This window comes from Gopherus evgoodei, chromosome 2 (assembly GCF_007399415.2).
Source record: "Gopherus evgoodei ecotype Sinaloan lineage chromosome 2, rGopEvg1_v1.p, whole genome shotgun sequence".
Lineage (NCBI taxonomy): Eukaryota > Metazoa > Chordata > Testudines > Testudinidae > Gopherus > Gopherus evgoodei.
The window spans coordinates 105,061,710-105,350,067 of record NC_044323.1 but is presented as its reverse complement, the minus strand read 5'-3'; the positions used below and the strand labels follow the sequence as shown (position 1 = coordinate 105,350,067).

The window sequence follows — 288,358 nt, the reverse complement described above, 5'->3', positions numbered from 1 at the left end:
ATCAAATAGTTAAAAAAAAGCTAGCTAATGATGTTCAACATAAGTAATCATGTTAAATAGTGAAATTTAATTTCTTAAAAACTTAAATCCTCATATCTTTTGGAATGCATTGTACTGTAGGATGTCTGAGTAAATTAAATTCTCCCCTGCACACTAAAGCATCAATTTCCTTATGGTAATTATCTGCTAGATTGGATCTGTCAGTAGCAGGGAAGCATGCCTGACATTATACCCTCTTTACAAAAAATGATTACAAAAAATTAAGACGAATGAGTAAAATTAAGGCTGCGGCTGGTAAGTCTATATAAAGCTCTCATAGATCACTTTACATAAGATACCATTGTACTGGATACTAAGCTTTTAATGACTAGTCGCATAATGAGGTGAAGTCCATTAAAGAACGGCCAAGGTAACCGATCACAGAGATAAGGGAAAAAAATGATTTTCAGCCAACTAGAAGCAATTTATTATACACAAAAAACACAGCTCTAACTGAAATGTCTGGATGGATGAGGAACTTTTGAAAGTTGACAGGATTTCCTTCCTGGGAAAGTTTTACAAATGTGATGAGAGCTCATCTCTGTCACATTTGATTTTTTTTTCTTTGCAATTCAGTACTCTAGAAATGGTTCATATAAGGCTGAGCTGTAGCACTGGATTTCATTAGCTCACTTAAAAGATAAATTAGAACTAGGCATGGCTACTATAATGGAAACTCATTGCTCACTGCCCACAAGCAGAGTCTGTATAGAAGCAAGCTAATTGTTGCAAGTCAATCGCTATTGAATAGTGCCTAGTGCTTTAAGCTGCTTTAGGAAAACAGTTCAGATCAGAATCTGTGGGCATGTCTACACTGCAATAAAACACCTGCGGCTGGCCCATGTAAGTGGGCTTGGTCTGCAGAAAACTAAAATTGCAGTGTAGATGTTCAGCCTCAGGGTGGAGCCTGGGTTCTGGGACCTGAAACGAGGCTCCAGCCCAGCCCACACCCAGAATGTCTACACCACAATTTTACAGCCCTGCATCCTGTGCCCCACAAGCCCAATTCAACTGACATGGGCCAGCCACGGGTGTTTATTGCAGTGTAGACATACACTGTGAGACAAAACCAGGTTTGGGAGTTTGCAAAGTAGTAGGGCAGGTGACTTATTGCTGCAGATGCCGTGATTCTGCAAACACAAACACATGCGTAACTTTTCTCACATATAGTCACTTTGATTGCACATGAGTAAAGGTAAGCACATGCTTAAATGTTTGCAGGATTGGGGTCATGTACGTATTCTACAGTTTCGAGGAAGAATGGTTCTGAGACATAAAATTTGGACCTGGCCCTGATTCAAACATTCCCTTAGACCAGAGTTGGAGCTGGGGGCAATTTTTGGATCCAAGATATTGATTTGGCCATTAGAGAGTTAAGACCTGATCCAAAGTCCACTGATGTCAGTGGATGTCTTTTCGCTGACTTTTTATGAGTTTTGAATCAGGTCCTCAGTGGTCAGCTGCAATTTGGATAAAACTTTCCCTATAACTAGGGTTATTCCTATCTGGAATTTGGCTTTGGATCATGTCTAAGGCTCAGAAAAACTTGACTGAGACAATTTTATCAATGTTCTCATTAAGCACTTAAAAACAAATAAGTGGAAGTTGCCTGTTTCTCCTGAATGTATGTGACCCACAGTTATTTCAATCATTTCTCTTTTATTCTCAAATCATATTAAGAACAAGTCAGTTAGGTTTACTGTCTGCTGGCTGTATCATTGTTTTGGCTGTGTAAATACCAGTGTATTTACTGTATCAAACTGTTCGTGGCTAATATAATTATATGCTTTTTCACAGATATCTGATCTGCTAATTAGCTGGAAAAACATTTTGATTAGGATGACTGCTTACCCAAATTATTTAATTGTCCACAAGCAAGGTTGTCAGCAAAAAATATGAAAATGAGTCTAGGAAATGAAGAGCTGTTAGCGGAATTTTACTGCAAGTTAGGACTGAACATAGAAATAGGAAATGCAATGTGGAGAATACAGGACAAGAAACTAGTTTTATGTTGCTCTGAAATTAATTTTAATAAAATAATGTCACTTAGCTTTTATTTAGCCCTTTCATCCCACATGTCAAAGTAGTTTGCAAAGGAAGGTATCATTAGCCCCATTATATAGATGGGGAAACTGAGTCAGAGAGAAAGACATAAAAGAACTTGCTCAAAATGGATAAAAGGAACTTGATTTTAAAAAAGATGGCCGAGATCTGGCATTAACAGCAGGTGTGCAATAAAATCCACTGTCAGGATTCTTTACTGCTACACAGTCATTGAACAATTAGCAGCTGTCCAACATTAAAAAAAAATTCTACAGCACAAAAACAATGTTAGCTATGAGCAGGTCTACACTGCAATTAAATACCTTTGGTTAGCCTGGGTCAGCTAACTCAGGCCTGCAGGCTTCAGGCTGCAGAGCTATAAAATTTCAGTGTACATGTTCAAGCTCAAGATCTGGAACCCCATGAGGGGGGAAGGTCCCATAATCTAGGCTCCAGCCTGAGCCCTGTGAGCCCAAGTCAGCTGACATGGGCCAGCTGTAGATATTTATTTGCATTGTAGACAAACCCATAGTGTACGAACCTTGTCAGAAAGATGCTTCTTATACACATTAGCAAAGGACATGCCACCTCACACAGTGATCTTGTCAGATCTCATAAACTAAGCAGTTAGGCCCACTCACTACTTAGATGGGAGACCACCAATAAAAATCCAGGGTGACACAGGAAGGGATGATTCAGTTGGTGGTGATCTTTAAGTCAGTACAGAGCCAATGCCCAATTCTGCTTTTGAAACAAGGTGCTGTTTTTCAGATGAGACATAAAGCTGAGGTCTTGACCTCTACTCCTCTTTAAATGTCATATGACAATTTGTGTAAGAGAAAGGGGTTTTGTTAGCCATGGTGCTCTGGCTTTAATTCCAGCACAGACAATAATATTTTCCCAGCGTCAAATTACTCTGCAGTTTGTTGAATACACTATTCTGCTTGATCCATTTCCTCTCCTAATACATTATTCCCATCTCAGTATACTTTGCAGAGAGCCCCGTGGAGCAGGTGGTGAGGAGCTGTGCAGTCTCAGCACTGGGAGAGAGTCAGTGCCTCTTGAAGAGCAATCTCTTTGGGGTTGCCACATATACATGCTGTACCAATTGGATTTTCTCCATGCATAGAGAAAATATTTTTCTTCCTGTTTTGACCTCCATCAATTCCAGGCCCACCAGAGTGGATCTCTCTGCCTTTCACTAGGTAATCCTGAAGGGAAAAAAGGGTAACAGTAGCTGATTGAAACTCAGCATAAACCAGAGGCTGTTAGCCACCAGCTTGGCAACACTTTGGTTTAGGTTAGTTTTACCATCTAGTCTGCCAATTAAATGATGCTTTAACTTTCAAATTGTTTCTCAAGATTGTGCAGATTTCTGCCCCTTTAGCTGTGATGCTTTTCTATTTTTGATCACATTTTAGTAAATAAAAATGCTTCAGTCAAAAAAGAAATAAAATGAAGCTTTTGATCAGTTTATTCTCCCCCCTTCCCACCTCTTTAAGTATATTATATCATTGTCAGGATTTCAGGATCAGGAATGCCACATTTTCTGATATCAGATCATTTTCTACCATAGTTGTTTATGTGTATTGTTTACCAACAGACATTTCTCTTTCACTTGGATATTCATTACTAAATAATTCTGTGAGAAGACACAGGCCACTGATTTTTTGCAATTTGCATCACCACACTCTAACTTATGTTGAAAGCTAAGCTTTTTGGTCCTCTTGCTTTGGAAGTACATTAATATTTCTGTGACCTTTACTAGACGGCAGATGAGAAGCATTAGGAATAAAATAACAAAAAAGCAAAGACAACCAATATTTTCAAATGCATATTTCTGGTCCTGGCCTTGAAAGGAGCAAGAGAGAGAAGAATCTGCTCCGACAAGATTGTAAACTTTATTTAAAGTTAAAATAATTGTTCTGCTGTAGCCTAAATTTTTTCCATGTCAAAATGTTTCATTATGATGCATACTATGCAAAATAAGAACAAATATATTTGAGATTTTATTAATATGCATGCATTTTAAAAACATACAAGGACCTGTTTAAAGATGTTTAAGAAGTATAGAATGGAGTAGTTGAAGACTTGCTTATTCACCGTATACATGTAGGTTGCTATATTAAAAACATGCTCACAGTGTCATGACAATTATTTTATAATGAGTGACTTTAGGTTAATTCATTTTCAAAGCCCGCATTTTAAATTGTAATGATGTCACCACAATTTATGAGTGGAATGGTATTTCTTTGTGTGCCCTAAATGATCAGCTTTAAATTCTTATTTTTAAAAGAAAAACAACTGATTTCTACCCAGGAAACTGGCTGTGTCTCAGCAGCATTGTTTTGCAGTGGTTTAACTGCACACCGGAAGCCAACTCTGTTCCTGTTCATCTAGGTACCAATGTCATAGCATAACAGGGCAGGTCTAGGAGTGACTTTTTAGTAACTTAAATTTTCACTGCTTATGAGCAGCAGACACATATTAAGGCCCTGATTCAGCAAGATGCTTAAGCATGTGCATGTGCATAGCTTTTATTGCCAGTGAAATGAGAATGGGGGAGGGAGTCGTTTAGATGTAAACAGTGCTCTGCAGTGTTTGCAACTCAAAAGCTGGAGGGTTCTGCCTGTTAGGCATGTCTCACAGAAAGTGAAAGTGACTTTAAACTGATATTAACAACGTTTAATTGACCCTCTTTTTCCACTGTTTACTTTTTTTTTTGGTCTCAGTTGGTCAAACAGAATTAACAGTTAAGTGTAAATCAGCACGTTAGAAGTCTTTTTATTTTTGGTCATCACTCGAACACAGGGGTAAGGACATTGGTTTTGTTACTTTAAAAACATACAGATCCTGATCCTCAGCTGGTGTAAATTGCCAGAGCTCCATTAAAGTCATTGAACATTGTTTCTGTTCATTGACATCAAAGGGAGTTAGACTAATTTACACGACCTAGAACATGGCCCATATTTTTTAACTTGATAACTATCTCTTTAAACCCCCCGTGCTTTCTGTGTGTCTGAGGGCGTGGCTACACTGGAGAGTTGCAGCACTGGTGGTGGGTTTACAGCGCTGCAACTTACTCACCGTCCACACTTGCAAGGCACATACAGCGCTGTATCTTCCTGGCTGCAGCGCTGGCTGTACTCCTGCTCTGCCTCGGGTATAAGGATTGCAGCGGTGGTGATGCGGCGCTGTTCCGCAAGTGTGGCCACCAAAAGCGCTGTAATTGGCCTCCAAGGTATTCAGAGGTATCCCAGAATGCCTGTTCAGCCACTCTGCTGTTTTGTTGTGAACTCCGGGCTATTCTAAAAAACAAACACAGCTCGTTTGCTCTAGCAGAGGCAGGCAGGGGGATTCCTTTGGAATGTTCACAGTTTGCTTGAGGAGAGAAGCAACACGGCGGGGGGGAGGGGGTTGTCCATTTTGGAGCAGCTGCTTATCTGGTCTGAAAACTATTTGCATTTAGTGAATAAGAGAGGGGTGGGGGAAGGGGTCGAAACTTTTAAAATGATTGAAGGTTGGTGCTGTGTATCTTCCAGTCCTTAGAACTTGCAAGGCAGGGAGCTGACACAGTGTCAGCTCCAAAAATCCACTCTCTCTGTCTCCCCCACGTTCCCTGTCATGCTCCACCCCAAATCCCCTCTTTTGAAAAGCACATTGCACCCACTTGAACGCTGGAATAGCTGCCCGTAATGCACCACTCCCAACAGTGCTGCAAATGCTGCAAATGTGGCCACACTGCAGCGCTGGTAGCTGTCAGTGTGGCCATACTGCAGCGCTTTCCCTACACAGCTGTAGGAAGACAGCTGTAACTCCCAGCTCTGTACAGCTGTAAGTGTAGCCATACTCTCATGTCATGTAAAATACAAAACAACAGAGATGAGCTAAACACCTAATCTGAACCCACTTAAACTTTGGAGAAGTTTGGATCTCTATGTGAAATTTGTGGGTTTAACCCATTTCCAGTTTAAAACATGGTCAGTATTTGTTTTAGTGGAACTCAATCTTTTAAAAACTTGGACCCTGATCTTGCAATGCCCCTTCACCCCATGGGGCATTGCACAGGCACAGGCACTTATCAGGGCCCTAGAAGATTTAATCTGAATACCAGTCCCTCTCCTTCTCAAGCATAGTTTTTGGAGCTGACTACAAACTTTCAAGCACCTTTGTATGGTACATATTAATTCAATGGAACACAAAGGATGAAATTTGCAAAAGAGTCTCTGTAATTACGCAGGAAAAAGTCATATGCATATCCAGTGTTGCAAACCCCACATATACAAGCAAACCAAGTAACTGTACATTCAAATGTGCACCTGAGCATCCACTTCCCTGATGTGCAAATTCACATGTGAATTCAAATGTCTGTTTTGTAAATACAAACAGAAACATGTGTAAACTGACCAGAATAACAGGTGAATGATTGACAAACATGTTGGATGGGTTTAAGCAGCAGGCCACAACTTTATTAGTTATACCTTGGGGAGGGCATTATATTGCTACCCCAGTTCTCACATACCAGGCATTTAATTGGCTCCACTGTGGGTTACAGGGCTTTTACCACAAACCAAACAATAACTTGGGGTATACCCTCCCTGGGCTTAAGGTGGATGGAGTGACAGAGGTCACAAGGCTGAGTGGGGGGAACCTCAGTCTGAAAAGACTTCAAACTCCTCCTCCTTTATGAGCATAAGATGCAACTGCACAATTTTGAGTCTCATTTACCTCTGGGATCTGGCCCTTTTATCCTTTACCCACACTGGACACCGGCTGCAAGTTGTGACAAGTCAGTAATCAGAACAACATTATATGAACCTCAAATCCTATTGTTTCTAAGTCAACTATGTTAATGAGAGGCTGTGAGGAAGGCGAGAAGGCCCACCAGACTACATGCCATTGTGGCCCCAATAAAGGAAGCTAGCATGATCCACGAGTGAAGATGCAGGGAAGGGAGTCAGGAGATCTGGGTTCTTTTCTCAGCTGTGACACCTCCTTGCTCTGTGACATTGGGTTTAACTTCTATTTCTTTCAGTTTCTCTGCGTGGGTTTCTCTCTGACCCTCGAGCAGGCCTGGACTGTGTACATCACTCTGCAGCATATAAGAGCCATAGAAACCCCCTTAGTTGGCTGTGCAAGAATTCCCTCAGTGGAGATATGCTAAATACACAGGCCCATCACAGGCCCTGGTGCCAGGGGGATGACCAGGGACTGGAGTGAGTGATCGCATAGCACGGTGTACATTCTTGGCAATGCTGCCACTCACAGGGAGTCCAGGATAGGCTGTTATAACCTAGCACAGCTCCCCAGGCTGCCTGAATTATGAAGGCAGCCATTTTGGCTCCTGGGTCATTCTGGAATTCCAAGGGTGTAAAGATGTCATAAAGGCACCTTTTCTTCTCCCTTCCCCCAAAGCTGTTTTGTGCTGCATCTCCAAGAGGCATAGCTGAGAATCTCACCCTATGACACCCATCTTTGTAAAGCACTTTGAGAGCTACTGATGAGATGCACAAAGGATGACTATTTTTTAATACATTGAAAAAATGTTATATACAGTATTTATGGGTAGTCTTTCTACACATCTCTTAATACTGCAATTCAATACAGTAACTATAGTTCAAACTGTGAAGAGTCCTTCTGCTTCTCAAATGATTCTAACCATAAACAATAGCAAGTCATAAATACTGAGTATAGTAAGAACATGTAATAAAAACTAGCACGTCCACACAGACACCCATTTCTGTATTATTTTACTATGGTCCCATTTTTAAGGTATACATACTTCACGTATTTACTTCCTTCCCACCATACTGCTAGCAGGACTGGTTCTTGTTAAACCTTAATAGTTTCTCTTTCCACCTTGTTGAAAGAATTTTGAGGAAAAACTGGAGTAAGTATTTGAGACAAAGGGCCCTGGTGATTAAATCGAGACGAGTGGCCACACTTTGCTATGTATCTGCAATTACAAACAGAAGAAAATCTCTTTTAAAACTAATATTTTTTCATATTTCTCAGTAACACATTCTTTGCTAACTGTTTTGACCACTGCCTTTGGAGAAAATTTATACAATTCACAACAGTTCCACATTATTAGATTCAGCTGGCTCAATAACGGTGGCAGGAAATTCATCAAAGTTGTCTTTGGTGGCACTCTCTGCTGTCCAGCTCAGGCACTGTTCCATTGTATTCTGAAGTGTTATGGTGAAGACATAGAGCCAGATTCTGACAGCAAGTAGCTAGCAGTGAATCCCCCTGGCACAGGCAAACTCCCAGCTACCATAAAGCTGGCATAGGCAGTTCCTACACAAGATGACTCCAATCCCTGGCATACAGGCCATTTAAGAACCTACACCTGTGATGTAAGTTAGAAGAATTTCTCAGTTATTGTAATTCTCATCAGGGCCTGGATTGGTGCAGAAAAGGCTTCAGATTCAAGAAGCTGTAACTTCCTGGCTCCTCCTGATTCTCCTGCACTAACCCCAGATTGGCTGTGGGACAGAATCTGGCTCATTCTGTCTTGTGGTGGGAGCAAAGGCTGAGGACTCAGGTTTTACTGATTGTATGAGTGCCAACTCATTTGCTTTCACTGAGAATACCAAGATTTGCTACTGCTTTCCCATATTTTCCATAGCAGAATTAATTTATGTTTCATTATATATACCAGGGGTGGCCAGCCTGAGACGGAGCCAGAATTTACCAATGAACATTGCTAAAGAGCCAGAGTAATATGACAACTGCCCACCATCTGCTACCACCTCCAGCCCCCAGTGCCTTCCACCCACCGGCAGCCCCACCAATCAACGTCTCCCCCTCACTCCCCATGCCTCCTACCAGCCACAGTCAGCTATTTTGCAGTGTGCAGGAGGCTATGGTGGGAAGGGGGGAGGAGCAAGGGCATGGCATGCTCGGGGGAAGGAGCAGGGGCCTTGAGGGAAGGCGTGGAGTGGTGACAGGATCTGAGGCAGAGCAGGGGGTTGAGCAGTGAGCACCCCACAGCACCTTGGGAAGTTAGCATCTGTAGCTCCAGCCTCGGAGTCAGTGCCTATGCAACGAGCCGCATATTAACCTCTGAAGAGCCGCATACAACTCCAGAGCCACAAGTTGGCCACCCCTGGTATATACCTATGGGATACCTACAACACATACACATGAGTGAGTCAAATTCTGCCTTTATTTACACTTATATAACCTCACAGATTTCAATGGGTGGACTGCACTGGGTGTAAATCAGATCAGAATGTGGTTCCATGTCTTTTAAATCCTACTTTACCTCTTGTGCACTTTCCAAAACAAATCCATTCTCCTCTTTTTTAAAGCTCTCTTTCCTGCCCTTACAAAGCGCCACATGCTCAAAATCTTACAAACAGCATGCTGAAAGGAACCAATCCTTCTCTCTAAAAGCAGTCAAATGCTATGCACACTCAATTATGAGTTTACTACTTATTTAAACAAAATTAGTGGCAACCCTGTGTTGAAAAGATAAGAAGGCTTATACAGTAGAACCTCAGCATTATAAACACCAGAGTTATGAACTGACCAGTCAACCACACACACATCATTTGGAACTAGAAGTACACAATCAGGCACCAGCAGAGACCAAAAACCAACCAAATATGGTACTGAACAGGGTTAAATGTATACTACTTAAGAAATAAAGGGAACATTTAAAAAAAAAGATTTGACAAGGTAAGGAAACTGTTTCTGTGCTTGTTTCATTTAAATTAAGATGGTTAAAAACAGCATTTTTCTTCTGCATAGTAAAGTTTCAAAGCTGTGTTAAGTCAATGTTCAGATGTAAACTTTTGAAAGAACAACCATAATGCTTTGTTCAGAATTACAAACATTTCAGAGTTATGAACAACCTCCATTATCTAGGTGTTCATAACTCTGAGGTTCTACTGTAATGATAAGATCATCATATTTGTACCACACTATGTATTCCATGTGGTTTCTTATTTGATGAATGGCTATGGACAGATATTTCAAACGTTACAAGTTGCAGAACAAAAACATTCTACATTCTCTGTAACATTCCCTTGTAGATCATGTCTCAACAAAATATTTCTAGTGCAGTATTCAGCTCCTATATTTCAATTGCACTAAAAGACATTGACATTATTTATCACCCAACACCATAGTATCTGAGCACCACTCAAATAATAAAATAAATAATAATAATAATAATTAATAAATACTTTATTTATAAAAGAATGATATTCATGTTCAAAGATGAAAGGACAATTTTGTGCTGTGACATAGGCCATGTGACCCTATAGATTTCAGCAGATTTACGAGACGCCTAAAGAATTTCACCCCAGATATTCTGTATCTCTATTCAAATTAAATGAAGTGCAGAAGTTGTCTAGAATATTGCCTGGTCTGTCGATAGCTGATAGTTTAATGAACATTCATGTAAAAAGTATGAAGACTACAGTAATTTCCTATGTTGCCCTTAATTGTCTCTAAGTGGGAGTTACAGAACAATGACTATATGGTGCTGACATGTCAAATGAGGTTGCTACAAAGATATCCATCACCAAGAGTCCTACATATCAATAGTGTTACAATAAGGGGCATCCATAAAGACCAAAATGTAGAAACAAAACGGATCATCATCCATGAAAGCAGTAAGAGGATGAGATAACCTCCCCACAAAAGGAAAATACGAGTCCGTTAAAAAATACACTCTATTTCCTGATTAGAATGATCAGACCCAGGAATACCAGAATTCACCTCTTCATCACTGGTCATGAATGGCCCCATCCTGCACCACTGAAATCAGTGGGTCTTTTGCCATTAACTTCAAAAGGTGCAGGATGAAACCGTACGTGCTATTCTCCAATATGTACTGTGCTGACCAATTCATAGGATCTGCATTTTTGTTTTTCAAATATAAGGCGATATTTTAAGCAGTTTCACATATAAGGCTATATTTTGCGATCTTAACTCATAGTGAATAGTATCTCACTCCATGAGTAGTCCCACTAAAAGTAAAATATATCTGTTATTCACTCAAAGGGAAAGGTACTTCTCAGTATGAGTAATGGTGGCAGAATCTAGTCCACAATGCCTGTTTATACTCTCTCTCTCTGTCTTTCTCACACACACTCCCCTTACAAAAGCCCCGTGACTCTGCCTCGTTTCCAGAAATACCCCATTAGCACAGGACAAGAATCCTTTCATGCATTACAGAAAAAAAAATCCATGCCCTGCCATATGGATTAATTTTTGCAAAATGTCATGATAAATTTTGTCCCTATTTTTAATAAGTACAATTGTAGAACCAGAGAAATGCTTAGTTGCACTGCTTACTGCATTTCCCTGCAGAAAGTCAAAGGAAATAACAGACATATTTTACTTTCTCATATCGCATTTGCACCTGATTCTTTGCTCTCAAAATTTGGTATTTGTCTGAATGCTGCCAGTGATCTCTGCAGAGGCACATCAGCATCCGTGTGTTTGACATTTAAAAGTAACTTGGTCTCACAGCAAGCTGAATGAGTTCAGCTCGATTAGCCTGTAAAATCTCAAAGACCTGGCTGTGTATTTTTAATCTTGGTAACCTGCAAACTGCTATTATAGAAGAATGCCTATTTTCCAAGTACAGCCACACAAGGAAAAAGGCAGAGGTATCAGGAGAGTGTGCCAGTATGTCGCACTCAGTCATGCACCACTTTGACAGAGGAATTCTTTAATAGCTGGTCAAATCCCCAAAGCTTGCACTGGTGGTGAAGAAGTGTATATTGTCTTAAAACTAACCAAAATAAAAGAGTGTTTAAAAGATGAATGTCTTAGAAATTAGTGGAGGCTTCAATGTCATAGTGAAGTCCTACCTCACTATGGAGGGAAAAATAGTCCATGATCTAAAGGGGCAATACAAAAGCATGTAGGGGAGAGGACAACAAATAATTATTAAATAATTGTGCAGCTGCTTCTGAGGAGGAAAGCAGGACATAGAATCACAGGAGGGACTTTTACAATGAAAATGTTTGGAAAGGCTCTCAGCTACTGCAGTGATGAACCTGGTATAGAAGGGGAATTCAGAGTGATGACAATTTGTAACAATGTTCTGTGAGGAAAGCATCCATGTCTTGAGGGCTTCAGACCCTCAGCAAAATGCAACCTCATATTTGGCATTATTAAATGTAATATAGTCCAAAAAATTCCAGAACAGACAGATCTCAATCAAAACATAATCACAGGGGTCATAATCTAGCCAACATATCCAATGACATAATGTGGAAACAATCAATATTTTAGGACTCCTGGTTAACCTCAACATTAATGGTAAGCTTAAAAGAAATCATGAAAACCAGGAATGATCTTAGATCAATTTGGCAGCCACGTGATTGGATTTGACTCACAGTATTTTTCTTTAAACCAAGGAAATGTCATGCTTCAAATTTAATTGTTCTTTAATTAAATAACTATCATTAGGACTTTTCCTCTAATGTATCTGAACAAATTGAGTAACACCGCCTTACACTTACTTACCCATGCATTTGTGCAATTATCGATGGGGATGTTGATTGAAGATTAGAATTTGCCGGGTGGGTTGCTGTCCAATGAACCTTGCCAGTGTATCCAGGGATATTTGGAGTGCTACAGGAAAAAGTTAAAAGGGGGAAGGGCAGGAAAAGACTAAATTAAATGAGTACAGGCTTGAAATAATCAGTCACAGACAGTTGTAAAACCACTAGCTTGTGTTTCTATATCCAAGGTGGAGAGGGGATACAGAGTGTAAACTTGTGATATTATATTGCATGAAAGCACCAGGTCAGATCCCCAATTGGTGTAAATTGTCATAGCTTCTTTGATATCAACAAAGCCACAATAATTTACACCACCTGAAGATCTGGCCCATAAGCTCAATTTTGATTACAGAGGCCAGTGTTTCTCATCTTGTTTTGAAATGATGGGTTTTATTTGTACACTACTCATGACCAAAACCAACATTTCATCAAGAGGAAAGAACTAGAACAAGTGGTTCACAAAAGCACTAAGGCCAATATTTCAAACATGGGTTACATTTTAGGTGGGATTTAGGTCCCAATTTCAAATATGGCACTTCGGTGACCTTCTTTAGGCAGCTCAGTCTGAAATTTTTGGCCTATGCCCAAATTTCTTGCAACAGAGGTTCCCAAACTTTTTTTGCTGAATGCTTCCTGTGCTTTGGAGATTCATGTCACATGTGTGGCCCCCTCTTTCTAAGAAACAGTATTTCCATGGATGCCTGGGGTCTGGGAGCCCAGCCCGCAAGCATCCCTTGTCAGGTACATGCCCCAGGTGGGTGATCCCAGCAGGACACAGACAGCTGGGCTTCACCTCCTCCTTGTGCCCCTAGGACGCCCTGTGTCACTGACAAGCTGCAGGCTTTTCTGGCCCTGGCACAATCCCCAGCATGCATGAGCAAGAGCCTGTGCTGGCAGGGAGAAACTACCTCCCAAAGGGACCCATGCACATCAGCTTCTGAAGAGATGAATGAGCCTGATTGAGCCACCCCTACTCTCTGCACAGGAAGAGACCACTCCCCGTCACTCCTTGTAGCCTTCCTTCTCCTCATCCTTCCAGCCTGGCAAGAGCTGGAGACTCAGCTAGTGAACCATATTCTTATTTTATCAACAATATTTTGAAGAAACAAGAAAAAATCCATAACTAGTCAGGTCATTCAGTGCCCCATTAACCTCCTTGTGCCCCACCGCTCCTTTCCCCAAGAAAGGTTTCCAGTCTGAAAACCAACATCCTACAACAATTCTACAGTTTTCAAGTTTCAGGTATGATTTCTGATATATTATTCTGGGTGATTTTCCTAAAAATAAAAATATGCTCCTGTTCTATTGGGTACAAAGCATTGAACCATCAATATATTTTTATCTTACACAAGCAGTTTAAGATGTTAGATGTATCTTATTATAAAAATCCAATATAACATCTGATTTTCTACTGTCTTTAATTTAATCTTATTTAGCTACCCATATAAAGAAAAGAAACAAAGATGTGCAATGATACAGTATGATCCAGGGAATCCGTCCTGGATTATGACCTAATCTATCAAAAATTTAAGCACATGTTTAACTTGAAGTACATAGGTAGTCTGGTTAGGACTACTCACTTGCTTAAAGATAAGCACTTGCTTAAATTCTTTGCTGGATGGGCAAGAGTGCTCAGTACCTGGCAGGATTGAGCCTTTTTATATTACTACATAATTCATACAAAATGAAATACATGGACAGTCAAAGGAAAGTTTTCATGTGTGATGCAAAGGGATTGAGAAAAGATTTATAGCTATATAGGGCAGCACAACTGAAAGATCAACTCCTAAATACAACTGCATTTGCTCCAATCCTTCAGACAGAGACAAACACTTACAAGATCTCTATCAAGTGGTCTTAAAACTACAATACCCACCTGCTGAAGTGAAGAAACAGATTGACAGAGCCAAAAGAATACCCACTCCAGGGTCACCTACTCCAGGACAGGCCCAACAAAGTAACAGAATGCCACTAGCCGTTACCTTCAGCCCACAACTAAAACCTCTCCAGCTCATCATCACGGATCTACAACCTATCCTGAAGGACAATCCCTCACTCTCACAGATATTGGGAGACAGGCCAGCCCTTGCTTACAGACAGCCCCCCAACCTAAAGCAAATACCAGCAACCACACACCACACAACAAAAACACTAACCCAGGAACCTATCCTTGCAACAAAGCTCGTTGCCAGCTCTGTCCCTATTCAAGGGACACCATCATAGGACCTAATCACATCAGACACACCATCAGAGGCTTGTTCACCAGCACATCTACCAATGTGATATATGCCATCATATGCCAGCAATGCCCCTCTGCCATGTACATTGGCCGAACTGAACAGTCTCTACACAAAAGAATAAATGGACACAAATCAGATGTCAAGAATTATAACATTCAAAAATCAGTAGGAGAACACTTCACCCTCCCTGGTCACTCAATTACAGACCTAAAAGTCACAATTCTCCAACAAAAAAACGTCAAAAACAGACTCCAATGAGAAACTGCAGAATTGGAATTAATTTGCAAACTGGACACCATTAAATTAGGCTTGAATAAAGACTGGGAGTGGATGGGTCATAACACAAAGTAAAAACTATTTCCCCATGCTAATTTTTCCCCTACTGTTACTCACACCTTCTTCTCAACTGTTGGAAATGGGCAGGGCCGGTGCAATCCATTATGCGACCTAGGCAGTCACCTAGGGCACTAACATTTGGGGGGTGGCATTTTGGGTCCTTCGGCAGCAACCGTGGCAGCCAAATCTTCGGATACCCCGGTGATCATCGGCATTTAGGGGGAGGGAGCTGGGTCGGGGGGGGCACAGGGAGGGTTGCCTGCAGCAAGTAAGGGGGGGGCCTCACATAGGGGAACCGCTCCCCAGCCCCAGCTCACCTCTGCTCTGCGTCCTCCCCTGAGCATGCTGCTCCGCTCTGCTTCTCTCCCTCCCAGGCCTGTGGCGCAAAACAGCTGATTGGCACTGCAAGCCTGGGAGATGGGAGAAGTGAAGCGGCGAGGGCGTGCTTGGGGAGGAGGCGGAGCAGAGGTGAGCTGGGGCAGGGAGCTGCCGCATGGCTCCCCGGGCCGGGGGGAACTGCCACGGGGAGGGCACCTCAGGGCAGAGGGGGAGTGGGGAGCTGCCGCAGGGGGATGCCTGAGAGCGGAGGGGGTGTGGGAAGCTGCCCCAGGGAGGGGGCTTAGGGCGGAGGGCTGCCCCAGAGCTCGGGGGGAGGGTGCGAAAGGTGGAAGTTTCACCTAGGGCGCGAAACATCCTTGCACCCACCCTGGAAATGGGCCATCCTGATTATCACTACAAAAGTTTTTTTTCTCCTGCTAATAATAGCCCACCTTAATTGATTAGTCTCATTATACTTGGTATGGCAAAGCCCATTTTTTCATGTTCTCTGTGTATATATATCTTCCTACTGTATTTTCTACTGCATGCATCTGATGAAGTGGGTTTTAGCCCATGAAAGTTTATGCCCAAATAAATGTGTTAGTCTCTAAGGTGCCACAAGTACTCCTCGTTCTTTTTACTGATACAGACTAACATGGCTACCACTCTGAAATAAATGGCAAGAATTGTTGGGAGGGGAAGGAAAGAAGAGAGGAGCCGATTGAAAGAGAGCTGGAGTAAAAGCATGTGAGGTTAGAGAGGGAGCTCGTGCATAGTTTAAAAAATGTGAAATTTGATATGATACAGAATTAGGGGCAATGAGCCATTGGCATCAGCAGTTAACTATTTCCTGTTCTGCCAGATCAAAATGGGTAACCACTGAACTATAGATTTACCCAGACTGCCCATACACCAGCAGACAAGTCTTTCATGACAAGCTGTTTCAGCCTGTGACTCAGCTAAGTACAAGGGACTATAAAGCTTGCAAATGTCACCCTTTTGTGGGCTCGTGCATTCTGCAAATAACAACGATTCCCATTTAGGAATTACTTCCAAGGTGCTTTCTGACACCCGTGTGCTCCCTAGAAAAATAAATCTTGGAGTGTGAGATAGCACATAGCTATTAATTTTCAGTACAGTGACCAGAAACCCTTTTAAGCTAAATTCAGTGCACGATGCAAGAATCAACTTATGGGAGAGGTGGTTTATTAAATAATTCTTTGGCTGTGTACCTTGGCAATTTGTTACTCTAATTTCTCATTGGGGTAGAGTTAATGTTAGATGCTGTAGCTATAGAGTATGTGATACAGAGATAAAATATGATGGATTTGTTGGAAAATTCATTTGTCACACAAGAGATTCAATCCTCTGGTCCAGCTAAGCTGTGCTCAGCATAGGAACATTGGAAGGAAAAGGTGGATTTTATGTCATGCCCACTCAGATCCAGTGGCTGATGGAAGGCTGATCTAGTCAACAGTATTACACAGGAGTAGTTTTGGGGGTGCTCTGTGTTATATCTAGCTGCCCCTGGCTCTAAGGGGCCTTTCGTGAGTTTTTTTTCTTATCCCCTTTGCCATGCTCCGACATATTGGGGCACATTTTCTGAAACAATTAAAATGGTGTGTGTGCAAAACTCTGCCTTTTTGTGGACAAATGGATAATGACCTGGTTGTGTGCAGACCAGGCAATTGCACATACACATACCTATTTGCATGTGAAAATATCTAATGTGTGTATTCAAATATAGGTTTTGTAAGTACAATGAGTGCATTTGTGCAAACACATGCATTTAGCTATCTCTGATCATTTGATCCGTAAGGACTATTTTTAATCTGACTGTGATTGGAATTTTACTACCCCATGATGTGATACTTACATTAGAACCTCAAAGTTATGAAAACCTCAGGAATGGAGGTTGTTCAGAACTCCAAAATGTTCGTAACTGATCAAAATGTTAGGGTTGCTCTTTCAAAAGTTTACAACCGAACATTGACTTAATGCAGCTTTGAAACTTTATTATGAAGAAGAAAAATGCTGCTTTTAACCATCTTAATTTAAATGAAACAAGCACAGAAACAGTTTCCTTACCTTATTAATTTTTTTAAATTTCCCTTTAATTTTAGTAGTTTACATTTAACAGTACTATATTGCATGGTTCTCAAACTTTAGCAACCTGAGGACCCCCATTCAGGGGTAGCTGTAGGTATTTTGCTGCCCCAAGCACGGCAGGCAGGCTGCCTTTGGTGGCTTGCCTGCAGGAGGTCCCTGGTCCCGCGGATTCGGCGGCAACCTGCGGGAGGTCCGCCGAAGCCGTGAGACCAGCGGACCCTCCACAGGCATGCCACCGAAGGCAATCTGCCTACCACCCTTGTGGCAACTGGCAGAGCACCCCCAATGGCTTGCCGCCCCAGGCACGAGCTTGGCGTGCTGATGCCTGGAGCCGCCCCTGCCCCCATTTTGATTTAAAATTTTTCACGGACCCAGAAGCTGGCTTCTAATTTTCCCCGGGGGTTGCTAAATCCCCGTTTAGCCCCAAGCTAAGCCCCTACCCCCACTCCACCCCTTCCCCTAAGGCCCCACTCCCACCCCACCTCTTTCTGCCCCCTCCCCAAGTGTGCCCTATCCCTGAACCTTCCTCTCCCTCCCAGTGCTTCCTGCATGTCGCTGAACAGCTGTTCTGTGGTGTTAAGGAGGCACTGGGAGGGAGGGGGAAGACTTGATCAGTGGGGCAGGGAATCCCAGACATGACTCACGGATCCCCTGGAGCCGGACATTCCTCACAGACCCCCTGGAGTAATCTCCCAGACCCCCAAGGATCGGCAGACCCCAGTTTGAGAAGCGCTACTATATTGGATATTCTTTTTTTTTCTTTTTTTTTTGGTCTCTGCCGCCTGATTGTGTCCTTCTGGTTCCAAATGATGTTTATGGTTAACCGATCAGTTAGTAACTCTGGTGTTCATAACTCTGAGGGTCTACTGTAAAAAGATATCATATGAGAATTCCTCATTAGACTCTCAGTTACAGAATGAAACCCTAATGACTTCCATGGAATTGCACCAGTGTGACAGAGGATTTGGGCCATTGCATGAAATCTCATAATATCTTGCAATATATCATAAGGCTAGTTGAAATTAACTCACATAACAACTGTATAATAGTGTGAATATCTGAGTCTCATTATGCATTGAGAAGCATCTGATTTGTAAAATCTTCTGACCTTTAAAGCTTGCAAAACCACCTAACCTAGCACTGCTAGTTACACAATTTAATTTCTTTCACTAACATATTTTCCTTGGAAAGAAGATAAGAGAAAAGCAACATGAATATCCAAATGTGACATACAAACAGCAAAATGAGTGCGAGAGACAGTCCCAGATTCAGATTTGTTCTAGATTGTTGTCTGCCTTTTAGAAGTGATTCACAGAGTTAACATACTTCATAGCATGCTGAAGGATGTTACACTGAAAGAGGAGGAGGCTGTGTAAAGAGAAGCTAAAAGTACCAGGATACTAAGAAAGCCTACACTATGTTAACCAGCTGCCCTCATGGGAGCCTGAAGAAGGGATGCAGAAATGTGCTGCGGTTATGCGTGTGATAAGGTAGAAGAGACTGAGGTTAAAAAAATACCCCTTTGGTTTTTGTTTTTGGATCATGCTGTCTAGTTCTCTTGTGTTTTCTTTGCTGAGATGTTGAACAGATCATCTCTGCTGAAAAAAACAACTGAGTGCCAGGCTACAGCTGGCAACACACAACACTCTTTGTGGTTAGGCTTCTCGTCATCAAGTTATCTTTCTGTCACCATGACGTTTCTCTCACCTTGCTCAGATGCTTCCTTGTTATTATATTAGCAGCCCTCACTTCCCACAAAAAACAAAACAAGCCTCCACCATATTCAACGCATAAGCAATTGAAGTTGTACAAGGCCTAAGAGTTCAAACAGAAATTGGGTGCATCCACTTGTAGGTGCCCTTTTTGAGACACTTTAAAGGGGCCTGATTATCAGAAACTGCTGGGTAATCGTTCTCTGAAAATCACAAAGTGGTTTAAATTGGGCACCTGAAAACTGAGGCACTCAAAATGATTAATCACTTTTGAAAATGTAGGTTTTAGTTCCCTGTGCTTTAGTTTGAGTGGTAAACAGGTTCATGGTCATTGTTAACTCTCCCTGCAAAACAAAAACTTCTGTAAAAGAGTGATCTTTCACAGCGAGTACTAAATGATCAATATACACTGCTCTTTGAGCTCCCACAGCTCCCACAGCTTCTTACTCTTTCTTTTAGTTACAACTGTGAAAAGCGGATGAAAAACACTAACATAAATGAATGAGATATTTTGATTTAGTATCAGAGGGGTAGCCGTGTTAGTCTGGATCTGTAAAAGCAGCAAAAAGTCCTATGGCACCTTATAGACTAACAGATGTTTTGGAGCATGAGCTTTCGTGGGTGAATACTTCCATGCATCTGACGAAGTGGCTATTCACCCACGAAAGCTCAGGCTCCAAAACGTCTGTTAGTCTATAAGGTGCCACAGGACTTTTTCTGCTTTGATTTAGTAGTGTTTCACACTCACTTTGCACAAATGTAAATGAAAGAGCTGGGTGGGAAACAGTTTTTCTGTGAGAGTTTCCAAGAGTTCAAAATTTTTCCCATCCCAAAATGGAGGGAAAAATTCTAAATCTCAAAAATGTTTACAAACCAATAATCCGAAAAAACCCTGGATTGGGTCAAATATAGTATACATGAACTAAAATCTTGAAACAAAAAAATAATTTCGAACAGAAAAATGTAACTTTTCATTTTAAAAATGTCGAAACAGGACGTTTTGATAATTTTGAACCCAATACTTTTTTGAATTGGGAGAGTCATCAAAACGAACGCTTTCCTGTGACAGTTTCAGTTTTGACAAATTATCATTTTCTGATGAAAAAGATGTTACTCAGAAAATTTCTTACTAGTTCTAGTAAACGAATATACAAGGTGCAAGACGTTGGAAGACCCTGTGTCTATCTAACTATGGTCTATGAAGTTTCTGTTATGACTTGAAGATGGTTCAGGGACACATGAAAACAATGTCTCAACCCGTGTGTATAGTTGGAGTAACACAACTAAAGTCATGTGTGAGATCATAATCTGGCTCAGTGTGTTTGAGGCACTGATAGTAAGGGTGCTGATAAACTTGGAGGAACAGCTACGAAGAAAGGGAATATAAATTATGGGAGGAGAATGGTTTGAGTGCAGGACTTGGAACTCCCAGGGCTTTGTCCTTTAGACACTGCATGTACAGAGCTCCCACTGAAAACAAGAGCTTGCAGGAGTGGGTCTTCTAAGAGCTAATTCTGCCTCTGACACCACTATCATCTGTGGCCTTGCGTGAGTCACTTACACTTATTTTCCAGATATGAAAATTGAGGAAATGAAGTTAACTCTTACTGGACAGAAGTGTTAAGGAGATTTATTACTTAACACTTGAAAAGTGCAGCTAAGTAGAAAGTATTAAATGTTAAACAGTGTGTGGATGTGAGTGAATGCATGTAGCACTGCCCTCTACTGAATGGAATGAAAACTGCTGATCTATTTGTCACAGGCCTTATATTGTTCATGACTGCCAGAGAATCTTATTTAGCTCAGGAGGCAGGGGCCAGTGCTTTGAAGCAAGAGAATTTGAGTTTTGTCCTGACTGCTGTGTAGTTCCAGGAGGCTGTGATATGGAGCAGAGTGAATAACAGAAAGTTATGTTTGTTACAATATGTAAGGTACAAAAATAGTGAGAGATACCGAGTACAAGACAGATGCAGCATTAAAGCTGCCACTTCAGGAGATCTGTTAGCTTTCACTTTAAGAAACTTTGTCATGTAAGTTGGAATTTACTAAGTGTTACTACACCATGCATTAGTGAATTACAGCTGTGCCAGGAATAAAAAAGAATTGTTCATGCTGTGTCTGTCACACCAAGCGTTTACCGGTGCCCCCCACATGAATGCTACAGAGGAAATCCCCATCAGCAGTGTCGGAGTTTTTTCCATTGACCCTTAGAACACCTGCAGAACTAAAATATCACTTAGACCATAATCTCATTGCAGCAGCTGATGGGGGAAGGGGTCAGATAAAGGAAAAAGCTGGTGGCTGGTAGATGGAGGAGAAAAAGACCTATAAAGAGATTGAAATAAACAGAGTGAGGTGGTGTCATGAATCCATGTGCGAAAGTTAGAACAGGGTTTTCTCTTAGTATTGAAAATTAATCTTATTATGCATTTTTGAATGGAATATCTTTTGTTATTAAACAAGAAAATTGTGTCATTACTTATAATATTCATAAATGATCCAGAAAAGGGAGGTGAAAGAGAGGTAAAATTTGCAGATGATACAAAATTGCCCAGGATAGTTATGTCCAAAGCTGAATGCAAAGAATTACAAAGTGATCTCACAAACTTGGGTGACTGGGCAACAAAATGGCAGATGAAATTAAATGTTGATAAGTGCAAAGTAATGCACGCTGAAAAAAACATAATCCCAAATATACATACAAAATGATTGGGTCTAATTTAGCTGTTCTCTTTTTGAGTGGGATTTTGGACTCATCGTGGATAGTTATCAGAAAACATATGCTCAATGTACAGTGGCAGTCAAAAAAAACTAACAAAATGTTAGGAACCATTAGGAAAAGGATAGATAATAAGACAGAAAATAGAAAAATGCCACTATATAAATCCATGGTACGTTCACATCTTGAATAATATATGCATTTCTTGTAGCCCCATCTAACAAAAGATATACTAGAACTGGAAAAAGTACAGAGAAGAACAACAAAAATGATTAGGGTATGGAAAAGCTTCCATGTGAGGAGAGATTAAAGGACGGGGACTATTCCTTTTAGAAAAAAAGATGACTGAGAGGGATGTGATTGAGGTTTATACAATAATGAATGGTGTGGAGAATGTGAACAGGGAAGTGTTAATTACCCCTTCACATAACACAAGAACCAGGGGTCACCAATGAAATTAACAGGCAGCAGGTTTTAAACTAACAAAAGGAAGTACTATTTCATACAACACACAGTCAACCTATGGAACTCGTTATCATGGGATGTTGTGAAGGCAAAAAAATGGATAGAAAAAAAATTGGATAAGTTCAAAAAGGATAGGTACATCAATGGCTTTTAGCCCAGATGGTCCAGGTCACAGCCCCATGCTCTGGGTATCCCTAACGTCTGACTGCCAGAAGCTGGAATGGGAAGACAGGGGATGGACCATTTGATAATTGCCCTGTTCTGTTCATTCCCTGTGAAACAACTGGCACTGACCACTGTCAGAAGACAGGATACTGGGCTAGATAGACCATCAGTTTGACCCAGTATAGCCATTCTTATATTCTTATCATTTTCTTTTTATTTATTAGGAGGGTGGGTTTCAAAAGTAGCTAAGGAATTTAGGAGCACAAACCCCATTGAATCTCTGTGGGGCTTGGGTTCCCAAATCACTTTGATGCATTTGATATCTCTTCCTTTGTGTAACTGGCTCACATGACTTGCCTTACTCTTTGAAAATGCACAGGAATTGGAGTTGTACCAGGAATCAGGCTCTCATTCCAACCACAGTACACGTTTGCAACAGGAGTTCATCCAGACGTAGCCAGATCAGCAGCCAGCAGATCTCATTATGACAGTTGGGGCCAGTTCTTCATAATAGTTCAGCACCCTACAAGCATCCAGCATACTGAATTCTTTTGGAAATCTGGCCCTAACTGTAACTGTTGATTTATTCTGAAAATCTGGACCACAGTCCACTTTTCTCATTATTTCACTACCCATAACTTCTCCTACTTGGCCGGCTATGTAATGTACAAAAACAACTTCATTATTCATTTTTTACAAACAAATTAAAAAATCAAGCAAACTAGTTAGTCCAGCTTGTTTCAAAACCCAACGCAGCTCCAAAATAAATGACAAAGGCTCCAATCTGTCAAAGCACATAAACATGTGCTCAGTTCCATCCCTATAAACAAAGCACTTACACACCTGTGTAAGTCCCATCAGCTACAATAGGACTTATGCAGGAGTGTAAGTGCTTTGATGAATTGCGGTCATGGAGAAGAGATTAAAAAAAGGAAAAGAAAACTAATATGAAAACAGGAAGTAGAGAGATAAGTGCAGAGAGAAAGAGGAAGCCAGACAAAAGTGAGGGGGAGGGACAAGACACAAAGAGCAGACCTAACAGCCATGGTGTTTGTGTTGCCTGGCATACTTTTTTGGGGGCAAATTACATAGAAAACCTGCAATCAGGGCTGGCTCCAGGCATCAGCGAAGGAAGCAGGTGCTTGGGCGGCCAATGGAAAGGGACAGCATGTCTGGGTCTTTGGCAGCAATTCGGCAGTGGGTCCTTCAGTCCCTCTCAGAGCGAAGGACCTGCCGCCGAATTGCTGCTGAAGAATGAAGCGGCATGTTAGAGCTACCACCGAAGAGCCTCCGATCATGGCTTTATCTTCTTTTTTTTCCGCTTCACCGCTTGGGGCGGCAAAAAAGCTGGAGCTGGCTCTGCCTTCAATAAATAACCAGAACATTTACTTTAGAAGCTCACTTGACTAACGCATACAGAGAAAAGTTTTATGTCTGCCTGTTTGCTTTTCTAATGATATGTATTTCAGCCTTTCTTAAAATCCTAGGTGCTTCCAGTCCTCGGACATGTGTTCCAATGTAATAAAGGTGAAAGAGGAGGGATGGATCAACCCCAGTATGTTTATAGCCAGGTCAGAAGAGAATCTGCAAACAAAAATGTCCTTAACAATGGCCTACTCAGGGCTGACCTGGTGATATACAGTGCATTGCCATTTGGGATCTCTTACTGGGTGGTGACAAGGAGCAAGAGATTACATTGAGAAATCAATTTCCAGGTCTCTCTCTTGGCAACGCAGACTGATAATGCTAGGCCACTGAGCCAGACCACAAATATGATTTTGATTAACATAAATATAGGTTCACAAGTTTAGCATCTGTGGCTGAGTTACAGGTTTCTTATATGGGAGTGGAGTTCCACTAGTTATTTTGTGTCTGATTTACACAGGGAAAAAATGGTTTACGAGAACAAATACATCTCTGTATCTTTATTTGTATTTTTTAATATACTTTTTTAAATCAAGTTTCTAACAGGCCACACTTTAAACACTATTATAGAGGAATTACAGTCTTGTGATGAAGGCACTGGACTGGGATTCAGGAAATGTGGGTCTGATTCCTGGGTCTGCCACAAATTCTCTGTCCAACTCAGTCAAATCATTTAATATTTCTGCATCTTGGTTTCCCATCTGTAAAGTGGAATAGGACTATTTCCTGGCTACACAGTAGTCTCTTCAGGGCAGGGACTATACTATTTCTATGTAGAGCATCTTGCACAACAAGTCCCCATTCTTGGTTGGGGTCCATAGGCATTACCACAGTACAAATAATAATGACCAGAGTTTGTTTGTTTTTTCTAATTCCTTTAAAAGTAAAAAGATGGCTTTCTGTTCCCCAAAACAGGAGAACGGATGAGCCCAAGAAGAATACATCAGCCTGCTCACCACCTCTCTTCCCCTTTATCTCTGCCACCTGGCCCACTGTCGGCCCCTGAAGTGCTAGTTTCAGATTTGTTACTGCTCTTGTTGGTAAATACGTTCTTGCAGAGGGCCTGGGGAAGAACATGAACTTGCCCCAGAGCACTACATGAAAGTGATGTCATCACTTTAGTGCTTGACACAGGAATTGCACCTGATCATTAATAAAACTTTGAAAGTGATTTATTGTATAAACTGCTGTCGAATGCAGTGAAAAAAACCCAGACCTGGAATGTAGGCAGGGAATATGGTGCTTATTTGGACAGTGCCACCGCTTCAGTTTCAAAGAGTATGTCTACATTGCAATAAAACACCTACAGCTGGCCCATGTCAGCTGAAGGGCTTGTGGAGCTCAGGCTGCGAGGCTATAAAACTGCATTGTAGATGTCCAGGCTTGGGCTGGAATCTGAGCTCTGTGACAGGTGAGGGTCCCTGAGCCTGGGCTCCAGACCAAACCTGGATGTCCGCCTGCAATTCTATAGCCCAGAAGACCAAGCCCTGCGAGCCTGAGTCAGTTGACATGGGCCAGCCATGGGTGATTTATGGCAGTGTGGACATACCCAGAGGGTTAACATAGTGACCATATGTTTTAAAAAATGTATTTCAGGATAACCATTTTCTATTCTTTTGTGCTCCAACTCAACCAGAAGTTATGGGTTTAATGCAGATTGGATGAAATTCAGTGTTATGCAGGAGGAAGGACTAAATTATCCTAATAGTCACTTCTGCCCTTAAGAGTTATACATTTATAATCTTTTATGTAGGCTTAGGGGATATGGTGTGTATACTAGGGGTCGGATTCTGATCCCGTTAATCACAGGGAATAACATCTTATTCTGCAACTAGTCCCATTGAAATTAGCAGGGCTACCTGAAGAGTAAGGTGCTACTAAGAGTGAGTAAGAGTAGCAGCACCTGGCACTATTTAAAGTAATGTGCATTCTGTATTAAACTAATAGAGATGACTGGACCTAATGATTACTAGAGAACACAACAAAACCAGCCATCCTCACACCTGTTCCAGACATCTGTTTAGCATATGTTCACAAATTTGTGATGCAGGCCCATCTCTCTGACAAGGGGAGTTTGCCTTTTCTGTAGGAGAGAGGGGGAACATTTTTAAAGCTTTTACCGCAAAAAAATATGCCTCTTGTGGTTTCCTTACAAATGTGGATTACCCCTGTTCACTGAAAACTACAGAAAGAACAGATCTAGCCAATGAGAAACTGTACACAAAAAACAACTTAGGTCTGGTCTACACTACACGTTTAAACCGAATTTAGCAGCGTTAAACCGATTTAACGCTGCACCCGTCCACACAACGAGGCCCTTTATATCGATATAAAGGGCTCTTTCAACCAGTTTCTGTACTCCCCCACGACGAGAGGAGTAGCACTGAAATCGGTATTGCCATGTCGGATTAGGGTTAGTGTGGCCGCAAATCGACGGTATTGGCCTCCGGGCGGTATCCCACAGTGCACCATTGTGACCACTCTGGAAAGCAATCTGAACTCTGATGCACTGGCCAGGTAGACAGGAAAAGCCCTGCAAACTTTTGAATTTCATTTCCTGTTTGCCCAGTGTGGAGCTCTGATCAGCACAGGTGGCCATGCAGTCACAAATCCAAAAAGAGCTCCAGCACGGACTGTACAGGAGATACTGGATCTGATCGCTGTATGGGGAGACAAATCTGTTCTATCAGAGCTCCATTACAGAAGACGAAATGCCAAAGCATTTGAAAAAATCTCCAGGCTATGATAGAAATAGGCCATAGCAGGGACTCAGCACAGGGCTACATGACAAGCGTTAACGGAAAGCCAAAGAATCAAATGGATGCTCATGGAGGGAGGGAGAGGGGACTGAGGATTCCAGCTATCCCACAGTCTCCGCAGTCTACGAAAAGCATTTGCATTCTTTGCTGAGCTCCCAATGCCTGAAGGGTCAAAAACATTGTCTGGGGTGGTTCAGGGTATATCTTGTCAATTTACCCCCTTCCCCCCCATGAAAGAAAAGGGGAAAAAATCATTTCTTGCCATTTTTCAATGTCACCGTATGTCTACTGCATGCTGCTGGTAGACGCGGTGCTGCGGCGCTGAACAGCAGCTTCCCTTCCCCTTCCTTTCCTGATGGCAGACGGTACAAAATGGTGAAAAACCGTCATCATCCCGTGAGTGCTCCTGGCTGGCCTCGGTGAGGTCGGCCGGGGGCACCTGGGTAAAAATGGAAATGACTCCCTGTCCTTCCTGGCAGACGGTACAAAATGCTTGGTAACCATCCTCATCATAGCAGCTGGAGCCTGAGCTCCATCAGCCTCCACCCTTTCGTGTCTAGAGAAAAGATTCTGTATTCCCTGGACTATCATAGCAGTGAGAGGCTGCGCTCCTGTCCCCCGCACCCTTTAATGTCCTGCCTGGACTATCATAGCAGCTGGAGGCTGCCTCCCCCTCATTTTATCTCACTAAAAAGTCAGTGTTTCTTATTCCTGCATTCTTTATTACTTCATCACACAAATGGGGGGACACTGCCACGGTAGCCCAGGAGGGGTGTGGGAGGAGGGAAGCAAGGGGTGGGGTTGTTGCAGGGGCACCCCTTAGAATGGCATACAGCTCATCATTTATGTGGGATCTCTGGGGCTCTGACCCGGAGTGGCTGTGCTCTCTGGCTCTCTAGTAGACTTGCCCCATATTCTCGGCAGGACTGACTCTATTTTTAGACAAAACGTAAAGAAGGGAATGACCCAGGGAATCATTCCCATTTTTGTCCATGCGCCCTGGCTGACCTCAGCGAGGCCAGCCAGGAGCACCCATGACAGCAGCAGATGGTACAAAATGATTGATAACCGTCAACGCCAATTTCCAGTTGCAAACGGTACAAAATGATTGATAACCATCATCTCATCGCCAATTTACAATGGGAGACGGTGCAATACGGATGGTAACCATCTCTGCTACCTTTCAAAGGCAAATGAATGCTGTTATGTAGCACTGCAGTACCGCTTCTGTCAGCAGCATCCAGTACACATACAGTGACAGTGATAAAAGGCAAAATAGGCTCCATGGTTGCCATGCTATGGCGTCCGCCAGGGCAATCTAGGGGAAAAGGGCGTGAAATGATTGTCTGCCGTTGCTTTCATGGAGGAAGGATTAAGTGACAACATTTACCCAGAATCACCCGCGACACTGTTTTTGCCCCATCATGCATTGAGATCTCAACCCAGAATTCCAAGGGGTGGGGGAGACTGCGGGAACTATGGGATAGCTACGGGATAGCTACCCACAGTGCAATGCTCCAGAAATTGACGCTAGCCTCGGTACATGGAGGTACACCACAGAATTAATGTGCTTAGTGTGGCCGCATGCACTCAACGTTATACAATCTGTTTTACAAAACCGGTTTCTGTAAAATCGGAATAATCCCATAGTGTAGACATACCCTATATTCCTCTTTTGTTTTACCACCTTTATGTGTTACCCCAGCTTTCCAGGTAAATGCCTCTGACCAGCTCAGCCTGCTTAAGAAAAATTCAGGAAGGACATAAAGAGAAAAAAAAATATTTTCAAGTTCATACTATAAGTAAAAGGAAATCACATATTTAATAGAATGTAAACAGCTTTTGCAAACTCAAACTCAGAGGACATCTAGTGGCCAAAGCTAGTAATCACTTGTTTAGCATTACAACACTCAATCTTATCATCAAAGATCCCGTTTTCCATGACAAAAAACCAAAATTCTCTGGTAAAAAATGAACATTAAAATCAGCATTTTTCCATGATTAAAATGAAACACTGAACTTTATTTTCCCTAGCCACAATATAGATAGGTATCAGTCGAACTAGGATGACTAAACGTCTTGTTTTGGACCAGGCCAGTATCCTTTTTAAGCCATGTCTGGGATGTCCTGACTTTTTTGGCAAACTAGGCAAGAGAAAATGGGACAAATGCCCAGTTTTGCCCTAAGGGGGGCACAGAGCAACATTTGGTATGGGCTTGGGCTGTCAATCCCTGTCCTGGGCAGCTCAGGCCAGCCCTGTACGGTATCCTGTTTTCACTTTGGGAAATATGACAGGTTTCAGAGTGGTAACCGTGTTAGTCTGTATCAGCGAAAAAACCAGGAGTACTTGTGGCACTTTAGAGACTAACAGATTTATTTGAGCATAAACTTTTGTGGGCTAAAATCCACTTCATCGGATGCATGCAGTGGAAAATACAGTAAGAAGCTATATATACATAGAGAACATGAAAAAATGGGTGTTGCCATACCAACTGTAATGAGAGTAATTGATTAAGGTGGGCTATTAGGTGAGCTATTAGGTGAGCTGCATGCAATTCTAGGGGGGTCTGCCACCACTACCCCACCCTTGTCCATGGATTCTGAGGTGGAGGTGGTAATTGCAGCCAGGGCTGAGGATTCTGCGGATGGGGAAGATGAGGAGGAAGAGGAGGATGAGCTTGTAGAGAGCACACAGCACTCCATTTTCCCCAACAGCCAGGAGCTTTTTCTCACCCTGATGGAATTACCCTCTCAGCCCTCCCAAGCAACTATCCCAGACAATGAAGCCATGGAAGGGACTTTTGGTGAGTGTACCTTGTAAATATAAGACATGGTTTAAAAGCAAGCATTTTTTAATGATTAATTTGCCCTGAGGACTTGGGATGCATTCCTGGCCAGTACAGTTACTGTAAAAATTTGTTAACATGTCTGAGGACAGAGCAGAAATCCTCCAGGGACATCTCCATGAAGCTCTCCTGAAGGTACTTCAAAAGCCTTTGCAGAAGGTTTCTGGGCAGTGCTGCTTTATTCCATCCTCCATGGTAGGACACTTGACCATGCCATGCATGTAGCAAGCAATCTGGTATCACTGCATGACAAAGCTTAGCTGCGTATGGTCCCGGTGATTGCTGGCATTCAAGTAACTTCTGTTCTTTATCTCGCTGTGTTATCCTCAGGAGAGTGATATCGTTCATGGTAACCTGGTTGAAATTCAGGAATTTAAGGGGACAGAAATGGCCATTCCTACTGGGCTGTTTGCCTGTGGCTTAAAAGAAATCCTTCCCCGCAGGTAGCCAAGCGGGAGGTGGGGGGTGGTGGCAATTGGCGCTGAGCTTTTCTGCTTTTGGCCAGCAGGGATCTTTCCTGCTACCAGCCACGCAGTTGTTGGGGGGGAAGGAGAGTGTTTAGCAGTGATCTTCCATGATACCAGCCTCGGGGTGGTTTCTGCTGCTGCACCTTAACAGGAAAGAAGCAGCACTCAATGGTCTTTGCTTGCTATTTGGGAAAGGAGGGCACTGGATAGATGAAAGCTGCAGAAGACGAAAGACAATGGCTTACCATGGCCGCATGCAAGCCAAATTCTGCTGCCCAGACCTGCGTCTGTGATCTGTAACATCGAAGCCCAGGCACTCAATATTAAGATGCAAAATGCGACCTTGTAGTGAAAACACGTGCTATGAAAGGTGAATAGTGTTGTTTGCTGTGAAAGAGTATGACCATTGTTCTCTAAAATGTATCTTTTAAAATACTTCTCTCCCTTTTTTTCCCTCCCTCATGCAGCTGCAAATTTTTCAAGCCTACCTACTCCGTCCTGCAGGCTATCTCAGATAAGGTGGCGGAAAAAAAAGACGCGAGAAGAAATGTTTTCAGAAATCATGGAAGTGACCCGCAATGAAAGAGCTCATCTGAATGAGTGGAAGGATGTGGTAGCAAACTACAGGAAAGACGCCAGTGACCGTGAGGACAGGAGGGACCAACGTAAGGACAGGAGGGACGAACGTGAGGACAGGAGAGATGCTCGAGATGAGAGATGGTGGCAGGAAGATCAGCGGTGGTGGGATGCAACTCTGGGGCTGCTGCGTGATCAAACTGACATGCTCTGGCATATGGTGGAGCTTCAGGAATGGCAGCAGGATCACAGAGTGCCGCTGCAGCCCCCGTATAACCAACCTCCCCCCTCACCATGTTCCTTAGTCTCCTCATCCACCAGACGAGTAAGAACTTGTGGGGGTAGGCTCCGTGCACCTGCCCACTCCACCCCAGTGAACAGCCCAACCAAAAGGCTCTCATTATTATGAAATTTTTTAGTGGCCTTTTCCTTCCCTGCTATTCTCCTCCCAAACCCCACCCGGGCTACCTTGTCAGTTCTCTCTCTCTTTTTATATTTAAGTAATAAAGAATACATGATTTTTAAACGAGAGTGACTTTATTTCCTTAGAAAGCAAGCTGTGATCGAAGGGGTGGGGGTGGCTTACAGGGAATGAGTCAATCAAGGTGGGGGGGGGGTTTCATCAAGGAGAAACAAACACAACAGTCACACTGTACCCTGGCCAGTGATGAAACTGGTTTTCAAAGCTTCTCTAATGCGCGCTGCTTTCTGGTGTGCTCTGCTAATCACCCTGGTGTCTGGCTGTGCGTAATCAGCGGCCAGGTGATTTGCCTCAGCCTCCCACCCCGCCATAAAGGTCTCCCCCTTACTCTCACAGAGATTGTGTAGCACACAGCAAGCAGCAATAACAATGGGGACATTGGTTTGGCTGAGGTCTGAGCGAGTCAGTAATGTGCGCCAGTGTGCCTTTAAAAGGCCAAATGCACATTCTATCACCATTCTGCACTTGCTCAGCCCTGTAGTTGAACAGCTCCTGACTACTGTCCAGGCTGCCTGTGTATGGCTTCATAAGCCATGGCAACAAGAGGTAGGCTGGGTCTCCCAGGATAACGACAGGCATTTCAACATCCCCAACTGTTATTTTCTGGTCTGGGAAGTAATTCCCTTGCTGCAGCCATTTAAACAGAGTAGTGTTCCTGAAGATGCGAGCGGCATGAACCCTTCCCAGCCATCCCACGTGGATGCTGGTGAAACGTCCCTTGTGATCCACCAGTGCTTGCAGCACCATGAAAAAGTACCCCTTGCGGTTTATGTAGTGGATGCCCTGGTGCTGCGGTGCCAAGATAGGGACATGGGTTCCATCTATCACCCCACCACAGTTAGGGAATCCCATTGCAGCAAAGCCATCCACTATGACCTGCACATTTCCCAGAGTCACAACCTTTCTTAGCAGCAGCTTAGTGATTGCTTTGGCTACTTGCATCACAGCAGCCCCCACAGTAGGTTTTCCCACTCCAAATTGATTCCCGACTGACCAGTTGCAGTCTGGCATTGTAAGCTTCCAGAGGGCTATTGCCACTCGCTTCTCAACTGTGAGGGCTTCTCTCATCTTTGTATTCTGGTTCTTCAGGGCAGGGGAAAGCAAGTCAAAGTTCCATGAAAGTGCCCTTAAGCATGCGAAAATTTCGCAGCCACTGGGATCGTCCCACACCTGCAACATTATGCAGTCCCACCAGTCTGTGCTTGTTTCCTGGGCCCAAAATTGGCATTCAGTGGCTAGAACCTGCCCCATTACCAGCAGGATCTCCAAAGCGCAGGAGCCCGCAGTTTGACAGAATTCTGTGTCCATGTCCTCATCACTCTCATCGCCGCTCTGCCGTAGCCACCGCCTCCTCGCCTGGCTTTGCAGGTCTCAGTTCAGCATTGACTGCACAAGAATGCGCGAGGTGTTTAAAACATCCATGATTGCTGTCTTGAGCTCAGCAGGGTCCATGCTTGCCATGGAATGGCATCTGCACAGTTCACTCAGGAAAAAAGGCGTGAAACGGTTGGCTGCTGCTGCTTTCACGGAGGGAAGGGTGAGGCTGTACCCAGAAGCACCAGTGGCAATGTTTTTTGCCCCATCAGGCACTGGGATCTCAACCCAGAATTCCAGTGGGCGGGTGAGACTGCGGGAACTATGGGATAGCTATGGGATAGCTACCCACAGTGCAACACTCAGGAAATCGACGCTAGCCTCGGTACATGGACGCACACCGCTGAATTAATATGGTTAGTGTGGCTGCATGCACTTGTCTTTATACAATCTGTTTTAAAAAACGGTTTTTGTAAAATCGGAATAATCCCATAGTGTAGACATACCCTAGGACTCCTACTTATTATTCAGAAACAATGCCCTTTGTTGTTGTTGCTATCTATGGACTTGTTCATTAATATTGCAATATAACACAGTAATAGTCAGTTGTATACTAATTTAGGATTGGACTTTTCCTTACTACCCTCTCTTCCACAGAAAAAATGGAATGATGAATTCTATAAATTGTTGTCCTTGTAGTATGCCTCAGAAAATTCAACATCTCCTTGTAGTGATTTTGTTAAGGACGTTGTATTAAATGAGCCTGATATGATTTGACTTTTTTATTTGTTTAATATTGTGATTTTGTTCATGTCACAAAAGAATACAGCTATATAGCCATGTAGCCTATGTATGCAGAGGGATAATATACATAAACTGCTACATTCTTCTCTAAAACTATTGAGTTCTTATACTTGTTTCTCCCAGGACTTTACCTGTTATGTTTATTGAAAGCATGGTAAAAACTAAATCTTTGCCTTGAAAGGTTTACAGCTTCAGGAAGATAATAGTTAGCAGTAGTATTAGGTGTCTAACTTTATACATTTATGACAGATTTTTTAACTCAGGTGCTTAGTATCATGCACAGCTATTCATATTTAGACACCTAATAAGTGACTATTTTCAGAAGTAATGAGCACTTCTAGGGCCAATTTCTAGCTCTTATTTTAATCAGTGGGAATTGCTCAGCGTCAGTCTTATCTGAAGCCCATTAAAATTAATAGAAATACTTCAAGACTTCAGTGGACATTGGATTGGGACCCCTAACTTGGGAAAGTAAAATTTGAAAATGTTGGCCCTAGAAATTGGTTTAAGGGTACGGTGTGCCTGCAGCTCCCACTAACTTCAACTGGAGTTCTGGATGTTTAGCCCCTCTGAAAATCAGGCCTGTGATATCTAAAGTTGGCAACCTGAAAACAGAAGCATCCAAAAGTAGAAACTACTTGTGAAAAACTGGGTCTGAGGCCATGAGCCAAAACCTCATTGAAATTAATGGGAGGAGTCTTTCAACTGACTCATTAGATGTGGGCGAGGCCCTAATGGCCAGATTTAGACAGGTGCTCAGGCACCTAAACACACAGATAGATGCACAGTGGGATTTTCAAAAGCATCTAAGCAGGTTAAGTCCTAACTTCCATTGAAGTCACCTTTGTAAATCTGGTCCTAAGTGTTTTTCCCTAGTGGATCAACAGCAAAAGAAGGAATATATAATCCCATATATATAATGTTTTCTGGCTCCAAACACTGTTCCATAGCCACTGGACCATAAATAACACATTATAAGGGCGTATAGGCACTATCATAAGTAGTCTACACCTTTTGACAGACAACTATGGGTAGGCTATTATAAACATGTTCTAGTATCATGGATAACACCACACTACTGAGGGATGGATATGAATTTACATATTTAACTTACATTACTACAAATGTTTTCCAATCACAAAGATTTTTTTCTTTACATATTTAAACCAAGATCATTTCACAAAATACCAATTAAATATTCCATGAAAAGGACTAAAATAGTTACAAGAAAATGCCCAGATTCCACATCACTCATTTCTCTTCCATAGGTAATCAACCTGCATTGCCCTAATATCTGCCAGCAGAGGAGTGACAGTATTAAGAAGACATACAGAATGATTTTGCCATAATTATTCTTATCCAACAGAATATACACTTGGTGAAACACAGGAATTAATGCGGTGGACAGCTGCTTCTAGTTTATTTATGTTTTTCCAAAGTAACCCATCTATAGAATTGTAAATTAATGAAAACAGAAGTTTCTGCTTAACTTCATTTTCTCCTGAAGTGCTTATTAAAGCAGTTCCAGGAATAATTGTACCACAGGATGTATAATGTGGATAATGAATAAAAAGAGGTGAGAGAGAAAGAAAAAGCAAGAAATCTGAAAAAAGCATCAAATTTCTGAAAGATGGAAAAAGATCTATTCTGAATTTCTGAAGGGCCAATGTTATTCCAGTTTTACACTACTTCAACTCAACCTAAATGAGTAACACTGTTCAGCACCAGGTTGGAAGTGAGCAATGGAGAATCAAGCCCTAGGGTTCTGTGATGAATTCATTCATAGGCTAGGCTGCATGTGGGAGATATAATCTAACACAAACATGAAGGGTAAAGTTTGCCATACTGTATGAGATAATCGTATTAGCAAAATCTCCCATCATCTTGTAGCTGCTGCTGTGACTACATTTTATGTATCCAGTGTGACAAAGTTCCTCCTCTACCTTGGTGGGTCCTGCGCTTATTGGCAGATTTGCTCACCTCAGTGATCTTCCCCACAGTCTGGATCAACTTCTCCTGTTTCTGATCAGGAGTTGGGAGGTTTGGGGGGAACCCGGGCCCGCCCTATACTCTGGGTTCCAGCCCAGGGCCCTGTGGATTGCAGCTGTCTATAGTGCCTCTTGTAACAGCTGCATGACAGTTACAACTCCCTGGGCTACTTCCCCATGGCCTCCTCCAAAACACCTTCTTTATCCTCACCACAGGACCTTCCTCCTGGTGTCTGATAACACTTGTACTCCGTAGTCCTCCAGCAGCACACTCTCACTCTCAGCTCCTTGTGCCTCTTGCTCCCAGCTCCTCACATGCACTTCCTCTCCTCTAGCTCCTCCCTCCCTGACTGGAGTGAGCTCCTTTTTAAATCCAGGTGCCCTGATTACTCCAGTGCAGCCCCTGCTCTAGTCACTCAGGGAACAGAAAACTACTCAGCCAGTGACTAGTATATTTGCCCTCTACCAGACTCCTGTACCACGCTGGCCTGGGTCTGTCACATATCCCTCCCCCCTGCTCAACACCAAGGGCTTGGGCCTCTTGGGATGCCAGACAGTGGACACATGACAAGCCATCAGCATTACCGTGACGGCTCCCCGCTCTGTGTTGCACACGGAACTGGAAAGGTTGGAGGGATAAGAACCACCTGGTCACCCTTGTGTTCTTCTCCTTGTTCTGCTGCATCCATTGAAGAGGGGCATGGTCGGTCACGAGGACAAATCTGCACCTGAGTAAGTAGTGGTGCAATGCTTCCATGGCTCATTTTACGGCGAGGCACTCTCTCTCCACCACTGCATATTTTTGTTCCCTTGGAAGGAGTTTCCTACTGAGGTAGAGAATTGGGTGTTACTCTTCCCCGACCATCTGTGATAGGACGGCCCCCAACCCTATTTCCGATGCATCTGTCTGCAGGATAAATTCCTTGGTGAAATCAGAGGCTATCAGTACAGGGTTACTGCAGAGGGCAGTCCATAGGTGTGTGAATGCTTCCTCTGCTGTGTCAGACCATCTCACCAGATCAGGTCCACGGGCTTTCACTAGGTCTGTCGGGGTCTTGCCCTTGTGGCAAAGTGGGGGATAAATCGTCGGTAATACCCCACTACACCTAGGAATGCCCGGACTTGTTTCTTGCAACGCGGTCGGGGCCAATTTTGGATGGCCTCCATCTTCACTTGGGGTTTTACCAGACCTTTTCCCACAATGTAGCCAAGATATTTGGCCTCTGTAAACCCTACAGCACACTTGGCAGGGTTTGCTGTAAGACCAGCTCGCCTGAAGGTATCAAGGACTGCCTCCACCTTCTCTATGTGGGTTTCCCAGTCTGGGGTATGAATGACCACATCGTCCAAGTAGGCAGCAGCACAACTGTTATGCAGGCGTAATAGCTTGTCCATGAGGCACTGGAAAGTAGCTGGAGCCCCATGTAGTCCAAAAGGGAAGACAGTATATTGAAAAAGACCCTCTGGTGTAGAGAACGCAGTCTTTTTCTTTGTGTCTTCCACAAGGGGAATCTGCCAGTACCCCTTGTCAAGTCTAGGGTAGTCAAGTACCGGGCATTCCCCAGACAGTCCATTAGCTCATCTATGCGAGGTATGGGGTACGCATCGAACTGGGATACTTCGTTTAGTCACTGGAAGTCGTTGCAAAACCTTGTGGTGCCATCAGGTTTGGGCACCAGCACGACTGGGCTGGACCACTGACTGTGGGATTCTTCGATGATCCCCAACTCCAGCATTTTTTTTACTTCTGCTTTTATTTCCTCCCTTTTGGCCGCTGGTACCCGATAGGGCCTCATTGTTATTCTGGCCCCAGGGTTCGTGACGATGTGGTGATATGTCGCAGTTGTTCGACCTGGTTTTGTCGAGAACACATCTTGGTTCCGGAAGATCATCTCAGACATCTCATTCTTCTGGTCTGGTGTTAAATCGGGAGACACTCTCACCTGTTTGGAAGGCTTGTTTTCCTGGGTTAGGTCATTTCGGATAGTTATGCATGCCTCTTGTGCATGCCAGGATTTCAGAAGGTTGATGTGATAAATCTGTTCTTGTTTTCAGCGTCCTGGCTACCGCACCTTGTAGGTTACTTCCCCCATGGGTTCAACCACCTCATAGGGCCCCTGCCATTGCGCCAGAAGCTTGCTTTCTGCTGTGGGTACCAACACCATCACCCAGTCCCCTGGTTGGAACTGTCGGACTTTTGCCTGGCGATTGTAATAGGTTCTCTGGGCCTCCTGTGCCTTTTCCAAATGTTCCCGTACAATAGGGGTGATATGGGCTATCCTGTCTCGCATCGGTATTACATGTTCTATTATATTTCTCCCCTCATTGGGTTCCTCTTCCCAAATCTCTTTGGCGATATCTATATGCCACAGGGGCGACGTCTGTATAATAACTCAAATGAGGAAAACACAGTTGAGGCCTGAGGTATGTCCCGGATAGCTAACATAATGTAGGGCAGTAGGATGTCCCAGTCCTTCCTGTCCCGACTTACCACCTTCCTTATCATAGCCTTGAGGGTTCGATTAAACCTTTCTACCAACCCATCAGTCTGTGGATGGTAAACTGAAGTTCTCAGGGTATGTATATGGAGCAGTGTACAGAGGTCCTTCATTAGCTTTGACATAAATGGGGTTCCTTGGTCTGTTAATATCTCCTTTGGTAGCCCCACTCAGGCAAAGATCCCCACCAGCTCTTTGGCTATCGTTTTAGAGGCTGTGTTCCGCAGGGGGACAGTTTCTGGGTAGCGAGTAGCATAGTCCAAACCAACAAGTATATATTGGTGGCCCCGAGCCGTCTTCTCCAGGGGTCCCACTAGGGATATTCGCTCAAAGGGGACCTCTGTGATGGGAAGGGGTACTAAAGGTGCCCTCAGGTGGGGACGGGGACTGTGCAGCTGACACTCTAGGCAGGATGCACAGTACCTTCGCACTTCTTAATGTACTCCGGGCCAGAAGAACTGTCGTAGGACTCGTGCCAGGGTCTTCTCTACCCCCAAGTGCCCCCCCCCCAAAAGATGACTATGCGTAAGACTTAATACAGCATTCTGGTGTTTTTCAGGTACTAAGATCTGCTGTACCTTCTGCCTCTGTACTGATGCAACTCGGTATACGAGATTCTTCTTCATTATGAAGTAAGGTCCTGGTCCCTGTGTTCTCCCTTCCATGGGAACCCCATCTATTTCAGTCACCTCCTTTCTAATGTTGTTGTACCTTGGGTCTTCAGCTTGGTCCCGTCCAAAATTTCCTCTTCCAGGGCTAATCTGCCCAAGATCTAGGGGCCCAGTCTCTGTTGCCTCTACTGGTTTAGAAGCATTAGGGTGGGGGTCAGACTCAGGAGCCTCTCCCTCCTGGGTGGCCTCCTTTTCAGCTGTTTGGGTCAGCCTACCTACGAGAGCGCCCCTCTGGCTTTGGGCCAGTATTCGGGTTCCCAAGGCCTTAGCTGCCCTCCTTTCCCTTTTCGACTTTCTACCATGTCTGGGAATGGAAAATAAATCTGGGGATATTTCAGAGAAGACTGGGGGTTGACAGTCTACTGTGGATGCCTCACTAACTTCAGGATTCCCCTCTTTCTCCAATCCTCCTACTGGGAGTAAGTCTCCAAACCATGGGAAGTCCCTCCCTATGAGCATCGGGTATGGGAGTTTAGGGACTACACCTGCTGCTACCTCAGTAGTGTTCCCCTGAATCTCAATTTTTACTGGGATGGTGGAGTAATAACCAACTGTGCCATGGACGCATGTTCACAAGCTTCCCTGAGACAAGCGTGATAGCACTCCCCGAATCAACCAGTGCTGTGGTCTCTACCCCATTTAGCTTTACTGGTCTGGTGTACACATGTGGGGTTAGTGAGAACCCCACAAGGGGGATTAGGGAGCATGGGTCTGCCGAGTTCCCCAGGTTACACTGCATAAGCTCCTCAGCATTGGGACACTGTGAAGCTATATGTCCCCACTACCCGCAGGCATAACATCTGTATGGGGCCTTAGGAATTCCCCGGTCTCTTGGTTTGGGCAGTCTAACATCTCGATTCTCTTCTCTCTCAGTGCTCTGACTCTTTGTGGCTTCTGGTGAGCCTTCAGCCCTTCTCTTTTTCCACCTGGGCTCTCTTGGTGGCCCTGTCACTCGAGCTCTAGGGCTTAGTGCTGCTGTAGCTTGTATTAATGCCCCTACTAAGTCATCCATTGTGGTGAAAAAAAAAATAAACCCTCTACCTTTTTTTTTTAAATCACCCTCCTTCTTCTGCTGCGCTGTGCACACCAGATCCCACTCCTGACACCAGTTGTGAGAAAGTTCCTCCTCTACCTTGGTGGGTCCTGCACTTATTAGCAGATTTGCTCACCTCAGTGATCTTCCCCATAGTCTGGATCAACTCCTCCTGTTTCTGATCAGGAGTTGGGAGGTTTTGGGGGAACCCGGGCCTGCCCACTACTCTGGGTTCCAGCCCAGGGCCCTATGGATTGCAGCTGTCTATAGTGCCTCTTATAACAGCTGCATGACAGTTACAACTCCCTGGGCTACTTCCCCATGGCCTCCTTCAAAACATCTTCTTTATCCTCACCACAGGACCTTCCTCCTGGTGTCTGATAACACTTGTACTCCGTAGTCCTCCAGCAACACAGCCTCTCACTCTCAGCTCCTTGTGCCTCTTGCTCCCAACTCCTCACACGCACTTCCTCTCCTCTAGCTCCTCCCTCCCTGACTGGAGTGAACTACTTTTAAATCCAGGTGCCCTGATTACTCCAGTGCAGCCCCTGCTCTAGTCACTCAGGGAACAGAAAACTACTCACCAGTGACTAGTATATTTGCCCTCTACCAGACTCCTGTACCACACTGGCCTGGGTCTGTCACACCAGACAGAATGGTCCTTTAAATTGGCTCAAATGCATTGATCCATGTGCAGTGAAGTTGTGCTCTAATGGCCATTAAAGTCAGTGGCTATTTTTCCTTTCACTGTAATGGCCTTTGGTGTGCTCAGTGAGCCACACAGTGAAAACCCCCTGGTACCTAAAACCCAACAATATCACTTGTGCAACAGACCCTCATACAGGTCCCTCCATTCAGGATACGGAAAATCCTATGTCCTTTCTTGTGTAAGACCAAGGCCTTGGGCCTTTTTCTTCTTTTCAAGATGACTAGAACTCCAGCAGTAGTTATAGTAAAAGCAAGGTAATAGAGGCAACATACTGAGCAGTTCTTGTGTAGTGAGGTTTTGAAGTTCGAACACTGCCAAGAGTAATCATATCTACACTGGCGTTGTCTAGGTCTTCAAAATTCTCTGCACCAATACAGCCACTGTTTGGATAAAAAGGAAAAGCAAAGACATATATATTATTCATAAGACAGCTGGCGGAGGCAGCTGAATCATACTTCAAGCTCCACATCTATAGTTATTTATTAAAACGGTCCACAAGAAAATACATGGAGATGAACTATCCTTTGTGCAGTAATGTCCCAAGACAAAAACAAACACACAGAACCAGCAGCATATAATTAAGGACAACTCTACCACATATGTGCAGTGATCAGTTTCGGGAAAGCTGGAAGTAACGTGAGAAACATCTGTAATCCCTACTTTTTTCTTTGAAGCTTATACTGTGCCACAGTAAAGTATGATACCTTTGAGATGAGGACACAATGGAGCCTCATTCTTGACTCCCACTATTGTAAATGAGGAGTAATTCCACTGAAGTCAGTGGAGTTACCCAAGAATAAGTAGAGGAGAATAGTCAAGCTGCAAACCTTGCATTAGGAAGATGAGACAAATGGGCTGATTGCATTAAATCAAAACTGAAAAAATACATAATGTTTACTTACGTGTAGAGAGGAATATGTTGAGTTCGAGAGCTTGGGCTTACACTGTTAAGAAAAATACAAGATATATTAGTTATTAGAAAAAAGATGGAATTGATTTAACTGATTATTATGTTAAGCAAACTTTTTATGCAGCAAACATGAAAAGATAAAGATAAAAAGATAAAGAGGAAGTGACCTAGAGACCTCGTTTTGAGGACTCACAGGAGTGGCAGAAGTAAGTCCAAGTTTTGCTTTCGGAATGACGGGGGTGGGGAAAGCTCAAAATCAAGTAGTGGTGGGGGGAGGTGGCATAGATGCCAACGTCCCTATTCAGCAGGCAGAATTCTGGGTTTTCAAACCATATCACAGGTAATTGCTGCTTTAGTCACTGTGTGGCAAAGCTTTTTAAAAACTGAGCTGCTCTTCAGAGGGAAGCTCAAATCCTATGGACTTCAATGGGAGATATATCAATTTAACATCAGGCTTGAATTTGCTCTCTCTCTTTTACTATGTCCCTCTTGTTCTGAGCCATCACATTAGGGCTCTGCTGTCCTTCCCTTCTCACTCTGCTGACCTGTCTTTTCCCCTCCTGGCCTCACCCTAGTGTCTTCTATTTAATCTATCCCTAGCTCACCTCCCATCCTCTCTTTACCTGTCCCTGACTCACCCTCTGAGCCCCTATTAATCTTTCCCTTTCTTTCCCTACTGTTCAGCTGAAATGCATTCTGAGATCATTTCTAACACTACAAAAAAGGACAAAGTCTTGGATTTTGTAAATATGTATATGCTATTTGTAAAATCTCTATAATAAAAATGCACCAGTCAATGAAAAAGTCAGAGGTGCAGCTATTATGTAGTAACTAGCTACTGGGAACCTCTCTAGTCACATTTTCATGTCTAATCCTCCCACAGGAAGCCTGATCTCAGGTATACTTTTCAATAAAATTATTAATGGAATATCTTTAACCGTTCTGATTACAGTACGTTGGCTAAATGTACAATCACTGCAAGCTCAGAGGACATCCGTGTAACTATATTTGAAAAAAGAACTATACCATATACAGAGAGATCCATAAAGGAAACATGATGATTAAAAGACAATAAAAATATAAAAAAAAGAAACTTACAAATCAATTGGTTTTTGTGGTGAAGTAAAAGATCTTGTTTGAAACCTGTCCCAGAGGCCCCCAACAACCTAGAATCACAATCAGAATGTTTCTTGAAACATGAGCTCTGTGTAATACAATATCATCTAATTAGGTAAGCCCGATATATTTTTATGTGCTGATCCTGCAATCAGATCTGCTGGCCTGTGCAGATCCAATTGCAGGACTGGGCTTTAGTTTAAAAAATATCATTAATTAGACAACCAAAACATAGTGTAGAGTCTAGACCAAATGATATGAAGTTTTGAATCCTCTTTTTTTTGGGAGAGAGACCTGACTGAATTGAATGGAAAACAGATCAAGTTGTTAACATTTTGGAAGTGTCAGCCAGCTGGGATGAGGGCAGTCTAGCCTAGTGGCCAGGGTCAGAGCCATAGTCTGTCATCAGGAGCCAAAGCCCAGGGTCAAAACTGGAAGCAGAAACTGATTACCAGAGCCGGGGGTCAAGCTGGAGTTCATGGTCAGGAGCCAGAGACAAGGGTCAAACTGGAGGTCAGGAACTGGAGCAAGCAGGGTATCAGGAGGGGTTCCAGGCCAGGGTAGGACAGAGGCAAGGCAGGAGCAGCAGAAACAAGGTGACACAGTGAAGCACAGGAGCACTGAGAAGACAACAAGCTGTGGCTGCTGCTGGCCTAAGATCCAGCCTGTTGGCCTCTGCAGCCAATCAGGTTGTGTGGCTAATCAGGCAGCTTGCTGCAGGCCAGTTGCAGACTAGCTCTGCTGCAGGCCCTGATTCCTGACAGGAAGATTCCAAAATGAACTGTGTTTCTCATGCACTTTTCCCTCAAAAAAGTCAGTGATTTAGTTTATAATAAATAAACTGTCCTCAGGTAACTTCTAGATATTATAGCAGTGACCTTAGGACACATTTTTTAACAATTTAGAAAAGAGATAAAAGAAGCCAGTCCCTGTGAAGCCAGCTGAAGCGCTGCTTTCTGAGTCAAGTGGCAGAGTCTGCTCTATGAAAACTGTGATCCTGCTTTTTACTTTTGAAAAAAGTATGCATTTGTGAGCATAAATCCCATAGTTTTGGTACTGATTTTCTAAGCAGCCTGATGCATGCCTCATGGCACTTTGTCTTCTGATTTGTGACGTATTTGCATGCAAGCTATTTGACTGGGGAGGTAAATAAGCTACAGGTTTTGTGTGTAAAGCAGAGGGAGGAAATTTCCCACACTGTACACCCAAAAGTGCCTCAATCTTGTCCTGACGGGGTGAGAGAATAGCTCACACTCATGCCAATTCAAAACTTGGCCTCTGTTAGCTGCTAATGGTGCCAATTAGTATAAATTGTGATAGCATTTTTTTGTCACTTGAACATCTGCCCACTGGGAACTAGATGGAGACCCAGTTCAAACAGGTCTTTTAGCAGTAATCACAGGGGAACATTTCTTCACCACATTTAGAGTGGTACCACAGTGGTGAAAGTCTCTATACAACTCTACCCTGATATAACGCGATCAGATAGAACACGAATTCGGATATAACGTGGTAAAGCAGCACTACGGGGGGGTGGGGGGGGGAGGGGCTGCACGCTCCAATGGATCAAAGCAAGTTCGCTATAACGCAGTTTCACCTATAACGCAGTAAAATTTTTTGGCTCCTGAGGACAGCATTATATTGGGGTAGAGGTGTATTTCATTATCAATCTCCTAAGCAATCCAATCCTGTCTCACTCTAATAAAGGGGACTATATGTTTTAATATTATGTTATAGTTAATATTTCTTAAAAATATAGGTGAGCTAAAACTATGGGCCTGATCCAATGCATGCTGAAATCAATAAAAAGCAAGTCTGGTCAAAAATTCTCCTTTATGGGATGGGCTCCTTGTTCAGACTACATCTCCCACAATGCACCATGGTGAGTGATGCCTGAGATATAACAACCTGGAGGAGAGACTGTGGTGCATCACGGAAGATGTAGTACAGCGAGAGGGTCCAAGTTATAGAGGAGAATCAGAGCACATGTAATTTTAACTAACCACCAACATGGCAAAATCACAACAGCATTTCCAAACCAAAAAAAATAAAAATGTTTTCAATTGAAATAATGGAAAGTCAAAATTTTTTGTAGAAAATTTCAATTAAAACTATTTTTTCCCCATTTTCACTGACATTTTTAATGGAAAAGAGCCCATTTCTGCCCAGCTCTAAAGAAAAGGTTCTGATTGACTTCAGTAGGCACTGGATTTGCAGTAAATGGCTTTTGTGGCTTGTAAATGCTCCAGTTTCACATCCTTGAATTCTCATTAAGTGACTCATTTACTAACCCCTTTCTTTGTCAGATACTAAGTAACAAAACAAAAGATAGGCTTTAGCCATCAAGTCAGGATCCAGTTTTGGACTTTCCCAAACTATGGGGACGTTTGGATTTAAGGTATTGGTTTGGGCCTATTTCTAAAAGGTTAATGTGACCTGAAGGCTGTACTTGATGCTGTATTTCATTAGCAAAAACCACAAACTGTTATTTTAAAAAAAGGTTCACTGACTTGGCTTATTTCTGGCGCAGGATTGTGTCTCTTTATTGTAAAACACTGGGAGATGGGATCAGCCATCATTTCTACTGTTGATTCTGGCTGTGGGATTTTGGGTGGTAATATCTTATCCCAAGGAACTTCTTCATAAGCTCTAGACCATTAATAAAAAGAAGAAAAGGAACATATTTAAAACAATCATTATAAGTGATGCATGGTGTGACATGTATAACTAGGGGATTAAAATGTACTTTGCATGTGAGGATTAGATTTTGTAATGCAATCTCCTAACAGCGAACATATTGGATCTGCACATGAGAACATATTTCAGGAAACTGCAGAGAAAGAGTGATTTTTTTTTTCTTGATGGCCAGTGAAAGAGAATGAATGACAAAAACTTGCCTCCTGGGAGAGGAATTTTTGGCACACTGTGAGCTACTAAAACTAGTTAAAGTGGCCATACTTGTCTTACCAAAATACCCATTACTTTATGGGGAGGAGCATTGAGTTAGAAGCCAGGAGATCTTCTCTTCCACTAAATGCCCTTAGCAGGCTCCTCACTTCCAACCCCTCCTTTACAAAAGGCAAATATCATATCTCCTCATCTTGCAAATGGAGTAAATAAGGACCAGAGAGGTGGCCCAATGTTGGATGAAGTTGGTGGCAGAGTTTGGGAGTAGAATACAGGTCTCAGATGACAGTGCAGAACCTCATCTACGAAGCAACAGTGCTTCTTTGGAAAAAAAAAAGTACCTATCTATGTTAAGCTTTTATACTGCCGTCCACCACCATAGTATATGAGCACTTTCCATGTAAAAAACAGCAATAGCAAAATCTCTAATGAATTTCACGGAATCTCTGGCACATCTTTCTTTTTGGTGTCAAAACTCTGCGTGGGTTAGGGGTTTTATTTTGGGAGGGTGGGGAGGGATGAGGGGAAGCTGGAGAATTAGTAGAGGTTTGGCCATAAACGGGGTGTTCGAATTGTATCACTTATGATGGAAAGGTTTTCTCAAAGAGGAAGGCCTTGGAACATTTCCTAAAGAATCAGATCTAGGTGTCTGGGTAAGCTTTTAGGAAGGTGGTGCTATTCCTATATGCCCATGTTTGTCATGCATCTTTACATCCACAGATTAAAATGTGCGTGTAAGTGTAAATCATCATTAGCTACATTTCTCAGAAAAAAACTATGCATAAGAAGCATGTCCTAGTTGGGATAGCATGTGGTTTCTTTTCAAGCAACAGTATACAAACCCATCGGTGTATCCCATCAGCATGGTCCACGGAATTCTGTTCTGGCTGCCAGGATTTGTGGAGCATTTGTGTTAGATTTTCAGTGTAGAATAAAGACATATGCAACCTGCTATTAGCTCATTATGTTAAGCAAAAATGATAATACCCTCACTCTAGGGAAGACAGTTGTTTACAAGGTTAGAAGACATTAAAGAGTTTGTAATATGATTAAGTAACTGCTAGTGAAAGGGATAGCAAAGCCTCTAGTACGAGCACATCTAAGATGAGCTATAAAGTATTGTTCTATCATATAAATTTATGACCAGAATGGATGCTTCTTTTAAGTAAGGCCCTATGAAATCCAATTTATTATTGTAGATTTTCGGATTTATTATTTTCTGATTGTGTTTGTTTCCATTTAAAAAAAAGTTATTTCTTTATAATTTTTAATCATTTTTTTGATACATTGACAACAATTAAGTAGCCTTCCTATAAATGCACAAAAATGTTCAGAATTGGATTGCAATAGGAAAAACTGATTTTACCAAAAAAAAACCTTACAATTTCAACAAATATATAGTGAAAGTAACACATTCTAAATCACTTTCAAAAGTAGCACTCAGTAATACGATCAAACTGATATTATTGAACAGTAACCAAGAAGTCCACAGAGGAGCCTCTTACAGTTTCAATTTAACTGAATTCATATTTGAATAATTAAAATATTTTAAAAAAGCACTAAACATAAAATGATTCATCGTTAGCATTCATTGTTGCTTTTAAAATTAAACTCTGTACTTTCAACCTTCCTACATTCTGAAGGAATGCTTCAATTAATTTCAAATTTGATTAAATAATTTCAAATTATCAAATCAATAGTTTATTGCTGAGTAGCAATACAAAGTGACAAACTTCAATGTCATTATTTTTGCCATATCTGGTAGACATCTCCATTGTGATACATTATGGTTAGCCTGTTAGTGTTTTCCTCAGAAATTGATTCCCTCTTGTCGACAAGTAGATTTTAATATTTACTAAAGCTCCTCTCTGTGGCTACCGAGCTGACAGGGAAGATGATGTAAGGTAGGGCAGCCTCTGCTACTTTAGGCACTCGTCCCTTCATAACCCATATATATGCAGTCTCCTTTTGTGGGTTTTTGAGAAGGGGGACACGGATACCATATAAAGGAGTATGAAGTTCTTTCAAATTAACCTGTGCTCGCTTGGGCCCTGAACACTTTTATTAACACAGCGCTCCATGGGAATTTCAACTTCTCCCTTAATGTGATGCCAATGTCCCAGAGGAACACATCAGCTCCTGACATGAAAATGACACAGCAAGGGACTGAGTTCTCAGAAGCTGCCCTTAAATTCCGGATGCGAGCCCTTCTCCCTTAGCCCCTGCACTCACTTGTGGCCCTAGCCCTCTGCACTTCCTCCCCATACCCTCTGCACCTACTCCCCATGCCTCCTGCATTCCTAGCCCCCCCTCCCCCTTATCTCCAGTGGCTGCACATGGCTTAGCTCTGCTGCTGCGGTCCTAGTGCTGGGGAAAGCCTGGGTTCTGTGTTATTGTTTTGATTCCACGATTCCATCCATGTTCTTATTAATGCGGATTTCATAGGGCCCTATTTTAATCAGAAAATTTGGGTGGAAACAGACAACTCTGTGACAAACAAAGACAACGGGAGAAATAAATATGAGCATTTATTTTCATAGGAAAGGAAAAGTCTAAAGTAATACACAATTTGTAATGAAATTGCCCCATAAATGGTGTTGGGGTTTGAGGAATAGGGACACCTGACATAGATTCAACTGGCAGCAGTTATTCAGAGCCTTCCCTAATTGAAATATAAAAGGAATAGAGAGCATTGTCTGCATATACCCTGCCTGCTGCCAGTTTTGAATTTCTGCATGTATTTTAAGTACTCCTTCCAACATCTGCAGTTTAGGGCTGTAGGAAAAACTTAATGAATTTCTTAAATGTACAGCTACTGAAAGATGAATAGAGGAAGAAGATGGATAAATATGAAATAACAAAGAAAATCTCTTCTTGATAGAAACAGTTGCTCACTTTTGAGTACTTGAGATGTAGAAATAGTCCCTTGCTTTTTCTTCTCGCCAGCTTGCAGAAGGATCACTTGATTTCTAGAGCGAACATGAGAGAGAGCATATGGCAGGATGCCCAAATTAGTTTTGGGAAACTCATGAACACTCATAAAATTCTGAACTTTTTTTTTCTAAAGATGAACTGAGCAGGATTTGTGGTCTCTTCCTGTAGACATTTAATCTCCTTTAATATCAAAATGTGAAACAAGTAGTTTCACATTCTTCACAAACTATCCCACTTCCACCACACAAGGCTATGCAAAATGCCTCTTTATTTGGCTCTGCTTCCTATGTGTTTTACTGATATTTCTGATTCAATGTTCTTACTCACCTCATCTCTTTAATCATCTGAAATGTACCAGCTCACTCCACCTTTAACGTTCTTTGGGAATGGCAGTGCAAACTTACCTTTCTCAGCCCCTGAGACATGCCTATTATAGTGTATGTTGGTTGCTACCAGAAAAAATTATGTTCTTGGGCCCCAATCCACAAAGTACTTAAGCATATGTGTAACTACAAGCATGTGAATAGTCTCGTTGATTTCAAATAAGATCAGGGCCTTGATGTGGAAGGATGAAGGACCACTAGACTTTTCATTATAGAATTGTACTGTTGGAAGTTAATTGTTTGATGGGAAAGACTAAAGGAGAAGTAATTGATATAAACAGGGTATGCTTATTTCAATTTCAGTTGTATCACAATGTAAATTCTGAAAATCTGCATCAGCTGTGTAGATGGTGTGGGCATATAAGTATATATATGCCTTCTGTATATTATTATTATTATTATTTAGCTTATAGCAGCACTTAGAAACCTCAGGCAAGGATCAGATGAAATCATCTCACCAGTATGAATCTTACTTTTAAGCATTCATTCACGGTTTGTGATAAAAGATTTTAAAAAAATCAGGGGCAGTGGTCAATATTACAAAGTAAGTATGTCAATGGGATACTATGCTTATTTCAATGTAATTAGACTAGGAAAAGAATGTAGAATCCTAGATTATACCACTGCATGGAAAGTGTTGGCAAAAGTTGATTTTGAATATTGACCACTATAGCTCTGAAGACTGGACGTTTGCAGATTTAAAAGTCTGTTCTGTCATCCAGGCTTGTATAACCATTGAAACAAACAGTACCAGACACACTACCTTAAGTTTTGGGTCCACATGAAATGCAAAGCTATGAATTTGAAAAGAATCTCTTTGTTTAGATGAAGCAGGAGTAACTTTCATTGGACTTGTCCAACCTGAAAGAAAAGACTTGGTATTGTGCTATTCATTCTACAGCTCTACTTAATTTCTTTAACAGTAATTAAACAAATGAAACGAAATAGTTTTTACATTACCATAAAGATTATAATACAGTACATCCATATATATTTATCCATTCCTGACTCTTTAGAGAGAGTTACTTAGAGGCTTTCAGCAAAATAAATTCAAGTAAAATGCAGCTGAAAGAAACAATAATTAGCATTTCATCTGCTGTGATTTGTCCCTACTTAACAAAATGCAATGTATCATAAATGAAAGTGAAGCTATCTTATTTAATATACAGGAAAAATATCCAAATCATTAATTATGGTAAAACATCACTAGGAAGTTATCTATATAGTGAGCTCTTGCACAGCAAGCCAGGGTATGAATCTACAACACTCCAGCTTGCTGCACAGCAACATCCCAAATGAACATTACTATAGCACAATGAAAGTCATCCTCATTTGCCTCAGTGTGTTGTGAATTTCAAAGGCTAGTTGGGACCGGGTAAATTCAACACACATGTGGGAACCTAGCTCTGAATAGTTTTATTCCTGTAATGCTGTAATTAATTGGTATGTATGCATACTACTGCCCTCTACTGCAGAGAAGCAGACCTGCTTATATACACATAGGCACTGTCTACTGGTTATGCAAAAACATTATTCCTTCAGCTCTTTGGTTAAAGAATGTAGATTTGGTGCCATTCCTCATGCTGTATATATAAAGTAAATATGACAGCTGTGCTGCATGCACGTCTTATACAGAAGACACAGATAGTTCTAATGTTACATTTGCTTTACTAATTGAACTAGGGTGATCAGATAGCAAACAGGTATTAGGAGCCTATATAAGAAAAAGACCCCAAAATCGGGACCATCCCTATAAAATTGAAACATCTGGACATCCTAAATTGAACACATATTTTCAGAGATCTGCTGTATGTTATAATTTGCTATTTTCACATCTGGTTTTTGCTGTTAGGATAATTAATCTTTTAACTGTTCTCTTTCTCTCTCTTTCTAGTTTCTGTGGAGAGATTCAGCATAGGTGGAGTAATTCTGGTCCAGCACTCAAGTGTCTGGAAGTCCCAATGTCCCTTCTAGTCTTGCTCAGCCCACAGGATTGAAGATGGCACAGTCTGGCCTCTCTGGAACACGTTGGGAACTCAATGGCTTGGTTGCACGACACTTTTATTTACCAAGAACTTAATGATCCTATCAGAGCTGGTTTGCTATTTGAAGTTGGCCTTCACTTATCACATCACAGGGATCAATGAGGTGTATAATACATTTTGGGTCCATTTTATTTGTCTCATGTTTTCTGAGCCTGAACCTCTTTAGGGTGCATTTGAGTCACAATTTCAAGATTTTCTGCACAACTACAAGAACTAAACAATTGGTTGTTTTTTTTTGTTATTTTTTTAAGTGAAAGTTGTGGTTCTTATGTAATCATATAAAACCAGGAGCTGAGGCTTTATGAAAAACACCTAATATTGCGAGCGTCACAAAAAGTTAGAAGAGTTGGCAACAGTGCGATCCTCTTGTGAACAAAAGTGATGCACTGTACCGGACATCCACTGAAGTCAATAGAAGTGTTGGTATTGATTTCAAAGGGAGCAGGATCAGACCCTAATAGCAGGTAATGCTGTTCACATGCCTCTTTGTTGAAGTGATTGAAGCCCTAGAGGTAAACCATTTAGTCGAGCATAAATGTTTTGTTTTAATCTCTGTGTAAACTGTAGTACTGTCTATAACTGAAACTAAATATACCCCGTGGCCGTTCTCCTCCTTTCTCTACTCCTATCCAACAAATTGAAGCTATAGATCAGCCACTGAAAAATGATTTCAGAGAAACATAAAAATTAAAAAATGGTAGTTTAAATTATAAAGACTTTCATGATAGGAGAAGCAACAGGGAAGGACTGGGGCTGCTGAAGACACAAAGAATTTCTGTGTTACTTGGTACCAGTGAAAAACTATCACACAATGAAATATGTAACTATAAATCATAATAATCAAATCCCTTGAGGAAATACAATTGGTTTTACTAATAGGGCAAGGTCCAAGATTACTTTGGATTTTTATGCGGTACTTTCTTGATGAGCTACTTACAGGATTAACAGGAAGCACACTATTACACGTTTCAACGCATGCTTGATAATTATTTAAGAACATATGTTGCTAAGAACATTTTATTTTGGTTAGTACCAGCTGGCATTTTTCAATTATTGGTTAACTCTGTTTATACTGCTGTACAAAGTAATGATTGTGAACTATGTAAACTATGGTAATTTGGGTGAGCGATTGGCCAGGCTTGATCTTTTTTAAAGAAGTTTTCATTTTATGTTTTTGGGCTTTTTTGGTTTTGTTTACATTTTTGTCTCTGATTGTCCCCATTTCCTTTTCTTCATAACTGCAGGTAAACACCTCGTCTGGCTAGATAGCTACATCATTGCACAGGGCAGGGCCAGTGGGGGTAGTGCTTCCTTTCCATCTGCTCTTTGAGATGCAGGGGAAGGATGGTGGGCCCGAGTCTACCTCACACCCAAGAGTGGGGTATTTACCCAGATCTGCTTGGAGAGAGGTTGCTGGGGGTGGGCAGAACTCCTCTCTCTCCCTCCCAGTGGCAGAACAAAGGCCTGCTGGGAGGCGAGGGTAGTGGACCACAGTCAGCTCGACAGCAGCAGGAATAGGGTGCTCAGTGCTCAGAGGTGGGGTCAGTAACAAGACCCTAATGCTTGCATCTAGCGTTCCCTTACTCTCACCCATCTTCTTATGGTGTTTGCTCCCCCCACAATTCCCAGGGGTGCCTCAGATTCCAGTGGGGGGTGGGGGTCGGTGGTCACAAATGCTCCTGACCAGACCATCTCCAGCTGTCTTTCCCATTCCTGTGAACAGGAGGTATTTTATCCCAACCTCCCAAAAAACTGATTCAGATTCCTGGTGGTTGAATGGAGACTGTTGTTCCTGCCAGATGCACAGCTGTCTCAGGCATATGCAGCTGAATAACACTTTACAACTGGATCCAACAAGGTTTCCTGAATCTGAGCTTCTCCAGTAGAAATATACAGTTAGGGCTAGATCCTTGGGCCATGCTAAGCAGTGTGAAGCGACCTTAAGTGAGCCCTTCAGGGGACTGAGACTGAAATTCCAGTTTCATATGACTGAGAGAAAGGTAACGCTACAGGTGAGCCCAATGGCCTTATTACTAACCTAAGAGCAATGAGCAAACTACAGCTGGAGGCATGCTAAGGCCAGAAACAGAAAGCACTGAGAGCAGTCCTTAGCATAGGGGCTGACTTCCACTGTTCCTGGTGAGAGCTCGACCCCATCCCTGCCCTGTCTCTGCCCCTGCACTTCCCTTTCCCTTCCCCCATTCCACTCCTTCCCCCAAGTCCCCGCCCCTTCCCACCTTTCTCTGCCTCCTCCCCTGAGAGGGCCGTATCTCCGCTCCTCCTCTCTCACTCCTAGAAAGTCCTAAGTGCTGCCAAACAGCTGTTTGGCAGCAGGAAGCGCTGGGAGGTAGGCGAGGAGCAGGGATGCAGCACGCTCAGGGGGGCAGGAGGTGGGGGACAGGAAAGGGAGCTTGGCTGCCAGAGGGTGCAGAGCACCCACTAATTTTTCCCCGTGGGTGTTCCAGCCCCAGAGCACCCCCGGAGTCGGTTCCTATAGCCCTTAGGTTAAGTTCCTCCTCTAGTTGCCTTGGAATCTGGAAACTGGAAAGATGGCTTACAGTCACCTCCCCTGCCAACTCCACAGCTGTGCTTACAGATCAGAGAGGGCTATGATAAAGTTAAGGTGACCAGATAGCAAGTGTGAAAAATCGGGACAGGGGGTCGGGGATAACAGGAGCCTATATAAGAAAAAGACCCAAAAATTGGGATTGTCCCTATAAAATTGGGACATCTGGTCACCCTAGATAGAGTCCCCCTCTGTGGGTAAGTGTACTTTGCAGCGGGAAGCAAGCTTCTGATCCCAGGTAGCCAGCCTCACACTCTCCACCAGGGCAATAATGATCAGCATATCATGAGTTTTCAGATGATATCTTACAAGACATAGTTTGTACAAAATTTATCATAGTCTTGAAAAAGGGGTGAGCACAGGGATACAGACTGTCAGACAAAAACAGGCCAGAACAACAAGGAATGAAAAACGGTGTTCTTTGTGAGGCTCACTTGGCTGTAGAATGTCTTACTGCCAGAGATCAGCACAAACTCATGTCTGGCAATCTCAGGTCATAATGCAAGATTTATTTTTTTCAACAGGCATCCTCCAAATAGCCAAGCCATGGAATGTCTCTGGGCCTAAATTTGTAAAATTTACCAATCTTAACTCATCACATGCTGAAATGACCATGGCTTGCTTGGTGGGTCTTTGGATTGTGAGGCTAAAATGAGGAATTTGCTTTAGCTATCCTGTTGAAACTTAGAGGACCAGTTTATAATCCGAGCACTTCTTAGGGCTTGGCTACACTTGCGAGTTACAGCACACTAAAGGAGTCCCGAGCGCACTAGCTCACTACCCGTCCACACGGGCAAGGCACGTAGAGCGCTCTGATTCCATGGCTAGCACGCTACTGGTACTCCACCTCGGCGAGTAGAATAATGTTTGATGCACTCCCGCTGGAGCGCCCCAGCATCAGTGTGAACGAGGTGTTGCATTACTGCGCTCTGATCAGCCTCTGGAAAAGTCTCATAATCCCCTTAAATCAAGTGGCCACTCTTGTCATTGTTTTGGATATGCCTTTTGAAAGCTCCGTTTGACAGCTGGCATGCTTATCTGCTCTGAGACAAACCAACCATTACTGTGAAATGCTGTGTGTGAGAGAGGTGGGGGTTAGGTCAGCTGCTGTGTGAACTTACAAGACAGCATGCTGACATGTTCTCAGCCCCCACAAAACCCACTCTCTCTCCCCCCACATACACACAACACACTCCCTGTCACATTCCACCCCCCTCACCCCCACACTTTGAAAAGCACATTGCAGCCACTTGCATGCTGGGATAGCTACCACAATGCACTGCTCTCTGTGGCTGTTGCAATGTCGCCATGCCAGTGCAATAGCAGCTGTCAGTGTGGACAGTCTACAGTGCTTTCCCTACTGTACTCTAAAAAGGCTGGTTTAACTCAAAGCGCTCTACATCTGCAAGTGTAGCCATGCCCTTATATGCCAACTACATTTGTATATTCCCAGCTGCCACCCCAACACCATAGGTAAACTTCTAAATATAAAAACTAGGTTTGCAAACCTCTGTCCAACCTCCCTTAAAATACTGCTGCTGGAGCTCTCTGTGTTCTTTGGTCTTTGCTGTGTATACAGATTTCTTTCCTAAAATAGACTCTAAAGGGTGAATTCCTGGCCCAATTGTTATTAATAGGAATTTGCTGGACTTCAACCAAGAAAAAACTCAGGCTCTACTGTGTGTCTGAAGAAAAGCCTGATGATCTGTGCCTGCATCACAGATCTATCCTCTATTTCAGGTCACTACTCTGACTGAGAACTGAACGATTGACTTGGCCACAGAGAGTTCTAGATCTATTCTCTACCCCTTCCAAGGAATCTCCAGCTGCCAAAGTCTGCTGTCCCTCTGCTGGAGAGACTATAATCATAACAACTCCATGGAGTGCTGTGTCTTCAACCTTCTTTCACTTCTCCATAGCAAGCAGCAATCTAGCATTTAACAATCCTTGACCCCTGCAAAGTTCTTGTTTACAACAAGAGCCTTATAAAGATTATGTTTCTCTTTCAAATTCCTTTTGATCTTAAAATATATATATATATATATATATATATATATATATATATATATATATATATATATATTTCTTTTGCTTTAAGTTTCAGGTTTAAAATGAAAAGTTCTAAGAGACACAAACCAGAGATTAAGAACTCTGCAACAATTTGTGGCACTCAGAAACTTTATGGTGATTGGGCAAGCAGCTTCTTTATGGTTCCAACAGGTATTCCCCTATATCAGAAACCTCTTTACGGTATTCCCAATGATCCTTTAAAATTTTGTTCTAGCTTTAAATAGCATTTCTATTAGAGAAATGATTGGTGGCAATTGCTTAACCTTAACACAGGTTTCACTATAATACTCACTGCTGGGAATGTATTTTGCCTTCAGAAGCACCTTATAAAGATTTTTGCATTTCCAAAGTTTTCAGCATCCTGCCATTTAAAAGATTAACTAAGAGTCTGATCTTGCTCCTATGAAGGTCAATGAAAGAGTTGCTGTTGACTTTGACAGGAGTCATCTTTTTACCAGCTGAATGCTGTTTGAAAATTTGTTGTATAAAACACACTGATTTGAAAATAAATCGATAGGGTGTATTCTTGCTAAGGCATGAGGACAGATCTAGAGGGTTGGATCCTGTCTATGATTACCCAGGGGATAGACATGGAACAGGTCCTAAATATGAATCACTTAACACTATCTGCCAGATAACATTAAAATGCCACGGAAGTGTACAGGGCGATTTCCTTACTCTCCAAAATAATCTGCTATATCAGCTCACATTACAGTAGAGACTCATTTTAGTTACTCTACTTTACCTCTTTATTTACAGAATATGAATTCTTTTAAACATTAATTATTTCCAAAGACCTCTGCTCTGTCAATGTATGTTACAATTTGGTATTTTGGCACCTGGCTGATGCTTGCAGCTAAATCAATTAATCGTACAACTGTTCTACTTCTTTCCAGTTGCTGGTTTCAGTGGAAGCATCCAGTGCAAACATATTCCGTTAAATTCATAGTTTGTAAACTCTTTGGGGAGAAGACTGTCTGTATTTGTGTCTTGTACAGTAACATCCTTTTTTCGGCAATTAACACATAATAATAATTTGCTTTACCCAGGAGTGGCGCCAGGGTTTTTGGCGCCCTGGGGGGGGGTCCTTCCGTGCTCCAGGTCGTTGGCAGCAATTCTGCAGCGGGGGTGGTGGTGGTCCTTCTGCGCTTCCTGTCTTCAGGGCACTTCGGCAGCAGGACCCGGGGCAAGTGAAGGACCTGCCGCAGAATTGCCGCCACCGACCCAGAGCACGGAAGGACCCCCTGCCGCCGTGGGCAGCAAAATGCCACCCTCTCAAATCCTGGTGCCCTAGGCGACTGCCTAGGTCGCCCAAATGGAAGCGCCGGCCCTGGTTTTACCTCCAAGTCTTGCCCTGATAGAAGCATCTGACATTGCCCTGGAGTTCCACCGTCTGTCCTGGCTCACCTCCTCCAACAGGATGACATGCCTTGTGTGTGCAGTCTTTTTTGGGAGGGGGACCCGCTGGTGAGGTTTCACATCACTGTAATCCACCAGTGAGTCGATGATTCTGCCACAGCAGGGCTGCAAATCAGCATCAGCTCCTGGGCTCATGAATCCTGAGCAGGGATCAGCTAAAGGCACATTGTCCCGGTGTGGGAATAAAGGGTAATCTGGCCCCACAGGAGGACTGTAAGGATTGAATTTAAGAAAAGAATTACTGTCTTTCTCTTGGAAGCTGGCAAAATCATGTTTGTCATCACGACCTCTCACAAAAGGCATATACATTTTTTTTAATAGACTTCGATATTTATGGTGATCCATCTTGTGAAGTGGCTCAGTTGACTGACTGGAGCTTTTAAAGGCATTTACCTGTCTTTCGGCTCCCTGGGAAACCAGGGTCATTTTCTTTTATTGTTTTAGATTACAGTAAATTAAAAAACCTCCGCTCTTTTCTATTTCTTAGACTTTCTGAAATCCTGTCCAACAAACCACAGTAAAGCTAGAGATCATCAGCCAAAAAATTACCGAACAGAAACCATAAAAGCCAAGACAAGAAAAGCAGTGAGTGATCCAGCCAGAGAAAGAATGAAGCTGTCAAATGAGTAGAGTCTCTTGGTTGCTTGGCAACAGTGGAACACTAGCACACAATGAAACTTGGAATTGTGTATATCATAATAATCTGATCCCTTGAGGAAACACAGGTCATATCTTTAAATGAGAGTACTATTTATTCCACAGATACACACATAAAATGTTTTTAATTTTCCCAAGAATTATTTAGTATTTTTGTATCAATACTTTTGAAAGTAAACTACAAATTGACATTTAGATAAGAAAGATGAACAGAACAGAAACAGATTGAACCGATATAAGAGTTATTAAACATACAAAAGAAAAAATATTATTAATAGGAATAAATAAATTCTACTGACCACTGGCATTAACCTTATATACTCTACAAAATATTGCTTTTCTCTAGAGTTTCACCAGTTGTTTTACTGTAACTTATTTTAGGTGTGATGGCAATGATCCATTAAAGGCTAAAGCCAAAGTTTTCAAAACTGATTTCTTAATGTTAGCTTGGAAAGTTATATTCAGGGATCTAAAAAAAGCAGCCTGACTTTCAGAGGTTTTGAGTACCCCCAACTCCCATTGATTTAAATGAAAGTGTTCAGCACCTCCAAAAAATCAAGCCATTTTTAATTGGGTGCCTTAAACACAGATTTAGGGGTCCAACTTTTAGGCATCTAACTTTGAAAATGCTGACTCAAAGCTTTAGTTCACGATTCTGTTAGGAGCAACTTCTCTCACGTACACTGGCTTTACGTAGCTGCAAACAGTAAGAACAAGGAATTCTGTTGATGCAAAAGATGGAACAGAATTCACAGCTCACTCAATTTTTGTTGTGTTGGCGCTACAAAGAATAAAAACCAGTTAAAACTTATAATTGGTCTTCAGTGACAAAAGTGTTGCTCTGACTATCCTCAGTCTAGAGAGTAAACTGTAGAGCCCTGCACGGATACAAATCATATAAAGCAGCTATTCGCCGACATGCAGGGCTCTATAAATCTGCTCTCTGATGATGTCATTTTTACAGTCACTTTTCCTAAGCACACCCTATGGATTTAGGTACAAGCGCCACTCATAGCTAGCCCCATACCAGGTCAACTGAATAATTGCTCATTTTTATTACGATGTCCAAAGAATGGCTCCTTCTTGTTTTGATTCCTTGTTGATTTATACAGGGAGATGCCAACTTTTTCCTACAGCCCAGTAGCCAGCCATGCTCACGGAGCTGTTCCCCTGCCAAGATCAGCTTGCGTCCTGATAGTTGGTCCTGCCATGAGGGCAGGGGACTGGACTCGATGACCTCTCAAAGTCCCTTCCAGTCCTAGAGTCTAAGAGTCCCACAGGGGTGCTTGCTGCCCTGCACAGAGATCCTTCCCAGGGGGATTTCAAAGCCTGGCAGCAGAGACACATGGCCTTGGGCTGCTCAGTCCCGCGGGGCGCTCCCCTCTGCGCTGGCACCACCCTGGCAAGGAAGGGCTGGGCCCATGGGCAGCGCTGGGAGCGCAGCCCCGGCTGGGGAGCGCAAATGGGGGGCGGAGGCAGTCAGCCACCCCATTATCTCATGGAAGGTCACAGAGTTCGGCGGCCTCCCCCGTCGCCACGCGAAGGCGACTCCTCGGCTCCAGGCCCTCACAGTAACCTCCCGCGCCTCGAGCCTGGCGGTGCCCACGCGCCGGCAGGAGACAGAGCGGAAATGACGAGCAGAAGCGGGCTCGGCACGCGCCGCCGCCGCCTCGCCCGGTTCTCTGCGCTGCCCTTTTCCCCTCCCCGTCGGGCGCCAGCGTGACGCTACCGGGGTTCGACGCCGGCTAACGAACTTTTAGGCCGGCGCGCGCGCGAGGCACAGGACCGAGCGGTGCGAGGCGCTGGGGCTTTAGGGATGGCGGACTCGCGCCCTGGGGCTGCGCGCCGGCGGGGCCGGGGCAAGAGGCGGCGGGTGGGGGCTTCGCCCTCCTCGGCCTTCCGCCTTCCACCGCTGGGCGTCACCTTCCTCTTCCTCCTGCTTCAGAGAGCCCCCGCAGGTACCTTCCTCCACCCCCAGGGGGGAGCAGGGAGAGGCCTAAAGAGGGGAAAGGGAGGCGTGATATTAATTATTGACTGTTAATGACTAGGTGTTGGTCCATGCCTCCTAAATGCTGCAGTAACGTGCGTGCAAATAAATAAATAAATAAATAACACACTAACACCTGGGTATTCATAATTTAATAAAATAGAATGTTGCAATACATTCAGCAACTTTTTAATATTACATGATAGATAATAAAAATATTGCAAATAATTAGCCCCATTTATTACAGTGGGGAGACACTGATGCAAACTGAGTTTAGATTGATTTAAAGACAAAGAACCTTTAAGACTTCTTTTGCCTTCAGTTTGCTGAAAAGCATAACTATCAGTTCCTTTTATATATGTATAATGGGAGATATACCTATCTCCTAGAGCTGGCAGGGACCCTGAAAGGCCATCAAGGCCAGCCCCCTGCCTTCACTAGCAGGACCAAGTACTGATTTTGCCCCAGATCCCTAAATGGTCCCCTCAAGGATTGAATTCACAGTCCTGGATTTAGCAGGCCAATGCTCAAACCACTGAGCTATCCCCATCTGTTGCCTCCCCCTTACTTGCTGCAGGCAGCCCTCCCCCGCCCCAGCTCCCTCTGCCTAAATGCTGGTGGTGACCAGGGCGGCCGAAGATCCAGCTGCCACGGTCGCTGCCGAAGAAAATGCAGCCCCCCAAATTCTAGCGCCCTAGGCTACCGCCTTGGTCGCCTAATAGGTTGCACTGGCCCTGTCTCTAAGGTGCCACAAGGTCTCCTGTTTTTGTTTTTGTTTGAATTTCACTTGGCATATTTGAGCTATCTTCCTCGGGTGTCCATCTCACTGAAATGTGATGTCATTTGTGACATTAGCTTTCTTACAGTGCTATGGAAGGGACTCCAAACTAATATACAAACTGCTTTAGTAGTTGAGTAACAATAAAAAGAGAGATTTAAAAAAAATTATGAATAAACATTTTAAGTATAAGAATTCTTTTTATCATCGTTAAACTGTATTAGAGCAGAATGGAAACTGGATTTCAGTTTCTTCCACTGTGCTTTCATACTTATACTGCTAAAAATGATAGGGAAAATACTTTAATGTTAGAGTAAGTAAGCTAGCTGCTATAGTTTTGCTGCAGAAATCTCTGCAGAATCATTTCAAAACATAATAAAAACTTTGTAGTAATTACCATAGTCTTATGCCAACATTTTCCATCACCTTAAGGAACTTTCATTTCTAAATAAACAGAAGCTATGCCAATTTAGCATTCTAGTAATAATATTTTATTAGTTTATAAATTGTGTAATTATTCAAAACTCGTCTTTAAACTTTATTTTTGCCACTACCATTTTCAGACCAAATTTAATGTTCTGATGAATTGTTTTAAAGTTGATTAATTTTGCTATTTGATTTTAGTTTTTGTTCTGAGACTGCAGAAATAATAATATTTCATAGGGTTCATAGAATTACATTATATAGCTTGTTTTTTATTATTGTTTCCTCCATGTCAAGGTAAGAATCTAGGGACGAGAACTGTCAGAAGAACTCATAGCTCTACTGTCTGGAGGTGGAGAAGAATAGAGGAGCCAGTTTGGAGTTGCAGGACCTCCACACAGATAGGCCTGGTCTATAAGATATTGGGGGAATCAATCTGTCACTTCTGGTCAGGAGCTGGAATTTGTCTCCTACAGAAAAATAACAGGGAAACTGAGCCTGATTCCCCACTGCCTTTCATGTTGTGTAATATTTACACCTGTTTAAAGAGAGTACAGAGTGGGTTTAAAAGGCTTCCAAAGCAGACTGCTAGTATTTTATCCATATTGTACTTACTGTGATAGAGCCTTGATCTTGCTTTGGAGGCACAAAGCAGTCACAGTGCTGTTGGATTTGCTCTCCTGAGAATTTCCCGTTTTTCACCAGTGAATTCAGGTGGTGTGGATTCCCCTTTGCATAGCCAGTGAGCCCCCAGCACCTCAGTGATCACCACCTGCTGCAATGGTCCCATGCAGGTTGCAAAAACTTACTGATGGGGGTTATGTTGGATCAGACTGGTCCCATGAATGAGGAAGTCAGAGATGGTATGGTACAGTACAGTATAAGGCAGTGGAAAATCAGGCCCTATGCGATTTCTAGTGTAGTAGTGGCATTCCACAGATATTACAAGGCAGACTGCTTTGAAAGCTGTCCTAGGAGCTGTTTCAGAACTCTCAGTTCACTTTCTTAGGATGGGTAAAACTTAAAAGCTTCTGCATTTCCTGTAAAGTTCAGAAGCTGGATTGGGTTGGGGATGCTCAAAGCTTGTTTTTAAAAAAGAAGCAAATTTAAAATTGCTTCCATGACTTTTCCACAGTGAACTTTGTTGTCCTTTTTACAGTACTTGGTGGCTCTCATTATACTTTTGTTTTTCACTTTCTGTGACTAAAGTTAACTTGAATTATTCAACCTATCCAATTTTAATTAATCCAATTGAAAGTGAGAGTGAGGATACATCTTCACCGTATCGGCGGGTAGCAATCGATTTCTTAGGGATCGATATATCGCATCTCATCTAGACGCGATATAGCGATCTGACTCCGGAACTCCACTAGCGCGAACGGCGGTAGCGGAGTCGACAGGGGGAGCCATGGACATCGATCCCGCGCAGTGAGGATGATAGGTAACTCGATCTAAGATACTTAGACTTCAGCTACATTATTCACGTAGCTGAAGTTGCATATCTTAGATTGAGCCGCTCCCCTAGTGTAGACCAGCCCTGAGAAGAGGACTCTCTGCTCCAGACTATTGCAGTAAGGGCATTTGGGCTAATGGAGGTGAGGAGGAGGGAAAGGGAATTCAAATAAAATAGGAAATCTGGAAAAAGCTGGAGAAGAATGACTTAGACAAATGTAGTTCAAATGTAGTAAAAATTATGTAATGTATGAAGCTAGGGCTTAGACATCAAAATGACTAAGCTGCACCTGCAAACAACTGAAGGAACAAAAGCTAAGGCATGTTTTCAAAATCTGGCGCAGTGTCAGCCTGGCTCTTGGGGGTCTGAATCAGGGGTGGGCGAACTACAGCCTGCCAGCCATTTTAAAATGGCCCTTGAACTCCTGCTGGGGAGCAGGGTCTGGGGAGCTCTTTGCGGCTCCCAGAATCAGTGGCATGGCCCCCCTCCAGCTCCTGCGTAGGGGCAGCCAGGGGGTTCTGCTTTGCACGCTGTCCCTGCCCCAAGTGCCACCCCTGCATCTCCACTTGGCCGGGAACCGCAGCCAATGGGAGCTGCAGGAGCAGTGCCTGCAGATGAGGCAGTGTGCAGAACCACCTGGCCGCACCTCCATGTAGGAGCCGGAGAAGGGACGTGCCGCTGCTTCCGGGAGCCCTTTGAGGTAGGCACAGCCCGGAGCCTGCACCCTAAGCACCTCCCCATGCCCCAGCCCTCTGCCCCAGCCCTGACCCCCCCACCCTCTGAATCCCTCGATCCCAGCCTGAGCATCCTCCTGCACCCCAAACGCCTCATCCCTAGCCTCACCCCAGAGCCTGCACCCCCAGCCAGAGCCTGCACCCCTTCCCGCACCCCTGCCCCTGCCTGATCCCCCTCCCGTCCTCCATACCCCTTGGTCCCAGCCCAGGGCACCCTCCTACACCCCAAATTCCTCATTCTCAGCCAAGAGCCCACAACTCTAGCCAGAGCTCTCACCCCCATTCCGCTCCCCAGCCTGGAGCCCCTGAACTCCTTAATTCAGCCGCACCCTGGAGCCTGCACCCCCAACCAGAGCCCTCACCCCTCCCACACCCCAACCCCAATTTTGTGAACATTCATGGGCCACCATACAATTTTTATTCCCAGATATGGCCGTTGGGCCAAAATGTTTGCTCACCCCTGGTCTAAATTATCTCCTGTTCTGAGGGAGAATCAGATAATAATTCTAGAATCTTTGTGTTATACACCCTGGGTTACACCACTTCATAACTTTTACTTTTTTCAAATTTTTTTATATTAGTGGTTCAAGAGCTCCATCTTTGGGCATAATATATTAATGTGAAATATTCTCCCCGGGATTGTATCTGTCAAGTACAGCAAGAAAATCCCCCTATCAATATTATACATCTGTTTTCAGGTTGTCAGTTTCCATCTTTTTAGCTGCACATATGCAATGAAACATCTAAATGAGTTCTAGTGGCTTTTCACAAATATGTGAGACTTTTCTTTCACTCTGGGATTGTTGTATTATTTTGCTTTGCACTATCATATGAAGGACTCTGGTTTGATTCCAATCTCTTGTTTGTCCAGACTGGCAAATATCGTGCTTCGAGATACAGATCTAAGATGATTTTTTGTGTGTATGTTTGTTTTCTGAGTTCTGACCGGGACAAAGAGGAATCCTTGGAAAAAAATATACATTGTAATTTTAAGCAGCTCTTTCAGTAGAGTTCTGTGAACAGTTGTCAGTTTATCAATAAGTCAGCATTGAAAATTAAAAGTGAAAACTTTTTGGATAATGTTCTCATACAACCATAGAAAGCAAACAAAAGAGAAAGTGATTACCTCCAAGATACTGCTCTGCTGGTAGCTTTCCCTATTGCTAGTATGGTATTATTGTGGTATTGGAACTAATCTCTAACTTGCCCATAGAGCTTGCTTAAAGAAAAATGTGTGTATGTGTAATTATATTAGGAGTATTCACTGTAGTTAAGGCCCTATCAATTCACAGTCCATTTTGGTCAATTTCATGGTCATATGATTTTAAAAATTGTAAATTTCATGATTTTAGATATTTAAATCTGAAATTTCATAGTAACTGTAGAGGGTCCTGACCCAAAAGCAGTTTGTGGGGATGGGTTGTAAGATTGTGTAAGGGGAGGTCGTGTTATTGCTACCCCTTACTTCTGCACTGTTGCTGGTAGCAATGCTACCTTCATGGCTGGGTGGCCAGAGAGCGGTGGTGACTCCAGCAGTAGTGCAGAAGTAAGAGTGACAATACCATATCATGCCATCCTTGCTTTTGTGCTGCTCTGCCTTCAGATCTGGTACCTAGCCAGCACCTGCCACTCTCTGGCCATCCAGCTCTGTAGGCAGCACAGAAGTAAGAGTGGCAATACCACAAAACCCCCTCCCTAGCCCAATAATCTTGCGACCCCCCCGCTTTGGGTCGGGACTTCCAGTTTGAGAAATGCTGGTTTCCCCTGTGAGATCTGTATAGCATAGGGTAAAAGTATACAAAAGACCAGATTTCACAGTTCATAGTGCATTTGTCATAGCCGTAAATTTGATAGGGCCCTAGCTATAGTGAAGTTTGCCTGAGTGTTTCAGTTATAATCCTGTTTTTAGCTGCTTATAATTTTTTATGTTCGTCCTGTTGTGCAAGTTAGCCCAGTGATGTCAAGATATTGTGATATTTAGATCCAGACCTGCTATTCAAGAGGAAAGAAAAAAAAAACAAAAACCCTGGATTTATCCATTCCTACTTTATATTCTACTGCTCTACTTAAATCAACATTAAGAAGTTTAGTCATGGCATATAAATTAACCCGTGTCAGTCCATAAAATGTTCTTAATCTTTCCCAGCCAAATTATGCATTATATAGTATAGGCAAAAGGAGTTCAGAAAAATCATTGTAGTCCTTGGGTCAGATTATGAATTGGTGTAAACTAGCATAGCTCCATTGAAGTCAAGGCACTTGTTCTTATTTACATTATCTGAGAATCTGGTCTTCTGTTCTTTGGAAGTCCATGTTTTAAGGAGAAGATTGAATTCAGCTCTTACATATGTGCAACAGTATTCTAAGAGACCTAAAGTTAACAGTGGTGTAAAAAGTCTGAAATCCTTCAGGATGTCTTTTTGAGAGAAGGGAAATGTATTGGTGACTCTTTCAAGCAAAGTGTGAAAGCGACAAAGTATAAAGAACTATTGCAAAGTTAATGAAACTCTTAATCACAGAAGTTCATCAGGAATGGCTACTCTGTGATGGCTATGACTGCATTTTTGAATGACAGATTCCAAAAGAAGACAGATTGTTGCTTTCTACTCCCTGAACATATCTCTATGGAGAGTTGTGCTTCTGCTTACCTTCTGAGATGACACATACAGACAGATTTGTTGAAAGAGGATATCTCACATACTTATCTGACTCCCATCATGGCAAGATCTGAGTTCCTCCCACATATTTATCTTCACAGCAACCTTATGTGGTGAAGTATTATTAGCCATATTCTACAGATGGAGATCTGAGGGACAGAGATGAAGTTATTTGCCCATTATCAGGAAACCTATAGTAGAGTTGGGAATTGTACCCAAATCTCCTATATCCCAGACAAGTACATTCCACATCTGATTGCTCTGTAGCAAGATAGACAATTTGTTCATCATTGCTTTTACTTTGAGACTATAGGAGAATGAGTTGGTGCATGTTGTTAATCTGTACTGTCAAATGTTGCAATGTACAATGTCTTCTAAAATACTATGAGACATAGAAGGTGGGTGAGGTAATATTTTCTATTGGAACAACTTCTTTGTTGATGGAAGTTTGTCCAGTAAAAGATGTTATCTCACTCACTTTATGTCTCTCGTCTTGGGATCAACACTGCAAAAAAAAAATAAATAAAATTGTATGATTATTTTAACTGATTGTTCTTAGCAGCAAATTATTTGTGCCCAAACTATAATTACTTTGGATAATTTTGATAAAATAGTATTAATATTTATATTAATGATGTATTCAAATTTTCAGTATTTTTGCTAAACTTCTAAATTGTATTAAGTATTCTTATTTCTTAATTTATATAGCTTCTCTTACAAGTTTCCAAGTAAACTGCTGAATTTAAAATTATATACATAACCTTACACTGATGTAAATATATGTTGTTTCCAAACAGTGGATGTTCACCATGAACCCTCGCTTATTTCTGACTCCAGCAGGTGTGCAACAGAGAGTCATTCTAGTACAGTCAGACAAGCCTAACTTCATTTTTTTGTGTTTCCTTCAGAAGTTTTATATTTCTATCAAACCTTATTGTTTCTCATAAAACTTGCTTTTAGGACTGTCAAGCAATTAAAAAAATTAAATGTGATTAATTGCGTGATTAAAACAATCGCACGATTAATTGCACTGGTAAACAATAATAGAATACCATTTATTTAAATATTTTGGATGTGTTATACATTTTCAAATATATTGATTTCAATTACAACACCGAATACAAAGTCTACGGTGCTCACTTTATGTTTATTTTTATTACAAATATTTTCACTGTAAAAACCAAAACAAATAGTGTATGTCAATTCATCTAATATAAGTACTGTAGTGCAATCTCTTTATCATGAAAGTTGAACTTATAAAAGTAGAATTCTGTACAAAAAAAAATTGCTTTAAAAAATAAAACAATGTCAGAGTTTAGAGCCTACAAGTCCATTCGGTCCTACTTCAGCCAATCGCTCAGACAAACAAGTTTGGTTACAGTTGCAGGAGATAATGCTACCTGCTTCTTGTTTACAATGTTACCTGAAAGTGAGAACAGGCGTTTGCATGGCATTGTTGTAAATATCTTGCGATGCCAGTTACATGCCTTCATGCTTCAACTACCATTCCAAAGAATACATGTGTCCATGCTGATGACGGGTTCTGCTCAATAACTATCAAAAGCAGAGCGGACTGATGTATGTTCATTTTCATTGTCTGAGTCAGATGCCACCAGCAGAAGATTGATTTTCTTTTTTGGTGGTTTGGGTTCTGTAGTTTTTGCATCGGAGTGTTGCTCTTTTAAGACTTCTGAAAGCATGCTCCACACCTCACCTCTCTAATTTTGGAAGGCACTTCAGATTCTTAAACCTTGAGTTGAGTGCTGTAGCTGTTTTTAGAAATCTCACATTGGTACCTTTGTGTTATGTCAAATCTGCAGTGACAGTGTTTGAAAATTAAATGTGCTGGGTCATCAACCAAGACTGCTATAATATGAAATATATGGCAGAATGTAGGTAAAACAGAACAGGAGACAAAATTCTCCCCTAAGAAGTTCAGTCACAAATTTAATTAACACACTATATTTTTTTAATGAACATCACCAGCATGGAAGCATGACCTCTGGAATGGCAGCCGAAGCATGAAGGGGCTTAGGAATGTTTAGCATATTTGGCATGTATATACTTTGCAATGCCGGCTACAAAAGTGCCATGCAATGCCTGTTCTCATTTTCAGGTGACAGGTAAATAAGAAGCAGGCAGCAGTATCTCCTGTAAATGTAAACAAACTTGTTTGTTTTAGCGATTGACTGAAAAAGTAGTAGGACTGAGTGGACTTGTAGGCTCTAAAATTTTACATTGTTTTGTTTTTGAGTGCAGTTACATAACAAAAAAAATCTACATTTGTAAGTTATACTTCCACAGTAGAGATTGCACTACATATATGAGGTGAATTGAAAAATACTATTTCTTTTATCATTTTTACAGTGCAAATATTTGTAGTGAAAAACTACAATAAAAATTACAAAGTACCGTACACTTTGTATTTTGTGTTGTAATGGAAAGCAATATATTTGAAAATGTAGCAAAACATCCAAAATATTTAATAAATTTCAGTTGATATTCTATTGTTTAACAGTGTGATTCATTGTGATTAATTTTTTGTTTGCAGTTAATTTTTTTGAGTTAATCGTGTGAGTTAACTGATTAATCGACAGCCCTGCTTGCTTTATATCTGCTTGAATATGTAGCAAACACAGGTTAAAATAACTTTAAAAGCCTGATTCTGATTCTAAGGGGGAAATTCAGAGTTAAGAACGCATTGCTTTACTATAAAGACTAAATTAAATTTAATGCAATGGTTGCAACCTTATGTTTGAGTATTTAAACATACAAAATGCAGTAGATTCTAAATTGTAGCTCACTCAGTAGTTGTAAGAGCTGCTTGTTTTGTAACACATCTCTATCTAGATATTATGTTGTCAGCAATTGCCACTCCATAATTAAGATTGAGTTCTATTTTGCACTTAGATCCATGTATTCAACCTTCATATGTGTAAATACAATACAGCATATCAGCCACTACCTTAGAGATTCATAGATTCTAGGGCTGGAAGGGACCTCGAGAGGTCATAGAGTCCTCATGGCAGGACTAAATACTGTCTAGACCATCCCTGATAGACATTTATCCAACCTACTCTTAAATATCTCCAGAGCATATAGGGGTCAGGTCAACAGTTCAGGTAACTCTTAAATGAGCCATTGTTACATCAGAAATATCTCCCACCATCACCATCCTTCTACAGCTAATTTGCATGCAATGGTTATTTTGGTTGTAAGGAGTCGGTGGTATGGGATAGACTGGAGTTATGTGCCATGAATTCTTATTGGCAGATTACTTTGATCCAACTGTCACTGCTCTTTAAAAGTTCCAAGACCACATGCTAGCTTTGGCATCACTATTTGAAAACTCCTCAAGGTACTGCTGCCACAGCTCCACTGCACATTGAGGCAACTCTGCTGGGGGTTCTGACATACAAATACAGTGGGAACCTTTGAAGTGGAGACACAGGGATTCAGGTATGGGGCACCCTTCACTCCCCTCATATAGCATCAGCCTCATTAATACAATACTGCCCCATAACCAGTAAGTCAATTGCACGATAATAGCTAGAGTAATCAGTACACTTCAGCTGTTCTGTGCCATTCAGTGATGCAAACTTGCTGTAAACCCAGTTTAAATGGGTTGGCTGCTTTGTGCTGCTCTGATGTATGAGTGGATCTGCTCTCAAAAATTAAATAAGATTTAAAGTTGACAGTACATGCTTTTTTTTATTTTTTTGTTTTAAATAACTAGAAATAGCACATGGTAGCATTTTCACTGGGTTTCTTATTTAGTGTTCATGTTCATTAGCTTTTAACTTTTTAAAATAAACCAAGAAAATCCCAAGATAAAATACTGGTAAAATGGTGCTGTTGTAATTTATCCCCAAACCAAGCATTACAAACTTGGAAAATTGAGAGTTAAACTTATACTTAAGAGATATCCAAACATGTTAAGATATGGAAATACAATATTAAGGCAGTCAAACATCCTTAATTCTGCCCTGTAGTGTCACCATGAATGTGAAAAAAGGAAAGATCCTGTCTTTAAAAATCAGTTTAATCTAATCTGTGGCCACAAACACTAAAAATGCCTTCATTATAATTGTGTGGTTACTGCCAAAAAAAGGCCATGTATGTATATTAAAGGCAGTGTGGGTAGTGATCCCTATTGTTATAATTGCCCAATACTTTCCACTATAAGATGCTGTTTTCAATTCCTTATAAATTTGCCAATCTTTAACTGTTGGGCTGTAATTTTCCATGCCGGATGCCTACCTTAGCTTGAATTGTTTAGAAAATTTTAGCAAATAGCTCAACCATTTCTTAGAACAAGAATAGTGAAAAAAATACGTTGTTCTGCCTCTGTTAAAAATGCTTAAAACTATTAAGTTGAGATGCTCTAGTGCCCCATTCTCTGGAGCAGGGACTCGAGATTTATCATGGGGTATAGTCCTTGTGTCAGGGATACTCTTGATCATCTCCATGAAAACTGGCCAAAATTTGGCCAAATTATGGGCCTCAGAGAATCTCAGTTAACATGTTTGACAATGCTTTGAAGATTGTACTGAGCGTGCTCCAGACCAGGGATGAATGAGCAGAGCAAGGGTTTCCCTGCAGTTACTCCTCCTGACTATTAAGGGCCTGTCCTGGCCTGACTATTAAGGTACCAGGAACTGAGAGCAGCGAGACTGGGTCTCCTGTGCTGTCAGTGGTCCCCATGGTGGCTCCCAGGAGTGGTAGGAAAAGGTTCTAGGGGTGGTGGGAACATTGGGACATAGAGCTGAAGAAATGGGGGCCTGGGATGAGGAACCAAAGTTGGGGGTATAATATACACGCTGTTAAATTGTGCCTTAATATAGATCAGTAATTTATTCAAGTTACTGTTTGGAGAAGTCGAGGGGAGTTTGCTGTAAGGTGAGCAGGCTTTGTTTCTTATGTGTTGCTGTTTGGTGTGCAGGATTCTTATATGTAGAAAATGGTTAAATTTGGAATGCATGCATATTATTTCAGATTGTTCTAATTATGAGATTACCGTAATAAAATAAATATGGTTAAGCTTGTTTTATTAATGGTCAGTACACAGATTAAGGGACCTATTCTGGAAGGCACATGTTTAAATCTATCCATATTCTGGACAGGACTTACACACTTGTGTAATATTTAAGAACGTGCTCAAAGTTAAATATGTGCTTTAGTGCAGTGCAGAATAGGGATACTTTTATGAATCCATGCCTTAGTCATTTGACTTAATGGGAGGTACTTTTGTATAAAATTATTATATCAACACTTAGAATTAATGGTGCTATCCCACTACAAATAATAGAAGAACACATCTATTAAAGCTTAGAAATCAGCCTATAATTCACTGTTCACTTTTCCAGATAAATTTTAAATTCTTATTTTAATTTTTATATTTTGACAGTTCAGTCTTCAAGGAGATTCTCAGGAATTGCAAATCCAAACCATAATGATTTGAAAATAGTAGGATCAACCACATTTCCAGGTATTCATAAATGGAATAATAAACCTTAGTTTTTACTGGTGGTTAAATAATAATTATGGAGACTATGCTCACTATTTTGCCATTAGTATGCTAATAGCAAGCAACTCCCATATCCCCTTTTTAGCAGACCCAGATGGTGCAGTGTGGTTGCTTCCTTTCTGGTTGGCTGAGATAGGGGTTTCCATAAGAGTGAGTTGGCTAATACTTTATCCAAATAAGAAAGAAATATGTGTTGTGAGGAAGAATCTGGAGTATGATGGGGATGAAACCTGTTCCCACTGAGAAGCAGGTGTGCCTATCCTTCATTAATCACATTTGTAGTTTAGAGGTACTTCGTGACCTTCAATTGATCCTAGAGTCTAGCCTTCTTTGGCCAATGTGCTTTTTCTTCACAACAATTGTGACTTTTTCGCTCAGATGCAGACCTGTGCCTTTGGATTGGAAATGGGATTTTATATTCTCCTTATAATTTGTGTTTTGACCTATGACTGTATTTTCTTTTGCAAATTTTAGAGGATTACTTTTAAGATTGGGTGAGTAATGGAAGAATTATATGGCACTAGAGAACTAGCTGGATCCTTTAATTGTTAATTTCCCAGCCTAACATTTGGTAAAAGGTTAAAAGGTATAGAATTTTGGTAAACAAAATGTAATACTGTGTTTTGGAGTTAGCTGGATTTCATTGTAACATATGTCAAGCCTTAATACCTTAACTAAATCTTTCTTTTTTGTGAAATAGAAGTACTCATTCAGCACACACAACAAAGTTTATATTCCATGCCGCATAAGGTCAGGAAACCAGCTTCTCAAGGTTTTTTGTAGGATTTTGGGTACTTGCGAGAGGAGAAGTATTGCGAGAGGGGAAGTATTGCCTCCTAGAGGCGCCCAGGGCGGTGTGGTATGTAAGTGTCCCAGGTCACTGGGTGGGGGCTTGAGCCGGTTATGCATGGTGTTATTGAAACGGAACCCCTGGATACTGAACCCGGCCCTTCTTGCTGCCAATTCAGGGGCAGAAGGGTTACATTTTTGGGGGCTCGTCCGGGATCCTGGGCGCCTCTAGGAGGCAATATTTCCCCTTTTGCAAGCATGGAGCCTGAGTGTAGCAAAATCTTTTTAATAAAGGAAGGAAACAATGCGGCATCCCACTGGAGAAACACCACAAACAGGATTATAACACAAACCATAAAAAAACAAAAAAAAACCCCACCCCCAGGTACGTTTGGCAATGTCCTTTTCCCCTTAGGGTCTTAAGTCCAATCACCCCAAAGTCCAACAACCCAAAAGTCTCTGGTCAGTGCCACCCCAGAATTCATCTGCAGAGTTTTACCCCAGCCTGAGTGGAAAGGGGGGGGGAAGTCCACACAGGGTGTTAAGGGGCACCTTACGTGGGCCAGGGCCAACTGCTCCACCTCTCCGTGGAGTTCTGCTGCAGCCTTCACCATGACCAGCTCCACCACACCAGCTGTGCCGCTCCTCCAGCTGTCCCTGCAAACCGCTTCACTCTGCTCACTGTTCCATGGGCTGCTCCAACACACTGCAAACTGCTCTGCTCTGCCAGCCGCTTAACAATAGGTCTTCAGGCTCCCCCACTAGTTAGCACAGCACTCTGTGATCTCAATTCAGCTCTTTCAGTGATTTCAGCTCTTAGTAGGGGAGCCCTGGTGCTGGTGCATCATTGATCCAACATGAATTCAGCTCAGCAGTCTCTAGATAGACTCCTAATAGAATTAAAAATTAGCTCTACTCTTTAACATTGGAGAGAGGAAGATGTGCAACTGGTGTTCCAGGCCCTCAAAAGGGGCCCATATCATCAGGTACACACACACCAGTCCCCAACCTCTCAATTCATGGGGTTTTGGAACCCATGTCCCATGTTTAGCAAGTACCACCCAACTAAGGTTGAGTCATTTCTGTCACAAAGCAGTCCCATCCCAAGCTGCTGTGGGGTTATGCTAAGTGGGGGGGTGGGGTGCATGCCAATGCAAATTCTTAAAATTCTTTCCACACTCTCTACAATTTACCACCAGATGTCAGGGTAGCGCTCATCCTGACTCTGCTTACACTTGCTACCAATCTTCTCCTGAGTTTAGACTCTTGCTGCTAAAACTATGGATGGTTCTATATACATTTTTGAAAGGACAGAAGGAAGGCCCCCAATCCATACTTTCACAGGCCAGCTAGAACTGGAAGAGCCTATTAGAATACTAATGGCAAAATTACCCAGACTCTAAGGCCTGGTCCACACTACAGCGTTAAATCGATTTAAACAGCGTTAAATCAATTTAACACTGTAACCGTCCACACTACAAGGCACTTAAAATCAATTTTAAGGGGTCTTAAAATCGATTTCTGTACTCCTGCTCAACGAGAGGAGTAACCCTAAAATTGATATTACTATATCGATTTAGGGTTAGTATGGATGGAAATCGAAGTTATTGGTCCCATTCTTTTACTGAGCTACCCAGAGTGCACCGCTCCGGAAATCGATGGTAGCCTGGGACCATGGACGCACACCACCGAAGTAATGTGCCCTAGTGTGGACGCGTAAAATCGATTTTATAAAACCTGTTTTATAAAATCGATTTCATTAATTTCGATTTTACTCTGTAGTGTGGACGTGGCCTAAGCTAACTCTCTGCCCCCCCCCCACGTTGACTTTATGTACAGATTGAACTTTAGGGAAGACAAAATAAAACTCTGCAGAACCCCACAAGTGAGAACCTATTGGATGGATGTGCGAACATGTTCTGTTCCTCCAAAAGGGTCATTGGTGGGCACTAGGATGTACACTGTTCCTTTTAGAGAACTAGATTAAATTAAGTCAGGCAGAAGAGACTTAGATGTTAGAGAAGAATATGAAATAGAACTGGAACAAATCTTCAACGCTTTTCATTTGATTTCACATAGGACAGAAAAAGAATGTCTAACATTTCACTTATGATGATGGAGATAAGAGGACCAATCCCAATATTCTGGGGTCATTCTTCAAACATATTTTTTTAAATAGTGGTTACTGGCTTACTTGACTATACAATTTATTATCTAAGAAACGTACTAATTACCATATGTCGTATTTTCAGTCAAAATTTATGTCAAGTTGAATCACAACAGTCCACGTATTTTGTGTGTAACAAATCGGCTACGAAATTCAGAGCTGATAGATCCAGTATTTCAATGGCATGGACCAGGAGGTGACCTTATTGCAGGTAGAGATTTGTTTTCTTGCTTCATTCTTCATTTTTCCTATGGTTGTATATGCGTTGATATCTAAATTGGGACGGAATACTACTTAGAGGATTTGTGATGTTCCTGCTTCTCAAGAAGTTTTTAAAAAAATGAAATATGGGTAACAAAACTGCACCTAACCATATAGATGGAAAGGAAAGGTAAAAAGAAATTTTAAGATGAAATTCAAGTGTGTGTGCGCGTGTGTGTGTGTGAGAGAGAGAGATTATAAAAAGATAAATTAGAGAAGGTGGCAAAAATATTTCTTCTTCGAGTGCTTACTCATGTCCATTCCACGCTAGGTGTCCATTCCATGCTATGCTTACCCTAGTCAGGTCCAGCGGGTTCTTTTGGAAAGTAGAAAGCCCTCCATGAAAGTGACATACCTGGCAATGTGGAAGCGCTTCCTGCTGGGAGTTGGAGCAGAATATCAATCTGACTCAGTCATCTCTGCAGTCCATTCTGGATTACCTGTTTTACTTAAAGCACCAGGGCCTGGCCTTCTCTTTGATCAAGGTGCAGCTGTTGGCCATATCAGTCTTCTATCCCTGCATCCAGGGCAGATTAGTATTCTTGCATGAGATGACAATCAGGTTCCTGAAAGGCCTTGAAAGATTCTCTTGGGTGAGAAATCTGTCAGTCGGTAGGTAAGCCCTGCCCATCACCACATCCAAAGAAGCCCTATGAAGTTTATCCACTGTACTGGTGTCAAAGCCTAAGAGGGATGTGTCTGATCTTATAATGATGGTAAGAGGAGCTTGAACAAAAGGAGCTGGTCCCCTCTGGATACCACTGAGGGAAAAACTTCCGGCATTCGTGCAGGTAGCGAGCGCACACACACTCCAACTAAATCCTGAAGTCCGCTTTGACATCAGCACAGGGGATGGGTTTCATAGGGGCTTCTTTGGATGTGGTGATGGGCAGGGCTTACCTACCGATTGACAAATTTCTCACCCTAAAGAATCACTTCTCAAAGATTCAACTCAGCCCTCAAACCTCAGTAAGGAATTGTCTTCAACTACTGGGGCATGTGATATCTGGAGTGTTGGTTTGCAAAGGTTCAAGCTTACATCTCTGATGCCTTCAAGGATGGCCCAGGACAGTGTGTGTGTATATACCGAACAATCACAGTCTGGGCAAACAGGTGTCTTTAACCAGCTGCATTTTGTAAACACTCAATTAGTGGAAGGACCAGAGGGTCTGTGCTGGATTCCCTTTTGCTCAAGCTCCTCTTACTATCATTATAAGATCAGACACATCCCTCTTGGGATGAGAAACATATCTAGGGTCATACACCATCCAGGGCAAATGATTGTCCCAAGAACATCTTCATATCAATCTTTTAGAACTTTGAGCAATGAGAAATTCTTGCATTCACTTCCTTCCTCTGATCAGAGCCATATCCATCAAGATATTTGCCCTGCATATTCTACATCAATCATCAGGGCAAGACTTTGTGCTGAAGCAATAAAACTCTCTGCATAGCCAGCCAGCTTGTCACCTGATAGTCAGCTTCTTACCTCCTGGGTGTATAGAACACCATAGCTGACAACTTCAGCAGGTTCTTCTCCCAAAATAACAAATGAGAGTTTGATTTATGAGTCCTCAACATCATATTTCTAATTATGGATTTCCGGAAGTTGAACCTTTTTTCAACCTCCGCCAACACAAATTTCAAGGAACTTTGCTCTAGAGGAGGATGAGATCTTTAATCACTAGGGGGTGCCTTCCTTATTTCAACTTTATGTTTGAAGGTATTGAATAAGATCGAACAGGAAAGGGCCGAAGTCATTTTTAATTACACTGACTTGGCTGAGACAGATTTGGTTTCCTTATCTTCTTTGACTTGCATCTTGTCCACCACTGAGACTTTGTCAGTTGGAATCTGTTATCTGAGAATGCTGATCATATTCTTCACCCCAACGTCAAACTTCTGTGACTCCAGGCATGAGTCCTTGACTGTTCTTGGGGATAGACACCTTTTGCTCAACAGAGGTACTTTTAAATAGAAAATAGACATCTACATGAAATACTTACCTTCAGAAATGGAAGAGATTTCACCACTGGTGTACCTGTTGATTAGTCTTTCCTGTTCACTCTTTACTTTCCATCATCCTGGAACTACCTGTTGAAATTAAAAGATCAGGTCTTGCTATGAGTTCTGTCAAGGTTCAGTTGGTGGCTGTAACAGCTTTTCACTCAGCTGTGGAAAGTTTGTGGTGTTTGCTTATCCAGCAACGTCAAAATTCCTTAGAGGACTGATGAATCTTTTTTGACAGACTAGGGAACTTATCCTGGTATGGAACTTGAATTTTGTTTTTACTTGCCTTATGAAATACCCCTTTCAGACATTGCTCCATGATCACTCCTCCACCTATTCATGAAGACAGCTTTCTTGATGGCCATCACATCTGCCCAAGGGCACAGAGCACTTGGGCCTTCAGTGACAGACCCCATTTTTACAAAAAGCGACAGAGAGTCCTGTGGCACCTTATAGACTAACAGATGTATTGGAGCCTACGCTTTTGTGGGTGAATACAGGCGAGTCTCATCTTACGCGGAGGTTCTGTTCTGCGGTTAGCGTGTAAAGCGAAAACCGCATATAGTCAAAATTACATTGAGTTGAATGGCGGACGGAATTGCCCGCACTACAGTTACAGTATTAAAATTTTTGTTCTCTTTTTTGTTTTTTGTTTTTGCTGACTGTGTAAAGCTGAAATTGTGCATGTTAAATGCGCATAAGATGTGACAGACCTGTACTCACCTCATCAGATGCATGTCCTGCTTTTATAGTATCCTTTAAGGAAAAGATACGGTTGTGACAACATCCCAGATTTCTGCCTAAAGTGTCTTCTGAATTAAATAGAACATTCACCTTTCAGTTTTTTTCCTGAAACTGCAACAGATGAGGCAGGAATCTGCCTTCTATACCTTGGTCATCAGGAACGTGTTCGGTGTGATTCTGTTCAGATAGAAGGCTCTCTGAATGCGTCTCCCAGACTTTCGGTTGCAGACAGATCAAAGAGTTCTACAGTCTCCACCCAGTGACTCATGATTGATCTCTGGATGTATTATTTAGTTATTATTCTGCCGATATACAGTATCCACCTTCTAGAGGGTTAGCCCATTCCACAAGGTCACAATCTACTTCTCTGGCATTACTCAAGATTGTTCCAGTTGTTTAAGTTGCAGCTCTGCAGATTTCAGCTTCAGTATATACTTTATCCTAACCATGCTGTGGTTCATGCCTCTAGATCAGATGTTTCTGTTGGCAATGCTGATCTCTTTTCAGTATTGGACTCAGTCCTTCTTATGAGGATACTGCTTAGGAGTCACCTGAAATAGAACTCCCATAGGGACACTGCTCAAAGAAGGAGAGGTTATTTATCTTGTGTAATAACTGGAGTTCTTTGAGATGTGTATCCCTGTGTGTGCGCAACTACCCATCCTCCTTCCCATCTGCTTTGGATTTTCTTTGCTAGACTTTGTGGTAGAGCATTATGACAAGGAACCATGAAACAGTCAAAGTTTGCTGGAGCATAATTTTCTCAGCAATGCCCCCTCCGCCTATTTGCACAGGAGTCATGAAGGGACAGCTGAATATAGCTACACACGGAAGAGGGCCAGAATCTGGACTGAGTTAGATTAATATAATTCTGGGGACACTCATTTGATTTTTAAAGTAAAGTATAATTGAAAGAATCAGGCCCAAACAGGGGATATGGAGCAGATTAAATTGGTGGTATCTGACATTCCTATGCTGATACTTCCAAGGATATAAGCAGGCAACAATTCACTACTATAGAGTAGGTTTTACTATTTAATAATATTTGAGTTTTAAATTCTTCTAATATTGTCAAATAATTTGACAGTTTTAAACTATTTCTGTTTCACTTTTCACTATTTTATGTAGCTCTGAAACATTTTTATCATTTGCAATGGTAAACATTGAATTTTTTTTACTCTGTATTTCAGAGAAGCCAAAATTAACAGATATTTGTGTGATCAGGTGTGCTGCAAATCCAGACTGATAAATTGTCCTCCAGATGACCTGTTTTTGCAGAAGATCCTGTCATCTTCTCATGCCCTTTAGGGAAGAATATTACATTTTCTTTACACTCACAAGTCATCTGCCTTACATAGGCAGGTGTGTTGTTGGACTGTACTGCGGAGGGAAAAAAAGTTTCTACTCTCCTGTAAATATTTGATTTTTATCTGCTGTTGAGGAATACAGAAAGGGAAGCAATATACCACCTTTAGAAATTTGGCTGCAAAATATTCTCAAGGCCATATTTGTCTAGTTTCTGACAAAATGTCTGCTCCACATCTTTATATAGTAGAAGTAATAGACAGTATGAAAAAATATTTTGAATATAAGGGGGTTTATTATTAACAGTTTCACTGGTCTTTAAATATCACTACTTTTTGCTTTGAAGTTACACTGAACCATAAGTTTTGTCATACAAATAAGATCATAAGTTCATCAAGTCTAATAAGACTGGCCGACGGTGACCAACACCTGATGATTTAGATGAAAGTCAGTGCCTCCCTCCCCAACTCAGTACACCTTCAGTATCTGTATGATGATCGGTTTTTAGCTTAAGCAAGAGATTTGTTCACCTATAGTGCCAGGAGATATTTCTGTGGCAGGCTTGTCATTTTGAAGTAAACAGATTATGGCATATAGGGTTTTCTTTTTTACTTTAATTTGTTTATTAACAAAGCCATTCCTATGTAAAAAAAAATCTTATAAAGCTAATTTTACAACTAAAATAGAGATAAACTTAGTATATACACAAATACATGATTATAAATTGGACTCTAGAAATCTCTAAAGCTGTGTTGATGGGATGTGCTACTTTCTTCAGCTTTGTGATATTGATTACCTATTGTGGCTGAAGCTTTTCTACTCTTTGTCTTCCTCCTCTGTCTTGTCAGTTGGTAATGTTGGTTAGTCTTTCATTATCTCATATTTGAGTCCAAACTTCTGTTTTTCTTACATTTTAGTTATGAAACTTGTTTATGTTGTCCTGTCAAAACTCTGTTAATTTTTCTCCTTTATACTCCTGTTTTCTGTGCTTCAATATCTTAATTTTGAGTTTAATTTTGACTATTGTTTGAAGGAGTTTCTCCCTAAATATTCAAAAGTAGTTCTTCAAGTGCTTGCTCACGTCAATTCCATTCTAGGATGTGTGCACGCTCACATGCACGGTCATCAGAGATTTTTGCCTTAGCAGTATTCGTAGGGTTGGCTGTGGCACCCTCTGCAGTGCCGCGCTCATGCATCAGTATATTAGGCACTGTCAGCCCTATGCCTTCTCATTTCCTTCTTACTGCCCGTGGCGCTTGGTCAGAGTGCCTTTTTCCCTTGCCTAGCAAGTGATTAGCGGTTCTCTTCTTTCTTTGAGCTCTTAGTGTCTTGTAAATAGATTATTTACAGTAGGGGCATCATCTCCCGTGGGGAAGGAGGTTTTGGTGTGAGCTCTCGCTCCTCTACCCCAGATGAGGGGTTTGCGGGGCCCTGTCATGTCAGCCTGCCGGCCGACTTTAAAGAGCACCAGGCCTTGCTTCAAAGGGTGGCCACAAACTTGAGCCTGGAGGTGGAGGAAATGGTGGAACAGTCAGACACTTTGTTTAATGTGCTCTTGGCATCTGCTCAACCACATGTCATGCTACTGGTGCACAGTGGAGTCTTGAAAATAGCCAGAGTCCTCTGGCAAACTCCGTCTTCCATCCTACACACCTCCAAGAGGGCTGAAAAGAAGTATTTTGTCCCAGCTAAGGATTTCAAATACTTGTATGCTCACCTGCCTGTAGGCTAGCTGGTCATCTCTGCGGCCAATGAGAGAGACAGACAGGGGCAAACAAGTTCTGACCCCCAAAATAAGGAGGCCAAGAGCCTGGACCTTTTTGGAAGGAGAATTTATTCATCAGCCAGCCTTCAGTTCAGGATGGCAAACCACCACGTTCTTTTGGGGAGATATAACTTTTAACTTATGGGACTCCCTCCATATATTCAAGGAGTCTTTGCCACAGGACTTGGCCCTAGTTGAGGAGGGTACAGCTGTAGCAATATGCTCCCTCAGATGGCATGGGATGTGGCTGGCAGGGTGGTTGAATTGGCAGTGGTCATGAGGTGTAGTTCCTGGTTTCAAACTATGGGCCTGTCCCAGAAGATGCAGTTCTCCATCCAGGACCTCCCATCTCATGGGAATGGACTCTTTTCACAGCAAATGGATGTGAGGCTGTATGGACTAAAGGACACTCAGGCCACCCTCCACTCACTGGGTCTGCATACACCACAGTCGGTGAGGAAGCAGGTCTGGCTGCCCCCACTTCCAAGGCCTTGGCAGCCGTCTGCAGGGAGAGGGGATAGAGACACAAGTTTTAGTCTTCACTGCCCTTCCTCCTCTCGCTCACCTGCACAACCCAACCTGGTGAAGCATCATGGGGGAACAGAAGCACTCATTTTGAGGGTGTGCTCTAGAACAACACCCCAGTCAACTTCCCGGATTTGCCTCATGCTTTCCTCAACTACCTGTGCCCCTACCATTTGGCCTGGTCACACATGACCTCGGACCTCTGGGTGCCAGAAATTATTTCTGGGCTACATCCTGCAATTCTCGATGCCACCCCTTTTGACATCCTTCTTCAGGGACCCTTCTCACGAGCAGCTTCTCATTCAAGAGATTGAGAACCTCCTTCAGCTGGAGGCAGTGGAGGAGGTTCTTCAGGAAATGAGAAGAAAAGGGTTCTGCTCCCTGTTACTTCCTAATCCTGAAAGCAAAAGGGTGCTGGAGGCCCATCCTGGATCTGCAGTACTTCAACAGATCTCTCAAGAAGTTGACGTTTCACATGGTCTCACTGGCCTCCATCATCCCCTGCCTTGATCTGGGAGACTGGTACACTGCCCTCGACTTGAAGGACGCTTATTTCCATATGTCCATCTAGCAAGGGCACAGGCGGTTCCTCCATTTTATAGTGGGCCGCCACCATTTCCAATTCATGTCACTGTCTTGTTGGCCCCAAGGGTGTTCACAAAATATATGGCACCAATGGCCGCTTAACTGAGGTATCCAGTTCTACCTGTATCTTGATGATTGGCTCATCAAGGGCAGGTCTTGGAAACTGGTACAAAGGAGTCTCGATCTGTTATGTTCCACCTGCCATGGCCTGGACCTGTTGATAAATGAAAAGAAATCAATCTTAAGGCTGGTACAACGGAGAGAGTTCATGAGGCGGTCCTCGACATCACACAAGACAGAGCCTTCCTTCTGGAGGCCCGTTTTCAGGCAATGTTGGACCTGATGTCCCATGTGAAGGACCATCTACTCACCATGGCTTGCACCTGCCTGAGATTGTTAGGCCACATGGTAGCATGTTCATACATGGTCCGTCGTGCTTGGCTCCATCTCCGTCCAATGCAGGCGTGATTGGCGTTGGTCTACATCCCCATCAGACACAGTCTAGACCAGGTAGTCATGGTGCCGGGTCATATACGGTTGTTCCTGAATTGGTGGTTGGACCCCAGAGAAGAGTTGGAGGGAGTTCCCTTTGCAGCCCCATTCCCATAGATGACTCTGGTTTCCAGTGCCTTGGACGTGGGCTAGGGAGCCCACCTGGGCGAGTTCAGTGCTCAAGGCCACACTGGTCATGGGAAGATCAGTCCCTTCACATGGATGTCAGGGAGCTCAAAGCAGTTCGCTTGGTCTGCCAGGTTTTCCTGCCCCACCTGGAGAGCAAAGTGGTACAGGTCCTGATGGACAATACTGCTGCAATGTATTACATCAACAAGCAGGGCAGAGCCAGGTCATCAGCCATTTGCCAAGAAGGTCTCTACCTTTGGGACTTGTGTGCGCAGCATGCTGTTCATTTGGTGACTGTGCACCTTGCTGGGGCCAGGAATGTGTTAGCAGATCGCCTCAACAGGAACTTCTCTTCTCTTGCTCCAAAAGGAGATGGTCAGTGTGATCTTCCAAAGGTGGGGAACTCCATGTTCTGATGAGACACGAACAAGTCCACCTTGGGAGTGCCATATGTTCTGCTTGATTTTTTCGGGGGATTGTCAGGGGCTCCCTGTTGGATGATATTTTGTTCCTGTAGTCGGTGGCTCTGATGTATGCCTTCCCACGCACAGAGTCCTCATGGAGATCGAACAAGACAAGGTGAAGGCTACCCTGATAGCCTCGGCTTGGCCTTGCCAGCATTGGTTTGGGAACTGAGAGAGCGTAGGGTCGGCGACGTCTAATATACCGATGCATGAGTGTAGCACTCCAGAGGGTACCCTACGGATACCGTTAAGGCAAAAATCTCCAATGACTGCACATGGGCACACACACACTTTAGAATGGAATGGACACGAGCAACACATCTCGAAGAACAACAGTTACAAAGGTAGGTAACCGTTCTTTCCTTGGTGGTGGGCAGTGACCCTCTTCTAGCAGACACCAAAAAGTTCCACCACTAATTATAGTTTTAAGTAGTTATCATTTTTCCTTCTCCCATGTAGAACTGTGACTTGATTTCATTTTTCTTGTACCAGAATTTCCCACATTTCTTGATAACCAGTTTTACGGGAGTCATTCCTCTTCTACCACCTTGCTGTGTTAATTCTAGCTGCAGCTAGGAGATGAGAGATCAGTTATTTATGGTTTTTATAAAACTCAAGAGTTTTCAGGACCCTTTAATAAAAATACTAAGGGGTTACCTGACAGCTGACAGCTTACCTTCCTTATGGAGGCTCCAGTGGCGTTCCAAAATGTCTTAAATGTTGGGCATATCTATCATATGCACAGGCACATATTGTTTTCATAGATCCACTGGTTAAGCAGAACAACAAAAAACATCTAAGAAAAGCGTAAATGGTTCCAGTCATAGGAAGTAAGACTTAGAAACATCTGACATTATCTCAATGTCCTGAGGTACTTTAAAGAAACAAATTGAAATGAAAGAAAATAGTCAATAACCTACTTTTTGCTTCAGAGTAAGCCTCCTGTGTCTAATGACTAACATATGACTCACTCAGGCATTGATCCACTATAGCTCATGAAACAGGTAATTATAACATTTAAAAAAATCTAATTCCACTAAAATCCTCCTGATGAGTTACAAGAAGGCTTTTTTCTTATAATATGTGTACATTAGAAAATAAAATAAAAATCAACAAGTATAGTTCAATGCAAAGGTTCTTGGTTTACACTCAAGTTTCTATACAGAAACACTGAGGAATAATGCTGACATTTTCAAAACAAGTGCAAGAAAATTGGATATCCAGTCTCATTAGATTTATGTAATTGCTGTAGAAGCTTTTACTAGGGAATTTCAGTCACCATCGAGTGCAATATTACATCATGCATTTCATTGTAGTAAAAAGATGGAGTTTTATAAGTAAGTTGAAATGGCAATATGCCAACTAATTCCTAATGTATATCACTATGACCATTACTATAATGGGTCTGCAGGTTTAATCTGACCGTCCTTTTTCATTTTAAATTCTTCTAACAGCACCCGAAAATTTCCATAAAAATTTTACTAATTTCCTTAATTTTGAGGTTCAAGAAACAAACAAATAAAATCCCTATCAAATGTGACTAGATCTTCCAGTTTCCAGCACAATAGTCTGTCTCAGACCATGGAGTGCTAATCTTAAATCTTATTTTGGATTTGCAGTGCATCTTTATTTTTTTTTTCTACAAACTGCAGTAGAAATTCTAAAAGAGTGTTATGTCCCTACCAGTCAAGATGCAAAGAGGCTAAAAAGAGTCAAGAGCAACATAAAGCTACTTAACAGCTCTTATGACATTTTGTCATTTTCAAATTAGAACTTTACTGCTTCTCTGTGTAACCCATCCTTTCTTGTTTTGATGTTGTCCAAATTGATTTCCATTCCTGGGTACAGGTGCTTTCAGTGCAAGATCTTCTGCAAAACAGTATCTGTTCGGCCACTTACCCACCAACTGTTTCCCCTTGCATAGGAGATTGAGAAGTGGGCACAACCACATATCTTTCTGACTACCTACGGTACAAAGAGTTCAGAGCACATTCAGTATGTCTTAAATTGCAGCAAGGAAGGTTTAAATTGGACATTAGGAAAAACTTCCTAACGGTCAGGGTAGTTAAGTACTGGAATAAATTGCACAAGGAGGGGTTGTGGAGTCTCCATCATTGTCTAACCTGCTCTTAAAAATCTCCAAACACGTGTCAGGGATAGTCTAGATAATACTTAATCCTGTCTTGAGTGCAGGGGACTGGTCTAGAAGACTCCCTCGAGGTCCCTTCCAGTCCTATGATTCTATGTTCACAGTGCTTCCCTTGTTGGTTTTCTTCTTTCTTTGCTCTTTTTCATGATCGTCTTAGTATATAATTCATCTAGCTTGTTCACCAGCTTCTTTTGTTAAAAATAGAAAATCCCCCTTTTTTTTTTTCTGCTGGTCATGCTGTTGTGGGTGTCTTCTGAGCACAGCCGACTTGGGCTGCTTCCCCTTTCAATATCAGTTCTTTTAGGTTGATTCCCCTCCACCTCTTTCTTGGATCCGTTAATCCCACACTTTGATTCTTCAGTCATGAAAGAAAACCAGTTTCAAGAGACTTGTGCTTCATGCAAAGCTGTGTTGTCTGTTACAGATTCCTATATTCAGAGTCTCTCTAGTGCCTAGAAGAGGGTCACAGCCCAGATGTAATTGATGTGCTTCATCTTCTCCAGCTAAACTCGCAAGCATTGGGAGGTACCAGCTCAGACTCCTATTGTTGACTCAGTCTAGCACCACTGAGATTTCTCTGCTGTAAAGGACTGCTCACCAAAATGGCTTCATGATTGCATAACTGTCTTAACCTCGTCCTGGTCAACTGAATCCGATATGGAGCTTTCAAGACCAGATTTACTCTGAGAGTCACTGTGCCCTCTTTTTTGATAATGATATTTAGGAATCCTGCAGTAGGCTCTGCTTCTCTTCCCCTCCCCCAGCTTCTGTTCTCAAGGGATCTGTCACAGATATACCAGACCCCTCTTCAAGCGGGAAAATACCCCCTCTTTTCTGCATCCTGACATAGATTCTGTGTTAGAGGAGGGGAAACTGGGTATCGTCAAGGGACAGTTTCTCCACCCACCCCAAAGCCCTGCAGGAGAGCATCCTGGGTGGCCTGGGAATATCACTTATTGCTGTGGTTTGTGGAATTTCATGTTCAAGAGTAAAAGTTATAATTCCCCCTTTTTCTGGGTAAGGAGAGACAGAAAAAAGTCTTACCTGGCCACTCTTATTGTTCTCCTACTTTGGGTTTCCCAAAAAGATAGGCCTTGCTCCACACTTTCTATCTTAAAACTAAAATATGTACATCATTGCTTGCCTGCCTGCCTTTCTATTTATTTTAGCTGCTTCTGTCACTATGGTATGGAGGCATCAAGCAACAACACTCCACATTATCACATCAAATACTACTTCTGAGGGCATTCTGTGCAACAACATTAAAAATTCTTCACCAAAAATTAATATTCTGTGCACAATATTCTTAAAATTCTGCAGGTTTTATTTGTCAATAAATAACTGCAGAGGCTCTAGCATGGCAGTGAGGAGCACAGACAAGTGGCTGCACAAAGGTGGGAGATCACCCTGCAGCACCCCCAGCCATAGGACACAGACACACAATGGTGAGGCTGCACACAACCCTGACACAGCACAAGGCCTGGGCCTGCCTCAGAAACACCCTGGAGCCCTGTCCCTCTGCACCAAGTGTGAGGCAGGCAGCCTCAGGCAGACAGAATCCAAATGGGATGGTGGGGGGGTGGCCGCTGACCACAGGAGAGTGGCACGAACAAGCCGAGGAGGAGCGGCCTGTCCTCTGCAGCCAGGGCAGGGCTGTGCTACCAGCTCCCGCCTGAGGGGTTGGTGGTGGCTGCTGCCCGCGGGAGAGCGGCCGGACATGTTCCCCACTTAGCTGGCTCCCTGTGCTGCTGCACCTGGCGGCAGAACAACAGGCTGGTTACCACCCCCCGGGGTGGTCAGGATACAGCCCGCCGCTTCAGGTATGAGCATTATGCCGCCCCACATATTTTGCTGCCCTAGGTACCTGCTTGTTGAGCTGGTGCCTAGAGCCGCCCCTGAGAGTGGGTGTGGCACTGCATGGCTCTCCTTGCTCCTCCCTGGGATGTAGAGAAGAAACAGGCTTTAAGCACTCCGAAGCACAAGTGCTGCAACTGCAGCTGATCCTTCATGGCACACGTAAAGTGGTAGAAGATCCCCTGCCCCCTCTCAACCCTTGTGCACAGACATAAAGGACGAACTGAATCTGGCCCCAAATGAATATGATATGATATAGATTACAATCTGCTAGATCGTCATCTGGAATACTATGATCAGTTTTGCTTTCTTTATGTTAAAAAAAAAAGTTCAGTGCAGACTGAAAAGTGTCAAAAATATAAGTAATGTGGTAGGGTTTAACTATTGTGAGCAATTGAAAAGACTGATATTGTTTTGCCTGGAAAGGGATGTAACTGAAGTTTTCTACATACCCAGCATAGTTTTGATCGGCCTGTTTTATCCTTTTACACAAGGGTAGACTTACTGAAATTAAAATGTAGTTATTTGGAACCAGTAAAAGAGCCTTGCCCACAGCAAAAAGGATCTTGCCCATCTGTCCTGTAGAATTTAGTGCACCTGAACAAAATAGTTTTTGAACATACTTTTTTTTTCATAAGGATTTGATTTGCATTTCTAGCTAGTAGCTTCACCCATTTCAATCTTCTTTCAGTGGTGTAGGATTTTGACATTCAAAGGCGCCAAAATAGGTTTGCCCACTGATGCCAATTTTGAAGGCTCTTCCAGATCTTCCCATGCAGCAAACCCCAGTCATTTGGAGACGTTATCTTTATGAATTAGTAACAGAGCCAGGTGTGCCTGCATTCAAATTCCCGTATATCAAGGCACCTTGATTCAGGCACTGGTCTGGCTGTCTTGCACTGTCTGGACACCACAGAGCAGCTGGGTGGAGGGCTGAGATGTGGCCCATAGTCCTTAAGCCTCTGCTTGTTTTCTACCAAGGTGCACCTGTCTGCTATCTCAGCATATAACCTTCCAGTTGATATCACCTTTCCTCAGTGACCCACCACCATAAGATTCCTTAAAGGATAGGTGAAGGTATGCTCATAAATCTATGAACCCATGTTGACGTGGAATCTCAACCTGGCATCTCAAAGTTAAAGAGCTCACTCTCTAATTTTTTATAATATTCTTTATTTCACTTGTCACTTAAAACAGTTTTTAAAATCAGTCATGCCTGTTAAGATTGAGTGAATTGCAGGCTTTAATAGCTGATCTTCCACTGTATTCCACAAGGACAAAATTGTCCAATGTCCTCATGCCAAATGTCTATGGATAGTGATCAGGGCTGGTGCAACCATTAGGCAAACTATGCAGTTGCCTAGGGTGCCAAGATTTGGGGGTGCCAAAAAGGGGTGCTCCCATTTTTTTTACAGCGTTCCTGGGCTGGGCTGCTGGCGGCACGCTGACGTGTGGCTCAGACTCCCTCTCCTAGTGCAGCTACCGCTTCATGCAATTACTGTCATTGCCGGCGGGGCCGCAGGCGGCTGGGCAGCGCTCTGCTTAGTGCCCATGAGCCAGACGACGGTCTACGGCAGGTCTTCACGAGGAAATGGGAGGCTGCCTCCTGGCTCAGCCTCCATGCTCAGCCCCAGCGGGAGGCACGGAGAGTGCATTCACCCCTCTCCCCAGAGAACAAAAGAGCCTCAGGCGGCGGTCCAGTGGAGGAAGAAAGAGGACTGCGACGCCCGTGCGTTGGGCAAGGTATGCGCTTTCCCACACAGCTTGGCCTCGGGCTCTTGCTGGTCCATGCTCCTGTTCCCCTTGTGCATGGGTGGCTGGAGAGGATGGCAGCCCGCAGAGCTGAGCTGCCCTGGTGCCCCCCCTCCCTGCCCCAGCCTCTGTCATATCCGGTATCTGGGTTTTAAGCCCTGCTGCTATGTTATGCCTGCAACAGGCCTAAACCTGTGAGTGACCCCCATAGCAGCTGCCTGAAATGCTTGGGGGAATCATGCAGAAGAAGCGTGATATTCATTTGAGTTCTCTCCTCATGGAGGCTGCGCTCCGCCTGGCGCAGGACTGCAGTCTCGGCAGGACTCTTGGCCCAGTACCTCACCTCGGTTTGTAGATTTGTTGTGCACCCCTGGCATTGGGCTCAGTCTGGCACTGCTATCCCTCGCCAGTGCCCAAGAAGCAGTCAAAAAAGTTGGATGGACTGGTTAGGTTAGGTTAGTTGTCATGCTGTTGCTTGGCCAGTGTAGAGACTACTGAATGCGTAATATTCCTCTATGATATTCTGTCCTGAGCAAAACTGGCATGTTATGAGGTAGTGCCTGTGAGGGACAGGTGTCTGTTCATGTCATCCAGCCATCATGTCTTAGGTCTTCTTGGGGGGGGGGGGGGGCTTTTCCATCCTGCTTTCATTGGATCAAAGTCAAAGATGATTCTCACAGGGAAGTTAGCAGGCATTTAGAGCAGATGAGCATACCACCACAGAGAGCACTTGGCAATCATTTAACAGAGTGTGACCTGTTTAGTTAGAAAATGGAACTTTTCATTCAAATTGAGTTTATACCATTTGATGTTTTTAATCATTTGGAGGTGCATGGCTGGTTGGACAGAATGGATTCTGTAGCACTCCCAGTCAGATTTTGATATGAAAGAATGAAGGAAGGAAGTATACGTGACTAAAAAGAGTGTAGTTCTGATTACAATCAGCATTGCTTAATTTTAAGGGAAAGTCATCTTGATCTCTTAATCAATGTTTATGTCAAACAGTTGACGAAATTCAAATAGTGACTCATAGTAAGTGACATGTATTCTCTATCCCAGTGGTTCTCAAAGCCAGTCCACTGCTTGTTCAGGAAAAGCCCCTGGCGGGCTGGGACGGTTTGTTTACCGGCTGTGTCTGTAGGTTCGGCTGATTGCAGCTCCCACTGGCTGCGGTTCGCCATTCCAGGCCAATGGGGGCCGCGGGAAGCGGCGCGGGCCAACGGATATGCTGGAGCGGCCAACTGCTGCCAGTGGGAGCTGCGATTGGCCGCACCTGCGGGTGCGGCGGGTAAATAAACCAACCTGGCCCGTCAGGGGTGTTCCCTGAACAAGTGACGGACCAGCTTTGAGAACCACTGCTCTATCCTTTACTTTTAATAGTGAACAGGAAAAAGAACTGATAGGAATAAAATTTCATTTTTTCGTTTTCAGTTGATGCAGCCTCATGGCAGATGGAAAAAAAATTGTCTGGGGCACAATTTCGTAAGTGGAAGGCTTATAAGCAAAAAGAAGAAAGAAAGCAAGAAGGTTTGTTTCTGAAATATCTCCATACTCTGGCCAGAGATGAAAGTAGTTCAATGCCAAAGAATCAAGCAGAGATGGAGGTGGAAATGACAGTTTCACAAGTTGAAGAAGAGTTTGAAGAACATCATCTGAATATTGAAGACAAATCAAATGAGACACATGAGGATCAAAACTTGGAAGACCATGAAAGTGAAAATGTCACTCATTTGAATTTAAGCTTTAGTGATCCTGCTACTTGGGCCAAATGTGATGATCAAGTCCGACAAATTCTGGTGGAACATGGGCTGGAACAAGTTCAGCAGTTTGATTTTCCCAAATATAGTAAGCAAAGAAAATTCTCAACAATTTATAACAAACGTAGGCTTGTTAATGGAGAAGAAATGCAGCGTCAGTGGCTGCAGTATTCCACATCAAGTGATTCTGTCTTTTGCTTCTGCCGCCAGTTGTTTGGCAGTAGTACTATTGGCACATCATCTCTTTCTGAAAAAGCTCAAGGGATTGGAACAGCATGTTTGCAATTCTTTCAGGGCACAAGAAAAGCAGTCAACATTTGACAAATGTTCAAACATGGAAGGAACTTGAACTGCGATTGAAATACAAGAAAACAGTTGATGAAGAACATCTGCACTTCATTAAGCAAGAAGAAAAGTATCGGCAGCAAATGTCTGATTGCTTTGGTCAGAGTTCTTGGTATGCAAAACCTGGCCTTTTGGGGGAACACATGAAAAACTGCACATTTCTGGTAATAGGATCTTCTTAAAATTTGTTGAATATCTAGCTTTGTTTGACCCGCTTATTAATGAGCATCTTCACAGGGTTAAGGACAAGGAGATGCATGTACATTACCTAGGGAAAGACACATACAGAATGTGCTTATTCAGCTTCTATCCAATGCCATAAAAAAAAATCCTAGTATCTGCTCGTGCTGCAAAATACTTTTTGATCATTCTAGATTGTAGATTGCAAGCTATGTTGAACAAATGGGCCATGGTCATTTGGTTAATGGATAGGCCTACTTCAGAGACAGAGAGTGAAACTGAATCAATATGCTAAGGAATATTTATTGGGATTTGTGCTGCTTATGGAGACAGCTGGAGCTGGTATGATAGAAACTACTCTTCACCAGTTATAAGAGATGTCGCTGCCTATAGAGAACTTGCGTGGTCAAGGCTACGACAATGGGAGCAATATGAAAGGGAAAGAAAATGGTGTCCAGCAAAGAGCCTTTTTTGTTCCTTGCAGTGCACATTCATTTAATTTGGTTGTTAATGATGCTGCAAAGTGTTACTTGGAGGCAGCCGCCTTCTTTGGTTTAGTTCAACATGTCTATTTGTATTTCTCAACCTCTGCACATCGCTGGGAAGTTCTATCACGCCACGTAACTAATTTCACAGTTAAACCATTGAGCGAAACAAGATGGGAAAGTTGAATTGATGCCTTGAAACCTCTTCGCTATCAGCTTGGTGACATCTGTGATGTTCTGATAGACAGACATCTATGAAGACACTACTCTAACAAGATCATCTGACAGTGTCACGAGTTGATGCAAAGGATCTTACAAAAGCTATGTCTAGTTTCAAGTTTCTTGTTTCTCTTGTTTTGTGGTATGACATATTGTTTGAGATCAACAAGGCTAGCAAACAACTTCAGGCGAAAGAATTCAACATGTGACACCATTAATCAACTTGGAGAAACCAAGACATTTCTTGTGGGCCACAGAAGTGATGCAGGCTTTGAGAAAACATTGGTAGGTGCAGGTGAACTTGCGGAGGAGTTGGATGTACTGGCACTTTTTGAACCAGATCCAATCCGTATTAGAAAAAAGAGGAAGCAGCTCACATATGAAGCAGATGACGAACTTATTTATAATCCGAAAGAAAAATTCAAAGTGAACTTTTACTTTGCAGTCATTGACAACAGCAATAAATTTGGTTGAAGAAAGATTCACGTTGATGCAGCAAATTAGTGTAGTATTTGGCTTCATATATGATGTTTACATATTTTGCAAAACACAACACCAAAGCAAATTATGGAACATTGCTTGAATCTGGATCAAGCTTTGCAACATGGTGAATCCAAAGATATTGATGCCTTTGACTTGTGCAGTGAATTGCAAGCTATTGCAAGACGAGTCCAAAAGAGTGCATCATCGCAAGATGTATTGAACTTCATATGGGAAAATAAGCTGACAGATAGTGTCCCTAACACAGTTTACTGCTCTTTGCATCCTCTTGACTCTCCCAGTTTCTGTGGCCAGTGGTGAGCGAAGCTTCTTGAAGCTCAGGTTGATAAAAACATACATGCGAACATCAGTGTTGCAACAAAGACTTGTTGAGCTATCTACCTTGTCAGTAGAACATGACATTGCTCACAGCATTGACTTGGAGGAACTTGTTTCTAAATTTGCTAAACTTAAAGCGTGGAAAAAATAAATTCTAAATTATAACATGTTACTCTGTGACAGTGTATTGTGTATAATGTATGTGATTTATTTTAAGGGGGAAGGGGACGGGGGTGCAAGGTGGAAGTTTCACCTAGGGCGCAAAATATCCTTGCATCGGCCCTGAAATTCACCTGATTCAGGCCATTAATTTCTCAATATTTTTCCGAAAACCTCACTCACACTAGAAAATTCTAGGCTCCATAGCATAGATGTTTCATCTTGACTGGACTAAGATATTTGGGAAGTCCACTAAATGTTTTATGCCCTTGGTAATGCAGACAGAAATGCAGACACTGTACTAGTTTATTTATTTATTCCCATGCAGTTTTTATCAAAGTGAATCAGAGTCTGCCTTGATACCTGTTGTTATTTAGTCTGGCTGTCAGTATCTGAATATCTTAAGAGCTCAATCTACTGCCTCAAGCCTTCTTTCCATCCTAGACATCTGTACAACTGCTACCTTAAGTCTTGTATACACATGTCCAGAGCACTGCTCTTTCAGTTTAGCATCTCTATGTGATACTTATTTTGGGAAACTTTGTCTTGTGGTCCTTTGTTAAATTATAATTTTTTAGCCTACCTACTTTGGAGTTCTGATAATTGTTAAACTTCCACAACTAGTAATACGTGGGGGTAATTGTCAGAAAGATTACTTACCAGTAACTGTGGAATAAATATATATATATTCTTACTGTATTGCTTGTAACTATTCAGACTATCTGCCCACATTCTCCTCTTCTGGGAGTTCTCTACTATGAGAAGTTATAGTTTACTAAAAGGAACTGAGATGGTTGGGATCATAACATGCTTTTATAACTGAACATTTTTGTGTGAGGGTGCCTGTGCAGCCCAGTGAGCACTACTTGTGTGAAATTCCAAAAGCTCAGCAGTACTGGGGCACCTATCTATAATGGTGAATATGCAGTGGTAATACAGTCAAAAACTACAGTTACTGGTGAGCTTCCTTCTTGTATTAAGGCTGTAAGTACCATTCTGTGCCTGGTTGGAACCATAGCCATTCAGATTCCTCCTTTTGTATTTTCCCATATTATAATGAAAAGTAAAGCTAAACTCACTGTACTGTTTTATTTATTTATTTACTAGAAAATAGCAGTGTGAAAATAACACCAACAGGAACCCTAATATTCAGACACTTCAAATACGACATGAGTGGAATTTACACTTGTTCCCTCGTTTTTAAACCAACTGCAGAGCAGACTGAAAAAAACTATTTGCTCAAATATGTTATTTATGGTAAGAGATAAAAACAGTTAATTTACAGTACAAAAACATTTTTTCTTTCACTTTTAAAATGTATGTTGATGTTTTGAAATTCTGATAGGCCAGCTTAATTTAATTTGAGTAGAGTTGCAGAATTCTGTACCTCTTTTAGTAATTTGCTGTTAATTGTCACTTACCAGAGAATTCATGGACTGTCATTTTCAGTGCTTTAAAGGAAATTTTCTGGTCTTTTGATTGAGAAATTAAGCATAGCTCTCTGCTTTTAAAAGAAAACATAAAACATAAGTGGAAAATAGAAGATTGAAAAACTGGGTGGGTGAAAATTCTTAAAAACTATGCCAAAGTAACTTCATTTCATGCTGAATATTCCTTTGGAGATTTATTTTAATGTCTTTTTTTCTTTTTTTACCTCCTATTCCTGGGACTTCAGGAGAGTCACTGGGACACACTTTACACCAATGTAAAGCTCTTATTCAGTTTTGTTTTTACAGTGTTGTCAAGTAAGTCATGCTCTTCTGAGTGAATATTGTGTAATGAAATATAAAGTGTTCGCATTTTTTATAGAACGTGCTAATTCTGCTTCGCTATTCAGAGTAAATTTTGTTGCATGATATAGCAGAGTGCCCCCTGATTCTGCTGAAATACAAGTATTACAGATAAAATTATATTTCTTCATTACCAGTTCCCCTTTTCTTCCTTTAGGGTCTGATTCTATTCCAACTGAAGCCAATAGCAAAACTCCTTTTGACTTCAATTGGAACTGGGTTGAAGCCAGTATTATCTTAGAAACACTGAGTAGAACAAAATAGGACAAATTAATTCCTGCTTTTAAATTCACCTGAATTTGGCCCACTATCTCCAGCCTTAAAAAGAAGTCTGATTGTTTTAGTAGTTTGTCAACTTGCTGAACAAAGCTGAAAAGGGGGAACTTCTTTTGAATTTTATTTTTTCATGATCAAAATGCTGAAGAATTTATTGTTCCCAGCATCTATTTTCTAGTGTTATCTTTCAGTCTTGGTACAACTTGCTTGTTTCCCACAACAAGGCTCCAATCTAAATGTCTGAAAGAAAAATTATTTTTATAGAAATGTACAGGGCTTCCAGATTATACAGCACCTGGGGACAGAAGCAGATGTGGTCTCCCAATTTACAGGAATAATTTATATATAAATGTATTAAAATACATGATGATATGGCTTAAAAAAATTCAGAATGAATATGGGATACTGCATTATAAACAAGCAGTGAACGGTCTAGTGAGTTATCTCTAAATGGGTACCAGTACACCATCATGTAGTCTGTATGGCATTGTTTTTTAACCCAGCTACCTGATTTCTCTACTGTCTCCACATTCTCTTTTTCCTTGTCATGTATTCCTTGTATCACTGATTTTTCCATTCTCCTTTCTCTGTTCCTTCATTCTCTATTGCTCTGATGCCTCCCTGCTTATTTTTCTTTAGCTTCCATTATTTCTGTCTCCTTGTGATCCATCCATTTAATCTGTGACCCCTACTGTCGTCTTGACCCCCTTCACCATGTGCAATACTGTGATTGTGGGGAGCTAGGGGAGCTAACTTTAATTCAGTACAGATTGCAGCAGAAGAGACTCTCCTCACCCCCCTCCGCCATATCAGCTATTCAGCAGGACCAGCAGAGAGACTGATCTAGAGGGATGTGTTGCTGAGCTCAGTTGTTAGCGGTCTCTTGGATCTCATTTTGGGGGACAGGAATCAATCTTAAAGCCCTTTAAAATAGCTTTTTTGGTTCTCACTAGAAGGTGCAGAGTACTGTATTATAATTATATATTATTAAATGCAATGCCTGTGATGATAAATTGCACCTCATGTTGAAATGTCTTCTGAAACTGCTATTATCTTTGTTACTTTATATTTTTAAGCACTTACACTATAATCTCTTCATTCCTTGAAAGTGAAACAAAAATATGTAGGGTCTTTGTCCTTGTTAGGATATGTTTTGCAAAATGAAAGGTGATATTTATCTGTGGAAACAGGAATGATGAATTGTAAAGTATTTTCCATTGTTCTCTGACACATGAATCCTTCATTAAAATTTCAATGGGGATGTAAATCACTTTTGTATATGAAATACACAAAAATACTGTCTTTTTTTAACTTAACCTTCATGTTTAAATGTGCATCTCTCAGTATCTTGTATTTTCTTTCACCTGCAGCTTATTCTGATCCTAATTTTTACTATGAGTTTACAGCCCGGTATCATGCAGCACCTTGCAACAGTATCTACAATATATCCTTTGAGAAGAAGTTGCTTCAAATACTAAGCAAACTTGTCATTGAACTTTCTTGTGAGGTTACTTTACTCAAGTCAGAGTGCCATCATGTAAAAATGCAGAAAGCAGGTCTACAAAATGAAATCTTCTTTACTTTTACAGGTAAAAATTATTGATCTTTTAAAGACTACTTAGTGTTTTCATGGTGAAGCAAAGTTTATTTCATGGAATATCTTCACTATTCTTATTGAAAGCATTTTATGTGTTTAATTCATAAAGAATTATCTAGATTGCAACAAAATATATAAAAATAATTTATGTGGTAAATCCATGTACAAATTATGAAAATTCAGATGTCTGACTGCAAAAAATATCCTTCACAATAGCCCACGAACCAAGTTAGGAACTTTTATGCATCTACCCACAGACACAATTATTTAGTTGGTCTTACCATAGAGTGAGATTTTGATCCCTGAGGCATGCCCACACAGGGAAGTAAAGGGATATAATATGCCCCCTTCATATATTGTGAGGAGCAGTGCAGTGGGAGAGCAGCTACTGTGGGGCTGTTATTCCCCCTCCTACGCATGTGTGTGGAGGAAGGGAGGCTATGGTTGAGGAGTTAGCAAAAGCATTCCACTGTTTTCCCTCCTCCCCCCCCGCCCCCCCCGCCACTCAGCCCTCCGGGGAAGTAACCTGTGCCAGGCCTGTGTAGATTGTTTTCCCTGAAGCAAGGAGGGACCACTGTGTGACTGAGAGTCACAGTACAGTTCCTGTTCTGCTCCTGGTGGCAAGGTTTATGACAAAGCCTTAATAATTTGCTTAAAAGTCTGCTACTGTTCCTATCCCCAAATTAACTGGGTGTGAGGGATAGTAGATTGAAGGGCCCTAAAGCACAAATTGAGGTTGAAGAATCCATTCCTCTGCCTCCAACGTGCTTCAGCATAGTTGTGTTGGAGTAAAATCATTTTGCTGAAGCTTTACTTGATTTTCCATGATTTGGCATTGAGCTGTGGAAATAAGAGTATATTACATCACCTTCAGGATGTATATTTTTATCAGGAAAAATTGTCAAGAATTTGCTAGGCTACCTAAAACTATCACCAGGAGATGAGAAAATGATACCTATCCTAATTGATTCCCCTTCTTTGGTCCAGGCTCCAAGCACATGGCCAAGAGGGAACTTATATAGCGTAAAGTTACAGCTCCTGCAGGGGCATTACAAACAGCCCCTGCAGAACACTATGGAGATACAAGATGTCACCAGTGGTCAGTTCCTTTCTTGTTGCAGCTGACAAAGGAGCTTCCAGTGGTTGCTGTGCTGGCTGGCTGCCGCAGTTGTCATGCATATCTTCTAATTTGACAGCTGTCCATGTAATTTTTCCTTAAAATTCAGTGGACAATTGAATCCTTTAACAAAAGAAATTTTGTTCAGTATCACTCCAGGTGGCTTTCCTAATCCTTACAAATGTGTATCACAAGAAAATAAGACTCAGAGGGCTAGATTCTCAAAGATGCCAAAAATTAGATTCTGAAAACCCCCTTGCAGCTGCTGCCTAACCCTCTAGGCTCCTAAAGTCTCTGTGTGCCTAGCATTCTGCTAGTGGACATGTGTAAAATCTCTTACGTCCCAGTGGAATCTGCAAATTAGGCATTCCCCACCTATCTCATCTGCATCATGGTCCAGTTTGTGCCCGTGGAGGAGGAGATGGTAGTAGTGCCCCCTATACCCTGTAGTCAAGTGGTTAGAGAACTCTCACATAAGATGTAAGAGGCCTGGCTACAAATCCTTATACTTCCTGATGTGGAGCAGAAGCTTAAACCCAGATCTTCCCTTTTCTAAACTCTGAGCTATGCAGTATTTTGAGGTGAAACTCAGTCTCTCTTTCACTTTTTGTAAAATACATAATTATTCACTGGATCAAGGAGACAGAGAATGACTGACCGGTTATGGTACTCTCCTAGAGTATGGGAGACCCATGTTCAAGTCCCTGTTCAACAGCAGGCTGAATGAGGTTTTGAACCTGTCTCTTCCCTAGTTGAGGTGAATGCACTAACCACAGGATTGTGGGAAGGGCGGGCAACAGGTCCCACCACCACTTTTTGCATGAAAGGACTGCCTTGGTTTAGGCACCTAACTCTACGAGAATGTTTAAGCAGAGGGAATCTCAAGCAGAGGAACATGCCACAAGTTAGGTGGCTAAGTCATTTTGTGGGGTGGTGCTTAGGCCCTGCCACCATCCCCAAAATTTGCAGTTGGGTAGCTTAGGCAGCTCCCTACTCAGTATGCTGGCTTTTGTGAATCCCATTCTTAGGACCCTAACATGTCCCTTATATTGTATAAGGAACCTGGATAGCTAACCTTGGCCTGTGGAATGCCTTAGGCAGCAGGGACCTAAACGTTAGGCATTGCAGCACTGAGTCTAAGTCTCATTTGAGACTTTGGACTAGATCCACATTCTTTATTATTCCCAGTGTGGGGGGGAGGGGGAAAAAGAAAATAAGAGGCATATTGGATCTAAGAAAAGAGTTTACTCAGTAGGTTTAGGCTTTCAATGTAAAGGATGCCTACTTTCATATTTTCATCTGTCTTATTGATCAAAAACTATATGAGGCTTGGCTTGAGTGAAGATTCCTCTCAATATAGGGTATTTTTCTTTACACTTTTTTCCTTAAGAATGTTTACCAAGTGTCTGGCTGTGCTGTCAATAGATGTAAGATGTCAAGGTAGCTGTGTTGGTCCCTACCCAGATTTCTTGTTGAGAGCTCAGTTTTCAAGAGGGATCCATTGTGCAGTCTATTCCAGTAAAATGCCAGTGTTAAATGTAAACTTTCATTTTGACAAAAACAGCGAATTTCATACGATTTGTCCTGAATTCCAAATCTGCCACCCGCCTTGCAAATGGCAGATTTTAGTAAATGCAGAAGTCAGTCTCTGTATGGTCTCAGGGTCAAGGAAATATAACATTCTTCCTGACAAAGAACACTTGCTAAAACAATCTGAGCAGAAAATACAATGCCCAGCATGGGTAGTCCGTCAAAGACTGTAGTGTTCGAAAGAAAAAACACTAAATGTTTCACCAAACCAGTCATTAATAGTTTACTGTTTTTTCTCTTCTAAATCTGAGTCATTGCTAGGGGGAGTTTAAATTATATAACCTAGATATTTAGAGTTCTTAGCTATTGTCTAGACTACGTATATAGGACTAAGACAACATGCAAGTCTCCTAGACCAGCGGGAGCTGGTGTTAGAGTTGCTGGGGCCCGAGGCCAAAGGCCAAGCCCCACCGCCCAGGGCCAAAGCCCAAAAGCTTCAGCCCTGGGCGGTGGGGCCCAGGGTTACAGGCCTCCTGCTTTGGCGCCCGCACCCAGAGCATTGGGGCTAAGGATTTGGCTTTGCCCCCGTCCCCACCCGGGGCAGCTGGGCACAGGCTTTGATCCCCTGTCCTGGGGTTGTGTAGTAATTTTTGTTGTCAGAAGGGGGTCATAGGGCAATGAAGTTTGAGAACCCCTGTCCTGGACTGTCTGAGGCTTATCAAAATCACAGATGGTATGATCTCTTATCCGAGATTAAATGGATCAAAATGTGCAAACAAACCTGTTGTGAACTTGCAGGTGTTCAGAGTCTTGGAACATATTTTACTAGATTTAAGCAGCTTCTAATGCATATTTCAGAAATGTTTCCATTACAGAGCAATGTTAAGCTGTTGGTAAAAGGAGTTCAATTCATACATTTCATATTCTTGACTTGGCAACTTGCTCCCAGCATTTTACATTAGAGTAAAATCTCTATTTAATTAATATTTCTTCTGGCCCTCCATCATATTGAGTTGTTAGTGCTTGTTAATCTCCCAAGAATGTGGATCTGTACAGGCAGATGATTTCATGAGTGTAATTATTTGCCTATATGGATCCATGCTTCTCACCGTTCTTCATGTCAGAGTTGTATAAGGATTCTTGAGAAAATGAAAGGAACAGAGTGGTAGCTAGGGCTGCAGTCCATTGTTATGCATTCAGGCTCAGGCATTAGGCACTTATACCTATAGAGCATGCATGTTTCACAAGAATGTAGATCCATAAGGCAATCATTTTTGAAGCACTAGAGTTGCTGAAGTAATCCTTGTTATATTCTACTGTACTATTAGTCTTTCACTAGAAAGGAACTGATCATTGGAAGCACTAGGGATTATCATGGCTTTTCTTCAGGGAAGGCTGAAGAAGTTCCTTGTAGAAACAATTGATCAAAACTTTGAGCTTTTGGAGGTCCTGCCTGGCCACACACTCAAAGCATCAACCCAAGAGTGATATATTAAGACCTATGCCTTAATTAAACAGCCACTCCAGTTAAATAATTCTCAAATGGATTACTCATCTGAATTGAAAGAATATTTACAACATTGGTAGATTTCTAAGATTACTAATTTCCTAGAGATCAAAATCTGCAAATAAGTATTGCCTCCAATTACACTTTTTAAAAAAAAGAGATATCAAATAATATTTAAGTTCACCATGATCTAATTATATGTTCACGAGAGGAAAATTCTGATTATTTCTTTAAGACAGTATTACTAGTCAGACATCTGAACATGCAAAAATTATTTTCTGTGTAGCTCCTTCAGGCATAATCAGAAATGTAATTTTATAAATTTGAAAAGAAACCTTTAAGTATATTTTTGGGATACTAGCAAGTTTAATGTTGATTTCAGTGTATTTGTTCCTTTGTAAAGTAGAGTATGTTTTGTTACAGTTTCTTCTTTAGATACAGAAAAAACCAACAATCCATGTCAGCAAAAGAATTGTGATACTGCTAAAAGATTAAAGAAGGTACTGTAGATAAATCAAAAAGCATGAAGACCAGCAAAAATAATCATTCAACTCTTTCTAGTGCCAATAAACTGATCTAAAGAATGAGTGTAGTAATTAAAAATATTAACGTATGTGCAAATGGATGTACCAGTGAGCACTTACGTGTAATTTACCACCTATTAATGTTTAATTTTTGGTTCTCCATGTGAAAGAGGGTGAATTGCATTGTGGCTTTATTTGGAGAACAGGCTGGAGCTGTTTGATACCAAGTGGTGAGATAATTACACAGAAGTAAGATACTGAGTGCAAATAGTAAGTAGTAAAACAATCAGAAGAGGTTTGAATGTAAAGTATTTTATAAATCTAACCATAGTTTGCAACAAAGCATGTCTGTACATTTTTTGACAGTAACCTTGATGTTGGTGTGTGGCTTACCAGGACTTTAAAAAGTAAAGTGCTACAGTAAGATAGAAAAAGTTAAATATTTCCTTACTTGATTAGTGTATTACTTATAAGATGTAGAGGACATTTTTCAGAACTGTAGACTATTGAGCTACATTTCAGAAGACACACATTTTTTTTTCGTTTTTTGTGTCTTAGAACAAAGGTTTTTTATCAAACTAATCTTCAAAATTCAGTTATTTGAGATTTTCACTTCCATCTGAGAAAAGGAAAAATGAGTTTGTACATTTTTTGTATCATTGATATAAACAGAAAAAAATCTTAATATATTAGAAATTTGGGTGTATCTATTCACTTTTTTTCCTTGGGAGATTTTGTGAAAGACTGGAGAACTGGTAGGATTAATAACATCAGAAAAGCAAGCAAATGAAACAAGCTTGAGATGATTTGGTCATTCAGATTATTCAAAAAACTCTTTGGACAATGGATCTGTGCCAGTTTATACTGTCTGAGGATCCCTCCCCCCAACCTTTTAATATCTGTATATCCAAAATGCCTGAGAAACACTTGGAGAAAAATGTCTGTTAGAAATTCAACATCCTCTAGCTCTTCATGTGAGTGCTGAAAGAACTCATAGTCCATGTCCAGGTTCGCAAATGAGTCCTGCAGCAAACCAATAAATTAGACTTGACATTCCTGATAGTTCTTATGCTAAAAAACCAAAATGTTAAAATAAGTCCTTAGTTCATGTATGCATCACTAGAAAACAACAACAACAACACAAAAGGTGGGAGGAGCGCACAACCCAATATTTTTCTCCTTTTACAAGTCACCTTTAAAGCTTTTTCTAAAGCTTGGGTTCCATGAGTATAACCGAAAGTGGAATTTGCTCTACGGAATTTGGAAAGGTCACTTTGTTTGTTTATATTAAGAGTTAGCTCCAGTTCACCTCACAGACTCCAGAGAAAAAAATGATTTAAGGCCTGTTCAAGAGAAGCACTCCAACCAGTCAAGGCAACAGTAGCAGTTATCACAAAAAGGTAATTCTGTTTTGGGTCTACAACTTTGGAATACAGTCAATGGCCATGGTCAGCAAACAAGATAAGGTAATCATTCTTAAAATATGGTCACTTTTAATTTCTTTTCCATTTACTGCCAATTCTCAACCAGGGCTACTCCATTAATAAGATGAGATCGCTTTGGGAAGGAGAGAGAAGAATAGGGGTTTTCAGAATGTGCAGACAATTAAAAGCTCTATGTCTTTAAAAATTAGGATAAAAGAGAAGTAGAGCTTGACATAGAATGTGAAATTTGTTTGCTTACTAACCCCAGAAACAGTCAGAAAATACAGTACTTTATATTTCAAGGGAACAGTAGATTCCTAGGGCCATAAACGAAAAGAAAAGATGTCAAATAGGAAATACAGATCAGAAAGTGAAGATTTAAAATGTGGCTTCCTATTACCTTAGTCACCCTCAGTAAGGAAGCTGATACTACTGCAACACTGAGGTCACAGGAAAAAGTGTGGTGGAATTTATTGGATTTGATCTTTGCAAGGACTGACATCCTCAATTAACTATGTTTTAAAGGCTTGAATAAGGCTGATTAAGGAAATCCACAGCCACAGGCAGATCCTCAAATCCTTCTTGTGAAGCACATTTCCTTGTGCAGCAGTATACTCTTCAAGCTTATTAAGCTGTACATGATGCTATCACATTGATGCCATCACATTGTCACATGATCCCCAAACTGAAGAGCCAGTGCCTAAGCACAGGTTTATTGTGTCTGACTAGGAGTCAAATTCTGCCATTTGACTGCACACACTCAAATCACGACAGGCCAGATCCTCAGCTGGTGTTAACTGTTGTTGGTCCACTGAAGTCAATGGAGTTGCATCAATTTACATCAGCTGAAGAGCTGACACAATGGCTGAGATCTATACACATACCTCAGGACAGAATGTAGTCTTAGACATTCTGGGCATTCATCCAAAGTTCCTTTCCTAAGTGGTGGAGTTGGAATTCCATTATTATCACTCTCACCTTCATACACATGCCATACTTTACCAACTGGGCTAAACAGCAGTGTGCCAAATTCACTGACATGAGGGGTTTTTGTTTTGCTCCTTAAATTTGCAAAATTTGGGACACAGTTTGAATGTTATTACAACCATTCTATAAATTTGGTCCTAACACAATATTATCCAAATACCACTGGCAAGAGGTTAAAGAAAAGTAAGGTTTATAAACATTACAAAAGTGTGTCATTTAAACATCATCTTGCTATCTTAACTACACACAATTCCTTAGTATCAGGAACCTTGATTTCCTGGTAAACTGTGGTAATGCAAAATCTAACAAAACTGAAAAGTTGTTCCAATTCTAATCTGGCAGATTTTTTTCAAGATTTATCCATTCCAGATGAGAATGGGCTTGTCTATAGAGAGTTAGTATGCAGCAAGATGGTGAGAAAATCTACTAACATGCCAGACCCTAGCTTAAGTGTGAACCCTGCTACCATGCACAAACAGTTACATAGGTCAAAAGTTCTATAGCAGTAGATAACAATACTGCAGGGGTAGGCAACCTATAGCATGTGTGCCAAAGGCAGCATGCGAGCGGATTTTCAATGGCACTCACACTGCCCGGGTCCTGGCCACCGGTCTGGGGGCTCTGCATTTGAATTTAATCTTAAATAAAGCTTCTTAAACATTTTAAAAACCTTATTTACTTTACATACAACAATGGTTTAGTTATATATTATAGACTTATAAAAAGAGACCTTCTAAAAATTTTAAATGTATTACTGGCATGCAAAACCTTAAATTAAAGTGAATAAATGAAGGCTCGGCACACCACTTCTGAAAGGTTGCTGACCCCTGTAACAGTGCATGATAGCAGGGTACACATAACCAGTAAATGCACAGCAAGCTAGTGTTCCCATGTTCCCTTAAATATAAAGTACTGTATTTTCTGACAGTGTTTCTGGGGACAGTAAGCACACACATCTCACATTCTGAGTCAAGCTCTATTTCTCTCCTTTTACCCTAATTTTTAAAGACATAGTGCTCTTCTTTGTCTGTGCATTCTGAAAACCCCTGTTCTTCCCTCTCCTTCCCAAAGTGATCTCATCTTGTTAAATGGAGTAGCCATGGTTGAGAATGGGCAGTAAATGGGGAAAGCAATTAAAAATTACCATATTTTCAGAATGATTACCTTATCTTATTTTGCTGATCACTGCCATTTACTTTATTCCAAAGTTGTAGACCCAAAGCAGAATTATTATCTTTTTGAGATAACTGCTATTTTTGCCTTGACTGGTTGGAGTGCTTCTCTTGTGATAACTGCTTAGGTAGCCCATGTTCTAGCAGCCAAAACCACTTGGACAAACCTTTCAGCGTTGTTAGAGAGAAAGAGAGACAGAAGCCAATAGCTTGATGGTTAGGGCACTCAGCGGGGATGTGGGAGACCCAGTTATGAATCCCTTCTCTTGCCTGATGCAGACCAGGGACCTGAACCAACATCCCAGGTGAGTAGGCTAACCACCAGAACATGTTTTAGAGGAGTAGCCGTGTTAGTCTGTTAGTCAGCAAAAAGAACAAGAAGTCCTTGTGGTGTCTTCGAGACTAACAAATTAATTTGGGCAAAAGTTTTCGCTGGCTATAACCCACTTCATCAGATGCATGGAATGGAAAATACAGTAGGCAGGTATAAATACATAGAACATGAAAAGATGGGAATTGCTTTACTGAGTGTGGCCGGGTCAGTGCTAAAGAGGCCAATTCAGTTAGGATGCATGTGGCCCATTTCCAACAGTTGACAAGAAGGGGTGAATATCAACAGAGAGAAAATTTACTTTTTGTCATGCTAATGAGGCCAGTTCAGTCATGGTAGATGTGCCCATTCTCAACCGTTGGCAAGAAGGTGTGAATATCAGAAAGAAAATTATTTTTTGTAGTGACTGATGCCACTCCCAGTGTTTATTCAGGCCTAATTTGATGGTGTCAAGTTTGCAAATTAATTCTCGTTCTGCAGTTTCTTATTGAAGTCTGTTTTTGAAGTTTTGTTGTTGAAGAATTGCCACTTTTAAGTCTGTTATGGAGTGTCCAGGAAGATTGAAGTGCTCTCCTACTGGTTTTTGAATGTTACAATTCTTGATGTCTGATTTGTGTCCATTTATTCGTGGGTGGGTATTGTAGTTTTAAGAACGCTTGATAGAAGTCAGTTTGTCTCCATCTGAGGGATTGGAACAAATGCGGTTGTATCTGAGGGCTTGGCTGTAGACAATGGATCATGTGATGTGATCTGGATGAAAGCTCAAGGCATGTAAGTAAGTATAGTGGTCAGTAGGTTTCCGGTATAGGGTGGTGTTTGTGACATTTGCTTATTTGCACAGTAGTGACCAGGAAGTGAATCTCTTGTGTGGACTGGTCCAGGCTGAGGTTGATCGTGGGGTGGAAATTGTTGAATTCCTCAAGGACCTCTTTCCCATGGGTCCAGATGATGAAGATTTCATCAGTGTAGTGCAAGTAGAGTAGGGGTGCTAGGAGACAAGAGAACAACACGTCCTCAGCTAAGTCAGCCATAAAAATGTTGGCATACTGTGGGGCCATGCAGGTAACCATAGCAGTGCCGCTGACTTGAAGCTATACATTGTCCCCAAATCTGAAATAGTTGTGGGTGAGGGCAAAGTCATAAAGCTCAGCCACCAGGTTTGTCGTGACATTATCGGGGATAGTGTTCTTGACGGCTTGTAGTCCATCTTTGTGTGGAATGTTGGTGTAGGGATTTTCTGCATCCATAGTGGCTAGGATAGTGTTTTCTGGAAGATCACCAATGGATTGTAGTTTCCTCAGGAAGTCAGTGGTGTCTCGAAGATAGCTGGGAGTGCTGGTAGCGTAGGGTCTGAGGAGAGAGTCCACATAACCAGACAATCCTGCTGTCAGGGTTACAATGCCTGAGATGGATGGTGCATCCAGGATTCCCAGCTTTATGGATCTTGAGTAGCAAATAGAATACCCCTGGTCAGGGTTCTAGGGATGTGTCTGTGTAGATTTGTTCCTGTGCTTCTTCAGGGAGTTTCTTGAGCAGATGGTGCAGTTTCTTTTGGTACCCCTCAGTGGGTTCAGAGAGTAATAGCTTGTACAATGTGGTGTCAGAGAGTTGCCTACACCAGAACATGTACACACTTCCTGACCGGCTCACCTCTGGCTGCTTTTTGTGAAAGGTAACAAGTCTTTGGCATGCTCTGAGCACACCTATGGGATTGAGTTCTACTGGTGGGATAGTAGTTTCCTCACTTAATTTGAGAATCCCCCTTCGGAGCATCTGGGGGTTTGGCTTGACCTATAGCTATGACCATCTCATTAGCTATGTGGTCATGCCAGTTCTTAGGCAGCTTTGAGAATGCCAGCCAGTGGAACCTTAAGTGCCTAAGGGCTTAGGTGCTAGATGAGTGGTGGTTTTGAGAATGTTAACGATTCCTAAGGATGTGTCTTCGCTGGAGCTGGGAGAGTGCCACCCAGCCTATGTAAGCAGACATGCATTAGCTCTGCTAGAGCTAGGGTGCTAAAAATAACAGTGTGGATGTTGCAGCACAGGTGGTGTCATGGGCTAGCCACCCAGGCATTGAGTGGGCAACTGCAGTTATCTGCAAAGGCAATTAAGTGCTTCTGGCTGTTAGGTGCCTAAATTTAATTGGAAGTCAATAGGACTTAGGCTCCTGATTGCATAAGTCATTTTTGGAAAAAGGATTCTGAAATCACAGTCATTTAAGCACTTTTGAAAATTTACCCATGGTATTTTCTCTAAATTATTGTCAATTTAGAACAGATTTGTGTTTATAAATATTTCAAATTGTTCTATCCCATGTACATTACTTTGCATTTGGTAACACCAAATTTCTTCTGTCATTATGCTGCTCCTTTTCCAGGTTGTTGACTTTTTAACAGGCATCTTTATTATAGAGAGGGCTGGTATTACCCGGTTGTCTGACTCTTCCCATTATAAGACCCTGTGTTCAGTTGCTCATAACTTTGCCAAACTTTAACCACTTGGATTTTCCACATTGGATGTCTTTTTTGAAATTTTTTGGAAAGTCTCAGCCAATGTGATTCAGAGACCAGAAGACAAGGCAGAGTCCAGCATGGTATCAGGCCAAGGTCTCTGTAGTTGCCCAGACAAATTCCTGGCACAATGCCTGGGGTTAAGTAGGGACACTTGGCCAATCAGAGAGCTGCAGGGCACTGTCACTCTGAGTCTCATGGGAAGTACTTCCTGAAGCATCTCTTCTCCACAGTGCTCCCTGGCTATGCCTTTACAAGGCCTTCTGGTGGCATTATGGGAATATTAGTTGCTCCAGGTTCTGTAGGCCAGGGTTCTGCTCCCCAGGTCCTTACACTGTCAAGCAGTCTGAGTAAAGTATCACCTCTTCAGCTGGTGTATCATGCAATGCTTTATTGACAAACTATCACAAGAATAAATTCCAAGCTATCCTAGCATGGGCAGTATTGGATACTGTAGATATGGCCTTCAGGGCAATGATGGCAACAGTTATGATGCATCACTCATTGTGGCTGCCCTCATCCAGGATACTTAAGAAGCAGCAGTCCATGGTGGAAGATCTATCCTCTGAGGGATGCTCTTTGTTCTACAAGACTGATGAGGCCATGAGAAATCTCAGGGACTCAAGAACTACCTTTGGATCCTTAGTGTTCTACACCTGGCCTTCAAGCAACAGCAGTTCAGGCACACTGTGCTTCCATTGCATGAGAGACAGCTTCCTTGCTACCAATATAGGCCTCCTGAGCACACTAGAAAGAGGCAAAGATTTTCAAGAAGGAAGTCCTTGGGTGCAACTATCACTCTGTTCTAGCACTCTCCTGCTTCCCCAAGGCAGGAAATGTGACTGTGTCCAAGGACAGCGTACCTCTTGTTTCTTAGCCTCTGATATCTCCCCGCTTCCCTTCCTTGGCAACCATCAGGTTCATTTCCATCACACCTGTTCCAACAACATCTCTCATCATGGAGTGTTAGATATGGGTAGAGATCTTCTATATGATACAGTTCCTTTCTTATCCTGCTACTCACCTCATCCTCCCCATCTGTATTCAGTGATTCCCCTCAATAGAGAGCCACAATCCCGCGTAGCTCTCAGTGAAATAGAAGAGGTGCTACCCCATCAAAGAGGGAGAGGGATCTATTCAAGATACTTCCTCATTCCCAAGAAGAAAGGGGAACTCTGGCCAATACTGGACATCAGAGACCTGAATGTTTACATCAAGAAGTTCAGATTCAAGATATCTCTCACTTTGATCTCCTTTGTCTAGATCAGAAGGACTGATATACTGCCCTTAATTTCCAGGATGTGTACTTTCACACTGCAATACCCCCAGCCGAGAAATGCTACCTGAGTTTCACTGTAGGCAACAACCATTGCTGATGCTAGGTTTTACTATTAGGGCTTTCTGCATCATCAAGGGTGTTGATCAAGTGTTTGGTGGTAATAGCCACCTACTTCAGAAAAATAGACGTTAAGGAATTTCCCTGTCTAGATAACTGGTTGGTCAGAGATGGAGCACCTGACTGGGATGCAGAAAACTCTGGCAGACAGCCTCAGCAGACACTTGGCCAGAGAATACAAGTGGAAACTACATGACTTGGTGATGTGAAGTATTTTTCAACAATGGGGAAAGTTGTTGTAGAATCTCTGTGTCTGATGAGAACAAGAAATGCCCGGCGTGCTGCTTCTAATAGCCCAAGACCAGAATTCCAAAAGGGATATGTTTCTTATCCCAAGCAGTAATATACATTTCCACTCTTACAGCAGGTCTTGAGAAAAATCAGGCAGCACAAAGTGACAGTAACCTTAGTAGCTCCCATGTGGCTAAAACAGTTCTGGTTCATGGCATTCTTCAGGTGACTGCGCACCATCTGTATTCAGATACCATCAGACCTCTTAACTCAGGACAAAATCACTTTCTACCACCCCAATCCAACAGTTCTCCAGCTGGCAGATTGGTATTTGGGTGGACAACAAACTTAGAGCAATTGTGTTGTGCTGCTCTATAGTCAGACCTTAGCAACAGCAGAAGAGACTCTACAGAGAAATGCTGTACAGCAAAATGGAAGAAGTGTTTCTATATGATGCCAGGATTGACAGCTATGCCCAGAAGGTTCCAAGATTTCAGCTATATTTGAGTCTCTCTTCTCTGAAAATGTTGGGATTGTCACTCAGCTCCTTGCGAGTGCAATTGGCAGCATTTAGTGCTTTTCATCCACCGGTGGACAACAATACAGTCTTTATCCATCCAGTTACAGAAAAGTATTTGAACGACCTTGTCAGAGCCTTTCCTTGTTGCTGATATGGGATCTCAATATAATCTTTGTGCCTGAATGAATGCTCCATGTGAACCCTTGGCCTCATGTTCCTCCAGTCATCTGTCTATGAATGTTGCCTTCCTTGTTGCAGTGACCTCAGCAAACAGTAGGAAAGCTGGAAGCCCTTATGGCAGACCCTCCGTATACAGTCTTCCATAGTGATAGTTTCCCAAACGTTACATCTTACGTTTATTTGGAAGGTGATCTTGGAACTACTATCTGAAGAAGGCCATCCACTTACCTGTCTTCTACCTGAAATCACGTGCCACCAGAAAGGACAGGACGCTCCATTCTCTGGATGTCTAACAAGCCTTGGCTTTCTAGCTATAGAGGACAAAACCCTTTAAAAGATCCCCTAAACTATTTGTCTCCTCCACTGAATGTATGACAGGACAAGCTATCTCCATTCAGAGTCATTCTGAGTTGCATTCTGCTTTGCTTCGCACAACTGCCCAATCAGTTTCTGTAGCTTCACTACAGGACATCCCTTTTCTAGAGAACTGAGGAGCCACAGCATGAGACTCTGTGTATGCCTTTGCAAGGCATTACACCTTGATGCAGGCTCCAGCAGCAGATGGCTCCTTCAGCAGAGTATACCTCCTATCAGTGCAGGGCTTTTCACGCCCTCCTCCTCAGTGAGTACTGCTTGTGAGTCACCTCGAGTGGAGTAAACATGGGGACCATCCCTTGAAGAAGAAGAAAGAAAGAATGCTTCCCTGCTTCCCTTCTGCTTCAGATAAATATCTTAAGGTTATTCATGGTAGAGAAGAACAGGAGAAGTAATTGGTCCACATCACTGCTTATACCATAAGTTGGGAGCAAGAGGAGAAGAGCACAGGCACAAACCAATGGACACTACTAATGAAAATTCTTCTAGTTTCAGGTGCATGGAGTGTATGCACGCCTCACCCAGGGATTACGAGGGATTACATCTCTCAAAACTCCAGTTACACCCAGGGATTATCCAGATATAATACCTCTCAAAACTCCATCACAACGCACAATCAACCTGTGGAATTCCTTACCAGAGGACCTTGTGAAGGCCAAGACTATAAGAGAGTTCAAAAAGGAACTAGATAAATTCGTGGATGATAGGTCCCTCAATGTCTATTAGCCAGGATGGGCAGGAATGGTGTCCCTACCCTCTGTTTGCCAGAAGCTGGGAATGAGTGACAGAGGATGGATCACTTGATGATTACCTGTTCTGGCACTGGCCACTGTCGGAATACAGGATACTGGGCTAGATGGACCTTTGGTCTGACCTAGTAAGGCCATTCTTATGTGCTATACAAACTAATCATTCTTTACTTATCTGTATGTTTTTTAAGATGTGTAGTCAGTATACATATTCCATGACCCATCCACCATTCCTACTTCAGAGTCTTCAGACAACAGGTTTTTGAAGTGGTGAAGGAACTGAGGTATACCTTTTTATACCTTCACCTGAGCACACAAGGATGTGCATGGAGCATGTGCCACCCCAGCAGACAGTGCTGACTAGAAAGATCTCTGGTGCATAGGCTGTAGATGTGTAACCACCAGCTGTGGAATACAAATACAGACTACACATCATTAAGAACATCGCTTACTGTACAGTTAAGTAACCCACACACATACACACGGCACTGAAAAAAGGCTCACTTTGATGGTCATTGCTACTTGGAGCCTATAGACCATGGAGTTCCACCTGCTTTTCAGTTCTGAAATTGATTCATTAAGAGAAAAAAACATTTGTTACCTAGAATTGGATTTCTGCGAAACCACTCCAGCAATGGGAATAATCTCCCATGTTATATTTGACAGTTACAATAGTGTAATTTTGTTGTAGTTTGCTTTATTTTGGGGAGATGCTTGCATTATGTTTCTTGAACAGATGACCTGTCATGGGTGAGAAGAGCATTTGAAGTGTGATTCATCTTGTACGTCAGTAGTTGTGTGGATGGAAGACCCATAAGTCTATTTTGCTGATGTCGCATCATAGAAATCCCTATTATAATATAGGAAAGACTCAGAGGGGTAGCTGTGTTAGTCTGGATCTGTAAAAGCAGCAAAGAGTCCTGTGGCACCTTATAGACTAACAGACGTTTTGGAGCATGAGCTTTCGTGGGTGAATACGCACTTCGTCGGATGCATGCACAGGACTCTGCTGCTTTTATAGGAAAGACTGTCACTCATTTTTAGAATGTTTTTGCTGGTAATGTTTACTTTTTCTGACTCATGACAGCCATTAGTGCCTACCAAACCTCTGACCACTTCCACAGAAATTAAAATTCACAATTATAGTAGTCTAAATTTAAAATATGATAGACTAGCCAGCCAGCTCTGCCCCCCCATCAGCAATAATCAGTAATGACAGTAATGCATCTGTCAGATCCTGTACCCTACAACGTCTCCCACCTTAAGTACACTAGAACATTTTTTTTTACTTATTTTTGAATAGAGGATTTAATAACATTTTTGTTTTACTTTAGGCAAAAGACCTTATAGAGAGATTTTTTAACCAACAAGTGGAAGTGCTGGGGAAACGTTCTGAGCCCTTACCTGAAATATACTATATTGAAGGTACTCTGCAAATGGTATGGGTTAATCGCTGCTATCCAGGATATGGAATAAATGCTCTGATACATCCAGATTGTCCTGATTGTTGTGGTATGTGATAAATTTTCAAATCATACACATTATTTCAAGATAATTTTCACTTTGATTGAGCTCTATATATTGTTTAACTTCAGAGTAGTCATTCATACCCACCTTACGGTATTATCCTGTCAGCTCTCTCTCAAGCTAATCAAGATTGACCTGTTTTACCATTTTAGACTGATGTTTTCAAGGAACAGTGTGATACTGCAGAAAGCGGTCTTGATGATTTAGGGCATTTTTATCCACAGTGCATTTAAGTCAATGGTATTTGGATCAGATCCTTAGATGGCACTCTTTCTTGTGAGTTAAGGCTAAACATATAACCCTTCAAAGTGTTAAGGAGGTCTCTGTGCTGTTCATGGTTCCATCTTTCAAGTGGGACGAAAAAAATGGCTGACTGCTCTTTGTTGTTACTAAAGGCCCCTATGACACTCTTTGTAACAGCAGAAGTATTAACACAGTATCTTGGTCAAGTTACAAGTTTTGTAATTACATTTGGTTTACTTAAATTCCTTCTGTAGTTGCAATTGAAATTATGCCACATTTCCTGTTCTAAATAGTATGTAATGTGTAATACACTCTTACATAGTTGTTCAAGCATCACCCCAGGAATGGTTGAAATTTAAGTTGTGGATGAAATGATCCAGGTGAATAGCTTTCATATCAGTAAGTTAAATTTGTGTAGCACTTTTTGATCCATCAGAATGTAAGGTGTTATACTAATGTAAGATCTTTATCATCAGTGCTGATCATTTAAGTGAAGCTTCCTGGTAAAGCTAATGAATTTTGCAAAGAATATGTGCAAAATCATTAGAACAAAACCTGGAAAATTAATGCAAAATTTGAGGAAAATATTTACAGGGATTTTTTTAATCATAGGAGAAATTAGAAAACCAAAAATTAAAGTTGGAAAGGTGAAAGGTTAGAAGCCTTCCTTGCCCTCCAGTTTTTCCCAGCATAGGGTGCATATTTATAAAAAAACCCTTTAGATTTGTAGAATGAGCACGCAAAAGAGACGATTCTAGAATATACTGGAAGGGGAAACAAAGAATGGGCCAAATATTGCTCCCTTTATTCATACAAGTTCTCTCACTGAAATCAGTGAGATCACACACTTGAGTAAAGTGACCAAGGTTTGGATCATCATTTTTAAAAGTTATTTTGACTCTAAATTGTTCTTAGATTGTTTTCCTTAATAGTGTTCAAATTATCTCAATTAGACACTGAGGCTGAAATCTCAATAGTGTGGTGTAATGTAGAAGTATACAGAAGAACAGAATAAAGCTGAACTTGGTCTTTTGGTGAAGGCAGTTTCCTGCATGGCTGGAGAACAGGGAAGGAGAATGTAGCCTTCAAGATATAATCCAATCTAGGGACTTTTGTTTTAAAAAAAGAAACAAAGATTATGCAAGAAAATAGAAAACATAATGAAAAGACCCTAAAACTGCAGGATCTGCAATATATTTGCATATGAGATTTTTCTATTTGCTCTGTTTATGAGAAGTAGCTTATACCATGCACGGAAATTTCTTACATTTCTTCCAAAGGAATGTAGTGAAACATTTGAAAATTTTACCTATATCGATAACTATAGTTTTACATAGTCTTGAGGAAAACTACAGCTCTGTGGGGTTCTTGGGAGTACACCTCTATCTCTTAGGAAGGTTTATAGTATACAGTGCTCCAGTTCTATCATGAATTCACTTCCTCTTCCCTTTTGCAGAGGCTAGCTCCCATAAACACAATAGTCCTAATAAGCCCTTGCGCTCTGGGGCAGTGTAAGGGCTGGAAATCATAGAATCATAGGACTGGAAGCGACTTTGAGGCCATCGAGTCCAGTCCACTGTACTCATGGCAGGACTAAGTATTATCATTATTATCACTAAGTAAGATCATTCCTGACAGGTGTTTTTCTAACGTGCTCTTAAAAATCTCCAGTGATGGAGATTCCACAACCTCCCTAGGCAATTTATTCCAGTGCTTAACCACCCTGACAGGAAGTTTTTCCTAATATCCAACCTAAACCTCCCTTGCTGCAATTTAAGCCCATTGCTTCTTGTCCTATCCCGAGAGGTTAAGAAGAACAGTTTTTCTCCCTCCTCTTTGTAACAACCTTTTATGTACTTGAACGCTGTTATCATGTCCCCTCTGTCTTCTCTTTTCCAGACTAAACTAACAGATATTTTTCAATCTTCCTTCATAGGTCATGTTTTCTAGACATGTATTCATTTTTGTCGCTCTTCCCTGGACTTTTCTCCAATTTGTCCACATCTTTCCTGAAATGTGGTACCCAGAACTGGACACAATACTCCAGTTGAGGCCTAATCACTGCAGAGTAGAGCAGAAGAATTATTTATCGTATCTTGCTTACAATATTCCTGCGAATACATCTCAGAATCATGTTCACTTTTTTTGCAACAGTGTTACACTGTTGATTCATATGTAGCTTGTGGTCCACTATGACACCCAGATCCCTTCCGCAGCACTCCTTCGTATGCAGTCATTTCCCATTTTGTATGTATGCAACTGATTGTTCCTTCCTAAATGGAGTAGTAATGGAGTGGGTCTCACCACTGTGGCACCTTCTGCTGGCCATCTTGGGAAACAGCGCTCAGCCCTTCCAATCTGCTTTCAGCTAGTGGTGTCATGCCTGCTGTCACCGCTGTCTCCACTCTTTGGACCCGCGTCACTCCCCAGACGGCAGCTTCCTCTTCTGGGCACAGTCCTCTGGCTATATCCCCCACTCTGGTATCTGCCCCATTCCAGGGGACCAGCAGTCCTTAGTCTGTCCACTTGCCAACTGCAGTCTGGATACCAGCCACTCTCCTCATTGGCAGGTGAGGTTGGGGGGACAAAGGGCCATCTGCTACTCTAGGTCCTGACCCAGGGACCCTATAGCTGGCAGCCACCTACTGTCCTCCTCCAACTTGCTGCCTATTTTCTCTGGGCCACTTCCCCTGTAACCCTAACGCCCTCTCAGCCCTTGTAGCAAGGCCCTAGCCTGGCAGTGGTTAGCCAGCAGCACACCCTCACATTCTGCTTCTCCTGCCCGGCATTGCTCTATCTCTGACACTTCTTCAGGCAGCCAGTCCTCCTACTTGCCTTCCAGGAAGAGATTGCCTTCTACTGTCCACATATATGGCCCTCTCCAGCCCTTGTTGGCTGCTCCAGCAAGCCTTCCCCCTATTGGTGGGCTCAGTAAACCTTTTTCTGATTTGTGGGTTCTGCACAGCCTCCCTGGTGCTGCTTTTAACCCCTTCTTTTCCCTGTGTGGGGCAGCCGCCCCACCACAGGAGTACTTTGCATTTGTCCTTATTGAATTTCATCCTGTTTGCTTCAGACCATTTCACCAGTTTATCCAGATCATAATCCTATCCTCCAGAGCACTTGCAACCCCTCCCAGCTTGATATTGGCCACAAACTTTATAAGTGTACTCTCTATGCCATTATCTAAATCACTGATGAATATATTGAACGGAACTGGACCCAGAACTGATCCCTATAGGATCTCACTCGTTATGCCCTTCCAGCATGATTTTGAACCACTGATGATTACTCTCGGTGGAACTGTGTCAAGTATCAGAGGGGTAGCCGTGTTAGTCTGGATCTGTAAAGCAGCAAAGAATCCTGTGGCACCTTATAGACTAACAGACGTTTTGGAGCATGAGCTTTCGTGGGTGAATACCCACTTCTTCAGATCTGAAGAAGTGGGTATTCACCCACGAAAGCTCATGCTCCAAAACGTCTGTTAGTCTATAAGGTGCCACAGGATTCTTTGCTGCTTTCTCTGTGGAACTGTTTTTCAACCAGTTTTGCACCCACGTTATGGTAGCTTCATCTCGGTTGCATTTCCTTAGTTTGTTAATGTTGTTGTCAGCTCCTATGTGGTGCATGCTAAAAGATTATTATAATTTTGATAATTCAAACAGATTTTGTTCTTAGAAATATTTTAGTTATGTTGTGTTAATTTTGAGGTAAAACTCAAGGTCTTGTCTGCACATACATTTAGTTTGTGACATGCTGGGGTGTGAATCTACCTCACGTTAGCCTGCTGCTTTGAAACGTAGATTAAAGCACATTAATGAACTGTTAGTATGCATCAATAGAGTCCGTATGAACAGTTAGTGTGCGGCAGGCTAATGTTGGGTACGTTCACACCCAAGCTGGCCACAAACTAAATGTTTGTGTATATAAGCCCCAAGAATAACTAGTGTCTGGATTCACCAGAAGTTTTGATTCCCACTAGCTCAACCAGATTCCCCAACATTTTGTTTTCCACTCTCTTTCCAAAGCTGAGTACCCTGCCTTGAATAGAAATATCTGTTCTTCCTAACACACATTTCTTCTTCCCTTAATATAGATCCAAGCAATATTTTTGTTTCAGCCCCAGATTTGAAGCCCGTTTCCTTCCCAGAACCAAGTCCTATTTGCTCTTCTGCACATCAGAATCTTCCTCTTTCCCCAGCCCTGATGAATGGGAGAACAATACTAATTTTCAAACACTTCCTTTTAGCTGCCTTGTTCCTTATCCTTCCTGCAGCAGGCAGCACTAGCACATGATTACATACTGGTGCTAAGTAGCTGCTATATATACCCTATTACCTCACATCAGTTGGGATCATAGCATTGACTGTATGAGGTTAAATAAACATCAGGGAGAAGCTCATTCTCTCTGTCAATGGGTTCCCTACAGAAATAGGCCTTCCTCCTGAGCCAGTTCCCTTTACCTGCTGGTACCTTCAGGGGGCACAAAAGCAAGCTTTCTCTTGTGATGCAGCCTACTTGGGAAGGGCAGCATTCAGCCCTGAAGAAGGGGCACAGTCCATCCTGCACTCAACCCCTCTCTGCTGACTGCCTCCCATTCAGAGCTTCTGAATTTTGAGTGGACTCCCAGTAATTCTGTGGCTACTCCCTGTGACTGTCCCTGAACGCCCTTCTGGCAACACACTTGAATCCACAGATCTTCCTTTAGCCTGCCCCTTGGTAAAACTGATCTTTTCATTTCCCAGGTCCCCAAACAACATACATATAGCCATTACAAAAACATGACATTGCCTTCACAGAGGCCTACTGGCTGGCCATAAAATCTTTTTGATTAGTAGTTAGCAATTAGGAGGTCCACACACATCTCCCTCAAGCCACTACATTCTATGGACCAAGAGACTATTGCTATACTCATTCTAACCATCCATCAGTTCCTCTCTGTTGCCAGCTTGAGCACTCATGAAAACTATTTTAGGGTTGATATATGTGGAGTTCTGTTCTTCAAATTACTTTCTTGACATTTTGTCAACAGCCAGACTCTGGTTTGAGAAGGACAATGCTTTAGTTGCTGTTGAACAAGCTTGCATTTTAAGGGATATCACTGTAGCTAGCTTCCTACAGTAGGGCTCTGTGGAGGCAATGCCATGAAACTACAAAAGGTTATTTAATTTATTAGAGGTAATTCTTATATTCTGAATGTATTGCCACTCAGGGCCACAGTCATCCTCTGTTAATGTAACTTCAAGGCCCACCTCCAAGTAAGACTTTTGAGGTAGAGAGTGACTGAAGGGCAGTTAGAGGAGGCAGAGTATTTATGCCCTTGGAACTTGTAACTGCAGACTACTACTCAAAATTTGTTTCTGAGGCTACATGGGTAGGCATTCTTAATGAGTAGTGCTATAGAGACAGTACATTTGAAGATGAGTTACTTCTGGTCAGTAAAGCCTTTCTGTCTCATGAAGGGTAGATTGATTTAAATCAGTTGTTCTCAAGTGGGGTAGCCAGAGATCTTCCAGGGGGTACATCATCTCCTGTAGATATTTGCCTAGTTTTATAACAGGCTATATAAAAAGCACTAGTGAAGTCGGTACAAACTAAAATTTCATACAATGACTTGTCCATACTGCTCTATGTACTATACACTGAAATTTTAGTACAATATGTATATTCTAATTTATTTGTATAATTATATAGTAAAAATGAGAGAGCAATTTTTTTTTCAGTAAAAGTATGCTGTGACACTTTCGTATTTTTATGTCTGATTTTGTAAGTAAGTAGTTTTTAAGTGAGATGAAACTTGGGGGTATGCAAGACAACACAGATTCTTAAAAGTAGTACAGTAGTCTGGAAAAGTTGAGAGCCACTGATTTAAATCATGATTTAAATCAACAAGCTAGAAAGTTTGATTTAAATGCTCAACTTTAATCTTGTTTTGCATTTATACTAAAGAAAGATTCATTCTCATTCGTTGTTAAACACTGGAACTTGTTGACTTGTTGGGGAGATGGGGGTTGCTGGTAAGTGAAAAATTGCAGTTAAATAAGAGGGAGGAAGCTTGGTTATGGGAGGGGGCTGGGGGTTGGGGCACAGGAGAGGGTGTGGAGTGCTGGAGCTGGATGGTGCTCACCTCAGGAGGCTCCCCGCAAGCACGGCATGATGCCTCTGCCTAGGAGCAGCAGGGAGGCTAAGTGGCTCTGCGAGATGCCTCTGCCCACAGGCACCGCCGCCACAGCTCCCATTGGCTGAGGTTCCCACAATCAGCACTCCGAACTTCTTGTGGCTGTTTCTCCACCTAGGAGCATCAGGGATTTGTTGCTGCTTCCAGGGAGCTAGGTAGGGAACCTGCCAGCCCTGCACCAACTGGACTATAAACTGGACTTTCAATGAAGATCAGAAATGCCAGTTTATAGAGCTTTCCAGTTGGTAAAGTGCTGGATAACACAGCTTTTACTAGATTGGCTCTACCTTAAATTTGGTACTGTTTGTTATCAAGGAGGATAAACTGTGTCTATGCACATCTAGTTAAGCAGTTTGTAGCTTAACATTCTTTTATTCTGATTCTTAATTTTTACACTTTTAGAAAATGGTGAATGATATTTCTTATTTAGTATAGGATTAATTTTTTACTCATGATTTCTGTTAAGCTGCATTTGGATGCAAATTGTAATACAATTAAAATGCATAAAACAGCATTTTTTTCTTATTGAACATTACCTTTAAATGTATTGGACACATAAGAAAAAAAATTTATTAAAGCCTGTTTTGCATTTAAAACAGATGTATTAAACAAAGGAAGTATTCTCTGTAGTTAGTGAATTGAATTGGTCACCATGTCATTCAAGATTTTAGAACTAGTAGATCTCATCCTCTCACATACAGTTTTTAATTCAAGAAAGGAAGAGGAGAACAAGCTTTGCTGCTTTTTCAATTCCCTGTCCATTTCTTAACTTTGAATGAACTAATCGTTTAGCTCTGAACTTGTTGAATAAGCTGAAATAAAGAAAATAGTCTCTCTGCACCTGCAGAAGATGTCACTTCTGTCAGAAGCTACTTTAGCATTTTAACAAATTCTGGTTTTTCTCTGAGTGCTTGTATACACGTTCCACTGTTGGGGTATGTGTGCCTGGTGCATTCAAACCAGACACTTTAAGTCATCAGCACTGTGTGGAGCCATGCATGTGCCCTGAGTATTGTTGTGCCTCCAATTGTGGGAATAAAGAGCAGGGCTGCTCCTGCTGCCTCTCAGTTCCTTCATTGTCTGAGGCTTTGATAGCGTTCCCAGTGATGCCTCTTAGCTCATAATTTATTGCCTTGCTTATCAGCAGCTTTTTTGTAAATAGATAGTGCTTAGTAGATAGGTAATTTAGTATTAGTTTTTAGTAAGAGTTTATTTTGTTCTTTTTTAAGAGGAGGCTATTTTCTTTCATTTGTCTCCTCTGGTGGTACTCCTTGTGATGGGGCAGGACTCACCACTTCCGCACCTTCTGCTCGCTGTGCTGGGAATTAGCACTTGGTTGCCGGTGCACCTTCATCTAGTGGTGTCTCACCACCATCGCTTCTGCTCCACCTCTAAGGCCTGCATTGCTCCCCGGACCGAGACATCATCTTCTGGAAACGGCCCTCCAGCTGTCTCACTCTGCTTTGGAACCAGCTGTCTCTAGTCCATCCCTGCAGCCTTTGGTCTAGTCCCTCACCTCAAGGGGTAAACCTCAGTCTGAATACTGGCCACCCCCTCTGTGACAAGTGGGGGAGAAAGGGAGGGAGAGCTTGCCCACTACCCCAGGCCGATCCAGGGACGCTATAGCTGGCGGCCATGTGCTTCCTCTCCTCCAACTCCTGCCGCCTATTCTCTGTAGCCCTAGCACCTTCCTGGCCCTTTGTATCAAGGGCCTCAGTCTGGCAGCGCTCAGGCTGGAGCTCCCTGTTGCTCCCCTGACCCTGCCCAGTACTGCTGTATCCAAGGTACTCCTCTAAGGCAGCTAGTCCTTCTCCCTTGCACTCCAGGGAGAGACTATCCTTGCTCTGTTGAGCAGCCATTCTTATATGGCCCTCACTGGCCCTGATTGGCTGCTCCAGTAACTCTTCTCCTGACTGAGTCACTACAAGTCATCCTCCCATTGGTTGGGTTTTGCGCAGCCTCCCTGTGGCTACTTTAACCCTCCATATAGCTGTGTGGGGCAACCCCACCACACTCCTGTACAGATTAGTTGTCTTGGTACATAAATCCTCAGATTTCAAAATTGCTTGACACGTGAGGCAGTAATGTCACTAAACGACAGACACACTAGGTGTCTAATCTGTCTAGTGCTAGATGTGCTATATTGAGTTGGTTTGGAAAAGAACCTGAAAGAGCTGGAGAGTCCTGGCTTAAGATTTGCCTCATGAAGAGGTGGTTGGCCTGAGCTCTGATCCTGGTATGCCCAGGGCTGATCGTTCTGATTATGCCTCCTCCAGAAGCATTCCTGCAGCTACCTCATCTTCAGTTGCTGTTCTGTCACCAAAAGACTGCCTCTGACAGAAGGAGGAAGTCCCACAAAACTTCCAGAGAGGAGGCAGCAATCCATCCCTGGCCCTGCATCTAAGGTCCTTAAGACTTCTAGCTTTTTAGAGCATATGGGTAGTTCAAAACCCAGGAAAGGCTCCTCAAGAACCATGTGGCTCTGAACATCATGCTTCAGCAAGAGGTGAAAACTTGCTTTATAAGCTGTCAGGTACCAGTCTGGCTGATTAAAGAGGACAGGTGTCACTAACTCAGGTTCTGTTTCCAGGGACTCAGTATACAGTGATATCAATGACTCTGGTACTGATCACCTTGGTAGCAATGAGGCCAGGCCCAACGATTCCATCCCTTCCTCCAGTACTTACAGCCCTGACACCGGTGCTATGTCCAGTTTCACTGTTGGCACAAATTGACTATTGTACCAATCTTATCAGTACTATCTACTCCTTGGGCCTGCATAGCAGCCAGAGATACATTGTGTTCATTGGTCCCAGACACACTTCTGCTTGTGACCCAACAGGTCCCACAGCAAGCAGTGGTTTCAGTATCCACCTTGAGTATCCACCCGTGAGACCGTCACATCTGAGGGCACCAGGCAAACCTGCTGACATCATCATCCCCTCCCAAGAGCTGAATGACTGATACGCTGCTCTTGGGCTACAAGTTGCCAACTTTCATGTGGTTATCCAATTAAGCCATGGAAAATATAAGATTTCTAGTTGGGGTCTGCTACTACCAGTACACAGTGCTTCTTTTTAGTCTCTCATCAGGTCCCAGAGTTCTTACAAAATGTATGGTGGTATTAGTAGGTTCAGTTGTGGCTGATCCAGCTGGGTCTGAGAATAAACAAGACAAGTCGACCCTGTCTTTCTACCCACCTCCTCCATCCCCCCGTAGAAAGAATCAAATTCTTGGGACCATTCTTAACTCTCACTGCAACAGCCTGTCTATCTCCGGAGAACTTCAGTCCATCCTATGCTGTAATTTGCAGGTTCATCCTTGTGATTTTGCCTTAGATTGCTAGGAATCTTGGCATCTTGAATGTACGTGTGACTCAGCATGCCACCACACTTTACCTGTAGTACATGCAAAGCTGGTTGAAGTCTATATTGGCAAAACAAATATCCTTTGGACATGGCAGTTCATGTACCTTTCTGAGTCCTATTATCATTAAGGAATAGATGACTCTGAAAAATGTGTGCAAGGGAGTTCCCTTTTCTCCCTCTACTTCCACAGAAAACACTAATAATGGATGAATCCACTCTGGGCTCGGGAGCAGATCTGAACAGAGTGTAAACTCAAGGTCAGTGATTTTGCCAAGAAACAGCCCTTCATATAAACAATGTAGACCTGAGAGCCTTTCTTCATACCTGCAAAGCACAGTTGCCAACTTTCATGCGGTAAATAAGCACCCCAGCTTTCACACTGAGCCAAAAATCAAGCTAATCCCATTTCAAAATGAGGCCAAAACAAGCCAATCCTAAGAACCACAACACTCCATATGACTAGATCTCCCTGGCATACAATCTGAGAATGTGGTGGGCCCACTGTTCACCTGACTCTCGTCTTCCCTTGGCCCAGCTTGCCCTCCCTTTCCCCTGCTTGCTGGGAGCCTATCAAAAAAAAGAAGGAACAAGCTACAAGCCAAAAATTAGCCAAGAAGCAACTTACAAGCCAAATAAGGCAAAAACAAGCCCAATTTCATGTTGTGAAGGCCAAGACAATAACAGGATTAAAAAAAAAACTAGATACATTCATGGAGGATAGGTCCATCAATGGCTGTTAGCCAGGATGGGCAGGGATGGTATCCCTACCCTCTGTTTGCCAGAAGCTGGGAATGGGCGACAGGGGATGGATCACTTGATGATTATCTGCTCTGTTCATTTCCTCTGGGGCATCTGGCATTGGCCACTGTTGGAAGACAGCATACTGGGCTAGATGGATCTTTGGTCTGACCAGTAGGCTGTTCTTATGTCAGTGCAGCCTCCTATAATCTTATCGTTATTCTTGGACGCAATTGCTGAGTCCCAGTCAGATTTTGTACCCCAATCCTTGCAGTCTCCACCTCACAGCATGGATGCAGATTGGCCGAATGTATCAGAAATAAACAGTTTGCATAGATTTCAAAATATCCTTATTAACAGGAGGAAGGCCTGGCATCATCAACTGCCTCCATCCAAAGCGCAGGTACAAGAAGTGTTGAGTACCTACTGGAACTAAAGAATTTTGGCCTATCAGTGAGCTGCAAGGTCAACTTCCAGCAAGCTAACTCCACCATTCACCCTCCTATTCAGGGATGTTCTGTTTTCTTCATCCCTGTAGTAGGAAGACTTATAAAAGGCCTCATAAGGGTTTTATCCACCAACAAGAGAACAAGTCCCTGTGAGGACTTTAACTTAGTCCTCACAGGCCTTATGAGACCGCCCTTTGAACCTTTGAAGAATGATAGGCCATTTCATCCCAAAGGATTTCTAACTGGATCTCTTCCTGTATCTGTACTTGTTATGAGTTGTTAAAATGTAACACCATTACCAAGTATTATTGTGCATTAAACTGGAGCCCAGGCTGCCACTATGGTCCTTCTGAGGCGTGTTCTCCTCATGGACATTTACAGAGTTGCTACATCCATACGTTCAGTCAACATTATGCCATAGTGAAATAATTGAAATGACAGTTCTACAGTCATAGTTTAAGTAGACTGCAGTGAGTTTCCATCTCCAAAAGAGAACAGCTTGGGAATCATTGAAATGTAAATGTGTACAAGCACACAAAGAAGAATAAGAAGAAACAATGATTTACAACATTCACTGTGGCTCTTTGAGATTTGTTGCAGGTATACCATATATACTTGTTCATAAGCTGAATTTTTTTAGTAAAAAAGGGAAGAACCAGAGAAGGGAGTCAGCTTATGAATGGGTATAGAGAGGGAGAGGTGGGACATAGCCCCTCCCCCCAACAGAGGGAGCAAGGAGCAGCAGCAGAGCCAGAAGGAAAGAGGCAGGGCCAAAGTCTGTCTGTGTCTGGCCATGCTGCTCTCCCCCCAGCCTCCAAAGCAGCTGCAGTTCTGGGGCTGGCAGGCTGCAGTCATGCTGCCTGGCCCCGCCCCCCAGAGCAGGCTGTGGTTGTGCCGCCTGGCCCACTGGAGCACACTGTGGCCATCCCGACCCGGCCCAGCCTCCTGGGGCAGGCTGCAGCTGCGCTGCCCGGTCTGGCCCGCCGGAGCAGGCTGCAGCCGTGCTGCCCGGTCTGCTGGACCAGCTCCACTCAGGCCAGAGACATCCTCCCCAGATAAAGTGGGAAGGGGTGGGATGGGGAGAGTGTGGGGGTCCCGGGCTAAGGGTGGAGTCATGTGGAGGGTGGTCACAGGGGTTACTCCCCTGACTTTCAGCTTCTCCCCCCACAAAAAATTTCTCCACTGGTTGCTGGCCCAGCCCATCAGGGTAAGCAGCTGGTGCACCGGGACACTTTGTTTACTTAGGTTCACCTCCGTGCCTGTGGACGCTCGAGGTAAACACATCATCTTGGCCCATCAGCAGCTTATCCTCATGGCCCGGGAGCCAAAGTTTGCTGACCTCTGAGTTATAGGGTCGGCTTATGAACGGGTCATAACAAATTTCCATTTTTACTTATCCAACTTGGGAGGGTCAGCTTATAAACGAACCGGCTAATCAACTATATACGATATATATTCCATGACCCACTTACCATCCCTGTTACAATGGATTGTATTGTTACTAAGATTCCGGTGGTGAAGGAACAAGAAGGCAGTTGGAGCAGTCCTGCTCTGGCTTGGAGGTATAAGAGTACTTATGGTATATGTGCAGACCCACTTGGTACTGCTAACCAAAAGTCTCTTGCTTGAATGTACTGGGTGCACAGACGCCTCAGTGGAATATATGTATAAAACATATCTTGAAAAACCATGTATTGTACAAGTAAGTAATTTTCTTCCAGGTGCTTAGCCAGTGACTTCTACCAGTTCAGTGGTTTGATTTTCTTTAAAATTTCAGTAATGTGTATACTGTTTGAGTATTACTTTATTTGAATAATTATAAGATGTTTTGGTCTTAACATGGTATCAGAATTTCAAATTTAATTTTAAACAGAGTTTTTTTAAAAAAGAAAACCATTAATTTAAATAAAAACCCATTTTTAATCAATTTTTATCCATCCTGGTTTCATATTTGTATGTATAACGTATTTTAATTTGCAGATTTGTCATATTAAGATTATAAAAATCTTAGAAACATACATTTAATATAATTCCTGTTCATTCTAGTGGTTTAAGTGCCTTTTAAAATCTTTTCTTAAGGTATATAAAATAAAGCATATTTGAAGGTTAAATAAAATGTTTGAGTAATTGCTTAAACAAACATGATACTCCACTAAAGTTCAGTTAACACAAAGTAAGTGTACCACTTTTGTGTCTTCAAAAGACCGTTAGATATAAAACAATTATTTTTGTGTTGGTCTTAAAAACATTCCTGCAATGTTTTCATTTTCCTTCAGGAGTTAGGCTACAGATGTAGATGAAATACAGTACCAAAATTCATATCTTTTGTGGGCTCCTGATACATTCCTGGCAACTTGATTTCATCCCATGGGATAAGATAATCAGAAACCCATACTTGATTTATAACTTAGTAGTCTTTGTCCTCATTCATTATCTTTTATAGTTTGATTTCCTGTAGTAATTTGCTTTAATGGACTAGGTACAAATTTAGCTTGCCATTACAATAATTTTTTAAAAAATTAAAAAAAGAAACTATACTGAAAAATAATCATTTCAAAGTTTTAAATAAAATTTATTGCTCAAGCAAATATTGAAATAGTACTAAATTGAGGTAGAGGAGAAAATGTCAGCACATAGGATTCAAGAAGAAATTAACATGTCAAGTGCACTTAAAAGTTTGTGAGTTGTGAAATGGTATATTAGATAGGTACAAATGAAATATATGAGGTGAAGTATTTTGTGGAGATGTTTATACATGAAGGGTGAAGTTAGGCCAGTGTATATTTATGCTCAATAAGGAAGATTGAGGCAAGTTATGTTTACTGTAAGAAACTTGGTATCTTTTCCCAGCAGCCAGTTCAGCAAGCAGTAGGCTGTTTGCTTAAGATTTTTTCTCTTTTTCATGCCTTCCCCTAGATGGCAGACTGAGATTGAGCTGTTCACAAATAATTTTTATATGATTGTTATCATGTAACACAGAATTCTCTGGGAGAAGAAGTGGGAAGAGGGCAGTTTTGCTTCTGATGTTGAGACACACTGGGGAGAACGAAGGCTATTTACCAGCCCAACTGATGTGGAGACTGGGAAGTGCTATTTGCTATATGTATGTTCAGGGACCCATAGAGGTCTCTGAAGGGTGGATACGGAGCTTCACATACCATTTCTATACACACTTCCTCACTCTCCCTAGCAGTGGGAGAAAAATTTGTGACTATCCTGCAGAGAGAGAAGGGCTCCTGAATCCTTCTACCAATCATTGTTACTGTGATGCTGTCCCTTATGCTTAATTAATGAAAATGTCAGACAGTCATCATCCTTGATTCAAATAGATGTGTAATGTTTGTATAGTGTCTAGCAAAATGGGACCCTGCTCTCGGTTGGGGCATTTAGGCACTACTATAATCCATATAGTTAATACAGTGATTTTTGGGGTTGGGATGAGGGGTCAGTTGCAAGCCTCTCTTGCCAAATGGTGAATAAGCTCTGCCCATTTCTAATGGCATTTGAGAAGACCTCTAAAACTCCTTTGAGTCACGAGAAAGGAATAAGCAGAGTCAGGCAACCCCTGGTGATTGCCACGGGTCAGATGAACCTTGCTAAGGTTCTGTAACAATGGAAATAGGCAGGGTGAAGCCCCACAAATCCTGTTGAATTAATAGGTGTCAAGTAGGATAAGACTTAGTGGACTTCTTTGGGCTACAAAGAGGGGAAGCAGGTATGCTCCAACTACAAGAGTAGGAGCTTCCCAGTTTCCAGTGGGGCAGCATTAACACCCTCACTGCCCCCCTTTTTCTCTAAAAATGCTATAATTATCAAAGTATAGTGATGTTCAAGGGAGCCAGGAGAAACACAGACAAACCAATCACCTGGCTGTGATCCTTCTTGCTTCCTCATGATGACTTACGTTGGGGGCTAACATATCCTATACAGGCTAGGGCTATAGTCAGGCTTTCACTGAGTGTGTACTGATTTCACAGAATGGCATAGCATGAGTTAACCAGTGGAAAAGTTCTTCTGCTCATAACACCATCTTTGGCACCACACACTGATGTCTGCTTGTTTGTTGCAGTCTCTGTGCATTTGCTACTTATTAATAGATTCTTAAAAGTCAGCTTTGTTTTAAATGAGCTTTTAAGAACATTTGTGTCCACTAGGTGGAGCTAAAGCAATGTAGTTCAAACATTATGGGTGTTGACCACTCTACAATCTGGTTTTTTTGGTTTTCAATAGTGAAAAAACTTACTTGGGGTAGAGCAGTGGGGAGTCAGAAAGTCATACAAACTTCTTTTGTGAAGAGAAGAATATTATATTTAATGAATGGACAGCATGTAAAAAATAGATTTTTACATTATATCCTTTTTATTTTATTTTTTAATTCAAATATTAGAATGTTAGAAAAATCTGATCTTGCCATTAGTCCCAAGCAAGGTGTTTAAAACATTTATAATCTAAGCATATTTTAGATACCATTTAGTTTTTTAAATAGCTTTTTTGTTCTGTTTTCTCTGTTTGTAGTTGTCTGCAGCCCAGGATCATATAATCCCACGATGGAGTTCACTGTCTTCAGTGCAACCATACTTTGATATACGGAGCAGCAAAATGTTAGCAGAATATCAGTAGGAGCACATTGCTCTTCAGTAGCTCTGATGTATTTCATTTTAACATAGTAATATCAATAAAATGTTAACAACTTGTACGGTGAATTTTGGTTTCATCAATTTGTTTTAAAAAGGAGTACTATCTAGCCATTTTAATAAATATAGGTCTTGAACCATTTTTGAGTATTTGATTTTTTTTAAAAATACATTTAATGTTTATGAAAATATGCAGATTGACCGCTGTGACGACTAAAGCTCTCTAGTTACTCACAGAGCAGGGGTATATGTATACTTCCCTACAAGTTGCTTGCCAACGTGCTTCTGTCTTTTTCTAGAAGGACCACCTCTAGGAGTGTACATGTAATTTCTCTTCCTAATCTTCCAGTCCTTTCATAGACTGTTAGAGGACTGTGAGGAGCCCACAGCAGTAGCTCAGAGATGGAGCACACTGGCGACACAGATCCAGATTTCCTAGTGAACAATTACCAGGTAAGAAATTATTTCTTTCTGATAGCAGTGACTTCAGTTTCTATGGTAAGTAGGGAGGGGAGTCAAGTCATCCTACATTAAATTTCATAAGGATAAATTAGTTCTACAGGCCCGTACGCAATCCTTCCAAAAAGTGGCAATATTTCAATTTAATTGATCAGTCATAATATTATCAATATTTTTTCCTGCAATCTTATGGCCATGCCAGCAGGTCCCAAATTGAACATTAAAGCTCTCTTGGCTCTTAGCTGGAGTAGGTTAAATCTTTAGATAAAAGAGATATTGATATCATTTTACACTGGTATAATAGTTAACCTGTGACTAAGGCCTGGTCTACACTATGAGTTTAGGTCGAATTTAGCAGCATTAAATTGAACTAACCCGGCACCTATCCACACAACGAAGCCATTTTTGTCAACATATGGGGCTCTTAAAATCTATTTCTATACTCTTCCCCAACGAGGGGAGTAGTGCTGAAATTGACATTGCCGGTTCAAATTAGGGTTAGTGTGGACGCAATTCGACGGTATTGGCCTCCGGGAGCTATCCCACAGTGGACCATTGTGACCGCTCTGAACAGCAATCTGAACTCTGATGCACTGGCCAGGTGTACAGGAAAAGCCCCGCGAACTTTTGAATTTCATTTCTTGTTTGCTCAGCTTGGAGAGCTGATCAGCACAGGTGACCATGCAGTCCCAGAATTGAAAAAGAGCTCCAGTATGGACCATACGGGAGGTACTGGATCTGGTCGCTGTATGGGGAGATGAATCCGTGCTATCAGAACTCTGTTCCAAAAGACGGAATGCCAAAACATTTGAAAAATCTCCAAAGCCACGATGGACAGAGGCCACAACAGGGGCTCAGCACAGTGCTGCGTGAAAGCCAGTGAATCAAACGGACGGTCCGGGACAGAGCCGCAGACATGCCACTTCTACGCTGAGCTGCAGGCAATTCTAAGGGAGCGGGGCGGCGCCACCATTACCCCACCTCTATTCGTGTACTCTGATGATGGGGTACTCTCAGTCGTCATGCCTGAGGATTTTGCGGACGGGGAAGATAATGATGAGGAGGTTGAGAAGACCACACAGCACACCATTCTCCCCAATATCCAGGATCTTTCTCACTCTGACTGAAATACCCTCCCAAGGTGGTATCCCGGACCATGAAGCCATAGAAGAGATCTCTGGTGAGTGTACCTTCGTAAATATAAAACATGGTTTAAAAGCAGGGAGTTCTTTAATGATTAATTTGCCTCGAGGACTTGGGATGCATTCGTGGCCAGTACAGCTACTGGAAAAGTCTGTTACTGTGTCAGGGGAATGGAATGGAAATCCTCAGGGACATCTCCATGAAGCTGTCCTGGAGGTACTCTAAAAGCCTTTGCAGAAGGTTTCTCGGGAGAGCAGCCTTATTCCGTCCTCCATGGTAGGACACTTGACCACGCCATGCATGTAGCAAGTAATCTGGTATTATTACATGACAAAGCCTGGCAGTTTATGGTCCCAGTGTTTGGTGGCATTCAAACAACATCTGTTCTTCTTCGAGTGATTGCTCATATCCATTCCAGTTAGGTGTGCGCGCCGTGCGTGCACGTTCGTCGGAAAACTTTTTACCCTAGCAACTCCAGTGGGCCGGCAGGTCGCCCCCTAGAGTGGCGCCGCCAATGGCGCTCGATATGTACACCTGCCGGCCCATCCGCTCCTCAGTTCCTTCTTACCGCCGTGTCGGTCGTTGGAACTGTGGAGCGCGGCATAGCTGTCCTCCACGTCCCGAGCTCTCCTTCGTTTCACTGTTCTCATAGTTGTAGATAGTTGTAAATAGTTGTAAATTGTAGTTAGTTATTGTTAATTGTAGTATAGTTGTATATTCTTATGAGCGGGTTTGGTCCTGTAGCCCTTCCCTGCGCCCGGCACCAGGCCCATGCCTGGTTCGCCAGGGTTCAAGCAATGCTTGGCCTGTAAAAAGCCGACGAAGGATTGGTGGATAGCTGACACTTGTGCCACCCGTGTCTCTCCACGCAGTAACCTTCTTTGCCGCCCACTCTCAATTTTCCCCTTCGCTCCAAGGGTATTTGAGAGGCATCTGGGCCTGAGGATCTTTGGTGTGATGGGGGGTGTAATGAATTGCACTCGCATGGTGTTCTTTGGACAGTTGGCCTTGAATATGTCCCAGTTCATTACACTTAAAGCATCTTCCATCTGATGGGTCCTAGGGCCGAGGTGAGTTACTGGAGACTGGTGAGGTGGAAGGGTAGGGTGTCTGTGGCTTACTTGGGTGGTAATGTGGGGTCTTTGGCTGTCCTCGGTTGTAGGGTTTATGGTCTGTGTGCCCCCTGTGGTAATCGTTCCCCTTGACAGTAGCTTTCTTGCTTTCTGCAGTTCCATCCATTTGGCTCCAATCTCCCCGCCTCAGCGATATCTTGGGATTTCCATCTTGTATGTACCGTGTGATGTCTTCAGGAACACCATCCAAGAACTGCTCCATTTGTATGAGGAGGTTCAGTTCTTCCAAGGTTTGAATGTTGTTTCCTGTTATCCAGGCCTCATAGTTTTTTGCAATGTAGTAGGCGTGTTGGGAAATGACACCCTCTGGTTTCCACTTTTGGGTTCTGAAACGCCGACGGGCATGATCTGGGGTTATCCCCATTCTGTATCTGGCCTTGCGGTTTGAAAAAGTTTATAGTCATTCATTTGCTGCTTAGGCATTTCAGCTGCCACCTCTGCTAAAGGTCCACTGAGTTGTGGCCTAATTCTACCATGTACTGGTCTTCGGGGATGCGTACCCAAGACAGGCTCTTTCAAAATTTTCCAAGAAGGCCTCGGTGTCATCACCTGCCTTGTAGGTGGGAAATTTCCTGTGCTGTGGAGCAATAATGGGCGATGGGTTGTTAGGATTGGCTGGAGTCTGTTGCTTAGCCTTTTCTAATTCCATGGCCTGTTGGTGGGCTTCCCTCTGGAGTTCTATCTGTCTTCGTGTGGGCTGCCTCTTCTTCTTCCTAGTTTTCTTTTGTGTGCTGCCCTCTTTGATTTGTTCTTTCTCTTCTTTCATCTCCATTTGTCGCCTGTGTTCAGCTTCTTTGAATTGCTCTTCGGCTTAATTTTTGCCTTAGAAGTCATGATTCCTGTTTTCTTGTGTTGGGGGTGCCCTCCGGTGTTATCTTCTGAACTGCAGGCTCTGTTGCCTCCTGAAGTCTGCCTAGCAACAGTGCCTTTAGCTAATCTTCAATGTCAAGTAAACCTGAAAAACCACTTTATTTGCATTTATATAGTGCTGGTATGACTCTCAATGGGAGTGCTATTGTGTGACAAAAGACCTTTAACAGTCTGGTAAATGGCTTTCTTGCTTAACATGCAAGCCACAAAACTGCCAGAGAGAGCAGAAAAAAAAATTCTCTCTGGTTCCCTTTTAAAACCAACTGTTTCTCTCTGCTAAAAAGCCCTTAGCAGAGAAAAGAAAAATATAATATTCCTACTGGCTTCTGGATTCTGTCTATCTCCCACCCGCTGCCACTCATGTCATAACTTTATTCCCAGATCTGGACCTTAGCGTCCAAAATATGGGGGTTAGCATGAAAACCTCCAAGCTTAGCTACCAGCTTGGACCTGGTACTTGCTGCCACCACCCAAAAAATTAGAGTGTTTTGGGGCACTCTGGGTCCCCCTGAAAAACCTTCCCTGGGGACCCCAAGACCCAAATCCCTTGAGTCTCACAACAAAGGGAAATAATCCTTTTTCCCTTCCCCCCTCCAGGTGCTCCTGGAGAGATACACAGACACAAGCTCTGTGAAACTACCCTCTCCGTTCCCGGTCCTGGAAACAAAAAGGACTTTCCTATTCCCCCAGAGGGAATGCAAAATCAGGCTAGCCAATTCAACACACACCGATCTCCCTGATTTCTTCCTCCCACCAATTCCCTGGTGAGTAAAGAAAACTCCAACAGGTCTTAAAAGAAAGCTTTATAACAAAAAGAAAGAAAAAATACAAATGGTCTCTCTGTATTAAAATGACACAATACAGGGCAATTGCTTAAAGAATATTGAATAAACAGCCTTATTAAAAAAGAATACAAATCAAAGCACTCCAGCACTTATATTCATGCAAATACCAAAGAAAGAAACCATATAACTTACTATCTGATCTCTTTGTCCTTACACTTAGAACAGAAGATAGAAAACAGAACTACTTCTCCAAAGCTCAGAGAAAGCAGGCAGACAGAAACAAAGACCTCAGACACACAATTCCCTCCACCCAAAGTTGAAAAAAATCCGGTTTCCTGATTGGTCCTCTGGTCAGGTGTTTCAGGTGAAAAAGACATTAACCCTTAGCTATCTGTTTATGACACGACCAGTGATCCCCACGACGTCTGTCTGAAGTGCCTGGGGAATCGCACATTTCAGACAAGTGCCACATCTGTACGGCTTTTAAGCCTCGGACAACAAAAGTGCGAGGGACCAGAGGTTAAGGACTCTCCTAATGGAAGCGGCACTTAATCCTGTGGCCTCGACACGAGCGCTGGCTCCGCGCTGCACCGGATCCGCGCCGGCACTGGAAAGACACCCCGGCACCAACCTTCCCGGCACCGGGACCCGAAGCAAGGCCCCTCGAAGTCTGCGACTCCATCCTTGCAGGCTGAGCGGAGCGCCGGCTCCTACCTCGGTCGCGGCACCAACCAGCAGGGGTTCCGTCGACATCCGGGCCCCGGAGGTCCGTCGAGTCCGGTCCCTCCTAGCTCCCCTATAAGATCTGGGGTGAGCTATTGGTCCTTCGACGCCAGAGACTTTCGCTTCGGCGCGGGAACTAATTGCTCTCACGGGAGCCTACCCAGCCGCAACCCCCAGTACCTCCAGTGCGGGTCATATCCAGAGGCAAGCCTGTGATAATGCGAGCGTCGTATCCGGACTCGCCCAGCCGGCACGATCCCCTTCAAGATCCCGACACCGTGGACGTTCTCGCTCCAGGCGCTGCTCACAGTCCCGGCACCCGCTCACCTCCGGCAAGTACCAGTCGCACTCGCCGCGACGCTCGGTCATCCTCCAGACAGTCTCGCTACTATTCCCGGCACCGGTCTGGATCAAGTCACCACTACTGGCACCGAGACTCCAGGAGCTGTTCCGTCGGCGATAAGCACCCCGGTCGACCTCCTGGCACCGTGCCAAGAGGCAGGTCTCGGTCCCGGTCGACCTCCCAGCACCGGCGGAGGCAGGTCCCGGTCCCGATCCCCGGCACCGGTAATGATTCCTGGTACCGGTCCCCCGGCACCGAGAAGATCATCGGCGTCGAGACCGAGGGAGCCTAACAGCCACGTTCGGCCCCACCATGGCCCTCCTGGCAGCCGTCCTGTCTCATCGCAGACAGACAGCATGTACGCCCTAGACACAGATAGACCCGTGGCCCTGTTCCATGACCCTCCCCCGCAGGATCAGGGACCGCAGCAGTGGGGTTTCTGGACACTCTGGGCATACCATCAAGCCCAGGGCCCTCAACAAATTCCACCTCAGCCTGTGACGTCTGAGCGCAGGGTGCCGGAGGCCTCGTTGTCTCGTCCTCCCCCCTCTCCGGCGGGGGAAGACCGGTCCAATCAGCAGGACCCTGAGCTCCCTCCAGAATCAGAGGCGCTGGTACAGACGGAGCCCCCCGTGGACCCACTCCTACCGGGGGTCTCCTCGTCATCCTCCCCTGATGAGGCAGTGGCAAGAACGTCATCTTCCAGTCCTCCCCCACTCGACCTCAGGGCGCACCAGGACCTCCTCAGGCGTGTAGCGCAAAACTTAAACTTGCAGGCTGAGGAAGTTTCGGAAATCGAATATCCTGTGGTGAGCATTCTCTCAGCGGATGCTCCCACCAGAGTCGCCCTTCCCTTTATCAGGACTATCCAAGCCAATGCTAATACCATCTGGCAATCACCGGCCTCCATCCCTCCTGCTGCACGCGGGGCGGAGCGCAAGTATATGGCACCCTCCAGAGGATATGAGTACTTGCATGTACACCCAACTCCGTGCTCCCTTGTCGTGCAGTCTGTGAACGAGAAGGAGCGTCACGGGCAGCAGGCCCCCAGCACGAAGTCCAAGGAGGCGAGGCGTATGGACCTGCTAGGCAGAAGGTCTACTCATCCGGGCGCCCTCCAGCTTAGGGTCTCTAACCAGCAGGCCCTCCTGGAGCCGCTAGCCTACTAACTCCTGGGTGGCAGCGGATAAGTTCAAGGAGTTGTTGCCTCAGGATGCGCGTCAAGAATTCGCGGCAATTCTTGATGAAGGCAAGAAGGTCGCAAGAACTTCATTGCAGGCATCCTTGGACGTGGCAGACTCGGCCGCTAGAACTCTGGCTTCAGGGGTTACAATGCACTGCATCTCTTGGCTACAGGTTTCTGGCCTTCCTCTGGAGCTCCAACACACCATCCAGGACCTCCCGTTTGAAGGTCACGGCCTGTTTTCAGAGAAGACGGACCCCAGGCTGAAAAACCTGAAAGACAATAGGGTTATCATGCGCTCTCTAGGGATGCACACGCCCGGGACGCAGCGCAGACCCTTCTGGCCGCAGCAGCAACAGGAGCGCCGGCCGTATCCCCAGTACCACCAGGGGCAGGACTTTAGTAGACGCCGAAGCAGGAACGGCAGGCGCAGACAATCGGGCAACCAAGGGGGGCAGAATCAGGGCTCCTCCAAATCCCCACCTGGCCCAAAACCTTCGTTTTGAAGGTGCGCCCAAGGACGCTGTACCAGTTTCCCTCATGGATCCGTCCCCCCCCGTTTTCCAACCACCTTTTGTTCTTCCTCCCGGCGTGGACCCGAATAACTTCTGACCGTTGGGTCTTACGCACTGTGCAAACGGGATACTGCCTGCAATTTATTTCACACCCTCCCTCCTGCCCCCCACCCTCATCCCTCTTCAGGGACCCCTCTCACGAGCAATTCCTCCTTCAGGAGGTGCGGACGCTCCTCGACAAAGTAGCCATAGAGGCGGTTCCGGAGAACGAGAAGGGCAAGGAGTTTTATTCCCGCTACTTTCTGATCCCCAAGGCCAAGGGAGGCCTCAGACCTATCCTCGACCTGCGAGAACTCAACAAACATATGGTGAAGTTGAAATTCTGCATGGTATCCCTGGGGACCATTATCCCATCTCTGGATCCTGGAGACTGGTACGCCGCCCTCGAATGCAGGAGCGCTTATTTTCATATAGCCATTTTTCTGCAACACAGACGCTTCCTTCGGTTCGTGGTCAACCGCCATCATTATCAATTTGCGGTCCTCCCGTTTGGCCTCTCCACGGCCCCGAAGGTATTCACGAAATGCATGGCGGTTGTCGTCGCATATCTTCGGCGCAGTCGCATACACGTATTCCCCTACCTCGACGACTGGCTGATTCGAGGCACGTCAGAGTCACAGGTCCGCAACCACGTCCACAAGATCAGCAGACTCTTTAGAGCTTTGGGCCTCATTATCAACGTGGACAAGTCCCCACGCAGAGGATAGAGTTCTGCTCCCCACGCAGAGGGTAGAGTTCATCGGGGCCATTCTGGACTCCACCTTGGCCAGGGCCGTTCTGCCGCTGCCCAGGTTCCAGTCGCTGTCGGCCATCATTCGGCGCCTACAGATGGCCCCCTTGACCTCTATAATGACGTGCCTAACCCTCTTAGGCCACATGGCAGCCTGCACCTTTGTTATGGGTTATGCGCGGCTTCGCATGAGGCCTCTCCAGTCTTGGCTCATCACACAGTACCGTCCGGCCAGACATCTGCTGGACACGGTTATCACCATCCCCCAGGAGGTATTGGATTCCCTCCGGTGGTGGCTAGACCAGTCTGTAGTGTGTGCGGGGCTCCCGTTTCATCCGCCCCAACCCTCGGTATCCCTAACAACGGATGCCTCAGACCTGGGCTAGGGGGCCCACCTCGGAACCTGGAGGACGCAGGGCCAGTGGTCCCCTCAGGAAGTGGCCCTCCACATCAACATACGGGAGTTGAGACCGGTCACTCTTGCTTGCCAAGTGTTCTCCCATCAGCTTCAAGGTCGCTGTGTCTCGGTATTCACCGACAACACGACGACCATGTACTATATCAACAAGCAGGGCGGCACGAGATCCTCTCCCCTATGTCAGGAGGCGATGCGGCTCTGGGACTTTTGTATAGCCCACTCCATTCACCTCATGGCTTCCTTTCTCCCCGGAGTACGGAGCACGCTGGCAGAGCGTCTGAGCAGATCCTTCCTTTCGCACGAATGGTCCCTTCGCCCGGACGTCGCCCTCTCACTCTTCCAGAGGTGGGGTTGTCCCCGGATGGACCTCTTCGCGTCCAGAGGGAACAGAAAATGCCAGATGTTCTGCTCTTTTCAAGGCTGGGAACCAGGGTCGGTAGCGGATGCCTTCCTTATCCCGTGGACGACTCACCTGCTCTATACGTTCCCTCCGTTCCCGCTGGTCCACAAGGTCCTTCTGAAGGTGCGCAGGGACAGGGCTGGCTTGATTATGATAGCTCCAGCGTGGCCCAGGCAGCATTGGTATCCAATGTTGCTGGACCTGTCTCTGGCCGGCTCAGTCCCCCTGCCCCTTTACCTGGACCTGATCACCCAGGGCCATGGCAGGCTCCGTCGCCCGGACCTCCAGTCTCTACGCCTCATGGCATGGCTTCTGAGTGGCTGACCAGGTCGGAACTACGGTGCTCTACCCCTGTACGTCAGGTACTACTGGGCAGCAGGAAACCTTCCACTAGAGCGACATACTCGGCCAAGTGGAAGTGTTTCTCCTGTTGGTGCTCGGGGAGGGGTTCCCTCCCTACGGAGGTTTCTATCGCCAGTATTCTCGATTACATCTGGTCCCTCAAGCAGCAGGGCCTGGCAATATCGTCCCTTCGGGTTCACCTGGCAGCTATCTCTACCTTTCATCTGGGAGGAGATGGCCATTTGGTTTTCTCTCACCCTACGGTGACTAGATTCCGGAAAGGACTGGAACGCCTCTACCCCCAGGTTTGACCCCCTGCCCCTACCTGGGATCTTAACCTGGTTCTGACTCGGCTCATGGGCCCTCCATTTGAGCCGTTAGCGACTTGCTCCTTGCTCTATCTCTCCTGGAAGACTGCTTTCCTGGTGGCCATCACCTCAGCCAGACGGGTGTCAGAACTCTGGGCCCTCACGGTAGATCCCCCCGTATACGGTCTTCCATAAAGACAAGGTGCAGCTGAGGCCACACCTTGCCTTTCTCCCCAAGGTGGTCTCAGCCTTTCACGTCAACCAGGAGATCTTTCTCCCCGTCTTTTTCCCAAAGCCCCATTCGTCCCGCAGGGAGCAACAGCTCCACTCGCTTGATGTCCGTCGGGCACTCGCGTTTTATGTGGAGAGGACCAAACCGTTCCGCAAATCCCCCCCAGCTCTTCGTGGCAGTAGCGGACCGAATCAAAGGGCTTCCCATTTCCTCACAGAGGATATCCTTGTGGGTAACGTCCTGTATCAGGACCTGTTATGACTTGGCTCATACCCCTGCGGGCCATGTGACTGCGCACTCCACCAGGGCACAAGCATCAGTGATGGCTTTCCTCGCCCGCGTGCCCATCCAGGAGATCTGTAGGGCGGTGACCTGGTCCTCTGTCCACACCTTCGCCTCCCATTATGCCCTGGTCCAGCAGTCCAGAGATGACGCGGCCTTCGGCTCTGCAGTGCTCCATGCCGCGACTTCTCACTCCGACCCCACCTTCTAGGTAAGGCTTGGGATTCACCTAACTGGACTGGATATGAGCAATCACTCGAAGAAGAAAAGACGGTTACTCACCTTTGTAACTGTTGTTCTTCGAGATGTGTTGCTCATATCCATTCCACACCCGCCCTCCTTCCCCACTGTCGGAGTAGCTGGCAAGAAGGAACTGAGGAGCGGACGGGCTGGCAGGTGTATATATCGAGCGCCATGGCGGCGCCACTCTAGGGGGCGACCTGCCGGCCCACTGGAGTTGCTAGGGTAAAAAGTTTTCCGACGAACGTGCACGCACGGCGCGCTCACCTAACTGGAATGGATATGAGCAACACATCTCGAAGAACAACAGTTACAAAGGTGAGTAACCGTCTTTTCTTTGTCTCGCTGTGTTATCCTCGGGAGAGTGATATCATTCATGGTAACCTGGTTGAAATACGTGAATTTAATTAAGGGGACATTCATAGGTGGCCATTCCTACTGGGCTGTTTGCCCGTGGCAGCTGGCCAAGGGTTAAAGTGATTATCGCAGAGAAAAGGATGGTGTGGGGGGCTTCACGCTGAGCTGTTCGCATTTGGCTAGCAGGGATCTTCCCTGATACCAGCCATGTGGTTCAGTTGGGGGAGGGTTAAAGCGGTCATCCCAGAGAAAAGGATGGGATGACCTTGTACTGAAATCACATGTGCTATGTAATGTGAATAGTGTTGTTCACCGTGAAAGAGTATACCCATTGTTCTGTAAAATGTATCTTTTTAAATACTTCTCTCCCTTTTTTTCCTCCTGCAGCTGCAAATGTTTCAAGCCTCCCTCCTCCATCCCAAAGGCTATCTCAGATAAGGCAGTGAAAAAAATGCATGTGCGATGAAATGTTCTCTGAGCTCATGAAGGTGTTCTGCACTGAAAGAGCTGAGCACAAAGAGTAGAGGGACACAATAGCACAGGACAGGAAAGCGGCCAGTGAATGTGAGGAGAGGTGGTGGCAGTGCTTGCAGCACCATTGAAAAGTACCCCTTGCGCTTTATGTACTGGCTGCCTTGGTGGTCTGGTGCCAAGATAGGGTTATGCATTCCGTCTATCGCCCCATCACAGTTAGGGAATCCCATTGCAGCAAAACCATCTGCTATGACCTGCACATTTCCCAGAGTCACTACCTTTGATAGCAGCAGCTCAGTGATTGTGTTGGCTACTTGTTTGACAGCAACCCAGCAGTAGATTTCCCCACTCCAAATTGATTCCCAACTGACCGGTAGCTGTCTGGAGTTGCAAGCTTCCAGACGGCTATTGCCACTCACTTGTGAACTGTGAGGGCTGCTCTCATCTTGGTATTCTTGCACTTCAGGGCAGGGGAAAGCAAGTCACAAAGTTCCATGAAAGTGCCCTTACGCATGCGAAAGTTTCGCAGCCACTGAGAATCATCCCAGACCTGCAACAGTATGCGATCCCACCAGTCTGTGCTTGTTTCACGGGGCCAGAGTCGGCCTTCCACAGCATGAACCTGCCCCATTAACACCATGATCTCCACATTGCCAGGGCCTGCGCTTTGAGATAAGTCTGTGTCCGTGTCCTGTCACTCTTGTCACCGCGCTGATGTCGCCTCCTCGCCTGGTTTTTCAGGTTCTGGTTCTGCAGAAACTGCACGATAATGCACGAGGTGTTTACAATGCTCATAACTGCTGCGGTGAGCTGAATGGACTCCATGCTTGCCATGCTATGGTGTCGGCGCGGAAAAAGGCGTGAAACAATTGTCTGCTGTTGTACTGACAGAGGGAAGGGCGACTGATGAAATGACTTACACAGTTGTCACACAGAATGGCCCCATCAAGTATTGACCTCAAAACTCTGAGTTTAGCAGGACAGTGCTCAAACCACTGAGCTATCCCTCCCCCCACGATTCACAGCGGGAAGGGGGGGAGCAAATGAATACTGAACAAATCTGGTCTCTTTATTGTTTTGCTCCACTCTATCTTTCTTATACATCTTAGGCTGGCAGCAGATGGTGCAGTACAACTGCTCGCCATAGTTGTCTCCTGGCTGCTCACCAGGAGACGGTGCAATAGGACTGCTGGCCATTGTCTCCCATTTATGTCCAGGTGCCCCCGACCGACCTCACTGAGTTTGGCTAAAAGAGCACCCAGGAGACAACGATGGCTACCAATTGTAATGCACTGTCTGCTGCTAAAAGGCAATGAGCTGCTGCTGTGTAGCAATGCAGTACCACGTCTGGCAGCACTTGAGAGACGTACAGTGACGGTGAGCTGAGTGGGCTCCCTGCTTGCCATGGCCTGGTGTCTGCACGGAAAAAAGGTTGCGTTCACTGAGAGGGGTGTGTGTCTGTGTGTGTGTGTGTGTGTGTGTGTGTGACATGGCGTCAGGGTTGGCTTACTGTGCTGTTTCCGCAGTCTTCACCGCCCATTGAAATTCTGGGTTGAGCTCCCAATGCCTGATGGGGCAAAAAGAGTGTCGCGGGTGGTTCCGGGTAAATGTCATCAATGTTCATGAAGCCTGGATAGTAGTAATGAGCAGTTCAACTATAGGCTGAGCATGTGCAGAATGGTGGTAGAACGTCCTTTTGAACGTTTAAAAGCTCGCTGTAGCCAAAACCACCCTCAACAATGTTTTCGCTGGCGCTGTTGGTCAGACCTCAGCGCAACCAACATTCCCATTGTGCTTGCTGCTTGCTCCATAATATCTGAGCGAGTAAGGGGGAGACGTTTATGGTGGGGTGGGAGGTTGAGGCAACTTGCCTGGTGTCTGATTTTGAGCAGCCAGACACCAGGGGCGATTACCAGAGCACGCAAGGCGCACTGCGAGTCAGGCTTTGAAAACCAGTTTCATGACTGGCCAGACTTCGGTGTGACAATTGTGTTTCTCGATGCAAACTCACCCCCTTTGTTGATTTTAATTCCCTGTAAGCCAACCACCCTCCCCCTTTCAAATAAAGTAACTATTGTTTTGAAACCAGGCATTCTTTATTAATTAAAAAAAAAAGAGAACGACAAGGTAGCCGGGGTGGGGTGGGGGAGGAGAGAAGGACAAGGCCACATTGCTTATTTTAGCCACACTAAAAATCAAATTGAATGACAGTCTTCTGTTGCTTGGACCATCATCTGCAGTGGAGGGACTGGGTGCCTGGAGCTTCCCCGCCTCCCCCCCATGAGCATCTGAGAGAGGCGGCTATGGAACATGGGGAGGAGAGTAGGCGGTTATACAGTGGATGCAGTGGGGGTCTGTGCTCTTGTTGGCTTTCCTGCAGCTCCAACAGACACTTCATCATGTTTGTTTGCTCCCCCATTAACCTCAGCATCGCGTCTTGCCTCCGCTTTTCGCGCACTTAATACTTTCCTGGCCTCTGCCACTGAATGCCTCCATGCAGTAAGCTGTGCCCTATCAGTGCAGGAGGACTGCATGAGCTCAGAAAACATGTTATCACGAGTGTGGGGTTTTTTTTTTTTTGGTCTTCTAATCTGCGATAACCTCAGGGACAGAGATGATAGGAGGAGCATAGAAATATTCTACGCTCTACGATTCAGGGGGGACTGCCTGGTTACCTGTGCTGCTGAGTTTGCCACGCTGATCAAACAGAAAATGAAATTTAAACGTTCCCGGGGCTTTTCCTGTGTACCTGGCTAGTGCATCAGAGTTCAAAGCGCTGTCCAGAGCAGTCACAATTGAGCACTATGGGATAGCTCCCGGAGGCAAATACTGTCTATTTGAGTCCGCAGTACCCCAAATTCGACCCAGCAAAGTCGATTTTAGCACTACTCCCCTTGCCAGGGAGGAGTACAAAAGTCAATTTTAAGAGCCCTTTAGGTCAACGGAACAGGGTTGGTTCTGTGGACGCATTAATTTTTAAATCGACCCAACGTGGCAAAAATTGACCTAACCCCGTAATGTAAACAAGACCTTAATGTTACTTCTTAGACATAAGGGAAATTAATTAAATTATATTACAAGCACCCAATTTGTATATTTTTATACGTAAAAACTTCTTAAAGATTGTGATTTGGTGTGAATCGTGCCAAAAAATTAAAACATTTGAAAAACCATATAGGTTGTTTTTTCAGTTTTAATGAACGAGTTTCTCTGTAGTGCATATTTATGTATATCAAGGACATCTAATTAATAAAAAAAAAAAGCAAAAACATAATTAAGATTAACAATGACTTTTTATTGCTGAAACAGTTGTATAAACAGCATATCTAATAGCAGAATATATAAAATAGCTATTTTTATCAAATGCCATTTTAAAACAAGTAGTTGGGGAAAAAGCAGTGTTTCAGGGGGAAAAATACTTTAGCAGTAAATTATGAAATTCATCTCTGTTCAACTGGAATCTACAAAATGACCAAATCCTAGTTATTCCTCATTTTCATTTGGTAAACAGGGATAAACAAAATGCAAACTGTAAGTGTGGTTACATTAATTTGAAGCACTGCACATAAATGTCATCTCCATAATTAGCCAATCACGATAACACTAAATTACTTAGCATTAGTTTGACTTATCAATGGTTAATAAAGTATAGGAAACAGTGAGTCTTGCCTTTGCAAATATGTAGGCTTTGTGTTGGTAACATGCTAAGTAATGTAAGCAGATGGAGCTTTGTACAGTACCTACCACAAATAAATTCCAGGATTACCCTCTGCAATTAATAATTAGTTTTTAAGGCAGTAGAAATATAGATTAAGCTGCACTTTTTACTTTTTTTACAAATAAAGTACATTTATCAATCTGATGCACCTTTTAAAAAAAAACAACAAAAAACTGTAGTTGGCACACAATTCCATCACCTAAAGGCATTTATTTAATATCAACCATACTTGGGATAGAATTGAACTGATAAGTGTTATGCTGCAATAGTTCTTTTCATTTTGATATGTCATATCCTATAAGGGTCTTGACTTGATTCTCTGCACACATTGTAGCATAGTGTGAAAAATGGTGTTTTTTTCTTCTCCTTATAATGAGTGAAATTCATTCCATGGATCAGGCCAATTCAATGCCTATACACCACCTATATCCTACTTAAGACTTATTTGGAGCGCTTAAATAGTACCACTGGTACGTAGGCCTTGTGCTGTTTTACTACGTAGAGGGAATTTCACCTTCTATGAACGTACATTCCTCACAAAGATTACTTATACCCATTCTCTTATCTGATAATTCATTCATCACAATTAAATACAGATGTTATATATATAGTGTATGGGACAAATGTTCTCAGTTACATTAATGATGATCTTGAAATTAATTTACATTGGTGTAACCAAGATCAGAATTTGGTAATTTGTGAATATATATATTTACACATGCTGTCAGCAAATGTTTGTGTACATTCTGTATATAGATATGCAACCGGCACTTTTCATACTTCCCAAATATTTCCATATTTTCCAGTTTTCAGAGTTTCCCACAAAATACTTCCTTATTCTCTGGAACTTCTTTGCATATAAATCAGAAAATTTAATTAATTAATTTAATTAATTTTCCGTCTTTTTCAGTTCTGATTGATAATTTCATATAGGATTTGTACTTATATTTCCCATTAATCTTACTATACTTGCTACTTAGTTTGCTACTTTTCATTGTTGTGCGAGAACTGCTATTGCCTTGTCACCTTTGCTTTTATTTTCTCATTTTGTCTTTTATATCCTCAAGCCTAGGCCTGTCCTCAGCACTCCCACTAGGAGTTGAGTGGGTCGTTTGAGGACAGCCTTGCAGCTGTCTTCTACAATATCTGCACCAGGAGAATTCTCCACCTACAATCTACACTGCTGAGGGCTCCTTTAAGATATTCTGGCCTTTTTACTTGGCCTAGAGAGGAACCAATGGAAGGGAGGATCTCACTCCGATGAAATGTTGACTGCTGTTAAGGTGAACACCAGACCTGATGACGGATGCAAGGGTAAGCCCGATATTTACCTTGAGGGACAAATGAATGTTGACTATGTCAAAATATTAAGTCACTTTTATGTGTTGATACGTGCATTCTGAATATTTTCATCTGGAATATATCCTTTTTATAGCCATTCATTTCTTATGTTTATCAATTTTTTTCTTTTACAACTTAACAAGAAATGAAGTTATAGGGTCTAGATATGTTATGAGCCTCAGTTGAGCCATCAGGAATCAGAAATTAGTAAATGTTACCTCATAAATTCAGAGGTAAATAAGATTATTTTCCAATTAATTTAGCTGCAGCTAATCAAGGTGGGGTGTTTTCATGATTGATACATAATTAACAATCAAAAATATTTACTAGGTCATGTTACCCTACCTACTCAGGATTCTGTTGCACAGGAAATTAGTTTTCTTCAATGCTATTTAAGGTTAACCAGGTAGTAGCATCTCCACCTCATTTGGTAGGAGGCTGATCAAAAGTTTGATATGTCAGACTGGACATTTTTTTCTGATATATTTTAGCCTTGATTTTTCTGCTTTGTGGGACATTGGATTCCATAATTTCAGTATTGCATTAGATTCTGGTTCTTACTGTAAAGTGTTTTCTATGAGATCTTTTGTCATCATCTACAATTTAACACACTCAATGCCTTTTTTGTATTGGAGCATGATTGATTTTAGGGTTGTCTTTAATATCACAAATGATAAAATGCTTGAACTTTAATCTAAAATCCCTTTGTCACCTAGAATTGATGAACAATTTGGATGTATGGATAGCAAAGTGGAAAGTAACTTTTTTCCCCCCCTACCGTGGTCTCTTTTCTTTCCTTGGGGTTTTTTCAGCAATGTACTGAGCAGAGTGTACTTTCCATGAAGCCATATAAACACAGTATATAAAGGGAACACATTGGCTGTTAAGGGAAATGGGTGGTAATCTGGGTGGGTTGTGTCAGCCTGACTTCTAAATGAATTCCTTTTCAAAATACCCTATATATAATGTGGAAATAACTCGTGAGCCATATACTATAATTGCCTTCAAAAGAGAGAATTTTGACACTAAAAGAAATTAATAGTCCTGCAGTGTAATGTAAACATAGTGTGAGAATATAAAGATGAGATATTTTTTCTGAAGAGTGAAGACTCTCTTAATTGTGATTGGGGTCTATACCACCGAAGAAGAGAGGAAAACAATATAAGGATCCATCTCTAGTCTGGACAGCTATTTAAGCACTTTCCTAATCAGGGCCTCAGTCTTCTGCTCTTCTGTGCTGTGTCAATGTCTTTACTGCTTTGTTGTTATATTTTTCATTTATTTTGTCCTAAGATATGTTATTGCAACCTCCCTGTCTTTTCCCACTCATTTTGTTCCCCCACCCTGTGAAACCCTTCTTAGTAAGTTAATTTCCCTCCCACTCAGTCTTTCTGTTCATCACCTTCCTGTACTCAAATTCTGTAGTTTTCTCCTGATTGTTTGGCGTGGTGTATTTCTTCCATTGTCATTCTCATACCACTATGGCTCTTCCTCTTTCTGATGTTCTTCTGCTCTCACCTTTTTTTCCATTATAAAAAACCTTTAAGAATGGCTATATTTGCCTTTACAATATTATCTTCTCTATTTGGTGTCTTTTCTATTTGTCGGTTTCTGTCTTTTCTGTCCCCTTGTCCCCAAATCCCAATAGGAATAGATAGGAACATACAATGCTTCAACTTGTGCAGTTTAAAGGCTCCCATAATGTGTCAGGCAGTTGCACTATAGTATAACATGGGAGCAAACTTCTGAATGCTGCTTTAAAGAAAAAAAATAAATTTAACCTTTTCATCTACTATGTTTTCCGTCCCTCTTCACCAGCACTTTGAATCTGACAGAAAAGAAAACTGAACGCTTCATGGAGAAAGCTGGAAAATGTTACATTTACAAATAGTTTTGAACTCACATTTTCTATTTTGTTCCCCTCTTCCGCCATTCTTAGTAATAGGAACATTTTATATGAACGATAGTTGTTTTTGTTTTTTTTAAATATTCTCCACCTGTTCCCCTATCAGAAAACATATGTGGCATGATCTCTGCAGCAACTACTTATGCATATTTGAGGACAAATTCACTCCTGTTGTAAAGCCACAGAAGTCAGAGTTGATTTCAGATGGGGAATAAGCAGGAGAATTAAAAGCAGAGACCCTGTGTTCATGGAAGTAACACTAAAAACAACTGGGAAAAGAAGAATGTCTGCTCATCCTCAGACCTCCCCCCAAAAAAACATCCATTCACCATGAAATACAGATGTATTCATGACCCATTAGCAGGCCTTGAAATTTAGTTTTAGGGCCCTACCAAATTCATGGCCATGAAAAATATGCCATGAGCTGTGAAATCTGGCTACTGTAGGGGAGGAGGGCTCCTCCCATGTGCTGGGCTCCATCTGCTAGTGCCAGCTGGACACTGGAGGGATGGATCTTGCTCTTCCTCTGCAGGGGCTGTTCCCAGGCCAGATCAGACCCACCTCCAGGAATCTCCCCTGGCTGCTGGAAGCTCCACAGCTGCACTGCCTTCAGAGCTGGACTCCCAACCAGCAGCTGCAGAGCTTCCTGCAGCCATGGGAGGTTCCTTGGGGGCAGGGGGGGGGTCTCACCCAAAGTGGCCCCTGCAGGACACAAGGAAGCCTCATCCCTCCCCAGCCCAGCACATGGTGGTAGTCCCCAGCTGGGGTGCCCCCAGCCCTGCACCTCCCCAACTCCAGCTCCATATGGCCCTTGGTGGTTGCCAACCTATAAGGCCAGCCTTTGTCCCCCAAGTGATGACTCCTCCCATACCCTGCGACCATCACTTCTGTGCTGGCGCTCGCTTCAAAGCTCTCTGGCTGCCTAGCTCTGAAGGCAGCACAGAAATAAGGGTGGGAATCCATGGCTCTTTTTTGGGTAGGGAGGCCCATGGTTACAGCACTCTGTTGCAGATGTTCACATGAGAAATTGCCTATTTTTAAAATCCTATGAACATGAAATTGACCAAAATGGACACTGAATTTGGTAGGGTACTAGCTCTTATGGACAAAAAACTGCAAGTTAGAGAATTGCCAACCAGCTGGAACAAGTAATATTGCTTGAACATCGGCAGGTGCCTTTGACCATTTTAACTAGCTTGAGTTGTCGTCCCATTTTTGACAATATACATTAAGTAAGTGATAACCTAATATTTGCAGTAATACACATTTTTACCACAGTCAGATTTTAAAACTATCATTTTATGTCAAACTGACATTTGTTCACTTACGTAACATGTTTTAGTTGATTAAAATTATAAACTGGAAAGAGTTAAATATAACTTCCAGTAACTAGTAAATTGTCTGTCAGCAAAACAGAGCTTGTTTTCATGTTTCTTCGTTTTTGTTCAAACCTCGGACGAGCACTTCTCAGTACAATACGCTCAGCAACTCAATACGCTGTATGGCTTTGCTTATTAGGAACTATGTAGTTGGATTTTATTTCTACTTTTGTATGAAGAAATTAAACAGCATGTGCTCCTAGATTCGAACAGGAATATTACTTTAGTTATGTGGTGAGAGCTGGATCAATATAGATTTCAACACTGGTATCTAATATGGATACTAGGAACATTCTGGTCTGCTTAAAACATTTTAGGAAAAAAGTCTACAGATGGACAGTCTTTGTTTCCTGTATTCCATGTTTGGTAAGGTTTTATTGTTCTTTTCTACTGCTATTTGAAAGACTCCCTGTAAAATGTAACTTTTTTCTTTCTGCTATAGGCCTCAGCACCTGAGGAAGGACAGCATCCCACTGCAGGTTGTATATTCCTTTTCATTTTTGAAGGGGAGAGGATATTGTTCTTTCACAGCGGCTAAATCAGCCCTAGTCTATCTTAAATCTTCCCATCACAACCTTTTAAATGCTAAATAAAAATTACTGCATCTACAAGGTGCCAAAATCACAGTGCTGGAGCCTGAAGTTCACATCTACATACTGACAGGCTCTCAGACATTACATTGCCAGTGTTCCTGTTCATTGATATAGTAGAATCACCCTTGTGGAGTGTGCTTGTTCGCTCCTTTGCCTCTTTACTGAGACTGTCAACAAGAATGCTAGTCAGAGTCAATTATGGGTTATTTTCTACTATGGACCTGGGCTGGCTTTTTGTTCGGTTACCTAGATGTAAAAGACTCCATAGCCCATTATGAATCTCCATAGCCATCTTGTCATCCTCCCAATCATGATTTTTAAACAGCAGTCTCTGCAACTCAACAATATTAGAGAAACAACTTCAGTAAACTAGAGAGACCTGAGAAATCATGAGGAATCACATAAATCAGACAGGAAATTTGGGTGAAATGGATACGTTGGTATCAGGATTAAAAATTTGAAGTGGAAAATGCTCAGTATTAACTATGCCCCTGAATTGGAACAGGGATTTGAACCTACCTCTCCATTCCAGATGAGTGCCCTAATCTCTGTGTTGATGGGTATTCTGGGTTGGGTCTTTCAGTCAATTCTGTTGAAGGTGGAGAATGCCTGGGTTGAGAATCCTAAGAGGGCTTTGGCTTGGGTTGCTCAGAAGCCTCACTCATTAGCTGTGGGGCAACATTAGGACAGTGCAAATGCTGACTGGTAGAAACTCAGCTTCCGCTTAGCCTTGCAGGTGCCTGAGTGATGGTTTTCAGAATGCCAGTGGCACCTAAACATTGGAATCCTAGGTACCTTTCTGAATCTAGCTCTTAGCAACTTGGGACCAAAATCTGTTTGCTTTATTCATCTAAGTAACATAACTACTTTTGTAAGGTGAATAGGATTTGGCTTTGATTTAGGGCCAAATTCTGCCACCTTTAGTTAGATTGAGTAGGCCCTTACTGCACTAGTAATTTCTACTCATGGAATGAGGTACTATTGTTGGTATAGGTAGCAGGATCAAGCACTTTTATGTCCAGAGTGCTTAGCACGTGGGGTGCACATGTGATGATGCTCTTCACAATCTGCCCATTAGTGATTTCCATTTACTACCGCTAGCAGAGTAATATTTTTATGCTAAGAGTGAAATATTTACAGTACATGTGTCGGACATTCTGCTGCTTATTGATAACAGCATTTTAGTGTAATATTTTGATGTACTTTATATACATGTACATAGGCTTGAGGAAAATCATTTTGATAGTTGATGGGTTCAGAAGAGGTTTGAAAAAATAATAATCAGTCCAAAACCCACTTTCCTTGATTGTCCACCTGGGATGTACTGAGGCTATATGTGAACTTGAAGGTACATTTTGTTGTAGGATTATTTTTCTTCAGATTTGTAATTGTTATGGTTATTTAAATTTGCTGTGCATTTTATGTCTTTGCTGCTTTGTAGTTTTCTCATTTTCTTGTCCTTGATCTGGTTAAGAGAAAAACAATTGTCTGGCGATTGATAGCTATGTGGGCAAAATCCATACTTGATGTGAAATCCTGGCCTCTTGAAGTCAATGGCAAAACTTCCATTAAAATCCTGATAGAAGTCTGAGAGATAAACAATGTAAGTTACGCATCAGGTGTCATGTAGTCAACTACTAATTCCTAACATTGCACTAATTCAGCAAAGCATATGTTAAGTCCATACTTACGTGCTTTCTTGAACCTGGGCCTCAGCAGTGATTCAACCCAAGTGTAATATATGAGAGTAGCAGAAAAACAAAAGCATTTTAAAATAAAATAGTAGAGACCTGCTTTATCTTACACCTGGTTAGTTGCTTCTCCTGTTACATGCCCTGTCACCCTCTGTTGTCAGTTGTACTTGTTTTTCACAACCATTAAATGTAAATTTGTTGCAAGTTTCATTGTTTTGTCACTTACAGCCATTATATCAGATATGGGATGCTTTACATCACAAAAGAATTCATCCTGATGTGATGTGTATATACTTGAAATTAATTCTTATAGGATCCATGTTTAGAGTTCTGAAACAATTACTATAATCAAAGTCACAATTTCATACTCTCTTCCCAGTTATACTAGTGCAGGCCCACTGGAGATGCACCAGAATAACTGAGAAGAGAATTTGGCCTACTTTTGCACAAATAATAAATTTAGCACATTCTTTTAAAGCTTATACCGTATATTTTCAAAAGGTAGAACTTCAAAGTACCTGAAATATGTGATTGATTTGCTGGCTATTTTCTGGCCACACGTCTGTTATTGTTGCCCACCAAAAATAAAGTCATGATAAAACTAAAACGGAAATGTTTTAGGCATGGTGCATGTACATAATAGGACAGGCAACCATACCGTATTTAAGCTGTATCTATATAAAACATTTATTTTAACCTCTATCATGGAATTATATAAATACATATAATATTTGATAGAGTACTCAGTGCACTCACCGTGAAAATAAAGTGTTAAAACAGGATTTTTTATGTCCAAACTTTTTTAAATATATGGATTTCTTTGTCTTGGTATTTTGTTTTTCATAGTAATGTAATACTGCAATATGATGATCTTTTCTCCTCACCAAAAATATTCTTATTACAATGAATAATCTTTCCCAGGCTTATCTAGGGTTCTCACCACGGTGAAATATTTTTTAAAAACATCATAGTACTTTTGATTTGTAGATTCCCTAGATTTGTTTGCATTCATGTCTAGTGCACATAGCTTGTCGTTCAATTCTCCAAGTGCCTTCTTCGTAAGTACAGTGACATATAGTACATTCATCAGTCTTCACTTCTCGGCCAGCTGGAATAATAGTGGTTTCTGCAAAGCAGTTTGGGCCTAAAAAAAAAAGGAAATTAATAATTATATCTATAGTTTTGCTTCTTAATACTGCAGACCTAGTATAAAATTAGTAACAAAAAGTATGTTACTTTTAATGTCATTTAGTTTTGATTTTAAAAACAGGATATTTCATTAGAAAAGGGAACAAGAACCATTTATTCTTTGTTTGTACTGGGGTTTTGTATGCACACTTCCCCCTCCATTCAGGAATATGTATAGGTGTACTAGCTGTACAGTATTTCGTAATAAAATCATACACAGCCATGATAGACATCTGGGCAGAGTCCGTTCCTGTAGATAAATACAGATTTCAGATGTGAGAAACGCTTCGTACTGTCCAGAAAGAGTAGAACACTATAGCATCACTACAGGTTATCAAGCATTTTACTTTAGATTTTATTGCTTCTTCCACTGGAAACATGTTTAGAATATACTATAATATTTGTGAAGTATCCAAACTTTATTTTGTGTTAGCTGAGAAAATGTTTCTTGTCTTCATTATAACAGAGTAATTTAAATCTGTACCACCACTTATGCACTCTATATATTGATACGCTAACCAGCAATAAGCAAAGCACCCTATTTTAGAGTTAACAGAAACATGTTTGTTTCCAACTACAAGGCAGGAGAACTGCCTAACAATAGTCTCTTCAGGCTGGTGCACTACCCCTTATAAAATACTGTTTTTGAGTTTTCTTGGCTTCTACTTTTTGTTGCAAACTATTTGTGGAGGACAAGTGAAATGATTCATGTGTTGGGATAAAAGAGTATCATTTTGTTCAAGGTCTGTGTACCAGCTATACCACATCTATAGGCTGAGCTAGTGCCTAATGAAATCAGTGAGTTCCAATGGACACTGGATTAGACCCTTAGGTATCTTCTACAGGGGCAATTCCTCAGCGGTCTAACAGAACTTACATTACACAAGTGTACTTTTTAAATGAAGTTGAACTTGCATAATTTTATACTTTGTATATGTAATGACTGACCATAACTTAGACAACTAAAATGTTAGGCTTTGTTTTTGGATTCTTACTCAAAGTTTTGCACATAATAGAACTGCCATCACTCACCAAGTTTAAAATCAGCATACTGCATTTAAAGTATCTAATTTTATGGTGGTACCACTTGGTTCTCTGACCCTTTCAGTTTTCACAAGCTGAGCATCACTGGGCTGGATCAGTACTTGAATGGGAGACTTCAGCTACTGCAAGAAGTGATATTCTTCCTTCTAAGGCACTACTGAACTAATGCCCCAAACACAGTCCTGTGGGAGGTACACTATTTTTCAGATTTGATTTAAAAAAAAAAAAGGCACCCACAAGTCATTTTTAACATTTTGGATTTTTCCTACCAATATAGCTGTTAACTCTGGTATCCTGATCATATTACAAGTGATAACGCTTTCTGATTGCCTAAACTTTCATTTAGATACAGTATTATTATTCTACCTATACTTCTGGGGTAGAACACTGCAGTTGTTTCTCTTCAGTGGGAGGTAAAGATGCCTGGGTATCATCCTATAGAGCACTTCACTGTAAACGATATGCAACAAATACTAAAACATTAACGGTGAAATTCGCTGCTGTACAGGGAATCTGTACAAGACCTATAGCCTACCTAAAATCCACTTAAGCACTGAGAAGTGTAAGAGGGACATAAATGGTGCTGAAATTACAGGGATGACTTTTGTTCTGAGAGAGTAAATCTTATACTTTGTTGTGACAAGCAACAAGAAATGAAATAAAATAACCCAATTAATTATATTCACTAAGGGTCAAATTGTAATGCATCTTATGCTATGAGCAGTGCCATTGAAATCGGTGCATTATTTAACATGAATAATGGTATCACAAATTGTTACACTACTTTAGTTTGGAGAGGCTGTTTATATTGGTAAGTCTGGTGTCAGTCATCTACTTAAGAAGGGTAGGCCTATCACAAAATAATGGTGAGACAGCACGATATTAACAATGAAGATGTTCTCTTAATTTCCCTTGTAGTTAGTGGTCATTCGGAACAGCCACATGAAAATTATCTATTTTAAAGTTTTGTATTTTCTTCTATCACTGAAGCATTTGAGCACCTTTCATGTTAATTAGATTGGTATACCAAAGTTCCTTGTCTACTTCAAGTGGTCTTAAGCTGTTCTCCCTCTTCGTTACAGAAAGCTTTGCTCAGGGAGGTTTCCATAACATCAACCACCATGCTAAAACAATAAATGAAACTTAGTCTGGTTATGACATAAATGTGTTACATCAAGCAAAACACTGGGAATTTATGTGCACATAGTCATCAGTGTATTCTACAGTTCTCCTTCTTCAACTTCTGTGGCTTTTGATACTAAAGCATAGCTTGACTTAAGTTAGACATGCTAGCCAGAGTGGTCAGGTGAACTATATGTGCTACCAATTTGCTGTGTGACCTTTGCCTCAATGCCCCCCTCCTGTAAAATAGGGATAACACCTCCCTTACAAGAGTAGTGGCAGTATAACAACATTTGAACAACACTTTGAAGGTGTGAATTGCTAAATATGTATGTGATTGCATCTCCTGTTTAATATCTACACATTGTGAATTTAGTAAGATGCTCCCCAGAAAGCTGTACTCTCCCCTCCCCATGTGACTTCTGGACCTTTTGCAAAGATAAATCTGGAGACTTTCTGATGAAAATTAAGGTGCATGTTTAATATGTTTGTTCTGCTAGAGAGGAGACTCCCTACAGACAGATATGCAAAAAGATATTTTATGCTGAGGGTCTGCTGTACTAGATACTCCTGACTCAACAAGAAAGGGGAAATATTTATATTGTAAAGATATTTTTCAATCTTATTAGAGACATATAAAAAATTTGGTATGATTTAAACCAACACAGTGGTTTTCCCAACAAAATTTTGGTGGCCTCAGAGTGCAGCCACAAACTCTCCCTGGTAGCCACAATGACACTTTTTTCCTAAAATACTTAATTAACATTAGGAAAAACAAATATGCACAGATTCACATCCAAATCATTGAAATGTATATTTGTAGGGTCCCTGACAGGTTGAATAACAAAAATAATGCTGCCTCCTTCTTCGGCCCACCCCATTAGGGCTTAATGGGTCCTGGGGCTTGCTTTGAAAAGTGATTTTGTATCTCTCTTAATATCACAGCACACTCAGTAGTTACCTGGGAGGCTATGAAAAGTGATATTGACAAACATACTGTGGTGTTGGCTTAATTGGCTTGAAAGTTGCTTGTTGGCTAGTTTTCGGCTTGTAGTTTGTTGTGGGTCCACCACAGTCCCAGACTGCATGTCGGGGCGGGGGGGGGGGGAGGAATCTAGTCACAGAGTGTTGGGGTTCTTAGGGATTGGCTTGTTTTGGCCTTGTTTTGAAATGGCATTAGCTTGAGTTTTGGCTTATTCTGAAAGTTGGCAACTGTGCCTGTAGGCCCTTTGATGATAGAACAGCTGAGGGGTAGGCTGGTATCTATGCCGTGGTTGCTGAGAATTTTTCTTGCAAAATGGTATGGAATCCAAGAGCTCCAGTAATGGCCAGTGGGTGGGGATAATAGAGATATGGAGGTGGGCCCTTTGGAGACACCACTGGTACCTAACTCCATAATGTGTGTCATTGGGATGTTGGGGGCCTCTGGGAGGTTCTGGAAGCCCTTTATGGGCTGATGTCCATGTCCGAACCATTAGGGAAATCAGCAATACTGTCTCCTGTTCATCCTTGGAGTAAGAGTCATTCCAGTACGGCAGCACAGTATATTCCCTAGGAGCAAAGGGATGTCACGAGAGTCCTGAAGGGAGTGAAGCTACTTATCACTTTTCTTGTTGAATAGGTTGTTATTCTCAAAGGGGAGATCTTCAGCTGTTACCTGGAACCCTGATGACTGCAGCCAAGAGGCCCGCCTCATAACCACCATGTTTTCATGGAGCCAGCAGCTGAGTCACTGCATCAAGTGACACCTGAGGGGACTATCTGGCCACTAGCTTCCCTCCATCTAAGATAGTAACCGGGACCTACATTCCAGAAGTAGTTTATTGATGAACTCTGACAGCTTGTTATAATTAAGTCATATTTTGACTTGAGTGCTTGGTAATTTGCAATACGGAATAGTAGGGTAGCTGATGAAAACATTCTTTCTGCTGAAGGTAGTCTCCTGGCATCCTTGTCTGAAGGAGTGGGCCTAGGCAGGATTAGCCTGTTCTTCTCTCTTGGACAACCAGAGACTTGTGATTAGGGTAGGAAAACATTCAACTCTGGTGGAGGGAACAAAAGAAGTCTTCTCAGCCCTCTTCAGGATCAAAGCAGAGGGAGCTGGTATGTGCCAAATGTCCTTAACAGGCTGCAGAAGGGCTTCATTAATAAGGATATCCACCTTAGAAGAAGCCATAGACTTGAGAATGTCCAAAAGTTTGTGTTTAGGATCCTGATCCACTTCCAATGGAATCTGGAGGGTTTCTTCAATCCTCCTAAGAAGTTCCTAGTGCTGCCTGTAATCATCCAGAGGGGGAGGGAGAGGCTGGCGCCTCATCGGAGATAAAAGATGCTGTTGTCAGATCCAGCAGTACCTGCTGCTCTTGCTCCTGTGTGCTCCAGCGGGGAGGGGAAGAGAGGAGCTGAGGCTTCTCTCTTGGAGGCACTCTCTTCCAAAAGTGATGCAGTGGATTCTCATAGTTCGAGGCTCAATGGTATGGAATCCAAGAGCTCCAGTAATGGCCAGTGGGTGGGGATAACAGAGATATGGAGGTGGGCCCTTTGGAGACACCACTGGTACCTAACTCCATAATGTGTGTCATTGGGATGTTGGGGGCCTCTGGAAGGTTCTGGAAGCCCTTTATGGGCTGATGTCCATGTCCGAACCATTAGGGAAATCAGCAATACTGTCTCCTGTTCATCCATGGAGTAAGAGTCATTCCAGTACGGCAGCACAGTCAAAGCCATACCCCCCATGACCAGCATCACAGCTTGACTAGTACTCAGGACTGGTGAATGATGTGGACGAGGTAGTGACATCTCTTACTAAAACTGGATGTGACAGGATCAGTGACTCAAGATCTGTGTAAATCACCAGGTCCTCAAGAAGGCTGTAATGAGGTCTGGTGGTAGAAGAACTAGCAGGAGTCTTCGGTATAGGCTGGTCCATCAGTGTGTGCATGGACACGGTGGTACTGCAAGTGTGCAAGGTGAATACGCCTTTCTATCTTTACATGCCTTTGTAGATTATTTCAATGCACTTGAAGCTCCTGATACTGCCAGTGTCAATCTGTGTGCCCTGTTAGCTCCAGTTGCACCCACTCCAGGGCAGAGAGTCTCTCAGAGTGCTAAAGGGAAGGGGAAATCCAGTTCTTTTCTTACAGGAATTATAGGGTGATTTGTGTCTCTTTTTATGAACATATTTCTCCTTACCCTTTTTATGGCTTCATTTCATGGAGTTTTTGGAGAATTCTGGAAAGTGCCAGTGCAGGAAGAGCAAAGCCTGAAGTCTCTGGCTGACAAGGAGGAGAGTGGGAGGGTACCAGATCAGACAGTGGCCTCATGGAGAATTCCATTAGATGCCTGAAGAGTCTGAATTCTCAAGACTGTGAGGTGGAGAGGAGCAGCAGGTCTCACACTGATGTAATGCATGACTCCCTGAGATAGTACAGGCAGCTCTCCTCATGTCAGTCAGCAGGAAGACCAAAGAGCAAGCCACGATGGGCTTGAAGCCTAGGACTCTGGGCATATGAGGGTATGTGCCCCAAACAGTGGGGGGAACAACAGGGAGGACAACCCCCCCCAAACTATCTACAACTTAATTACTATCTAATATAAAAGACTATTTACAGGTCAGAGTTCAAAGAAAAAAGCTAGAAAGCTTACAGACACACAAGGTGCCCGCTAAGACTGCGAGCTATAGAAAGGAACTGGAGCAGCAGCTGGGCTATGCTGCCTCTTGCGCAGTCAGCTGGCAGCATGATGAAACAGACTAATGGACACTTCTATTGAAGAATTTCTGGTCCCAAGTGCACAGTGTGCATGTGCACCCACAGTGAATACCCACAGAGACTGTATGTCCAAGAATGCAAAGTGAAAAGATGTTAGCTGATCGTTCAGGAAATATTTCTGAAGAGTGGTAAGCGGATAAGCCTAAGAAAATCAAATTGCTTGTCACTAAATTTCCCTTCAGTTATGTAAATTTTAGAGAACTCAGTGAGAGAACACTGAGAAAAGCAGAACTTGAAGTGTTACTTGCTGACCAGGTTGAATATCATGTTTGCTGCATCTCATGGTGGCTATTAGCAGAATGTAGTAAGTCACTGATTGCTCCAGAGCTCTCTGTGCTTGTTCTTTCAGGGACTACTCATGTTCCCAGAGAAGTTCATAGGTCTGTTCTTTTGTACTCTCTTTAATCCATGTGACTCCATTGGTTTAAATAATTTCTCATGACTTACACAAGTGTGATACCAGAACTGGGCCTAATAAAAGGTTTGGATAGACTTCAACAGGAACTGGATTTTAGCATTCACACAATGTCAAGATCATCTTACTGTTGAATCTTAAAAACCATATAAAATGCAGGTATTTCCTTGTTAAAAGGCCCAAAAACAACTTACCTTAAAACTATCACACTAGTTTAAAGAGACTGAATTTACAAAATACAGGCATTACAGGCCAGTACTTTAATACATTAGAGAAGTGCTACAAATTTTGAAATAGTTAATCTAATCTACCAAAGTACTGCAGCACAATCTAAACTGGTCAATTTCACAGCACAGTAAGGGGGTTAGTTAGGTCAATGAGAAATATACAATAGCCTAGGTTAGCAAAATAGAAAATGTTATGCATATTAACACTAAATCTGTGTTAAACTGACAAAAGACTACCAAATACTAATGAAGGAAGAGATTTGGGAGTTACTAAAGAAAAATCCCCATAATCTTCAGATAAATTCAAAGATAAAGTGAAACCAAAGTCTAATATAATGCTACCTTGGTAGCTGAGTAGGATATAAATAGACTGTAAAACTACTTACATTTAGCTATGTAAAACACTGTATCCAGGTTTAGTCAATAATTATTGCTTGGTAGGCATTATGCAAGTAAAAAAACAAGAATGATATCCCAAGTATCAGCCACCGTTTAACCTCTTTTTAGATCCAATATATGTTTTTACACAGTCCTAGAGTTACCTTATGATCAAGGCTGCGTGTCTGTTATGGAAATCACAGATTCCGTGATTTTCCGTGACTTCTGCAGTGGCTGGTGCTGACTCAGAGGCCAGCAACAGCAGTTTAGGTCTGTGGGAGGGTGCTCAGTGCTGAGGCAGGGGTGTGTGTCAGTGCTTCACTGGGGGGAGCTCCCCGGCTCCCACTGGCATGTCCCTGCAGTTCTTAGGCGGAATGGTCGGGGGGCCTTGCACGCTCTTCACGCCTGCAGGCTCTGCCCCCACAGCTCACATTGGCTGCAGTTCCCAGCTAATGGGATCTGCGGGGCTGGCGCTCATAGTGGGAGCAGCATGCGGGGCCCCCTGGCCGCCCCTCCCCTCTAGAAGTTATGTTGGTTGGAACTGGGTAGGGAGCCTGCCAGCCCCGCCAAACCTGTCTATCCGAAACAGCAGGGGTCCCGAGCTGCGTATTGCCACCTGCCCCCCCGAGCACCCCTTCACCCATGCTCCCCCTTCCCCCAAGAACCTGCTGTCCCCCGGACCAAGTTTTAGTTAGGGGTGTCTGGTAAAAGTAAAAGAATTTGTATATTGCCTGGCACCTGTCCATGACTTTTACTAAAATAACTGACTAAAACGTAGCCTTACTTATGAATTATTGTGAGTCATTTACATCAAATACTGAATCCAGAAATACTCAGTTCTAGGAAATTCTGCATAAGCTTGAAAGCTTGTCTTTCACCCACACAAGTTGGCCCAATAAAAGACATTGCCTCACCCACTTGCCTCTCCAAATTCTAGAAAGGTTGTTTACCTGTCAGAGTACACAGTTTAATTTCTATAAAGGTCCTTCTGTGACTGAGGTGCTTTTCAAGTGTTTGGGGCACTCTTACACTGAAGTCAGAGTGTCAACAAGGGGAGTTATGCCAGTCTAATATACAGGCTTAAATTCGCATTTCAATTTAAATCGGTACAAACTGCCTGGGTAAATGAGCCCTAAGAATATTATTAGGGCTAAAGGATTAGAAAGTTTGGACCCTTAACTGAAATGAGACCTGTACGTACCAGAAGGGAAAAGTAGCATGGACTGTCAGAGCTGGTAATTCAATGTTTTGGGTTTAACTTTCTGTAGCAGATTTGTTTTTCTTAATATCACCGTATCAGAGAGCCTTGTAGAGGTGCTTTTTTCATCAAGATATTTGTTGAGTTACTTGACAAAAGGTGAGAATGCAGCAACGCAGCTACTGTCAACTCCAGTCCTTACACAGAATGGGCCAGATGCAGCCACCCTTATGGAGGGTAACACTTTGTCAAGTAGTACTATTCAAGTCAATGGGAATATTTCATGAACTAGAGTAGTGGTTGCATAGTCAGACCATCACAAAGCAACACAAATTCCTACTGTACAAGGAGGACATCTTTCATAATTCTATTCATTGTCTTTTCTTTGCCCCGGTAAATTATTATGATCTTTGTTTAAATTCAAACGGCACTGGTTCCCGGCTTAGTTCAACAGTCCGGTCATTCCTCTCATGAGATATCCACACACACTTCAGACACGCATATCCAGAATATTCTGCCCATCAAATATCTCACAATTGATTTTTTACTCCAGACATCCATCATTATATTGTCTGTGTGTCTGTCTGTCTGTCTTTTGGAAACATGAGCTATAACTTTTAATGCTAAAGCTACACAATTATCCATCTCGTGTGGAAAGTGGTAAGTGAGTTTAAGTGCAGCAGGCGTATACCAGAAGTTAACAAGCTTCCTGAGATTTAATTAAAAATAACAGTTGCACTGGGGCAAAAAATTGCCTGTCACAGCATGGCCGTGAGGTTGTTAAGAACAATGAAGTTTATTATTTAAAAACCCAAGAATTATTTACTTCTTTGTGGCTGAACACTAGCTATTTTTTAAAACTAAATTCCCTTTAGTTTCCATTTGTTTGTGCCTTTCCCCCCACAAAAACAGCATCCGTGTTCTGTTATGGGCACAAATGGGATTGGGTTCAGAGTGCTAACTAAAAAACATAATTGGAGAACAATACTGACATCAGTTTTCAATACTAAACTTTAACAGCTTTATTTGGAGTGTATTTTCAGCTTTATTTACATGCTAAGAATATCTTATATATACAAATTGCCTCTTTATTGGTATAACCGATATGACATTTAGAACTGATCAGGAGCTTTTTGACTAAATGTTTTATAACTGGAAAATGCTCATCCAAAACTTTTCATGGAACCAGGGGCGGCTCTAGGCATTTTACTGCCCCAAGCACGGCAGGCAGGCTGCCTTCGGTGGCTTGCCTGCGGAGGGTCTGCCGAAACCACGGGACCAGCAGACCCTCCGAAGGCAATCTGCTTGCCGCCCTGACGGCGCCGGCAGAGCTTTGTGTGCTGGGGCCTGGAGCTGCCCCTGCATGGAATCAATCTCTTTCAATGGAAATTTACTTGGGATGGTTTCTTGGATCCAGGGTGGAATTTCTGGTCAAAAACCAAACAGCATGCATGCAAGAGAGACCCACCTCGGAACAGTCAGTTGCCTGCTGGTTTGGGCAATCAGCTGGGGCATGGGAGACCCAGATTCAAGTCCCTTCTCCAAATTAGACAAAATTTAAAGATCTAATCTTGCAAAGACTTACGCATGTGCTTAACTTTACACACTGTGAATAGTCCCAGGATTGGAGTCTAACCATGTTAAACAGTTTTTCTACATTTTTCTCATAAATGTAAAAAAATGAAGACATCCACTTAATACTTCTCATCTCTTTGCAAACCTGCTCCTAGTAGCTGCATGCAGCAGATGTTACCATCTCTAAGACTATGTCTACAGTGCAAGCTAGAGATATGATTTCCCTGCTCCTGTACATACACTTGCAGTTGCTTTTATTTAGCTAGCAAAAGTATAAAAAGCAGTATAGCTGTGGTAGCATAGGTACATACCCACCCATTTCAGGCAGGGATGTGCTCAGCCATGCTTCCATTGCCATTCAGGGATGCTGGAACAACTTGTATGGGTGGTGGGTGCTGAGAACCATTGAACCAAACTGTAAATCCTGTATATGATAGAAACCACTTCAAGCTACACTATTTATACTTGTGTTAACTTGATGAGAGCAAGCACATGTATGTATACACCAGCAGGAGAATCACACTCCTAGCTTGCAGTGTAGACATAGTAATAATTTTACTTAGGCTCTTGTGTCTGTGTTACAGACACCCACCTAGGTAATGAGTAACCCTAATCTGGACAGTATTTATCAGGCAAGAGTCACTGGATTACACAGGACAGATTTATTTCTCTCATCAGCAGCAGGCGTAATTAATATTGTAACAGTTAAATAGTTGGTCCCAAAAGAGCTATTTACAACCACAATCAGTTACAAGGTAAATGCAAAATATAAAGATAGAATTCCATCATTGTTTTGAAAGTTTAACTCCCTCTCATTTCCGCTCTCTCCAGTCCCAGAAAATTCAGAAACAAAGGAGGGAAATCGGCAGTTGGGTAGAGGAGATATTTGGGGGTAGGGAATGACAGGGAGCCAGAGGATGGAAGGTTGATTTGAAGCAAAGAAAAATTATAGTTTGGGGGGAGTTATAAAGAGTTAGGAGGAGAAGTAGTGAGGGTACAAGCAATGGAGGGATGAAGCAGGAGAGGCAGGCAGGACTGTGGGTAAAATGGCCCAAGGGTGTTAGCTACAAAGGCAGGGGGACACTTGGACTGTATTTATTCTGATTAGTAGGAAGAAGTGTCATGGCTATTGGGCTGTATATTGACAGAAGGTCAGGCTGCTTTGGGGCGAGGAGGACTCAATCTGACTTTGCAAAACTCAAAAGGGTTGCAGTACTCCATGAATGTTACAGTCCCTTTAATCTTGCTGAAGTTGCAAGCTGGAACCACAGGATAAAACAGATGAGGATCTATAGTAATACAAGGAAATCTCTTGCATTTCAGAGAATGTTGCACAGCTCCCGTCTTCAGTGTTACCATCTAGCATCAAACTTTCTTTGAACGTCAATCCAAGTTGAGACCAATAGTTTGAGTCCATCTGCTTACAGATGATAATATTTCACTTTCTCCTTTTATGGTTCTTATAAGAAACAAGGTGGGGAAGGTAGTTATCTTCTATTGGACCAATTTCTGTCAGGGAAAGGGACAAACTTTTTAGTTCCATAGAGCTCTTCTTCAAGCTGTTATAAGGATATACTTGGAGCTCTTCTCTGTGTTACTGAGTCTCCTAATTTGGGAAGGCCAGGCTGAAGAGGTGAGTCTTGTAGCTCTGTCTAAAAGGGCCAGGTTTCTACGTAATTGGATGTTTTGATGGGAGCAAGTTCCTGAGGAGCTAAAGGAAGAAAATATAGCCAAGATTTCTCCCTCAGTCACTCCCAGCACAACTTTTCATGAGATAGCAACAGGCCTAGTTTGTACGGTCAGCCTTCAACATTAATATTGAGATGTCCCTCTTCAGTATCTTGTTCATATTAGCTAGTTCAACCTTCTATGATGGCAGGATGCACTGCCACATTGCTCTCCCCTAGAGGTCAGAGTGCTTAGAGAGAGATCCAGCCCTGGCTCATGGTTTTGTGTGAACCAGAGTCCCACAAGCTTAGCAGCTGGAAGCTTGGTATATGGCTCCTGTGGGCATCTCTCTCTTTGAGGTAGTGAGGACTAGATGCGATGTCTTGCAAATGACTGACATTTAAAACTTCTTTCCGCCCCGGGGATGGAAAGCATACTAGTAGCTGGCACTTCTGTCCTGATTGCTGGTATTTCTGGAAAGGAGCCTTTATGGCTCTAATAGTGGAAACCTCATGAGAAGATAACCCAGCTCAGGCCTTCTGCTGCCTGAGTAAGAGCAGCAAAGAATCCTGTGGCACCTTATAGACTAACAGACGTTTTGGAGCATGAGCTTTCGTGGGTGAATACCCACTTCCTCAGATGCATGTGAGGAAGTGGGTATTCACCCACGAAAGCTCATGCTCCAAAACGTCTGTTAGTCTATAAGGTGCCACAGGATTCTTTGCTGCTTTTACAGATCCAGACTAACACAGCTACCCTCTGATACTTGGCTAAGAGCAGTGCACCTCCAAGCCCCATGGCACCTCAGGCACATTATTGTTGTAGGGAGACTTAGCAACCTGCCAGCACCTCCTTTTCTCCAACACATATGAAAGCTAGTATTTGCATTTCCTGTAATTATTGTAAATCTGTTCTGAAATATTTCCATATTATATATGTTTTCTTTGTAAAATTACCTCCAAAGGCAAGTATTATGGAAATGTAAAATTCCAGTGGGGGAGGGGGAGAGAACAGCTGGTACTTTAATGTTTATCAGAAAGCTATGTTTGCTTTCTCTTAGGCAACACTAGAACTACAGGAAACTAGAAATGACTCCCCAGACACTCCAGGCTGATTTTCATAAAACTCAGATTAGTGCACCAGAAAAGAGGGATAAATAGTGCACCAGAAAAGAGGGGTAAATAAAATGAGGGAAAGTGACAAAAAAAACCTAAAAGTTTCCATTTTACTTGTCTAATTAAATTGTTTCTACAAAATTTCCTTCAAGCAACAATTAAAAGCTCAATTTATTTGTATAATTACATTGCCAGCCACTCCATTTATTTTCAAACTATTCTTCTGTTCAACAGTAATATAAGTGAATTTCTAGACCACTTCCACCAACGATTACCTAATACAAGCATAAAGCAGGCCAATGTAGTTTTGCCACTGTCAGATCTCTCATGTAGCTGCTCTATGCTGACAGGAGAGAGCTCTTCTGTTGACATAATTAAACCACCCCCAATGAGTGGCAGTAGCTATGCCAGCGGGAGAAGCTCACATGCCAACATAGCGCTGTGCAAACTATCACTTACGTTGGCGAAACATATGTTGCTCAGGAGGGGTGTTTTTTCACCCCTGAGCGACACAAGTTTTGCCAATATAAGTGCTAGTGTAGACATGGCCTATATGAGAAGCAGCAGCTATAAATTATTGTGCAAATATATTAGTACTGCAAAAATATATGGAAGATAGATGTCTATCAGTATGGTTCCAATGTGAGAATCACATGCTCTGAAGGAATATGGGACTGTTGTTCCAAGGGGGAGTAAACTTCCTCTTCTTGGACTTGTTCCCCTTTGCCCAATGTGATTCATCCCTGTGTCACACTTTCTCACTCAGGATCTGATCATGCTAATATTTACTGCTTACTATTGAGTGGTACCAGTAACTTTATACAGGTAGGTAGTGCCACTGAAATCAGTGTATTACTTGCATGCAGAAAATTAATCACGAGTAAAAAGCAACAAAGAGTCCTGTGGCACCTTATAGATTAACAGACGTATTGGAGCATAAGCTTTCGTGGGTGAATATTTACTTAATATTTTAGAGGAGAGCCCTAAAACTATAACAATTTAACTGATTAAAACAAAAAAAGCCCACACTATTTAGTAGGTTATGTATGATACAGAATCTGCACTGGTCTCTTAGAATCGTGACTCCTTTCATCCAAACTTACCAGTAGGCATAGAGATGAAGGCCCCAATCAACAAAGCATTTAAACATGTTCTTATGTTCAATTAGATGAATGGAATTTAAGCAAGCGCTGATGTGCTTTGCTGAATCAAGGCCTGATTGAGGTTAGAACTCTCTTTAAATTATTTTTCCTCAGAAGCAAAGATGTTGTTATAAAATTGCTTTGAGAGTTGTATTTCCTCCTCCTGAGGACTGTCTTTATCCAAGGCACCATAGTAATAGGGTTGGTATGGAGTGGAGCTGTGGATGCGTCAAATGCTGTTGCTAAAAGAAAAACACTGTAAATAGTAAAAACAACAAGTAGTACTTGTGGCACCTTAGAGACTAACAAATTTATTTGGGCATAAGCTTTTGTGGTCTAAAACCCACTTCATCGGATGCATGGAGTGAGAAATACAGTAGGAAGATATATATGCACAGTACATGAAAAGATGGGAGTTGCCTTACCAAGTATGTGTGGGGGTCAGTTCTAACGAGACAATTCAGTTAAAGTAGGCTATTATCAACAGGAGGAAAAATCACTTTTGTAGTGGACCACCCTGATTACCCATCCAATCAACATCAAGATCTCCCACCCCTCCCCCCCAAAAAAAATCCTTCCCCTCAGAAAACCCTACTCTCAGAAATAACATGAGGCGGAAAGGAGCTTTTTCAGAAAGTTGAGTGAGTAGGGTTAGGATCGGTTTACACTGGAAAATGACTAACTTTGCAATTATAACTGTGAAATCACAATTCCAGTTTCATAAGGTGATTTGCCTGAAGTTCTTAATAAAAGACTTTGAGATCCTAATCTGGGAAGCACCACAGAAAAGGAAAGGATTTCATGGTACACATGCTCTGCTAGGTCAAACCAGGTGCTTTGAATACTAATTCAGAGGGCACCATCCTCCTTTTAAGCACAAGCATACCACTTATTTTTCAAGATACACAGGGAGGCCTGCTCAATTCTTTGAGAAAAGTAAAAATTGTGTAGTCCCTTAGCAAAAAGTGACATTTTTTCTAAAGCACATGGTACAGAGGCACTAATCAATTTCTAAAAACAATGTAATGTCTAAATTGTTCCCAATCCAGAATGCCCAGGAAACATTGTTTCCTTATTGTCCTCATAGACTTAATCCTCATATGCAAGTTTTAACCTGCATCAATATTTTATGTCCGATTTCTAACATGTGAAAAACAGTAATTTATAATGGAAGTCCTGGCAGATCCTTTACTATAAAGGCCACTTTAACACCTGAAAGAAGGCTAAAGCATTTAGAAATGGAAGCTGCTTAGTGGAATGTGTGTGGTTTCTGGAAGACATTTTACACCCTTCTTTGAGGATTTGCGTTGCCACATTAGGTGAATTCTGTTGTATTAAGAACAGTGCTCTAGGTAAAAATGTATCAACAGCAGGACAAAATAATCCCACTGTAAAGATAAGATTCTCTGAGGGAATCATGTAGCCAAAATAGTATAGCAACTGCTCTTAGAATGCCTTTGACAACAACTACAGCTAAAAGCATCTGCATCTCTGGCTAATGCTACAGGCACCAGAACTGTCAAAGAAAATTGGGACAAAGTCAAAATACTCTAATCACTGCTAAATAATCACATTGATAAATTTAGATTTCACATTTTAAACACTCCTGGCATGTTGTGTCATTTTCCTTAGGCACGCAGTCTTAGCAAATAAAAAAAACTCTACACCTGTAATTATGGGACTCCTTTTAGCTAATTATGTCATATTTATTCATCCTAAATAAAACTGTGTTGACAGGAAGTGATTGAAGGCAGATACTGACTGTCAGAAAGAGGTGAACCCTTCAAATTGGATAAAATGTTAAATCTAGTTGAAGGCAGCAGTAGAAACCTGCCTTTCATCTCTAATAATTTCCCATATGAGGCTTCATTCCCTTCAAAGTAGAGATTTTAGAGGCTACACCCAATCACTTATTTCTTTCCAATAGCTATTCTATTGAAATTTTTTCTTGAAGATGATATTGCTCTTAAAAACATTCCAAACATAAGGATATTTATTAAAAGTCAGAATCTACCCCAAGATCATCAGAAAGTGGATTAAGGGACAAGGCTAGAAACCTTAGGTATGATTGACACCTCATTCTTATCTAAGATAGGCTACTGTACAGGCTGTAGATGAAAATATTCAGATTCAAGAAAATACAAAACAAAAATGGATGTTTCCAGGCACTCTTTCATCTAGGCCATTTTGAAACACCAGAAGCAATGTCCTGCATTTTAGAAGATGTACAAATATTTTCAGACTTTTATTTTAAATTATAAAGAAAGTAGATATCTGGAATTCTCTAGTAGGGAAGTTTTACAGTATGAAAAGTTAGGTTCTGCGACAGCAGTTAGTGCACACTAAACACTATGAAACCAGGGTTCCAAATGCCCTCACATTTCCCATTTGATGCATATAGAAACATTTGGTGCCTAATTTTCAAAGAGGCCTTAGTGTAGCATTCTTCTGTGCACATGGCAGTTTGAGAGCACAACAACTGTGTATGTACTATACAAGCACTGATAGCTGCACTGGTAGCTAGCAGATTTAGTCAGCTAATCACAAAGGTGTCAATGCTTGAAAATTGTAGCACTCATGTACTCAAGAATTTGCATGAATGCTTTCTGAAAATCAGGCTTAAAGTGCATAGAAATATTTAGTGTCTTCTATTTTTAGTTCTATTTTCTTTCCTTTCATCACCTTTTTCCTCTATTTTTTCTTTTCCAGCCTTCCTCCTCCCGTGCTCCCATCTCCACTGTGGAATCTACGGTGCTGGGGATCACAATACAGTAGTGCCCCATCACTGTTAAAATATGGTTCGGTAGATAGGTTTAAAACTATATTTGATCAGTGCTCTTAAATCATGTACCTCAGTGCTTGGCTGTAGACAATGGATCGTGTGATGTGCCCGGGATGGAAGCTGGAGGCATGAAGGTAGGCATAGCGGTCGGTAGGTTTTTGGTATAGGGTGGTGGTAATGTGACCATCACTTATTTGCACCATGGTGTCTAGGAAGTGGACCTACCGTGTAGATTGGTCCAGGCTGAGGCTGATGGTGGGGTGGAAGCTGTTGAAATCGTGGTGGAATTTTTCCAGAGGCTCCTTCCCATGGGTCCAGACTCCTACCTCATGGGGCCACAACCGTGGTACCCCCAACCCACCAGCAATATCTTCAATCTATCCAACTACACACTCAGCCCAGAAGAAATGTCTGTCCTATCTCGGGGACTCTTTCTGCCCTGCCACCCCCACCAACATGATACAGGTCTGCGGCGATCTGGAAGCCTACTTCCGCCATCTCCGACTCAAAGAATACTTTCAGGACAACACTGAACAGCGCACTGATACACAGGTACCCTCCCACCAACAGCACAAGAAGAACTCCATATGGACTCCTCCTGAGGGTCGAAATAACAGTCTGGACGTCTACATTGAATGCTTCCACCGATGTGCACAGGCAGAAATAGTGGAAAAACAACATCGCTTGCCTCATAACCTAAGTCGTGCAGAACGCAATGCCATCCACAGCCTCAGAAACTACCCAGACATTATCATCAAAGAGGCTGATAAAGGAGGTGCTGTTGTCATCATGAACAGGTCTGACTACCAAAAGGAGGCTGCCAGACAACTTTCCAACACCAAATTCTACAGGCCACTTCCCTCAGATTCCACTGAGGAATACACTAAGAAACTGCAACATCTACTCAGGACACTCCCTACACTAACACCAGAAGAAATCAACATACCCCTAGAGCCCCGACCAGGGTTATTCTATCTACTACCCAAGATCCACAAACCTGGAAATCCTGGATGCTCCATCATCTCGGGCATTGGCACTCTCACTGAAGGACTGTCTGGATATGTGGACTCTCTACTCAGACCTTATGCCACCAGCACTCCCAGCTATCTCCGTGACACCACTGATTTCCTGAGGAAACTACAATGCATTGGTGACCTTCCAGAAAACACCATCCTAGCTACCATGGATGTAGAGGCTCTCTACACGAACATCCCCCACACAGATGGAATACAAGCTGTCAGGAACAGTATCCCTGATGATGCCACAGCACAACTGGCTGCTGAGCTCTGTGCCTTTATCCTCACACACAACTATTTCAAATTTGATGATAATATATATCTCCAGATCAGTGGCAAAGCTATGGGCACCCACATGGCCCCACAGTATGCCAATACTTTTATGGCCGACCTGGAACAACGCTTCCTCAGCTCTCGTCCACTCATGCCCCTTCTCTACCTATGCTACATTGATGACATCTTCATCATCTGGACCCATGGGAAGGAGTCTCTGGAAAAATTCCACCACGATTTCAACAGCTTCCACCCCACCATCAACCTCAGCCTGGACCAATCTACACGGGAGGTCCACTTCCTAGACACCACGGTGCAAATAAGTGATGGTCACATTAACACCACCCTATACCGAAAACCTACCGACCGCTATGCCTACCTTCATGTCTCCAGTTTCCATCCCAGGCACATCACACAATCCATTGTCTACAGCCAAGCACTGAGGTACAACCGCATCTGCTCTAACCCCTCAGACAGAGACCAACACCTACAAAATCTCCACCAAGCATTCTCAAAACTACAATACCCGCATGAAGAAATAAGGAAACAGATCAACAGAGCCAGACGTGTACCCAGAAGCCTCCTACTGCAAGACAAACCCAAGAAAGAAACCAACAGGACTCCACTGGCCATCACATACAGTCCCCAGCTAAAACCCCTCCAACGCATCATCAGGGACCTACAACCCATCCTGGACAATGATCCCACACTTTCACAGGCCTTGGGTGGCAGGCCAGTCCTCGCCCACAGGCAACCTGCCAACCTGAAACATATTCTCACCAGTAACTGCACACCGCACCATAGCAACTCTAGCTCAGGAACCAATCCATGCAACAAACCTCGATGCCAACTCTGCCCACATATCTTTACCAGCGACACCATCACAGGACCTAACCAGATCAGCCACACCATCACCGGTTCATTCACCTGCACGTCCACCAATGTAATATATGCCATCATATGCCAGCAATGCCCCTCTGCTATGTACACTGGCCAAACTGGACAGTCGCTACGGAAAAGGATTAACGGACACAAATCAGATATTAGGAATGGCAATATACAAAAACCTGTAGGAGAGCACTTCAACCTCCCTGGCCACACTATAGCAGACCTTAAGGTGGCCATCCTGCAGCAAAAAAACTTCAGGACCAGACTTCAAAGAGAAACTGCTGAGCTTCAGTTCATCTGCAAATTTGACACCATCAGCTCAGGATTAAACAAAGACTGTGAATGGCTTGCCAATTACAAAACCAGTTTCTCCTCCCTTGGTTTTCACACCTCAACTGCTAGAACAGGGCCTCATCCTCCCTGACTGAACTACCTCATTATCTCTAGCTTGCCTGCACGCACGCACGCGCACGCACGCGCACACACACACACACACACACACCCTCTACCTCTGCCCCTGGAAATTTCCACTACATGCATCTGACGAAGTGGGTATTCACCCACGAAAGCTCATGCTCCAAAACATCTGTCAGTCTATAAGGTGCCACAGGATTCTTTGCTGCTTAAATCATGCTAGAACCCTGCAAAAAATTCAAGGGTACAGCACAGTTTGGGAACATGACTTGGTCCCATCTAAACTGCAAGACCAGAGTTTAGAACATCAAGAGGACCTAATTCTCTTCCTGTCATGGCTTCAACACTTTCGGCACTGAACATTTCCTCCTATCTTGTCTCTGCTGCCTTCCTTCTACCATCATTCTAACTCTTCTCTAGTCTCTCCTTCAATCATCCTGGGCATACACCCTTGGATTTCTCTTTTCGGAGAGAATTTCCCCTGGGTCTCTCTTCATTCTTTTAGTCACTCTCTGCTCTGCCATACAAGATCTTTTCATTGAAATCTCTTCCCTTTGTGATCTCAACCCCTTTTCCTCCCTGCCTCAATGACCCTCCCATTAGTCCAACTTAAACTCACAGCAGCCTTCCCCCAGGACCTCACAACACCCGGAAGCCTTCTCTGTCTCTGTACCCCATTTCCCAAAAGTCTCCACTACTAGGTGGTACCTCTCAAACAGCTTCTTTCGGTCTCTTATCAGTGTGCAATAAGAGCTGCAAGAGAAGACGATGGGTGAAGTATTGAACCTACTTCTGTTAGTGGAAGGTACAAGGTTAAAAGTGACACAGAGCTCTTCTTGGGGTCTGGGGAAGGAAGCAGGGTGTCTGAAATATATATAAGTTGGAACAGACTGTTAAGCAGAAAGGGTAACATGTTGCAGGCAGCTACTTGAAGTGAGCAATTGGGGGCTAGACTGTTATACATATCTTTAATTGTCCGCTTCAAAACGTATAACAGGCATTGTGGTATGTTACAAATTGTTGTAATAAGCTATAAAATCAGTGTATATCCCTGTTAAGCCCTGAACTTTTGGTGTTTAGCAGAATTATGAATTTAAGTTCCCAGGCTCACCTTTTGAAGGTGTTGTTTCGGTTTCCCTTGAGGACAAGTATTGCAAGATAGGATATGGAGTGATCACTTCATGAGAAGTGTTTTCTTATGGGTGATATGGTGTTTTCCTTTTGTAGCTCAAAAAACCTTGCAGCTTTCACCAACAGAATTTAGTCCAATAAAAGATATTGCCTCCCTACCTTGGCACTCATATTCTGGGACCAACACAACTATGCCACCCCAGTAAATCCTTTGGTGACAGTCTGCATTTTCCTGATGATTTACTGACTGGCGAGATAGCTCATTACATGGACAAAAGTCTTTAGATAGATTTTTATAAACTGTTCAAAGTGAAGAGATTCCCTGTTGATTTATTAAACTGCGCATGCAACTTCTGCACTAAAATATGCATAGCAGCATTACTGAAATCTGTTATATTCTCACACACACCACACACTTTTGTCACTCACACAAGTTCTGTTTTGATAAATGTACACAACAAAGGATTTTTTTCAGAAGTAATAGCACTGAAACACTGTACACATTAATCATGAGTATTTACATAGGCAATCTATAATAGGCATTTATTATAAATAAGCTTATTAGGAAGTTTTCTCACTCATGTGTGTGCACAGCTAGGCACTGCATAAATCATCAACCAAGCAGATTTTAAAGTATCTTTAGAACAGCCTTACTCTAACTGTAGCCTGTATAGCTCAAAGGAAGCAACATGCAGATACAATAATACAAGAAAAAAATCATAAAGGGAAGGACAGGTCTGTTAAAGAACAGAAGCAAGTAAGGCTCTTTGCAATGGTTTATATTAGCAGTAGGTCACAACCAAAGCTGTGTGGACTGCACACAAACTTATAAGGGGTATCCAATCAAGAAGAGAGAGAGATCCGAGCCATCTCTGGCTTTAATTTTCCTACACAAAATCCCAACCAATGAGGTTTGGCCAAACATAAATTGCTCTCTCTCCCCCACCACCACCACGCCGTTTGAAACTGAGAGGAGTCCCAATCCCAACTGGGCCCTTGCCACCTCCCCTTCTGAATTTGGGATTCTGAAAAACTGACAGACAAGGGTCTGCCCATCTCAAGAGTCCAAAGAACCAAAAGTGAAACACTGGGCGAGAGAGCCAGCAGCAGTCCAGTGATCAGTATCAGCTTACACATTCCTGCAGAAAAGCAAAAGTATGTTCCCTCTAGTGAAAGTATAATGAATATGAAAAGTAGTTCCAGAAAAGTTGTGATTCTTTATTCATCTCATGGTAATGACACTGGTGTCTTCCTGCATAGATTTAATAGGGTCAGATATTCAATGACAGGGGGGCCAGACATCGGGCACAAAGAATGCCATAGGATGCCCCAAAGTAAGAACTAAATTCAGGGCTTTGGAGCGGAGCCCAGAGCTGGAACGCAGAGCAGCTCCGCAGCAGTGGAGCTGCAGGTTTTTGCCTGGAGCTGGAGTGGAGCTGGAGCACAGCTCCAAAGCCTTGACTAAATTTGCCTGCCTAAAGCTGGCAGTGGAACAATTACTTGCATTTTCAAGTATTTCAGAGCCTTACCTGTATGTAGCTGGAGGAAATCCCAGCAACTCTGCAGGAACTCCATGGCTATGGCAGAAGTGGGGGAGGAAGTGCCATGTATTCTGGGTACAAGATTAATTCCTCTCTAGCAATCATAGGCTATACTCTAATTAATGCTTTTACACACAGCTATATTGTCACTGCTGCATACAGTTAAGACACTCTTGGAAATAATGTCAGAGAACTCTCCTGACACACAGCAAGTTCTTTCCTAATTTGGGGTCTAACTCAAGCTCCAACTCGGAGAAGCATTTACACCCATGCTTAATTTTAAATTTGTGCTTAGATCTCATTGACTTCATGTCCTGGATAGATCTACTTTCCTGACTCAGGGCCTGAATGAAGAAGTGAGGTGATGAAGAATTCTTAAAGATCTGCAGTCTGAAGAGATCAAGCTCTTGGGCTGATAGTTACACTTCCAAGTTGGGAGAAAAGGAAGAGTTAGGTAAGGGAATGGTCAACTGTATTATACTGTTCAGCCACTAGTTGATGCTGTAAGACGTTATTTAAATAAACCTTAGCTATACCTGGCAGAGTGTTAAAAGATATTATGATGAACATATCTCATGTATATGAGCAAGCTGTGAGAACAAACAGAAGGAAAAATAGCAACAAAGGTTGCAAGATCTCATCAACATGCCACTCTTCAATGCCTCAGAGCTTTGTCAGCTTTGACAAACCTTCATAATGGACAGACTGGAAGTAGTACTTTGCACAACTCTGAATTGCAAACAAATCCACAAGGAAATTGGAGATATGCAGGTATCGTCTTTAATTTATCCTAGGGGAAGCAAGCAGAGCATATCTTTAAATCTTTTGACTTTACTTAGGATAGTTACAAAGATGACTATTACTGTTAACAGTCAAACAGCTAGGTTTGATGCATACTCTATACCAGTGAGAAATAGTATTTATGAAAAAGCATGTTTTCACCAGAGAATTCAAGAACCAGTGGAAAATGTTGAATGTTTTATAAGAGTTCTACGTACATTGACTGAAAACTGTGATTTTGGGAATGCTAAACTTGAAAATATCTCAGACACAGGTTGTTTATTGGGTTAACAGACAAAAACCTTTCACAACTACAACTGAAGAGAGATGTAACCCTAGTCACAGCTACTCAAATAGCAAAGCAGTCTGGGCAGGTGAGACAGCAAAACCAAGAGTAACTTCCCAAACTTTCAAAATAAGATACTAATTTAGAATATGTTGACAGATGCAGCATGAGTGCTAAAAGCCACTGCCATAGAACCCTTGAGGCACGGAGAGAGAACTGCTAGGCTGAGGGGACAAATTCTAGCCTACATGCACAAGCTGTGGAAAAAAGTTGTATCCTAAGAAATGATGCATAGCCAGCCAGAGGTGCATACTGTAATAAATGATGTAATATGGACAATTTGCTGTTTGCCACACCAAAGCAGTCTGGGAGTTGAAAGCTGTATTACAGACAATTAAGAGTCATTATTTCTGGTCTCTATCATGTGTGAAGACACAGAACCTGCCTGCAGAAAGAAACAGACTATTTATGGCAAGACTATTGACTTTAAAATTGACTCAGGAGCTGATGTCACAATCATCTCAGAAGGGATTTACAATCCCCTTCAACCCTCCCAAAGCTGAAGTCAACTAGTCTAGCCCTGGATATATTCTGAATTGCTTACGCCAGTTCGTCACAGAAACAACTTACAAAGACAAAAGCTATGCATTCAGAGAGTGTGATCAAAGGACCACAGACCAACAGCCTTCTCAGCTGCAGTGTGGTAGCTATCATCAGGAGTGGCGGAAGTGCCCTAAAAGTGAGGAAGGCACAGGCACCTGAACTGTGGCCCCATCCCCCAAGGACACTCCCTCACCTCACACTTTCCCCCTGAGGCTCCGCCCTCACACCGCACCTACCCCCAAGACCTCCCCCCACTTGTTCCTTTCCGCCCTCTCACCCCATCGCTCACCTCTACAGCCAAAAAGTGGGAGAGCATAGCCCTCCCACTTTTAATTGTGATGGAACAATGACCCCCTGGCCTCCCCTGTCCCGGCCATCATGAGCCTAGTGAGAAAAGCGGAAGAACTTGACAGAATATCTGTTTATATTAGATTTTTTAAAGGAAATCCAGTACAAATAACATTGAGACAATGCTGAACCATACAGTGTACACACATGCTGTGGGATTCCTAGCCCACTACTTCATAAAGTGGAAACTGAGTTAATGAAAATGGAGCAAATTGGCCTAATCGAGAAAATCTCTGAGCAAACAGCATGGTGTTCCCCAATGGTACAAGTTATAAAGAAAACTGGCAAAATACAAAATCATTGTGGATCTTAAAAAAGGCCTTAATGAAGCATAGGTGAGAGAACAGTATTTCCTCTCACCATTAGATGACCTTTTCTCCAAAGAGGAAGGAGGTACAGTATTCTCCAAGATAGATACCTGGAGTGGATTCAGGCAAATTCTGTTAGCCCCTTCCTCAGAAAATGCTAAACTGATTACATTTGCACACCCTTTGTGAGATTTGGGATTTCCCTTTGATTTTGGGATTTCCAGTGCACCTCAAAGTTTTCAAGGAAAAATAGCAGAACTGTTAAGGAACAGAATAAAGTTGTAGTTTTAATGAACGATATTCAATGGAAAAAATGCCAGTCAGTATGGACTGAAGCTAAACAAGGAAAAATGAATTTTCCACCTACTCCCAATTGAGTGTTTTGGGAGAGAAAATAAATAAAGATGGAATCAATCCTAACCCCGAGAGAGTAAAGCAATTTGAAAATTGAATATACCAATTAATGTACCAGAACTGAGACACATATTGGGGATGGTAAACTACCTTAGTCGATCCTACAAGACCATTCTATGATAACAAAACCACTGAGTAAACTATTAAATTCAAACATATTTTGGCCGTAGGGGCCAAATCAAGCAAATTACCTTCAAAAGAAGTTTTTTTTTTTTTAAAAAGGTCACAGTACTGGATAATTTGAGCTGTTGAGATGTGAACAGACCCACAATGATCAGTGCGGAGCCAAGCAGCTATGGTGTAGGCAGTGTACTGTATGGCTCTCAGTGGAAGCCAGGTGCATTTTGCTCTCTCGCATACTCAGAAGCAGAAAAATGATATGCACAGATTTAAAAAAAGTGTGCCTGGCAAGCGTATGGGCACGTGAGAACTTTTACAGATATCTGAGTGAACTGGATTAATTTACACTGAAAACAGACCATAAACCACTTGCAACCCTCGTATCAATGGAGAAAACCTGATCAAGCACTGCTGAGATGCCAGTTTGCATTGCTAAAGTTTATGGGATTTAACCCAATTGCAAAATATGTTCCTAGGAAAAATCTGGTAGTAACAGACACTCGGTCACTGAGCCCAGTATCACACTCAACCACCCATGAGCTTGAAGATAATGTAAAAGCATATAGAGATGCTGTGGACACAAACAGACGAGTGTCAGAAAAGAAGCTACACCAGCCACAAAAAGCAGCCTTGACAAACATGGCAGCTCTAAGTTACATTAGGGACGGCTGGCCCATGTATCTAAAGGACACTAAGGAAGTGACAAGAGACTACTTTGCAGTGCATGGACAATTAAGCAAGTCAAATGGACTCAAAAATAAAGATAATTGAATCGTAATTCCAAATTAAACGAGACGAGAAATCTGAAACCTCATCCACTGAAGGACATCAGAAATTAACTAAATGCCATGAATGGGCCAACCAGTCAGTGCGGTGTTCTTACATCAGCAAGGACATAAAGTTCTGCAGTATTCACATACAGAAGAACTAACAAAGCAACATGACACAAAGAACATTTAATAACAAACACCTCTATCAGACAGATCTTGGAAGAGACTAGCTGCAGACTTATGCAAATTGAGAGGACATTGTCTGGTCGCCTTGGACTATTTTTTCAGGAATACAGAAATAATGTACTTGAAAGATATAACATGTCACAGTGTTATCAAGAAACTGAAATGCACTTTTGCTCACTGCAGCAGAATTTAAGTCATTTCAAATGAAATATGATCATCATATTACTAGCAGTCCATTATCTTGTGGCTAATATGGAGAGGCTGAGAGAGTTGTACAGACAGTCAAGAAAATCCTACAGCAGGAAGGTCCATTCCTTGCTCTTCTGAGTTACAGATCAGTACCAAGCACAACTACTCGATATAGTCCCACACAACTCCTAATGGAAAGACAACTCAGAATTACAATTCCAACTTCGGAAAATAATTTGTCTCCAAAGTGGACAGACATGAAGAGAATAGCCAAAAATTCAATTAAAAGGCTAAAAAGAGCTTAATACTTTTACAACAGACGTCACTCAATTAGGTAACTGCTGGGTCTAGAACCTGGAGAGGATGTTCATTTCAAATCAGATGAAGAAAAGGGATGGACATCTGCAAGTTTCAAAGAAAATGAATTCAGCACCTAAATCATACGTGATCGAGACTGACAGCAGAGAGTTCAACAAAAACTGTCAGCATCTTCAGTTTGTTCCTCAGAGAGAACAGTCAACAGAGCATACTCTACAGATGGCAGGTACAGAACAAGATGACGACTCAAGGATTCTACACCAAACATAGCCAGTTATTGCAACTAATGGATAGCCAATGAACCAAAGTGTTATGCTTTCGGGTCATGTAATTAGGAAGGTATTATGATTCAGAGACACTTAACAGACTGATACGTACTGAACTTCAAAGACAGTGTGATAATGTAAATATTGTAAATTTTACGAATGTAGAACTTAAACGGAGAGATGGAATGTGAAATTGAATTATACTCAAGTATCAGATGGGTAGCTGTGTTAGTCTGTATCTATAAAAACAATGAGAAGTCCGGTGGCACGTTAAAGACTAACAGATTTATTTGGGCATAAGCTTTTGTAGGTGGTAAAAACATTTCTTCAGATGCATGGAGTGACAATTACAGATACAAGCACTAATATACTGGCACATAAAGAGAAGGGAGTTACTTCACAAGTGGAGAATCAGCGATGACAAGGCCAATTCAGTCAGGGTGGATGCGGTCCACTCCCAGTAATTGATGAGGAGGTGTCAATACCAAGAGAGGGAAAATTGCTTTTGTAGTGAGCCAGTCAGTCCCAGTCCCTGTTGAAGCCCAAATTAATGGTGTTAAGTTTGCAAATGAATTGTAGTTCTGCAGTTTCTCTTTGATGTATGTTTCTGAAGCTTTTTTGTTGAAGGATGGCTACTTTTAAATCTGTTATAGACTGTCCAGGGAGACTGAAGTGTTCTCCTACTGACTTTTGTATGTTACCATTCCTGATGTCTGATTTGTGTCCATTTATTCTTTTACGTAGAGACTGTCCAGTTTGGTCAATGTACATGGTAGAGGGGTACTGCTGGCACATGATGGTACATATCACATTAGTAGATGTGCAGTGAATGTGCCCCTGATGGTGCGGCTGGATTGGTTGGGTCCTCTGAGGGTGTCGCTAGAGTAGAGTAAGCAACGGGGTTTGTTACAGGGATTGGTTCCTGGGTTAGTGTTTCTGTGGTGTAGTTGTTGGTGAGTATTTGCTTCAGGTTGGGGGGCATTAACTAACTCTTGGTATTGATACCTCCTCATCAATTACTGGGAATGGACCACATCCAACACTGACTGAACTGGTCTTGTCATCGTTGAATTATACTGTTCAGCCACTAGGTGGTGCTACGTGTAGAATACCTTATTTAAACAAACCTTAGCCACACCTGGTAGAGCATTAAAAGAGTTTATGATGTTCATACAAACCAGATGTGTTCAAGTTCTGTAGCCAGTCCATATCTGGAGCAGAAGTCCATGACAGATTATGTAGCCCAAAGATTACTTCATCCTCCAACTCCTTTGCACAAGTTATTTTCCCCAGAAAGCTCCACAATGCATAGATATCGTTTTATTTGTTCTTTTCTGGCTTCCACTGCTGACTGCCTGTTCCCAGGTAATTGACTGCCACAGACCCAGCAGCTGCAACCTTTCACAACTTGCGTGGTTCAGAAGACCAGAGATGTATTTTGCTGGAATGTGCCCATAAGTTTTTCCATGAACTCCCTGATTTTTACTGCAGTGTCGTCTGACTTTCTTGGTTCCTCAAAGCTAGTGAGTTGATGCAGAATTGATTTTCTGTAATGGTGGTTGTGGCTAAACCTCACTGTCAGCTCCTGTTTTGGAGAAAATAGTTAATGCCATCTACTGTTGCAAAGTTGCAACAGAGATGATCTGCCATCAGGGCATTCTCTCACTGCAATAAAGGACTGAACTCAGCAGGGGATTTGATTACTTCTGTACAGTATCACCACAATCTTTCTAAACAACAAAGTTTAGGTTTTGGGGAGGCGGAAGATCCACTGATCCATTAAAGCACAAAAAGAGAAGATTGAAAATTTTGTTCATCCCAAAATCTCATTTTAAGTTATTTCATATGAACATTAATTATTTATGAACACTGAATATCCACAATAAAAACCATGACAGCGTCAGAGTGATTAAACAATTCCATCCCTTCTTCCTGCCAACAACCCTTACAAATAAATTCATGGAGCTACATTCTACTCTTTTACAACGCAACAACAGCCAACTGAAGGAAAAATTTGACCCATTATATATTTAGGAATATATAGTAATGGAGTATCTGGAGCTCTGAGTGCCCTGCATCAGAAGTATGACATGCATAAGCCTGGGGGAGCTATAGCTGAATATAAAGCTTTCTTTGACCTATGCCTAATTAATTTAACATACAACGACGTAAAGAAAAGCTGTCACCATCTGCTTCAGTCTCTACAGTCTTTTTGCTACTGTTTTGAAAACAGGATTCTTGTATATCCATAAAATATTTTTTAAGTGTGTGCACTTGAACACAAAGACCTACCAGTCAGAGTTAAGAGGGCTAAACACAGCACAGCCTCAAATGTGCCTTGAGATGTACGAGGTATCTCTCTAGTAAGGCTGGTTGAAAAATATAAATTAAATTATGTTACGAAAATATTTGGATACAGCAAAAATATTCTTTTCATTTTAATGAAAATAAACTAAAGAAAATATTTTTATTCTGTATCTACCCCCCTCCCCCAAATCTCCTTTTGGAGTCTTTTTGTTCCTCTGACTCTTTTTCTATCCCATTTTTACTTCCCCTAAACCTTTTTCACTTTTACTCCTCTCCCCCTCATCATTATCCAATGGGGAGTAAAAGTAAAAAAGGGAGAGAAAGTAGCAAGAAAACTGCAACTTTGGGGTTTTAAAAACTGCAGTGAAATGATAAAATCTGCTATGAAATGAAAAACGTTGTTAGTTTACTTTGAAAAGCCTGTTTTAATTGAAAAAAGTTTGGATAATTTATGTTTTATTAGCCCTACTTCCTATATATTTATTGATTATATGCATCACCTTTCAGATGCCTCAGAGCACTTTTACAATTTCTAAAGTGAGTATAAACCCACAGAGATTATTTCATACAGAAATGAAATGCAGCTGATTCTGGGGTAGAACAAGGCAGCCATAATGATAACCGCCATCACAAACAGTTTAGGGAAAATGTAATTACCCAAGACAGAATTTGGCCAGAGTACCAGGGCAGGCTCACCAAGAATTGTTATGAAAACGTAGTGACAAAATGGACCTACATGTCATTGGGAAAAAAGGAACCTCCAGCACCATAATGCCCCCATGCCATTTTGGTGCATTGGTTGAGTAGGAAGGAGTTCCTGCTACAGAATCTCCAGCACTACCTTCTGCATCACCTTAATTTATCCTTGGCAACATCCCACTCAAGTGCACACCAAGCTCAAACCCTTATTTAACTTGTGAGATCTAATGAGATTGCTCTATGAAGGGGACTGGGCAGCCCATTCATTTGAATAAACCTTGTGTTTGAAACTGCTCCTAAGACCCTAAATGCAATACAGTAACTCCTTGCTTAACATTGTAGTTATGTTCCTGAAAAATGCGACTAAGTGAAACGATGTTAAGTGAATCCAATTTCCTCATAAGAATTAATGTAAATAGGCCGGAGGTTAGATTCCAGGGAAATTTTTTTCACCAGACAAAAAATTATATATTATATAGATATACATACAGTATACGTTTTAAACAAACAGTTTAATACTGTTCACAGCTATGATGATTGTGAAGCTTGGTTGAGGTGGTGAAGTTAGAGGGTGGAAGAGGGAGGGATATTTCCCAGGGAATGCCTTACTCCTAAATGATGAACTAGCACTCAGCTGAGCCCTCAAGGGTTAACACGTTGTTAATGTAGCATCTCACACAAGGCAGCACAAACACGGGGGAGTGGAGAGGCATAGCGGACAGGGACAGACACACACCTTGTGTGTGTGTGGGAGAGAGATGCACACTGCCCCTTTAAGGAAGCTGACCCACTCTTCAGTGCATTGTCTTTTTAAGTGGATCAGGAAGTTGAGACAGCAGCTGCTGCCCCAAGCTCTCTATGTCTCTCTCCATCAGTGTTCCCTCCTTGCTCTATATGGAGAAGGGGTAAGTGGGGTGCAGGAGCAGGGGGGAGGGGGACACCCTGACATTAGGCCCTCCCTATTCCCCCCCCCCCGCACGCAAGCAGGAGTCTCTGGGAGCAGCTCCAAGGCAGAGGGCAGGAGCAGCACATGGCAGTGGGGGGATGGACTGCTGAACTGCTAGCACTTGCTAGCCTGCTGGGCGGCTGCAGCACAGGGAACTTAGGGGAGCAGGGAGCTGACGGGAGGCTGCTGGTCCACACTGGTTACAAGACCCCACCAGCTAGCTGCAACGGGCTGTTCTTCCTGCAAGCAGTGGATAAAGAGGGCAGCTGCCAAACAATGTTAGAAGGGAGCACTGCACCACTTTAAACGAGCATGTTCCCTAATTGATCAGCAACGTAACAACAAAACGTTAACTGGGACGACTAAGTGAGGAGTTACTGTACTATCACAGAGCAGTGAAATGGATAATATTAAATCACTTTAGTTAATAATATTCTCATTTAAATGGTTCCAACGAGGCATCTCATTGAGGTAAGTATAGTGGTAGTAGATAGTAGCTTCATACATTTGCTGAGGTTAGCATTCTCTGGCTGAAGCTCTCTCTATGTAAGACTGCCTTAGAGTACAGTATTGAGGTGGTGTCAACAGGGAGGACAGTCTTTACAAAAATATGAATGACCTACATTTTTAAAAATAAGCTATTAGCGAAAATTGTGGAAAGACCTGTCATTTTCCACTGGCCTTAAACACTTAAAATATATAGGCCAAAGTTTACAAACCTTGGAGTCTAAATCAACTTCATTGGGATTTTGTAGGTGCCAAGTATCTCTACAAAAACATTTTATTGGGATGTCTAAATATGGATTTAGGAGCTGAAGTTAGTCACTGTAGCTTGAAACTTTTAGCCATAACTTTTAATACACATATCTAAGTTGTATATATTATGGGTTCTTTTTAAAACACCTTGCTAGTGTGAAAGTAGAATTAATTATATTGTAAAAATAGAAAGGATTAAAGAAATGTTGTATGTACCTTTAAGCAGAAATAAGAAATGTTGAAATACAGGTGCCAGGAAAAGAAACATTAGGCATAAACAATGGTGCTAACGGCAAAACGTTAACAGAAGATCGGTAATAGTAAGGAAATAAGATATGCATGTCTAGCCCAAGTAAACTTATCAGATTCTGCTTCCTTTGTTATCTTGTTAAGTTTTCTCCCTTTTATCTGTATGAATAAGATAGTTTGTGTCTTGTATGGTGCTCACATTATCTGGGTGTTATTAGCAGAGCGCTGTCCTAATAAAACAGAGTGGTATGACAAACTGCGAGTCCTGAGTCTAACTTTGACAATTTGGAGGTTCCACCGAGATGGCAACCGTCTTCACTGGAGCTGTGTGATTCCTGACCATTTTTGTAGGACTACCGTGGCAGCCGGCACCTGGGCATTTGGCCCAAGCGGTCCTCCACCAGAACGGAAAGGCGCATGACCACAGTAAAGTCTACACCATTGAACCTGTTGGTTCCCACTCTGTTCTGGTAGGGATCCCGGGATCTGACATCAGGAATCTGGTCAGGTAATTATTTCTGTGTTTTGTCCATACTGAGGACTGTCCTGTCTCTGTGTCTATCCATCCTCCTGTGGAGTGTTTGAGTCTGAATGCTGTCTCTGTCCAGGGATCGGACGACCAAGGGGTTCCTGTCCATGCGGTCTGAGTGAGAGGAATCTGCACAATTGCAGCCGCACCGCACTTTGGGTAAAACCCTTGGTGTGAAAGCAAGGGCGATTGAGGCAGTAGCCTGTGGGCTCCTTTTGTGTGTTGCACCGGGCATCGCTTTGACGAACCCGAATTTCCTTTATGTGCGATTACCTGTGTGGGTAACGACAGTTCCCTAAACGAATGCCAGCTCATTTATGTATTATAGGATGGGTCCGGACCCCTGTAAAAAGGGTCTGGACTCCTGTAAATTTCTGGAAAAATGGTCTAGGCTAACTCAGGGGGATCCCAAAACTCAGTGGCCACTGTTAAAATCTTGGAACAAAGACCAAGTGGACGTCTTAAAGGACAAACTTGGCCAACCTAAAACTAAAGTTGGCTAAAGGAGAGGTTAATTTTTTCATGCAGTGGTGGGAAGAGGCAAATCGTAGGTGGACAGAATCAAAACTCGCCTCTCTCAAATATTCAAATAATAAGTTAAAAGCTTTATTAAAAGTCTCCTCTCCCACCACCAGACTGAGCGCTGTGCTAATAAAACAGAGTGGTCTGACAAACTGAGTCCTGAGTCTAACTTTGACACTAGTTACATTTAACTGAATTCAGAAACACTTTTAGTGTGTATCTCATACCAATTTTAAAAACCCATGGCAATGAATGCCAGAGCCCAAGTCAGCTTACCCAGGCTATAGAACTAAAAACAGCAGTGTAGACGCTCGAGCTGGAGCCTGGGCACTGAGCCCCTCCTACCTTGTGGCTTTTCATAGTCCAGGCTCCATCCTGAGCCTGAACATCTACACTGTTTCAATCCCACAGCCCAAGCCCCAAAAGCCTGAGTCAGCTAACCCAGGCTCTGGGACTCAGTACCATGTGTCTTTTATTGCTGTGTAGACATACCCTTAGACTGAAATCCTGGCCCCATTGAAGAGTTTTGCTATTGACTTCAAACAGAGCCAAGCTTTTAACTCTTAATTACTATATTTTTTTATTGTGTAATAGACTGGGGGCAGGGGTGGGTGGGGAAAGAAGAGTTTATGTTGGGAACAAAAGACAACTGACACTAAACAATCAAATTGTATTAGCTACTAAATGCAGACACACTATTAATATCACTGTTCAAAATTATCATTGCTAGTCACACACTTGAGATCATTCCAGCTCAAATTATACTAGAGATTGTGCTTTGGCTGCTTGCATGTATTTGTAATTTACTATGGATGACAGTATGATGCTAGGTATTATGGCAAATAATTTTACTGACAAGTCAATTTTTTCCATTAGAAAACTATCCCATAATTTTACAAACCATTGCTTGGTAAAAGGGATATTTGTGCTTCTACAATAAAAACTCTAATTGTAGCTGCAAGAAAGAATGAACTTTTAAAGCTCTTTCAGTTAATGGCTATATACTGGAGTTTTAGTAATTCCATGTATGTGTAAATTTATGGAGATTATTTGAGTATGATTCTGTCACTTCTTGTGTAAGTGCACTCTTCACTCTGAATTTCCTGGAATTCTAACCGTTTATACTCTAAATTTCTCAGCAGAACGCAGTGTTTCATTATCTTCTGTGGCCCTGTACCCACAAAAAAGCAGTAAGGTGAAAGTGAGCAGGAATTTATTTATTTTTAAAGCTCCCTGCTGGAGAGAAGCCCTGTCCCAGCAAAACCTAGGACATTGACAGGAGTTTGCTCCAGCTAGGACCACAGAAGGGAATGCCTTCTGATCTGCTGGCCACTAAGGATATGTCTACACTGCTGGTAGACACCTGGCTGTGGAGCTGTTTAATAGCAGCATGGACATTCAAGTTCATGCTGCAGCCCGAGCTCTGGCACCCTCCCGTTTTGCAGGGTCCTAGAGCCTGGGCTCCAGTCTGAGCCCGAATGTCTACACCGCAATTGAACACCCTTTAGCCCAAGCCCAAGCCAGCTAGTATGGGCCAGCTGTGGGCTTACACCTGCAGAGAAGACATACCCTTAGTCTCCTAACTGCACAGTACTGTGGAGAGGAGTACTGATGATTCAGATCCCATCAAACAAGAGTTCCACTCGAGAATCTCTGCAGGGCATTTCTCATGCATAGCATAGCAGATGGGTGTATAGGAGTGTGGGTTCCCTCCAACAATACGTCTAAGCTGCAGCTGGGAGATGTGACTCCCAGCCTACCACACTAGCTCAGCTTGACCTAGTGCACTAAAAATAGTATGGACATGGGAGCAGGTCTGGGTGTTCTTCCTCTCCTACCATTTGAGAAAGTCTGAGGCTACTAGCACTGGATTACTGTGGTCCTCAGATCTGCAAAAGCTTCTTCAGCTGCATCGCTCCACTTCACTATGTCTAGGCCTCTGGCCTTTGTTACTTGTGATGAGTCTGATAAAGTGGGGAATAAATCACCAAAATACCCCACTATCCCCAGAAATGCTTTGACCTGTTTCTTCCAGAATGGTAGGGCCAATTTTGTGTTACCACTAACTTGTTCAGTTGGGGTTTCACTATGCTTCCTCCCACAATGTACCCAAGATATCTGGCTTCCAGTAACACTACTGCACATTTGGATGGATTAGTGGTGAGACCTGGATTCCTCTGGCTATGCAGTACTTCTTCCACCTTTTCTAGATGCATCCCCCAGTTTTGTCTATGTATGGCCACATCATCCAGGTAAGCAGTGGCATGCTTGGCATGTGGATATAATAGATTATCAGTGAGTCTTTGGAAGGTTGCTGGAGCCCCACATAATCCAAAATGGAAGACAGTGTACTGGTATAAGCATTCTGGTGTAGAAAAGGCGGCCTTCTCTTTGGCCTCCTTTGCCAGAGAGATTTGTCAATAACTCCACTGGCCATCATCTACAGTCCTCAGCTTAAACCTCTCCAACGCATCATCAGTGATCTAGAACCCATCCCAGACAATGATCTCTCGCTTTCAAAGACCTTGGGAGGCAGGCCAGTCCTCGCCCACAGACAACCCACCAACCTTAAGCATATTCTCACCAGCAACCACACAGCACACCATAGCAACTCTAACTCAGGAACAATCCATGCAACAAACCTCGATGCCAACTCTGTCCACATGGCTGGGCAGTACTTAACTATTCCATGTACACAGGTTATCCATAGGTTGGCTTGAGACAGCTGGTTCCAGCCCACCAGTTTCCCAGAGACGAGTGTGACTGCAGTTCCTGAGTCTACTAATGCAATGATCTCTATACCATTCATTCTAACTGGCCACATGTATATATGTGGGGTCATAGCAACTCTGACAAGGTTGATTAGTTGACACATATCTTCACAATCACTCAGACTGCACTGCATAGGCTCCTCAGTGTTAGGACATGGAGCTGTTATATGCCCTAGTTCTGCACAAGCTTAACATCTACACATAGCCTGGGGTTTCCTCCTATTCCTTGGGCTATTGGGTCTCACCCCTCCGCCTTCTCTGTCTGGCTCCCCTAGTCCCTTTGAGGCCTCAGGCTGTTCTTCAGCATCCCTCCTCCAAAACACAGTCCTACCTGAAGTTTTGGAGTTTGAGGTTTTCGGGGCTGGGACTAGTCTCTTAGTCCAGTACATCTCTTCCCCGGTTATCTGAGAAAGGTCTCTGACCATTAACTGCATCTCCACAAAGGTGATCAAATCACCATAAGAGAGAGAATCATTTTGGCCAACCTACCTTCATAGGTCTGGCTGTAGTCCTCTCATGAATCTGTGCAAAACCAAAAGTTCTGTAACAGTGGGTCATGGAATGAAGCCACTTCGGTGTGAGATGGATCAGCTCAAAGAGTTGATACCTTGGCACTTTTTTCTCTTGGTACCTCCACTCGTAGAATCTCTGAGCCATTATCGTGGTAGGCATGGCCAATCTTGCCAGGATCTCAGCTGTCAACTGGGAGTAGTCTGTAGCAGTGTTTGCTGCCATATCATAGTAGGCCTTCTGGGCCGCCCCACACAGGAAAGGGGCAAGGATACTGGCCCACTGGTCTCGGGGTCAGGCCTCATGTAGGGCTGTTCTTTCAAACATGAGGAACTACACCTCAGCGTTATCCTCCGCCATCATCTTTTGCAGGTAACAGTTGGCCCTCAGGGATTGTGTCCATCATGGCCACATGCAGGAGCTGTCAGAGCTTTCAGTTGTTCCACTAACTCCTGTATGGTGGCTCTGTCCTGGGCTGCCTGGTTCATCAGCAGTTCATTTGTCTCTTCTTGTACCCACACAAATTCCAACTCAGCAACCATCTGCACTCTGGTAGCTTCTTGTTGTGCCACTGTAGCCTGCACCAGCACCCTCATTATGTCATCCACTCTCAGGAACAGGAGCGGCGCCAGGGTTTCTGACGCCCTAGGCGGACAGCCATTTCGCTGCCCCCCGCAGCCCCGGTGGACCTACCACAGTCCCGGCGGACGGTCCGCTGCTGGAAAGGCTCCGGTGGAGCTGTCGCAGTGATGCCAGTGGGTGGTCCGCTGGTCTAAAGGCTTCGGTGGACCTGCCCCAGGCATGACTGCGGTAGGTCCCCCAGAGCCTTTAGACCAGCGCACCGTCCGCCAAAATGACTGCGGCAGCTCCACCAGAGCCTTTCCAGCAGCGGACTGTCCACCGGCATGACTGCGGTAGGTCCACCGGACCCGCGTGACCACCCCCCTGGCAAAATAGCGCCCCCCAAAAAATTCTGGCGCCCCAGGCCATTGTCTAGGTCGCCTAAATGGTAGCGCTGGCCCTGCTCAGGAACAATCTATGTTGCCCCCAGGATAATCCACTGCATCAAATCCCACTTGTGACACCACATGGTAAAGCTCCACTTTTGCCTCACTGGACTCAGCATTTCCCCCTCTGGCGGTGGGGGCCTGGAATAAATCAGTCCCAGCCCAGAAAGTTTTTATTCCTCACTCAGGTTTTATTTTTTCATTATTTACAAGGTGGGCCTTAAGGTAGGCCCAAAGAATCCTCTTCAGTCAAACAAAAAGAAACAAGTTCATAACACAAAAATGGAATACCTCTCCATGTCTGGAGAGTTGCTCTGGTATGATGGCCTCTGGGTGCCAGTCCTTCCCCAAACAGTCCATTAGCTCAGCTGCTTCCCCTATAGGGAGGAGAGCAGCCTTCCACCCAGGCAAAGCTTTATTTTTTAATTCCCAGCTGGCACTACCCCGGCTACAGCTTGTGTCTCATCTCTCCCCTCCACTCCCCACCAGAAAAGGGGTGTTGGTTTTTTAAGGTCACAAGCAGCCCTTAACTGGACTCAGATGTCCCTAATTGGACTTGAGGAAACCTCTTTTCAGGTCATGGAGAAAAGGGCCTTTCCAATTCTAGGACTGATATAGCTGACTGCCACCACTCTCTGGTGTGTCAACCTCCTCCCAGCCCTGACCAAAATGGCCCTCTACAAAACCAGGAAGAGGAGGTTGGCCAACAGGGTCTTCTGCGACTGTGGTGCTTATTTCCACTCCTCTGTCCAGTCACGCATCCAGGCAGAGTTCCTCTGGGCCATGTCCATTGGCTCCCTTGACACCTTCAAGGAGCAGTGGGAGCTGTCTGGGGTTCTCTGCTCGGTGTCCCTGTCAGGTTCCCTTCATTTAGCCCTGTGACCTCACTCCTGTTCCTATTATTTCTTTAGTTGTCCCCCGCAATCATGTGGAATCACAGACCTGTGGATTCTCCCCTTAGGCTGGGGGGAAGGTCCTTTAGCAGTGGGCAGGCTTCCCCCTGGCCACTTCCTGGATCCCAACAGGACCACTCGCTGGTGGCTGTGTGGTCTGACTTTGTCACATACTGCACACACTTATCATAACCTTGATTTGATGTAAATCAGGCACAAAGCACAGGAGTACTGGCTCATCCTGTACAATGATTTGTTCTACTTAAACTCTTTCCTGCTAAGAACACTAAAGTCACACTATAAACATGTCACTTAGAGTAGTGTTTATGGCAGTCTGCCCAACTTTATGTTAATAAGAAGAAAAAATGATTAGTTTTTGGTGATATAATCTAGAGCTAGGGTTTTCTGTATATCAGGGCAGGTGATAAAAAGAAGAAAAACATTATGACAGCTAACAGATTTACAAATTAATGAGTAGATGTCAGTTGGTATAACAATTAGAAATTAACCTCTTTGTACTATGTGATATCAAATACCAACTACCCATCAGTGTGTGTTCTCCAGATGGAGACAGAGTACTGGCGTGCCATAGAGCTACAAAAAAATTGCTGTACTTTAACTGAAAATTGTTTAGAATATAGTAATAACAATAAATATTATTTGTATTACATTAGTGACTGGAGGACCCAAGCAGGACTGGGGTCCCATCATGCTAAACTCTGTGGAAACATAGTTCCTGCCACAAACAACTTACAATCTAAACAGACAAGACAGACAAAAGGTGGGAGAAAGGAAGTTTTCTATTATCTTCATTGTACAGATGGGGAACTGAGGCACAGAGAGATTAAGTCACTTGCCTAAGGTCACAAGGGAAGTCTGTGGCAAAGTGAGGAATTGTATAAACATGCACTAACAACAATTAATGTAGCAAGTGAAGAATGGGCCAGAGCCCCAGATGATGTAAATCAGTGTTCCACTGAACTGCGTTAGTTTCAGAGGATCTATGCAAATTTACACTAGCTCTGGATCCGACTTACTGTTGTTTTGCAATGAGGCCTTTAGCCATAAGGCTACATACAGCAGGCACAGTTTAAAAGTTTTCTTTTAACTCTTTCCAGGTAGAATCATAGAACTGGAAGGTACCCTGAGAAGTCATCTAGCCCAGTCCCCTTCACTCATTGCAGGACTAAGTATTATTCAGACCATCCCTGACAGATGTTTGTCTAACCTGCTCTTAAAAATCTCTAATGATGGAGATTCCACAACCTCCATAGGCAATTTATTCAGTGTTTAACCACCCTGACAGGCAGTTTTTCCTAATGTCCAGCCTAATCCTCCCTTACTGCAATTTAAACCCATTGCTTCTTGTCCTCTCCTCAGAAGTTAAGAAAAACAATTTCTCTCCCTCCTCTTTGTAACAACCTTTTACATACTTGAAACCTGTTATGTCCCCCTTCTGTCTTCTCTTTTCCAGACTAAACTAACCCAATTTTTTTTTCAGTCTTCCCTCAGAGGTCATGTTTTCTAGACCTTTAAATCATTTTTGTCGCTCTTCTCTGAACTCTCTCCAATTTGTCCACATTCTTCCTGAAATGTGGCACCCAAAACTGGACACAGTACCTCAGTGGTGGCCCAATCAGCGCAGAGTAGAGTGGAAGAATTATTTCTCATGTCTTGCTTACAATATTCCTGCTAATACATCCCAGAATGATGTTAGCTTTTTTTTGCAATAGCTTTACACTGTAACATAACAGCTATTGAAGAACAATATTACTAAGGTGGTTAGATGATTCATGGACTGGTAATAGGATAAGAGACCTTTCACCTCCTGGTCACACCTGGATAAGAAGAGACAATGTTAGTACTGTCTGATGGCTCTTCAGATGGGAAGCATTGAAAGAATCACTCCAGTCCTTTATGGCCAGTGTCCCTATCACAAAAAAAAAACCTTGATAGTTGGCTCTCTGTAGAAAGGACACAAGGCCAACTTTTCAGGTGCATATAGCCACTTTGTTTGGGAATATGAATATAGACTGAAGTTTATGAGATCCCAGTGCAGGTGGGATCCTCTGGTGACACAGAATCCACTTAGAGGCTCTTGCACGACCCTACTCCCTGCTGCAGGTGGAGCAGGGAAAAAAATTATGGTCAGAACAAAAAGAGACTGGCTGGGATGCCCCACAGGTTATGCCAATTCCTAGGCTGCATTTTTAGTCACTTTGGATCACTTACTGATTGCATAAAGTGCAGCAGTTCACAGGTTGCTGCAACTCAGGACTGGCCCAGCACATAGCAGCTACAGGATCAGCAGAATCCAAACATTAGCTTTAAGCCACCCTTGCACCCCCAGCCTGACTTGCACTGCATATAATTTTGCCAGGTTCCAGGATCTGCTCCATTGATATTGATCTACCATATCAGGTGTGTAAGGGGTAGGAGATGCTTGCATTGTGACTGCATATATTGTACCATGCTTTGACTAAATGGATACTTTCAGTCTCCAAGGCTGTCATTCTGGCTCCTTTCACAAGCCCTAAATTCACAATAAAAATAAAGACAGTTCATAATAAAAGTTTAAAAAAAAACAAAAAAACCTCTAATTTCACGCCCTCACTCACTCAAACCTTTACTCTGTTTATAAATGTTAGCACTAATTAGTGCTAGCTTCAGTAATCCCCGGGCTGGGAGTGGGGGTGAGGGGGGGGCTTTAGGAAGAAGGCAGCCTTCATATCTGGACATCTTGGAATATAACTTGCTTTTCACTGATGACTAGCTCAGTAGATGATGCAAACACACACAGATGCTAAACAGCTTTAGCAGCAGACTGTAAGCCAAGGCTTTTGAATAGGAGGCCCTTTTAAGGATTAGAGGAGAAAGGTTAGGTCTGAATTGGTATCACGTCTTACAACTATGTAAGTCCAAATATGGGACATGGACCTTTTAAACATAGGGAAGTTGCACCAAGCCAGAGATGTAATTACAACATCTAAATCAGAAAGCTAAATATGATGTTTACAATGGAAATTCCTACTTGCACTCAAGACATTTTTACTTACAATTCTGCATGTAATAAGACACAATCAAGAGCCAATAGCTCCTCTTTGGTTTTTTACTTTTACCTCCCAATTTATTACATATTCTGAATGGAGATTAACTCTTTACTCAATATCTGTTTTACCTATCTTGCTTGAAATAACGAACTAACTCCAGGGACTTTGATAAATGCCCTGAAGTTATGTAGTCTTGCTGCCACTGTGTAAATGATACTGTTGGGTCTTTGATTAAAGTGATAGTTTGTAACTTCCCATATCAACACTCTGTGTTGGACCATCTCACTATACAATCTAAAAAGAGGCACACATACTAGATTATTTTTCATTTGTCCAGTGTTGGCCTACATTGTTAAAAGGGGCCTCTAGACTTCATTCTCTTCCACTGATCCTGCAATTAAGGATACTTATAAGAAGGCTGGATGGAGGGAAAATGTGGAATAGTTTACCTGTTCCTGAAAGGGCACATGGGTTAATATAATCCTTTAATGAAAAGGTTTTCAGAGTCTGTGAAGTTTTTGTCAAGAAAATGTATCTTCTGTGACTGCCTAGTTCATCAAGAAGGAAACTAATTTTCTGTTCCACATAGACTATTCTCCAGTAAATAGAGGCCCTCCCCAAGTCTCATCTTATTAATTCCAGGTGTCAAAATTAAAGACAAATACTAGAAATAAAACAATAACCCTACACCAAACAAAATATAGAGCATCAATGCAATCACATAGGGCTTGATCCTGAGCCATTCAAAACAATGGGAGCAGGATCAAGCCCATAGTCACAGCAACAACTGCATTTAATTCATGGTTGCAAGAGAAAAAAGAATATTTTGCAGTGCTTTGTGACAACAGCACTTATCATCCCTCCAAGCACAGCAAAACCTGATCATTCCCTGTGATAGCCGCACGCTTACTCTGAGTCTCCAGCTCTCATTCATGGAATTGAAAGGAGCAAGATGCACACAGGTTCAAATGTATGAACTGAAAGAATTTATCTTGCATGCATCCATAAAAGCTTTTTAATGACATCATATAAATTAGAAAACAGCAAGTATAACAATTATGGCACCACACTCTATGGTCAATATCTTAAGGTGCTAGGCCCTGATCCTGCAATAATAAGTTCTGTGCAGGCAGACTTCTTTACCCATACACTGAAGTCAATGGGCCTCTGTGGGAAGACCCATATTGCTTATTGCGGGAGCAGAGCCATAAAAATTACATGATTTTTGTTTTATAGAGAAGAGATATTCCAAATCAATAACAGAATGTGCACACGCTTAAAAATGACAAATACAATTTTAAACAAAATACTTCCAATGAAAATCAGTTCTTCCTTTACATATCTGCCAAGACCTGGGTCTTATGTTTCCCTTCATACAATTGACAAGATCATAGCACAAAAGCAGTGCAAGGAATGCAAGAAATACATACTTCTGCTCTAAAGGACATTGATAATACCAATGTGTATGAAAAATATTGAACTCTAAACATAGATCTTACCAGGCAAGCAGCTTTCCACAGTTCACTTGTATATCAGTATCATAAGGGGTGCTGTCAGACCTGGTCTGTACAAGCTAAATATGTGTTCCAAGTAGTAAAAGCCACCTGAAATCTCACCAGGCTTTCAGGAGAAAAACACATTAATGAAAATATTTTCCTTATTTTACTCTAGCAAAATAAAACCCTAAGTTCAGGGCCTGATTCACCACTGTATTACTCTAGTTTTTACATGGTTATAATTCCACTGATTTCAATGATGTACAACTGAAGTAACGTAGTAACACAGGGAGAGATCTATAGCCAGCAGAGTTAAGGCCAATAAGGAGGAGTTTTTAAAAGTATATTAGGAACAAACAAAAACCTAATAGTACTGGTCCATTATCAGATGGAAATGGTAGAATTATGAATAATGCAGAAAAAAGGCAGAAGTGTCCAATAAATATTTCTAGTCTGTATTTGGGGGAAAAAACCAGAAACAGTTACATCATATCATAATAACACACCTTCTATTCCATTATTATCCCAAAGGGATGTTAAACAATGACTACTAAAGTTAAACATTTTTAAATCAACAAGTCCTGTTAAGTTATATTCAGCAGTTTTAAAAAGAAGGGTGAACAGGATGACCTGGGTAATTATAGGCCTGCTGGTGTGACATCAATCCTGGGCAAGGTAATAGAGTGGCTGATATGGATCTCAGTCAATAATTAACGGAGGATAATATCGTTAATGCCAATCCACATGGGTTTATGGAAAATAGATCCTGTCAAATTAACTGGATATCTTTTTTGATTAGATTACAAGTTTGGTTGATAAAGGTAATAGTGTTACTGTAATATACTTAGACTTATGTACAGCATTAATGACATTTTGACTAAGAAATTAGAATATGAAACCAACATGGCACACACTAGCGGAGGGGGACCCTGGAGCTTTCAGCCCACCCACAGCTGTCCAGGCTCCTCATTTTATCATGGATATTTTTAGTAAAAAAGTCAGTGACAGGTCACGGGCTTCCATGACTTTTTCATTATTCCCCGTGACCCGTCCGTGACTTTTACTAAAGATATTTGTGACAAAATCTTAGCCTTACTTATAGTGACTGAGCTTCTTGAGTCTGTTTAGCTAAACAAAGAGAAGTCTTAAGGGGTAACTTGATTGCAGTCTATAAATATCTACATGGGGAACAAATATTTGAGAATGGGCTCTTCAGTCTAGCAGAGAAAATTATAACAAGATCCAACATCTGGAAGCTGAAGCTAGACAAATTCAGACTGGAAATAAGGCATGCATTTTTAACAGTGAGGGTCATTAACCATTTGAACAGTTTCCCAAGGGTTATAATGGGCTTTCCATCACTGGCAATTTTTAAATCAAGACTGAATGTTCTTCTAAAAGATATTCTATTGGAATTATTTTGGAGGAGTTGTATGGCCCGTGTTATATAGGAGGTCAAACTAGATGATCACAGTGGACCCTTCTGGCTTTGGAATCTATGAATCCCTGTATCTATGAATACGGAGAAGAAAAGAGATGAAGAACAAAGGAAACAGGCTGCCAACCAAAGAAGGAGTTCATATCATTGTTTCTTCTTTCTTCCTTTGTCTTTGTTTACTTTCCACTATGTATAGTTGCCTTTGTCCCAGCATGAAGTGTTCTAAAAGTGGTGGTACCAGCACGTGATTTGAATGAAGGAGGGCTACCTTCAATTACACTGGGAAAGGATCACATACTGGTGTTCTTAGTCTCCCTTACTAAATAGAAGAACTGGCATTTTACCATTAAAATGCATTGTCCAGAGTATATAAAAGTCACTGCAGGATCCAACTTCTTATCTAATAAAATCTGAATAACTAATACAAGCTGACACACGCAATGTCCATGTACACACTCTCTACACACAAAAGTTACAGCTCTTTAACTGCACTAGTACAGCTAAAGCACCCTTAGTAGAGGCACAATTATTCAGTATAAAGTGTTTTATACTGGCATAATTTATTTGCACAAGAAAAGGAATATAAAGCTAGACCAATATAAGGTGTTGTCTACACTACAGATCCTTTGCCAGTATAGTTATACCAGCAGAGCCCCCTAGTGTAGACATCTGCATAAGGTGACAGGAGATTTTCTGTTGATAAAGGAACACCACCTCCCCAAAAGACATTACTGCCCTGACAGAAGATCTCATCTGTCAATATAGCTTTGTTTACAATGGGAGTTTTGCTGGCATTGCTACATCAGGTAAGGGGGTGTGGTTTTTTTCACACCCCTGGCCAACACTGCTATGCTGACAAAACTCTGTAGCATGGAGCTGGCCTAATCCTTTATACCAGTGTAAATGTGCCCTCATTAAGTGTTCTACTGATGTAATTATCTGGGTAAAAAAGAAAAAAAAAACCATACACAACCCCAACTGAAATAATGTATACTGGTATAAAAACTGTACAAGCTTCTCCACACTACCCATTCCCAAGTGAGTCAGCCCTGACCTGGAAGGGCCAATGACAAGGTTGAAAGAATAGCTCAGCCTCCATTCTTATTCAGTCCTTGGCTTCTCTGCTTAGTCTGCTAACAAGAGTGTCAGTTGTGGTGGTGGATTTTGTGATTGGGACCCTTGTCCACCAGACCAAACTGATTTCACATATATCAAACAGCCATCAAATAGAAATCACTTTTACTCACTACTAATCAAGCCCAGATTCACATTAATTATATAGTCAGTGAAAGGGTCTGTATTACATTTCAAGATCTCTATATCATCCTCATCCTCTTAAAAAATAAAACAAAAACAAAAATCTATAAGCAAAGTCTATTCAAATTTTTGATATGCTGATTTTCAGTCACATGCTTTAATGTTTTTTTCCCTGTTAATAAAACAAGTGATCAATGTCAGCAGCCCCATACCAATAAACAGCCTAAAAAACAAACAACTGTGTCCACAGATTCTATAGGGGGAAAAAAAATCAGTTAAAAACAAACAAACAAAAAACAAAACAGATTGTGATCTCAAGCTTCCAAAAGACTGAAAATGATTTTTAGTTGTTCAAAACACCTAACAATGCCCTCTTCATAGGATCTAAATACGGTAATGGCATTCCAAAATATTGAAGAGAAAAGGATAATTATTCCCAGGTTTCAAAATTTTAATTATCGCATCTTGTTGTAATCAGACTAAAGTGTGATTAAAGTGTCTGGTCAATGGAATTTCATAGAGTGTTCTTGTTATTTACAGTAGCTTTTATCAACTTTAAAAGCTGAAACCATTAATTTAAACCCTTAAAATCTCTACATAATATGTCTACTACCAAGTCTTAAAAATAATTGGGTCATTATCATCAAAGCCTCCTTAACTGAGTCCAACTTGAAAGCCCTTGGAATGGCTGACAGATGATATATAAAATGAAGATATTTTTAAGCCCATTTTTAATGCTACGTGATCTAAACAACCAAATCATCAAAGGTTGAAGAGTTTTAATGTTGATTTTTTCAGTTTAATGACCACTCAATTTAGTATTCTATTTTCCCCATGCAAACACACTTTTCCACTTGTTTTGAAATTATATTTGACAATTATACTGTGGCAAAGACAGATGCAAAATGCTGAACCTAATGCTTGAGGTCAACATCACTGCAACTGAGAACTCCAGTTCAGCACAGAGATACTGTTCAAGTGATCAAGTTATGTCACTTCCAGATCATCACACAGCTCAGACAATGCAGACAAGTGCATCAACATATCACTTTATGTCAGTAACCCAAAGATGAGTTCCAATTTGCATAGAAAATAGAAGATAAGTCTGGACTGGCTTCTTCATAGCTAGGCATATATTGCTGGTTAATTTTTCTCCTGATGAAGACACAGCACTCCTTAGCACTCCACTCTAATATGGTGAACATTTGACAGTGCTCTTGCCCATAACATTCTTTTATATTGAAAAATTTCAAAGCAAATTTGCAGTGTAGAGGAGAGTGAAGCTTGTATACTATACTTTTCTGTTCTCTGGTGTGTAAGGAACAATCCCTGGTGCCGCAGACCATTTTCTCGCTTGGGGGAAATGAATACTGCAGGCAAGACTGGCTGAGACCCAATGCTGAAGCAGCTCATTTATATCACATCTGGTGAGACTGACTCAGGTGAGACTGCCTTCTCTCCCAGGGCTGTAGTAATCTTCTTTCTGGTTGACTTGTGAAAAACTTAACGGCCTGATTTTTCAATAGGAGCTACAGATGACTCAGCTGCATTGAAAAATCAAGCCAGAAAGGCATCTGAATCTAAATATTTAATTTGGATTTGGCTTATTACATGAGTGGATAGATTTGATGGGAGAGCCTCAAAAAGTTTGGCAGCTTACTTTAAAATAAAGCACCCAAAAGCTCACATATTTATACCTGCCTTGCTATCCCTATAGTAGCACTTCACTGGCAACCTTTCCCTTACCAGTTTGGCATCATTCCTCCTTCTAAATGCCAAGTGTCACTTTTCTTTCTCCTTCCCATGCCCCTTTATCACTGCTGTACTCCAGTTCCCCCCTCTGGCCCACAACCTCCCTTTATGCCTCCGGCTCGGTCTACCTTTTTGAAATACACTACAGGTTCCAGCTATAACTCTGCTGGGCACACTTTCTTTCACACTTTGGCAGGCTCCGAGTTTGATGAGTTTCATGCCACTTTGCCAAACAGAACACCTGTAAGTGATGTCTGACAAAGTGGGTATTCACCCACGAAAGCTTATGCTCCAATACTTTTGTTAGTATATAAGGTGCCACAGGACTCTGTCGCTTTTTACAGACCCAGACTAACATAGCTACCCCTCTGATACTTGACACCTGTAAGTAGGGCACCCTGGGTCCCCCTAGTACATTTGAAGAGTGTCTGACCTGACGGAGCAATGCGGGGTTATATTTTTGGGGGAGGCCTGAGTCTGAAGAAAGGGCAGGGTTGATGGGGACAGGAGGGGAACTAGGAGACTTAGAAGCCTCTGAATAGGCTGAGCAACATCAGAAGACCATAGACTGGTGCCTGGTATGTGCGGTAGATGGAGGTCTCCTTAACTGAACTCATTGTGAACCTGTACAAAAGATTTAGGCTCAATTTGGGATGGAAAAGGTGCAGTTATAGCTGTTTATCTACCATACCTACACTGCTCTCTGAAAAATTAGCCACTATCTGTTACTAGAACAACTTGGTTAAGAAAGAGTTAATATCATAATTTGATTTGGGGGAAAGCATTCAGAAGTCAAGAAATGTAGAGTTCTGTATCACTGCCACAGGGGCAGACAGTGCCAATTGACCGAGCCCTCAAGCTGTGCACAGAGCTGAACTATGTAAACAGGCAAGCTTAGCACTGTCCTCCATTCCCTCCTTTTGTTTGCACAATCAAATATAATTTTTGTCTTCTTCAGTTTAACCCTAGGGCAGGCCTACACTATTATTTATAATAAGTAACACAACTTGTCTCCTAAAGGGATGACGGAAGATGAAGATTCTATCACTGCCTTCCCAGTACCAGGGAGAGGGAGGAGAGAGAGAGTTGGTGTGTCAGTAGTGTGCACGCACATGAAGATTCTGACATTACCTGCCTCCTTCACCAGTGGGCTGAAACTGGTATCACCACATACACCTGGAAACATGTTACACTCATGAGTGTGACTACAAAAAGTGCAAGACAGTGGAGAGTCAGGCCCTAATTTTGTGATGCATCTATGACCCCAAATAAATAGCAGAATTTTTTTTTAATATATCTGTCTGTAAATGAAATCCTGGATTATTTTCATTTTCTGTGCAAAAATTTCTCTCTGATTAGCAGAATTATATATAAGGTCCTAATTAGCTTGCAATATTGCAGAAACTGTGGATTCCAAAATATTAGGCTTCTACTGCAGTTTTGACAGTTGGATCCTCATTCCCCGCTTAGCCCCAGGCAGCTGTCAGAAAATTGTGGAAAATTAATAATGGACTTTATTACTGCAAATAATAAGGTCCATTACTGATTTTCCACAAATTTTCCATTGCTTGCCCACAACTCAGCTATAATTTTTTGACAATCATCACACAATTCAACTAGGGCCCTAAATAAAAATTAGGAAGTGACATACAGCATTTTGAAACAACAAAGTTGACTTTCTTCCCTTCCTTAGTTGTCAAGATCAAAATTCAAACCAGGTCCAGTTTTCCTCTTGCAACAACTGAGGAGCATCAAGCAGTGTGGAGGGACGTGTCCCTTTTGCTGGTTTGGATGTTTGTTACTGGGCCACATGCTCCCCTTCACCGTGAGGTGCAAAGGGGAAAAAAAGAAGATTAGAATGGATCTTAAATCTGCTCAAAAGCAATAGCCCTGAGGGAGATGTACCTCCAAATCTGTGTTCTCTCTAAGCTGCATGGTCGGGCGGCCACCCAGGAGTGATTCAAGTGCCACACACTTGATTAGCAGAGCCACACACATCTGGCAGGGTATGTTCAGATGCCCCTCCCCTGCTGCTTTGCAGCCACGTTGCTCCTTCAGCTGCTCCTGGGACTCTCCTGCTGGCTGTGCAGAGGAGGGTGTGTGCGCGCTGATGTCAGGGTGTCCCCCACCATGCCCTTGAACCCATCTCCACAGAGCAGGGGACAGGGTTCAGGACTTGGAGCAGGAGAGTCTGAGGTCTGAACAAGCCTTTTGGGTGGTGAGTGAGTGCCTTAAAGAGATAGCTCACAGTCTCTCAGAGACTTCCCCAGCAGCCAGCACACACAGAGTCTTTCACACTCACCTCCCAGTACGTTATTATTCTCCGTACTTCCTGCAATGCACATATATTCTCTGTAATTTTATTCTTCCAAAGTGTGTTATTTTAGTTTTTTGACTGGACTACGCATTTCGTAATTTTTATTTCTCTCGTACACTTAAATTTAATTCTTTGAGTAGTGAGTTCTAAAATGCCTAAGCTGTCCTGGCTGGAATAATTATCCCTATGATAACTTTTTAAAATATATATATTATATATAGATTTTTTGTTTCTACGGGTGGTGCACATCCACACATTACCTTAGTGTACATAACAAAATTTATTCCGCACATGGATGGAAAAAAATTAGAGGTGATATGTAGGTTTGGTAGTCAGATAGCGCCTTCCAGGATAATCAGTTGTGATAGTGGCAAGCTGAACTCTCCTGTACCTGATACTGTAAAAGCCCATGGTGAAAGCTTACAGGGAAGAACACCACACAATGCTAAACTCTCTTTTTAAATCCTAAGAATTACATTGTCCTACATTGTGTGTCTCTCTCTCTTCAATTATGAGTTATTTCAATTTTTGTTAAGACTAGAAGACATTGCAACATGGAGGGAGCTAACTTGTGTACTGGCATGTGCATTCTTAATAAAGGGTCTGACACTGAAGAAACTGATAATTCCTACCTCACAAATTAATTTAAATGATGCACTTTCCCTGTTGCTTTCAAAATAAATACTAATAATTAGCCTAAACTAGCAGACTTAATCCTGTGTTAGCTAAGGAAGGTCTCTGATCCAGAAAAGGTGTTGGCTACTAACCCTAACATTTAAAATAATCTGGAAACTACTAGTTTACTATCATGCAAGCAATTCCAAATGAACAATGAAAGTGCTGGCAAAATATAGGCATCTTTATGCTAATACAACCAAACTGTACAATATTATCCAATTCAGAAATGATAATGAAGCCAAAATATTCTTCCCCATATGATACATTTGAACCTTTAGAGATATTTTAACCTTTTGAGAGAGATTTTATGCTTCCAAATTTGCTCCAACAATTTTTGTGGATATAAAAGATAGTGCATGAGGATGACCATTTCTAGAGGCAAACAACCGTGCATAAAAGATATGCAGGTGCTAGTTTAGGGACTGAGGTGGCAATATTTCATCCATAATATAATAAAGCTTGTTATATTTATGTAATTAGATTGTAAGCTCTGCTGGACAGCACCACCTTCTGGAGGTTCTGGGGATTAGCTTGGTCAGGGTGATGCCCCTTTCAGTAGTTACATCAATCAGTTTCACCTCGACAGTCCCCATAGAACAACAGAACATCAGAGTTGGAAGGAACCTCAGGAGGCTATCTAGTCCAACCCCCTTCTCAAAGCAGGGCCAATCCCCAGACAGATTTTTGCCCCAGATCCCTAGGTGGCCCCCTCCAGAATTGAACTCACAATCCTGTGTTTAGCAGGCCAATGCTCAAACCACTGAGCTATCCCTTCCCTGCATCTTGCTGTCTAGTGTTCCAAGGTCCGTTCCCTGCACCCTGCTGCCTTTCCCTGGGCTGCTTCTCTTGGGAGCCTCTAATTAGCTGCCTCCAGCCTAAAGCTCCCATTTGCAGCATAATCAGCTGATTGGGCCCACCTGGCCTAATTCAGGGCCAGTGTGGAGTACACACCCCATTGCAGGCAGGGACAGTTTTTTTGTTCTGTTTGTACAGCACTCAGCACAATGGGGTCGTGGTCCACGACTGGGACTCCTGGGTACCACCATAATACAAATAATAACCAACTGTGGAGAAATTTGTCCAAACTGAAGTTCTAACTTGATCAAGGGATGGAATCTGAGTCTATAATCCTGCTGGTAACTGTGTGAGGGAGAAGATGGAGAAGTGAGGCAGCATATGCACACCCTAGGAAGTCACAACATGAGGCTCAATTCCATGAACAAATCCACCCAAAATTCCCGCACTAGATGCTTCTGCAAACATAAACTACAACTATTATCATGCTGATTCGGTTAGTCTGAAAGAGTGATAATTAGGGTGACCAGACAGCAAGTGTGAAAAATCAGGACGGGGGTGGGGGGCAACAGGAGCTTATATAACAAAAAGCCCCAAATACTAGGACTGTCCCTACAAAATCAGGGCATCTGGTCACCCTAGTGATAACAGGCACAGAGGAGACCTGGAGTCGGTGCCAGAAGATAAACCAAAGGACAAATCACTTCTACTAGAATCAGTTTTTGTACCATTTAAATTTTAGGCTAAATTTAATGGACTGTGTCCCTTTAAAATAAAATACAGCTAAAAAGCACCTCTTCCCCAATTTTCCCATGGTCAGCATCAATTATGCTGACTTTGATAGTGACAAAAACAGTCAGGCACTGTAATGTACTCTTCACTCAAAAATAACCGACTGCAAGGACATCATTAACTTATCTTTGATAAGATGGCCTTATGTTAGCCTCCCCTGGGATTCTCTCACACATCATGCTTGCCCTGGACACTGAAAAGTGTGTCAAAATGGAGAATGTATAAAGGACATCACAAAAATTGAGTGCATTATTGGATTTACAGGATATTTTACTTTACACCTAGTGCTATATTTGAGAGCTTAGATCTCCTCACAGCTAGAAATATTTTCACGTGCATTTTATGGTAATGAAAGGAGCTGGAGCTTTGATAACCTTGACATATGCAGCCCTCCTTTTAGGCACAGAACGGGCACAGTGCTGTCCCATCAATACACCCTTACCCTGACATGGAGGAACCATCTCTAAGGGTGCTCATTCAGTCTTTAGTCTTTCAGCTGAGAATCCCAATTAGTGCCAAGCAGGATGGTAGTTTGTTATAGTTAAGGGTAACTAATTAAAAACACCTATGAATATTCATCTAATCAGATTGCTCAATTATCTGAATACCCCCAATATCTCTACATGGTCTACTGATTAGAGCCAGTGCTATTAACATGTTAACAAGAGTCTCTCAAAATATATTCCACCTCAGTCAGGTGAGATTTCCCTGGGGAAAATACAATTTTCCCCTCTTCTCAAAAATCCCTCAATTCCCTGCTCTATCTTCTCTCTGCCTCTAAATCTTACAATCCTTCCATACTCAGCCTTGGCTTAGCACCTCTTCACTTATCCCCTCCTCTAGTGCCTCATAGAAGCAATATATAGGTGGTTACCCTAAATGGCAGCTATTCCTCAGAGGAGCAACAGTGGCAGAAGGTGGCTCATCTTGGAGCTGCTTTTTATAGAGTGGTTGCTCAGGTGAGGAGTTGGTCTCCTTTGGTTCTTGAAGTGGATAGGTCCTTCCCACTGACCGCTCGAAGTCTCCTTAGCTGATGTGGAAAGGGTTGTGTGGATGTTAATTTGGAAGAAATAAGGCTTCCTTTACAGGACTGGCTCTTCCAACTCTGGACTTAGGCTGGGCAGCCAGGTACTGCGAGAAAGAAAATGGGGCTTCAGCAGCAACAGGACTCCCACTCATTGGAACAGAAACCTGGTTCTGCTTCCTGTTTTTCCTACTCTGTGTGTGATGCTGGAGTGGCCAGAGTAAAGTGAGGAAGATGCAGCAATTATACAGTGCATCACTCATAAGCTCCTAGGAGGGACACACAAAGAGGGACACGGAAAGAGGGCTCTCCTTGAAGCAGCTGCTGAAGCATGTGTGTGTGGTAAGGAAGGTGTCTGAACAAGCAACAACTGGCGCAGACCCAGCCTCAGACACGTCTGAACATTTTAACAAGGAGAGCAAACCAGCATACTTGATCAGTCCTGAAAACCATTGCTTTGTTCTCTACCAGTCACTGAAACAGTAATTGTCCATGATCCTACCGTGATGTTTAGAGCTGGCTTACAGGTTTGGGGGAGAGAGATAGATGATTCTTTGTGAGCGTGCATGGTGTGGAGGTAGGTTTTCTCTTTTGTTCTCCAGGTTTCCCATTTCTCTTCCTCCAGCTGCAGAACTGGCACCCACGTCCTTGTTCCTTTAAACCCTAGCAACCCATTTGCATTAGTTCAGATGTTCAGGCTTGTTATTTTAGGACACAGATGACATTTACTTTTAAAACAAACAAGTCCTATCCTGCGGGGGAGAGGGCAAAGACTGGCTCATAAGAACGGCCATACTGGGTCAGACCAAAGGTCCATCTAGCCCAGTATCCTGTCTACCGACAGTGGCCAATGCCAGGCATTCCAGAGGGAGTGAACCTAACAGGCAATGATCAAGTGAACTCTCTCCTGCCATCCATCTCCACCCTCTGACAAACAGAGGCTAGGGACACCATTCCTTACCCATCCTGGCTAATAGCCATTAATGGACTTAACCTCCATGAATTTATCCAGTTCTTTTTAAATGCTGTTATAGTCCTAGCCTTCCCAACCTCCTCAGGTAAGGAGTTCCACAAGTTGACTGTGCCCTGCGTGAAGAAGAATTTCCTTCTATTTGTTTTAAACCTGCTGCCCATTAATTTCATTTGGTGACCCCTAGTTCCTATATTATGAGAATAAGTAAATAACTTTTCCTTATCCACTTTCTCCATATCACTCATCATATCCCTGCTTAGTCTCCTCTTTTCAAAGCTGAAGAGTCCTAGCCTCTTTAATCTTCCCTCATATGGGACCCTCTCCAAACCCCTAATAATTTTAGTTGTCCTTTTCTGAACCTTTTCTAGTGCCAGCATATCTTTTTTGAGATGAGGTGACCACATCTGTACGCAGTATTCGAGATGTGGGCATACCATTGATTTATATAAGGGCAATAATATATTCTCGGTCTTTTTCTTTTTAATGATTCCTAACATCTTGTTTGCTTTTTTGACTGCCTCTGCACACTGCATGGACATCTTCAGAGAACTATCCATGATGACTCCAATATCTTTTTCCTAACTCGTTGTAGCTAAATTAGCCCCTATCATATTGTTGGGGTTATTTTTTCCAATGTGCATTACTTTACATTTATCTACATTAAATTTCACTTGCCATTTTGTTGCCCAATCACTTAGTTTTGTGAGATTTTTGAAGTTCTTCACAGTCTACTTTGGTCTTAACTATCTTGAGTAGTTTAGTGTCATCTGCAAACTTTGCCACTATACTGTTTACCCCTTTCTCCAGATCATTTATGAATAAGTTGAATAGGACTGGTCCGAGGACTGACCGTTGGGGAACACCACTAGTTACCCCTCTCCATTCTGAGAATTTACCATTAATTCCTACCCTTTGTTCCCTGTCTTTTAACCAGTTCTCAATCTATGAAAGGACCTTCCCTTTTATCCCATGACAGCTTAATTTACATAAGAGCCTTTGGTGAGGGACTTTGTCAAAAGGCTTTCTGAAAATCTAAGTACACTACTTCCACTGGATCCCCCTTGTCCACATGTTTGTTGACCCCTTCAAAGAACTCTAATAGATTAGTAAGACACTATTTCCCTTTACAGAAACCATGTTGACTATTGCTCAACAGTTTGTTTTTCTATGTGTCTGACAATTTTATTCTTTACTATTGTTTCGACTAATTTGCCCGGTACTGACATTAGACTTACCAGTCTGTAATTGCCCAGATCACCTCTAGAGCCCTTTTAAAATATTGGCGTTACATTAGCTAACTTCTAGTCACTGGGTACAGAAGCCGATTTAAAGGACAGGTTACAAACCTTAGTTAATAGTTCCGCAACTTCACATTTGAGTTCTTTCAGAACTCTTGGATGAATGTCATCTGGTCCCGGTGACTTGTTAATGTTGTGACAGTTCCTCAGATTTGTCACCTATAAAAGCCAGCTCAGGTTTGGGAACCTCCCTAACATCCTCAGCCGTGAAGACTGAAGCAAAAAATTCATTTAGTTTGTCCGCAATGACTTTATTGTCTTTAAGCGCTCCTTTTGTATCTCGATCATCAAGGGGCCCCACTGGTTGTTTAGCAGGATTCCTGCTTCTGATGTACTTAAACATTTTGTTATTACCTTTGGAGTTTTTGGCTAGCCGTTCTTCAAACTCCTCTTTGGCTTTTCTTATTAAACTCTTGCACTTAATTTGGCAGTGTTTATGCTTCTTTCTATTTCCCTCACTAGGATTTGACTTCCACTTTTTAAAGGAAGTCTTTTTATCTCTCACTGCTTCTTTTACATGGTTGTTAAGCCACGGTGGCTCTTTTTTAGTTCTTTTACTGTGTTTCTTAATTTGAGGTATACATTGAAGTTGGGCCTCTATTATGGTGTCTTTAAAAAGTGCTCATGCAGCTTGAAGGGATGTCACTGTACCTTTTAACTTGTTTAACTAACCCCTTCATTTTTGCATAGTTCCCCCTTTTGAAATTAAATGCCACAGTGTTGGGCTGTTGAGATGTTCTTCACACCACAGGAATGTTGAATGCTATTGTATTATGGTCACTATTTCCAAGAAGTCCTGCTTTAGTTACCTCTTGGACCAGCTCCTGTGCTCCACTCAGGATTAAATCTAGAGTTGCCTCTCCCCTTGTGGGTTCCCATACCAGCTGCTCCATGAAGCAGTCATTTAAAGTATCGAGAAATTTTATCTCTGCATTTCATCCTGAAGTGAAATGTTCCCAGTCAATACGGGGATAATTGAAATCCCCCACTATTATTGAGTTCTTAATTTTTATAGCTTCTCTAATTTCCTCTTAATAAGGAGCTTGCATGAATCCTCACCAATTAATCAAGGGAGCAGTTAGATCACTGGACCAGGAGTCAGATGACATAGGTTCTAACCCAACTCTTCCATAGACCTGGTATGGAACGCTGCGCAAGTCACTTCATTTCTCTCTGCCTCACTTTGCCCATTTGAAGTAGGATAATGCCTCCCCTCCCCACTTTATACAGGGCATTGAGATCTCTTTCGGAGTATTAGCACCAGAATTGTTGCTCGTCATCTCACACCTTTTGGTCACAACTGGACTGCTGAAACAACAAACATCTTCTGTGAAAAGCGTCACTGTCAGATGCATGTTATAATGTAATCCAAATCAATTAATAAATAAAATGGTTATTTAACTCTCCTCCTAGGAAACTCTGATTTATGACTGTTTGTGGTTAAAATATGGGAGTGAATTTAGTGCTAGAGAAAGTGAAGAATCAGTAGCGCACTGGATTGATATGGACGAAATGTAGAGCTGTGAAAGGGCATATACAGTACCTAGAATCCATTTATTCTCTCTTCTCAACTCCCCAACATTCTTCTACTCAGGAATATTTAGACTTGACCAGGAAAGAGAGAGCCCATCCTCCTCCAAATCTAAACAGCAAATTAAAATGGTATGTCAGAAGTCAGGGAATCTACCTGCTATTTCTCTAGATTTCCATGACAAATAACTTGCCAGTCTAATTCAGGTCTCTTATAATCCTTCACACCCAAACAGCACTTGGATATTTCACCATTAACTGTTTACATGAATTTATGCAAACATCCTGAAATAGCCAGCAGCAAATGTTGCAAAAACAAACCCAGACAAGCAGGCTAATCCCTCTCCATACACAGCTCCAACACTCCATTCCCATCAACAGCCAGGTCCCTCAAATTCCACTCATTCTGCTCAGTCATGTCCTTCAACATCTCCTTAATATATAAAACCCAGCCTGTGTGTAATTATTTTCTATTCTATACAATAAAGTAACTAAGTTTTCCCTCTTTTTAGCTCATTTCTTCTGATTTTTCCCTCTATTTTTTCATAGTTATTTCAGTCCTTGGTCTTTTCCAGTATTTCTTTTCCCTTTTCATAATTCCAACACCTCACTCTCCACCCTCCAATTCATTTCCCTTTCTAATTTCGTCCATTTCTCTCCTGCTACTCTCCCTCTTTACTCCATTCTTTCCCATTTTTTCTCATTCCCACAATCTCTCCATCTTCTTTTCACCTAAATCAAGGTTTGAACTCAGATCTCAGTAGAATTAAAGGCTAGTATAAATAGCCCTCTCCTCCTATGTACCACTAATGGTGCTTCAGTCAAGAGGATCTATAAACTATTGTGCCAACTCGAGCTTCTCAGAAAACTAGAGCATAAAGCATTTTACAATGCGGGCATTTTTCAGACTGCCATCTAACTGAGGAGCCTATAGTATCTCTCTTGGTGTACTATGTTACAGGGATTAGAAAATAAAGCTCTTCTGCAGCTTGAACATAGATAAGTTCTTGGTCACTCTAGTATAATTACATATGTAATCCAAATCAATTCATAAATACAATGGTTACTTAACTCTCCTCCTAGGAGACTCTGATTTATGACTTGTTTATGGTTAAACATATTCATAAATGATCTGGAAAAAGGGGTAAACAGTGATGTAGCAAAATTTGCACATGATACAAAACTATTCAAGATAGTTAAGTCCCAGGCAGACTGCAAAGAGCTACAAAAGGATCTCACAAAACTGGGAGACTGGGCAACAATGGCAGATGAAATTTAATGTTGATAAATGCAAAGTAATGCACATTGGAAAACATAATCCTAACTATACCTATACAATGATGGGCTCTAAATTAGCTGTTCTCATTCAAGAAAGATCTTGGAGTCATTGTGGATAGTTCTCTGAAATCATCCACTCAATGTGCAGCGGCTGTGAAAAAAGCGAACAGAATTTTGGGAATCATCAAGAAAGGGATAGATAGTAAGACAGAAAATATCATATTGCCTCTGTATAAATCCATGATATGCCCACACCTTGAATACTGCGTGCAGATGTGGTCGCCCCATCTCAAAAAAGATATATTGCATTTGAAAAGGTTCAGAAAAGGGTAACAAAATGATTAGGGATATAGAACGGCTTCCATATGAGGAGAGATTAATAAAACTGGGAATTTTCAGCTTGGAAAAGAGGCTACTAAGGAGAGATATGATAGAGATCTATAAAATCATGAGTGGTACAGAGAAAGTAAATAAGGAAGTGTTATTCACACCTTCTCATAATCCAAAAACAAGGGGCCACCAAATGAAATTAATAGGTAGCAGGTTTAAAACAAACACAAGAAAGTATTTTTTCACATAAACACACTGTCAGCCTCTGGAACTCCTTGCCAGAGGGTGTTGTGGAGGCCAATACTATAAAGGGGTTCAAAAAGAAGCTAGATAGATTCATGGACGATAGGTCCATCAATGACTATTAGCCAGGATGGGCAGGAATGGTGTCCCTAGCCTCTGTTTGTCAGAAGCTGGGACTTGGTGACAGGGCATGGATCACTTGACAATAACCTGTCTGTTCATTCCCTCTGGGGCACCTGCCATTGGCCACTGTCAGAAGACAGCATACTGGGTCTGACCGTTCTTACGGACACGGACACGGACACGGACACGGACACGGACACGGACACACACACACTCTAAATATTATTGGTGAGTATACTGGTGTGTGTGTACTTAAGAACATAAAAACGGCCATCCTGGGTCAGACCAAAGTCCATCTAGACCAGTATCTTTTCTTCCAACAGTGGCCAATACCAGATGCCCCAGAGGGAATGAACAGAGCAGGTAATCATCAAATGATCCATCCCCTTTTGCCCATTCCCAGCTTCTGTATAATTATATGAGAGAGAGCAAGACCACACACTCACCTCTATTCATTCAAGCTGAAGAACAGTAGTGTTTATTTACCCCCTAATGTGTATACAAATATACCCACATCACTGCCAATGGGATGAAAGTTATAGCACAGTCTGAATCTGCACTATGACATTACTTTAATTTCTGCAATCTTTTTCAGACTAAAAAACAAAATGGGTGCATCTTCCTTAGATTCTCCTGTTCCCCCAGTTACTTCACTTTAATACCTATAAAACCTCGGTGTCTTATTTTGGTAGGGTACTGTCTGTGTTTTCCTTTTTTAGATTTGGTGTATTGTAGGATTTATCATTTTTAACACAGATTTGTGTTGTCCGTGCTTTTACTGATAGGTATGGTTCTTTCTGGAAAATGATCAGTGACTGATTCTAGCTGCAGACCTGAATAGCTTTAGACCTATCTCAAGCTTGCCAGCAGTCTCAAAGCTCATAGAAAAAATATAGACCATGTACCCTTTTTTAGTTAAACAAATAAAATTGGATTTTTATCTGTGTGACTGTCACCTTTTACATAGCACTGTTTTGTCAAAAGCCACTAATGAAAGAGCTTAACAACAGATAGAGGACATGTTGCTTCAGCTGAATTTACAGATTCATCTTATTCATTTAAAGGAGAGAATCATATTACAGAATGTTCTTTTCAAAGCTCCGTGAAATAGGATTAACCAGCATAGAAATGGATTGCTTAAAATATATATCATATTATTACATACATGTGAATAGTTTCAATTAATAATGATGTCTCAGGGGATTTTAGTTTCCTCACAAAGCCGCATAGGGAATAGTTTAAACATCTTCACTATTTTTCTTCCATATTAATAATGACTAGGATTTTCAAAGATGACTAGGGAAGGATAGTCCAGTGGTTAGGTTGCTGGCCTGGGACTTGAGAGAGCCAGGTTCGTGACCCTGCTTCCTCACAGACTTCCTGTGTGACCTTGGGAAATTGCATAATCTCTAAAGTAGGGCTAATAGTACTTCCTTCCCTCATAGGGCAGTTGTGAGGATAAATACATTAAAGACTTTGAGATGCTCAGATATTGTGTAAATGGGGGCCACATCAGTGCCTAAGAGTCACACAGTTAGTTATGTGCCAGAATTTTGGTCCTTAAGTCCCTTAGACTCTTGAAAATTCCAGCTGTTATTGTTACTTTAAGAACATAAGAAACATCTTATGGAAATAAAGAGCTGAACCAACTAACACAGTAGTAGTTTAAGACCCATGCTCTGAGATACAGAGGAGAATAAATAGGAAGAATATGTGATGGAAATAGCCCAAAAGGGGGGGGGGGGGGCGAAGAGATAAAAAGGTGATGGGACAACTCTGTGCCACATTTCCAATCTTCCAAAGAGCCCATGAAAACTCATCTGTACAAACACAGACAAGCTGAGATTCAGGAAGAAAGGGAGGGATCAGAGATAGGGTCCAGGTATTCCCAGCAGTTTATTTCCTTGTTTTACCCTTGCTGAAAACAGCATTAAGAGTGCAATGCTGTGAATTCACTTTGCTGCTTTTCTCTGAAAATGCTTCAGATGACTGAAGCACGTGTATACATGTATCTATGCTAATGTAGTCTCTCTAATTATCACTAAGGCTGGCTTGTCATGGCAAAAAATTGGGGAAGCCATGACACAAAATGCAAGAGTCATTTAACTTATAAAAAGGAAAATCGTGGCATATATTTTAATGAATGTTAAGTCTGTTATAGGAAGTTATAAGAAAAATCAAATAAATATCCTTTAACAATAAAAGAAACATTCAAAACTCTATGATTTCAATGGTAGTTTCAAGTCACTAGAAAAACTTTTACTGGACTTGCATACAGACAGATTGTATAAATGCACAGAGGAATCCTGCTCCTTTGTCTGCCTACGGCAACAAAGACCTTACATGAAATCCATGGGGCCAGAATTTTACCACACTATTATATATTGTGAAAAACCTATGAGTCATGTCTTTTGTTACACAAGTGACTGCTATAAACAAGACAGTTTAATTGTAACTATTCAACCATATACACTTCGCAGATTACAGGGAAATTTTCAAAAGTGCTTAAATCCCATTTTAAAAACTAATTTAGGCATCAGAGATCTGAAGTCCCATTGACTTTCAGTGAGACTTAGATATCTAAGGGCTTGTCTACACAGTGTGTTCCTCACATTTTTTAATGACAAGCTCTAGAGACCTTCTGTCCCACTGACTTTCAATAAGACTTAGATAGTCAAATGGCTTGTCTATACAGTGCATTAGTCTGCACTGGAAGGGTGTAAATTCTAGCGAGCAATAGTGTGTCATGCACTAACTGGCCCACGTGGAACTGCTAGCATGCAATAAGAATTTCCTAGTGCATGTTAATATAGCACTTCTTTCAGGAATACATTAACACACAGAGTAGTGGCTAGGGTAGTGGTTCTCAACGAGGGGTATGCAGAGATCTTCCAGGGGGTACATCAACGCATCTAGATATTTGCCTATTTTTACAACAGACTACATAAAAAGCACAAGTGAAGTCAGTACAAACTAAAATTTCATACCGACAATTACTTGTTTATACTGCTCTATTTACTATTCACTGAAATGCAAGTATAATATTTACATTCCTGTTGATATATTTTATAATTATATGGTAAAAATGAGAATGTTTTCAGTAACAGCGTGCTGTGACGCTTTTGTAATTTTATATCAGATTTTGTCAGCAAGTAGTTTTTAAGCGAGGTGAAACTTGGGGGTACACATGACAAATCAGACACCTGAAATGGGTACAGTAGTCTGGAAAGGTTGAGAGCCACTACACCAGGGTACTTTTAGTGTGAGCCAGCAGGGTCCACACAAGCCAGTTAGTACATGCACTAAAATTTATACTTCTCTGGTACAGACGAACACACCATGTAGACAAGCCCTTAGATGTCACTGAAAACCAATGGGACTTCAGGTTTCTAATGCCTAGGTTAGTTTTTAAAATGGGACTTAGGCACTTTTGAAAATGTTACTATACTTCTGTAATTAGCATACTGAACATAAAGAACAATCACAGTTTGTTGTTTATGATTATTTCATTATATTGTATAAATGCAACAGGAAAATTTAAAAAAAATATTCGAATAGGAATCATAAGAGGGATGTGCTTTCATCCTCAGTATCTGTCACAGAGCCTTTAATCACAACTCATTTTATTTAGCTAGTTGCCTTAAAGATACTTGCTGATGTCACATTGTTCCCACTATTGAAGTCAGCCAAACCCACACATGCAACCTCTGGCTCCTGAAAGTAAAATGCTAAAAGCAACGTATGCAATTGACTGATCTCTGTATCCTATGGCACACACCACAGAGATACCACAGGGATTTGCTGTAGAGAGACAGAGAGACTGCAACAAGAACCAAATTTGTTGGGATACAGGATCATAACAGAACTTGATACAGAATCAAAAAGGAAAATACATTATGGCAAATACGTATAAACATGGAGAGAAAATTACAAAGGTGCCTACTGTTAGAGGTTCATACAGTGCATGACATCATAAGCTCCCCTGATTTGTTCTGATGAAGTCCTGAAAGGGATCTTTTGGACATTTGATCTATGGTCCAAATGATACCACACCCCACACCCCCTGTGGACGGGGAAAGAGGACTCAGGAAACTCTTCCACATTTTGCCACATGTTCACCTTGGGAGGGGTTTTGAAACTTCCATCTAGACTGGAAAAGAGATTGAGACTGACATAATGCCAACCAGGACTTTGACATCATTGTAGAAAGAGATTCACATGTTAGAGGGGATCTTAGGGTTGACTAGAACCTGGAAACTCACATTAAATCCTATTAACCTCTTTCTATACAAGAGGCAAACTTGGAACTGCAACTTCTTTTCCCAACCTAGATAAGGCACCAGGGTATAGCCTCCAGGCCACACAAAGCCAAAGCCAGTTCCAGTCCTACCCCTGTGCTGGTCCCTCAGGAACACCGTTAACACCGGTTGTCTTACACCTATACCCTCCTTCTTCTGAGAGGGTAGCACATAACTTGTTTCCCTTTCAGATGGAAGTACTGACTGCAGATAAAGGGAGCATGCCATGTAAACCACCTCCTGCCCATGTTCCACTCCTCCTTCCTAGACATTCAAGACCAGGCCTGTCCCATACTGATTGGGGGCAGGAGAGGTGGCATCATTTTTCCATTCCATCCCTTTCTAAGTATTTTCATCTGAATTCACTCTTCTGCTACTCTCTCTAGCATGCAGTGGAAAGGGGTATGGACTCCTAAAGGCACAAATACATTAGTTGGTTTCCCTCTTACCTGAAGCAGTAAGAAGTTTATTTCTATATATAAAGTATCAGACTTCTACTAGCAAAACAGACATTTAGGTGTATCCATTTAAAAAAAAAGAGAGCTAGATGTTAATGGATTTAATTAAAAATAGATTTTCTCAGTTTAGTTCAAATCAGATTCAGCAGCTGGTGGCCAGCAAGCTTCAACTCTTACCCAGTCCTTACTGGCGGGGGCGGGAGAGAGAGCACAAGGTTAGATTCAAAGTTAGAGGGTTAGCTAGGATAAGTAATCAGAATCTTCATGTCTTCCATGCCTTTGCTCAGACTCTACGTGCACACTGCCTCCTAAGCTTTAAATGATAGCACAACCTTTGCTGCTGATGATTTTAACAGCAGTTCAGTTTGATCTATCACTGACAACTGAACCAATTTACAAATTAAAAATGAACAAATCACAAATTTATTTATTTTTTTTTTTAAAAAAAAGAAGAATTAATGGACCTGGTTTTCCTGTCACCTATGCTGGGGCAACAATCATGCCACCAAAAAAATCAAGGGAATTATAGTAGTGTAGGAGAGATTTTAAGAGGTGTTTAAACACACTTTATATGGACACAGCGCTAAAAAAAAATAAAAGCAGCAAAGAATCCTGTAGCACCTTATAGACTAACAGACGTTTTGGAGCATGAGCTTTCGTGGGTGAATACCCACTTCGTGAATCTGACGAAGTGGGTATTCACCCACGAAAGCTCATGCTCCAAAACATCTGTTAGTCTATAAGGTGCCACAGGATTCTTTGCTGCTTTTACAGATCCAGATTAACACGGCTACCCCTCTGATAAAAAAAAAATAAAGATTTCTTTTACTCCTTTCTTACATACACCCTGTTCCCTTTCTTGTACTATTTCTTAGCAGTGATGTCATTATTTGCTGAGAAGATACTGAATATTGTAATAAATACGGCACATTTCACAGCAAGAAGGCCAACAATAGAACACTTCTTAAGAACAGAATTAGAGGTTTTACACATTACTCCTTTTGTGATGTGAAGCTCGGATTCCTGAAAGACGAACTCATAGGATAGTTCACTTGTGGCACACTACAATTTCTCATATACCTATTGTGCACTCGGGCTACAGAGAGAGCAGCTACTGATGCGCCACCCATTCAGGTTCCACAGGCACAGTATAGAACAGATAGGTATGCTGCAGGAAATCAGGCATAGACTGGAAAAAAGAATTTTGCCCTAAAGCAGAGGTGGGCAAACTAGAGCCCACAGGCCACATCCAGCCCACAGGACCGTCCTGCCTGGCCTCTGAGCACCCGGCTGGGGAGGCTAGCCCCCAAACCCTGCCCTGCTGTCCCCTCTCCCCCACAGCCTCAGCATGCCTCACCGCCAGCGCTCTGGTCCGCCGCTCCTGCTGGGCAGCGCAACAGCGTGGCTGGCTCCAGCATGGTAAGGGGCGGGCAGTCCCAGGGGGCAGTCAAGGGACAGGAAGCAGGGGGCGGTTGGATGGGATGGAGGTTCTGCAGAGGGCGATCAAGGGACGGGGAAGGGAGCAGGGGCTGGATAGGCGTGGGAGTTCCAGGGGGCTTGCCGGGAGCGGGGGTGTGGGTAGGGGTCTGGGCAATCAGAGAATGGGGGGGGTTGGCTGGGGGTGCGGTTAGGGGCGGAGGGGGTTCCGGGAGGGGATGGTCAGAGGACAAGGAGTGGGGGGGGGGGGGGGCAGTCAGGGGGCGGGACGTGGGAGGGGGTGGAGAGGAGGCGGGAGTCAGGCTGTTTAGAGAGGCATAGACTTCCCTATCCAGCCCTCCATACAGTTTTGCAACCCCAATGTGACCCTCGGGCCAAAAAGTTAGCCCACCCCTCCCCAAAGGCAAATGTAAATGATCTTAATGCTGACCTCTAGTGCTGTGAGGTAGGAATTTTCTTTTGGAGATGCTGCTGGATTCAACACTACTAGGAATGGATCTCTGTACTATTACAATTGGTAAGATTTTTCTCTGAAGTTTGTGCCCTTAATTACTCCATAAATTCATGCCCACTTCAAGGAGTATGCAATTAAAGATGAATTTCAAAGCAGTTCTATATTAGCTCTATAAGCAGTTCTATATTATCCTGGCACTATAGGCCCATACATAGGCTCTTGGAACCATGATTAAATCAGAATTTCAGGTGTCATTTAAAACACACACGACGGCAATAAGTCTTTGGCCCTCATAATTGTGAGGACAAAAAAAGTCTTGAAAATACAAACCAAGCACAACTGATGCAGTGATGTCTGCAGACAACCTAAAACAATTGCTCTGAGAGGAGTGAACTGCCCCATTCATCTCTATGTATTGTTAACACAAAGACCCGCTGCTCAGGGCATCCCATACCACCACTCCAAGGAAAGACTCTACTGTTGCAGGAAGAGAAGAGTGCTGTGTGCCTGGTCCATCCACTCAAGCAAATATACTATGGCTACTGAGGTAAGTACTGGTGGGGCGGGGGGGAAGGCGGGAAGAGTGCCTTCATCTCCTGCCTGCCACCTGCTCCTCTCAGGGAATGGAAAAGGTCTCTAGGGAGGAGAAGAGAGTCCCATGCTGCTGTCTCTGCTTTTCTGGGAGGGAAGGGGGTCTCCTGCTACTGCCATTCCAAGTTGGGGGGGGGGAGAAGGAGGAGGATCTGAGGGAATGAGCCAAGAGGCCCCCATGCGGTGATATACCTACTGCCCCAGACTGCCTTAATCCATTCTTGGGGTTTGCAATCTATGATGTACAAAGAGTCACTCCCACCTCACCCAAATCCTTTTTTCTTTTTCTGTTTTATCTATTAGAAAGTTTATTTCTGCTTTTCGCTGGAGAGCCTGATAAGATTTGTAGAGGGCACAGACTGGGGGGTGGGAGAGAGACATGTCACAAGTGGCAATGAAGGTGTCTTTAAATGCCTCTTTCACATATCTAAATCTTCAAGTCAGGTAACAGCCTCATGTGACATCACTCTTCAACTCCTCCACAGATCTTGCCTGGAGTCCTCCAGCAAAGAAAAAGAAGCAGTGACCTGATCATTTAAAAGTAGTAGATCATTAGGAGCAATGCATGGCAAAAATAAAAATTGCTTTGGTTCCCCGTTATCTTTAACAGATGCACTGGTTTTAAAGAACTGCAACAATTCTTACATTAAAACAACCAGGAAAAATTGGGGACCCATCTGAACATCAAGACAAGAGGGCCAGGAATTGATCTTGGGACCTCTTTCCAAACCCTCCCCACAACCAGAGAACATTATAATGATGTGAATTCTAAAAAAAGTTCCTCTTCCTGATCCTGGCAAACACATCACCCCCTCAGAATAAATGATACAATATTGATAACATTCTCCTCTGTTGAAAGATCTGCCAACATAAACCCAAAGTGCTGTTTTCTCACTATCATACATATATGCAAGTTCCACTGTCTTACTCTACTGATGAGTAGGTAGGGTGCTGAAATATACAAAAAACTTGTTCTCTGAAGCATTTGGCATAGGGGTTCTTATATATTTCATCTCCCTACCAGCTCACAACAAAACGGAAGGACATCATGGCTTGCTCACACACACCTAGAAACCAAATCACAACCAGCAGATCTAATATTTGGGCTGCCAACTTTTGACATGCCAATAGCATTTTAATACCACCAGGCTCTGCTGGAAACTTTCAGCAGAGAGATTTTTCCAAGAAATTTCTGCTGTATTTATGATCTTAGTACTAAGCACAGAAATGCCTGTGCATTTGGGCTTGATGTAATAAACACAGTCTAGCTTGAACCTAAGCATTACTATTAAGTAAACAGTCATTCCCATATGTTAGTAATGCTGCCAGGCCCCTGTCTAAATCAGTTCATTAAGAATATCTCAAGCTAGCAAGCTGCCATTACTAGAAAATAATTAGTTTTCTGTCTTGGGGCTGCACATTTCTCTCTCACACAGACACAAGCAGTAACTGCACACATTGTATGATTTCTTTGGTATTTAGACCTCTTTAATTTACCCTTCTGCAGATCATTGTAAATACTGAAGTGCTATACCAAGGAGACCCCATCACTCAGTAAGGGCAGAGTTAAGCTGTGTGCATACTGATTATACAGCAATTCTCAGCTGACCTGCCTTTAGGTCATTTCAGTAAAGCTTGATAGGATCCCTGAAAGGAGAACATGTCAAAAGACATTCTCATTAGCTATTTTCTCCACCATCTGCCTTGTCTGAATGCCTTGAAGGCCTCTTTTTAGAATGTACTTTGTGTCCCATGACACATCAGAATGATGATGCAATGCACATGTGAGAAAAAGACCACTATATTAAAGCCAAGATTCACAATAACCATTAGTAACAAATGACATTTATTCCCAGGCAAAAATTTGATTGGGCTGGAATTAAGGTAGCCCAGAAATACCAAACACGTTTCTGAAAAGTGCCTTAAAAATGCAATTTAAAAGGAAAACAAAAAATTTAGGAAGCCTGAAAATCTGAAGTTATGATTCCATGGGTTTAACACAAAAAACAAATAGACCTCCCCTTCCACCATAAGGGGCAGTCATGCAATAACATGTTAATGGGAGAAGTTTCTTCCTGCCTCCAGTCTCTGTAGCATGAGGGTTAATATCCCTCAGATATTTTTATATTACTGTAACTGGAGGTATTTTTTAATCATTCATATCAAAGGTCTTTTTTTCCCCCCATAATTTAAGTAAATACTGTGAATCAATAATGTGTGTCAGTGTTTTAGACAGGCTAATGACAAGCTGCATTAAAAACACTATTATCTATGTTACCTTTCATTTTCATTGAATCATCCCTTGATTTTATAGATCAGTGTTTCCCAAACTTGAGACGCCACTTATGTAGGGAAAGCCCCTGGCAGGCCAGGTCGGTTTGTGTACCTGCCACGTCCACAGGTCTTGTCAATCATGGATCCCACTGGCTGCAGTTCACCACTCCAGACCAATGGGAGCTGCTGGAAGCGGTGGCCAGTATGTCCCTTGGCCTGCGCCACTTGCAGCAGCTCCCATTGGCTTGGAGCAGCGAACCATGGCCAGTGGGAGCCGCGGCCGGACCTGTGGACGTGGCAGATACACAAACCGGCCCGGCCTGCCAGGGGCTTTCCCTATACAAGCGGCATCCCAAGTTTGGGAAACACTGTTATAGATTAACAGTTTCCAAAGATAGAAGGGACCTTTTAGTTTGATCTCCTGCGTAATACAGGCCATAGATCTTCTCCAAAATAATTCTGGAAATGTTTTCTTTAAAAAAAAAAAAACCCAAACCATCCAATCTTGATTTTAAAATGGTCAGTGATGGAGAATCCACCATGGCACTTGGTAAACTGTTCAAGTGGTGAACCATCCTCTCTGTCAAAAACATGCAGAGCTGTCCCTAGGATTTATGGGGCCCTACGCACTATTTTTTAACTGGTGCCCCTATGCCTGACAGCAATCCGGGCTCACAGCCTGGGGGGAAGGACGACCCAGCAAAGGATATCGAGCTGCCCAGCCCGCCTCACGGTGAAGAGAGTCACAGTTCCCCGCAGAGACCCCCATACCCTCTCACTCACGCAGAATGCGTGGTGCTGAGACATTTGGCTCTGTGAACACTGTCCCTGCCTAAGGAAACTGCAGCACGCGCTGGGTGTGCGGGAGCTGATCTGCTTTTACCTAATGTCATGGGCAGTGGGAGAAGCTACTGCTTGGGAAGGCTAGCTCCCCAGCCCACCTCTTCTGCCTGTGGCTTCACCCATACTCCACTCCTGCTTCGCCCCTTGCCCTGCCCCACTCTGCCCCAGGCCCTTCCCTCTCCCCACAGTCTCCCTCCTCTCTTCCTTCCCCCACCCTGCTCACCCCCTTCCAGTCAAATCCCTGAACCCAAATGAAGCAAATGACATTTGAAAAAAACCACTCTTCTGCAATTTCTTTCTAAAGAAAATGGAGCATGTTTTCCACTGCATGCCAGATGGTGAAGACTGGACATGCAGAAAGTACCTAATTAAAAGCACTAAATTTGAGAATAAAAAGTGTCAGTCTCAGGTTTTTTGATATATCCTGAAGTTTGTCAGAGATTTATTTGCAAAAATTTTGTTGTAGGACAAGTCAGCTGTCTTGCTGAATACAACATTAAATATTATGGAATACATGATGCAGCTCTTCTCTGTTTTACATTTTCTTAATCAGTATTTCTAATCTGATTTTATATTTTAAATGTACTTTTAAGCCTTCATAAAGTAATCATTCCAGATTACTACATATTTAACTCATTGAAACAAAGACATTATTTTAAATTAATCAGTCATAGAGGTTTAGTGTGTTCATAACAATGTTCATTGCTTTTAGAAAAAGGGAACACTCATTTACTTTGTTTCATCTCCATAACAATAGACATGTTTATGAAATTTCACCAACTTAAAAATTTTTTTTCCAAAGATTTTAGGCGTAATAAAGGATTTCATATCTTACTAAGGCACTGATTTTGCTGGAGGATTCTCTTAAAACTAGTTCATCAAATAGTCAGAAGTAAAGAAAGGGAAACTCCTTTGTCCCGCTATCTGGAAGGAAAGGGGTATTGTCCCTTTAAGGGCTCTCTTCAACAGGGATGCGAAGGGAGAAAGGGATGGACAGAAAGGACAGGACAGCTTTGGAAGCAAGTTTTTCGTACTATAATAATTAAAAATAAAATGTATATTTTAGATTAGGGTGGTCTTTTGAAGGATTTATTTAAAAAATTTTATATCTGAAGATCCAAGCATTTAAGGCTAAAGAGGAATACTCAGATTGTGCATCTAAAAATCTATGGGAGGATATTTTTTTAGAGATGTGATTTTATAATCTTCACCAACACACTAATGAAATAGTTTAAAATTTGCTTTAAAAATAAGGTCCTGTAGACTAACATGTTCTGAGTAAATATTACAGTAATGCACCACTGTCTTTGTCAGTAAATTCAGAAACTGACCCTATATACCTGCGAGTTGGCAAATGCCTGTTATATGGCTTCATTACCACTTGAATGGCTCTTTAATAGTTCCAATGTTGTGCTAATAGGTCTGTCAGGCTGAAAGACTTTTTCAACTCTGAAGGGCTTGTCTGCACTGGCACTTTACAGCACTGCAACTTTCTTGCTCAGGGGCATGAAAAAACACCCCCCTGAAGGCTGTAAGTTTCAGTGCTGCCAAGTGCCAGTCTAGACAGTGTACCAGCGCTGGTAGCTATTCCCCTTGTGCAGGTGTTTTGTTTGTTTTAAGAGCTTTAGCATTGCCAGTGAAGACGTGCCCTAAGTTACTAGATTCTCTCCGGAGGAAGACTCACCACGCTGCAGCAGCGGCCAGCTGTGGGACCCTGCAGGAAGGGTCAGCACAGGGATAGGGATAGGAAGAAATGGGCGAGTGGACACTAAGACCCAGGGGTACCCCAAATTTTCAGGTGCCCTAAAAAGCCACATATACTGCATATGCCTAAGGATGGGCCTGAAAACATGCACCATATTTCCAGCCTGAATTTGTCTAGCTTCAACTTCCAGTTATTGGATCATGTTATACCTTTCTCTGCTAGAGTGATGAGCACAGTATTAAATATTTGTTCCCCATGTAGGTACTTATAAACTGTAATCAAGTCACCCCTTACCCTTCTCTTTGTTAAGCCAAAGAGACTGAACTCCTTGAGTCTATCACCCAGTGGCAAATTTTCCTAAACCTTTAATCATTCTTGTGGCTTTCTCTGAACCTTCTCCAATTTTTCAACTTTTTTTTTGTTGTTGTTTTAGGAGGAGAGAGGAATTCCCGATGGATCTTGTCTACACTATTTCCTCTCTAAACTCTAGAGTCCTAGTTTCTCCTCACAGAGAAACCTTTTTATGTGTAAGCAGAGTCAGGATAAGCTCTACCCTGACATCTGGTGGAAAGAATTTCAGAGAGTATATTTGCATAGGCACACCTACCCTATCCCAGACTGCCGAGCTGTGGGACTGCTTGGTGACAAATGACTCACCCTCAGTTGGGTGGTACTTGCTAGACAAGAGACATGGGTTCCAAAACCCAGTGAATTGAGAGAGGCTGGGGACAAGTATCTGTGCCTGGTGGTGCAGTCGCCTTGTGGAGCCAGAAGCACCAGTTCCACCCCCTCCTCTCTCCACTGTGGAATGTCAGAGTTGATTTTTTTTTATTCCCTCAAGAATCTAAATACAGGTTACTGAGCTGAACTCACTTTGGGCTAATGGTGCACTAGCACTGGGGCTCCCCCACTAAGAGCTGAGATCACTAAGAGTTGAAATCACTAAAGAGCTGAAATTGCTGAGCTGAGAGCACTGAGTACCGTGCTAACTAGTGGGGGAGCCTGCAGCTATACTGTGGAACAGAGCAGCTGGTGGAGTGGAGCAGTTGTGGGGACAGCTGGAGCGGATCATGGGACAGCGGTGGCAGCAGAGCCGCTGGCAGAGCGGAGTAGCTGTGGGATGAGTGGAGCGGCCCACAGAGTGAGCAGTTTGCAGAGAGAACTGGAGCAGCTCATGGAGCAGAGCAGCTGGTGGAGCGGAGCTGTTTCTGAGGACGGCTGGAGGAGCAGCGTGGAGCGGCTGGTAAAGCGGAGCAGTTCGTGGAGAAGGCGGAAGCAGAACCCATGGAGAAGCAGGGCACTTGGCCCCGGACCACATAAGGTGCCCCTTTCTACCCAGGCTGGGGGGAGGGACCTCTACAGATAAACTCTCGAACTCTGGGGTGGCATTGACCAGAGACTTTTGGGTTGTTGGACTTTGGGGTGATTGGACTTAAAACCCTAAGGGGAAAAAGGACAGTGCCAAACGTACTTGGAGGTAGGTTTTTGTTTATGGTTTGTGTTATAACCCTGTTTGTGGTGTTTCTCCAATGGGATGCCGCATTGATTCCTTCCTTTATTAAAAAGATTTTGCTACACTCAGACTCCGTGCTTGCGAAAGGGGAAGTATTGCCTCCTAGAGGCGCCCAGGGGGGTGTGGTATGTGAGTGTCCCAGGTCACTGGGTGGGGGCTCGAGCCGGTCATGCATTGTGTTACTGAAACGGAACCCCTGGATATTGAACCCGGCCCTTGTTGCTGCCAACTCAGACGGGCAGAAGGGTTACATTTTTGGGGGCTCGTCCAGGATCCCTGGGTCAGTACCCCTCACAAGCACCTGTTGAGTGTTCCACTGTATTGGGAAATAATTGTGTTTATATTTTGAGGAAACTACTGTTTGTATAATGGCTAATATGTCGGGTTTGTTGGGCTCCAGTCCTGCAGCCTCTAGCTCAGGGGCGGCAGACTCAGCCTATGATTGGACAAAAGCACTGGGGCATATATTGGAAAAGATTGTGTTGGCCTATGCTACGTCGAACTCTTGTCGTAAGTTAAGGTTATTTGATGGGGAAGAGGAGTTTGAACTCTGGTCGGAGCATACTACTGAAATGCTGCGGGAGTGGGCTGTACCCGATGTAGAAAAGCGACGATGTCTAATAGAGAGCCTTAGTGGCCCAGCATTAGATGTAATTCGCACCCTGAAGCTCACTGACCCTGAGGTCAGTGTGAAGGACTGCCTAGAGGCCCTTGATAATACCTTTGGGAGCGTAGAGGGCCCTGAGGACAGTTACTGTAAATTCATTAATTCCCAACAGCAAAGGGGTGAGAAAATTTCAGCCTATATACAGAGGCTGGAGAGACTGCTTCAGAGAGCTGTTATGAGGGGAGCAGTGACTGCTGAGCAGATGGATCAGACCAGACTGGCTCAAGTTGTAAGAGGGATTCAGTATCAGAACCTGATCCTACTTCATCTCCGACTAAGAGAATGGCAGGAACATCCCCCAAGTTACTCCCAACTGATAAAGGAGATCAGGGAAGAAGAAGAAAGGCAGGCGGCCAGCGAGTGTTGGGAAGCCCAAACGTTGGAACCAGCCAGCACGACGCCACCGCCAATGGCCAGTGTACTGATGGTGAGCACCACAGAGGAACTTGCCCAACAAATGCAGGTCCTGACAGAACGGATAGCTGAGCTGCAAAGCATCATTGACCGAGCTAAGATTTCCAGGAATAAGGAGCCTCAGACTGTGACGATAGAGAAGTCAGTATCTAGAGTCACCATCCCACCTCGCTGAATGGGGAAAGGACAATTCTTTTGCAACCGGTGTGGTCACGATGGGCACAGTGCTGCTAACTGCCATAAGGAAGAGAACCCCTCCTTAGTGTATGAAAAGCTGAGGATTAGTTGGAAGAGATCCAGTAGCTGCCAGAAGGTCCGGGGACAGAGACCACCTAGGCCTAGAGGATTTGAACATTCCCCCAGAAGAGACCATCCAGTTGGGATCCCTGCAGGACTGATAGGGCCTCGAGCAGAGGTCATGGTGAGGATTGAAGGGGCGGAGTGTAAAGCCGTGCTTGACACTGGATCTCAAGTGACTATTATATTTCAGTCATTCTACCAACAAATGCTTAGGCACCTGCCCATACAGCCACTGACTGGCATTGGTCTGTGTGGCCTCAGCATGGATGAATACCTCTATCAAGGGTATGTCATAGTGCACCTGGAATTCCCAGAGGAGGTTGCTGGGGTAAAGCAAGAGGTAGACACCGCTGCCTTAATATGCCCTGACCCGAAAAGGACCTCTGATGTGTCTGTGCTGATAGGGACCAACTCCAGCCTCTTCAAGGTGCTCGCGGATTACTGCAGACAACGGGCTGGGGACCAGTACCTGAGTACCCTGATGATCCATACGCTTTGTGCTGAAGCCTATAGGAAAATTGAGAGCGCTAAAAAGGAGACATCTGAGCTACCGATTGGGGCACTGAAGTACATGGGTACAACCCTCTTAGTAGTGCCTGCAAGGACGGAGCAAGAATTACTAGTCGTGAGTACCAGGCTGAAAGGCAGTAAAGGGGCATTAGCAATGATAGAGCAGCCGGCTGAAGGAGAGCTCCCGGAAGGAGTGCTGGTCCCCAGTGGAGTCATAACCCTACCTGCTGAAGCCCAGGAAAAGGTGACTATACTGATTACTAATGAAACAAGTAGAGATATTGTTGTGAGGCAAGGACAAAAGATAGCAGACCTCTTTGAGCCTGAATCAATTGTAAAACCCCAGTGTGAGACTCAAGTGCCAACAATAGACCCAGCAAAGTTTGACTCTGGAGATTCACCATTGTCCGAGGAGTGGAAAAATCGCCTAAGAAGGAAACTTTGTGAAAGATCCAAGGTATTCTCATTGCATGAGTGGGATGTGGGATGTGCAAAAGGAGTAGAGCACAACATCAGACTACATGACTCTCGACCTTTCAGAGAGAGATCTAGGAGGCTTGCTCTCTCCAAGATGGAAGATGTGCGACAACATCTTCAAGAGCTGGCTGCAAATGGCATCATTACAGAGTCCCGCAGCTCATACGCCTCACCCATTGTGGTGGTCCGTAAAAAGAATGGGAAAATCCGGATGTGTATTGACTACCGCACCCTAAACCGCCGTACTGTGGTTGACCAGTACACAATGCCTCGAGTTCAAGATGCCTTAGACTGTTTGCTGGGAAGCCAGTGGTTCTCTGTGTTGGATCTTTGGAGTGGATACTACCAGATCCCTCTGGGTGAAGAAGATAAGGAGAAGACAGCCTTCATCTGCCCATTAGGGTTTTATCAGTTCGAACGCATGCCCCAAGGGATTTCTGGAGCACCTGCCACATTTCAATGTCTTATGGAGAAAGTTGTGGGAGACATGAATTTACTGCAAGTGTTAGTTTATTTGGATGACCTGATTGCGTTTGGAAGAACTTTGGAGGAGCATGAAGAAAGACTTCTTAAAGTGCTTGATAGGCTGGAGGATTATGGTTTGAAGCTTTCAACTGACAAATGCCAGTTCTGCGGGACCTCGGTGAAGTATGTGGGGCACATCGTGTCCCAAAAGGGTGTGAGTACTGATCCTGATAAAATAGAAGCACTCACTACACGGCCACGTCCAAGCAACTACAGAGAACTCAAGACCTTCCTTGGGTTTAGTGGTTATTACTGCAGATTTGTGAAAAACTATGCTACAATTGTAAAACTCCTCAATGATCTTGCTAGGGGATATCAGTCCAGCAAGGACAAATCTAAGACCAAGAATAAAGGGCCTTCCGTGCAGAGACACTATGGCCCCTTCGAACCCTTTGGGCCACGGTGGGATGAGAGATGTGAAAGGGCTTTTCAAGAAATCATTACTTGCCTAACTCATGCCCCAGTCCTAGTATTTGCTGACCCAAGCAAGCCTGCATACTGCATACTGATGCCAGTTTGGAGGGTCTGGGGCAGTACTGTACCAGGAGGTGGAAGGCAAGTGTAAACCTGTAGCCTTTGCCAGCCAAGGACTGTCTGATAGTGAAACCCGCTATCCCACCCACAAGCTGGAGTTCTTGGCCTTGAAATGGGCCATCACTGAGAAATTTCGAGACTACTTGTATGGGGCTCAGTTCCAGGTGTGGACAGACAACAACCCACTGACTTATGTGTTAACAAGTGCTAAACTGGATGCTACAGGGCAAAGATGGGTGGCCACTTTGGCTAGCTATGACTTCAGCATTCAATAACGATCAGGGAGAAGCAATGTAGATGCAGATGCATTGTCCAGGCGTCCACAGGCACCACGACTTGCTGTGATACCCACGGATGGAGTGAGAGCTATTTGCAGTGTGAGTCGCCGAGAGCCAGAGGCCCATGAGAGCCTTCATGGATGTGTTGCTGAAACTTTGGGCCTACCCCCTGAATGCGTGCCTTCTGCCTCAGTAAACTGTATTGCTTTGGACCAATCTCCCTTGCCCATGCTCAATACGGCTGACTGGCAGGAGGCCCAGCTGCAAGATATTGACATTCATGATACACTACTTGCCAAAAGAGAGGGGCGAGGCCCAGCTGAGGTTGTCCCACCTACCCCAGAGGGCAAACTACTATTGAGAGAATGGACCAAACTAAAACTGATTCAGGGAGTGCTACATCGCACAACCACAGACCCTCTACAAAAGCAACGGAATCAACTAGTGCTGCCAAAAGATTACAGAGCCCTGGCCATGAGGGCCCTGCATGATCACTTTGGACATTTAGGGATGGAGAGGACCCTGGAACTTATCCGCAGTAGATTCTATGGCCACGGATGGCGGAGGATGTTCGCAGGAAATGTGAGACCTGCGCGCAATGTGTTCAAAGGAAAACTCTGCCCACGAGGGCTGCATATCTGAAGAACATCACCAGCAACAAACCTCTAGAGCTGGTTTGCATTGATTTCTTGTCTTTAGAAGTGGACAAGAGGAATATTGGGAACATCCTAGTAGTGACCGACCATTACACGCGATATGCACAGGCATATCCCACACGTGATCAGAGGGCCACCACCGTTGCTCGAATACTGTGGGAAAAATATTTCTCAGTTTATGGATTCCCAGCCCGGATACACTTAGATCAGGGACGAGACTTTGAGAGTCACCTTCTGAAGGAGGTGCTGAGGATAGCAGGAATTAAAAAGTCAAGGACAACGCCTTATCACCCACAGGGTGATCCTCAGCCAGAGAGGTTCAACCGAACCCTGTTAGATATGTTAGGGACTTTGCGGCCAGAGCAGAAGGCAACCTGGAGCCAACATGTCGCATTTCTAGTGCACGCCTACAACGCCACAAAGAACGACGCTACGGGAGTCACCCCATATCTCTTAATGTTTGGGCGAGAACCAAGATTACCCATAGACCTGTGCTTTGGTGTATCCGAGGATGGAGATAGCTATGAAACTCACCAGCAATATCTATCCCGACTACGAGAAAAGCTGCGGGATGCTTATCACTTAGCTACATCTGCAGCTCAGAAGAATGCAGGCCGCAACAAACATCGATATGATGCTAGAGTACGTCTGCAAGAGCTCCAGCCAGGGGACAGAGTCCTGCTGCGAAATTTGGGTATTGCTAGCAAACACAAGATAGCTGACAGGTGGAAGGCAATACCTTACCTAGTGATGGAAAAGCTAGGAGACCTGCCGGTTTATAAGATCAATCCTGAGGAGGGTACAGGGCAGACAAAGACTGTGCACAGAAACCTTTTGATCCCTGTGGGGGAATTGGTAGGCAGCCCTTATGAGATTGGCCACAACCGGGCAACTGGGCAGAACGATGGTGCTGTGCCAAAGCCGCCTTCCAACGTGGACAGCCGGCTCCCTGCAGCTAACCTACCCCTACTCAGCACATCTGAGAGTGAGTCTGAGGAGGAAGACACAACCATGGTGTATCCTGGGATGAAGACAAGATTTCAGTCTCGATCCGCTGAATCAGAAGAGAGCACATCCTCTTCCGCCCTAAACCCTATGGCAGAAGTATTTAGGCCCATTCCTGACATCTCTGAGCCACTGGTGGGACCCCCGTGTAATGACTTACACAGGCTATTGGACAGTGGTGACATACGGATGGAGGATGTCCAGAGCACCTGCGACCCTCCACTGTTAGAACTAGAAATGCAGGGGCCTATGCCGGTATCTGAGGGGAACTCACAGGAAACCTCCCCATCCGTCACTCAAGAGGATGTCCCCCCTACCATAGCAACAGAGATTCTCAATAGGCGAGACAGGGTAATAAGACCAGTGAGACGGTTAACTTACGATGCACCTGGGGTGATTAGTGAGGAGCCTATACATTTAGCACACAGGTTTGTGAAAGCTAAAGTGGGCTATCTAATGCCTTTTGGAGGGGACCAATAAGTTGGTATTAGTAGGGAATGTGATTTGTCAGGACGACAAATTCTTGGCTGGGGGGAGGATGTAAGCAGAGTCAGGATAAGCTCTACCCTGACATCTGGTGGAAAGAATTTCAGAGAGTGTAGCTGCATAGGCACGCCTACCCTATCCCAGACTGCCGAGCTGTGGGACTGCTTGGTGACAAATGACTCACCCTCAGTTGGGTGGTACTTGCTAGACAAGGGCATGGGTTCCTGTGGGGACTTATCCTCCCTACTCTGATGGAGTGCGACGCTGGACCGGGGTTGTGTCCGGGCTCTTCGCGTGGAGCCGCCGCCTCCTCGCTGCCTCCTTGCTTCCCCCCCGGGCCGGTCTCTCTGCTGCCGCCGTCCGGGAGAGGAGGCGAGCGGCTCGGGCCGCGGCCCCCGCTCCTCGCTCCCTCTCATGCGCTCTGACGCCGGGCGCTGCTGGGGCCCCGGCCGGGCAGCGCGGGGAGCCCAGGCGGCCGGGCTCGGCGCCGCTCCCGCTCTGATCTCGGGTATGTGTGGGTCTCTGCGCAGGGCGCTCCGCGGGCAGAGGTGGGCGGCAGCTGTCACACGTGAGTGTCCGTTGCCTCCTCAGCTGGAGTCCTGTGGCTGTGGCTGGGGGGGCTGGTCCGAGCCGCTTGTTTTCTGTGTTTCACACGGAGCGATTGGTTCAGGAGAGGAGAGGGGAGGAGGCTGTAGATCCTTCTTTGTGTGGTCGGGGATTGCGTTGTTGCGGTTGGCCAATCGCGTGATTAGAGGCATGGTAAGCGCGTGATTTTTCTTTCTGTCCAATTAGATTGCTAGCATGTATGATGTTAGCCCACATGATTGGTTCTTATGTAACCAGACTTAACTATATAAGGAGGTAGTGGAAAAGAATAAAGGTGATTCCTGACTTGTTTGCAGCTGTGTTGACTGTGTGAATTTTCTTCGCTCCGCATGAGATACCACAATTGGTGACCCCGACGTGATCCGATCCGGCAGGACCTGGTCGGCGCACTCGAGAGAAGAAAAGCGGAGGTAGCGGCCGCGGCAGGAGGTACCGAAGGAAGATCGGCTCCTGGTGGTCCGAGAGAGACGGTTGTGAGCTCACAGGTGAGCGGCCGCGCATATTATAAAAAGAAATATGGGTTCCGCTTTGTCAGCGGAGGAAAAAACGGTGCATGACTTTTTGTTATGCACTGCTGAGAAGCAGGGAGAAAAGATTCCCTCCAACGCGCTGTCCCAGTTGTTGAAGTGGGGACAAAGGCGCGGGTTTTTTATTACCCCAAGTACTGTTTTGGATACAGCCGTTTGGGAACAAGTGGGATCTGAACTATGGGAGTCTGTCTCGCATGGCGACAAAGAAGCCCCATCCCTGAGCCAAACATGGCGCAAAACAAAAAGGGTTGTAGAGACACTCGCCGCGGAGGCAGAAGTGCAGGCGGCAGTTAAAAATATTTTTCGGCGGAAAGAGGAGCCGCCCTGTGTGTTGCCGGTTGGCGCCCGAGAGTTCTTTGGGAGAGAAGAGACTGTAATTCCTCTAGCCCCCAGTGCGCCTGAAGTCGATCCTAGCACTGTCCCGCTCCCTCAGGATTCAGATGAATCCTTGGAAAAAATGGAAGCCATCAATGCAGGGACAGTTGAATTCCAGGAGGAGATCAGAAGGCAGGGTTATCAATTGCAAGAAATGTTAAGTAAATTGTCCCAGATGGTCGGGGAGGACCATCCTCCGCAATCTCGTACATTAAAGACTCTGCACGAAATGTCTGAGCCGGGTTTGTCTAATTTTCAGAGAGCCTATAAGACTAAACCGCCCAATAAAACCCCACCCTCGAGTGATGTTGTCACCCCCTGTCGTCGCTGCAGGCGTTGGGGGTGTAATGTGGAATGTACTGAGCGGGATAACCCCTTTGTGGGCAAACCGCGGGAACTTGGCCATCCCTTTATTAATAAGCCACCAACATATTCTTCTGATGATGTGGGTCCAGGGTCTCCGGATCCGGTGCGGCGGTGGCATGGGCTTATCAAGGAAGCCCACATAGAAGGAGAATTCTTACCTAATGCCTTCCCGGTTATTACACCAGACCCGAATAACCCTGCTAGGCGACAGTGGGCACCATTGGACTGGAAACTTGTCCGTGAGGCACAAAAATCAATAATGTCCTACGGCATGAATAATCCATATGTACAGTCCCTCATAGAGCAGGTGTTCATCGGACAAGCTATGTGCCCTTGTGATTCGTTAAAGTTTGCTGACATGCTTCTAACACCCACTCAAAGGCTATTGTGGAAGGATAATTGGTCAAAGCGTGTGGAAATGGCTCTCATACGCAATATTGATTTGTCTGAGGACAATCCGCTGCGTTATGCCACTCAGGATATGCTTATGGGAACTGGAGTTTATGCGGACCCGCAATGGCAAGCTCGTCTTGATCCTCGGATTTTACAACAGTCGCAGGGATTGGCCTTGGCCGCTTTTAAGGATGTACCTCAAATGGGTAAACCGATCCCACCGTACGCAAAAATTGTCCAGGATCCCTCAGAGCCTTATTCAACATTTCTTGATCGACTTAGAGAAGCAATAGACCGCTCCCCTAATTTGACGGCCGAAGCGAAGACAGCTGTTGGGCTCGATCTTGCTACACAAAATGCCAATGCTGTTTGTCGTCGTATCTTGGCTACCTTGCCAAAAACTGCTTCCCTGACAGAAATGGTGGAAGCTTGTAACAGGGCGTCGGTGTACAAGGAAACTGATAAAGCGGAAATACATGCAAAGGCTCATGCATCAGCGTTGGCAGTGGCCCTACGACCTTTGGTGAGGCCCAGTAAGCCTTCCCGCCCGTCAGGGGTTTGTTTTGCGTGCGGAAAGCCGGGGCATATGAAAAAGGACTGCCCAAGTAAAAATGTACGGGCAGGAACCGAAAATGCAACGAAGACTTTTGCAGGAACTTGTAACCGCTGTGATAAGTTTGGACACCGTGCGTCTGAATGTCGATCTCGTTTTAAAAAGGATGGCACACCGCTTCAGGGAAACGGGACGCGGAGCGCCCGCCGGGGGGGCGCGAAGACACAAGAGTCCCCCAACCCCAAGCCGGTTGTTTGGAATACCTTACCGGAGCCACCCGAGGAAGTGCTGGAGTGGACTTGGCCACCGCAGCAGATGTAACATTAGAAGATGACAAGGTACAAATTGTTCCATCGGTAGTAAATGGCCCCTTGGGGTACGGACTTAGTGCTCTCTTAATTGGCCGCTCTTCTATGTCCAAGCAAGGGCTTTTTGTGCTACCTGGTCTTATCGATGCAGATTATACCAGGAATATCGGAATAATGGTCCGTGCCCTCTTCCCTCCAGTCAATATTGCAGCCGGCACTCGTATTGCCCAATTAATTCCATTCCAAAGCTCCGTTCCAAAAACTAAACTGACAGAGCGTGGGTCCCATGGTTTTGGCTCTACAGATTCTCCACAGGTAGCCTTTGCCATGACAGTAACCCAACGTAAACCTTCACGGATGGTGCGTCTACAGGGCCCGGATGGCCGCCAGATCCGACATGAAGCCCTTTTAGACACTGGGGCCGATGTCACTGTTGTTCCGATTCAATTTTGGCCTGATACCTGGCCCCTGCAGGATGCTATGACCTCGGTTAGAGGTATTGGAGGGACCCAACCCACTCGCATCAGTACGTACTATATTACAATCTGTGATGACGAGGACCCTGCTACAACAGCAAAGGTGCGTCCTTACGTTCTTTCTGCTCCCGTCTGGCTGTTAGGCCGTGATTGCTTAAGTCAGTTGGGGGTTGTTTTACAAAACTCCCCTTTTGCTTAGCGGCCATTGAGGGGCGGCCGATCCTACAGTTGGAATGGTTAACTTCTACTCCGGTGTGGGTCGCTCAATGGCCGTTACCAGCTCACAAGCTCGCCCGTGTACAAGAATTGGTCCAAGAACAGCTCGAAAAGGGCCACCTCGAACCTTCTTTAAGCCCCTGGAACACTCCAATTTTCACTATTCCCAAAAAATCGGGAAAATGGCGTCTCTTGCATGATCTGCGGGCAATAAATGAGGTTATGAAAGACATGGGAGCCCTTCAGCCAGGCTTGCCTACCCCTACGATGCTCCCACGTGATTGGCCTCTACTTGTCATTGATTTAAAGGATTGTTTCTTTACAATTCCTCTTCATCCTGATGATAAGGATAAATTTGCTTTCTCGGTTCCTTCTGTGAACAAGGCCGAGCCCGCTCAACGATATCAATGGACAGTGCTTCCCCAAGGCATGAAAAACTCACCCACCATCTGCCAGCTTTATGTGGCCTGGGCGTTGCGGCCGCTCCGTCATGCACATCCCGAATGGCTTATCTACCATTACATGGATGACATTCTTTTTGCTGGAGCAACTCTTAATACTGAAACGGCCATCTTGGAAATTGCTTCTGTGTTACAATCTGCTGGCCTCACAATAGCCCCGGATAAAATTCAACGACAGGCGTCTTATTTTTATCTGGGCATGCGCATTACTAACTCTATTGTGCGACCTCAGAAATTAACTATTAATCTTACTGTTCGCAATTTACATGACGTCCAACGCCTGGTCGGAGACCTACAGTGGGTCCGTGGGCTTTGTGGCATTTCTAATGAGGACCTTGCTCCTCTTCTTCAACTTCTCAAAGGAGGCTGTGATCCAGCTGAACCTCGCTCCTTGCAACCACAACATGAAGTTGCCCTTCGCACTATTGCCAGTAAAGTCACGCTTTGGTATTCCGGCCGTGTTCTCCCGGGTTCACCTGTATCCCTAGCAATTCTTTCTAGAGATACCTCCCTGGAGGCGCTACTTTTTCAATGGCTCCCGGATTTACCTGATCCTCTCGTCGGACTCGAATGGATTTTTCCATCTTCTCAATGTTCCAAAACAGTTACCACTCGATTGGAAGCCATTGCATCACTTATTGTGACAGCCCGTTCCCGTACTGTTGCAATTACGGGCGCTGACCCTGATGTTATTTATGTGCCTTTTAATGCTTTGTTACTTTCCCACATTCTTGCTAATGATGTTTCTTTTGCTGTTGCTTTGTTAAGTTATACTGGTCGTCTTACCAATCATTGTCCCTCTCATCGCATTTTGTCAGTAACAATTCCCTTAGAAAAGGTGGTCATGCGACAATCTTCCCCTGTGCAAGGACTTACTGTATTTACTGATGCCAGTGGCAAGATGGCCCGCGCCGGCCTTCTGTGGCATACGGCCGGTGCTTGGCATCACGAGCTGGTCGTAGCTGAGGGATCTCTCCAAGTTTTGGAATTTCAAGCCATTATTCGTGCCTTTGTCAAGTGGCCCACCACCCCTCTTAATATTGTTAGTGATTCTCTTTATGCTGTGGGTGTGACATGTCGCTTGGAACGTTCTCTTCTGAGACAAGTGTCTAATTCTGTGCTGTGGCAAGCCCTTTTGCGACTTTGGCATTTACTTGATGCCCGTTCCTGCCCCTATTTTATTACTCATATTCACAGTCATTCTGGTATTGTTGATGGTCTTGCCCAGGGCAACGCCATCGTTGACCAATTGGTTGGTTCAGTTCATGTCCCTGACTCCTTTGCTCAGGCTCGCCTTTCGCACGATTTTTTCCACCAATCTGCCCGTGCCTTAGCCCGACAGTTTAAGCTCCCTTTGGCTACCACTCGTGCCCTTGTGGCCTCATGTCCTAGTTGTCAACAGCATGTTGTACCCCCTTCCCTTGCCTCTGGTGTTAACCCTCGTGGTTTGTCCTCCTTACAAATTTGGCAAACAGATATTACCCTTTTTCCTGAGTTTGGCTCCCTTAAATATATTCACGTCACGGTGGACACCTTTTCAGGACTTTTGTGGGCTACAGCGTTAGCCAGTACTGGTTCTCGGGATGTTATTAAACATTGGCAGGTTTGCTTTGCTGTTATGGGCATTCCTGCTTCCATAAAAACGGACAATGGCGCTGGATATATTTCTCGTCGTACAGCTCGTTTTCTTTCCTTATGGGGAATTTCTCATGTTACCGGTGTCCCTGGCAATTCCACCGGCCAAGCTATTGTGGAACGCTCTCATGCCTCATTAAAGCTTCTTTTGTTAAAACAAAAAGGGAGAGTTGCCCCCGATGCTGATCCATTGTCCCGTACGCCCCATGCTCGCCTTTCAAAGGCTCTATATGTGCTTAATTGGTTACAGGTAGGAACCCATAATGTCCCACCAGTTACGCGACATATCGCTGGTGCTATGGGCCAAGATTGCCAATTGCCCCGCCCACAGGTCCGATGGTTTAATTATACAGATCAAAAGTGGCAAGGTCCTGTGGATTTATTAACATGGGGAAGGGGCTATGCCTGTGTTTCTACTACTACAGGTCCCAGATGGATCCCCGCGAAGTGGGTTCGACCGTGGCTCACCCAGCGACGTGATAAGCAACCACACGATCCCGATATAGAAGCGGCAAACGACGATACCATCCCGGATCTACGCTTCCTCTTTCCTGACTTTAATTAGAAACTTGTAATTATTAGTTAAGTTGTAAGATGTAGATAGTATACGTTGTGCAGTTTTGTAAAATCGAGCAACTATTGATTATAGAATAATGTGTATAACCTCACCCAGGGATAGAATCCTCCCTGGGATTGGCTTAATAGTTTTGGTTAACCAACTTGGTATACTTCACTATTACACGCTAAATTGTATCTATTAATGATTGTATTGCTTTTCTTGTTTTGCTCCTTGTTTTGTTTATATATTATGACAAAGTCTTATGCGCATTGCCACGGCCTTGTTTGAAAAGAAAGGGGGAGGTGTGGGGACTTATCCTCCCTACTCTGATGGAGTGAGGCGCTGGACCGGGGTTGTGTCCAGGCTCTTCGCGTGGAGCCGCCGCCTCCTCGCTGCCTCCTTGCTTCCCCCCCGGGCCGGTCTCTCTGCTGCCGCCGTCCGGGAGAGGAGGCGAGCGGCTCGGGCCGCGGCCCCCGCTCCTCGCTCCCTCTCATGCGCTCTGACGCCGGGCGCTGCTGGGGCCCCGGCCGGGCAGCGCGGGGAGCCCAGGCGGCAGGGCTCGGCGCCGTTCCCGCTCTGATCTCGGGTATGTGTGGGTCTCTGCGCAGGGCGCTCCACGGGCAGAGGTGGGCGGCAGCTGTCACACGTGAGTGTCCGTTGCCTCCTCAGCTGGAGTCCTGTGGCTGTGGCTGGGGGGGCTGGTCCGAGCCGCTTGTTTTCTGTGTTTCACACGGAGCGATTGGTTCAGGAGAGGAGAGGGGAGGAGGCTGTAGATCCTTCTTTGTGTGGTCGGGGATTGCGTTGTTGCGGTTGGCCAATCGCGTGATTAGAGGCATGGTAAGCGCGTGATTTTTCTTTCTGTCCAATTAGATTGCTAGCATGTATGATGTTAGCCCACATGATTGGTTCTTATGTAACCAGACTTAACTATATAAGGAGGTAGTGGAAAAGAATAAAGGTGATTCCTGACTTGTTTGCAGCTGTGTTGACTGTGTGAATTTTCTTCGCTCCGCATGAGATAGCACAGGTTCCAAAACCCAGTGAATTGAGAGAGGCTAAGGACAGGTATCTGTGCCTGGTGGTGCAGTCTCCTTGTGGAGCCAGAAGCACCAGTTCCACCCCCTCCTCTCTCCACTGTGGAATATCAGAGTTGATTTTTTTTTTTTATTCCCTCAAGAATCTAAATACAGGTTACTGAGCTGAACTCACTTTGGGCTAATGGTGCACTAGCACTGGGGCTCCCCCACTAAGAGCTGAGATCACTAAGAGTTGAAATCAGTGAAGAGCTGAAATTGCTGAGCTGAGAGCACTGAGTACTGTGCTAATTAGTGGGGGAGCCTGAAGCTATACTGTGGAACAGAGCAGCTGGTGGAGTGGAGCAGTTGTGGGTATGGCTGGAGCGGATCACGGGACAGCTGGTGGCAGCAGAGCGGCTGGCAGAGCGGAGTAGCTGTGGGACGAGTGGAGCGGCCCACAGAGCAAGCGGAGCTGAGCAGTTTGCAGAGAGAACTGGAGCAGCTCATGGAGCAGAGCAGCTGGTGGAGCGGAGCTGTTTCTGAGGACGGCTGGAGGAGCAGCGTGGAGCGGCTGGTAAAGCGGAGCAGTTCGTGGAGAAGGCGGAAGCAGAACCCATGGAGAGGCAGGGCACTTGGCCCCGGACCACGTAAGGTGCCCCTTTCTACCCAGGCTGGGGGGAGGGACCTCTGCAGATAAACTCTCGAACTCTGGGGTGGCTTTGACCAGAGACTTTTGGGTTGTTGGACTTAAAACCCTAAGGGGAAAAAGGACAGTGCCAAACGTACTTGGAGGTGGGTTTTTGTTTATGGTGTGTGTTATAACCCTGTTTGTGGTGTTTCTCCAATGGGATGCCGCATAGATTCCTTCCTTTATTAAAAAAATTTTGCTACACTCAGATTCCGTGCTTGCGAGAGGGGAAGTATTGCCTCCTAGAGGCGCCCAGGGGGGTGTGGTATGTGAGTGTCCCAGGTCACTGGGTGGGGGCTCGAGCCGGTTATGCATTGTGTTATTGAAACGGAACCCCTGGATACTGAACCCGGCCCTTGTTGCTGCCAACTCAGAGGGGCAGAAGGGTTACATATGTCTATCATTTTTTCTGCCCTTCCCTCCAATTTCTGCTCTATCCTTTTGAAGATAGAGGTGGTCAACACTAAACCATCCATTAAACAGGAAGGAGATGTAAATAATGGTATAATATTTCTAGTATATCTAAACGTTTCATAATGCAGCCTAACAGGTTTATATTAAGTAGTTCACAATGATGCTCAGAATCTTTTTTTACCAAGTGGTTACAGTTAAATCAGAGGCCACAAGTATATTCAAATAATTCCTTTCAATGTGAATTATCCAATACTTGCGTACACTGAATTTCATCAGCCATTGTGTTGCCCAGTTACCTAGCTTATTAAGGTCCTTCTGAAACGTCTTATAATGCTCTTTAGGACAGTAACTCATCACTTAACGTTGTAGTTACGTTCCTGAAAAATGCAACTTTATGTGAAACAATGTTAAGCGAATCCAATTTCTCCACAATAATTAATATAAATGGCAGGAGATAGCTTCCAGGGGAAAAAAAAATTTTGCCAGACAAAAGGCATTATATACGTTTTAAACAAGCAATTTAATACTACAATCATCGCTGCTGACTATGAAGCTTGGTTGAGCTGGTGGCGTCTGGCTGTTCCGTTTGCTGTTCTTGCAAGCACAGGCACCGACTTTGCCAGTGGCAGGGGGCTCAACCCTTGGCCCATCCACTCCACCCCTTCCCCCAAACCCCCACCCTTGACTGCCTCTTCTCCCCCCGCAACTTCCTCCCCCTTTATTTCTCATGCTACGTCTTCGCTCCTGCCCACAGCAATCAGCTGGCTTGTGGCATTTAGGTGGGAGGAGAGAGGACTCGGTGCACAGGCTCCCCCTCCGTCTCCTGCCTCCTGCCCATGGCAATCAACTGATTTGCGGTGTTCAGGAAGCAGGGGAGGGAGAGGGAGCCTGCACGCTGAATGCTTGTTCCTCCCCACCCTCCTAAATGCTGCAAGAGCTGATTGCCACAGGCAGGAGGCGGGGGGGGGGAGGAGCTGATCTGTGGGGTTTGCCAGCGGGCAGGAGGCATAGGGAGGCTGCCAGCTGTGGCAAAAGCAGGTAGCCAAACAACATAATAGGGGAACATTGCACAACTTTAAATAAACATGTTCCTTAATTGATCAGCAACATAACAACATTAACTGGGAGGACTTTAAGTGAGGAGTTACTGGATTCACTAATATAAATAAGTTAGAGATAACACACATATGAACATAAGAACGGCCATACTGAGTCAGACCAATGGTCCATGTAGACCAGTATCCTGTCTTCTGACAGTAACCACTACCAGATGCTTCAGAGGAAATTAACAGAACTGGACAATAGAGAGTAATCCATCCAGTCATCTAGGCCCAGTTTCTAGCAGTCAGAGGTTTAGGGACACTCCTAGCCTAGTGTTGCAGACCAGACCGTCTTGGCTAATAGCCATTGATCAACATATCCTTCATGAACTTATCTAATTCTTTTCTGAACCCAGTTATACTTTTGGCCTTCACAACCTCACCTAGCAATGAATTCCATAGGCTAACTGTGTGGTTAGTCTATGGAAATACTTCCTTATGTTTGTTTTAAACTTGCTTCCTATTAATTTCATTCAGTGACCCCTGGTTCTTGTGTTATGTGACCAGGTAAATACTACTTCCCTATTCATTTTCTCCACACCTTGCATTCATCATTATTTTATATACCTCTCTTGAGTCTCCAGCTGGTGGTAGCTGTACAACTGGGCAGAAATATCACCTGTCTACTAACACAGGAGTCTGATGTCAGAGAGGGTAAGGAAATTCCCATGATGCACCACTTAAGCAATAAGAATGGACAGGGAGTGTGTTATTACAGGTAAGATACATTAACAAAGATTGAGACTTAGAAAAAAAGGGCAGCACTGCCCCAACGAGGTGTAATTCACTCATACACAAACACCCCCCTACCGCTTTCTGTGGCCTTGTTAATGTTGCAGCAGAGAAATCCTGCTTTAATGGGCTTCATCAGATGTGTCAGAGCAGGACTCTGTGTACTTCACATGCTATACCAATCCAACCATCTGATGCCCATTCAGAAAACTGGGAAATCCGCAAACAGTAAAGTGAGAAGAGTTATGTTTTAAAAAAGTGTTTTTCAGTAAATACACCTAAACCACCATTATCAATAGTCATAGTTTTAAGAAAGTTATATACCTTTTAAAAAAATCTGTAAAAGCAGCAAAAAGAGTCCTGTGGCATCTTATAAACTAACAGACATAGGAGCATGAACTTTCGTGGACATCCAACGAAGTGGGTATTCACCCATGGAAGTTCATGCTCCTATATGCCTGCTAGTCTATAAGGTGCCACAGAACTCTTTGCTACTGTCACTTCTACTGTCACTTCAGTGTGCACTGAGTCATTTGGTGCCTCAGAGAAGTAATAAGGATAAAATTCAAGTATTTCTGCTTCAAACGATAAACTACAATATGTGTTATCACTATAGGTTTTGTGACACAGTAGGGCAGCTCCGTTCACTACACAATTCTCTATTCCTCTTGCTGCTATTCAAGTGATGTATTGAAATAAGGTGTCTCTCACATTCCAGCATCTTTTTCTGTTTAAGCCCACCGTGAAGTCATAGGGCTCCGTTTGTGACATAGAAAGGTGCCATGAAAATGATTGTGATGCTGCAGAATAAGCCTTATGACTTCACTGCAGTATCAAATAGAAACAGAAAATAGTTTATGTAGTATGGGGGAAAACTTAGCCTGGGAAGAAATAACTAATAAGAAAATATGGCAAAGACACTTCTGGAAAACCTATGAGGAAACTGCTTTTTATGTTTTAATAGAATATTTTACTTCCACCCCCCCACCCCCATTCAACTATAAAAGTTCCACTTTAAATATTAAACACTACTGTAGCTGTTCCAATTATCCTTGTCTGCATGAACAAAAAGACAAGATGTTATATCCTTAGGGCCAAATACTGCTGTCTATCCACAGCAGAACCCCCACTGAAATCAATTTGGCTTCCTAGTGTCAAAAAATTTAACTTTCTTCATCCCTGTAATGCATTTGATCCCAAAGTGATTGGATAATTTGGCTAAGTTCTGGATAAATTTCCAAACTTTGGAGTCCTTATCCAAACTGATTCTTTTGAAGTTTGCCAATCGATTTCCCTGTAAATTAATGTGACGTTGCATCCCATAATGCTTTATAGAAATATGCTTATGAGTGTAAATATGACGTAACTATAATATGTTTTATGCTAAATATGCCATGTAACATCTTTGCAAGGGTTATGATCTACTGAATATATTCATCCTATTTGTATGCATGTATCATATTTATATCTGAAGTTATGAGCTTTGGCTCTATGCTTGTATTTAAACTGTTTGCTATAGGAAGCACATAGAACAGACTTGGTCAACTTAGTGTGAAGGGGACATTCAAGTAATTGGGAGTACTTAACTAACAATGGACTTTGGAGACGCCAATCCACATCTGAGCTTTCCTGGGAATGTTCAAACTAACACGTAAACAACAGCATCGGCCTGCAAAAAGCTGGATCACTCATATACATATCATTTGCCCTGGTGGCTAGCGACTCCATCTTGTGACTGTGATGTTGCACAGGAGAGGATATAAGAGGCTCTGAAAGCCCCTCCATTTTGTGTTCAGCTGGCTCAAAAGGTAATTTCTCCACCCCAAAGAGATGCCTGAAAGAAACTGGAACAAATGACAGTAACTACAGAGGTGTGAGTAATTGCTGGACCCAGATTAGAAGAAGTCTAGTCTGTCAAAGAAGCTTATTGGAACATCTCTGAGGGTGATTTACATCTGCATTTAGTTTCTTAGGCCTTGGCTACATTCACACATTACAGCGCTGCAACTGGGGTGTGAAAAAACACCCCCCTGAGCGCTGCAAGATACAGTGCTGTAAAGCGTCGGTGTAATCAGGGCAGCAGCGCTGGGAGCGCGGCTCCCAGCGCTGCACGCTACACCCGTAAGGGATGTGGTTTACATGCAGCGCTGGGAGAGCTCTCTCCCAGCGCTGCCGCTCTGACTACACTCACACTTCGCAGCGCTGCCGGGGCAGCGCTTTGAAATTCCAAATGTAGCCATACCCTTACTGTATTAGGCTTAGACCTGTGTGTTCTATTTTATTTTGCTTGGTAACTTACTTTGCTCTGTCTGTTATTACTTGAAACCACTTAAATCCTACTCTTTATATTTAATAAAAATCACTTTTTACTTATTAATTAACCCAGAGCAAGTAATTAATTCATGTGGGAGCAAACAACTCTGCATCTCTCTCTGTCAGTGTTATAGACGGAGAACAGTTTATGAGTTTATCCTCTATAAGCTTTATGTAAAATGGATTTATTTGGGGTTTGGACCCCATTGGGACCTGGGTATCTGGGTGTTGGAGACAAAAGCGCTTTTTAAGCTGTTTTCAGTTAAGCAGCTTTTGGGGGATGTGGTTCAGACTTGGGTCTGTGTTTGTAGCAGGCTAGCATGTCTGGCACAACCAGGCAGGGTATTGAAGTCCCAAGCTGGCAGGGAAAACGGGCTCAGAGGTAGTCCTAGCACATCAGGAGGCAGTTCCAAGGGGGCTTCTGTGACCCAGCCTGTCACAGAATCTAATGTAGTGTAGACTTTGAATACTCTGGCATAAGTTCCCTAAGAGACCTTATGGAGGACAGGACATGTAGAGGTCTGCTCTTACATGCCATGCCCTCACTCCCTTCCTCATGCTATAGAGATGATTGCTGATGCAGGAGGCCATAGAGCTGCCAGCCTCCTTCAGCTATCTGCTGGCTGAGATCTAGGAGACAGGTATTAACTACACTTTGTTTTGGATGCTGCCTTAGCTATAGTAAGGAAGAAAATCTCTAGGGAGTCTTAGAAAGAAATGTCTTTGGATCTTAAAATTATCCTTTTTTCCCTGCCTCCATTTGGAGTACTGATTTAATTGAGGTCCTATCGACACAGGCACCAGGCTCTCCATTAACTTAATTGGAGTGGCAACCTTTCAAGTGAGAGCCACATTTATGGAAATGCCTATTAGAGTACTTGTATTGACAATAAAAATGAAACAGACAACCAAGATAATTCAATGATAAAAGATAATTCACTTTGCAAAGTTGAAAAAAAATAAAAATAAATAAAAAGACAAAAAAGAAACCAGCCACAAGTAGTAACAAATGCCCATCCCTTTGCTAGTGAAAAGGGAATCCTATGCTAGTTATTCTGTTTTTTGAAATGGCTGAATTATATTCCAGAAATGCGTCTGTTGGATACTGATCTAATACTGCCAGAAATAAGGAGTAAATCCACTGAAGTCAATAGAATTACACCAGTGTAAAAATAAAATGAGATAAAGAATCAGGTTGTTATACTTTAGTGTAGGCAAACTAATTTATCAGCTGCCTGAAGTGTCCCAGGCTTCTTTAATTAATCCAGTAAAACCTGGCATTATAGTAATCATTTTTGTTGAACCTTGGGGGGTACAGTACAGCTACATTCTTGTTGTATGCCTGATAGCCAACTTCTTTGCTATCTTTCAGATCTTGGCCAGCATGGTACCTCAAGCAATGTCAGGGATTTTAACCAAGATCAACACTGAAGGTCTCAGCTGCTAAATGCTCCCTTCTTCCAGTCGCTACCTGCCAAACTTGGGAGATTACATCTATGCTTTCAAGGAGACATGTTGCCTCCCTTTCTACCAGCTGGTTCCTTCTGTTCACTTTCTGGGCACCACCCTCTCTGAGGGGAAGGAGGCTTATGAGTACAGAGGTCTGCTCTCTTGGGGCAGGGTCTTCAATCCTCTAACCAACCGTGTCAGGAAATCTGCAGGTCTCAGGGAATCCATTCAGAGAGCCAGACCCTGCCCCACTTCCTCCTCCTGGCCCATTCACAGTCAAGCTATCATTGGTAGGTACCCACCACTTTGAACTACCGTTTTGTCTGAGGGGAACAAAATCATCACACAGGAGTTACTGCTGCTTAGAGCTGCATTAATGCCTCCTGGGAAATCCATTGGAAAGGATGATGTATATGTAGTGTATTGCTCTTTTAACCCAAACCCTCAGCGAGTATATTACACAGCAGCTGGGAAATAAGATTCACAGCTTGGGTAGACACGTGTGTGCTGGCTCTGCTCATGCTAGTGCATTAAAAATAGCAGTGTAGCTGAAGCGGCACGGGCAGACACTTTGACTAGCTACCCAAGATCAATCCCACCCAACTCTCTGGCTACATACTCTGGCATATGCTGAGCCGCCGCCTGTGCCACTGCAGCCACTCACTCTGCTTGAGTTAACGCATTAAAAATAGCAGAGCTAATGCGTATATGTCTGTCTGTGCTGGGAATCACATCTCCCAGCTGCTGTATAGACCTACCCTGGGACAGGCTTCCTCCCTGCCACCACCAGTTTGTAGCTCCTAGCACAGACAATACAGCAGACACTGAAAGCAAATACCTCTATGGGTGTGTCTCCCGTCATTCTAAAGAACTAAACACACTACAGGGGGCTAGAGGACTGGCCATATGACACATCCTCAGGTCCTGTATCCTGTCTTGGACAGTGGTTGACACCTAGGAAGGAGCTGCTCAAGCCTTTCCCTGCTGCCAGAGTCCCCACTGATGGAATCTTTCTGGGTGGAGGAAAAGACTCAGCAGTGGGACACCACACTGCTTAAAATAGAAACGTAGATGGGGAGGCACTACTTGGATGAGCAGTGAGACATGTAGGGTACATATCCACGGGGTTCAGATGCGTCTTTGTGCTATTCACCTAAGCAGTGCCTCATCATCTACACTGCTATTTATATCCAGGCTAGGAGTGCATGCACTCTATGTACTCTTAGCAATGCCAAAAGAAGTGTGCAGTGTAGATATAACTTCAGAAAGTTCAATACAGTCTCTCTCCATCTAGCTTTTGCAGTTTTCATTAGTTTGCTTTTGCTAATGTAATGGCCCTATATATTATACAGAAATAACATAGGACTGAAAAATTATCTGAATAATTTTAAATGCTTTCCTCATTTTAAATATATAGTTTCATTGGATACTGCAGTATTCATTTTTATTAATAAGAAGTTATTTCTTTTTTATAAATGGTGAACTGGAGTATCTCATCATTTCTTCTTCTAAATAGATCAAGACTTTGATCTAATGCAAGCCCTGCTGGGAGCAGAGACTTTCTACCTACTATAGTCACAAAGAATATTCAAACAAACATGGAAGTTTAATTCATTTAGTTATGAAAATTAAATGAGCTCAACAAGGTACATTTGATTTGCCTCACGAGGGAAAAAACCACCTCTCTCCAAGGGAAGAAATATGAAGGCAAAATAAAACAAAATAATGGAAAGTTGGTGTCAGGACCCCAATATTGCACCAATCCTTAGGCAGCATCCTTAGACGATGCGCTGAACAGCTGCGCCTGACCAACAGCTCTAATGCTAAAGGCCTACAGCAGCCACAACTCAGGGCCCAACTAGATGGACAGGCAGCATTCTCACTGGGTGCCTGGGCTATACAAAGGCCCCAACTGGAAGAGGAAGCTGACTGAGCAACAGGTCGTTGCCTACTGCCTAGACTGCCCTGCTGTTTCTACTGACCCTACCCTGTTGCCCTGCTGTCTCGCCTGATCCTGCCTCCCCAAACTGACCCAGCCCCTTGCATTGGATCCACCAGCTACTGACCCCTGTGCAAACTCAGACCATTGCTCTGGACTGCCTGCAATATGGATTGACCAGCTGGCTACTCGACCACTCATGCACCATCGACTAGAATTCAGGACTGCTGCCTAACCTGCCTCAGCCACTGGGCATTACAGTTGGGAGGAATCAAGGGCCTAGACTTGATATGGCACACAAGTCACATCCACAATGAACATATGCAGAATACACAACCAGAGACTGGTGTTGATGCCACACATAATTTTGGGGCAACAAAATCTTTGTGGATCATTATAAAGATCTACCCAGGTCAAGGAAAACATTTCCTTCAACACAACAGAGCTCTCTTATATTTCTGCACATTTGCTTGGACAATTAACTTTCATTCAAAGAAATTTGAGAAACTAGTTGCTCTCGGAGAAAGGAAACCATCTGGATCTTGCACTAGTTACTTACCATTTTTGCAGATGGGGCAGCACTGATCTGGCTCGTACACTGGATCCACACATTCAGTCTGAGGACAAGCAGACACTGTGCACAGCACTTCACCATTGGCTTCGCAACGGCATTTCTCACATGGGGAAACCTGAAACACAAATCCATTCATTTTTTAATTCATCCATTCAATATTCTCTCCCAGGCAGCATAATGCCTTTCTTTGCCTCTCTCTCTTTTACATGCATCTTGTCTTCCACAGTTATTCAGACAGAAGTAGGGTTGCTGCAGTCTCAGTTTAGAGCAGCAACCATGCTAGCCCCAGGCACTGTTCTGAATCCATGCTCCAAATTGAGCAAAGCAAAAGGTTCTGAGGAAGAGAGAGTCATGTGAGACCATTAAGTAATAGTTGGAAGACATTCCCTCTGGCTCCAAGGATTGATCTGGGGTTAGTCTAGAGCTGGTCTTTTATTATACTAAAAGTAATTTTGATTTAAAATGGCTTTATGACTAAATTTTTCATTTTCTGTTTTTCTGATGAAAAACCCAAACCTCAATATTTTCACAGGAAATTCAAAACAAAAAATGAAAAAAAAATCTCTAAATTTCTTGTGAAAGCCAATTGGCATTTTCTATAACTACCAATATTAGAAGTGTACATGTAGGAAGATTTTGAGAGGAACAAAAAACATGATTGGTTTAGAGGGGACAGTGGAAAAACGATAATTACTGGAACAGAAGTACAGTTTCTCTTAGGGCTTGACCCTACTCCTAGTGAAGTCAATGGGGAAACTCACATTGATTTAAATGGAGCAGGAGCAAGCCCCTAATTAGCAACATTTGGACATGCATGTGATTCTTATTTCCTGGATATGTAAAATACCTGCCACAATTTAACAGACTGCTCCCTTGTCCTGTCCCCCACCTCCCCTGCCCCCCACACACCCCTCATTCTCATGTCTCTCAAGTGTACCTGAACGCTTCAGGGGGGGGAAAAAAAAAAAAAAAAAAGGAGAGGCACAGGTGCACAAGGGCCATTTCATACTACTGATCTCTCCCCTCTGTTGAGGGTGTGATTATTACTGCCGTACCCCAAATGGCCCTGGTACACACAGCAGATTTCAGGGAAGGAATTGTGTTAGAACGCTGTTTCCAGTGACATCTTCTCCACCATGTTTAAGATCTGGACATCTTCCACACCCAACACTTTCCTATTTCTAGAAGTGAACTTGAGGTTCTGAAGTGCTCAGATAAGGTTCTGCTTCCTTCTCTCCATGCCATTTAATTCCAGATTCCAGAGAAGCAGAAGCACCAACACACTGTCAGACAGGCTGTTCTCATCGGATCTCTGTCAACATTCATAGTGGAATTGCCAGAAACCTTAAGAAAGTCTGTGCTCACTAAAGGATCACTCAGGCTTGCACCTTTGGGGTCATCTTTGATTCCTCACTCAAATAAGGTTCTCACTTGCTCCGCTAAAAATCCCCAAGAGCCAGACCTTCCACTCTACCTCAACTCTCATTTATGTCAGCATTCTTTTATCTGGACTACAGAGACATCCTTCTTCCTTGCTTCCCTACTTCTTATTCAATCTGTCATATCCAAAGTTATCTTCTATACTCACTGCTACTTCTACTTGAATCCCTCCATATTTTTTGCTTCTCTCTCCCCCTCACTTTCAAATCTCGGTACAGTATTACCCATGGTTAGATCAATGCCCCTGTCTCCTCCTATACACCTATGTTCTATGCTCTGCCACCAATTTCTCCGTTCACTAACCTCTTCCTCTCTTTTTGCTCATGTGTCAGACTGTCTTTTCATGCTATCCTCTCTGCTCAGGCCAGCATCTCTCTCCACTTTGCCCTCCTCCCTTACATTTAATTTGGTTCAGTTAGACTTCCACAGCTAGCCGTCCTCTCCCAGTGCTCTTCCCTATAAAATATACTATAGCTTAAAAAATCCTGTAGCCACAAAATGCACAACAAAGCCACACGATGCACATCTTTGTCATAAAAGCTCTTTGGGGCAAGGCCTCTGTCTTCAAATTGTTTATAAAGTGCCATGCACATCTATGGCACTATAGCTTGAGCCCTACCAAATTTACGGTCCATTTTGGTCAATTTCACAGTAAAAGGATTTTTAAAAACAGTAAATTTCATGATTTCAGCTATTTAATTCTAAAATTTCAGAGTGTTGTAATTATAGGTGTCCTGACCCAAAAAAGGAGTGGGGGGGGGGGAAGGGGGCAGGTCGCAAGGTTATCGTAGGGAGGGTTGTGGTACTGCTATCCTTATTTCTTGTGCTGCTGCTGGCAGCGGTGCTGCCTTCAGAGCTGGGCAGCTGGAGAGCGGTGGCTGCTGCTGCTGGCTAGGAGCCTAGCTCTGAAGGCAGAGCCACTGCCAGCAGCAACACCGAAATAAGGATGGCATGGTATCGTACTGCCACCTTTGCTTCTGCACTGATCACTGCTGACTGAGGGCCCAGCTCTGCAGGTACCTCTCTTCGGCCGCCCAGCTCTGAAGGCAGCGCAGAACTAAGGGTGGCAATACCACAACTCCCCCTAAAATAACTTTGCAACCTTCCTCCCCCCACCCCACCCACAACTCCCTTTTGGGTCAGGACCCCCAAATTTGAGAAACATTGGTCTCTCTTGTGAAATCTGTATAGTATAGGGCAAAAGCACACAAAAAACCAGATTTCACAGGGGGTGATGCGTTTTTCATGGCTATGAATATGGTAGGGCCTCAGCTATAGCAGAAGAGGAAGAGGCTATTTCCAAACCAATTTACAGAATCAAGAGATTCAGTTATTTGACAAACTTTGGATGAGCATCTGAAATTAGGGGTGCTTATCCAAGTGAAACCTTAATTCTGAATATTTTGAAGCTTACAGGTCACTACTGAGAAACCATTCTTCTGTAGTTATTATCTCTCATTTTACATGCTAAGGTACAAAATATATGGTTTGCTTTTAAGATCTTAGATAAAACTTAACCAAGAAATCAAGTCTTCAGGTTAAATTCACCAAGAGCCTAAGTTGGCACAATTTCATAGACTTCACAATGTTTGGGTACATTTAAATAAGTAGTGAATTTAGCCCTGTTCTCTCTGACAGCTTGACAAGATCAACAGCAAAAATGGATATTCCCTATTCAAGTATTCCATATACTATGGTACAGCTAGCTTTTACATCACATTTTACATCCTTGTATCTGATGCGATGAAGCAGCAATCAAGACTGAAAAAAATTATTTTAGGAAGAACATTTATTCAGCCTTATAAAATTAAAACATCTTTTAATTCAGCAGCTTATTTCCTGGAATTTCAACTTTGACAGAACCATTTGCCTTCTACAAAGCACAGACTGTCCAGAATATGAAGCCATTTAACAAAATATTAACGGCACTGTGGAAAGAGACAATCCTGATTTAAAGTCTGAACACATGTAAGTGTTCATAAAGATGCATTTCCCTCAAATATAATGTGGTTTTGAAGATCATACCTTTCAGAAACTGAACACTATATGATGAACAGATGTCCAAGCAGCAGGTCATGAACACTTTTTTGCATGTAATATATAGCAGGTTATTGCAAAGAAATATTTACAATGATCCTTTAATAAGCACTGTCATCCCTCAGATATTGTTTTGTTCTGTTTTTTTCCCTCAGATGAGACGTATATTCTTCCCCGGATACACCACCACATATATTTCCTACATCTACAATGTGATCTATGGTACCTATTTCACTGCAACTTGCTAATTAGAAGCACCTTGCACTTTGGTGATCAGAAAGAGATTCAGTACAGAGACAAATTCTCATTTCAGTTACACCAAATGTAAATCTGGAGGTAATCCACTGACCTCTGTGTAGTATTTCCACACTTAACCAGTGTAACCAGGATAAGAATCTGATGCTAAGCCATCCTCTTTTCCCAGCCACAACAGTTTCCTCACTTTGGACTTCATTGTGCAAACATTCATGTTGGTGTGCACTTGCAGAGTCTGTTGTAGTCTATGGGATAACTCTTATTCGTATTGGAGAGCTTGTATGAGTAAGAGTTGTACAATGTAGTCCTTTAAGAACACAGCAAAATGAGCACCTAAGTATTTCTTTCTACTCTGTTTTGTAATATTTTCAAGAGTATGAGTCAAGTACATTTTCAGTAGAAGTGAAGCAGAATAGTTGTTAAAGCAGCATTAACCCTGTCCCTTATAGAAATGCCCACAGAGCCCTTATATGCATATTTTTGGACCAAATGTTGCTGCTTGTTGCTGCTTCTTTTTTCAATATAGGCAAGATATAGTTAAAACTATAGAAAACCAATGCCTGAAAAAGGCCAAAAAAGTAATATTAATAAGGATCAATGTATAAGAGAGAGTCTAGCAAGGAAATGTCTTGGAATGACACCATGTAATTAGCAGGAAATCGTAAGTCAGAACTGGAGAAGGCCCATCTGTGCCTCTTCCATTTTCCTCTCCCCTCTAATGGATGAACTCTTACTTCAGCATAGGTTCTAATGGCTGATGCGATGGGGCTGCCACCAGTTCCTTTGGGACACTATTCCACAATCTAATAGATCATGCAGTTAGTGGTAAAGCAATTTCAGAGTTAGGAATGAAGAATACTACCTAAGTGCTAAGTATTAACTATATCACAACAGCAGATCTTCCCATGCTAACATAGAAGAACCAATAAGAAGCAGATAATTTTGACCTAATTTGCCAGGCAGCCATAAAACCTACAGGAAATTGCAAGAAATTGCCTTCTTGAGGGTTTAAAGGAAGATTATAAACAAGTGTATAAATGTTTTTCTGTGGAGCTACAGATGTAGTAGAAAAGTCTGCATACATAAGAATGCAAACAAGTGGATCAGTTAAGGGTTCCTCAATAGAAGAGCAAGAAAAATTCTAGCATAATACAGGCAGCAAGCCAGATCCTCAGCTCTTTAATGTCATAGCTCAGTTGAAGTCAGTGGAGCTATGCCAATTAACACAAGTTGAGGATCTGGCCCAGCATGCATACCAAAGTACTTTGGTTTACACAATTTTTTTCTGGACTTTGGAAAAAATCTACCTGCTTACAGAAAGTGGAAGTTCTCTATTTGTACTTTAACCAAGACAGGGATTAAATAACTCTTAAAGAAAAAAAAAATCCAGAAGTCTATATTTCATTCCTTGCATCTCTGAAAACTTTATGTAAAATAAATAAATAAAATCCATAAAACTATATCCATTTACTCTTGAGTTGGTATTTCTAGTAACATTTTCATTCCAGTTACATTCCCCAAGAGATCATGAACATGGTTAGGCTGACAAGTATTAATATATCAGCCTTCTTTATATTTCTCTGTGTCTTCAAAGCACCACAAATGCTTTGAAATCCATCTGGATTTGCTGCCTTCAAGAATTTCAACTGAGTTGGTTCATAAATTAAGTTCTTTGACGGGATAGAAGTTGTGATAAACAAAGCAAAATCTGTAACAGCAAAGTATCCAATTTGCCTCTAAGTAACAAAGCCCAATAATGGTCACAGGAATGCTTCTTTAAAATTTGAATACAAATAATAGAATCATATTGGAATCTCTTTATCTTCATTGCGGAATTCCATTTTAATCACAGTTAGGAGACTATGTTCTTTTGTAAGGTACTTTTGCTCCCAATCCCATTAAAAGTTCTCTGTAAGATGAAACCCTTGCCATACTGCAGCATGGCCCCTACAAGAAGCTATACTGCAAGTGGTTGATGAAGACATCTTTATTAGGCTTCCGAGTTTTGGGGTTTTGTTTTTTTCAGTTTTGGTTTGCAATAAAATTTAATTTTTCCTTCCTAACACTTGTATGTAAGATACTACCACACACACAAATACAAGCAAAGTCTGTATGCAGAGATTGATGTATCTCCCTCCACTCCTAGTTTCACAGGAGCAGATTTTACCACTGCTTGGAGAGAGGGGTTTTTTGTTTTGTTTTGGTTCTTTTTGTTTTTTAAATAAAAACTTATGTCAAACTCCATTTATAGGTGAGTCTCATCTTACGCTGGGGTTATGTTCCACTGTCAGCGCGTAAAGCAAAAATCGCTTATAGTCAAAATTACATTGAGTGTAATGGCAAGCGGAATTGCCCACACTACAGGTACAGTATTAAAATTGTTATTTTTCTTTTTTTTTGTTTTTGTTTTTGTTGACCACACAAAGCTGAATTTGTGCATGTTAAATGCATGTAAGATGAGACTCGCCTATATATACAATATACACATGCACACACACATTTGTGTATGCATACAATGAATCTGCAAACATATAATTCATGTAATCATTTAAGGAGTCAATATTCCTTAATATTCCTCAATATCTTCATCAGAATGTGACTTATTCCATTAATGGAACATATGCATACAGAGAGGATGGACTTACCTGTTTACAAATACTTCCCTGACCTAAATCAAATGGCAAAGAGTGCTGTATAACATCCACAAGACAGTTGTGACTACAATTATAAAAATGGATTCCAATACTGGGTGCAGTTATTTTCATCTGCAACTGTGCATGCATTTAGTGATGATCTGATTGCACATGTAAGTTTCTTCTTTTTAATCTTAATTGATTACAATGGTATATGAAAATAACTGTGCCTACTGTTTTGCACCTACAATATTATAGGCTGAGTTGAGGCCCAGTTACGCAGTGCCAGTATGATAAAACATATAGGCTGCAATTAAAGTGCTGTATAGCTTTAGTGATTTTCCTTAGCCATCTTGAACACATGCATATCCTTACTCATCCTACTTATTACTTATCCTAACAGAGAGCACAAATTGAAAAATGGCACTGCATTATGGGAAGGTTTCATTAGAACTGCCAGAGTCAGAATGGGGTAAAACAAAGCTGAAAACACAGCAGAAATATAGTTCTGAAAAAGATCTATGGGCACTGCCTAGTATTACACTTCCAAAGCTATCAGGCATGATTGCTGTGCGAGAACAATGAGCCCATGGGTTTTATTCTTCCACCACATGCTGAACTTAATGAAGTAACTTAACTGCATTTCAAGGCTACTCTACAGTCAGTAAGGCAAGATTCTTACATTAAATGAAGACATAGATGGGGTTGGAAAGCTGTGCATGAAGAACACATTAAAATGCTAACACTACGCTGTTGAGACCTGGAGACAACATAAGCAGAGAAGCACAATATTTTGACATTGCTTCTGAATGTACTGTGCTGAAACAGTAAGGATTTCAGAGCCTGGCCATAAAAGGGCACATCAGCCACCCATGCGTTAAATAAAAAGTGAAGAAATAAAAGGAATAAATTGCTGTGCCAAGACTCAAGACCTTGGGGAGGGAGGAGAGGAGAGGAGATGGGCCTACTGTTTGCTGGGATATGCCTTGAAAGATGCTAGTGTTCTGAGCATAGCCACCTAGAGATGGCAGAGAGAAAGTGCTGTATTCAGAGAATAAATCAGAATCGTTCTCTGGCTTTTTTAGAAGGTGAAAAAAATATAGAAAGGCATTCAAAAGAAAAATGAGTTCCTAAGATTACACAAATACCACAGATGACACCAAAGAAGAGACGAGCAGCGTATTTATAACCTTCATAAAGATTAATTCTCTCTCTCAAATATATATGAGACAGGCATGAACTGCAAAATTTTGGGAGTTAGAAATCCAGCCCAGAAGTTCAGGAGCATTCAGATCCAGGTTTTGGTTCAGGCCCACATCTAGCAGATGCACACTCCCAAATGTGCATGCACAACAGTACCTGTTTATAGAACTCAGCTATAATGAAAATCTATTTGTAAGGGGGGGAGAGAGAGAGTAACTGTACGATCAGGCTTTAAGTCCAACACTGTTTCAATACACAAGATGAATTTGCAAAGATAATGAACCTTCACCATTGTTAAGGTTTCTCTTTGTTTTAAAAACAGGAAAGCTTCACTATAAAAGTACTCCACTAGATAGAAAAAATGACTGTACTTAAATATTGCCATAATCCGTCCTCTGAATCATACTCTGATTAATACACCAACTTCCATAATCATACCCACAGAAAATTATGTAACTGTGACATCCCAGTTTGAACAGGCCAAAAAAAAAAAAAGATGGATTACAGGATGCATTCTTGTCACTAACTGGCTATTAACAATGGAAATCAGCCCCGAATGGCAAATAGGTTTCACAAAGGATAAGTTTTATGGTTAAAATTGTAAAATAAGGGAACAGTAAATGTAATGCTGAAAATGGAATGGAAACTCTCAGGGTACATACATATTAATACTGAATGGCTGCACTGTGATTTTTTTATACTATAAATATGAAAGGAATTAATAAAGATCCACTCCCTCATTTTTAAAATGTTATGGTTTCACTGAGCTGGAAAGGTTGTGTTTAAACAAAAAATTACACACTGCTGCAGGTGCAGTATTAACAAATAAAAAAACCCTCTCTAAGAAACCATTTCAAGAACATAAGATCACACACAGATCAACCCTCACAATTATTATTACTATTAATATTATTTTTAAATAAAAAAGCCCTTACCATGAATTCTTCTAGTGTCTGGTAGGTCTTTCCTCTGAACTCACAGTAGTTCTTCCTCTCTTTGCACTGTGGGCAGCACTGACTGGTGTCTACATGAATACATCGTGGATGAAGTCTTGGGCACTCAGGTTGAATGCACAGAGGTCCCTCATCAGTGCAAAGACAGGGGCAAGCAGAGGGACCTGGAGTAAACTTCTCCCCGATAGCATAAACAAAGCCACTCTCATCCACACAGCCTTTCCCACGGTAATCTGGATAGGCATACTCCTCCGGAGGCTCGGGAGTAGTACTAGCAACAACTTCTGGGAGGGATGATTCTTCAGCCGCCTGAGGTTCCTCTGGAATACCATCCCTTTGCTCCTGTGCTTGAATGCTCCCAGATTTACTGCTTGTTCCTTGACTATTCCAAATTTGTTTTTGCCTAGTCCAAGATTCTTTGTTTGAATAATTTCTGTTTCCTTTACTCTTCCAATCTCTGGTGCCCTCTTCCCGCCCATTCCTTCCAATTTCATTCATTTTCCCTGGGCCTGTCTGACTCTGACTGTCCGGCCTGGTTGATGTATGATCCCTCTTTTCCTGACTTGTTTTTATCTCCTGTTTGTCTGGAGCCTTGGCCAGTTTTTGCACAGGTATGGTGGAGCTACAGAGAGCAACCATGAGACAGCAGGTTACAAGAAGAGAACTAGAGAGAGCGCCAATTGCCATTGCAGTAGAGCTGGGCATCACCTATGGCATCCCAGAGGGACAAGAGATGCTGCATTCACATCAGAGGGAATCACTGTGTAAATACAGTCCCTAGGAAGAGAACAATTAGAAAAACTTCAGCTCACATGTTTTTCACTGGGCATTTGTACCAATGCCACATCTCAAACAACATGCAACTTTGTTTGATAATTTATACAAAAGACAAACAAAGTTCTTGTGCTGCATCCCTCTTTCCCACACTTTGCCTGTATGTTGTTTTATAGATTGCAAGTTCTTTGGGACAGGGACCTGTATTTTTATATCTCTAAAAATGCTGTACAAACTTGGTGAGGTATAACTAATGAGAGCTGGCATAAATCAGTTAAAAAAAAAAAAAGACTGCGGTAAAGTGAATGTATCTAAAATCAAATGAAGCTCCTTAAATCACAGCAGACTCCAGAACAAACATCAACCATTCACTTCCATTTCCTGACTTCATGCATGATGATTTTCATTAATCTTTTATTCAATCTGATAAGAGTTATTTTAAAATAACTGCTAGTGAGCATGATTTTTTTTTAAAGTAGTTATAAGCACATTATTAAAGCCAACAGAGCCAAACAGATCTCTTTGAAATTTCCTACAGTATGCATATGCTGCCTGTTTCTTCCTCTGGTTTACAACAGCAAAGCAAAATAGTTTATAGCAGAGGTTAACAGAAGTCCTCCCAACATAACTACCCCAGCTATTGATTAAAAATATCATATATTAAAATTGTATGTGATGGACAAAAAATGTGAGACACTGGGTAAACATAAATAGACTTTACAATTGTCTTCCAACTTTCTGTATAAATTAACATTTGAACTACCTTTGCACAAACCCCTTTGAAGAAAAAAGAAAAAAAAAACCACCATCACCACATTTCCAGAATATGCATAGTCCTAGAATAAATGCACCTCTCTGCCTATCTCACACGCAGTTCTGGCTGAAGAAACAGACCAGGGCAGGCATACCATACACTGCACTTTGCTATCTGCCTTCTATACAGTTTCTCATAAACCAGAAAGATTGAAAAATAAGAAGAACTGATCCCCCACCACACATGCACCCTGATTTCTGGGGGTTCCTGGAGCTATTGTGGAAGGCAAGATAATGTCTAAATCAGGGAATAGCAGAAAGCCACCTGTGTCTGGGAAACTGAGAAGAGATGGAGCAGGCAATAAATAATTGCAAGACAACTGTTCTGCATTCCCCCTCCCGTCCAAGGGGGCTGCTGAAACTTTCCCACGGAAGGCAGACAGTGGGGGCTGACGAGCATCACACTCTCTCAGCACAACCTACCTTCGCTAAGCCCCTCTCCAGCCCCGGGAGCAGCAGCCACCTCTCCGCCTCGGTGGCTGGGATTTCAGAGCCAGCCCTCCCCTTCTCCGCCTGGCATTGCACTCCTCCAGCCGCCCCGCTCTCCCCTCCCAAGCAGCCCTCCCTCGGCGTCCCAACTTTCCCCGGCTGGGGCGAGCCGGCGAGAGTTCAGGCTCGGGAGGGCAGGGAAGAGCGGGCGAGGGCAGCGCCCCTTCACCTACATGCATGCGAGCATGAGCCCCGCAGACCGCGGCTTCAGCCCAGCAGCCGGCTCCTGGCGAGGAGAAGCCGCAGCTCCAACTTGGCTCCCATCCTCCGGCCACGCGGGAGGAAATCAGTTTGCTGCTGCCCCCTCCTCCAGGGACAAGCACCGCAGCCACCGGCTGCACCTGCACGGTCCTTCTGGGCTGCCCCGGCCCGCCCCCTACGCCTCTCGCATCCTGGCGGGCAGCCGCCCCGAGCCGAGCGTCTCGCTGGACCCCAGGGCTCCCCCCAGCCCGCCTCCGCGGGGACTCCGGGCTCTCTCCGCGGGGGGTCTCCCGGCCGCTCGCCGAGGCTCTGCTGTGGCAGCGGTTTCTGGCTGGCTGCAAAGCCCGGGCGAGGGAGGTGAGCAACGAAACGCCGCCGGCCGAGCGGGAGTGGGAGCTCCGTGCGCAGCCCGCCCTCCGCTCTGCTGGGACTGCAGCGGGCTCCACCCCGCCCTGCTCACTCGCGCCTCTCCCTGCCTTCGCACCCGCTCCCGCCCGCACACACGCGCCCTCCTCGGGTTTTACCTTCCCCCGCCCCTCAACCTACCGTTCCGTCCCCTTCGCCTCTGCCCTGCCATTAACTCCTGCCATTGCGCGCACTCCTCCTCCAGCTTGCCCCCTTCTCCTTCCCCACTCGCCTCGGGCCGCCTCCTCTTCGCCAGCCAAGGGCGGGAAAGCGAGGAACTCCACCGAGCGCAGCGGAGTCCGTAGAGCTTGTCTGCAGCTGAAAGTGAAGTGGGGTTGGTGGGGAGTGAACTTAAAGGGCAATCGCTACTCCTGAGTAACTCCAGCTATGGCCACTCTTACTCCTGAGTTAGGCCTGAGTAACTCCAGTTGGAAACAAGCCCTTACACTGGTGTAAAACTGATGGAAATAAGATCAGAGTCAGGGCTGCCCTCTCTCCTCTCCTTGCCAAATTCGTTTTTTTCCTCCTTCACCTTCCCCTTATTTATGTTTTCTTCCTTGTTACTTCACAGTGTTCTCTTTCCTCTTTTTTTAATTGGTGTTTCACTCATTCTTCCTGCCCTTCACTCCTCTCTGATTTTTTCTTCTCTCTCACTTAGCTTTCTCTCCTCTCTCCCAGTTTTTCCTGCTCTCTTCTTCTGTACCCTCCGCCCATTTTTTCCTCTTCATAATCCCCTTTAGGTGCTGGAACAATTTTTATAGCAGGGGATGCTGAAAGCCATTAAACAAAACTGTAAACCCTGTAAATGCTGGAAACCACTTCAAACCAGGTAGTGCTGCCCTACCTCCAGCATCCCTAGTTCCAGCACCTATGCAGTCCCCACTGAGACTCCTGGGGTCAGCTGAGGCACCAAACAAAAATGACCTATTTCTGGCACTTTTGCCATCTATTTGCCAGTTCAGAGTCTTTCACGGGTATTTTGATCTTCATAAAGCAGATTGAATTCTGTCAAAAGCAGATAGGAAACACCGTAGAGGTATTTTTACAAAAAAACCTGTGATGGTATAATGTCAGTTAGGGGTTGTGATTCTTCGACATTTTTATAATAGCAGCAAGCCAGAGCACAGATGCAGTTATAGCAGTGCAAAAGAACTTTTGGGCTGGTATCCCTTATTTTGTTCAAGGAACGGCATAAACTGTACCAGCAAGAGAACTCTCCACTAGGGGGGGTTGATGGTATAGCTATAGTGGCAAACTCCCAGAAGTGTAGACAAGGACTATGACTTACCAATTCAACGTATTACTGGATGCACATTATAGTTCCTACCCATTTGTCTGTTTTTTAAACAATTGTTACTTAAATATTTTATACAGAGAAAATGAGCAGAGCAATGCATTAAAGAAATGAATGCAGAAACTGGTACAGCCAGAACGTTAGCACAGTAATTCAGACAAAGCAAAGGAGAGAAAGTAATCTCTAAGGCATTGTCTACACTACAGAGTTTTGTCAACAAAAGGCAGCTTTCCTCTACAAACAGTGATGGAGAACACACTACAATGCAACTTTTGGCAACAAAACTCTCCTGTTTTGGCAACAAAATAAAATCACCTTGATGAGCAACATAGAGCTATTTATGGCAAAGGTTTATCGACAAAGTGTCAGTGTAGATACTGCGGTGTCCCACAATGCCCATCCTGACCGCCCTGGTTAGTAGTTCAAACTCCACTACAGCCAGGTGTGACACATGGCCAGACAGGGTTAAGCATAGGGTTGCAAACTTTCTAATTGCACAAAATCAAACACCCTGGCCTTGCCCCTGTCCTGCCCCTTCACTGAGGCCCTGCTCACTCCATCCCTCCCTCCCTCTGTCACTCGCTCTCCTCCACCTTCACTCACTCACTCATTTTCACCAGGCTGGGACAGGGAGTTGGGGTGTGGGAGGGAAGTCTCTGAAAGATAGTGAATCTTTATCTGTGTACTACAAATTGTGATAGCAGCTGGTAATAAAACATATACATGCAGTTTAATCATTTGCTTACTGAAAATCCTGGTCAGTAATCATCACACGTTAGGGAAACAAACAAAACTCAAATTAATGAAGATGGCGGATTGCTGTATAGAAACGCACATTATTGGTTCTCATTCTTAAAATGTTGCCTCAGAGCCTCCTTGATTCAAATTGTCCCCTGTTGTACCCCTCTAATGGCCCTGGTATCCGGCTTTTTAAAATCAGCAACCAGGCAATCTGCCTCAGCATTCCGTCCTGGGCAAACTTTTCGCCCTTAGCCTCACAAAGATTATGGAGTATGCAGCAGGCAGCTAATCTGCCATAAAGGCACCTCCAGCACGCTTTTAATCTGCCAAACGCACATTCTGCAGTCATTCTGCACCTACTCAGCCTATCGTTGAAGTGCTCTTTGCTGATATCCAGGTTTCCTGTATAGGCTTCATGCGCCATGGGAGTAAGGGGTACGCTGGGTCTCCAGGGATCACTCTGAGCATTTCAACATCCCCTACTGTAATCTTCTAGTCTGGAAAGAAAGTCCCTGCTTTTCAGCTTTCTGTACAGGCCAGTGCTCCTGAAGATTTGTGTGTCATGCACCTTCTTGGACCGCCCCGCGCTGATATCAGCGAAACACCCATGGTGATCCACAAACGCCTGCAATAGCATAGAGAAGTACCTCTTTCCATTGATACACTCTGCCACAAGATGGTCCGAGGCCAAAACTGGAATAGACCATTAGGGAAGCCCATTTCTGCAAAGCCATCCGCTACTTCATACACATTGCTAAGAATCATGACCCTTGGGAGCAGGATGCAATTAATGGCCCTGCACACTTGCATTAAAGCTGCCCTGACAATCTACTTCTGAACTGCAAACTGATTCGCAACTGACCAGTAGCAGTCTGGAGTCACCAGCTTCCACACAGCGATTGCCACAAGCTTCTCCATCTAGAGGCTGTTCTCATTTTGGTGTCCTTGTGTCTCAGGGCTGGGGCGAGCACACAGTTCCAGGTATGTAGCTTTCCACATCCAAAAGTTCTGTGGCCACTGCTCATCCTCCTAGACCTGCATAACAATGTGATCAAACCACTCAGTGCTTGTTTTCTGAGCCCAAAAGCAACGGTCCACCACGTTCAACTGCTCCATGAATTAGGGTGACCAGATGTCCTGATTTTATAGAGACAGTCCCAATTTGGGGGTCTTTTTCTTATATAGCTTCCTATTACCCCCTACCGCCTGTCTCGATTTTTCACACTTGCTGTCTGGTCACCCTACCATGAATGCAAAAGTAATCTGGTGTTGTTTCTTTCCATGGTACACAGCAGGTCAGGCAACTCTGATTCTTGTTCAGAAAGCAAGCTCATTATACTGTGTGACCATCTGTGAAGCGTTAACGACAGTTACCATAACAGCAGAGAGCAGTGCAGGATTCACCCTTTCAGACAGAGATGACGGGCACACAGGAAACAGGGGCCATTGAAAAACGACACAAAACACAATCAGAAGCCAATAGAATGTTGGGATAGAAAACCATGCATCATGGGACTTTGAGCCCACACTCAAGATGCGCTGCCACCCACTCTGCCTTCCCAGAACTCCTAGTGGCAGAAGGTGGTGAGTAGCACAGTGGGATAGCTACCCATAGTGCACTGCTCTTACTGTCGATGCTACAACACCAAGTGTGGACACGTTCTGCTGACAAAGAGAGTGTAGTGTGAACATGCAATAGCGATATTATTGTGCTTTTGATTATCGACATAGCTTTGGTCGACAAAACTCTGTAGTGTAGACAAGGCCTTACTAACATCTTTATCCCTTTAACAAGTTCAGCAAGCTCTTCCATATACACGTAGGGCCAGATTTTCAAAAGTGCTCAGCACCCACGTCTGAGGCTGCATTTTCAGAAGAGCTCAGTGTAGACACCTAAACTTGTCAGAGTTTCAAAAGTGTTCTCATTTAGATGGCAGCACTGCAGCAGCAAAACTCAGGAGAGCCCACTGAGAGCAATGAAAGTTGTGGAGTGTGAGCGCTTCTACAAATCTAGCCACTTCACATGTAGATGCTTAAACGGACACTGAATTTTCAGATTTGATCAATCACTTGTTTAGGTGCCTAAATAGGAGTAGCTAGCCCAGATTTGCAAAGAAACTTAGGTATGGCAATGCTCAGCATCACCAGACCTAACTTTTAGGCATCTAGAAAAGCACTGGGTTCACAAAGCCTGGGTTCACAAATGGGGAAGAGATGGGCACCTCTGAATGGAAGTGAGAAAAGCCAGCATGCTGGACAAAACACCACCTAAACTAACCAAGGCAAGTTTGCCAAGGCAAGGGGTGTGTAGCAAGCCCCGGACATGCTTACTGGATTGGGCCCCGCAGGCAAGTTAGGTGGAGTAATGCCCATCTTTCCCCAGCTTGTTCATCACTCTCCATGGTTTAGCCATCCAGATGCCTCGCACGAGGCTATAGTGCATATACTCAGACGCCAAAAACATAGGTGCCTAGAGAACTTTTACTACAAAAATCTACGTGTCAAGTGCATTTAGGCACTTACAGGTTCAGTGGCTGCTGAGCAGGGGTTTTGTGAATCTTGGTTGGGCCTGATTCTGGGAGTTGACCCCTAAAGTGTCAGCTAGATACCTAACTCTTTTTATAAATGGAGCTCACTCTTTTGGAAATCTGGACCTTAAGAATGCCACTTTCCTCATGCTATAAATGTCCATTATTCTTTCTAGCTTAGAGAAATATATCTGTCATGGAAAAACTACACATCTCTATCAGCCAAATAATCCCCAGATAATAACATGTCCTTACTCTAAAACTTTGAGATATAGAAAGAAAATTCAGTAACGTATAAAGCAGCCAAACAAATGTTTCAACGGGTTATGTCAGTAAAGTAAAATTCCGGAGTAGTACATCATTTCTTGTATACATAGTATACATCTACAGTAGATCTTCCAGTTAGGGGACAATTACATCACTCTACCTCATTACCTCTTCTAGACAACTAATTAAACCTTTACTCTTTCTGAAAGCAGTAACTTGATGTCATTTTCAAAATGTGATCATGATGCAGAGTGAACAACCATAAAATCCTATCAAGTGCCCTATCCTGCCAGAAAGATGTAACAAACAAATACCCCTTTATATTTACAAATGTGAGCTTTGTTTTTGAAGGATCCTCAACTATTACTGGAACCAGACATAAAAAGGGGAGTGGGAAAGAGGGGTCGCCAACAGGACTTCTGCTGTCATAAGGAAGGGAAATAATGAGCTAAATTATGGGCCGAATCTGGAAATCCTTACTTAAAAGAAACCTCCATCAGGGTTTCATGATGAGGCCCTATGTTCCTATTTAGACTCTTGAAAGTTCAGTGGATATACAGAGGTGTTGCATGACTCTATATGTGGCCCAGTAACAAAGAACACTGAGGGTGTTTTTCAGCTTCCATGGCCCTTTTTCTAAGGGTGTACCACCTCCCTAGTATCTGATGATATGGCACAGTGGGCACAGCTTAGACCAGACAGGACAGAAGTTTTAAGATGTCTCACCATTAAAAAAAATGGAAACATGGCAGTCCTACAGCAGCAGCAATACCCAGGACTTCTTAACCTCTCAACATTGACATTTTAAAGCTAAACACCATCTTTTCTTTACCAACAAGATTTGTCAATAGAAGTCAGTCGCTGGTAATCCAGATTTATAGGTGTTTTTAAGTGATGCATGCTGCCCTGACATTGGAGTCATCACCTTGTAAGGCAGAGATCAGATCTCTTTGATTAATGTGATAGTAGTGAAGCACACAACGTACTGTACCCGCTTGAGCAAATGACTTGCATGGAAGAAATGTGTTTCCTATCCAGCAATTTGAGTGGTGGGTTTGCAAAACAGAGAACACAGTGATTTCCAGGCCAATTTTTAATCAGTTTCTTAATGTGAATTTTGGGCACTTGAAAGAGGTCACATTAATAGCCCTGGAGACTGAAGCCCTGCATTTATTCATAGCACAGATACAACACAAGAAACCGATGTCTAAGCCTTCCCACTCATCTCTACCAATGTGATCTAGTGGGAACAGATAATCTCTCTGGCCGAGAGCATAGTCTTCATTTCCATTCAGTACTTTGCCCCTCAACCAAGGCCTTATCTGCATAAGAAAGTTGTGCTGAGGTGTGATTTAAAAACTGTGTGATTTAAAAACTGATTTAGCTAAACCAATGCAATTCACTGTTTGGCTACACTTATTTTGATTTCGCTTAAATTTATTAGGAATAAGCCAAAAATAAGCCAAGCTGCAATGAGAATGTCTATGTAGGCATTTGCAAAAACTGATTTACATTAAACCAATTCAACTTTCTCATTTAGACAAATCCTGAAATAGCCAATGAGGGTGTCAGTTCTGACTGTTGTTTTTGTTCTGTAGATACTTGACTGCCAGTCAATGGACTAGTTAAGTAAACATATAAGCATTCAGTTGGATCAGGGCCCAAGTGTTCAGCACCAAGTTTATTTTTAAGATGTCCTTAAACCTATGAACAGATCTTGTATATAGATCAAACATTTGCCAAGGTTGTCAGTAGTCATTAACAGTCAGAAAAAATTAGTCTTTCTAATAATAAAATACCCAATAGCATGTTATGTTATACAGCAAGATTCATATGTAGCTTTCAGAGTACTTCACAAAGATAAGCAAGTTCATTTTATAGATGGGTAAACTGAGGCACAGAGTGTTTATATGGTTTGTACACAACCATTCTATGGCTCCCACACAACTTGTATGTTAAAACCTATTTTAATGAGACAAGAAATGTTAGTCAGGATACGAGAATTCTCTCTTAAGTTGTCTAAACGTGGCTTGTATACAATGTGCAGCAACACCAATATATTATTTTATGGCTTACATGAGAAATACAGGCTTTATTGCTTTGAGTGCACATAGCACAAGAGGTCTGGTTCAGCACAATCCTTGTAACAGTTTGGTGTTTTTACTGCTGCAGAAAGAAGAAACACTTTCACTTAATTTATTGTTGCTGCAGGACATACAGGGGTTTCTATTCTTGCATCTGAGTGATGAAATACTCTAGGAGATAGTGTTAGGAGTGCATTAATGTATACCAGATACCTAGATGCTTGACGAGCTGAGGACTGGCCATTACACCGAGGCGATATGAGAAATTCAGTGTTGCCAGCTCTTGCAATTTAATCATGAGCCATGTGATATTTGGTGTTTTTCTAACAGGTGCAGCTCCAAGATTCATGTAATTCTATGTGAATTTCAGATAACTTTCCTTATTTTTAAGGACAAGTTTCCAGCCCTTGTGGCTGCGAAGAAAAAACTCAGAAGTGATCCAAGTTCACACTAAAGGCTCAGAAACCAAAAGACAAAGAAAAACCTCCCAAATTATTATTTGTTTTTAAATCTCATGATTTGTAAAACAAAATGTCATGATTTTGGGAGGCTCATCTCATGATTTTTGAATGATGGCTTGGCAACACTGGAATGCATTCTGAGAAGAGTAGAAGGAGCCAAGAGAGAGGGGCCCAGTTAATGGAGGAAAATTAGAAAAGTTTAAAGGGAGCTGGAATTCAGTCAGAGACCAGTGCCTCTTGAGAGAGATGAGAAAGAATCCATACAGGAGTCTGCGGGGGTGGTGGGAGAGGGAAGAGAAATCTGCAGTGGCATAAAGAAACTGAGGGGAAGATTAGAACTGTCAAAAGGGAGATAAGAATGACTAGAGTGGTCAAATGGCAGAGAGTTTGCTGGGCCTGCTTGGGAGTTCTGATAGTATCTTGGGGTTGTCGACACAAACAGTTAGTACGTGGCAAGTGCTCTAGCCTGCCAGGCACTAACTGGCCTTGTGGATCCTGCTACTGTGCACTAAAAGTTCCCTAGGGCTTGTGCACACTTCTGCTTATTTTGATATCACTTAAGCTGCTCAAGGGTGTGAAAAAGCCAACCCTCTGAGCGATGTAATTTACTCTGACCTAAGCGCCAGTATGAAGCTCTCCCACCGACATAGCTACCACTGCTCAGGGAGGTGGAGTAATTATACTGATGGGAGATCTCTCTCCCATCGGCATAGAGCATCTGCACCAACAGCGTTACAGTGGCGCAGCTACCTCAGCTGCGCCACTGTCGCGATTCTAATATAGACTAACTCCTAATGTGCAATGATTTACAAATGGGAGTAGGTCAATGCAAACTAGCCAACTTTTAGTGCATGTTAGCAGGGTCTATATGGACAGTTAGTGTGCCACACTCCAATGGCCCCCTCCCTCAAGCGGTACCCTGGGGAAAGCAGATCAGCATTGTATATTGCTAATGCTGTTGCAAGCATCACAGGGCATTTTGGGAAGGGTCAAAGGTGTGAGTGAGTGTGGCATGGAAGATTCCTTTGCAGGTTGTGAGAGGCCAGAGGGGGAAGGAGGAGGACAGCAGAGAATGGGTTAACTCCATGCTCCTGTTAGGCCCAAAGATGCTGACTCCAGCCCGCTCAAGGCCACAACACCCATCTGACTCTTGGCTACCTGCTAAGAAGGAGGGGAGCCCGGAATTCACCAAACAGCTGTGAGAAAGGAAGATTCAGCTGAACAGGCAACTCATAATGAGCGAGACAAGTGAAGGCCAGTGCAGAGGAAAAGAAAGAGGACGACAAAGTCTAGCCAGTGTGTTTTGGGAATGTTGAGGAGACCACAGAGAGCCGGTTTTGTCTGGTACAAAGAACACCAGGAACAGAGGTCGTGGAACGAAACACCCCCTGGACTTAAAAACCCTCCTGAAAGCTGGAGCAATTCGGAGATCAACAGCGGACCTCAGACGGCCTGGGCCCAGGACGGAACGCTTCTCCCTCTTCTTCTTACATTACACCCAGGCTTGACCAGCCTTGGGTAGAGCATGTGTGAGTATGAAAGTGGGTTAGGGCTTGGGGCACTAACGCTTTCTTCCTTCCTCTGAGTGACATGGGGAGTACCCATCACTCTCTGCTGTTATTGTATTAATGAATCTTTAAAACTTAGACACTTGGGATATGTCTACACTACAGAATTACTCCGATTTTACAGTATTCGATTTTTGGCAACAGATTGTATAAAGTCGAGTGCATGCGTCCACACTAAGCACATTAATTGGTTGTGTGCGTCCATAGTGCTGAGGCTACTGTCAACTTCCAGAGTGTTGCACTGTGGGTAGCTTTCTCATAGCTATCCTATAGTTCCCGCAGTCTCCCCCGCCCATTGGAATTCTGTGTTGAGATCCCAATGCCTGATGGGGCAAAAAACATTGTCGCAGGTGGTTCTGGGTACATGTTGTCAGGCCCCGCTCTCCCTCCCTCCCTCCCTCCCTCCGTGAAAGCAACCGCAGACAATCATTTTGCGCCTTTTTTCCTGGGTTACCTGTGCAGACACCATACCATGGCAAGCATGGAGCCCGCTCAGCTGACTGTCACTGTATGTCTCCTGGGTGCTGGCAGACTTGGGACTGAATTGCTGCACAGCAGCAGCTCATTGCCTTTTGGCAGCAGATGGTGCATTACGCCTGGTAGCCATCGTCATCATACTTCTGGGTGCTCTTTTAGCCGACCTCAGTGAGGTCGGTCAGAGGCACCTGGGCAGACATGGGAGTGATTCAGCCAGGTCATTCCCATCTTCTGCCGAGCACCCAGGAGATGATGATGTCTAGCAGTCGTACTGCACCATCTGCTGCCAGCCTAATATGTGTAAGATAGATGGAGTGGATCAAAACAAAAAATAGACCAGATTTGTTTTGTATTCATTTGCCCCCCCTCCCTCCGTGAAATCAATAGCCTGCTAAACCCAGGGTTTTGACTTCAGTCCTTAAGGGGGGCATTCTGTGTGACAGTTTTTTGTGTTTCTCCTTGATGCAAAGCCACCCTTTTGTGGATTTTAATTCCCTCTAAGCCATGTCGTCGTCGCCCTTCCCCAGAGTAACAGCTGACAATCATTTCGTGCCTTTTTTCAGTGCAGACGCCATACCAAAGCAAGCATGAAGCTCGCTCATCTCAACGCAGTAGTCATGAACATTGTAAATACCTCACGCATTATCGCGCAATTTATGCCGAACCAGAACCTGAAAAACCAGGCAAGGAGGAGGCGATGGCGGCTCGGTGATGAGAGTGATGAGGACACGGACACAGAATTCTTTCAAACCACGGGCCCCGGCAATGTGGAGATCATGGTGTTAATGGGGCAGATTCATGGCGTGGAATGCGAATTCTGGGCCCGGGAAACAAGCATAGACTGGTGGGACTGCATAGCGTTGCAGGTGTGGGACGATTCCCAGTGGCTTCAAAACTTTCGCATGCATAAGGGCACTTTCATGACTTTGTGACTTGCTTTCCCCTGCCCTGAAGTGCCAGAATACCAAGATGAGAGCAGCCATCACAGTTGAGAAGCGAGTGGCAATAGCCCTGTGGAAGCTTGCAATGCCAGACAGCTACTGGTCAGTCAGGAATCAATTTGGAGTGGGCAAGTCTACTGTAGGGGCTGCTGTGATGCAAGTAGCCAAAGCAATCACTGAGATGCTGCTACCAAAGGGAAATGTACAGGTAATAGTAGATGGCTTTGCTGCAATGGGATTCCCTAACCGTAGTGGGGCAATAGATGGAACCCATATCCCTATCTTGGCACCAGACCACCAGGGCAGCCAGTACATAAACCGCAAGGGGTACTTTTCCATGGTGCTGCAAGCACTGGTGGATCACAAGGGATGTTTCACCAACATCAACATGGGATGACTGGGAAGGGTTCATGACGCGCATGTCTTCAGGACCACTAGTCTGTTTAAATGGCTGCAGCTAGGGATTTACTTCCCAGACCAAAAAATAACAGTTGGGGATGTTGAAATGCCTATAGTTATCTTTGGGGACCCAGCCTACTCCTTAATGCCATGGCTCATGAAGCCATACACAAAAAGTCTGGACAGTAGTCAACAGCTGTTCAACTATAGGCTGAGCAAGTGCAGAATGATGGTAGAATGTGCATTTGGATGTTTAAAGAGTCACTGGTGCACTTTACTGACTCGCTCAGACCTCAGCGAAACCAATATTCCTATTGTTACTGCTGCTTGCGGTGTCCTCCACAATCTCTGTGAGAGTAAGGGGGAGACGTTTATGGTGGGGTGGGAGGTTGAAGCAAATCGCCTGGCCGCTGATTACGTGCAGCCAGACACCAGGTTATTAGAAGAGCACACCAGGAAGCACTGCACATCAGAGAAGCTTTGAAAACCAGTTTCATGACTGGCCAGGCTACAGTGTGACAGTTCTGTTGGTTTCTCCTTGATGAAAACCCACCCCCTTGGTTGACCTATTCCCTGTAAGCCACCCACCCTCCCCCCTTTGATCACAGCTTGCTTGCAAAGGAAATAAAGTCACTTATTTAAAAACCATGTATTCTTTATTAATTGATTATAAAAATAGGGGGATAACTGACAAGGTAGCCTGGGTGGGGTGTGGGACGAGGGGAGGAAAAGGCCACTTCAAAACTTGTTGAATGCCAGCCTTCTGTTATCTGGGCTGTCCACTGAGGTGGAGTGGTTGGGTCCCCAGAGGCCCCCCTCCTGCGTTCTTGGGCATCTGGGTGAGAAGGCTATGGAACTTGGGGGTGGGTGGGAAGGGCCGTTAAACAGGGGCTGCAGCGGCACTCTGTGATCCTGATGCCATTCCTGAAGCTACACCAGACGCCAGAGCATGCCCATTTGATCCCGCAGTAGCCCCAGTGTTGCATCTTGCCTCCTCTGATCTTCCTGCTGCCACCTCTCATCTCATCTCGATCATCCCTCCTGTCCTCACATTTGTCCCTCCTGTCCTTTGGCCGCTTTCCTGTATGGTGATACTGTGTCCTTCCACTCAATCAGATGAGCTGTTTCATTGTGGGTCGACTGCATGATCTCAGAGAACATTTCATCACACTTGTGTTTTTTTTCACCACCTTATCTGAGATAGCCTTCAGGACAGAGGAAGGAGGCTTGAAAAATTTGCAGCTGTGGGAGGAAAAAAAGGGAGAGAAGTATTTAAAAAGATACATTTTACAGAACAATGAGTATACTCTTTCACGGTGAACAACACTATTCACATTACATAGCACATGTGATTTCGATACAAGGTTGCATTTTGCATCTTTTATATTGAGTGCCTGCGGCTTTGGTTTTAGAGATCACAGACACAGGGCGGGAAACAGAATTTGACTTACAGGTGGCCATGGTAAGCTATAGTTTTTCGGCTTCTGCAACCTTCATAAAAGCAGCACCCTCCTTTCCCATACAAACATGCAAAGCCCGTTGAGTGCTGCAGGTTTCGTGTTAACATGCAGCAGCAGAAACCAAAGTAACCCCCCCATCCAATTCTCTGGGATGATCACTTTACCCCTCCCCTTCAGTCATGGTGAGAAAAAGATCCTGGCTGTTGGGGAGAACAGTGAGCTGTGTGCTCTCCTCAAGGTCGTCGTCCTCCTCCTCCTCCTCATCTTCCCTGTCCGCAAAATCCTCAGGCATGGCTGAGAGTACCATCTCCTTGGAATCCACGGTCGGGGTGGTGTAGTGGTGGCAGCCTGCCTTAGAATTGCACGCAGCTCAACATAGAAGCAGCATGTCTGCGGCTCTGTCCCGGAACGTCAGTTTGATTCTGGTATGCTTGTCTGAGCTCCTTAACTTTCACACAGCACTGTATTGAGTCCCTATTGTGGCCTCTCTCCATCATGCCCTTGGAGATTTTTTCAAATGTTTTGGCATTTCATGTTTTGGAATGTAGTTCTGCTAGCAAGGAATCATCTCCCATACAGCGATCAGACCCAGTACCTCCTGTATGGTCCATGCTGGAGCTCTTTTTTGATTCTCAGACCACATCGTTACCTGTGCTGATGAGCTCTGCATGGTCATCTGTGCTGATGAGCTCGACGGGCTGAACAGGAAATGAGATTCAAAAGTTCGTGGGGCTTATCCTGTACACTTGGCCAGTGCATCTGACTTGAAAGTGCTGTCCAGAGCGGTCACAATGGTGCACTGTGGGATAGCTCCCGGAGACCAATACTGTCTAATTGCATCCATGTTAACCCTAATTTGAACCAGCGATATCAGTTTCAGCACTACTCCCCTTGTCAGGGAGGAGTACAGAAATCGATTTTAAGAGCCCTTTATGTCAAAGTAAATGGCTTCATTGTGTGGACGGGTGCAGGGTTAATTCAATTTAACGCTGCTAAATTCAACAAACTCGTGGTGTAGACCAGGCCTTGGTGTGTTTCGTCATCTCCCCTAAAGATCCTGTGGTCTCAGCCTGATCACCTGACACCTCATGCAGACTGGTGGTAAAAATCTGTCACAAGTACACAGAAGGCTTCAGCATTGTAGATTTACACTCTGGCTTGCCGCATACCAACTGTCTCGACGCACCCACAGAGAGTTAGGGGAACACACAGCACAAGATGTGGATCCTCAGAGAGAAGATAAAAGTGGCTAAGAAGCACAGAATATCAACAAATGTACAAGGGGAAACAACAAAACAGAGCAAGCCTTTTGTGGTAGTAATTGTCATCTCTTTTACTTAGCAAAGCAGATGTTCTCTCTCTTTTTGTTGTTCTTTCTGAAGGAAACAGAATTGCAATAGGAACAATAATCTTTATTGTGGGGCTGAAGTAGCACTTTTTGGGACAAATTCACATTGTAGCTTTGTTTTACAGCACATTAGTCCAGCTATACAACATAATGCCTTTCAAATAGCTGGTCTGAAAACAAGACGGTAATGCAGTGACAAAGAAAGAGTACTCATTACTATAATTGTTCATGTATGTTTGAAAGGTTTCGATATAAACAATTGTTTTAATAAGGGCTGCAAGAAGTTTTTTTCCCTTAACCTAGAGTTTCTTCCCTGTTTTCATTTTCATGGTTGTGTTTTTTTCACCCAGTTGTCAACAGATACTCTTTCTTTTCCCTCATGTTTAATATTTATTTAGTTGTCTTATAAGTAGATACAGAATTTATTGAAGTAGTATTATACTGTAATTAAGACTGTATCTTCATTAATTGTTTTAAACTATTCAGTTTATTGCAGATGTAGGTATTTTGCAACATTATATTTTCTATATTTTATGTTCTGAATACAAAGATTTACAAAACTCATCTCAGATTTTAAGGTTTTGAGTGCAGGGACTCTTCTTTACATTTCTGTAAAGCATGTGGCATACTCTTTGGGTTCTGTGAAGCAAATAATAATTATAGTAGTTTCTCTTCCATTTTTAAAGTATATTTTTTATTATTACTCGAAAGCCAAACTTTCTTCCTAGAGCAGTGGGACATTTAGAATTGTAAGGACACATCTATAAACCATCATCTAAAGTAGATTGCTCTTACTTATTTTTAAAAAGGGCCCATACTTTTTAGACAACTTTCATTCTTAGCTGAAAACATCTGTATTTTGATTTAACTAAATAAAGTCAGAAAACTATCAACTTCAGTTAGATTGAAATAAGACACTCATTCTGAAATAAGAGTGTCCACACACAGGCTTGCACTAAAATAACTAAATGTGTGAATTAAAACTAATTTAGTTAGTTTGGCTCCAATTTGTATGTTGACAAGCTCTCAGACTGTTTAAAACTTTTTGGTGGTGGTTGTTCAGTTTTTTTTAACTACAGTGAGAAAACTCTCAAGCAGTGTGGAAACAGGCTTCAGCTCCCTGGAAAGTGTAAACTCTATGTGGCCGAAGAAGTTGGTTCTCTGTAATCTTAATTATCTGAATTATCTTAATTATCATTAATGTGCTAAAATAAACAGGCTTTCACCCACAGTTTATTGTATAATTAGAAAGAAGAGGAGAGCAGGGAGAAAGATTAAATAATATGTTGTAAACATTTTTACTGTACAAACGGAGATTGTGGAACCTTAAGGAATCCAGAGGTAAGGAACTGAAGTCCCTGTCCTCACCCACCATTTGATCCCAGAATTTCAGTATCAAACTTTCTAGAACAGGGATTTTCATTCTTTTTCTATTACTCACCCCTTCACCATCCACATTTTTCTTTTGTTAATCCCTATATCTCAGAATCCCTTTTGTGTCCCTGTCCCAGAATCTTCTATCTTAATTTAAGCCAAAATATGCATTACAGTTTTCGGTAGAATATTTTAGTTCATTGCACCATTTATGGCTAAGGAAGGCATTTAAATCTTAAATATCACTTTAAAAAGAAATAAATTATAATTTGAAGTTTATTGAAAATGTAATGATATTGGACATTACCCTGGGTTCTGTCTTTAGGGCCAATCACTGAAGCTGATAACATTCAGGAGGTTTTCTCTGCAAGCAGATACATGGAGATATATTTTTTAAAAAGGAGTTCAGCCTAAAAATTACACAGATTTTCTGGTCAAGAGAACTGACAGCTTCTTAGAGAAGGTTGGACTAGATGATCACATTGGTCCCTTCTGACCCTAGAGTCTATGAATCTATGAATTGGCTTGGAAGCTAAGATTTTACCAACCTTTGATTACAGTGGCATAAGAGTTTACAGAATTGGTGCAATTCCAGAGAAAGTTAGAATATTCTCAAAATTATTACCTGCATATTTTGTTTTAGGTTTCATGGGTGATAATCTCACATGTATAAGTGGCAAATCGCAGCTGTAAGCATGACCCAGGCAAGGTAATTTTGAACTGAACTGATGTTCTTCCATAATTAACTTTCTAAATTCTACTGAGAATAGTTTGGTTGAACTGACATGAGGCATCCCATCATTCCATTTATATCAACACTTGACTTGAAGTAAATAAGGATGAATATTTAAGGATCCATGAATCTATGTTGGTACCAAAGTCACCTGCCCAGACTAGTATAGGACTTGGATAAAAGTTTCCCTTTGGAACAAGGTGTGACACTGAGCAGATCAAGAGTGACTACAGGGCTCTGGGAGAACGGGTTAAGGAGTTTGGAGCGCAGGTGGTATTCTCTTCGATTCTTCCTGTCGAAGGTAGGTGCCCAGGCAGAGACAGATGCATCGTGGAGGTGAATGCCTGGCTGCGAAGATGGTGTCGCCAGGAGGGCTTTGGCTTCCTCGACCACGGAATGCTATTCGAGGAGGGACTGCTAGGCAGAGATGGTGTTCACCTTTTGAGAAGGGGAAAGGCCTTATTTGCACACAGACTGGCTAACCTAGTAAGGAGGGCTTTAAACTAGGGTTCGACGGGGACAGGTGAGCAAACCCCACAGGTAAATGGGGAACAAGACCTGGGAGATGGGTCGGAAACAGGAGGGAGCATGGGCTATAATGGCAGAGAGAAAGGAGGGTCAGGGCAAAGCTGGGAGGCAAGATCAAACCAGTATCTTAGATGCCTATATACAAATGCAAGAAGTATGGGTGATAAGCAGGAAGAACTGGAAGTGCTAATAAATAAATACAACTATGACATTGTTGGAATTACTGAAACTTGGTGGGATAATACACACGACTGGAATGTTGGTGTGGATGGGTATAGTTTGCTCAGGAAGGATAGACAGGGGAAAAAAGGAGGAGGTGTTGCCTTATATATTAAAAATGTACACACTTGGACTGAGGTGGAGATGGACATAGGAGATGGAAGTGTTGAGAGTCTCTGGGTTAGGCTAAAAGGGGTAAAAAAAACACAGGTGATGTCGTGCTGGGAGTCTACTACAGGCCACCTAATCAGGTGGAAGAGGTGGATGAGGCTTTTTTCAAACAACTAACAAAATCATCCAAAGCCCAAGGTTTGGTGGTGATGGGGGACTTCAACTATCCAGATATATGTTGGGAAAATAACACCGCGGGGCACAGACTATCCAATAAGTTCCTGGACTGCATTGCAGACAACTTTTTATTTCAGAAAGTTGAAAAAGCTACTGGGGGGAAGCTGTTCTAGACTTGATTTTAACAAATAGGGAGGAACTCGTTGAGAATTTGAAAGTAGAAGGAAGCTTGGGTGAAAGTGATCATGAAATCATAGAGTTTGGAATTTTAAGGAAGGGTAGAAGGGAGTACAGCAAAATAGAGACAATGGATTTCAGGAAGGCGGATTTTGGTAAGCTCAGAGAACTGATAGGTAAGGTACCATGGGAATCAAGACTGAGGGGAAAAACAACTGAGGAGAGTTGGCAGTTTTTCAAAGGTATGCTATTAAGGGCCCAAAAGCAAGCTATTCCGATGGTTAGGAAAGATAGAAAATGTGGCAAAAGACCACCTTGACTTAACCACGAGATCTTGCGTGACCTACAAAATAAAAAGGCATCATATAAAAAATGGAAACTAGGTCAGATTACAAAGGACGAATATAGGCAAATAACACAGGAATGCAGAGGCAAGATTAGAAAGGCAAAGGCACAAAATGAGCTCAAACTAGCTATGAGAATAAAGGGAAACAAGAAGACTTTTTATCAATACATTAGAAGCAAGAGGAAGACCAAGGACAGGGTAGGCCCACTGCTCAGTGAGGAGGGACAAACAGTAACGGGAGACTTGGAAATGGCAGAGATGCTTAATGACTTCTTTGTTTCGGTCTTCACTGAGAAGTCTGAAGGAATGTCTAGTATAGTGAATGCTTACGGGGAGAGGGTAGGTTTAGAAGATAAAATAAAAAAAGAGCAAGTAAAAAATCACTTAGAAAAGTTAGATGCCTGCAAGTCACCAGGGCCTGATGAAATGCATCCTAGAATACTCAAGGAGTTAATAGAGGAGGTATCTGAGCCTCTAGCTATTATCTTTGGGAAATCATGGGAGACGAGGGAGATTCCAGAAGACTGGAAAAGGGCAAATATAGTGCCCATCTATAAAAAGGGAAATAAAAACAACCCAGGAAACTACAGACCAGTTAGTTTAACTTCTGTCCCAGGGAAGATAATGGAGCAAGTAATTAAAGAAATCATCTGCAAACACTTGGAAGGTGGTAAGGTGATAGGGAATAGCCAGCATGGATTTGTAAAGAACAAATCGTGTCAAACTAATCTGATAGCATTCTTTGATAGGATAACGAGCCTTGTGGATAAGGGAGAAGCAGTGGATGTGATATACCTAGACTTTAGTAAGGCATTTGATATGGTCTCGCATGATATTCTTATAGATAAACTAGGAAAGTACAATTTAGATGGGGCTACTATAAGGTGGGTGCATAATTGGCTGGATAACCGTACTCAGAGAGTAGTTATTAATGGCTCCCAATCCTGCTGGAAAGGTATAACAAGTGGGGTTCCGCAGGGGTCTGTTCTGGGACCGGCTCTGTTCAATATCTTCATCAATGATTTAGATGTTGGCATAGAAAGTACGCTTATTAAGTTTGCAGACGATACCAAACTGGGAGGGATTGCAACTACTTTGGAGGACAGGGTCAAAATTCAAAATGATCTGGACAAATTGGAGAAATGGTCTGAGGTAAACAGGATGAAGTTCCATAAAGATAAATGCAAAGTGCTCCACCTAGGAAGGAACAATCAGTTTCACACATACAGAATGGGAAGAGACTGTCTAGGAAGGAGTATGGCAGAAAGAGATCTAGGGTCATAGTAGACCACAAGCTTAATATGAGTCAACAGTGTGATACTGTTGCAAAAAAAGCAAACGTGATTCTGGGATGCATTAACAGGTGTGTTGTAAACAAGACACGAGAAGTCATTCTTCCGCTTTACTCTGCGCTCGTTAGGCCTCAACTGGAGTATTGTGTCCAGTTCTGGGCACTGCATTTCAAGAAAGATGTGGAGAAATTGGAGAGGATCCAGAGAGAGCAACAAGAATGATTAAAGGTCTTGAGAACATGACCTATGAAGGAAGGCTGAAGGAATTGGGTTTGTTTAGTTTGGAAAAGAGAAGACTGAGAGGGGACATGATAGCAGTTTTCAGGTATCTAAAAGGGTGTCATCAGGAGGAGGGAGAAAACTTGTTCACCTTAACCTCCAATGATAGAACAAGAAGCAATGGGCTTAAACTGCAGCAAGGGAGTTTTAGGTTGGACATTAGGAAAAAGTTCCTAACTGTCAGGGTAGTTAAACACTGGAATAGATTGCCTAGGGAAGTTGTGGAATCTCCATCTCTGGAGATATTTAAGAGTAGGTTAGATAAATGTCTATTAGGGATGGTCTAGACAGTACTTGGTCCTGCCATGAGAGCAGAGGAATGGGCTCGATGACCTCTCAAGGTCCCTTCCAGTCCTATAGTCTATGAGTCTATGAGTATATAAGATTATGAGTAAAACTTGAATTGTACTGATTTATTACCTCTAGAAAATATTAACATCCAATGTTGAGTTAAATTTTTGACACTGTGAACACTTATCTAATCATCTTTATTTTGCCTTCTGTAATTTCTTATTTGCTTTAAGTGTTATTTTGGCTAACAAAACTCAACAATTTATAAAAATTCTTCAGTCCATACTTTAGTTAAAGAACATGGATCTAAAAAACTGAAGAATCCTAGAAGACATAATTACATTATTTAACTGATATGCATTTTATAACCTGTCTTCCTCATAACTGTATCAGTTTAAAATTATTAATTTCCAATTGCTTTTTAAAATTAGAGTTAGACTATGATTTGACATTAGCTGTAGCTGTGAACATAGCTGCTGCTACAATTCCATCAAAAGCCACACAAGGGGTGTCCAATCAGGCCCCTAAAAATAAATCTGTAGTCACTTTAAGCAATTACTCTCCTCATTAGACATTAAATTAAGTAACGTCCCATTTTTTCTGAGCCTGTGGTGCTGAATTGTTCCTATAGATTCTGATTTACAGAGATTCTGAGCTCCCACTGAAGTCAATCGGGACTGTGGGTACTCAGAACCTCTGTAAATCTGTGAGTTCACTAGGAAAAAAGATGTATTAACCTGAGGAAAAATACTAGACAATTCATAGTTTTCATAAAAGTGAGCCAGTCAAATTAAAGACGAGACTCTCACATACTCCTTTCCTAGGACTTCACCTCAACTTAGTTAACTCAAGTTAAGAATGTGACAGCTGCCCTCATGGCTGACACACTGGCGACTGAACCGGGGACCGCATAGACTTTAAGGTCAGAAGGGAGCTAGGTCTCTATAGCTGGAGGCTGTAACAACACATATACTTTGTAGATCGGCACATGGGGGAATCTGTAACACAAACACATCAGTGGATTATAAGAACAAGTCTTTTCTTCCTAGTGAAGACAAAACCTTCCAGAATAGAGGTAAATGTATCTACTGTTTAAGAGTGGTCTTTTTGATGACTTCCAATACATTTAAATAAAAATAAGTATTTTAAAATATAATTGAGGCATATGTGAGGAGGGGAAATTGTGATACTGATCCCTGAGATGAAGGGAAACAATCTCCCCTCCTCACATATGCTTTCTTCACTGGAGACGTTTCTTAAAAAGGGAAAAGATTACACTTGCTATTGAAAAAAAAATCCATCTGAAGATTTTAAACAAACTATTACTGCTGCTAAACAAATCCACTGAGAACTGCAGATGGAAAAGAAAATGCCCTTGTGCAGTGGTCAAAAGCTAACAGATGTTCACGATGTCTATGGTTAGTCTTTTGTTTTGGTAGCAATGGGATTTCTTTGACAGGATGACTCAGACTGCTGATAGAAGTGAGGTTTAATAATAATGTTTTCACAGTCTTTTTCATTCATAGTTACCTGTCTTGTTTCCTGATGTCAATTTTGCATTGCGCTTTAGCATTTGTATTGTGCAACTCTAAGAAACATTATTTAAAATATATATATATTTCAGATATGATTGTTGACATAATTTGTGCTGCAGAGTTGAATACAGAAGACAATGATCCACAGATTTGACGTACAAATAACACAAATTAATTGTCCCTGAAGCTGGAGGAAATCACATAAAGAAAACACTGAAACTGATGCTTACGGTGCCAAAAACACCACAGGATCAAGATGCTGAGTAAATATGTAATTGTTCTTATTTGCCAGTTGGTAGCTAGAAAATCGAGTGCATTAATTAGTAATGTCACATTTGGTGACTGGGCTTGTGGTAAATGAATTTCACACATTGCCATTGCTGAGATTCAAGCCTGTGTTGTCTTGGTCATAAAGAGCAGTTCCATCAGGTGAAACAAAAATAAGCCCGCCTTGCTGGAGCCACTAAGGGTATGGCTATACTTACAGTTCTACAGCGCTGGTAGTTACAGTTGTGTTCGTACAGCTGTGTAGGGCCAGCGCTGCAGTGTGGCCACACTGACAGCTACCAGCACTGCAGTGTGGCCACATTTGCAGCACTTGCAGCGCTGTTGGGAGTGGTGCATTGTGGGCAGCTATCCCACAGAGCACCTCATCCCATTTTGGCGCTGTGGCTTGTGGGAAGGGGAAGGAAGTGTGTGGGTCTTTCCGCTTCCTGTTCCAATGCCCCGTGGTGCTTTGCTACACATTCCGAGCAGTTTGGCGGCATTGTGAGTCTGCAGCACGATTTCTGAGATTTATGTTACAAATGGAGCCTGAGCTGCTGAGGACCTTGCTGATGAATGTTGCCAGCACATCACGCATGGCAGTGGAGCTATTCCTTCAGCTGCAAAGTGACAATGAGGAGTCAGACGATGATATTGAAACGCTCAAGACACTCAATTGCTTGTGGCAGTAACAGACGTGCTCAGCACCGTGGAACGGCGTCTTTGGGCTTGGGAAACCAGCACTGAGTGGTGGGATCACATCGTCCTGCAAGTCTGGGATGACGAGCAGTGGCTGCAGAACTTTTGGATGAGAAAAGCCACTTTCATGGGACTGTGTGCTGAGCTCGCCCCTACCCTGCGGCGCAGGGACACGAGATTGAGAGCTGCCCTGCCAGTGGAGAAGCGGGTGGCTATTGCAATCTGGAAGCTGGCAACTCCAGACAGCTACCGATTGGTGGCGAACCAGTTTGGAGTGGGAAAGTCCACTGTTGGAATGATGCTGATGCAAGTTTGCACAGCCATTAATCGCACCCTGCTAAGAAGAACTGTGACTCTGGGGAACGTGCAGGACATTGTGGATGGCTTTGCACAAATGGGTTTCCCTAACTGTGGAGGGGCAACAGATGGGACACATATTCCTATTCTGTCACCACCCCACCTGGCATCAGAGTACGTTAATCGCAAGGGGTATTTCTCCGTGGTTCTGCAAGCGCTTGTGGATCACCGTGGGCATTTCACTGACATTTACTCAGGATGGCCTGGAAAGGTGCATGATGCACGCATCTTTCGGAAGAGTGCCCTGTTCAGGAAGCTGAGGGCCGGGACTTTTTTTCCAGACTGCAAGATCACAGTAGGGGATGTCGAAATGCCCACTGTGATCCTTGGAGATCCCACTTACCTCTTAATGCCTTGGCTCATGAAACAGTATACAGGGAAGCTTGACAGGAGCAAGGACCGGTTCAACTACAGGCTGAGCCGGTGCAGAATGACTGTGGAGTGTGCTTTTGGCTGTTTGAAAGCCCACTGGAGGTGTCTTTATGGGAAGCTAGATTTGGGGGAAAGCAGCATCTCCGCTGTTACATCCGCGTGCTGTACCCTCCATAATATTTGTGAAGGGAAGGGTGAAAGATTCAGTGAGGAATGGACCTCCGAGGTTCGAGGCCTAGAGGCTGAATTTGCACAGCCAGAGAGCAGGGCTCCTAGAGAGGCCCAGGAAAGGGCTTCAAGGATTAGGGATGCCTTAAGGGAGCAATTTGATGCTGAGAGCCAACAGTAATGTTTGGTGCCTTTGCTGTGCTCCTTTCTACCTTGGGTTACAGTATTTACCACTTTCTGCAATAATAAAAAGTATTGTAAAAGCCATAAAATCCTTTATTCAAAGTACAGTACATAAAAGGCCAGGGGGGTTAGGGTGGTGGACTGTACATTCAGAGGTTTGAATATGTCCTGTTTGGATTGCTGTTCAATGTCTGCTGCACTTCAGGATTACTATGCTGCAGAGTAATGAGGGTGGAGTGCACAGGGTAAGGATTGTAGTTATCAGGGCTGGTAGGTGATCGTACAGATGTTGGGGGCAGCTGGGGGTAATAAGAAACTGGCTGCTGGAGAAAGGTGCTTTGTGCAAATACTGGGGAACAAGAAAGAGAGCTTTGGGAGGGTTGTGGGTTACTACAGTACAGATCTGCCTGCATGGCTACGAGAGACTCGAAAGAGTCAGTTTGGCGAGCCAGGAGGCTTATCAGGTGCTTTGAGGTTTTTTTGATAGCCAATTCCTTTCTCCTGCTTTGTGTTTGCCTCTACTCATACATTTTCTCTCTCCTTTCCTGCATCTTCCTACTCCCTCTGTTGTAGTGATTCATAACTGCTTTGATCAATTCTTCTTTTGATTTTCGCAGATTTTTTCTCAAGTTCTGCAACCGACGTGAGGCCGGTGATCCAGTTGCATTAGTCAAGGTCACTAAAAAAAACATAGATAGAAACATGTAATACACAGAGGCTACATTGTTTATTATCACACAGTGAAGGAGTTTGTAGACTTTTTGTAGCATCATTCCCACATACCTAACATAACACAGAGAGGCCAGGGAAGCAAAGGCATGGCGAGCAATGGGGTGAGTGTTTCTGCCCCGACTTCACCTGGGAGGGGGAACTGACTGATGGCTCACTGGGGTTTATCTGCACTGGGTAGAGGAGGTAGCTGGTGGCCTGCACAGGGGAGAGTAGGGAACATGAAGCTGGAGACCTGCTGACGGGGGGGGCGGTCCGCGGAACTGCCAGCCTGCTGGGGGGCGGGGGCGGAACGCACAGCAGTGCTGGCAACCTGCTGGCGGGGGGGGGGAGACTGGAACGCGCCGCGGTGCTGGCGACCTGCTGGCGGGGGGGGGCGCGAACCTGGCACCCTGCACTGAGTAGTAACCCTAAATTCTCAACAGGGTTTCCTACTGCCAGATATATCACTGCTGCGTGTTACCTGGGAAGAGAGGGAGGGTCTTCTACAGCAATGTGGATTCCGCCCTGGCCCCTATGCAGCTTGCCTGTGTGCAGCCATGGTCCCCCCACCCCTCGCGGCACAGTGGCGTGGATGCGTTAGCCTGACTGGGACAAGAACCACAGTGGCTCTCCCTATAAACTTGCGAAAGCACATTGCCCACGCTCTGGCTGCAACTTTTCAAGAGATTACAGAGGCCGATTACAGAGACGTGATAGAGCAAATCAATAGGCTATTCCAAGTTTAGGCATGCATGCAGGCAGCCATAACCCAAACCGTCCTCTCCCAAAACATAAAATCTGCTTACCTCGAGCACGCTCCTCTGCTTCTTCTTCACCAGCAACTTCCTGCTGCTACGACTGGCTAGCCTCCTCCGGGCTTGAGAAGAGCTCCTGGCTGCATGCCTCCTGGGACTCCGGGGTGTCTCCCTCCATGCCAGTAGCCTCACTCTCGGCTTCCTCTACACCCTCCCCCACTTCTCCCTGCTCTGAACTCTCCATCGTGCTCCTAGGATTGGCAGTGGGGTCACACCCAAGTATGGCATCCAGCTCCTTGTAAAAACGGCAGGTCGTGGGGGCAGCTCCTGAGCGGTGATTTCCCTCACAGGCTTTGCAATAGGCACTGTGCAGCTCCTTAATTTTTACCCTGCACTGCAACGCGTCCCGTTCATGGCCCCTTATCAGCAAGGACTTTGATATCTGCCCATAGGTATCATAATTTCTCCGGCTGGAGCCCAGCTGTGCTTGCACAGCTTCCTCACCCCAAATACTGATGAGGTCCTGCAGCTCGGAACTGTTCCATGCTGGGGCTCGTCTGGGGCGTGGAGGCATGGTCGCTGATTGATTAATTGATTGCACTCCACACCTGGCTGAGCAAACAGGAAGGGGATTTTTAAAATTCCCGGGGCATTTAAAGGTGGGTCAGCTGAGCCCAGGGCAGTGGAGTGTGCAGGATTACCAGAGAGGCTTAAAAGGTATGCTGGGATACCTCCTTATACCCCGGAGGTCAATAAAAGCGCTGGTGGGGTCCAAACTTGCTGACCAGCGCTGGATCACCAGCGCTGGAATCGCTACACCTGAGGCACGACCGGGTGTACAGCCAGCGCTGCAACCAGGGAGTTGCAGCGCTGGCCGTGCTTTGCAAGTGTGGCCACATCCTAAGTTGCAGCGCTGTAACCCCATCACCAGCGCTGCAACTCTCCAGTGTAGCCAAGCCCTAAGATTTTACCAACAGGGGGGAATGTTCAATGCAGTAGCACTTGTCCTTGTGACATTATCAGTTAATCTTGGGACAGGGGCTCCCAAAAGTGAAGGAACTGGCTGTAGCCACCACTGAGCCATAGGGCTGTCAATGTTGCTAACTCAAGTGCAGCTAGCAACAATGACTGGGGTTTTAGTAAGAATTCCCTATTACAGATGAAACTTGAGAGCAGTGCTAAACTTTCCTCTGCTGCGAGTCAGTCTTGAATTTCTTGTAGTCACAAAAAGGTTGAAATGAAGTCCTAAGATTTTAACTCTAGATTTAATTAAGGATAACTTAGAGAATAGGCCTGAAGAGAGAGTGCCTGCTCCTACACACAAATTCAATACATACTACCAGTATTGGTAATGCTAACGTTAAAAATATCATGAGTTAGACCTTCTCTCCCTTCCCCGATAAGATTTTTTTAAATGATCTTATGATGTTGGGGACAAAGAGTAAATCATGGGTTTTGATTTATCTTCTGATTGTGGAACTCCCTTTGATCATCCTAGAGAGAAAGACTATTACAGTGGTGTTAACGCTCACTAATTGATATTGAGTAATGTGATTTTGGCGCCCACTGCAGGATATCTTGCTAAAAGACAAGATGAAATTGCAAAAGAATGTATTAATTACACCTTTTGTCTGACATGGTCCCTGATTGTGCAGAGCTCTCAAATTTCCTCCATCCCTAAAATGACAAATTAAATAATTCTGTTCTCCCTTCCAGGTCCATATGTGCCAATGACACAGCATAAATTAAGTATGTGCACCCCATCCTCTCAATTACATGCTACCCCATTCTGACATCAATTAATGTTGTACCCCACTCCTCATATCTGCCCCAGACCCCAACCTCACATCAACTCTGCCTGTCCAGTGATGCATTAATTATGCACCCCCTGGCTTCAACATATGTTCCTACCCCGCCACCCCCCAATCACACCTCTGCTCATCCCATAGTGGTGGAAATTCTTCACCCTTCCATTGCTCCAGGTTCTGTAAAGAAGGGCAGCTCACCCCACTCCCTTCAACAATACGAAAGCAATGGTGTTTTTCTAACCAGTTCATGAAATTCTGACTTTGTTGCAACAAACCCACCCTGATGCTATCCTGGGAGTTCACACAGCAGATTTCTTCACAACACAATCATATATCAGTTACCTTTGTGCATCCATACCAACCACACTACCTCATTGTATCACATTGCATTCTGGGAGAATCTGGGCAGGCACACGTGGAGAATCCCAGAGTGCCTCGAGGAGGAGGTGGAACTGGCAGGTGCACATGTGCACTGGGCATCATCCATAGCGTATGAGGCAATGAATTCTGGGATGTCCTGCAGCAGAGACTGCTAGGAAATAGGATGCTGAACCAAACCAGGCACAGTTAAAGAGTCCAGACTACACTGAAAAAGCACAATAGAGCACTGAATCAATTATAAGAAATAATTATGCACCATTTTAGGCTGTTACCTAAGCAGATATTAGCTATTTTGCTACAATATCACTATTTGGGTACAATCTGGTTAAAAATTGTATCATAGACAGAACCTTAGAAAAATAAATTAGCTACTTCCTAGAGGACTGGATACAGCCAGCAAAGATCATGACCCTAAGCTGGTTTCTGTGTATTCTCTATCTTCATAGGCACACACTGTAATGGAGGCATGGAAAAGGAATGCAGAAGAAAACTTTGTCTTTGTCATCGGTTGAGGAGCTGGTCTACTCTGGGAACAGGCCTGCCAGAGGGGTGTGCGGGTCGCTTTCAGGAGCTACCCGAAGTAAGCATTGCACTTCACGCTCCCTCCCGCACCCCAACCCCCTGCCCCAGCCCAGAGCCCACACCCAGCATCCAAACTCCCTCCCAGAGCCCGGACCCCTCCCGCACCCAAATTCCCTCCCAAAGCCTTAGGCAGGTGTGTGTTTAAGGGGGAAGAAGTGGGGACTTGGACCCATTCTGGGCACCACCAAAAATTATACAAACCTGCCACCCGTGGCTGCTGCAGCCACCGCTTGAAACAGGGGCTTGACTCTCCTGCAGCTCTACCTGTCTTAAAGTTCTCCAGTCACCACTGCCCACCCCCTCTTTCTGTTCCACACACATATACTTCTTTCTTGTAGCCTCCAAAATAAAAGAATTAATGACCTTTTCTGCCTCTCTAAAACGGGAGAACACAACCTAAATTAATATTGGGTGAGATTTTGCCACATTGGGAGGGGGGAGGTTTGGTGAGGATCTTTATCCCTTTTCTCCAAGACACCCATTTGGAGTACCCGCCATCTCTGCTTCCCCTATTAGCAGTGTTCATGATACTGATCACAAAGGGAGGACTCTGCAGATTTTACCCTTTGATCTCCCCTCTCATGTGAATCAAAAGTTCCAGTTTTGCAAAGCAGAAAGAAAAAGCATGACTGTACCAGCAAAGGGCAGTTTATCCTCCCTTCTTTCTAGTTGGCTGGTGAAATGACATACTATCATCAGTTTAGCTCCATCGTCAGTGACGGTCCCCCACATCCTATGTTTTTTCTTGGGCAGTCACACTGCATGTTATAAAGCTGTTCAGGAAATATTCCTTAACAGTCTCTCTAATTTCCCTGAAGTGAGATCGTACATGTGAAGAGGTGTGAAGGCCTTTTTGTTTAAAATGTCATTTGGCACATTGCAATAACTTGGCTTTAATTATCTCTGGGGATTTTATCTTGTCATGTTCAGCACGCTTTATGGCTTTAACATTGTCTGTGACATGCTTACTGGGCTGGGACAGAGAGAGGCCATCAAAATAACCTTCATTATTATAATTAGTTTAACAATCTTTTAAAGTGAATTCAGTGCTTATGATGTTTTTCATCAAAGAGATTTTAAGCTAATCTACACCTCAGTTTCACATCTGTAAAATGGGGTAATAATATTTCCCTGGCTCTTATAGGTGCTGTGATGATAAAATTCATTGGTGATTGCGTGGTGCTCGGATACTACATTGATGAGGGCATATAAAAATGCCTATTATACAAAGACTGTATATTCACCACTCTGATTCTGAACAACAGATACATTTCACATCTGGTGTGCCTGTGTTGTCACACTGGTTGTCACACTGGTGTGCCTGTGTTGTCAATATAATGATCAATACATTCTTAAAGCTGTAAAATTCATCTAGTCTTGAAAAAAGGGTGCATTAGCTTTACAGGTAGTCAGTATCATTCAATGGAATTTTCCCTACAGAATCGGTGGAATTTTAAGGCTCAGACTGTAGGTGTACATAAATAGAAATTTGCTGCCCATACAGTTCCCTTCTGTGAATTTCTTTCTGCTTCTTTGCTCTCTAATGGCCGCTAAACAGGTCAAGCTTACCATAATATTTTACAAAATAATTTGTCCGGTGCCTATTTTTCAAGCAATTGATAAAGCTGCAGCAAAACCTCCCAGCACAACATGTTCCCAGGAGCCCCTGAGAACTGAGACTACTGCTTAACTGGCACCATTCTCATTGCATCTAATGAAGAAAGATTCTTCTCTAGTGTTTTATTTTTTTGTTGTTTTTTTAACGTAACTGCTGATGCAGAGCAAGCAGCAAGAGCACAAATGTGAGTGTTTAGGAATCACATATAAATAGCAGCTGTCAGGGGAGTACATAGTTCCAGGAGTTGACAATAGGCTAAGAAGACTTTCAGTCTTAAAACTCAATCCTGCAAGCATCAGCTATCAGGCTCAGTGCTTTGTACTGTGAATAGCCCAACTGATATCAGGAGGGCTATTCATGGCAAGAGGCGTCCTGCCTGTGAGAAAACGCTTGCAGGAATGGGTTGCTAGATGGCTGGTTTGAATCCAGACAGGATGACAGTAACCAGAAGTTGTTAATTAGAAGTAACTCCATAGAGTCCCACAAGTTTAAAACTAGTGGGATTGGCATCAGGCCTAGGACTACAGTATCAATTTCAATATGGCACCTTTCACTAACCATATATTGAGACATGCAAGTTATAGTAGCTGTTGATCAGGCCATGAACTAGGAGCAGATAGTTTTGAACACCATGGTCTGTGTTTAATTTTTCTAATCATTACTATTTTCATTATGTTTCTGTTGCACTCAGGAAACAACACAGCTATGGCTGATATAACATCATAGATGAGAAAAGGATGCCATCCTCATGAATGAGATATGAAGAGAAAGTCCTAAATCACAAAGGACACTGTTAAATCCTATAAAAGATGTTCTCTTATAAAATTTGCCAGTAATTCATAAAAGGAAAAAAAAACAGTAGTGACATTGGATCCAAAAACCTTTCACTTACAAGAAATCCAGTTAAAAGTAGTCCTATTCATCCATATAACAATGTGATGGAAAGAACTTTTTACACCCCCAACAGAGTATAGATTTGTACCCTTCAAAAACAAAAGTACAGTTTTGCCTGAAAAAACCCAACAACCCCATGTAAAACCAGAAAAAAGAACACTATGAAACAGGAAAACATAGATTCTGCACGAGTGAATTGATCATACTTGCCAGAAATTGCTGATTCGCTAGAATTTTCTATGCCTTGTTTGAAACATGTTCTTATAAAGTTAAACACATAAATTATCCTTCTCAAAAATTGCACTCCAATATATTTGATATTCAGTATGTTATCTTTTGCTTCTAAAAGAATTGTTTCATGCCACTAATTATAATAAGGGATTATTAAATGGCTGGTGAAAAAACACAAGATTTATAGTGAAAGAAAGGAAAATCCCTTAGAATACAGGGACTACATCTTAATAGACATTGACTCTAGGACCACTTATGCTCTTGTCATGGTATAATTCCCCACTCTGAACCTTAGTGTCCAAAAGATGGGGTACCAGCATGAATTCCTCTAAGCTCAATTACCAGCCTAGAACCTGTAGCGCTGCCACCAGCCAGGAATTCCAGTTCCTGGTACACTCTGGTCCCCCCAAAACCTTGCCCGGGGACCCCCAAGACCCAGACCCTTTAGATCTTAACACAAGGAAAGTAAACCCTTTCCCTCACCGTTGCCTCTCCCAGGCTTCCCCTCCCTGGGTTACCATGGAAGATCACTGTGATTCAAACTCCTTGAATCTTAAAACAGAGAGGAAAATTCACCTTTCCCTCTCCTTCTCTCTTCCCCTCCCAGATTCTCCCTGAGAGAGACAGTAATCCTAACACAGAGAGAAATTAGCCTCTCTCTCCCCCTTCCCTCCTTTCTCCCCACCAATTCCCTGGTGAATCCAGACCCAGTCCCTTGGGGTCTCACCAGAATAAAAAAACAATCAGGTTCTTAAACAAGAAAAGCTTTTAATTAAAGAAAGAAAAAACAATAAAAATTATCTTTGTAAATTTAAGATGGAATATGTACAGGGTCTTTCAGCTATAGACACTGGGAATACCCTCCCAGCCTAAGTATTCAAGTACAAATTAAAATCCTTTCAGCAAAATATAAATTAGAACTCCTTCCAACCAAATACACATTTGAACTCCTTCCAACCAAATACACATTTGCAAATAAAGAAAACAACCATAAGCCTAACTCGCTTTATTTACCTAGTACTCACTATTCTGAACTTATAAGAGCCTGTATCAGAGAGATTGGAGAGAAACCTGGTTGCACGTCTGGTCCCTCTGAGCCCCCAGAGTGAACAACAATCAAAAACTAACAGCACCCACAAAACTTCCCTCCCTCAAGATTTGAAAGTATCCTGTCCTCTGATTGGTCCTCTGGTCAGGTGACAGCCTGGCTCACTGATCTTGTTAACCCTTTACAGGCAAAAGAGATATGAAGTACTTCTGTTCTATTAACTCTTAACTATCCGTTTATGACAGCTCTAATTTATGATCTTATTGGTACCCAGGCCTCCATTCACATCTCAGTCATCTCACATCAGCTATTACAATTACACACCAGGAAAATTAATCTACAGACAAGTATTTAATGTATTTTAGCTATCTTTTAATGGTTTTTAGTAGGGGAGAGAGCGTTAGCTCCATGTGACTAATGGAGTTAGTTCTCCAACGATCACAGAAAGGGAGTCATTGTCTTAGAAAGTTAGGGATTTCTGAGGAGCTGGGTTGTGTAGATGGCTAGTATTGGGCTATGGAACCTTTCACTGATAGTTCAGTGTTTCAAAACTAGGCCAGGTCACTACTGACTAGCCTATGCGAAATAAATTGCTGGTCTCAGTCCTGTTCCCAGTGGATAAATATCCATTTCACATAAACCAGCACTAACTGGCATCCATAATTATAGTCAGGGATTCAATTGGCATTGAAATTAGAACTGCTCTTTCCCTTTCAGAGGGAGTCTCACTCAGACTGAGGCATACTCGTTCAGTGTGGTGGGAAGCTGACCTATTCTGCAGATTAAAAGGATTTCACTCTGCAGGCTGTCAGTCTGGCATACTTCACTGGCACTCAATCAATAACAATGTTTAATTAAAAGGAAAGTTGTATAGGACAGAGCGTTAATGGTCCATGAAGAACCCCTTGCTTATAGCCCTAAATGCTCATTGTACAGCAGCTGAACATGTATCACCTCTTGCCTGCAATGAATGGAGAAAAAACAAAGTGTAAAGACTTCTTGGGACCTTTCACAGTTCCCTACAACAAAATAGATCTCCTCTCAGAACAGCAATGTATAGACTGATAGATATTCATGGAGAGACCTGTGCTAAAACTAGGGTGACCACATAGCAAGTGTGAAAAATCAGGGGGGGGGTGTTTGAGGGTAACAGGAGCCTATATAGGAAAAAGCCTTAAATATCGGGACTGTCCCAATAAAATCGGGACATTTGGTCACCCTAGCTAAAACAAAGTGTAATAGAAGGAAAGGATTCACATTTGAATAATGCAACAACTTATTGATAACTAAATTAATAAATCAGTGTACTCCAATCAGAAAGTTTCAGTCCTAGCAGTGGAGACAATTAAAACTAAACAATCTCTTCTGATCCCTCCTTAGCAGAATAGTTCCTTCCTCCCGCATTGCATACAAAAGGGAGGGGGGAAAACTATTGCCATTTCAATCTGGGTAAAATTGAAAGCAGCTGATTAATTTAAAATGGGAAGTCTCAAACCCTGAAGTGAGGGAACCATGCACCATGGAAAAAGGATCAGAACAAAATGGCAGATCTTTGTTGCAAACTGAAGAAATACACAACTGGGAAGCCAGTTGGGTGAATAGATAGCAAGTGTGAAAAATAGGTATAGATAGGTAGTGGGGGTAATAGGCGCCTGTGACACTGCACCCCATATTTTTCATAGAAATATTGTTATCATATGAATAAGGCATAACTAAGATATGTTTTATGCAAGATAGGTCATGTGAAGTATCATTGGAAAGGCTATGATCTACTGAATTGTTTGTCCAATTTGCATTCATGTATCATTTCTGTAACCGAGGTTACAAATATTGATTATGTACCAATTACAGCTGTGCGTGTATTTGGGGGAACACCTATTACCCAGGGTTCTTTTAGTCCAAAGCACTTGGCAACTTTTACTCTGTGGTGTCAGGAAATAAATCAGGGGAGACATGGATGTCCGACCGATAGATGACTGGCATGAAGAAGGCAACACAAGTGTGCTTTTACTTAAACCTAAACTTTAATTAGTCTCAAGCACTTGCACACATCTGCAACAGGTTAGTAAAACACCCCCAACCTTCAATAATTACCGAAGCTGAGTGTGGATCTTGAGTTGCACAGTGGCAGCTTGTCTGCCGGTGGGGAGCAGAAGATGCATCCAGAGGGAGAGTCCCTGAAGAGCCCCTTCTGAGAAGTCCCGCCACCTCAAACTCTTTCCCCTTATTTATACATTAGTAATACAATGACATATCCCTTAAAGAAAACTTGCTAAGCAAGCAGTTTTTAAAGGTCAAGCAAGAGATTTCCTGATGGTCGTCAATTTACCAGATATGTTGGGTTGTTTTTTTTCCAGAGTGTCCATGCCTTGGGATCCTGGCACGCACATTCCTCAGGGTACATTATAGACAAGCTTCCTGTTTTTCTAAAATACATATATCAGCAGTTTCAACATTCTTAGCAGGAAGGACACGGGATCAAGCTGCCCTGTCTGTGGCACCCAAAATCCCCTCCCCTCCTGCCTTGGTTATGCTAAGGC

General features: G+C 43.0%; 3 protein-coding genes across 4 annotated transcripts; 1 reads left to right on the top strand and 2 right to left on the bottom strand.

Moving 5' to 3' along the window:
* Positions 1–7,914: 7,914 nt before the first annotated feature.
* Positions 7,915–57,025, bottom strand: SPATA48 (spermatogenesis associated 48). Its single transcript, XM_030549363.1, has 9 exons — positions 56,521–57,025; positions 49,263–49,360; positions 48,078–48,151; positions 44,786–44,924; positions 42,258–42,325; positions 41,152–41,193; positions 40,522–40,629; positions 12,577–12,684; positions 7,915–8,038 (listed from the first exon to the last, which is right to left on the bottom strand). Exons 1-9 carry the CDS (start codon positions 57,023–57,025, stop codon positions 7,915–7,917), a joined length of 1,266 nt encoding a protein of 421 aa, XP_030405223.1.
* A 2,047-nt stretch (positions 57,026–59,072) lies between these two features.
* Positions 59,073–127,092, top strand: ZPBP (zona pellucida binding protein). Its single transcript, XM_030549397.1, is given in 10 exon segments — positions 59,073–59,214; positions 70,696–70,776; positions 73,857–73,982; positions 74,642–74,644; positions 92,878–93,027; positions 95,207–95,425; positions 100,011–100,087; positions 111,321–111,498; positions 127,002–127,028; positions 127,031–127,092. Coding segments are annotated over 10 exon segments (1,065 nt in total).
* Positions 127,093–148,607: 21,515 nt separating this feature from the next.
* On the bottom strand, positions 148,608–254,740 carry VWC2 (von Willebrand factor C domain containing 2). Of its 2 annotated transcripts, XR_003998909.1 has the most exons (5): positions 254,685–254,740; positions 252,418–253,212; positions 243,900–244,029; positions 149,505–149,892; positions 148,608–148,641 (listed from the first exon to the last, which is right to left on the bottom strand). XR_003998909.1 is itself a non-coding variant. In XM_030551465.1 (4 exons), exons 2-4 carry the CDS (start codon positions 253,138–253,140, stop codon positions 149,741–149,743), a joined length of 1,005 nt encoding a protein of 334 aa, XP_030407325.1. In that variant the 5' UTR covers positions 253,141–253,212; positions 254,685–254,740; the 3' UTR covers positions 148,653–149,740. The 2 variants fall into 2 exon arrangements, 1 of the variants encoding a protein (XP_030407325.1); XM_030551465.1 differs by lacking the exon at positions 148,608–148,641 and having other exon boundaries at positions 148,653–149,892.
* Positions 254,741–288,358: the final 33,618 nt, after the last annotated feature.

What these genes read in the sequence shown, in the direction of transcription:
- VWC2 (XM_030551465.1), bottom strand. Translation starts at nt 253,140, where the DNA reads ATGCCCAGCTCTACTGCAATGGCAATTGGCGCTCTCTCTAGTTCTCTT. An exon ending in AGACACTAGAAGAATTCATG is followed by an intron (nt 244,030 to 252,417) that starts GTAAGGGCTTTT and finishes TTTGTGTTTCAG; the next exon opens with GTTTCCCCATGTGAGAAATG. An exon ending in CTGCCCCATCTGCAAAAATG is followed by an intron (nt 149,893 to 243,899) that starts GTAAGTAACTAG and finishes TTTTTTTTTTAG; the next exon opens with GCCCAAACTGCTTTGCAGAA.
- SPATA48 (XM_030549363.1), bottom strand. Translation starts at nt 57,025, where the DNA reads ATGACCCTGGTTTCCCAGGGAGCCGAAAGACAGGTAAATGCCTTTAAA. An exon ending in CTGCGCCAGAAATAAGCCAA is followed by an intron (nt 42,326 to 44,785) that starts GTCAGTGAACCT and finishes TTGTGATTCTAG; the next exon opens with GTTGTTGGGGGCCTCTGGGA. An exon ending in CACTACACAAGAACTGCTCA is followed by an intron (nt 12,685 to 40,521) that starts GTATGTTGCCTC and finishes TTTTTCCTGTAG; the next exon opens with CACTCCAAATATCCCTGGAT.